The 288,358-nt window shown below is 42.9% G+C and overlaps 5 protein-coding genes, 2 long non-coding RNA genes and 1 pseudogene across 27 annotated transcripts; 5 read left to right on the top strand and 3 right to left on the bottom strand.

Annotated features, from left to right (window-relative positions):
* Positions 1-2,539: 2,539 nt before the first annotated feature.
* LOC102932786 lies at positions 2,540-10,907 on the top strand (annotated as a pseudogene).
* Positions 10,908-80,296: 69,389 nt separating this feature from the next.
* Positions 80,297-126,691, bottom strand: EFHB (EF-hand domain family member B). The gene is made up of 13 exons (XM_007053237.4): positions 126,533-126,691; positions 123,732-123,794; positions 122,644-122,787; positions 121,380-121,560; positions 119,978-120,088; positions 118,729-118,858; positions 118,047-118,130; positions 115,783-115,850; positions 106,371-106,525; positions 102,517-102,724; positions 99,449-99,667; positions 98,705-98,886; positions 80,297-80,900 (listed from the first exon to the last, which is right to left on the bottom strand). The coding sequence occupies exons 1-13, from the start codon at positions 126,596-126,598 to the stop codon at positions 80,739-80,741; spliced, it is 1,773 nt and encodes a 590-aa protein (XP_007053299.2). The 5' UTR covers positions 126,599-126,691; the 3' UTR covers positions 80,297-80,738.
* A 9,325-nt stretch (positions 126,692-136,016) lies between these two features.
* Positions 136,017-161,248, top strand: RAB5A (RAB5A, member RAS oncogene family). 3 transcript variants are annotated; one of them, XM_043540945.1, is made up of 7 exons: positions 136,221-136,531; positions 144,564-144,673; positions 145,870-146,122; positions 150,674-150,825; positions 152,499-152,621; positions 154,956-155,049; positions 159,780-161,248. In XM_043540945.1, the coding sequence occupies exons 3-7, from the start codon at positions 145,960-145,962 to the stop codon at positions 159,893-159,895; spliced, it is 648 nt and encodes a 215-aa protein (XP_043396880.1). In that variant the 5' UTR covers positions 136,221-136,531; positions 144,564-144,673; positions 145,870-145,959; the 3' UTR covers positions 159,896-161,248. The 3 variants fall into 3 exon arrangements, with proteins under 3 accessions (XP_037746368.1, XP_043396881.1, XP_043396880.1); XM_037890440.2 differs by lacking the exon at positions 144,564-144,673 and having other exon boundaries at positions 136,017-136,531; XM_043540946.1 differs by lacking the exon at positions 144,564-144,673 and having other exon boundaries at positions 136,083-136,396.
* A 156-nt stretch (positions 161,249-161,404) lies between these two features.
* On the bottom strand, positions 161,405-168,439 carry PP2D1 (protein phosphatase 2C like domain containing 1). The gene is made up of 2 exons (XM_007053235.4): positions 167,200-168,439; positions 161,405-162,434 (listed from the first exon to the last, which is right to left on the bottom strand). The coding sequence occupies exons 1-2, from the start codon at positions 168,224-168,226 to the stop codon at positions 161,458-161,460; spliced, it is 2,004 nt and encodes a 667-aa protein (XP_007053297.2). The 5' UTR covers positions 168,227-168,439; the 3' UTR covers positions 161,405-161,457.
* Positions 168,440-184,664: 16,225 nt separating this feature from the next.
* On the top strand, positions 184,665-250,652 carry KAT2B (lysine acetyltransferase 2B). Of its 11 annotated transcripts, none has more exons than XM_037890425.2 (19): positions 185,970-186,132; positions 193,110-193,282; positions 196,489-196,615; positions 205,003-205,148; positions 205,743-205,832; positions 210,301-210,482; positions 211,912-212,103; positions 220,767-220,873; positions 222,518-222,643; positions 225,898-226,034; positions 228,350-228,558; positions 229,614-229,740; positions 233,697-233,807; positions 235,506-235,649; positions 239,551-239,665; positions 240,393-240,429; positions 240,700-240,763; positions 240,861-240,945; positions 248,266-250,652. In XM_037890425.2, the coding sequence occupies exons 1-19, from the start codon at positions 185,985-185,987 to the stop codon at positions 248,457-248,459; spliced, it is 2,514 nt and encodes an 837-aa protein (XP_037746353.1). In that variant the 5' UTR covers positions 185,970-185,984; the 3' UTR covers positions 248,460-250,652. The 11 variants fall into 11 exon arrangements, with proteins under 11 accessions (XP_043396875.1, XP_043396872.1, XP_043396873.1 ...); XM_037890429.2 differs by having other exon boundaries at positions 240,705-240,763; positions 248,266-248,404; XM_043540940.1 differs by lacking the exons at positions 185,970-186,132; positions 193,110-193,282 and adding an exon at positions 184,665-184,683.
* LOC122464690 lies at positions 196,627-199,765 on the top strand. Its single transcript, XR_006288964.1, has 2 exons — positions 196,627-197,643; positions 199,598-199,765. It is a non-coding gene; the product is annotated as an uncharacterized LOC122464690 (long non-coding RNA).
* LOC122464689 lies at positions 240,952-247,062 on the top strand. Its single transcript, XR_006288963.1, has 2 exons — positions 240,952-242,575; positions 242,924-247,062. It is a non-coding gene; the product is annotated as an uncharacterized LOC122464689 (long non-coding RNA).
* A 5,724-nt stretch (positions 250,653-256,376) lies between the features above and the next one.
* Positions 256,377-275,718, bottom strand: SGO1 (shugoshin 1). 9 transcript variants are annotated; one of them, XM_043540944.1, is made up of 10 exons: positions 275,192-275,718; positions 271,399-271,547; positions 271,119-271,315; positions 268,315-268,419; positions 266,577-266,644; positions 265,439-265,497; positions 261,789-262,637; positions 259,888-260,067; positions 257,347-257,533; positions 256,377-257,130 (listed from the first exon to the last, which is right to left on the bottom strand). In XM_043540944.1, exons 2-10 carry the CDS (start codon positions 271,538-271,540, stop codon positions 256,989-256,991), a joined length of 1,929 nt encoding a protein of 642 aa, XP_043396879.1. In that variant the 5' UTR covers positions 271,541-271,547; positions 275,192-275,718; the 3' UTR covers positions 256,377-256,988. The 9 variants fall into 9 exon arrangements, with proteins under 9 accessions (XP_043396879.1, XP_037746359.1, XP_037746364.1 ...); XM_037890431.2 differs by having other exon boundaries at positions 261,789-262,640; positions 265,331-265,497; positions 275,247-275,718; XM_037890436.2 differs by having other exon boundaries at positions 265,331-265,497; positions 275,247-275,718.
* Between the last annotated feature and the right edge of the window lie 12,640 nt (positions 275,719-288,358).

Here is a 288,358-nt window from a genome sequence, read left to right as displayed (position 1 = left end):
GGCAAATTTCGGCTGTGAAGTATTTAACTCATTACTAAAGTCAAATTATGTGCAGCCAAAAGATCATATACAGCAGCTACTTCCCTAGGCAATGAGATTTCAAAAAAGCAGCTAATTTTGCCTTTGCAATTGGAAGCGTTACACTGTGAAACGATCATCTGGTATCATTAGCTGTTACCTTGTGCTCCAATTGTTTTACCCTACCTGTTAAGTCATAAACCAAGACTGTAAATTCTTTGAGACAGGGACCATCTTATTACATGTGCTAGGCACTGCACATACCTATAGCTCTGATCCTTAATAGGGGCCGCTAGGCACTACCACAATACAAAAATCCAACAACTTCAGAATGAATGATTTTACATCCCAAGATAAACTGCACTTGATTCTACCAGAGTGTTTTATTTTTTGTCTCACTTTAGAGCTGGTTCTTTCACTTCAAATGATCACATGAAGTGCTAAGTCCAAACATCTGCAACACTTTCCTTTTAATTTTTGTTCCCTTTCTTATTCAAAGTAAATTGATAGAAAAATCTTCAACTTAAATCAAGCCAGATATGCTTCTTAATTTACTCCATTCAAATCTTCCATAATCTGCTCCCAAAACTGAGTTAGCTCTTTATGTTTTGCAAGCATAAATATTCTCCTACCTAATTATCCTTTAATGGTCTGAAAATGAGCGCTGTTTGCACATAATCATGAAATGGAATGGGCAGAGCAGACGCACAATTTTTTTTATCCAGTGCTTTTTTTCTGAGCAACTAGAAGTCTCAATGGAAACACATTCAAAAGGGGCATTTTGGTTGCTCCCAGCCAGGATGACACTTTATATCAAAACGTGTTTTTGAAAGCAGCTCATTATTGAATATACACAAGCCCAGAAATATGCAGTGACCACAATGGCTTTTATAAAAACGGGTTCTATTCCAATTTGGCCATAATATACAACAGTCAAGGCTTTCTGCCGAGTCAGATCCTAACATCCTTACTCCAATGAACTTCCAATGACTTTAGTGGGTGTTTGCATTATGAAAACTGAGAGCCCAATCCACCAGAAGTCCACTGGCATCAATGAACTCCTTACATACAAGTCAGTAGCATGTAAGGGTTTGTAGGATGGCCCTGAGTGAGGACTTCAGGACCGAGCCCATTCAGAGGGAAAGCAATATTGCCAAGCAATCTAGTTTCAAAGTTACAGTTGTGTAAGATGTACTCCTGTTATCAATAGTCACAGAACAGGTCACTCTTTATTAAATTATCAGCAAAGAATAACATTGAAAAAAAATAGCATTTCTAGTATAGCTTGTTATCTTGTGTGCTTCTAGTCCCCAGCACCCTCCCACAGCTGGTCCAACGGGGTGGTTTTGGTATCTTATGCAACTCATTAGATACATACATTGTCAAGTGATACAGAGCCACGGGAGAGTAATGTGGTCAAGGAGCTCTACTCACCACCAGCTTGACAACGGTGTTCAAGGCTGCGTCCTCCTTCTCCCCGGCATCTGATCCAGAATCTACAATCTGTAAGACACATGAAATATGGCAGGTTCATAAATTTTCCTGTCAGACATACAAAAAGCCTGTGGTAGGAGCTGTAAATATCAGATATCATTGCCTCCTTCCCGAGAAACTAAGAAGGTGCTAAGAATAATTAGTAGCACTGTGGTGTTGGCATTTTCTCATAAAGCACTCCCCACTTGTGTTTTCTCCAGAGGGTTCTGTACCAGAGTCATTAAGTACTCAGATAGCGCACCTCATTTTCTCCTTGCAGCCTCTCATTGGGGCTGGATATCTAGCATTATGACTGCATCCATAGTATGGCATGATTTAGGAGAGGAACTCACCATACTCAGTAATCAAAGTAGCAGCCGTGTTAGTCTGTATTCGCAAAAAGAAAAGGAGTACTTGTGGCACCTTAGAGACTAACCAATTTGCTTGAGCATAAGCTTTCGTGAGCTACAGCTCACTTTTATGCATCCGATCAAGTGAGCTGTAGCTCACGAAAGCTTATGCTCAAATAAATTGGTTAGTCTCTAAGGTGCCACAAGTACTCCTTTTCTTTATACTCAGTAATGACTGCTTTACCTACCCCAATCTGGCTCTTTAATGCACTGAGTAAATGTGGTTCTTACTGCTTCTCTTTCCTGCTCTCTTTTTTTGTTGTTGTTGTTGTTGTGTACAGTTTTGTATCTTCATTTGTCCTCTCCTCCCTCTTCCTATGTTGTTTTGTTTTTTGTTCTTTCAGTTAGTGTTTGCATCTCTTTTCCTGGCCAGGCTCCATTTAAAATCCCCCAACTTTACCAGCATTTTCATTGCCTACTATGTAAGGCTAGCTTGCCACGCCTTTGAACAGAGAGGTCCAGAGCTGCATGATTCCAGGGTAAACTCACACAATCCCACCTTCCGGCCTTCAGTACGCAGGAGGAATGCACGAGCTGCACCATCCTTTGGGTTTGCTCTCCCCAGCACTAGTAACTAGCAGAGCCCAGGGCCGGTTTAGGGCATAAACTGTACAAATACATACTGTTAGCTGCTCATAATGACTACATCAGAATTTCAGCCTGCCTTTTACAAAAGTATGTTTCTAGTCCTCCTGGTTGAAAAGACAAGCTTGAAAATGTGAACTGGTGCAGCAATATTTGCCTGAGTCTGCAGATAGCCTGAAACAATATCTCTGAGAATGGTAATGGCACCATTCATCTTACTGGAGTGTTAACTCAGACTCACTGCTCTAAGGGCTCTCACCAACACCATCTGAGTAGAGAACTCTGGGAAGAAAGGTCCTTGCTGCCACCATGGCTCCTGAGTCCTGTGCTTGGATGAATGAGGATGAGTCCTCTGGAAAGCACCCAACCCATCTAAAGATAATGAGTGGTGGACTGGTGAGGGGGGAAGCCCAGCATGCCCTTAGAGGAGACTCCTTTTGCCACCCCAAGGAAGTGTAAGGCCATAACATATGACCATGGTGTGATACAGGGCCAAAGGATGCCCTCTTGTGAGGATATGTCTATGGCCCCAGATTGCTTGAGTTCAGCTTCTCAGAGCCTGTAGGAAAGGAGTCGGTTGTCTCAGACCATTTCCTAGCAGACAGGTTTGTTTCAGAAAAAGCTATTACCACACTTCCACCCTCAGCGGAGAAGCCAAGGATGGAATGAGACCCTGCGGAATAAAACAGATCTAAGCCACATCCACACAGCAGAATGCAGGCCTTTCACACTTCTGCCCTTGCTGCAGATAAATAATTTCATTTTCTAGGCTGTCAGTCTAGCACTTTTCATCAGCACTAATGATTCATTATTTCATCACATCATCAATCACTTCCCCACCCACAGAGTCTGATTACTTACATGTGACAGGCTAGGCAATAGGTTCCATAACAACGTATTCATCATATTGTTTTAAAAACAAAACGTTATCCAGTAGCATGATAGAAAAAAATATATATTGCCCCATTTAATATGTGTATCTAGGGCTTACCTTGATACAGCAATGTACTACAGTGGGCAGTTACCCAGCTTCTTTCTGTGTTCATGCCCATGTAGGACACTGCTAAGTCTTCCCTCCCCGATATTACTTTCCCATCATGCATATAAAAATATTTCTGAAGAGCACTTCTCCCCATGCTTTGAAATGCACCAGAGTGCTCCAAATGGCAGGTATTTTTGAAAGATGTCCTAGAGCAGAGATCCCATTGGAGACCTTTGTCAAACAAGTTAGATACTGGGGGAAATTGTGAATATTATTCAGGAAGCAACATTCCCAGTGAAAGTGGTTGTCTCACTCCTTGATGTAGAATGTCTTAATGAAGTCATTCGAGAACCCCTCCCTCACTCTCCTGTATGCTAACAAATGAGAGATTTGAGGTTGAAAACACAGGCTTATGGGGACTTTGCATATCATCACTGACTTGAAGACAGGTGTTGGTGAGTAGACAGAGAATCACTGGGCACAGGAGTTTCCTTTCAGACATACATAGCCTAAACTCTAAAACAGAGGAGCCCAAACTGTAGCCTGTGGACCGCTGTTGGGGCCATGGAGAACTGGTGTAATTGACCCCTGCTTGGCCAAAAGCAGGGTTTGAAATGGGAACCCTCAGCACTAGAAGCAAGAGCCTCTACCACTTAATCTAAAGGATGATGAGTTTGAGCCCAAACTGATTGTAATCAAATAGACTACCATTGACTTTAATGGGCTTTAGATCAGCCTCGAGACCCTCCAGCTGGCAGCTGTAATAGACTTTGGGTATGTCTACATCGCAGCTCGGAGTGAGCCTCCCAGCTTGGGTACACAGACTGGCACTAGCAGTGTGCTAAAGCAGTTGTGTAGACACTGCAACTCAGGCACTCAAGTCTAGGGAGTTAGAAGGCCATACCCAGAGCAGGTCCATCCTGTGCACTGATGAGGCAGGAGTCCTGTGGTAAAATCAGTATGTGATCATGTAATTAAAGACTGTAGCATGATGCATACGCACAGGACGGCCAAATACAGGTTGCAAAGGCAGCCTTAAATCTGGCATTTCCTAACTTGAGTGTTTGACTTTGCAATTTTAATAATGTTCCATTAAGGTATTTTTTGTGGGTGTAATATTACACTGCTGCTTTTCTTAACTATGGACTTTGTGAATGCAATACAAAAATACTCACTATGCAAGTACTATGTAGTCAATCAATTTGTGAATCCAATGGTCTTTGAATTCATTGTAAATCTAGCTTTGCTTTAACAGGTATGGGGTCAGTCCGGTCATTTGCAATTTCAAACACCAGCCCATTAATCTCAATAAAATGTCTTGGCATAAGGGAGTAAGAATGCCTGAATAAAGCACAGCAGGCATTGCTGCTCTGTCTCTCACATTGAATCTCTCAAAGGAATCGTGAATGGATTCACTTGGAACCGTGCTTTGCTCAGCCACTTCTACCTTTGCCTCTGCCTTCACAGAGGCTGTGCTTTTCTCAGCTGCTTTTACAATTTTCTCCTTCCTGGGCAGGTTTAGAAGATGACAGAAAAAACAGACTGTATTGAATAATCAATTAAAAAAAATTTTAGCCGACAGTATTTTAGTTGAATGAAAATCTATCTTTGGTTTGTTTATCACTCTGCTAGAAGCCATAGTTACCCGATAGCTGTTCTCTTATGATCACAGACTTCCTCCACAAAATTATAGAAAGAGATGTAGACCTTCCACATGTACTGTAACCACCTTTAAGAAGCAAGCAACGGAGTCCCCTCCAAACACCACTTGAAACATATTGTAGATCATAGGATCAGCCCAATCTATATTAAAACATTAAACATGTGTTATTTATTATCAGTGTCTGAATCAGTTCTTGTGAAAGGAGCTGGACTGACAGCCTTTAAGAAATAGGTCCTCCACTCAGGTACAGAACACACACAACGGCAAAGATGTTGGATCATATTAAAGAAGTTCTATATTAAAATCACAGATGAGTTTGATTCCCCATAATTAGTAATACCCTAAAATTTAAACCCTTGATTTTTGGTCTCTTGTTTTTACTGTTTCTCTCCCTCTCTGTGTGAAACTTGCAAGCTGCTAATTGTGTTAGTAATCCTAAGACAGAGTCTGTTCTCAAAGCAATACTTTGTAACAACAACTACTCAAACAGAGACTCCCCGCCCTTTTGTTGTATTCATCTCGCTTTGTTAACAATTGTGATTAAAATAGAGATAGAGGATGTATGTGGATGGATGCTTGGTGTGGATAATAAATGAATGATCAGGGAGGTGCCAGCCTAAGAATCCAGTCTCCATCGGCCAAAGTAGGTGTCAAGTGGAAACAACCAGAGGACCCCCAGAGGGCAGACTGGAATCCACCCAACAGCCTCAATGATGGGATAACCAAAGAACAAGATAACATCTGGCAGCACGGAGCAGTCAGGAATGTGCCATCTGCTGTTTGATTAAGCAACAGCATGATGAAGCAATTCCCATAGACTGGCATAGGCATAAATTCCTATAAAAATGGACTCCAGAAACTGAGAACTTTGGGGTCTGATTCTGCAAACCAACTTCCAGGAGCGTCAGATGTGCATCTGACAAGGCCCTGCTCCCTCCTTGTGTCCAGGCCACCTGGCCAGTGGCTTGGCACGAGCAACTCTAAGGCTGGTAACTATGATAACAACCTTGCAGAACCTGTGTGTGTGTGTATATGAATGAATGTGTGAATAAATATGAAATTGAATGGAATGTTATAGCTGTAACTTACTTGATTCTTGCTTACTATGATTCCTTCTGTATTCACAATAAATGTGGCATTTTGCCTTATTCCCTTTAATAAGATCCTGCTGGTTTTTATTTTATTGGTATAACAAAGATAGCTAGCTTCACGCTACCCTGCCAAAGTGTCTCACCTGAAAGGATCACCTTTAAAGGTTGGAGCATAGTTCAATCTATTCAGCCCTTGGCCTCTCCTCAGAGTCTGTCAAATAATGCTAACCGTGCTTCTTTGTGGTGTAGACCGGTTGTCCATTGGGAACTGAACTGAAGCCATAACCTTCATTTCACAGGGGTTGTTGCACAGGTATCAGAGGTCTGTCAGATACAACACATCACTACCACTCCTCCCATGAGGGACCTGAAACAGCTGATACTGAAATAGAGATGTCACTTGTTGAACCAAAAAGCCATTTGTCCTTAATGGATATACCAGGAAGTTCTATTTGCCCATTAAGACTAAACCTTCCTCAGGAGACATAATTGCCTGATTTCCTATGATTGTTTCTACTACCTTTGGATTTGCCATCCATCAAATGCCCTAAATAGGTAGCCATCAGTGGCTAATTGAGATTAAGCCTGCTGTCTAACACTTCCAGTGAGTCTTACAGGAATTAATGTTGTATCCAGTTAGGTACAGACAGCTAGCCCAGTTAGCATTTGTAAGGTTTTGTCTACGCTTGAAATGCTGCATCTGTGCTGGTGTAGTGCATCCGTGTAGACACTACGTACACTGACAAAAGGGGTTCTCCCACTGTCATAGGTAATCCACCTCTACCAGAGGCAGTAGAAAGGTCGACCTAGTGCTGTCTACATGGGGACTTAGGTCATTTTAACTATGTCACTCAGTGGTGTGGATTTTTCACACCTCTGAGCGACATCGCTGGGTCAACCTAACTTTTTAGTGTAGATCAAGCCTAAGTTTGTTCCTAGGTAGTTTCTGGACTCAAGGCCATCTAGGAACAAACTTACAAACGCAAACTGGGGTAGTTATCTGTACCTAGCTAGATAAAACAACTAAGTAATCTCGACATGTGAAAAAAACACTGATTCAGAACAACTTGCTCTTGTTCCAATAGAAAAGATTCCTGGCTGGTCAGAGGGAGGAGTGGGGTATGGGCTAAAGCTACTGAATCTGAATTCAGAGCCAGATTCCAAATACCCAAAATTTGGGGCTCGTTAAGCATCAAAATTCTGCATCTAGTGTGCTGAAACATTTGCAATAAATGGTTCCAGTTGCTGAAACCTCCTCCCTCTCTCTGAAATTAGCTGCTGTTTGCATCTGAGGTTTTGGCTCAGAAAAGAGGGAGACCCACCCATCACCTATGGCTTAAAGGGGTTGTTAATCTACAGTGTCCTGTTCATACTTTATTGACAATTGCCGTTGGAAAATAGCTCCTGTGGAGCTGAATTGGGGCTTTTCTCCTTTTCACCATCCCTGTTGTATTGCAGCAACGGCAACCCTGATCACCGCTGAATTCCATGTAATTTGACACACTGACCTGTTGTTACATGTCCTGTTTTCTCAGAGTATACATAATAAAAGGTCTGACATTGTAAAAATAATTCACACCACCATAGTAATAAAAGAAAATGTTACAAGCATTAACTCTGCCGAGTAGAAACAGAAAACAGGTTATGTCTGTCTCCTAATCTAAAGAACATCTATAAAGATGCAAGTGGTCTGGAAACAATAGAGGGTAAATCATAGAAAGAGAAATGGAGCTATGGCAATTTAGACCAACTGGGCATCTGCCTCCAAGAGTCCCCGACTGGACTAACTCTAGTTCTTGCCACTGAAGAAAGTTAAACTGAATCAGCTTCTCCTCCCAAAAAGAAAAGGAGGACTTGTGGCACCTTAGAGACTAACAAATTTATTTGAGCATAAGCTTCCGTAAGCTACAGCTCACTAGAAAGAGTCCAGTTACTAGTGAATGTGTCCACACCACATACCCAACAAAAATTGAGATAAATTGGCACCTGTGACCCAAGAACCCCTGTCATAAGGGTACAGGGATCCCCTGGGTTCACTAAAAGAATATTGTGTGAGGTCTCTAATGAAAGTCTGTGTCACACTAGCCATCGTAACTATTGTGAGATGTATGTACAGAAAATCTGTGAGGAGTTATCTATAGATACAACAAATTATGTTCTCTAGGGTTGTAGATAAAAGAAGTCACTCAAAGGAACCGTGTCTTGAGACCAACTTCTCAAAGCTCTGTAATCCGCTTTGGATTCAGATTACAGAGCAGGGAGGTGGGAGACACTTAGCTCCATGGTGGACCATTGTGTATTGTATGTCATACAATAGAAGTCTATTAGGATTCTAAGTCAAATGTTAATGAACAGCTGGCAGAGACTTGAGAAGGAAGCTAACAAAACAAGGTAAACGGTGGGGGAGGGGAAGAGAGAGAGGGAGAAGGGACTCTATCTTGAGGTGAACATCAAAGGTGTGCTCTGGTATATTTGGGTATACAGAAAGATAGCCTGGCATTCTTTCAATCTCCAAGGACAAGCGGGCAGTAGACATGATCTTATGAGAAGGGGTCTCTGCCAAATTGCTTGAAAATGATGGGGAAAGAAGTTGGGATAAGTTATCTTGTAGGACAGTGGTTCTCAGTCAGGAGCCTGAGGCCCCATGTGGGGCAGCCAAGCAGGTTTCAGGGTGGCCGCCAAGCAGGGCCAGCATTAGATTTGCTGGGGACCAGGGCAGAAAGCTGAAGCCCAACTGCAGGGGGCTGAAGCTCAGGGACCTAAACCCCATCACCCGGGGCTGAAACCAAAGCCTGAGCAATGTAGCTTCGTGGAAGCCCTGTGGCCTGGGGCCCCAGGAAATTGCCCTGCTCGCTACCCCCTAACGCCGGCCCTGGTTTTTATATGCAGAAAACCAGTTGTTGTGGCACAAGTGGGCCGTGGAGTTTTTAATAGCATGTTGGGGGGGCCTCAGAAAGAAAAAGGTTGAAAACTCCAGTTGTAGGAGAAGGGGAATGCCTTGTTAGTTAAATTTAGTCTCTAGAAAGAGTTTTATGGTGTTTTAAATGTAACCATTTGTTCCTATTTCTCATACTGGCTTTTATTTGAATCTTTATTCTTTCTTTAAAATTTTCCTTTTTGTTTTACAATTGACTCAAGTGCTGTACATAATACAGGAGTCGTGGTCTAAGATAAAACTAGTATCCTGCTGTTAATTTATTTATCTTGTTAGACTGACCTAACACTTGGTAAAGCAACCCACATCCTTTCTTGTATTTATACCTGCTCCTGTGTCTTTTACTTCATACATCTGATGAAGTGGGTTCTAGCCCACCAAAGGTTATGCCCAAATAAATTTGTTAGTCTCCAAGGTGCCACAAGGACTCCTCGTTGGTTTTGCTGATACAGACTAACACGGCTACCACTAAAATCTCAAACCTCCTAGAAATCTCCCATAGATCATATAGACCTTAAGATTTTTGGGTGAGCTCTGGAGATCTTCCCCCCTCTCGAGCAGCATTTCTGCAGGTAGCAAATCCCCTCTGAACCTGCTAATATCTTTAAGGGACATAGGATGTTGGCTTGCCCCTCAGAAGAGTCTTTGAGGAAAGAGAAGCAATGCCTAGTATTGGCTCCTGCTTCCCCAAGTCCCCAAACGGTCTTCTGGAGCAGAAAGGCAGCATAAGGAGGGAACAATTCTAATCCCACACTGGTCACTGTCTTCCATGTGTCAGTGGCACACATACCCCATAATCCACAGCTGTTTAGCTAGGAAATGCCTACTGCTCCAGTGAAGAAATGAAAGGAAAGAAGCAGCCCCATAATCCCACCCTTGTGTGACTTGGGGGGTGTTTCACAGTTTACACTACAGGGAATATGGGACATCTGAATTAATTGCTCATTAGAGCTTGCGGCTGGCACAGTTAACAAGTATTTTTTCATGCTTTGACTGCCTATTAGACTCAATTAACTCGTTAGCATGCAGGAAGCGGGGTGGAAAAAGAACATAATCAGTGGCCCCAGGGAAGCAAGAGGGAGGGAACCGGTTACCACATGAAAACATGGGAGGCATCTGGACTCAGAAAAACTTCTGGGGACAGGTATCTCTAGGGACATCTGGCCCAACCATCCCAATGCTGGGGGCAAAAGAAAGCCCTGCCTCAAGAAGAGGAAGTATGAGATAAGGCAACCTCCTGCCAACACCAAGATTGGCCCGCACCCAATTCACACAAGGAGGGTTCATGGTGGTAACAAGAAATATCATGCTTTGCAGTTGGACTTTGGCAACTTCTCTTGGGGATGTAAGTGCTGCATCTGCAAGACCTAGATTCACTGAGGTGGTCTACAATGCTTGCAACAATGAGCTGGTGTAGACTGCATCATTCTCACTGAGAGCACCCCATACCGACAGTGGCTTGAAACCCACTACACACGCCTTACTCCTCGGATGCAAGAAAGGCACTACACTGACTCCTGAAGAGGAGGAAATCTTAAACAAGAAGCATTCAAAGAAGATCCAGAAGAAATATGATCAGTGGAAGAATGCCAAGATCAGCAGCATCCTGGAGGAGCAATTCCAGCAGGGAAAGCTGATTGCTTGCGTCACCTTCAGACCTGCACAGTGTGGCTAAGCAGACAGCTCTATTCCAGAAGGCAAGTAACTGGAATTCTACCTGAGGAAGATCAAGGTCAGGAAAGGCAAATAAATGTACTATACACAACTGAAAGAATGAATACAAAACCTAGGGTCTTGTTAAAAACAGAACAAGGATTGGGGATATCTGAAGAAATTTAAGTTACACTGAGGGTCACTGGGCTTTAGAAAAAAGGAGACAGCAGAGGTACTGGAAAGGGCCATCTGACAGAGCCACCTATTTGGGGGCTCTTTCCTGCACTGAGTTTAGAGTAAGGAATAGAACCCAAATCTATCCAAATTTTAGGTGGGCTCTAGATTCTGGGATTTTCAGAGAGCTCCACCAAGCGGGTAGTCCCCTCCAGGCTGGGACTGACATACACAGACAAAGGAGCAGAGGGATGCTTGCACTGCCATTATATGCTTTCCCCTATTCAGTGGATAACTACAGGATGCCTGCCTCCAGAGCTGTCATTCTACCATCTTTCACAACCACTAGAGTCACTAAAAAATTTAAAAAGCAAAGAAAAAACTACCTAGTGGAGTGGCTAAGCTATATAGAGCTGTCACTGTGTGCATGGTAACAGTGCAAGGATTTCGTCTACTATTCAATGCATTATGCCCCTGACATACAATGTCTATAAATAGACTCTGCTCTAACATTCATTACCGTTATCTTATCAGTATTGAACTGAATTTTCAAGTCGTGACTTCATTTTTTTTTATTGCTTTTACAAAGTCAGTTGGGCAATAATGGCTTTTTTGTAGTACTACGTGCCAGGTAGCTCTGTCTCAAAAGAATCCATCGTGCACAATGAGAAGCAGGAGTGGTGCAGTTTTCACTCATGATTAAGCCAAGAGACACGACAGAACACTTAAGCAGTAGGTAACAACAAACTTTCCTTCAAGTGCATTGAAAAGTGAAAGCTTCCCACCACTTAAGATGTTAGCTTATGCTCGAAAAGCCTTCAGTGGCTATATAATTCTGAAACCGTATTATAGCTACTGCTCATTTTTGCAGGTATAGCATTTTCCCTTCCTCCACATTGCATATTTTGGAAAATAATATGGAATAAGCCAGTGTTAATAATTGTATTAGTGTAGTATAATTATACAGTAAGATTATGCTTTCGGGGAGGGTAACCTAAAACTTATAAATGTTCATAAATATCTGCAATATGAGGTGAACCCCAGAAAAATAGGACAGTCCTGATCTTACAGTGCTTTTACACTAAAGTCAATGGAGTTGTTTCAGATTTAAAATAAATGTCAGTGAGTTCAGAGTCAGGTACGTAGGACGCAACATTCAAAACCATGTAAAGCATTAATATCAGCATGTCTTCCCTTCACCCTTGAGAGCCCTACACTAATCACTTTCCATTATTTATTGGAATTACAAAGACATGATTGTTTTACTGATAATATAGAACAACAATACACATTAAAATTCAAGAAAAAAAAAAAAGGACCTCATTCAATTTGAGAATGAATCCTTACTCCATTGTCTGCCAGTCTAGCCAACTATCCAGCTCATCTCAATGCAATAGCAATTCTGTCTTACAAGCAAATAAGTGTGGTCTCTCACCTGCTACTCCAGAGACAGATTCTGATCCCACAGACTGATTTTACACCAGTAGAATGCCATGGATTTCAATGGACTTAAGCCTGATATATATCAGTGCAAGATCAGAATCAGGTTCTCTCTGCCACCATTGAGATCCTTAACCAAGAGCTATGAAGTCTTACTTTGTAATTCCAAGTGTGATTTTTATATATTGGCCAACAATCTCTTGAACAGAAAAAGTTAGTTTATATGTACAATAGTTGAACATGGTACAACTTCAAAGGCATCCATGACCAAAAGTCCTTATCTCACTGTAAATGGTTGAACAACTCAGCAAAGTTGTAATCAGCAAGGTCTTTTCCTCCACAATTACTGATTACAAGTAAATTAAAAGTCTGGGGAACTCTAAGCCTAGCCCCATAATGCCCTATTTCCCTCCCAAACACATTCTCCTCCTCCGTGACCCATGCACGGGATCTCCACCAGGGATGGGAGAGTGTGTTGTAAGATTGCTCATCCTGGGCTCAGTTCCAACTGTTACAGAACTGCAGGAGCAGGTCCCTCCCCCTTACCCCCCTCAACTCCAAAGGTGCAGTTTTCAGTTCAGCACAAGCAGCTGCCACGGGTACTATGAATAGCTATACTGGTGCTCTAAAATAAGACATTCGACAAATGGTGCCAGCAAATAGTCCTACCTTATTCTGACAACCGCTAGCTTGTGAAAGCTATTTAATGAGAGGAAAACTGTCAAGAGTGTGGCCACTTACATAAAGATCAGCGGTGAACTTGTAAATACTCTGCCTTGTCATTAGAGAAAGATGATGATGGCTTTGATCATTTCTGATATGGACACTGGATGTGTGTCAAGTTTACTGCTGTAGGTGTACTGTCAGACTAGAAAAGGCAGAGGGGTAGGGGAATTATTCCTCATTAGATAGCGTCCGTCCTACAGTTCAAATGCAATAATATATCCTGCTGAAAAGCTCCCAATAAAGCAAATTGCTGCAGAGATATTGACAGACTGGAGAAGTGAGAGAATGGCCAGGTGTAAGGGAGAGAATGAGCAATATTGAAAGAAATAAGGTGTTGATAGGAAAGAGAGAACTCTGTGAATGAGAAACCAGAGAGACCAGTGCTTAGCAAAGACAAGGGCCAGAGAATGAATGTGACCACAAGTGGAAGCTAAGGGTGAAAAAGCACACTAAGGGCATGACTACACTTGCAGATGTAGAGCGCTTTGAGTTAAACGAGCCTTCAGAGAGCACAGTAGGGAAAGCGCTGCAATCTGTCCACACTGACAGCTGCAAGCGCACTGGCATGGCCACATTAGCAGCTCTTGCAACGGCCACAGAGAGCAGTTCATTGTGGTAGCTATCCCAGCATGCAAGTGGCTGCAACATGCTTTTCAAATGGGGGTGGGGGTGGAGTGTGTTGTGTGTATGTGGGGGGAGAGAGAGTGGGTTTGTGGGGGCTGAGAGCATGTCAGCATGCTGTCTTGTAAGTTCAGACAGCAGCAGACTCCCCGCCCCCCTCCCGCCTCTCTCTCTCTCTCTCTCTCACACAGCATTCCACAGTAATGGTTGCTTTGTCTTGGAGCATATACGCAGCCGGCTGCCAGAAACGAAGCTTTCAAACGGCATATCCGCATTCCTACAGCGAGTTAAAAACAATAAGAAGAGTGGCCACTTGACTTAAGGGGATTATGGGACATTTCTGGAGGCTGATCAGAGCGCAGTAAAGCAACACCTTGTTCACACTGGCGCCGCGGCGCTCCACCGAGAGCGCAGCAAACGGTATTCCACTCGCTGAGGTGGAGTACCAGCAGCGCAGTAGCCGCGGAGTCAGAGCGCTCTATGAGCCTTGCCAGTGTGGACAGGGCTCCTTTATTGCGCTGTAACTCGCAAGTGTAGCCAAGCCCTAAGGAACTGTCAATGTCAAGGCCAGTGTAATTATTGGTGCTACTTGGTACCCCAAATCCATAGGGTGCCAGGTGCATGGCCAGTGTACTGCATCATGGCAGCTAGCCTTATAAGCACTGGCCCTGGTGTGTCAAATAACCACTCAGAGTATGTCCAAACAGCCAGTGAAAGCGAGCCTCCAAGCCCAGGTTGACCAACTTGGGCTTCAACTATGGCACTACAAATAGTTGAAGCTTAGGAAGGGGGATGCAGTTCAGAGCCTGAGCTCCAGCCCAAGCTGCAGTGTCTACATGGTTATATTTAAAACTGTAGCATGAGCCCTGCAAGCCTGAGTCTCTTGATCCGGGCTCAAGGCTCACTGCTGCGGGCTGGGTAAACATACCTCAGACAAATGGCTAAGGGAAAGGTTTTTACTAGGGCTGAGGGGAAGGTTGCAAATACCCTAGGGCAGAGGTTTGAACAGTTACAGTTTAAAGTGAGTAACAACAGCTCTTGTTTGGGTCCTGGGGAAGTCCAACCGAGAGCCAGTGCACTTCAGGCCTAGTGCCTGGGGTGCTCTCGCCAGCCCAGTCTCTAATCCCAGCAAATAAGCATTTCCAAGCCAGGCTCAGTGAGTGTATCTCACTGGGGCCTCTTTGCACTGGCTTCTTGTCCAGCCGCTGCTGCTCCCTCTTAAACTCACACACATCTGCACCCAGCTGTGATGTCCAGTAGTCACAGTCTGTTGCACATGCAGCAGTAGCCACAGTTCTTGGAGCTTCTCTTCAGCTCCCTGCTGCCATGTGGCTCCACGCCCCAAACAGAGCCCAGCCGCTTCCTGGCTCAGGACCTTTCTTCTCACCTGACCAGGGGACAGGGAAGTGCAAAGGGGAGGGGGCTGATGGGAAACGTAGTCCTTGCTCAGCCAGGAGGAAGGGGATGTGGCTGATGGGGAGTTGTAGTCTGGGAATTGGGAGTTGTAGTCTGCTGTTTTGCTTCTCCATCACACCAGATTTGCCAAAGAATAGGGTGCAGGACTGGGAGCAGAAAAGTGAATGGGGTCATCCAGGGCACAGCAAATAACAGCTTCATGGAGAGAAAGGGGAGTCGAAAGCCTGACAGAGAATACTTGGGGTGGGGGGGGGGGGGGGGCGGCAGGGTAGGATGGGAGAGTGACTTCAGTCAGTGCAAAGAGCTGAAGGGAGATGAGAGATAAAGACACCGTGACTAGTGGTGATTTTAAGTGGAGCAGATATTCCAGAGACAGCAGAAGAGGGGATGAGAGAATGAAAGTGGTCGGGACAAGGTATTTATGAGTCTGATATATGCTACAATATAAGATAAACACACTTCCAAGACTTACAGCGAGAAAGGTTTCTTTTAAGGAGTTCTAAAAAGGGAGTTTCTCTCTGGTGTTTTTGGGGCACATGACAGACTGTTGAGAGTAGCATAGGAGCATCTCTTTCTGCAGGCTCCACTTTGCCAGCTGCCTGGCGCATGCTGTTGGGAAGGGAAGAGAATTATTTTCCTTAGGTGTAGTCTACACTACAGGATTAGGTCAATGTAAGGCAGTTTATGTGGACATAGCAGTGGATGTGTCTACACTTAAATTTTGCTCTCACCAACCTAACTGCCCCGCTATGCTGACTTAATAACACCACCTCCCTGAGTGGCATAGAGTCATGGTCAATGAAGTCAGGTCGACACAGTGACAGCATAGATACTGTGTTACTTACATTGATGGTTACTGGCCTCCAGGAGCTGTCCCACAATGCCCCAGCCTGACCACTCTGGTCACCATTGTGAACTTCACTACCCAGGAGACAGGAAGCTGCCCCTGCCCTTTAAAGCTCTGAGAAGTTTTGAAATTCCTTTTGCTGTTTGCCTGGCTTGGCGAGTACACCTAGCAGCTCTCCATTGTTGAATGCAATAGCCCAGCTGAGCATGCCAGATACACACTGCAGATGTGCTCCTTCCTGGACTACACAGGAGGTGCTGGATTACCTGGGTCGGTGGGAAGAGGGGGATGTACAGGCACAGCTCCGCTCCAGTTGTAGAAACATCGACATCTACAAGAAGCTTGCTTGGGGCATGGAGGAGAAAGGCTACAAGAGGGACCAGCGGCAGTGCCACGTGAAAGCCAAGGAGCTAGAGATCTGGTGTTGAGCCGCAGACCTGCTGCTTTTGCAAAGTGCTGCATGCCATCCTTGGCAAAGCCCTCACCACTACCCCCAAGAGCCCTGTGGATACTTCAGAGAAACCAGAGTCACAGGCCCCCCACCATGAACAGCGAGGAGGAGGAGTCTGGGGGACATAGTGGGCCATGCAGAGCACTTTGTTTATGTGCACCATGATGTCCCTTAAATCCTCCACAGAGATCTTTATGTAACTTTCCTGACAAAACCTCTGCCAAAGATTTCTGGAGAAGGCGACCTTATTTCTTCTGGTTCAGTAGGACACTTTCCCATGCCACTCAGCGATTACTTCAGCAGGCACCATTGCAGAACACAGGCTAGCTGTCGGGCTGGGGTGGCATTGGGACACCAGCAGCAGCTGTTACTCTCGGGGTGAGGTACCAGCTAAAATCACCACCACCTATGGAAAATGGTGCCCATTTTCACTTCCATTGCCCTACACACATATACTCATGCCTGTGATCCTACCCACCAGGCCATACATACCGTGGCTGGTGCTGTGACTGGCTCCTTGCTGTATCAGTCCCAAGGAGATGTGAGAATGTAGTGCTTACAACTTGTAGGGATTGAGGGGAATGAGTTTAAGTTTTTATTTCTGTTGTGAATACACTGACAACACACAGTGATACCACTGTATCTTCAGCTGCTAGTATTGTGGCCATGAGGGTCTCCCCCTCCACACCCATGGAACACTTGAGCCAAATAGGGAGGAGAATGAAGAGGACTTGGGATGACATGTTCCAGGAGATCCTGCAAATCCATGCTGCATCAGAGAAAGATCACAGGGCGTAGATGATCACCCTTGCAGACAGCATGGACAAGGATAAAATGGAGAGGAGAAAGGCACAGAAAAGGAAGACAGATGAGAAGCGCAGACATCTCCTGCTGCACACACAGCAAACAGAGATTCTGCAGACTATGATGGACTTGCACATTCAACCATCCTGTGCTGGCCTCTCTCTTCAGCCCATACAGAACTCTATATCGGGACCTCCCTACGCCTCCCCTCAACATTCCACTTGGCATCAGAGTTGTCCACTACCCTTGCCACTCCACCTGGGGGTACATTAAAGAAAATAACAGCTTCACATATACTGACCTGTGAAAGATACCATTGGCGTATATATACCTGAAATAGAAATGACTGCTCTTTCCCCTTCGTAAGTTCTTTTTCCTTAATTTATTTGCCTTGCTACAGAATAAAATTATATTTCTGGAACATACTTCATATTTATTAGGTCACTCATATACTGGTCAGTGCTGAGCATGTCCTGTTACTTCAGTTTGTCACAGAACCCATAACATCATTCACTGTCACTATTAATAGGTGCACTGGCCGTGTTATATTCCCATACACACGGCACTCACTACAAGGTTCATACCAGGCTGCAAAAGAGCAAGGCCAGGTAGAGTGCCCTACTCTGGCTCACTATTAAAATAGTCTTTCAAAGCCTCCCTGAGTCGTAGAGCTGCATCCTGAGCTCTTCTTATATCCCTGGTATCTGGCTGGTCAAATTCAGCAGACAGCCACTCTACCTCCGCCCTCCACAAAGGCGGAAACTTTTTCTTCTTTGCTTCACAGATATTATGCAGGACACAGCAAACATCTATTAACTATTGGGATTTTTTTTTCCCCACTGAGATGCAATCTCATAAGCAAATAATGCCACCAACCCCTCAAAACAAAGGCACATTCAACTGTCATTCTGCACCTGGTGAAGCTGTAGTCGAAGTGCTCCTTGGTGCTGTTGAGTAGCCAGCGTATGGCTTCATGTGCCATGGGAGCAAGGGGATAGGCTGGGTCTCCCAGGATCACTATTGGCATTTTAACATTCCCAATGGTAATCTGCCGGTTGGGAAAGAATGTCCCTGCTTGCAGATTTCTAAACAGTCCTGTGTTCTTAAAGGCATGCATCATGTACCTTCCCTGACCAGCCCACACTGATGTCAGTAAAGCTTCCCAGTGATCCACCAATTCTTGTAATACCATAGAAAAACAACCCTTTCTGTTGACGTACTCTGTGGCCAAGTGGTCTGGCACTAAAATATGCATATGCGTGCCATCTATCAACCCATTTCAGTTCAGGAAACCAACTGCTGAAAAAACTGTCCACTATGTTCTTCACATTGCCCAGTCCCGTGTAGCAGGAAATTAATGGCCCTGCACATCTGCATCACAACAACACCTGCAGTGGATTTCCCAACTCCAAATTGATTCCTGATTGACCAGTAGCAATCTGGCACTGGAAGTTTCCATAGTACAATCACCACTTGCTTCTCAGTGTGAGACTTATTTTGGTGTCCCTGTGCTGGCGGGCTGGGCTGAGTTCGGCACACAGATCGAGGAATGTGACCTTGTGCATTCAAAAATTCTGCTGCAGCCACTGCTCATCATCCCAAACCTGCATGGCAATGCGATCCCACCAGTCGGTGCTTGTTTCTCAGGCCCAGAACTGGCACTCTACCATCTCCAGCTGCTCCGTGAAAGCTGTCAACAATTTTGAATTGGTTCTGTCTATCTCCCACAGCAACCTAGCCAAGGAATCGTTCTGTTCCCTGTGGCTCTGCAAATATTTCAGGATCAGGCGCCCATCCTCGCCACACTCATGGCAATAGTGCAGAGCTGTGTAGGCTCCATGCTTCTGTCATGGATGGCGAACAGCAAGGAAGATTTGTGGGGATTTTGAAAAGAGGCTCAAAATATGGCATGAAGATGAAATTATGGGATGGAGAACACTGCATTATGGGAAGTTGAACCCATCTCCCAGTCACGCCTGCACAACTCGTTTTAGCCCCAAGGTATTGGAAAAACTTCCCAAAACACCCTGCGCTAGCTAGTGGTCAGTTGCACAGTGGAATAGATATACACGGTGCACTGCAATCTCTCGCTCTCATTTAAACTAATGCCCTTTGGCATTTACACACTTAGAGTAAATGAGAATCAGGCCCACAATGTTTTGCATGTAATTGTAATTACTCCTTCAAAGGTTATGCATAGCAGGCCTCACTATTTTTAAAAATAAAATAGTTTCTTTGCCTTTAAAATATCACTTTCTCTACAGTGCCCTTCTTAGTATAAAAAGAATAAGCCTTCTAAAACCAGTACCAAAAGTATGTGCAGCCTCTAAACAACCGCATCACCATTCATGTTTATTCCATTGCTCTGCAGAACCTTTGTTCCATGCAAGCACACATTTAGGAAACCAACCCAACAGGGTGCATACACTGATTCTTTAAATTGCTATGAATTCTGTAAATCCACTCCTTGCCCTCCAATCTGTATTATTTAAAATCATATCGGCTCTAACCCCACGTATGCCCCAGAACAGCCCCAAGAATGTATACAGAAAACATGCCAAGTCCATCTTCACCATCAGTCCACTGAGTTCAATGGAATTACATCAGGAATGAATCTGAATCACTGTCTTTAACTGCGTTCATTTTGTAGAGCTTTCTATTAAGTTATAATGAATGTTATTGTATGTGATTTAAAAAGTCATTTGAACATTCATTAGCAGCACGCTGATGCTCTTTTCTCATGGAGTGAAATAAACTGGTTGGATTTTATCCTTATGGAACGTCGTCGGTGTTTAATTGCCATTTAACCCAAACAATGTTAATAATTTAACCAACAAAATGATGGTTTTTCAACCAGGAAATGCTATACAAAAGTAATGAGGATGCAGTTGTGCACCTGAGAAGCTGTTAAATCCAAATAAGTTATTGATGCCTAGCAGGTATGACAAAACAAATGCTTATTCGGAGAGTTACAGGAATCTGGTTTTGGAAAGCAGTGTCCTGTTGCTGTATTAGATGTGTCAACAAATCCTTACAACATATTAGGAGTTGTAAAGAGAATGGGTAAAAGAGGGACTGGAGAGCTGAACAAATGAGTCATCAACCTTTTCTCTCTCCAGTCTGAACTATGAGTTAGGAGAATGAACAGAAATCAACAAATCAACATTGATTGGCCTTGTGTGAACCACACAGGCGTATCACCCTCTAATGCTAGGAACTTGCCATCCACACAGCAAAAAAAGGCATAGCGCACATTTAGCAAACTCAGCAGCCTTTGTTGCAGAGAAACCTTTGAATGGAAAGAGATTGTGGAAACACACTGTTCCCTGGAGGATCCTGGTCGTCAGTCAGGATGCAGTCTTTTCACAGCTTGACACCTTACTGAGCCAGCTGAGGCTTAAATTGTAATGATAGGAGAGATTAAATTTACACGCATACTGAGATTTACAGCATAATAACCTCAGCTACTGAACTAACCAAGAAAGAGGGAATGGTGGGGCACTATGAGACAGATTCTGGCTCCCATCACACTTGCTTTGCATTGCTGTGGCAACCCAAAGCAACCAATTTAGCTGCTTACCTTTGGATTCTCCCTATGTCGGAGAATCCCCACAGTGACTCCTATGTCACCCTTCTCATTACCCTCAGCACAAGCAAGAGTCATCATGATCAGAGTGTCCCTATGCCCCAGTATACCCCAGTTACTCGATTGGCCCATAAAAGGCCGCGGTCCACTGCATGTAATTTAAGGCAGCCCTCAGCCTGCACTGGAGGAGTATAAAGGTGCTGGTCAGACACTTGGCCTTCACCCTTCCCAGTCCTGGGCAGGTCAACTGCATCAGGGAACCTGGCCCTGTAACGCTTTATGGTGCGCAATTCCAAATTTAACTCATCATACAGTACAACCATCTTTTGCTTTTCCTTCTACAACCCACTCTTCTGTCCCCCGCAGGAGTAACGTCACCCTACTTTACACTCAAACCCACTCTCACTGAGGGGTAGCCACCACCATCATTTATTTCACCTCTAAATTTGACCATATGCCCCCTCTGAGTTTTGTCAGGTAGGTTTAAAAGCGGCTTGCTAAGACTGTGTAAGATTTAGGAGCTAAATCCTTAATTTTTTACTCAGGCAAATTCTGATATTTTTCAGTGGATGTTTGGCAAAGTAAGGACTGCATAAAAATACAGGCTTTAGAGTTTATTAATAGTGGTGTGATTATATAAACCAACTTTTCGACAAAAGGACATTAAAACTGCTACATTATAAGATTTTGAAAATATTTACTAAGGAAATGCTGAGAGAACTAACTTCTTATGGAATCATAAATATTTTTATAGAATATAGCATGTTGCAAACTTCTCCACCCCCATGTTGGTTTTCACCCACCAGGAGGAAACAGAGACTAGAGTCTTTAGCTATAATCAGAGAAAAAAATGCTTAGAGAGACAAGGTGGGTGAGATAATATCTTTTATTGGACTGACTTCTGTTGATGAGAGAGATGCTTTCAGACTCAAAGAAGGGCTCTGTGTAGCTTGAAAGTTTGTCTCTCTCACCAACAGAAGTTGGTCCAATAAAAAATATTATCTCACCCATCTTGTCTCTGTAATATCCTGGCACTGACATGGCTACATAGAAAAAATGCTTGTTATTTTCAGTATTCAATCTTTCCTTAGATAATATTCATAATCTCAAAATGCAGTGGCTGGCAAATTCAGTGCATGACAAACTCTTGTGAAACCTAAACCATCACTGCTGCCTTGCTCTTCTGTGGTCATTTACACATGTGCAGAGGGATTTTCAAACAGTATCAGATCAGAATGATAGCATTTCATCTCCACTACGCACAGCTAAATAACTACATAAGGTGCAAGACCTTGGGGAAATATCCAGGCGTCTTGCCTCCATTTGTCCCAGGAAGAGGAACTCGTTGAGTTCCCCTTACAGAAACTCAGGCCCCCAGGGGGCCTGCATTCACCTGTTCAGAGGACTCCCAGCCCCAGACTCTACACATTTTAAAACAGTGAGATATCTCTTACCTTTCTCTGCCCAAGTCACTTTGCAGTTCAAAAGCTTACAGAGAGTAAATAAGCTCATAGCCTACATCTCTGAAGTTCAAAGCCATCATACCTCAGTTTCATTCTTGCTGGATGGAGTGTCTCCTTGGTGTATAGAGTGAATTGGAAATTGTGGGTCTCTGACCAAAGCAAAGAGTCCTTCCCTTCCTGGACAAAACAGAAGTCCAACTACACAAAACAATCTTCCAGCATCAGTCATCTCTGCACAACACTCTCTCCAGGCTCTCTGGCTCAGAAGGAGCAAGGGGCAATGAATTAGTTTCCTCCAGGTGGTGCAGCTGAGGCATGGAGGAGCCTGGTGATCACCCTCTACTCCAGGTTCCTGGAGACCATGAATTTTTTTTTTTTTGAAGCAGAAAAGAATTTTATTTGTGTATGTGACAGGTGTCGGTCGGTCCTCCGAGCCCCGAGGGGTGATGGAGAGCTATGGTCTCCGTGGCAGGCCTCAGCCACACCTTCCGGGCGTTGGGGAATTAGTGGGGAAGGTGTGCCGGCAAGAGTCAGTAGCGCGCCCCTCGGGCAGGGGCGCGCCGGGGTAGGGGAACACAGGCCCACCCAACTCCACTGCGTTCCAGCCCAGGGCCCTGGCAGTGGCGGGAGGCGAAAGTCCCGCTGCTGGGTCAGCGGGGCCGTCTGCGCCCGCTGACCAAACACACCCACCCCACGGTGTAGTTCGGCCCCTGGGCTACTTCCTACCCGGTCTCTCAGGCGGGTCGCTCCGGTCCCTCCATCTCCTCCGGGTATTCCGCTGCGGGCAGCTCTGGTCCCTCCATCTCGTCCGGGTATTCTGCTGCGGACCACTCCCGCTCTCCCTCGGTACCGGGCTCACGCTGGCCCGGGCTGCCGTCAGGCCCCTCCAGGTCCTCTGGGTATTCAGCGGCTGGCAGCCCTGGTTGCCACAGGCCTTCCTCCCGGTCAGGCTCCTCCTTGCCCAGGGCTTTGCCTGGGTCAGCAGCAGGATCACGAGGGAGCAGCCTGTGTCTGTCTCCCTCCCTGGTGCTCTCCTCACTGGAGAGAGGGCCCCGCCCTTTGTACTTCCTGTCCCACCCTTCCCCTTCCGGGGATTGGCGGAAGCTTGGCCTGGCCCCGCCCACTCAGGCTGAAAGGGTGGCTCTTTACCCTCTGGTTCGGAGGGGAGCCACCCTGGCTCCCTACAGTGTAACATTTACAAAGAATCACCAAAGAGGATAAAGCAAAACTATGCAACAAAACAAAAGCAAACAGAAGGTATGACACAGCAGCCTTCAGGAGGGAGAAGTGTTCAGGCTAGCCTGGGCCCAGAGCGGGGGGGCTTCCTCGACGCTTGTGGTCTTCCACCCCCCTGAGTTACCTGGTGGCCTAGAGCGGGGGGGCTTCCTCGACACTCGTGGTCTTCCACCCCCTCGAGTTACCTAGTGCCACGCCCAGTGTCACCGATTATTCCTCTCCTGAGAGGGCCCGACAAGATGGGCATGGCTGCGGGGTGGGTGGTTTGGGGGTGGGGGGGGTGTACACCCACGTGTTATAGGACCTCTCCTAGGTGACAGTAATGATGGTATCCACAGCGTCAACAGCTGGGGCTGGGGTCTCTCGCTCTTCCCCTCAATCAAAGGATCAGACGGAGGGAACCGGTCGGGGTCACCAAGCAGAGAACCTCGGACAGCGCCCACCGCTCCTTGAAGGCGTCAAGGGAGTCGGTGGACGCCGCCCAGAGGAACTCCGCCTGGATACGGGAATGTACTGAGGATTGGAAAACGGCCCTACAATCGCAGGACGCTTCATTAGCCAACCTCCCCTCTCTGGTTTTATAAATGGCTGTTTTAGCTAGGGCTAGGAGGAGGTTAACCAGGAGATCTCACGATTTTGTGGGGCCACGGATGGGGAGTGTGTAGATAAAAAGGTGAGGGGAAAAATGGAGCCAAAAGCGTAATAAAATATTTGTGAGGAGCCGGAAAAGGGGCTGCAGCCTGGCACACTCTTGGAGACCATGAATTATGAAGCAGTTGGATCCCTCACTCAAAACAACACATACCTTTCTTTTCTGCAGGCCACTCCCTAACAGCTTGTCTCTAGTTAGCAGTGTTGCAGACCCACATGATGTTATCACGACTCTTACAACCTGGGGGCAAGGGGAAAGGATTTACCCATCTCATGAAAATGTGAAGAAAGGCAGCCAACTTACTAATTTTCTCTTATTCAAAATGGCCACTCTGTCCCCTTACCATCAATAGGGGTGAAGAAAGCAAGATGGCTACCACTTCCCTGTAACCTATCTGCATTTGGAAGTGAAGTTGCCCCTGTGAAAGACAGCTTCCACCTCCCACTGTTTTCAGTGAGACTAAAGCCATGCCCACCAGCAAAATGGCTGCTAGTCTGGTTCAGGGGGCTAGACAGGATGCTGTTAGGGCATAGGGTCAGTAAGGAGCAACAGAAACCCTGTAAAAGGAGCATGGTAGGAGCAGGTGACAGAAAGAGGAGGCTGGGAGGGAGAATGAAGTGGTATAGGAGGGGAACAAAGGCATTGGAGATGGAAGTGTGTGGCAGGGTGCTGCTACAGAGGCCTTAATCAGCTCCTTCCAGTCCAGCCCCACCCCAATCCAATCCCCGATTGGGGCTGGGTAGATAGCCTGATGCTTGCCTAGTAACTGACCACACCTGCCAGCCTCCTTAGCAGGAGCTATAAGAGTGGGAGGAAGTAGAAAAGACCAGGAGGGGAAGGTTAGATTCAGATAGAGGTGGGCATCTCCTAGTCTGTTGCTGGCCAGGCCCGTGGAAGGCTAAGCTGTTGTAAAAAAGCCCGTATATCGTTGGAAACTGGTGGTGGGGATTTGATCACAAATAAAGAGCATGGGTGTTGCACCAGCCTGAAGTGTTCCTGAGTCTCTGAGAAGAGGGGGAGAAGGGCCAAACCAGAGGGGCATGGCGTGCACCACGTTACAAAGTGATAGAACCTTTACTCCCTATTACTTGCTGATGAGGGAGTTGCCGGAGTCCCCTCTGAGCAGTCAGTGAGAAGGACATACTTTTGCATGTGTATTTAAGGCTGGATTTTGAGCCTTGAAAACTCAAGCAGGTAGCTTCCCCATAAAGCTTCAAAATCCAGAAGGCAGATAAAAAAAATTTAAAAAAAAAACCCACACATTTATTTTAGAAAAATCTCATGATTTTTAAGCCACCCACGACTTCTGGGGATCTGACTCATGATTTTTGAATGCAAAGGGTTGGCAATAATGAAATAGGTCTTCCTCAGACCTTTCTGGCAGAGCCCCTCACAGGCTCCTTTCCTATATCGCCCCCTGGTGAGCTTCCCCCAGGCCCTATTGCCCTAGCCCTGGATTCTGCAGCTAGGCCTCCCAGATCATTCAGTTCTCTCTGAGTAAGGAATTCTTGTCATTTCTCTATAAGGAGGCAGTTTGTGCTCTGATATTTTCCAGCAGGTTTGGCTCTAAGTCACAGGATCCAAATAACATGGCCTTCATGGTAGCAAGACACAAGAGGAACTGAACTCCCCTTATAAGTATAAATAACCATGTGTCAGACTGCTTTTTAAATAAAACAAACTTCAGTGGTCATAATTTCATGTTTTATTATTAAGAAAAAAAAACCACCATGATTTTTAAGCCAATCTCATGATTATTTGAGGCGCAACTTGTGTTTTTGAATGTGTGGCTTGGACAGCATTGTGTTTTGCAAACGTTAATTAATTAAAGACAGAAAAGAGTGCATCTTGAAAAGTCATTTGGAACTTATCTAGAAGGATAGGGAATAGCCAGATTCATTCAATCAAACTTAAGAAAACATTTGGAGCATGTATCTTATTTTTTAAAACTTTGACCTCTATTTTTTGTTGTTGTTGGGTCATGTGCAACTTCAGGAAATTCCTCATATTGGGCCAGAGACATTTGGATAACTAAGTCATGGGCTTGATCTAATCAAGCAATGATTAACTAGGATAGCTCCAAAAACGTTACATAGTCATTAAAAGGAAAAAGCAACTTAAAAATCCCAGTGCATTACTTTGTGGGATGATACTGAACATGCTGAGTACCCTAGTGTCAGGGAGAAGCAGGAAAGTTCTGGAAGAGGTTCTTCAAAGCTTATGTATAATTGCAATGGGAGGATAATTAGTACTTATAAATTCCTATATTTTATTTGAATAAATAGCTTTCAAGAGTCCTTTCCTTTACAGGTCCCAGAAGCTTCACCCCTCACAATCAGATTGCTGAGTAAATCCTGAACATGGATGACAGATTTAAAGGTTACCTGTCTCAGAAAATGGCAAATTTCATAGCTTTTCGTGACTTAATTTTAAAAAAAAAATGTCATTTGAAATCATGGGAAAAACTGATGTTTTAAGTCATCCTAATAAAAATAAATGTCAGCACACAGAAAATATCATGCGGTCTATTAGGTAACAAAGAAGATTAAATGAAACTACTGTCATAGAAGTTCTGAATAGCATACTTAAAGGCAAAGTTTTTTTCCTGAGTCCAGAATCTACAGGCTGTTCAAACATGCACACCACAAATTCATCCGCTGCAATCCTAGAATGATCCATATATTTCATATTAGGGTGGTGGGATGGGGAGTCAGCAAACTCCAAACTCTTGTGGATAAATTCACTCCTGGTGTAAGAGGGAATAGCTTCACTGATTCCAATGGAGCTGTCTTCTCTACTCCTGTGGTGAGTATGGCATCTGGTGTTAATTTAGTCCTTTTCTTGCTGGAGTCCTTGCATTTTTAGAAATGGTATCTATTTTAGTAATTTTATAGGATTCTATGTCATTTAGGTATGGGCTGACTGGTTTTTATTTTTATTATTTAGTTTTTATTTAAGAAGCATGATGCAAACCTATGAGGCTTTTGGGGGGCAGTAAAATGTTGTTTATATTTTACAGGTGACTTGGTGTTGTATATGTTTAGATCTGTTTCAAAACCAGTTAGCCTTGCAAGGTAAGCCCTGTTAATAGAGAGGGAAGGAAAAGTTATTGAGCTTAAGGGACTCAGAGTCTTTTTTAGTAAAGAACAGAGGTAAGAAAAATCTTGTACTGCCCTGCCACTCTCAGTACTGCTGTGTTGTGAGCAGTTATACATTGGCCTGTGACTCTGGAAGTTTTTGGAAAGGGTGACAGACTCAGCTTGCAGGAAGACATGTGCTATGGTAACTGTACAGTCTGTTGTATGTTGCCTGCCAGTTGCCTCTCTGCTGTGTTACACAGCAGCTGCTAGCAAATTATATTTGCTTGGTTAATATGAGCTTCCATTTGGGGCGCTACTGCTTGTGACCATCGCCCTTTATCTCCCTCTATGACAAATCTCATACATACTGTGTCAAGACTTAAAGGAGGGTAATATAACTAAAGTACAATAATATAATTAATGCCAATCAACATGGGTTTATAGAAAATAGATCACATCAAATTAATTTGAGATCTTTTTCAATAAGATTATAAATTTGGTTAATAAAGGTAATAGTATTGATGTTAAATACTTAGACTTCTGTAAGGTGTTTGATACCACATGACATTTTGATTAAAAACTAGAATATAAAATTAACAAGACACATATTAAATGGATTAAAAGCCAGTGAGAGAGAGATCTCAAAATGTAATTGTAAACAGGGAATATCATCAAGGTGATGTGTTTCTAGGCGTCCCTCGAGGATCGGTTGTTGGGCCTATGCTCTGCAATATTTTTATTCATGACCTGAAAGAAAACACAAAATTATCACTAGTAAGGTTTACAGATGACACAAAAATTGGGGGAGTGGTAAATAATGAAGAAGACAGGTCACTGATATAGAGCGATCTGCATCTCTTGGTAAGCTGGGCACAAGCAATATGCATTCTAATATGGCTAAATGTATACATCTAGGAACAAAGAATGTAGGCTACACTTACAGGATGGGGGACTTTATCCTGGGAAGCAGTGACTCTGAAAAAGATTTGGGAGTTGTGGTGCATAATCAGCAAACATGAGCTCCCAGTGTGACTCTGTGACCAAAAGGGCTAATGCTATCCATGGATGCATAAACAGAGGAATCTTGAGGAGGACTAGAGAGGTTATTTGACCTCTGTATTAGGCCCTGGTGAGCTCGCTGCTGGAACACTGTGTCCAGTTTTGGTGTTCACAACTCAAGAAGGATGTTGATATATTGGAGAGGGTTCAGAGAAGAGCCAGGAGAATGATTAAAAGATTAGAAAACATGCCTTATAGTGATGGACTCAAGGCGCTCAATCTATTTAGTTTAACAAAGAGAAGATTAAGGGTTGACTTGCTAGCAGTCTATAAGTACCTACGGGAGGAACAAATAATTGATAATGGGCTCTTTAATCTAGCAGAGAAAGGTATATCCAATGACTGGAAGGTGAAGCTAGACAAATTCAGACTGAAAATAAGGCAAACATTTTTAACAGTGATAGTTAACCATTGGAACAATTTACCAAGGCTCATGGTGGATTCTCCAGTACTGACACTTTTTAAATCAAGACTGGATGTTGTTCTGAAAGATCTGCTCTGGAAATTATTTTGGGACGTTTCTGTGGCCTGTGTTATACAGGAGGTCAGCCTAGATGACCACAATGATTCCTTCTGGCTTTGGAATCGATGAATCTATTCTTCACACTCCCCTGCACAGGAAGTGTAGGTCAGCAGGGAACAAGGAGGAGGAAGCAGAGACAGCTGCTGCTATTGCTACCACCAGTGATGAACTGCCAGAAGCTGAAGAACCAGTTCCTTCAGTTACTCAGGGTCTTCAGCGGCACTGAAGGACCCGCCGCCGAAGTGGCGCCGAAGGCCCGGAGCGAGTGAAAGACCTGCCACCGAAGTGCCACTGAGTGAGTAAAAATTCTCAGGGGAGCTTCCCCAGCCGAGAACTCAGGCGGGATGGAAAGGAGGGTCCTGCGGGCTGCATGTGGCCCATGGGCCACAGTTTTCCCACCCCTTTAACAACCGGTTCTAAACTGGCTTCAAAATGTAACAACCGGTTCGCGAGAACCGGCTCCAGCTCACCACTGGCTACCACCTGACAGCTACAGAAAGCACTGCAGGAGACAGTCTCAGCTGAAAGAGGCATGGTTCTCATAGACTGGCTTGGCCTCTTCCCAGTGGTGGGGAGAGACCTCAGAGCTTCCTAGTCCCAAGAAATTCCCTGATGGTGCAGGATATGACATCTAGAGCAGTTCTACACAGATAACTTTGGCGCAGGGAGGGGGGGTAACTGGGATGTATGGCCACTTGGTCTGACCAGTCAAATCTGGCACAGTAGATAAACTTCTGTCTGTGTCTGCTACATCTGCAAGCTGGCTATGTAGGTGTTCTGATCTAGAACATGTTGTATCCAATGACACCATCCCACAGAGATACTGTGTTTTATTGCAATCTGATGAGTCCAAAGTCCTTCTAGCTTTGCTCCTTTTCTCAGGATGTGATCTTACAGGAAAAATAATTTACCCAGCAGAGTTCTTCTGAGCTATGTTTTCTTCCAGCATCAGAAAGTCAAAGCCCAGTGATCGTGTTTTGCAGATGTCATATGATATAAGGTATTGAGGTACTGATAATTAGGATGATGACAAATCCTGCTGCCCTTGGTCAGTTCTTACTTGCTCCTTACCCAGGGAAACTCTCAGTGTTTTAATTAGGAGTTTGCCCCTGTTAAAAATTAGGTAACTCAGGCTCAGACCAATTATTATAGACCTCACACTTGCTATAGCAGTCTTTATCATCAAAGTACTTCTGTAAGGATGATGCAGCCTAATGCACCAGCTACAAAAGCCCAACATGGTTGGTCTCAGGAAGGAGAAAGGATAGACAGGGATGAGCCCATCTCTTGTTTGCTGTTGCTTGATTTAGAAACACCCAGAGGACTGGATTTTTTTGTTTTGTTTTGTTACTGGATTTTGTATGTGAAATATGCCAGCTCTTGTTGTGGTTTTTGTTTTGTTTTTGGCTGTTGTGACTGATGGGTTTATTCTAATGAGATCTGCTGGCAAAGACTTTGTTGCCAACAGTTCCTGCCTAGTCAGGGAAAATTAGAGAGTTTAGTTCCTGTTGACACCATAGCGTTTAAGGATTGCTGTGGTTAAGACCCTTGTTGCTGTATGAAACCACTATCTTTGCTGAGCCCAGGAGGTATCTAGTAGAATTACGAATTTAAGTTCCCAGGCTCATCTTTTCATCGAATCATAGAAATGTGGGACCAGAAGGGACCTTGACACGCTGGCTTATTGGGGAGCCAAAAATCATGGGCTCAGCAGAGACACTGGTTTTATGGCTCATTATAACAATTTGTAACCTAATAACTCTCCTTCCTCCTATAACTGCAGAAGTGTTAAATTGCCCACTTCACTTTAACTGGTCTCCTGCAACGTGTTTTCATATGCTAAATTATGGTTAGCAATCTGTCCCGCCTTGTGGTTAGCTGTGACACTTGAATTATTTTGTCAGCTCTGGAAAAAGAGCTCTGTGCAGCTTGAAAGCTTGTCTCTTCCACCAACAGAGGTTCGTCCAATAAGAGATATCACCTAATTCACCTTCTCTCTCTCTCTCCCCTATTCTGAGACCAGCATGGCTACAATAATACCTCCAACAATCTTTCAGGGGTCAGCTATTTTCCCCACACATCAGCTTCTTAAAGGGACATAATCGATATGTGGCAGGAGCCACCCTCACTATATTACTCTGCTTTGAAGGAGTTTTCTCAGGATTTTCCACAAAGACCCTCTAGATATTCTATACAGCCAGCTAAAGAGAATTCTAGCTCTTCTTCAGACTTTACAGTAAAAGTGTTGTTCTGGAAGTAGTGTTCAATTATTGTCCATGAACTTATGAGAGACATATGTAGCCCTAAATGCCCTTTACATTTATTTTATTGTAGGTTTACACATTTGGTACTTTTACAAATGCACACACTTTTTGCCAGATGATCTTTTTGGTGGGTGAACTTGGGTTTTTTCCTCTATACTTCTGTGGAATAGTTTTGATTCTACATTATTTGTGAAATGAGATTTTTCAGACACTACTTCTGCTGCCTTCAGAAAGGTTAAATAATAAACCTCCTATATATCACTGGGAACATTTTTATTAGTTGGTTTGTACAAATAAATAAATAGATATGAATGCCACTATGATTTCCACCAGTTTATGTTGACCTTAGGTTGAAGAGGTTTATTACAAAATTGCATTTTGTTTACATTCAGGTCAGAGTTGTGTGATCACATGATCAAATGCCCCCAAAACCCCTTAAGATGTACAAGGAATGCTTTCAGAAATCAATGTATAATTGGCCTAAAGTTGCTCTAAGGGAACACTCAGTTCAGGAGATTTTTTTAATACATTCTGCCCCAGGTCATAAAATCCCTCCAATATAGGGAGGTACAAGTTACCTCAATGGGGGAAAAGTTGAAATAGGAAATTCCTTGTAAAAGAATAATTTAATCTACTGCTGCTGACAAAACTTCAAGGGCATTTTTTGAAGAAAGAAGAGAGCTGGAGAAAGAGCACAGGGAAAGGAGAGAGAAGGCCTAATTCTTCTCTCGCTGCCGCTGCTTTTAGAATCATAGAATATAAGGGTTGGAAGGGACCTCAGGAGGTCATCTAGTCCAACCCCCTGCTCAGAGCAGGGCCAATCCCCAACTAAATCACACCAGCCACGGCTTTGTCAAGCCTTACCTTAAAAACTTCTAAGGAAGGAGATTCCACCACCTCCCTAAGTAACGCATTCCAGTGCTTCACCACCCTCCTAGTGAAAAAGTTTTTCCTAATATCCAACCTAAACCTCCCCCACTGCAACTTGAGACCATTACTCCTTGTTCTGTCATCAGCTACCACTGAGAACAGTCTAGATCCATCCTCTTTGGAACCCCCTTTCAGGTAGTTGAAAGCAGCTATCAAATCCCCCCTCATTCTTCTCTTCCGCAGACTAAACAATCCCAGTTCCCTCAGCCTCTCCTTGTAAGTCATGTGTTCCAGTCCCCTAATCATTTTTGTTGCCCTCCACTGGATGTTTTCCAATTTTTCCACATCCTTCTTGTAGTGTGGGGCCCAAAACTGGACACAGTACTCCAGATGAGGCCTCACCAGTGTCGAATAGAGGAGAACGATCACGTCCCTCGATCTGCTGGCAATGCCCCTACTTATACACCCCAAAATGCCATTGGCCTTCTTGGCAACAAGGGCAAACTGTTGACTCATATCCAGCTTCTCGTCCACTGTAACCCTTAGGTCCTTTTCTGCAGAACTGCTGCCTAGCCATTCGGTCCCTAGTCTGTAGCGGTGCATGGGATTCTTCCATCCTAAGTGCAGGACTCTGCACTTGTCCTTGTTGAACCTCATCAGATTTCTTTTGGCCCAATCCTCCAATTTGTCTAGGGCCCTCTGTATCCTATCCCTACCCTCCAGCGTATCTAACTCTCCTCCCAGTTTAGTGTCATCTGCAAACTTGCTGAGGGTGCAATCCACACCATCCTCCAGATCGTTTATGAAGATATTGAACAAAACCAGCCCCAGGACCGACCCTTGGGGCACTCCACTTGATACCGGCTGCCAACTACACATGTATCACTACCCGTTGAGACCGACAATCTAGCCAACTTTCTATCCACCTTATGGTCCATTCATCCAGCCCATACTTCTTTAACTTGCTGGCAAGAATACTGTGGGAGACCGTGTCAAAAGCTTTGCTAAAGTCACGGAACAACACATCCACTGCTTTCCCCTCATCCACAGAGCCAGTTATCTCATCATAGAAGGCAATTAGATTAGTCAAGCATGACTTGCCCTTGGTGAATCCGTGCTGACTGTTCCTGATCACTTTCCTCTCCTCTAACTGCTTCAGAATTGATTCCCTGAGGACCTGCTCTATGATTTTTCCAGGGACTGAGGTGAGGCTGACTGGCGTGTAGTTCCCAGGATCCTCCTTCTTCACTTTTTTAAAGATGGGCACTACATTAGCCTTTTTCCAGTTGTCCGGGACTTCCCCCAATCGCCATGAGTTTTCAAAGATAGTGGCCAATGGCTCTCCAATCACATCCGCCAACTCCTTTAGCACTCTTGGATGCAGCGCATCCGGCCTCATGGACTTGTGCTCGTCCAGCTTTTCTAAATAGTCCTGAACCACTTCTTTCTCCATAGAGGGTTGGTCACCTCCTCCCCATGCTGTGCTGCCCAGTGCAGTAGTCTGGGAGCTGACCTTGTTCGTGAAGACAGAGGCAAAAAAAGCATTGAGCACATTAGCTTTTTACTAGTATAACTCCACTCACTGCAGTTACTCCTATATGGACTACGAGAAGAGAACGACAGCGTTTGCAAGTGACTTTTTTCATGCACAAGTTAGAAATAACCTTTAAATATGTAATTTTGTTAAATAATCTCCAGCAATGTCATGGCAGCACATTTCACATTGATTAACGTGTGCTTGATTAACTAAAGTGTTATTGTTTGATTTAAAGTAAGGATTAGAGCAGCAGTTTTCAAACTGTGGGTCGGGACCCCAAAGTGGGTTGCGACCCCCTTTGAATGGCATCACCAGGGCTGGCTTAGACTTTCCTGGGGCCCAGGGCCAAAGTCCGAGCCCCACGGCCCAGGGCCGAAGCCAAAGCCCGAGGGCTTCAGCCCTTGGCAACGGGGCTCAGGTTGCAGGCCCCCCGCCTAGGGCTGAAGCCCTTGAGCTTCAGCTTTGGCCCCCCTGCCCAGAGCAGTGAGGCTCAGACTTTGGCCCCCTCACCCAAGTCAGTGGGGCTCAGGCTTCAGTCCCCCTCTTCTGGGATTGTGAAGTAATTTTTGTTGTCAGAAGGGGGTTGCAGTGCAATGAAGTTTGAGAATCCCTGGGTTAGAGTAATTGCTGTTAACTTTCTGTAATGCAGTGTGCCTATTGAAAAGTGCAAGTTTACCCCTGTAAGATCTCACCAGTGCTCTCTGAGGGCTTGATTCTCACCTGTTGAACTCTATGGGAGTTTTGCTAAATTACTATTTATATTATTGTGGTGTCTAGAGGCCACCAGCAAAATCAGGGACCCATTGGGCTAGGCACTATTCAAACATAGCAAGAGACAGAGCCTGACCCAAAAAGCTTTTAGTCTAAAGTGACACAAACAGATAAAGATTGGGAGGATAAGCAGAGGCCTAGAGGGGTGTAATGGTTTAGCCAAAATCAGACAGCAAGTCTGCAGCAGATCTGCATTTCAGCTACAGCAGAGTTAGGCTCAGAATTATTAAATTGAGCACTTAATGGAAAGCACCTTATGGACACAGAATACAATGTTCATAAAATGCTGAAACCCAACTCTGTGTGTTTTTTTTGTCTGGATTAAGATACTTTGACCAAATAAAAAATAAAAACCTTCACAACTACTTGGTATAGCAGGAGTGTAAAGAGATGCATCCAAAATGAACTGATGAGAGCGTACTAAAAAAGTGTTAGCATGGCACTTGAATAGCACTGAAATCAGCTCAGAGGACGTGTTAGTAGCCCTTCATAATGGCAGTGACAAAGTGATATGTCACTATCAGCTCCTTCTGCACACAATCCTGAAGTAGCATTAGAACCTGGAATAATGGAATTTTCCTCATGATGGCCTGTTAGAGGGTCGTCCATCTGTCCATTTTTAATTAAACCCTGTCTATGCTGGTATCACTATAAGGCTCTCTAAGGCTGATCGACTACTAGCACATAGTCAGTCATTAGGAGGATAGTTCTAGGTTCTAATACCATCCTGTGGATTTTCTCCCATGAGGCTATCATCCTTGTAAACCTACAGGTTATTGCAGACCTGTGTTGTGTAGCGGGGTGGTTACCCACTCCTGCCTGGAGGGGTTAAAAGCAGCCCTGGGGGGAGGGCTGTGGCTGGGGAAGGCTGAATGGAGAAGCAGCCTCAGCTGTGGCCATGCCCCAATCAGGGCCCAGCTGGCCCTTATAAGAGGACAGTGGGCCAGGAGCAGACACTCTGTCTCTGCCTTTAGAGGGAGAAGGGCCTGGCTGCTGGGGAGCGTACCTGGGTACCTAAGGTGGAGCAGGGCTGGGGGAAGGCCTGAAGAGCTCTGGCTTGGAAACCTCCCAAGCTGCAGGCCTAGTATAAGGCCGAAAAGGGTACTGAGGTTGCAGGGGGCAGCCAACGGGTATGAAGAGGCAACAAGTCCAAACCCCCCTTGCCTGTGATGATTGGCTTATATACTGCAGTCTGCCCCAGTGAATGGGGGTTAGATGGTGATAGCCAGTAGCCATATAGTGAGGTGGAGATAGGGGGTTCCCCTGGGAGGGGGAGACCCAGATTTGTGGGGGTACTGCCACTGGGCAGCACCCCAGGGAAAGGGGCACCAGGGTCTGGGAGGGACACGGGGACCAGTGGCAGTGAGACACTGGCCTGCAGAGAGTGCTCTGGAGGCTGGAAGAGCTAATTCCCTGAGAGACCAGCAGGAGGCACTGCAAGGATGAGTCCCGCACTGTGACAGATTAACACCACCGATGGTGATGAAAGACAGCATCTGGCTTCTGAAACAGGAGCAGCCATTCCAAAAGCTCAATTAGTAGCTAGAAGTCTCCACAGGGCTAAACAGTGGTTCGTATATTTTAAGGTCAAAAGGTACCCTTATGATCATGTAGTCTGTGCTCCTGCAAAATACAGGCCAAAAAAGCTATCCCCATAGACCCTGCAACAAGCCCATAGTTTCTGTATAGTATTTTTTAGAAAGATATCCAGTCTTGATTTTAAAAGACTTCAACTGAGTTACCTCACCAGGTGATCCAGGTTGCCCTGTAGGATTCCTTTCCCTATCATCATTTACCACAATTTGTAATATAAGCAGGTTTTACTAAAAGTGATTTTGTATTTTCTTCAGGACCATGGATGAAGATATTAAATAGCATTGGGCCAACAGGTTACTACTGCTCCCCACTACAAACTCCCCCATAGGGGGATGATTTATGAATACTTTTAAAAAAAGTGTTAATCAGTTTTTATTCTTTTTAAAAAGTACTAATTAAAAAAATCATCATGGGGGACTAAAACAAATTATGTACAGAAGTATATGTCAGTTTATCAGCTAAATTTGCTATCTCAACAAAAAATAAGTTTGCTTGACAAGACTTATTTTCCATAGAACTGTCTTTTAATTCTTTACAAATTGCATCCCATATCAGCTTTTCAATGGTTTTACCAGAAAGCTATGTCAGGCTAATTTGCCTTTAGTTTACCAGGTCATCCCATTCAGCCTTTTTAGCTATTTATACAACATTAGCTTTTTTCCAGTCCTCTGGAACTTCCTCAGTGTTTCAAGATTTGTTTAAAAGAAAAAATAAATTATTCAGATTGCTCCTCAGCCAATTTATATACTGTTGGGTGCTCTTTAACTTCTTCCCTAGTTACTCGTATAATAGAAAGATATGAATCCATTATCTTGCTTCCTTCTAAATAAGGAACATAAATATTTGACTATACCTACCTTTTCTAGTGATTAGTGTGAATACCAGAAATTTCAGTTAAGCAATACTTTTGAAGTTATTTGTCTATAGAGGGCAATTCAGAGCTCCATCAGGTCAGTTTCTCTATCTCAATTTAGAGAGATTTTACACACAGGTGGTAGAGGTGTAAATGAACACAAAATATGCAAAACAAAGAGCTTGTCTACACAGCCCCACAGTGTGGACTTCAAAATGTGTGCTGCAACTCACATCACTGAAATGTTGTGCTGTAACTCCCCCATGCAGACTCAGTCAGCATGTGTCAAGGCTGATTCCTCACTGTGGTACTTCGAGTGCAGAAGGTGGGGGCTCGCAAGGATTTAAAAAAGTAAATACTGGCCACTCCATGCTTGTATTAAACCCCCAAGGTTACAGCTTTTTTCAGACCTTGGCTTGGGAAACGCTGCCACCACCCAAGTGAAAAACTGCCTCTTGGAAACTCACTTGCGAAGTTTTCCCGGAGGCCCCTCGGCTTTTCCACCCCTCCCTTGCGGAAGCTGAGAAAGAACAAAAACAAAAAGGGAAACCCAGCTGTTGCCACCAGCTAATTGAAAAGCCATATGGACAGACCTTTTAAGACACAAAACTTAAAGGTAAATTTTATTAAACCAAAAAAGAAAGAAAATACATCTGGAACCTAGGCTTTTGCTAGATTTTAAAAGAGCAATTCCAAAAATTAAGCACCCCAAATAGCTTTCTTGGGGGTTCAGCTTAAAGATTACAAGCTGACAAAAGCATCTGGCATTAGCACAGAGGAGTCCACAAGCCTTACAGAAAATAAACGAAATAAACCTAATTGCGTCTAACATTCCCTGTCCCAATGAATCCTTCTAGGTATGATGAATTTTCATACCTGCTCCAAACTTTACACAGCACTCCAGCTGCTCCCGTTTCTTCAGCCCAGAGAGACAAAGGGAAAGCTTTTTTCCCCTATTTTAAAAAGTTCTAGCCTTCCCATTGGCTCTTTTGACCAGGTGCCCACTCCCTTTTCTTTACCTGGGGGATTTTTTAACCCTTCACAGGTAAAGCAAGCAGCCACGAAGAGGGACTTTATAGCTAACTGGCTGGCTGGGTGTCCATAAAAGGGGGCTCCCCCACCCTTCATTTATCACAGCACGAAGCAACATTTACTCACCTTGTGGTAACTTTTGTTCTTCTAGATTGTACTGCAGAACTGCTCTTCCAAATTGAGCATCTGCTCTTGATGCTGATACTACAGAGTAATGGTTGGTAAATGAGCGTACTGAGACCATGTCACTGCTCTACTAATTTCAATGACTGGAACTCTGCTGAAACATACTGCTGGGATAGCTTGAGTCCTAATAGGATGAGCAGTCACTCAACGGAGTAGCTGTTACTTATTCATGATGTAAGAAATCTTGATACAGTCCACAATCCATTTGGATAATCTGAGAGGAGACTGATACACCAATGAACTACCATCTACTATGAAAAGTCTAGAAGATTTTCTGAATTATCTTGTCCTACTGTGTCAATGTATATCTAGCCAACATAGTTTAGTAGTTCACTATACTGCTCTGAACAGACAAAGAATAAACCTGACCAAAAAGGTTTTTTTAAAAAACCACACACAAACAACTTGGCAGATTTGTTGACTTGTTTGGCTCTTTCATTTATTGCTGTGACTATAAATGATGACAATGGTGGGTGTGAATAAAAAAAAATATTCAAATCCTTGAGGAGGGACTTGATCTTTTTATTCAGCCCTTTTCAAAGTTTGTGTGATAGGGTAGCCCATAATTCCTCAGCAGGATCAAGAATTCCTTTATTAATTGGAAGGGCTATTTTGTTCTGAGCAACATGGAAGTAAGATAACAAATAACTTTGTCTTCTCCTGAATCAGTGCCAAAGGAAGCTCTAGGACATCTGCCATTCTTTAAGAGTTCTTATAAGTCTTAAAATCATCCCCCAAGTCGTCATGAAGTTTTATCCTGAGTAGGAATAGAGAGGTCTAGGTGAAGGGGTATCCTGAACATCTCCATCCTCTTCCTCAAAGAGTGTTGCAATTCTGTAGTTCGTTGAGGTACTGGTAGAGAAATAGGGTTTTGATGGATTACTCAAGGAGGTTCCTGGGTGGCTGAATAATGATGTAGTGGCCAATAAGTGATAACACCAATAAAGCCATGATTGCAATCTATACACATGGGGCATATGGGCCCAAGGAGGTTGTCGACTGGGAATGAAAGTGGATTAATGTGATGGGGGTCTAAAGGTAGAGTCCTCAAGATAAATTCTCATCATAACCCTTATCTTGAGCGGATGAGGTGAGCAAAGCTCTGGTGAATGGTCTCTGCTAGGTGCTTGGAAAGATATTGCCGATGATGATGAGTCCTCAGAGTGGGGAGCTGCATTTGCAGGCACTGCTAGATTTTGAGGAGTAAACAATTAAGCATGACTGACTCCCAGAATGCAGCGATATCTTCATGACAGGTATCCTGGACTGTCCCAGTGGAGTCTTTATTCCAGCTGAAAAAGGGGAATGTTTCAACAAAGGGGAGCCTAACGCAGGAGTTATTCTGAGGTCATCAGTGTCTCTGAAAGCGACAGTTGAAGGGATCTCTGGTACCGCCATGAAAAGGAGGAAGAGCCTGGTACCACCACAGACAGGTACTTCTTGCTTGCAGAAGATAGCCTCAGTACCACAGGGGGCTGACACTATTGTAGGCATTCCCAGAGCCAGTACTGAGGAGTTAGCATGTGAGCACCCTGATCCTGTAGCTTCTGCTCTTGCCAGGGTGGGCTGTGAGTGCTGCTGCTGCAGCACCAAGGAAACCCATGAAGAATCTCTTCGGGGCTGTTGAGGCAAGTGGATCCTCCTGTGGTGCCTTCTTCCTTGATAAGGCCTTGCGTGGCTCCCTGGGTACCTGTCACTCTGCCTCTCTCTCTTGGTACTAGGGAAAGGAACTGCAGCCTGATTGCAGGTTTGGCTGAATGATCCGTAAGCCATATCTGACTGCTCCAGCAGACCATCTTTAAAGCTCCTGAGGGAGGGGAGGTGCCTTCCAGGAGATGCAGAGGTCGGCATTACCTCCCTAGTCTAATAACTACGTTAAAGGCTGATAAGGTGTAACGGTAACAAACTATACTAACTAAAGTAGCACACGTGGGCAAGAAGGGAGCATGTGCCACCTGTAGTGGACACGGCTATTTGCATTTCCAAACTCCTGCACTGGGGCCGCTGCTGCACATCTTAAGTGGGAGCCACATGTACAGAAACTCAAGGAAGAATTAAAAAGTACGTAGTTCACCTTATTTTGCTGCTTCCCCCTCCCCCTCTCAATTTGAAAGAGGTACCTTTTAGTTCACGCTAGCAGGGACTACACAGGGTAGTTTCAGCCCAGCACTTCAATCCGCACTGCAACTCACGCCCCATACTCCACCCTCTGGGGCCATATTTGTCTGATTCCCCCCAGTCTCAGATAGATACTTTTTCTTTTTTTAAATCTCTCAAAGCCTCTTAATCCTGACCCACCCAAACGGAGCCAGTCAATGAAAAGAACAATGAAAAAAAATGGAACTAACAGGACATCTGCTAACAATCAGAGCTCCTCAATCAATTACCTTTGTGGTTTCCCCATGTCTTGTCTGTTTCTTGCGGTCACGGGATCCCACTCATAGCTGGTGGCGCCTCTTCCTGGCCATCCTGGGGATTAGGTCTAGCTCGGTGTTGCACCCTCCTCCAGCAGTCTCTCTCCCATCATCCTCTCACTCTGCAGACCCCTCTCACTCCAAGAGCCACAGCCTCTTCTTCATGACTCAGCCCTCCAGACAGGTCACCACACAGGTCCCCCACTTCTGGGGTATCAAAGTGCCTCTTGACAATGGGCTCAGGCAGTCTTCCTGCTCACTGCCATGCCAATGTCACTTTGTCAGCAGCTGGTAAGGAGACCCAAGCTGACCCTCTATTCTGGGTCCCAGCTCAGGGGCCTCCTCATCAGCTGTCAAGGTTTGACCTACCCCATGCCTTGCTGCTTTTCCCCGAGCCTTGCTGACCTCTCTGGCTCTCTCCTCTCTGGAATTGCCAAGCCACACACCCCCCTCCCAGGGAGTGACTATGGGCTTCTTATCTCTAGTAGCCCAGATACACCTCTTCTCCCAGGGAGTGACTACAGACTACCTCCCTACAGCCCCCTTCTGCTCTAAGGGCCTGCAGGCCTCCCCCCTCCCGGTTCCTGCCTGGTTGAGCCTGTTCTACTTAAATCGCTGCTCCCTATCTCCTTCTCCAGGTGCAGCCTGGGCAGTTAATTGGCCAATTTAGTCATCTTAATCCCTCCAGGCCTTGTGTAGGGTGGAAAACTCCCATCACACTAGCCTATTTAGAGTGTAAGCTCCTTAGGGCAATGACCTTGTCATTTTAGTTGTCTTTAATGTTCCTAACTCACTTTGGGTGCTATATAAACAACATCCAAACAGCAGCCATTCAGATTGTAATTGTACTTACTGCACATACAGAGCATTTTTTAAGTAATATATTGGGAAAAGATATAGACCCAACATTTAATACAATATCTAGAGTAGAAACAAAATTGAGACATTCAAGATCTGACCATTCAATTTCAAATACTTCTAGTTCTGATGTATAGTACATGTATTTACAATGGGTACAGTTTTCTTTAAAGAAATGCCTAAATAGGCTGTCCAAATCCAATATTTTAGACTTTAAATCAATATCTAGGCACACTAATGACTAAACTAAGCTGATCTGATGCCTAGTGCTGATCTGAGTGTACATATGAGATTTTGATGTCTTTTGTAGGCAATTTGAAAATTGGGCTCCCTGACTGCACTGATTTGCAAAGTTGTAAACTATAATTACCTAATCTGTAGTTTTCTTTCCATACTCCAGGGCAACAATAGTCTATGTGGGATTGATTATAGGATTGTGGGTTTTTTCTTTGCTGGGTTCTTGGCAACTGCAATATACAAAAACAATCATTTGTATCAGACTCATACTATTCATTTGTCTACTTTTCTGTTGCTGCATTATGAATGCAGAGATCTTCAGAATGAAGAGAGTGAAAAGGGAGAGAGATCTGTGCCTCGAGTGTACTTGATTAATTACCTGAATCATTATTTTGAAAACTCCACATAGTAGTTAAAAGTCTCCATAGGGTATATCATCATCAGATAAGGAAAGTAACGCAACGCAATGCAGTGTAGAAGATCTGCTCAGTATGCTTTTTTAGCAGCATTTTAATTTGGGCTGTAACCGTTGTGTTGCAAATCCCAAGACTCCTTTGTATCTACAACCATTTCCACCATAGAACTTTTATACACCTTTTACAATCTCTTCCAAGAAAGCAAACAATGACATTCCCTTTTTGGGTAATCTCAGTTCTGCAATCATTCCTCTTATCAGTGTCTAACAATATGTGGTCTTTTTCTTTGGTGACTATTATCACATTATATTCCACTGCAGTAAGGGTTGGACTGGGTCATATAGCTATAGCTGAGAGGTACAGGAGGTAAACCCAGGAGGATTTACAGGAGGCGTTGGGCCTGGCTCATGTATAGTGCCTTCTGGAGCTCCAAGGACGGTAGCCCCTTCCAACAGAATAGAGTATCTGCTCCCCTTTGTGCCCAGACAACTGGGGAGGCAGGCCCCACTCTACCACCCACTTTGGAAAAGCTCATGCTAACAGTAGCTCTAATGCATCAGCACAAAGATTGCCTTGGTTCTCATCTTTGCACATATGGGACAGGCCATAATCTTATCATAATCCTGTGAAACTGAAGAACATGCAGTTGCCAAGTCAAAGTAGATCATTGGTCCATCTACACCTGTAACATGCCTCTGAGTATGGTTTCTACTTGATGCTTCAGACAAAAAGCAACAAACAGAATCTCACTGAAGCTAGATAACGAGGAAAGGGAATTCTTTCTAACCCCCCACATTACTTATGCTCTGAAACATGAGGATTAGTATCCTGTGAAGTCCTTTATAAAACCCATAACATGTTTGTTAGAGATTGGCACAAAAAAAAAAACTACTTTGAGCAAAAGTAGTGCTTAACCAGTGAGAGACCTGTTTAGTTAGTTTTCTGGTTTAAAGTCAATAGTAATAAAACTGTTTCTTCCACATAATTTTCCCCATCTAAGTAGGTGTGGATTTCACTCTTTAGATGGTTTGCAGCATTAGCTACAACATCTCTCCTTGGTGACAAGAAGGTGCTACTGTCAGTATAAGGAGACCAAGCAATTAGACAACATGCCAGCCGAGGTTTTGCAACCAGCCTCAACATGTCAGATAGTTTAAAAAGAAAGTGCTTGCAGAACAGTTTTCTTGTCGTTACTTATCAGCTGTAACAGTCTTTGACCATCTTGTGATCCACATCCATTTATCCATGATAGCTTTTCTGCCTCACAGATTGTCAGTTTCCTAAAAAGCCACTTTGATTATTCTGCTCCTATTTTTGCAAGGATTACAGCTGGGTTTGTTTTGTTTTTAATTAAACTGAGTGTGAAGACCTGGCCTCAAATCCTCCTACACAGGAGGGTCTAGATTCTGATCTCGGGTGCACTTGGCAGGTGTTGCTAGTTGCTGTGCACCTTCAACTTCAATGCACATCACTGGTAGACGAAGGTGCCCAGCCCCTTGCAGCACTGGGCATTATAGCTAGGGTAATTCCACTGAAGACAGAGTTGCTATGGATCAAACCTGTTCCACCTCATCCTTTTTATACTTTTGTATTATAGATGAATCCAGTTCAGAACTCCAGAAGCCTGATTCTAATCTCATTTATACCATTTTCAACTCATTTGACAAAAGCTTGTTTATGCGTATTTTAAAACTTGGTCAGTGTTAACAGAATCATGCTCCAGATTTGCATACTACCAGACTGTGGAGTGTTTGAAAGGCTGCATCTCAGGCTCATCTCTAGCAAGAGATCATTGTCAGTATTACTTGTTAACTGGAAACAGTTATCGTAAGTTTTTTTTCTATTGGCTGTTGCAGCTTGGGGCTCAACTGACATTTTAGGCATAAAGGGCCCAGTTTTTACACTGCCCTGAACATAGTAGAATTTTTCACACTGGTGGTGAGAGCTATACACAATGGGAAGGAAATGCTACCAAGCCTGAATGGTAACGTTTCAGATCCATTTTGCACAGGCATAAATAACTACCTAAGCGATAAGGCAGTGGAATATCAGTCTTGACCCACTGACTGCATACATGCTTTTTCTTCTGTCATTTCCCCCTTTATTTTACAAAATGTGTTAGAATGATAAATATTTAAAAAGAGAATTTGACTTAGTGTACCATCCCCAATTCCCTCCTATGGTTTGTTATATTCACTTGTTGCATCTTGACTAAGAGTAGATTGCAAGCTCTTCAGGCCAGAGACAATGTAATTTCATAGGCTTGTACACTACCTAGCAAAGTCCAGTGCTCTGATCCCTATAGGTGCCTTTGGTTGCTATCACAACACCAGAGAGAAATGCCATAATAATGCCAGAATTATTTCTGTGCCCTTTAATATTTCTCCCTGGTAAGTTGGAAGCAATAGTATATAACCTGCATTCCACTGAGGATAACTCAATACATGCACGTGATGTAATTAACTCCCACCAGAGGATGTCCTCAGAAAGACTTAGGACCAGATTTTGATCTCACTTACATGCTTCAGTGTAGGTACCTCAGATTTACTAATGCTGTTACATCAGAAAGAATTCAGCCCATGAAGGCGAACATCTGCAGAAAAGGAATTCACAAGAAAGGGAACATAGTAATAGTGACAGGCCTTTATTTTCAAGGTCACTGTGGAAAGGTAATCTCATCAGGCCTGTACCTCATTTTCTCTGCAAGAGGTGATTCCCCACAGACTGGCTGGAGATTTGAAAAGGTTTAGCGCTCCAGCTAAACCACAGAAAGTTCCTCCTTTCAGGGCAAGCAAAGGTTGAAACAACACTGTTCGTTGTTCTCCTAAGGCCAACCCCCAAACAAAGACACCACCTCAGTTCTTACCTTAGCCAATGTCAAAGAGAAGGGCCTAGTCCTTCTGGTTACTTTCCAGTCTCCAGCTGTTGTAACTGTGTAGGGAACTCTCAAGGAAAAATAGAAAGGAATATAATCCTCAAGGTGTTTCTTTCTTACAGGACTCCACAGGGTTGAAAAGATCCTGAAGCAAGAGAGATCAGGAGGGTCAGCCCCCAGGAGAGACCTAGAGGACTCTTCCCAATGTACTACCAACTCCAAACTTTCAAAAGTCAGGAAAGTTTTTTACCATAATAGACAGGAGGCTGGGTAGAGTATTTACCTGCTGATTTCTGAGCCCGTATGTCATGATGCACTCGAGTCACATTTTCAAGCTTTTCTCTGAAACCACAAAATTAGAAACCTACTTTTTCTTTTCTTAAGCGAAAGCTGAAATTCTCACCTAATCACTTAACTCCAGGAGCTGGGGTTTTAAGGAAAACACCACATAACACAATAGTTACTGTAAATCCAATTACATACCTTCTTTCCCCCTGTGACTGAACTCTTTTTATATAGTGTGAGTGAAGAGGCACTGGCCTCTCTTCTCCAGCTGTTTCTACCATCTTCTGAGTACTTTTTTTGCAAACTTGTGCAAGCAGCTGTAGCCCTTCCAGGTGAAGGATGTTAACTCTTAAACTGCCAACCCAGGGACAGGGGCTCCACCACAGCAACACAGTGGATTTTAAGTGTACGCATTAAGCTTGCAAGGTGAAAAGAGATTGGCAGGGAATAGGGTAAAAGAAATTCAGCAAGATATGGTTCAAGAAGATATCAGCAAATGATAATTGTTAAAGAACAATTACTGGGCCAGATCCTGGCCTTCAATAACGCTGGGAGGCACTGCTGGCGTGACACAAACCAACCTCCAAGCTGCTCTACTTGGTCAGTGGGGAATTCCATGGGCAAGGCAAAGAGAAATAAATCCCCAGCTGATAGAGCTGGCTGTACATCATTCCTGCAAACAGGAGGGGCACAGCCACTACATGCTGCATTCCCCTGGTACGTGGCTGGCATAATAGGCAGCCCTGTTATCCGCTGAGACTGTTACAATTTATGCTGGCAGCTGAACCAGTCCCAATAATCCCAGGGACAGAGGGGACAGTGTAAAGGTAATTTAAAGCCACTTTTGTCCCTCCCTCCCGTCCCAGCTATACTGAATAGAGACGTCTGGTAAAGCTGAGGATTTGGCTATTATTTCTTTCAGTCCCAGCTTTACTAGTTAATACTAATCTATTATAGCTTCAATTCTAGGCTAAAAGTCATGTAATAATATTCCATACCACCATCATAGATATATGTATGGATATATAATTAATGTGTCTATTTGTATATTAAGTCATGATCATGTATTCTACTACTTTTGAAAGAATGTTTTAGAATATTATGGAGGCAGCTGATCACAACTCCGTCAATAAGATTGTTTGATTTTGCACCTAAAGCAGGGATTCAGTCTCTTTGTTTTATATGAAAAATGCATAGTATCCTCCCAAAACTTACAGCTGAGCACAGAACGATTCTGGGAGAATTTACATGGCCTATAGTGACACCAAGAAGGGAAAAAATATGGGGGAAAAGCTTTGTCTTTAAAAATCAATATAATCAAAGCAGGGACCACAAAACCTAAAAATCTTTGTCAAAATCATATTTTGATTACATGGTAGAATTAAGGTTTTCTGGGTGCCTTAACCATGTATTTCCATGCCTTAGCAAAGTGGGATGTCTTTTAAATTTAACCTTTACTCTGAATTTCCTGGGTTCATAATATTTGGGTTTCAGATAATGACATCATTCTTCAAAAAGAAAAGGAGGACTTGTGGCACCTTAGAGACTAAGTTAGTTAGTCTCTAAGGTGCCACATGTACTCCTGTTCTTTTTGCGGATACAGACTAACCCGGCTGCCACTCTGAAAGCTGACATCATTCTTGTAACTGACACTTTAATTACTGATCTACAGTATCAGACTTAACTGTGATTTAACGAGTTTTTTTGTCTTGGAACATACGGCGAGAGAGAGAGACTGACTGACTAGTACTTGCTGCCTCGGCTTAAAATCCACAGCAAGCCATGGGGCTTTATTTTTAGCCAAACCAGCATTTTTTTTTAATCAATGGCTGTTTTTTAAAGAATTCCCCTCGCCGTGCACACTCATTCCCAGCCTTTTCGCCTCGGCCGTCAATTTAGTGTATCGGGAGTTTCAAAACCATGTTGTACCTGAGTTAAAATATGTACCTATGCAAAAGTGAGGCAGTAAGAAATATTGTGCAGTAACAATTCAGCCTGCAAGGCAGAGTGAACACTGAGCATCACGCCCTGCAGAAGAGCTCTGTCAATAGCCATGATGACTCTGAACACATTTTCTTTAATGATGAATTTCCAATGGAAAATAGGGAAAAGAAAAGTTGATCAGAGAGAAGGAGTACGGAGAAAAATCTGTGCAATTACCCATGAAATGGGATGGCCACTAAAGAGACTGCATTAAAAATAGTCTCCAGGAGTTGTCTGAGGAACGGTATTTGCCCTTGTGGATTAATACTAATCTTAGTGCACAACAGCTCTCCTCACTAATATCCGCTGCCTCTGTTGATGCTGCTTTGCTGTATTTATGTGGTTAAAGCCTAAAGGAAATGCCACGCAGGAACCCCAACAGCAGATGTTGCTTAAAAGCATTTTAATGGGGATGAAGCTGAAAAAAATGTTAGCTTTTGTTTTTTTTCTTTGGGGAAATTAGCAACAAATCACTTTGAAAAATAATCATTTATTCCCTCCATGACTTGTGCACAGATGGCTGATTTTTCAGTATTCATCACCTGCTAAAAAGTATGCAAAATACACATTAATGTGTCAATCAGAAAAAGCAAACTACATTCTTCATGAGGACGGGTCAAAAGAGGCATCTTCTGCTCCATTAGCTTCCTTGAGAAGTTGGAGGCCTGTAGCAGGGTAGTTTCATAATACACGCGACTTCAGTGGGAGTTGTGTGGGTGCTCAGCACTTCTGAAAATCAGCTCAGTTATTTAGATATCTTGATATGGAATTAGATGCCTAATTTTAGGCACCCAACTTGAAGGATTTGGCCCAGTGACATAACTGCACCCAGCCCCCCAAAAAACTGCCAAGTTTTAAGGACAAATGTCTAAACACAAGAGGTAAAATCCTGACCCCATTGACATCAGTAGCAAAGACTTCAATGGATTTTCCTCAAAGTGTGCTTACATACTGTACTGCCTACTTAGCACTATATTAGTTACCCAGGGAGACAGTTATTTAGCAATTCATTAAACACATACATTTTGTAACCAAACTATGTTTAATCTAACCCAAATCCTTCAAAGCTTTTTGCCTCACTGAAGTCCTGTTAGCTTTATCTGTAGCTAGACTTGGTATTCATTCTTACATTGCATGGATACCATCAATTTATTTCTGGGGTCATATGACCACCTGTATACACTTAGACTACTACATTGTTTTTTAGACTGTGTCACTCTGTCCCAAAGAGTATATGATATATTCTTATAGCACCATGGGACCTGACCTGGTTGCTCTGTAGGCACCATTACAATCTAAATCATAGAAATGTAAAACTAGAAAGGACCCCAAGAGATCTGTCAAGCTGTCTGGAGTGGCTCATGACCGTGAGTGCCTACCTGAGGGCAGACTGTCAAAAACAGGGCAGACACCCCAAACTGGTGGTGTGTTCTATAATTAGATTTCACCAAGCCAGTAACAAACATGAACTCCTGAATCTCTATACCTGTCTTACAGTGAAGTCACAAACAGTCCCCTTAGACTCTCCAGTCTATCTTGCCACCCAGACAAACTGGACTTAATGATAAATGGTCACTGACACCAAAAAAATCACACCATGTTCAGGTTGCTTCCACTCCCAAGAGACCAGTCACTTACCCCAGATCTAATGGAACCCTAGATCTTACACCAAAGATAACACCCTTAGCCAATCCTGTAATAAACTGTCTAAAGGTTTATTAACTAGGAAAAAAGAAATGCGAGTTATTTATAGGTTAACACTAACTAATATATGCACACAAATGAGTTATCTAAATCCTAGGAATGACCGAGTTGAAGTGATCTGTCAATTCAAAGTGTCTTTCAGGGTGGACCCAGGGGTAACTTCTGGGGATTTCTGCCTCAGTTTAGAGTCTCGGGGCCTGTCAGAGTTCAAAAAGCAAAGAAAGAGAGATGGAAAATTTTCCTGTGACTGTTTTATTTCCATCATTCAGCTTCCAAGTAAACAGGAGGAATTTCTTTGCATGTAGCTTTTCCAACGTGTAACAGGGCCATTAACCAATCCTTTGTATTGCAATATTCCTTGATGGCCCATCTGATTTCGATAGTCCTTCTGGATGTGTGGGGGAGAGGGGACAATTTCCATGCCTGGGTTCACAAGTTCAGAGCAAACATTTTCCAAGTTATAAAGCAAAACTTACATATTTTCTTTTGTTTTAGCATGGAACACAGACATGACAAGTGAGATTGCATGAAGCAATTTATATGCGTTTCATAGAGTCTAAACACTAAATACTCTTATAAGACTAATAACTACTTTGGGTAAAACTAACCAGGTGAACTGGTCTGGTCTCCAGTTATGAGGTTGTCAGTTCTTAGCTAATGCTTGCAGCCTTGGCAAGAACTGGCACCTGGTTTGCCTGAGTCGCAAGGTTATCTCATCTATTTCCCCTGTGTTCATAAAGGATTAAGTAAACCTGGACAAGTGGCTCTCATACTTTTTTACTGGTGACTCCTTTCACATAGCAAGTCTCTGAGTGCAACCCTCCTAAAAATTAAAAACACTTTTAAATATATTTAACACCATTATAAATGCTGGAAGCAAAGCGGGGTTTGGGGTGGAGCTTGACAGCTTGCGATCCCCCATGTAATAACCTTGCGACCCCCTGAAGGGTCCCGATCCCCAGTTTGAGACCTAGACCATCCCTGACAGGTGTTTGTCTAACCTGTTCTTCAAAATCTCCAACAGGCACTTAACCTCCCAAGTACTTAACTATCCTTATAGTTTGAAAGATTTTCCTAGTATCTAATTTAAATCTTCCTTGCTGCAGATTAAGCTGACTACTGTTTGTTCTGTCATCAGTGAACATGGAGAACAACTGATCATTGTCCTCGTAATAACAGCCTTTAGAAAATTTGAAGACTGTTATCAGGTCCCCTTATTCTCAAGACTAAACATGCCCAGTTTTTTTAACCTTTCTTCATAGGTCAGGTTTTCTAGAACTGTCATCGTTTTGGTTGCTCTCCTTTGAACTCTCTAATTTGGTGACATCTTTCTTAAAGTGGAGTACCCAATACTATGCACAATACTCCATCTGAGGCCTCACCAGTGCCACGTAGAGCAGGACAATTACCTTTTGTGTTTTACATACTCCTGTTAATATCCCTCATAATGATATTAGTCCTTTTTACAGCTAAATTACTTGGTTGGCTCATAGTCAAACAACTCCCAGATCCTTTTCTGCAATATTACTGCCTAGCCAGTCAGTCTCCATTTTGTAGTTGGGCATTTGATTTTTCCTTCCTAAGTGTAGTACTTGTCTTTATTGAATTTCTTCTTGACTTCAGACCAATTCTCCAATTTGTCAAGGTCATTTTGAATTCTAATCCTGTCCTCCAAAGTCCTTGCAACTTGGTACCATCTCAATTTGGTGTAATCAACAAATTTCATAAGCATACTCTCTACTCCATTATTCAGCTCATTAATGAAAATGTTGAATAGTACCGGAGCCAGGACAGACCTCTTCAGGACTCCACTAAATCTCCCCACCACCACCAGTTTGACAGCAAAACATTATAGTAGTTTAAGCGAGACCATCATTTCCCTATTTGATTGTGAGAATGCTATGTGGAACTGTGTCAATAGCCTTACTAAAAAGTCAAGATATATCATATCTACTGCTTCATCCCTGTCCACTAGGTCAGTAACCCTGTCAAAGAAGAAAACGAGATTGATTTGGCATAATTAGTTCTTGATAAATCCATGTTGGCTATTACTTATAATCCTATTATCCTCCAGGTTTGAACAAATTGATTAATAGTTTGATCCAGTATCTTTCCAGCTATTGAAGTTAGGCTGACGGGTCTATAATTCCACAGGTCCTCCTTTCCTCCTTTTTTAAAATACAGGTACTATGTTTGCCCTTCTCCAGTCCTCACCAGTCCTCCTGGGGTTCTCAAAGATAATTGCGAATGGTTCTAAGCACTAATTGATTCCCACACTTACACTCACCTTAGTCAATGAATTGGCCCCAAGCCTAACACAAGGCCAGGGCCCTAAGCTAACCCTAGACTGGGCCCTAAACCAACTGCGACTGTAAACTAACCTAGACCTGAATAGCTAAAGTGTTTCCTGCTTTTCCCACATGCTTGATTGCCTCTCTCTGGTTAAACTTACTATATGGGAGCAGATTAATATTTTAAGCACTTTCTTCTAAAGCAGGGGTGGGCAAACTTTTTGGCCCGAGGGCCACATTGGGGTTGCAAAACTGTACGGAGGGCTGGGTAGGGAAGGCTGTGCCTCCTCAAACAGCCTGGCCCCGCCCCCTATCTGACCCCTCCCACTTCCCACCCCCTGACTGCCCCCCTCAGAACCCCCAACCCATCCAACTCCCCCTACTCCTTGTCCCCTGACTGCCTCGTCCCCTGTCCACACCCCCGCCCTCTAACAGGTCCCCCGGAACTCCCATGCCTATCCAAACCACCCCCATTCCTCATCCCCTGAGAGCCCCCCCAACCTCCACCCCATCGAACTGCCCCCTGACAGGTCCCCTGGGATCCCACGCCTATCCAACCCCCCCGTTCCCAGTCCCCTGACCACCACCCTCACCTCCACCCCATCCAACTGCCCCCTGACAGGTCCCCTGGGATCCCACGCCTATCCAACCCCCCCGTTCCCAGTCCCCTGACCACCACCCTCACCTCCACCCCATCCAACTGCCCCCTGACAGGTCCCCCAGAAGTCCCACACCTATCCATCCGTCCCCTGGCCCCTGACTGCCCCCTGGCCCCGGCCCCCTTACCATGCTGCTCAGAGCAGCATGTCTGGCAGCCACGTCGCCCGGCCAGAGCCAGACACGCTGCTCCTCTGCCCTGCAGGAGTACACAGCCCTGCTGCCCAGAGCGCTGCCCACGCAGTGGCATGGCTGCGGAGGAGGGCAGACAGCAGGGAAAGGGCTGCGGGCTAGCCTCCCTGGCGGGGAGCTCAAGGGCCGGGCAGGACGGTCCCGTGGGCCATAGTTTGCCCACCTCTGTTCTAAAGGTAACACAAAACTCTCCTGAGCCTAGGAACTATTAAAAAGTAATGTTGATGTTTAATAAACAAGAACCTTTTAAGATGGTTAAGTGAAAGACTTCCCAGGAGTGATTTCCTTTTTCAGAGCTGCTCATCATGTTGAGCCACACAACAATTTCCAGCAGCACCACGCTCAGTGTCACGTCGTTATTAAAATGATCCGCACTATAGTTTATGAAAAAGGAGCTGAACATATCGCATTTATGGCCAGACAGTTTAGTGCAAGATGGAAAGTTGGGGTTGCTTATCTTGGTTTGAACACATCAGAAGAAGGCCAGTGATCTGATAGTTTTCCCTTGTCCTTGATGAAGCTTTGTATAGAGGGCCTGGTTCTCCTCTCATTTATGCCACTGTGCCTCCATTGCCTCCTGATTTACATGAATGTGACAGGTCTCACTTCTCAGCGGGGCAGTGCCCCAGTGCCAAAACTGCCACTGCCCATAGGATCAGTTTCTGCAGGTTTTCATATCAAATGTCCTTAGCAAGCTAGCATAGATGCCTCAGCAGTTAGATGCGAGAGGACCTGAGAGTTTGTAAGACAGTTTGCTGCTGTCTCTGAACTATTCCATTAAGGCTGAAAAGTGGGTGGTGGGGGGAAAGGGGACTTGTGCTTTACAAAAACTTTTTCAGATGATCACTGCAAAATACTGGTTAAGTAGCCCAGGAAGAGAGGCCCCTGCACTACATAAAACAAACCATCTTTGCTCTCCTTCTGACAGGAAGGCTTTGGTTCTGAATTACCCCAATGAGGGCGTTTGTGGGCAATGAAAGTATCTTTTCTGGATCAGCTCTGCTTTGAATTCAAAGGCTGAAGTTGCTGGAAGCAGCAGGTAACAGAAATAATGATTACACAGGGCCAGAGAGTGTAAAAAGAAAAGTTTAAAAAGTCTGTCCCTAAGGATAGGCATATACTGCAGCTGGGAATGAGCTGCCCAGCCTGCTAGCCTCACGCTAGCAGGGCTCAAGCTAGCATGCGAGAGATAGCAGTGGGGATGTTGCAGCTCAGGTGGTAGCTCAGGCTCTCACATCAACCTGACCCCACTGGGTCTGAGCTCAGGTGGCTAACCTGAGCCTCCCCGGGAGTCACAATGCCCACACGGCTATTTTCGAGCCCTGCGAGCATGAATCTGTCTACCCAGGCTAGGAGACTCTCCCAGCTGTAGTGCAGCCATACCCTGAGAGCTCACTGTCCTGGGCCGTCAGGAGGAAATGGTGTTGAATTCAGAAGAATTTCCAGATAAATACGCAATGATCCCTGTAGCTTTTAACACAGGGTTCTGCTCTTTATCGTTACCTGAGCATGTCCGATGTAGCCTTATTTTTAACATTTCTGTTCTATATCCATTCTTATACTATGCCCCTCACAGTAGTAATGTGAACACTGGCAACAAGCTGAGCATTATGAAGCATTATTCCTACTTTTTCAGATGGAGGTAGTGGGCTAAAAATAGCCGCAGCAGTGTGAGGGGTTAGCTGCCCTGAGTATGTGCCTATGGTCTCAGATGGAGACTTACTTGGGGAGGCTAGACCCTCACATTATTCACACCAGCATGGCTGTGCTCTATTTTCAGTGCACTAACTGGATGAGAGCTAGAGCAGGAACCTCTCCTCGAGCTGGAAATTACATCCCCCAGCTTGAAGTGTAGGGATGCCCTTCATCAGACACAAACAATCCAGTTCAGACACGATCCATGGAATGACAGGCCAATCTTGAAGCAATGCCAATATTTTCTGGAGGCCACCCTATGGCAGATTCCCTGGGTTCGCCCCTGTTGCTCCTTCTGTCTCTTCTTTGTTCTCAGTCAGTTCTCACTTCCTGGCCTTCCTGATTCCATCAGTCTGGTTTTAGGCAGCAGCCACCTCCCCATACATTCTCTCCTTTATAGGGCTCCAGTGCCTTCTTGGGAACCAGCTGATGAGTCACAGGTGCACTGGACCCTCCTCCCTTTTAAAAGGCCAGTCAGTCTGTGCCAGGACTGATGGAAGAAGTGTGTTTTAAGAGGAGATTTGAATGCAGAGCGGGAAATCATTTGATGCATGGAGAGAGAGTTGCAAACTTAGGGGCATTGTGGGAAGAGGCATAAAGATGAGAATGGGAGCAAAATACAACAGGGACAGTTGGGAGGAGGCTTAGAGGGAGCATAGGAGAGACTGGAATGGTGGGAAATGAGAGAAAAGATAAACTCGGGCTGGAGTTGTGCATAGCCTTGAAGGATGAAAAATGTGAACTTCATGGAGAAAGTAAGATGAAACCACTGAAAGGATTCAAAGATAGGAGTGATATAGAACAATGGGATGGGAAGATGATTTTATCAGCAGCAGGTTAAATAGTGGGGGTTGGGGGTAAGTTGGGATGTGGAGAGAACAAAGATGAGAAGTTTAAATAGGGTGACCAGATGTCCCGATTTTATAGGGACAGTCCCAATATTTGGGGCTTCATCTTATATAGGCGTCTATTAACCCCCACACTCTGTTCCAATTTTTCACACTTGCTGTCTGGTCAACCTATGTTTAAAGTAGTTGACTCACTTGATGACAAGGAATGGAGACAAGAGTTTATTAAGAGGAAGAGGAAAGGTTTTAGAATATTTTCAGATGAAGATTTTTCACCAAATCTTGTCAGTCAGGTTTATGGGGAGGACTGAGTTCAATAGGACACCCAGGTTGTGAGCACAGGGGAGAAAGGAAAGTGGAGCTGTCTAAGAAGGAAAAGGAAGAGGGAAGGTTGGGAAGGAAGATTTAATCCACCCCATTTTCACCATGAGATGGCAGCAGGACAGATGTCAGAGATGAGAGTCTGCAGGGAAGGGAAGAAACAGAGAAGTTCAGATGAAAAGGCAAAATTGCGCATTATCATCCTTCAGATGGATTGTGAAACCCCTCGGAATGGATGAGTTCACCAGGAGAGACTGTGAATGGACAAAGAGAAGAATATATGCTGGTGCCAGTAAAGTAACTGTCACTTAAGTTACTAATTAATAACCCTTGGATGGGCTGAAACATTTTTAATCAAACTAACATAACAAAAACAGAAAAGTGAGCAAGCACTGACAGTGGGTAATTCCATGTATACACTTGCCCACCCATTGCAGAGAAGTAGGGAACGTACTTGGGTCACTTTGCACAATAGTATGGCTGCATGAGCCAGTTTCTCACAGACGAATGTGCAGTGTCACTCTGTCAGCATCATCTCTGTCACTACCATTACTTTCTGCAGCAGTGCAGATTCCTTTCAAAGGTTGCAATGCTTTGCTGTTGGAGAGGAGAGGATACACTGTTTGAAGTAGTCTGACTCCTGCTCAAGCCCCAAGAGTAGACACAGACTATACCAAGACACCCCGGTGGTGGTTGTTGCTCTTTAATGGGAAATTTTAGAATTTGCACAGACCTTTTAGAAAACTGCATACTGAGTCCCAAACAAACCAGAACAGTCCTGGTACCAATGCTTAGAACCAAAACTTCGCTATTATATTCATTGACACGTTTTTAAGTGGCGCTTTCATAGTGACGAGAACGGGGATGATGGACCTACTATTTCTTTGCTATTAAAACTAACTTTAGACTAACTTCCTCCTCACTTCCTACAAACACAAGCAACTACTTTGAGGCCTCCGCACCAAGGCCAGAGCATGCACCCCTGGTTCTCTCTCATGCCGTGGACATACAACTGCTGCAGACTCTAGAAAACTCACATGATGGCCTCACATTTTCATAGATGACTAGTGATTTAGTGTGCCTCCATTTTTGGTTACCCACTGTGATAACATAAAGGGCTTGATTATCGGGAAGCGTTGATTGCCCATCCCCTGAAAATTAGGCCCTTTTATGGAGTCTCAAGTTGGCCACACAAAAATGGAGGCATGTGCTTACCTTTATACACAAGTAAAGGTAGTACACACTGTGTCACCTGCATAAAATTGAGCATGTGTATAAGCATTTGCAGGAACAGGGCCAAATGTTTGTTTAATTTGACCAGAAAATAATGACCTCCTTAAACAGTTAAGGGATCAGCATTTTTCTGCATGAAACAAATCCAAAAATATTGTAAAAACAATAATATTGTATGGTTCCTTTCCCTTTGAACTATGACTCCCCTTCAGAATTTTTTCCACTCTGTATTATGACTTAAATATGCATATATAACCTGATGCTCTTCATTTTGGAAAGTGCAGTGTTAAGCAAACTCCCTCCTTCAGTTAACAGCTACTATTTCTGTTTTGATATCTTGCTGTGCTGGATGTTACTGCTGTGCAGACTGTCATATATGGTTTTACTGTTAGAGTTTTATATTTCTCTCCTAGTGTGGAAATGCTAGGATGCCCCCTATTGTTGAAATAAAAATAAAACTTTTAGTAGCTGCTATCAGTAGTGCTAAATTCAGAAAGCAAAATACAAAGGGACAATGCTGCTGAAAAATAACAGTATTTTAACTAAAGCTATGGGTCACTCCAAAAAGCCACACAGATGGAATATTAAGGCTGAAATTGAAATCTGTAGTCAGTGAATTACTCACGCTCTTCCCCTTCCTTCTAATGCCAGCCCTTATCTCTATGCAATAGAATACAGACATTGTAAGTAGTGTCTTTCATTATTTACCATAACACAGAGCACTGAGACATAATATTACACAAACATTTATTTGTATAAATGCTTTCACTAGGGCCAAGGTACAAATATCCCATCACTGGTGGCAGTAAAATATCAGATTCTGCAAGTATATGGACACTGGAGCAATTCCATGTCAAACTGTCCTAATACATGTAATGAATATGCACAAGGGAGCTAAAGATGAGGGTAGATTGGGATGGGAATAGGAAGAGTCAAATTAAGCACAATATTCCTTGGCTTTTGTGAGTTTAAATCTCTATCCTAACATTCCAGCAACATAATTTTTGTGATTTTCTCATTCTTTTTATAAAGAAAAGAAACCAGAAAGAGGCAGAAATGAGAGGGCTGAGATCTTAGGAATCTGCTAATTGCAGAACTTCATGACATAGATACATAATGCCATTTACAAAGCTTGCAAATATTCCATATAGCGAGCACTGCTGCTTATCAGCTCTGGGCAGTCACACCAGCTATCCTCAACTGTTCATCATTTCACCTGCAAAACTTTGTTCTGAAAAGCTAATTATAGGACAGGCAGGTAGCACCACCTATTAGGAAGGTGCTTAATGCTTCCCAATACAAGACACTGTTTTCAGGTGCTTAAAACTTTGCCAAACACTAACCATTTGGGCTGTAATTTTCCATGCCAGTGGTCTGACCCAGGCTGTTTCTTCCCCTTCCCCCCACTTCCTCCCCAGCCAAAATGATTAAACTGTTTCTGAAAACAAAGCTAGGAAAAATATGTTTTGCCCATAGTAAAACATTCTAATACCCTTTCCCCCTCTCTTTTGAACAGCTCTAGAGCTCGTGCTTTGGTGCAGGGACTTGAAATTTGGCAGGAGGTGGCCTTTGCATCAGAGATGTGCCTTTTGCCACCTCCATGAAAATCAGCCCAAATTTGGCTGAGTAATAAGCCTCTGAAAAGAAGAAGTTACTCACCTTGTGCAGTAACGATGGTTCTTTGAGATGTGTGTCCCTGTGAGTGCTCTACTCGAGGTGTCGGTGCGTCCCTGCACCAGAGATCAGAGATTTCTCGCAGCAGTACTCAGTCGGGGGAAGGGTGTGCACAGGAGTTGTCTCATGCAGCCGTTGGCATCTCCTGTAGCGTGCGCACCACCGACTGTCCCCTCCGTTCCTTCTCTACCACAGAACTCAGCTGTGTGAACTCCGAAGTAGAGGGGAGGAGGAGGGTGGGTAGTGCAGCACCCACAGGAACACACATCTCGAAGAACCATCATTACTGCACAAGGTGAGTAACTTCTTCTTCTTCGAGTGGTGTCCCTGTGGGTGCTCCACTCTAGGTGCTTGTAGAGCAGCACCCCACCAGGGGTAGTAGGGGTTCGGAGTTATGTATAAGTGTGTAATGAGAGCACTGTGAGGCTAACGATAGAGTCTGAGACAAGGCCTTGGGTGATAGCGTAATGCTTTGCAAAAGTGTGCTCTGATGTCCAGGTTGCAGCTCTACAAATATCTATGAAGGGGACATTGTTCAAGAATGCAATCAATGTTGCCATGGCTTGCATTGAGTGGGATCTGATGTCCACGGGGGTTCTTTGTGATGCAGGTGGTAGCAAGTTTGAATACAGGTAGAGACCCATTTGGAGAGTCTCTGGGTCAATATTGTAGAGCCCTTAGAGCTCTCTGCTGTGGAGATGAATAGTCTCCGTGATTTGCGAAATGGTTTAGTTCTGTCCAAGTAGAAGGCTACAGACCATCTGACATCTAGCATGTGCAACGTTGCTTCTCGAGAGTCCTTATATGGCTTGGGATAGAAGGCAGGTAAGTGTATGGTTTGGTTAATATGAAAATTTGTAGCTACTTTGGGCAAGAATTTTGGGTGAGGATGTAACATGATTTTGTCTTTGGTAAATATAGTGTTCAGCCATCAATGCTCCTATTTCACTGACACATCTTGCAGACATGATTGCCGCTAGGAATGCAACCTTCATTGACATATGTAGGAGCGATCAGGTTGCTAGAGGTTCAAAGGGTGGTTTTGGGAGACATTTGAGCACAAGATTGAGATCCCATAGTGGTGCAGGTTGGCATACTTCTGGGTACATGTTCTGTATACCTGCTAGAAAACGTTGTGTAATCGGGTGAGTGAATTTTGAAGCCCCTTCTATCTGTTTGTGGAGGGCCGTGATGGCAGCCAGGTGTACTTTAATAGAACTTATGGCTAACCCCATTTCCTTCGGTTCTAGCAGGTAGTCCAGGATCATAGATAGAGGTGCCTTGCTCGTGTCCAGCTGTTTTTGCTGACACCAAAGGGAGAATCTTCTCCACTTCTGGCGGTAAGTATTTCTAGTGGTGAGGTGACAGCTATTTAATAATACCTGTTTTACTTTCTCCAAACAGTTCAATTCCCCATATTGGAACCAGAGAGGAGTAATGCTTTGAGATCGAGTTTCGCTGGGTCTGAATGGAGCATCAGGCCCTTGTTCTGGGACAGGAGATCCGTCCGGAAAGGCAGCAGTTGTGGGGCACAGACTGCTAGACGTGAGAGTTATGGAAACCAAGTCTGTCTGGGCCCTGTGGGGACAATGAGAATGTATGTTCTGTCAAGTCGTATCTTGTGAATGACCCGTGGGATCAGTGGTATTGGCGGGAAGGTGTATATGGGTGATGCGTTCCATGGGGTTAGGATAACGATCCCAGTGCCAGGCCTGCCCTGCAGCGAAAGAGTGGACATTTGTGATTTGTCGCTTAGGCGAAAAGGTTGATTACTGGGTAACCCCATTTTTGGAATATCATGCTGAGAACGCTGTCGTGGATTTCCCACTCGTGTTTTTGTGAGAAGTGCCTGCTGAGGTTGTCGGCTGTAGTGTTTTGGCAACCTGGCAGGTATGATGCTGTGATGTTTATATTGTTGCAGATGCAGAAGTTCCATAAATTCATGGCTTCTATGCATAGCAAGTGAGACCTGTCTCCTCCTTGGCGATTGATGTAAAACATGCACGCCACATTGTCGGTGAGAACTGAGATTGAGGTTCACGTATGAGTGGGAGGAAGTGTCGGCATGCATTGTGTACTTTGTGGAGCTCCAGGAGATTGATATGTAGTCGGGTTTCCGTCGTGGACCACTTGCCTTGTACATTGTGATGACTCAAGTGGGTGCCCCAACCTATCAGGGAGGCATCTGTTGTAATAGTCACTGACGGGGGGTCTTGTTGAAAGGGAATTCTGGAGCATACTTTCCCTGGCTGCGTCCACCATGGTAGGGAGAGGATGACCCTTGGTGGTAGTGTCACACGTCTGTTGAGAGAGTGTTTGCTGGGTGCATAGACCATGCTCAACCAGTGCTGCAGACAGTGCATATGGAGTCTGGCATACTTTACTATGAAAGTCGTAGCTGCCATATGTCCCAGAATCTGAAGGCATGTCCTCACTGAAGTTTGTGGGCTGATGGTCACCATGGAAATAAAATTGGTCAATGTAGTGAATCTGTGGTTTGGCAATATTGCCTTGGCTTGTATGGAATCGAGGTCGGCTCCGATAAACTCCAATCACTGGGTTGGTTCCACGATGGATTTCTTTTTATTTATCTGTAGACATAGCTGGTGAAACAGGTCTATTGTGGTCTTCAGCATGCCTGCCGTTTCTTGTCGGTTGGTACCCTTAAGAAGGTGATCGTCCAAATAGGGGAAGATTATGATTCCTTTGCTTTGTAAATGTGCTGCCGCGAGCATTTTTGAGAATACGCGGGGAGCAGTGGGCAGTCCAAAGGGAAACACCCTGTATTGGTAGTGGTTGGGTCCTATTGTGAACCGCAGGAACCATCGGTGGGCAGGATGTATTGTAATATAGAAGTATGCATCTTGGAGGTCGAGGGCTAGTCCCCCCGTCTAGCGCTGGGATTACTGTGGCCAGAGTGACCATTTTGAACCTGTGGTTGCGTACGAACCTGTTGAGTTTTCGAAGATCTAAGATTGGTCTCCATCCCCCTCCTTTCTTCTCTGTCAGGAAATATTTGGAATAAAAACCCCTCCCTCGGTATTGATGTGGTACTGGCTCTATAGCACCTAGCAGCAGGAGGTGGTCTACTTCCTGTTGCAGAAGGTGCTCGTGAGAGGGGTCCCTGAAAAGGGACAGGGAAGGGGGGATGATAGGAGGGATGGCAGTGAAAGGAATGGTGTAGCCAGATTGTATGAGCTCCAAAACCCATTGATCTGTGGTTATCGTAGCCCAAGCATGGTAAAATGGGTGTAGGCAGTGACCAAAATTGTGGGATGGGGTATCTGTTGGCACTAGAGGTGTGGGGAGGTTGTGCGTACCCTCCACCAAGACTTCAAAATTGTAGCTTAGATGTAGATGGATGGGTGGATGAGGCCTGGTTCTGTGGAGCTCGTCGTCTCTGAGCCTGTTGTTTGGGTGTGTTCTGAGTGAAGTACCATGGTTGTTGATGATTAAACAAGATATCTTGTGACCTCTGGTATGGTATAAAGTGAGGGCTTTTGTCAGGCGGTGGGTGCTTGCCTAGTGTACGCAGCGTTGCTCAGGAGTCCTTCATGGTATGGAGGATGTCGTCTGTTTGAGACGAGAATAGTTTATCCCTAAGGAAGGGGAGGTCCTCCACTTTTAGCTGTAGTTCTTTTGGAATTCCCAAAGCCTGCAACCATGATGTTCTTCTCATAACCACAGCTGTTGCGGTTGTTCAGGCAGCTGTGTCCTCTACATCCATTGAGGCTTGCAGCGCTGTGTGGGCTATTAACTGACCCTCATTGATAATGGCATTGAGTTGAGGACATTTATGCTCGGGGAGGTCCTCCACATGCTCTTGTATTTTACTATAGAGTACGGTAACTCCTCACTTAAAGTCGTCCCAGTTAACGTTGTTTCATTGTTACGTTGCTGATCAATTAGGGAACATCCTCATTTAAAGTTGTGCAATGCTCCCTTATAATGTAGTTTGGCAGCCACCTGCTTTGTCCACTGCTTGCAGGAAGAGCAGCCCGTTGCAGCTAGCTGGTGGGGGCTTGGAACCAGGGTGGACCGGCAGCCCCCCCGACCCCCCATCAGCTCCCCGTTCCCCTAAGTTCCCTGGGTGGCAGCTGCCCAGCAGGCTATCAATTGCCTGCAGTTCAGCTGTCCCTCCCACCACTGCCATGTGCTGCTCCTGTCCTCTCCCTTGAAGCTGCTCCTGGGAGCCTCCTGCTTGCTGTGCGGGGAGGGGGGAAGTGGAGGGCTAATGTCAGGGGGCACACTCACTGAAGTCAATGGGAGCTGTGGTTTGCACATCTGGCCCTAGGTATTTCAAATTGAGCATGCAAAATTAGTGGCTATTTTGACCACTCTGTGTGCCTCCGTTCCCCATTTTTAAAATGGAGATAATCCCACCGCCGTCACCTCACAAGGGTGTTGTGAAAATAAATTCATATTTGTGAAGTGCTCAGGTACTATTGTTATGAGTGCCATAGAAAAGCCCATAAGGAAATTAATAACTCTCTCTTCAGAGCAGGGTTTGAATGGTGTGCAGTAAATATAGCACAAGCCACACATATCTCCTCAATATTCAAACAAAATGTTGAACAGCTGCACATAAACAGCATCATCCATTCTATGCACTGAATGCGACAAGTGTCCTGTGTTAAAAATAGTATGTCATCATGTAATTAAAGATGGTAATACATACGCATAAGGAGGTTGAATTAAGATAGAACAGACAACCTTAAGTCTTGATGTTCCTAAATTTTGCATGCTTGAGTTTGCAACCTTAATCATGTTAAATTTTTGTGTGTGTAATAGTATATAGATAATTGTAATGTGCATATACCAAATTGCATCATAGAAAAAATTGGTTATGTGACTTAAAACAGCAAGGGCTGCTGTATATCAGGATTTCTGTCACAAAACTTGTGACATATTTTATATACGCTAAGGACTGAAAACAATCAGAGCAGTTAGAATTTTAGACCAAAATTTTCAAATTTAGGGGCCTGAAATTAGGCGTCTAACACCATATCTAGGCATCTAAATAAATAGTCTGATTTTCAAAGGTGCCGAGAGCAGCTCCAACTCCCAGCGACAGCAGGAAAATGAAGCTGAAACAATACAATATATTCTCCCACCTGCATATATCACTATAGAACATTTAAAGAATTATATTTTATATATAACCCTACCATCAGTCACCAAACAAAGTGAAAATTATGCATAAACCTACAATTGCCTGTGGAACTAAAGAGATTAATTTAATACCGTATTTCTACTTTCTGTCTAGCAGTGGAAGGCAGAACAGTGATTTATATGCATATTTCCGTAGCTGGTCTATTCAGCTAATTCTTTATTTTGATCTTTTTAGCTCATAATGAGAGTGATATGTCAGAAGGCCTGTGGGTCCTGAGACAGTGTGCCATCAGCCTATCAGAAAAATATATGAGACACATGGGGGCAGAGAAACATAGTTACTGCCTCACTTGCCCACAAGGGAAAAGGCTCCCTTAGATACTTTTTTAACAAATAACCACTTTGGTGAATAATAGAGATCATCCCTTATGGAAAAGTCTTGCGGAATTTAATAGTGGAAAATGATTAATGTCATCAATAGAAATTGAATAGAATTCTATAGAAAGTACCTCTTTCCCCTTTCTCCCTCTCCCCCTCACATGGTTCTCTGTGTCAAAGAACAGGACAGACAATATCCATTGTTGCTCCAGTGATAAATTGAAGGTCTAGATATTTCTGAACCTTCTGGGCTAGGAGAAGAGTCCCAGCTGTGACAATGGGATTCAACTCTTGCTTTTAGGCCTAGAAGCCACAAGACAACAGAACTTAAAATCATCACATTATTACATATAGGCAACTTATCCATAACTCTTAGAGGTTTCTGAGATCTGCTACTTATTTAAAGTGAAACAAAAACATATATAGTTGGACTTATGGTTCTATGCATTACTTAAGCCCCACTTAAGGCCTGTTTTGAGGACTGATGCGGAACATAGGCCTTGTGCTAGCTCTTTGCCCATGGGTCCTCCAATAAAACAAAGGTCCCTTCTTAGTAGAAGTTTAACTGCTAGTCATATATGTGCAACACAGCTGAGATAAAATTGTGGGAGTAAAACAATCTGTAGATGCAGCAGTAACCTGAATATATATTAAAATAATAATATTTTGTACTTATTTTGTCCCTTCCATCCAACAAAAATCAAAGTACTTTACAAAATAAAACAGATTATGCAGCTGTATACATTAAGGTAGATTCTGACCTCATACAAATGTAAATCTGGAGTAGCTTCATTTGATTCAATGGTCCTACTCCAGATTTACACTAGTATAACAGATCAGAATCTGAGGCTTTGTCCACATCAGAGCACTCAGCTGATCATTCTTCTATAGGTTGCTTTGGGCTAATTGAAACACCATTAATTGTGTCTCTACTACCCACCCTGAATTGATGCAATATTTGCCCTCGAGTCCACATTAAAATGTAAAATATTAATACTATCATGCTTTACGCTAGTGCTTATTAGCAGAATTTAGTCCTCAATTTTGTTATATTTTCAATCTCATCATTTTTTGCAGGAATACTTTTGTTGTTGTTGCATATATTTATTGTGAGATTTAATTAATGTTTTGTCTCCACTCCTGCAAACTCTTTTATAACTGCAAAACAAAGTCACCCAAGGACTAATCCATGTCATTTAAAAGCCTTTGCACTCTGATTTCCACTCTTTCTTCTACCTCAAATCCAATCAGAAGCGGGATCTTTCACAAAACCTAGACTCTGGAGAAGATTTCAAGGCTTAAAGAAAATGTATTTTTAGAAATAAGTATACTTTAGCTATTTAGGCTGACCTGACTTTGACTCTAAATTGTGTGATAAAATCTGATCTAATAAGTGCATAGCACAAGGAAGATTATTCTTTCTAAAATGAAGAAAAGGCAACCCCCTGTTGCTAAAAAACAACAGAAGAGACATCTACTTTGTGAATACAGCATGAAAAAAAATCTCACATTGATATTCATTTCAGACAACATTTTCAGAATTTAGGTCCCTCTTTTTTTTTTTGCCACCTAACTATATGTTTAGGCACTGAAAGTTTTAAGACATACTGAGCACCTAGGAGCAACCAAAGAGAGCTAATATTTAATTATTAGCAGAATTTACCACCAATAACCCTTCATGTATTTTCAATACCAAAAACATAGATACTTTTGAACTACATAAAGTGCATTTTTTAGTGGAAATGATACAGAGCTATGTGAAATCTAGCAAAGGCTGCAGACCTGATGTGTACCTCCAACTGAGCTATGCACCAGGCTGCTCAAATGGGCCACGCATATTACTTCAGCAAAGATCAACAAATGTTTCCCCCAGCAAATCAAAAAAGTGTGGAGACTTTATTGTAATAGTCTCCCATGAACATTAATCCTGACTCACAACAGCCAAAATCTTTCCATTCATAGCTTTGTAATCTATTATGGCATTTTCAAAATATAAGGAGAAATAATGAAATATGAGCTTAAAGTTAAGCACAGAAGTTATACGCCAACTGTGGTTTCAACCCTGTGGACTGGAACCCTACCCTAATAATGACACATACTGGACATAGTGGTTCTCTGGCATGCCCATCTGGTAGAAAAGCATTGTGCCCACTCGATAAGGTGATATGCCATTTGAGCAGATGGCGACAACCATCAATAAAAATATAGTCTGTTTAATGCAAGTGGAAACTTCCTGAACAGATTCCTCCTAGTGCAAACACCACTAAATTAGGGCCACACGATTAATCACAAAAGCGTCTTGCCTATTCATGTCTGTGGTCAAAACAAACAGATTAAATCCTATTTCTTGTGCACTGTACCCAGACATGCATCCATTTCATGTATTTCATCTCTCATAAAGGGGCTACTAGCATTCTGAGAATTGCACCCAAATAATTATACACAGCGGCTGACAAATGAACTTGACTCTTCACAAGTGGTGAATGGATGAGTACTAACCTTTGTGAAATGTACCTGACTTCAGTCAGTGTCATAGCTGATGCATGTAGTTTGTTAAACAGCAATGAAACAGACCAATCTTATGTATTTCCCTGAAAAGCTGGGGAACAAGAGACTCAGAAGCTCTCTCTTCCCCCCAGTATTTTCATCAAGCAACTGTGGGTTGAATCCATACCCTTGTAAAAATGCAGCGAAACGTATTAGAAGCTTCTTTTTTTCTGTTGTTCTTGCTCTCTCATCTCTTTTTCCTTCATATTCATTGTATGGTTTTTCTGACATCTTCACTGAGCAGTTTACCTTGTTTGTGTTTTGGTGAGAGTGCAACAGCTGGTCAGGAATCAGAACAGGAAAACTAGGGGATAATATGACAGGAGTTACCAGCTACAAAATTTAGGAGAAGCTTGTTGTTAAATGGCAAGTTTAGGGCTTGTCTCTGCAAAATGTTAAGGGTCAACCTCTGAAAGGCGGGTTGGGAAATAATTCTCTTAAGAGGGCAGGCCTGGAGAATCACAATGGTATATGCATGTGTGCACCCTGTCTTGTCTTGTACACTTCTGTTGAAAAAGCTCTAAGTAAAAGTTTTTAGAAAAATAAAAGACACTGATGGCATTATAGACTGACACAATGCAATAGTAATACAGGGCCAAATTTTACACCGAATTATAATACATACATTCCTGTTAAACAAAGGATGGAATGAGGAGAGTCAATGGGACACAGTAATACCAGGATATAAAATATATTGCAAGGACAGAACAGGTCGTGCGGTGGGGAGGGGGGAAGAGGGAGTGGCACTATATGTGAAAGAAAGTGTAGAATCAAATGAAGGACAAATCTTAAATGAGCCAAACTGTACCATAGAATCTCTATGGATAGTAATTCCATGCTTCAATAATGAGAATACAGCAGTAGGGCTATATTATTGACCACCTGACCAGGATGGTGACTCTGAAATGCTCAGGGAGATTAGAGAGGCTATAAAAATAAAAAACTCAATAATAATGGGGGATTTCAACTATCCCCTTATTGACTGGGTACATGTCACCTCAGGATGGGATGCAGAGATAAAGTTTCTTGACACCTTAAATGACTGCTTCTTGGAGCAGCTAGTTCTGGAACCCACAAGAGGAGAGGCAATTCTTGATTTAGTCCTAAGTGGAACACAGGATCTGGTCCAAGAAGTGATTATAGCTGGACAGCTTGGTAATAGTGACCATAATATAATTAAATTTAACATCCCTGTGCCAGGAAAAATACCACAGCAGCCCAACATGTTAGCATTTAATTTCAGAAAGAGGGACTAGAACAAAAATGAGGAAGTTAGTTAAACAGAAATTAAAGGTACAGTGCCAAATGTGAAATCCCTGCAAGCTGCACAGAAACTTTTTAAAGACACCATAATAGAGGCTCAACTTAAATATATATCTCAAATAAAAAAACATAGTAAGAAAATCAAAAAAGTGGCACCATGGCTAAACAACAAAGGAAAAGAAGCAGTTAGAGGCAAAAAGGCATCCTTTAAAAAGTGGAACTTAAACAGAAAGACTCACAAACTCTGGCAAATGAATATAATTAGAAAGGCCAAAAGATAATTTGAAGAACAACTAGCCAAAGGCTCAAAAAGTAATAGCAAATTTTTTTTTAAGTACATCAGAAGCAGGAAGCCTGCTAAACAACCAGTGGGGCCACTGGACGATCAAGATGCTAAAGGAGCACTCAAGGACAATAATGCCATTGCAGTGAAACTAAATGAATTCTTTGCATCGGTCTTCACGGTTGAGGATGTGAGGGAGATTTCCAAACCTGAGCCATTCTTTCTAGGTGACAAATCTGAGGAACTGTCCCAGATTGAGGTGTCATTAGAGGAGGTTTTGGAACAAATTGATAAACTAAACAGTAATAAGTCACCATGACCAGATGGTATTCACCCAAGAGTTCTGAAGGAACTCAAATGTGAAATTTCAGAACAACTAACTGTAGTCTGTAACCTATCATTTAAATCATCTTCTGTACCAAATGACTGGAGGATAGCTAACATGATACCAATTTTTAAAAAGGGCTCCAGAGGTTATCCCAGCAATTACAGGCTGGTAAGCCTGACTTCAGAAGAGAAGAGTGAGGGGGGATTTGATAGCAGCCTTCAACTACCTGAAGGGGAGGTTCCAAAGAGGATAGAGCTAGGCTGTTCTCAGTGGTGACAGATGACAGAACAAGAAGCAGTGGTCTCAAGTTGCAGTGGAGGAGGTCTAGGTTGGATAGTAGGAAAAACTATTTCACTAGGAGGATAGTGAAGCACTGGAATGGGTTATCTAGGGAGGTGGTGGAATCTCCAACCTTAGAGGTTTTTAAGGCCTGGCTTGACAAAGCCCTGGCTAGGATAATTTAGTTGGAGTTGGTCCTGCTTTGAGCAGGGGGGTGGACTATATGACCTCCTGAGGTCTCTTCCAACCCTAATCTTCTTCTATGACTTCAGTACCGGACAAACTTGTTGAAACTATAGTAAACAACAAAATGGTCAGACACATAGATGAACGTAATTTGTTGGGGAAGAGTCAACATGGTTTTTATAAAGGGAAATCATGCCTCACCAATCTAGAATTATTTGAGGGGGTCAACAAGCATGTGGATAAGGGGGATCCAGTGGATATACTGTATTTAGATATTCAGAAAGTCTTTGACAAGGTTCCTCACCAAAGGCTCTTAAGCAAAGTAAGCTGTCATGGGATAAGAGGGAAGGTCCTCTCATGGATTGGTAACTGGTTAAAACAGGGATTGGCAACCTTTGGCCCACGGCCTGCCAGAGTAAGCTCCCTGGCGGGCCAGGCTGGTTTGTTTACCTACCACGTCTGCAGGTTCGGCCCATCGCAGCTCCCACTGGCTGCGGTTTGCCGCTCCAGGCCAATGGGGGCTGCAGGAAGTGGGGGCCAGAACATCCCTCGGCCCGCGCTGCTTCCCCCATCCCCCATTTGCCTGGAGCAGCGAACTGTGGCCAGTGGGAGCTGCGATCAGCTGAACCTGTGGATGCAGCAGGTAAACAAACCGGCCCAGCTCCCTGGTGGGCCGCGGGCCAAAGGTTGCCAATCCCTGGGTTAAAAGATAGGAAACAAAGGGTAGGAATAAATGGTCAGTTTTCAGGATGGAGGGGGTAAATATTGGTGTCCCCCAGGGGTCTGTACTGGCACCAGTCCTATTCAACATATTCATAAATGATCTGGAAAAAGGGATAAACAGTGAGGTGGTAAAATTTGCAGATGATACAAAACTACTCAAGATAGTTAAGTCCCAAGCAGACTGTGAAGAGCTACTAAAGGATCTCACAAAACTGGGTGACTGGGCAACAAAATGGCATATGAAATTCAATGTTGATAAATGCAAATGCACTTTGGAAAACATAATCCCAACTATATATATAAAATTATGGGGTCTAAATTAGCTGTTACCACTCAAGAAGGAGATCTTGGAGTCATTGTGGATAGTTCTCTGAAAACATCCACTCAATGTGCAGCGGCAGTCAAGAAAGCGAACAGAATGTTGGGAATCATTAAGAAAGGGATAGGTAATAAAATAGACGAAAGCATATTGCCTCTATATAAATCAATGGTACGCCCACATCTTGAATACTGTATGCAGATCTGGTTGCCGCATCTCAAAAAATATATATTGGAATTGGAAAAGATTCACAAAAGGGCAACAAAAATGATTACGGGTATGGAACAGCTTCCATATGAGGAGAGATTAATAAGACTGGGACTTTTCATCTTGGAAAAGATTTGACTAAGGGGAGATATGATAGAGGTCTATAAAATCATGACTGGTGTGGAGAAATAAGGAAGTGTTATTGACTCCTTCTCTTAACACAAGAACTAGGGGTCACCAAATAAAATTAATAGGCAGCAGGTTTAAAACAAACAAAAGGAAGTATTTTTTCATACAACACACAGTCAACCTGCGGAACACCTTGCCAGAGGATGTGAAGGCCAAGTCTATAACAGGGTTAAAAAAGAACTAGATAAATTCATGGAGGATAGGTCCATCAATGACTGTTAGCCAGGATGGGCAGGAATGGGTCCCTAGAAGCTTTGTCAGAAGCTGGGAATGGGGATGGATCACTTGATGATTACCTGTTCTGTTCATTCCCTCTGGGGCACCTGGCATTGGCCACTGGTAGAAGACAGGATACCGGGCTAGATGGACCTTTGGTCTGTCCCAGTATGGCCGTTCTTAAAGGGGTCTGACTTTCCAGTCTTATTAGTGTTTAAATTCTCATATAGTGTTTCAACTGGCCCTAAACTCTATGAATCTCTGAAATCAGGAGTAACTGCTTTTATTCCAGTGGAATTTTACTACCATAAAACTGGTGTGAGAGGAGAATCATGTCCAATGGGTTTGCACAGGATGTAAATTACTGCCAAATTTGACCCACAATCTATAGGCCTACTACATATGTCCACAAGTTTGGGACACTGTGATATTAACTGAGCCAGAATAAGTATATAAAATACTTTTGTAACTAAGACACTTCACCTCACTATTTTTCGTTTTTCAAAATTCTCATCTTCAGCACCAATTTTTCACAGTTTAATATGCTGGAGAATAAGAGGCTAATACTCTTCGTATATCTTTTTTTCAACAGAAAGAGTACGGAAGTTGTTTTACCTCCCACACTATAAGTTCAGACCATTTAATCTGTCTTAAAATTTAAGAGGAGAGCAAGATACTTGACAGAGCCAATTAAAATAGATAAATTATTAAATAAACTATTCTTCAGAGTATTTTGTGGCAAGACATAAAAATGAGTGCAGGGAGAAAAAGAGACATTGCAGCTATATGTATGCTTTGTATTTCAGCTAATACCCCTTTCCAAGAAAACACTGTAAAGTAACAATAGACCAAATGATTCCCCATGGAGTTACACCAGGAATAATTTGGCTCAACAAGTTTTGAACCATTCAATTTTGACAAAATATTCACATTTCTAGGTATTTTGAATAGTATTCCAGGGATTCTCAAACTTCATTGTATCACGACCCCTTTCTGACAACAAAAATTGCTACATGACCCCAGGAGCAGGGACTGAAGCCTGAGCCCATCCAAGCCCTGCCACCCTGGTGAGGGGTGTCAAAGCCAAAGTCCCACTGTCCCAGGGGGCGGGGGGCAGCCAAAGCCCAAGGGCTTCAGCCCCAGGCAGGGACCTGTAATCTGAGCCCCACTGCCCAAGGCTGAAGCCCTCAGGCTTCAGCCCCAGACAGTGGGACTCGGGCTTTGCCTTCAGCCCCTGGCCCCAGCAAGTCAAATCAGCCCTGGCGACCCCATTAAAATGGAGTTGGAACCCACTTTGAGGTCCCAACCCACAGTTTGAGAACCGCTGCAATAGTCTGATCTATGAAGTCTGAGTATTGAATACTCTCTGTGATTGATACTTTGTAAGTACCTAGCATAGATTAAGAAAATTCATTCATTTTACCAGTTATTGTAACTATTAAATGTTATATGGAAAGGTACTTATATTTTTGTTATAGCCCACTCACTCACTGGATAAGTTTGATTGTTTACAGTACAAGCAGCATCTGAGTGCTGCTGAAAGTTTTTTAGTTGATCCCTTTTGACAATTTAGGTGTTGGATATATAACACATTTTACTTCAAAGCAGCCTCCTTTTCTGGTTGAACCAGTTCTGAAGACTGGACAAAGGCATTCATACTACAATAGAGAAAAGAGGGGGGAAAATGTCATTTCTATCAGCTGGGTATAAGTCAAGAGAACTTTAAAGTCATTGAATACAATTTACAGTTCTGAAGCCTAAAACTATATCACTGAATCCACAAATGTTGGGCTGACTACCAAATAAGAACAGAAAGATTTTTGCACAAGGATTTTATATGTATTCTATAAACCTTTTCACAAAAAGAGAAGAATGAAAGGATTGTGAAACTCTCCAAAATTCATTGGCTGCTATGTGACTAGTGATTACATTTTTTAAAAGTCTCTGTGTATATTCTGATGCAAAGCAAGTAAATGCAAGTGGAATTTACAGGTCTGTTCAGTGACTAATCCTTTAAAGCTTTGGAAGCATGAATAGGTTAGGTGAACATTGCTTCAAGTTCATTGCAAATCCCACCTCAGAAGGAAACCTTTAGTTTGTGGTTAAGATGATATTGGCAAAAGATTAAAACAGGATTTATAAGACTTTTTTATTTTGTGCTTATTTAGCAGACAGTCCAAGAGTAATGTTTCACTCCATTCCACTGGCAGGGGGAAAAATGAAGATTATGTTTTTGAAAGAAAAAATATGAAAGTGTCTGTGCTATTTCAGGTTTCTGAATATCTTCTATGAATATATGCATCCTGTAACTTGGTCCTATAGGGAAAAAAGTCGCTAAATCTTTCTTTCATCTCGAAATTTCCATTGGAAACAAAACAAACAACCACCACCAAAACCACCCCCCAAAAAACAAAAAAAAAGAACAATCTTTTTATGACCAGATCCTGGTTGGCATTTGTGGAGCCATAGAGAGGACACAAGGACTCTTTCCCACCCCCATCCCCACTCGTGTCAACAGCATAAGGATCAGGCATACGTTCACTCAGGTGGTGTAATCCTGGCCCCACTGAAGTCAATGGCAAAACTGCCATTGACTTCAATAAGGTCAGGATTTCACCAGGATGTTCAGGGATTGCTCCCTCCCTGTTTCCCCGAGGATATCCCAAAGTGGATGGGGAGAGCAGGGCCATGACACTGCCACCCACTCCCCGCTAACCCGCAGAATGGGACTAGTTCACACAGAGGAGCAAACTGCCCCCCATAAAAGGAGGTAGCAGTGTTATGGTGGATCATATTAAAGAAGTTCTGTATTAAAATCACAAATGAGTTTGATTCCCCATAGGTTAAATTCCAGGGTATAATGAAAAGGTCTCTTGGTTTTTGGTCTCTTGTTTTTACTGTTTTTCTCCCTTTCTGCGTGAAACTTGCAAGCTGCTAATTGTGTTAGTACATCCTAAGACAGAGTCTGTTCTCAGAGTAATACTTTGTAACAACAACTACTCACACAGAGAGAGACTCAAAGCAATACTTTGTAACAACAGAAACAGCACACAGAGATTCCCCGCCCTTTTGTTGTATTTATCTCGCTTTCAGAGTAGCAGCCGTGTTAGTCTGTATCCGCAAAAAGAAAAGGAGGACTTGTGACACCTTAGAGACTAACAAATTTATTTGAGCATAAGCTTTCGTGGACTACAGCTCACTTCATCAGATGCATTCAGTGGAAAATACAGTGGGGAGATTTTATATACACAGAGAACATGAAACAATGGGTGTTACCATACAGACTGTAACAAGAGTAATCAGGTAAGGTAAGCTATTACCAGCAGGAGAGCGGGGGGGACGGGGGACCTTTTGTTCCTCACATGTTCTTGTCAACTGCTGGAAATGGCCACCTTGATTATCACTACAAAAGGTCCCACCACCCCCCGCTCTCCTGCTGGTAATAACTCACCTTACCTGATCACTCTTGTTACGGTGTGTATGGTAACACCCATTGTTTCATGTTCTCTGTGTATATAAAATCTCCCCACTATATTTTCCACTACATGCATCTGATGAAGTGAGCTGTAGCTCACAAAAGCTTATGGTCAAATAAATTTGTTAGTCTCTAAGATGCCACAAGTCCTCCTTTTTTTATCTCGCTTTGTTAACAATTGTGATTAAAATAGAGATAGAGGATGTATGTGGATGGTTGCTTAGGGTGGATAATAAATGAATGATCAGGGAGGTGCCAGCCTAAGAATCCAGTCTCCATCGGCCAAAGAAGGCGTCAAGTGGAAACAACGAGAGGACCCCCGGAGGGCAGACTGGAATCCACCCAACAGCCTCAAGGATGGGAGAACCGAAGAACAAGATAACATCTGGCAGCATGGAGCCGTCAGGAATGTGCCATCTGCTGATTGATTCAGCAACAGCATGATGAAGCAATTCCCATACACTGGCATAGGAATAAATTCCTATAAAAATGGACTCCAGAAACTGAGAACTTTGGGGTCTGATTCTGCAAACCAACTTCCAGGAGCGTCAGATGTGCATCTGACAAGGCCCTGCTCCATCCTCATGTCCAGGCCACCTGTCCAGTGGCTTGGCACAAGCAACTCTAAGGCTGGTAACTATGACAACAACCTTGCAGAATCTGTGTGTGTGTGTGTATGAATGAATGTGTGAATAAATTTGAAATTGAATGGAATGTTACAGCTATAACTAACTGCTTACTATGATTCTTTCTGTATTCACAATAAATGTGGCATTTTGCCTTATTCCCTTTAATAAGATCCTGCTGGTTTTTATTTTATAGGTATAGCAGCAGCAAACGTGCACTTCCTGCTTGCTGGGGATCTCCAGGAGGCATCCACATGACAGAATTCTTCCTGATGATCTCCCTGGAATGAAGTGGTTCCACACCACCTCCAATGCATAATTTTTCCTAACAGGCACGATTTAGCCTTCAAAATACTACTACTACACCTCCCAGCTGCAGTGTAGACACAGTCACTAAGAACAATGGGGGATGGCAGCCATTTAGAAAGAGAGCAATTCTGTGAATGTCTCTCTGAAGAAGGAAATTTTATGTGCCAGCCTCTGCTAACAAACTTTCAGTTATGAAAAAATAACCACAAAAGAAGCCAATACCCTATTTCTTTTCAAAAACTACCCATTACACCAGGTCTGCTCCCCAGAGAGGCAGGAGGGAGGGGAAACTAGGGGACGTGAGCACACACGCATATATATGCACATGCGTGCAGTGAAATCTGGGGGTTGCAGGAGGTGGGAGGAAACTAGAGGCTCTGTCTGTGCACGCAAGGGAATGAAGGGTGGTTCAAAAGGCAAGGGGAATGGAAGACAAGAGACTGAGAGAAATGGATGTGTACACTTTGGCTGCATTGCACTGTTCTGGTAAAAAAACAATACAAAACAAAACCACGTCTGTAATCCCAGTTTAACTAGCCTGTATGCTCTGGGTGCTTTGTGTTGCTTCAGAATGGCACAAAGCAGCCAGAGTGTGCCAGTTAATCTCACCATACAAGATAATTTTTAAAAAGATATAAGACTTCATAGGATATTTCTAATGATTTGAAGATATCACTTGGTAACATTTTTGGTGAGTCTCTTGTTTAAAAATTTCATTCATAAACACTAGATAAAAAACAAACAAACAAAACAACAAGGATGTTCCCAAACAAAACTGTATTAAAATGGAGTTCAGGCTGAGAGTACATGTCAATAATTTAGGATCACATACATCACAGAGATGTTGTAAGGATCCTAAAACCAACAACCTAAAGAGAGGGCAAGAAATACCTAATGTGTCATTTTAAAAAAAATCATGTATTTTAATCTATTTAATTATTTTTTTAATTTAATCTGGGAATACAAACATTAAAATGCCTTTTTCATAAAATGTATGATTATGGCATATTTTCACTAAAAGGAAGAGTGAGAGCACCTCTAACACCCTGGACTGTGTACTTCCATACCTTAACTCTGAAATCCTTGGGTTAATGGCACTTTGTTTTGGAATAATTAATATAATTCAGGGTAAGAGACATTACAGAGATTATTGATATGTCTCTCAATTCTATATCTTAATTCCATCTAAGGGTATGTCTACAGTACGAAATTAGGTCAAATTTATAGAAGTCAGTAGGACTGCTAACCATCATCGTCATCCACCGCTTCTTCTGCAGCTCTGCTCTCCTGGTGCCAAGAATCCACCTTGCAGGTCCTCTCGTCGTTCTGTATAAATATCTATTCTCATGACATCCGTCATCATCCACCGCTTCCACTGCAACTCTGCTCTGCTCTCCTGCAGACGACATACCATGGCCAACATGGAGCCCGCTCAGCTTACCGTTGCTGTTGTGAGCATTGTAAACACTTCGCGCATTATCCTGCAGTATGTGCAGAACTTGCAAAAGCAGGCAAGGAGGCGACGACAGCGCGATCACAATAGTGATGAGGACATGGACACAGACTTCTCTCAAAGCATGGGCCTGGCAATTTGGACATCATGGTGGTAATGGGGCAGGTTCTTGCCGTGGAAACTGATTCTGGGCCCGGGAAACAAGCGCAGACTGGTGGGACCACATAGTGTTGCAGGTCTGGGATGATTCACAGTGGCTGCGAAACTTTCGCATGCGTAAGGGCACTTTCATGGAACTTTGTGACTTGCTTTCCCCTGCCCTGAAGCACAGGAATACCAAGATGAGAGCAGCCATCACAGGTGAGAAGCGAGTGGCGATAGCCCTCTAGAAGCTTGCAACACCAGACAGCTACCGGTCAGTAGGGAATCAATTTGGAGTGGGTAAATCTACTGTGGGGGCTGCTGTGATCCAAGTAGCCAACGCAATCACTGAGCTGCTGCTATCAAGGGTAGTGACTCTGGGAAATGTGCAGGTCATAGTGGATGGCTTTGCTGCAATGGGGTTCCCTAACTGTGGTGGGGCCATAGACGGAACGCATATCCCTTTCTTGGGACCGGACCACTTTGGCAGCCAGTACGTAAACCGCAAGGGGTACTTTTCAATGGTGCTGCACTGGTGGATCACAAGGGACGTTTCGCCGACATCAACATGGGATGGCCGGGAAAGGTGCATGACGCTCGCATCTTCAGGAACTCTGGTCTGTTTGAACAGTTGCAGGGAGGAACTTACTTCCCAGACCAGAAAATTACTGTTGGGGATGTTGAAATGCCTATAGTTATCCTTGGGGACCCCGCCTACCCCTTAATGCCATGGCTCATGAAGCCATACACAGGCACCCTGGACAGTAATAAGGAGCAGTTCAACTATAGGCTGAGCAAGTGCAGAATGGTGGCAGAATGTGCATTTGGACATTTAAAAGCTCGCTGGCACAGCTTACTGACTAGGTTAGACCTCAGCGAAACCAATATTCCCATTGTTATTGCTGCTTGCTGTGTGCTCCACAATATCTGTGAAAGTAAGGGAGAGACGTTTATGGCAGGGTGGGAGGTTGAGGCAAATCGCCTGGAGGCTGATTACGCACCGCCAGATACCAGGGTGATTAGAAGAGCACAGCTAGGTGCCCTGCGTATCAGAGAAGCTTTGAAAACCAGTTTCATGACTGGCCAGGCTATGGTGTGACAGTTCTGATTGTTTCTCCTTGATGAAAATCCGCCCCCTTGGTTGACTCTACTTCCCTGTAAGCCAACTGACCTCCCCCCTTCAATCACCACTTTCAGAGGCAATAAAGTCATTATTGTTTCAAAATCATGCATTCTTTATTAATTCATCACACAAATAGGGGGAAAACTCACAAGGTAGCCTGGGAGGGGTGGGTGAGGAGGGAAGCACCGGGTGGGGTGGTGGATGAGGGGAGGAGGGAAGGACAAGGCCACACTACAGTTCAAAACTTATTGAATGCCAGCCTACTGTTGCTTGGGCAATCCTCTGGGGTGGAGTGGCTGGGTACCCGTAGCCTCCCCCTGCCGCCGCGTTCTTGGGCATCTGGGTGAGGAGGATATGGAACTTGGGGAGGAGGACAGGCGGTTATACAGGGGCTGCAGCAGCGGTCTGTGCTCCTGCTGCCTTTTCTGCAGCTCCACCAGATGCCTGAGCATCTCAGTTTGCTCCCCCATTAGCCTCAGCATTGCATCCTGCCTCCTCTCAGCATGCTCCTCCCTCCTCTCATCACATTCCTGGTCTCTGCCATTGTTTGCCTCCATGCATTCTGCTGAGCTCTTTCAGTGCGGGAGGACTGCATGAGCTCTGAGAACATGTCATCACGAGTGCATTTTTTTCGCCTTCTAATCTGCGCTAACCTCTGGGACGGAGATGATAGGGGGAGCGTAGAGACATTTGCAGCTGCGGGAGGAAAAAAAAGGGAGAGTAGTATTTAAAAAGATACATTTTAGAGAACAAAGAAAAGACTATTTCACACTGAATCAAGTGATTCACATTACATGGCACATGTGCTTCACTCCTGCCCCCTCGCCACCATGTGGCTAGTATCAGGGAAGATCCCTCTCAGCTAAACGTGAACAGCTCAGCATGAACGGGCCTCCCCCCACCATGTGGCAAAGGCTTAGAGTACCTCCAGGAGAGCTGCATGGAGATGTCCCTGGAGGATTTCTGCTCCATCTCCAGACACGTTAACAGACTTTTCCAGTAGCTATACTGGCTGCGAATGCATCCCAAGTCTTCAGGGCAAATTAATCATTAAACACGCTTGCTTTTAAACCCTGTATTATATTTACAAAGGTACACTCACTAGAGGTGCCTCCTCCGGCTTCATGGTCTGGGAGCCCGCCTTGGGAGGGTATTGGCTCCAGGGTGATGAACAGTTCCTGGCTGCCGGGGAGAAGGGATTCTCCATTTGCCTGCTGTGCGCTATCCTCAATCTCCTTCTCCTCCTCATCTTCCTCCTCCACAAAATCCTCTTCCCTGTTGTGTGAGACTCCCCCCTTGCAGGTGTCCACAGACAGCGGTAGTGGTAGGGCCCCCCCCTAGAATTGCAGGCAGCTCATCATAGAAGCGGCATGTATGGGGCTCTGACCCAGAGTGACTGTTTACATCCTTTGTTTTTTGGTAGGCTAGCTTCAGTTCCTTAACTTTCACGCGGCACTGCTGTGTGTCCCTGTTGTAGCCTCTGTCCATCATGCCCTTGGAGATTTTGGCAAATATATTGGCATTTCGTCTTTTGGAACGGAGTTCTGCCTGCACGGATTCTTCTCCCCATACAGCAATCAGATCCAGTACCTCCCATTCAGTCCACGCTAGAGCTCTTTTGTGATTCTGGGACTCCATGGTCACCTGTGCTGATGAGCTCTGCATGGTCACCTGTGCTGATCAGCTCGTCACACTGGCCAAACAGGAAATGAAATTCAAAAGTTCCCAGGGCTTTTCCTGTCTACCTGGCCAGTGCATCTGAGTTGAGAGTGCTGTCCAGAGCGGTCACAATGGAGCACTTTGGGATAGCTCCCGGAGGCCAATACTGTCGAATTGCATCCACACTACCCCAAATTTGACCCAGCGAGGTCGATTTTAGCGCTAAACCCCTTGCCGGAGAGCAGTACAGAAATTGATTTTAAGAGCCCTTTAAGTCGACAAAACAGGCGTGGTCATGTGGATGGGTGCAGGGTTAAATCAACCTAACGCTGCTAAATTCGACCTAACCTCGTAGTGTAGACCAGGGCTTTAAGTGACATTTTTGTCTGGGTCTATATGTCTATTATGTTAACCTTAGTAAGATCTTGGACTCAATATCTATAGCAGTGAGTTCTACAAGCTACTCTTTCATTGCATAAGAAAGTATTTCATTTACTCAATTATAAATTTGTTGTTGAATAGCTTTGTGTATGTATTCTGAGAAAAGGGAAACAGGAGTGCCTGATTTTCCCTGACTAGATTATTATTTGGTATACCTCTATAAAGTCCCTTCCTATTCTTCCTGTCTCTCAACTAAATAATCCCAATCTCTTTGTCTTTAGTTTTTAAGTTGAAGTTTTTTTCATAGCTGTAGTCATTTTGAATGCCTATCTCTGTTGTTTCTATATCCTTTTTGAAATAAAGTGAACAGAACTGAACATAATATTCTAGGACAAGGGCATAATACTGATTCAGAAAAGAACATTATTATTTTCAGTCCCCTTTTTTATTCATCCTAACATTTTATTTGCACACTGAGCAGAGATTTTCATGAAAATGTTGTCACAGGGCACCTTCATCGTTACCCAGTGAACCTTGCTGCCTGGCCAGTTAATATGGTTTTGCAGTCACAAACGCACATGAGGCTATTTATTACATAACAATACCATGCAACACAGGCTTATAGCAAGGACTGGCTTCCCTGCAGCCCTGCCTGGCCTGGCCCACACTCTGAGCTTCCTCCTGAGCAATTTTGAGATGCCCCTTGATCCCTGTTTCCTCCCCTTATATTCTCCCCAGTTACCTTGTTATCCCAGTGATTGTAATCCATGTGCTCATAATCCCCCACCAGAAAGTGTGTTATTGCCCTCAACTGGGCCTGTCAGTGATCAGGGTGCCGCTGATAGTTCCCTGTCACAGATGTCCACACTCAGATCTTTTTCTTGTGTGGTTACAATTAGATTTAGAATCCAGGGGAGCATCTCCATAGTTCAGAACATTCTTTCCAATGTGTATTAAAATTAATTGTTGACAAATGAAAGGTATTTGCTATTGATGAACTGAGGGTTAGGCCCCTCTGAAATTCCTCATGGTCTTCTCTAGCCTTTTCTAACCTCTATAATTTTGTGTGATCTATACATTTTGCAGCTGAATGTTCATCCATTTTTCCAGATCACATATATTAAATACTGGTTTCTAGTATCATAACCTTGGGTGTATCAGGCTGTTCACCTTTTGCCATGTTGAAAATTGGCTATTTTTTCCCCGCTTTGTTTGCTGTCTTAGTCAATACTTTACATCTCAATCCATTATTATTTTATTTCCTTAGTATCCTCCTGTGAGGGGCCTCAAAGAGTTTTTGAAACTCCAAATAAATTATGGCAACTAGCTCATCTTTAGCCACCGTTTTGTTGACACCAACAAGGAATTCTAGAAGAGCAGAGGAACGATTTTCCTTTACACAGAAATACTGGCTTTAAAAAAAAAAAAAAAGATTTTTAAAATCAGACAAGTTCATGTTATTTAATTATTCTCAGTATGTAAAAACATTTCAAATATTTATTCAATGGCTTCTGTTTTTGTAAACAAAGACAAGATGGAAAAGTGTTCAGGCTCAAAAATGTAAATTTTAACACTTAGACACATTAAGTCATGTAATAATATACAGAGAAACAACTGAATTCAATTTATAAGCAAACAACATACCTAGTCCTGTTCCCACTGAAATCAGTGGCCCAATTCCCAGGCTTTAATGGGGGATAAGAACAGATTCATATATATGCTGTCTCCCACAGTCCTTACAGAAGGACTATAGATTGGATTCTAATTCCGTAAACACAATACATTTAAACATTTGTTCTAGTCAATACCAAAATTATGGCAGATTTTATTTTAAATAAAATACCACAAAGAATAGAAAACCTCAACTGCATTTTGTGTGTGATGCTTGTATCTCATCCAGTATATTTCTGATGGATTCTACACAGACCTCTTCTCTGTGATGTTTCATGCAGGCCTGCTTCCATACTTCTTCAAAGTTTTGATCTGAAATGCTGACTCCAATGTTACGGAGAATTCGTGCAATCTGTAAAGTAATATGTGATGGAATTAATTTTGGTCAGCGTTTGCTTTAATTAATATAGGGGCTGATCTTGCATCCATTATTCACATGAGGAATTTTAATTTGTCTAGGAGTGAATTTTGCCATTAATGAAGACTACAGGCCAAATCCTGGAGTGCTTAACCAAGCCAACTCCCATTAAAATTAATGTGAGTTTTATCTAAGGAAGGACTAAGGACTGCAAGATTTGGCCCTAAATGTATAAATTAGGTTAATGCAGTTTAAAGGTTCAGAAAGCAAGCACACAGAGTTCAGGAAATATATACATTAAGGTTTCCAAGAATCCTAATAAAACCATGCTACTAATCCATTATCTTTTATTCTTTACATTTATCAACATAAATATTATATTAAAGTCTACATTTAACAAGGAAAACATGTCTTGAAAATGCTATGGGCCAGATCCTCAGGTGGTGTACATCAGCACAGCAAGGCTGATTTCAATGAAGCTACCCCAATTTACACCAGCTTTGAATCTAGCCCTACTTATATACAACAAGATTATTCCATTACACTGGTGTAAAACCAGAGGATCAAGCCCCTTAGTTTTTTTTGTTCTTTGTGAGTTTCTCACATACATATTTACTCTGTGTAACAGATTACATCAAGCTGCGGCGTTGTAGTACTTGCCTAACAGGTAGAGCAGAGCGTCGGTGGAATATTGCCATTCCATATACATTTGTTATTTTTCACTGCTTGTCTTTATTTTAGTATATTTTATTTTGTGCATGTTTCTTTCTTTCACATGATTTTTTTCTGATCTTTACTATTAATTCTGGGATTTCTCCCCTAACCTTTGTTCAGCCAAGAACTGGCTGCAAGGCAGCTGCACCAGACAGAGTTACTCCTTTATGGATATTGTTTTTCATTCCAGTGGCTTTTTGGTATACCCTCCACCACTTAGTGAGTGGTGGAGTTTCCAGTTTAGTTGCCAAACACCGAGCCTTTGTACTAGCTTGTGATGAGTTTGGACTAACAAAGACAATGATTTATGGCATAAGGTTTGTTGACTGCACCTCAAGTTTCAATAGCTAACACTGTGCTAGAAGCTGTGCACAAGCTCAACTTATCTGATAGAGTTGATCCTAGATAGCAATCTCTAGATAAGAAGCTTAATTCTGCATAAAAAATGCAGCCACCACATTAGGTCAACTAACCAAACGTATGTGGGACAATAGGAAACTAACACTGAATGCCATGATACAGGTCCACCAGACATGCATTCTGAGCATGCTGCTGTATGGTGGTGAGACTTGGACACCACCTCGAGCAGGCATAAAATAAGGCTAAATACCTTTGATACCTGCTGTCTTTGCCATTTTCTAAATATCAAGTGGGAAATCAAGTTTCTGACACCAACCTCCTTGAGAAAGCAAAATTCCCGAGTCTAATGATGACTCTCAAACATAGATGTCTACATCGGTTCGGTCATCTGCACTGGATGAATGATAGATGCATTCCAAATGATCTCCTGTATGGAGAACTTGTGGATCCTCCAAGGCCATTGGGCCAACCTTGGCTCCGTTTCAAGGACATTTACAAGAGGGACTTAAATTCTCAACATGGATGCTGCAAGCTAAGAAGATGCAGTTAGCAACAGGCCACACTGGAGGGCTGCGCTGCACCAGGCAGTCAAAGTGGCTGCAGAGAGGTGACTGAGACACAGGAAAGTGAAGAGGAAAGCACAACAGACCTCAAATGCTAGTCATTTGCTGGATTGATCCTCTGGCCCTGCGCCTTATGCCAGCACTATTTGTGGCAAGGACTGTCACTCAAGAATTGGACTTTTTAGCCAGTCATGATGCTGCAGCATGGCACATAGTAACTCAACTACTTCGGTGCTTATTACCATTGTCTCTCTCAATAGACAGATGCCATATTATTAATTCACATTAATCTGCCAAGTTAACCTCTAAAACACAACTGGATCAGCATTGCCACCTCCTCCAATCCACTGGGTCACTTACAAATGAAGGGGTTTTATAAATACATAGCACCAGACACTGAGCAAAGTAAACCTTTGTAGCTCCATCAACACTAATGATGCAATTCCGATTTACACTAGCTAAAAATCCAGCTCAGAGTTTGTACATAATCCTAAATGAATATTAAATCATTCATTAATTGTATGTCCACAACATTTATACTTTTAATTGCACCCCTTATTGATAAAAACGGACTAAATCTTATTTTTCTTAGAATCTCATTGAAGTCAATGGGATGACTCATGGGCTAAAGATGAACAAGATAAATCTTTAACCTTTAACAGTCATAGCTTCCTATACTAAAAAAATATGACAATGCCATTTAAGTATACTGTTCTAGGACACCTTTATCAACACCCCCATAGTGATTATAAAACATTATGAGCCCCATTAACCCAGTTTAAAACTATCACATGTACCCAGTGGTGAGCTGGAGCAGGTTCGCACCAGTTTACTGAAACCTATTGTTAAATTTAGAAGCCCTTTTAGAACCGGTTGTCCCTCGCAAGACAACCGGTTCTAAAAGTGCCTCTAAATTTAACAACTGGCCAAAAGTGGCGCCTTAGGCGTCGACTCCGTGGGTGCTTCGGGGCTGGAGCACCCACGGGGAAAATTTGGTAGGTGCTCTGCTCCCCGCCAGGCCCCAGCTCACCTCACCTCTGCTCTGCCTCCTCCCCTGAACGCACTGCCCTGCTCCTCAGCCCCCCCCCCCCGCCCACCGGTTTCCCGTGAATCAGCTGTTCGCGCAGGAAGCCGGGGACGGGGGGGGGGGGGTGCTGAGAAGCAAGTGGCGGCTTCGTGGAGGCGAGCTGGGGCGGGGAGCAGTTCCCCTGTGCACCCACCGGGTTACCTGCTGCGGCGCGGGCAGTCCTCCTCGCGCCCCCCCGCCTCAGCTCACCTCTGCTCTGCCTCCCTGGGCCTGACTGCGAAGCACTGCTTGCTTCTCAGCACCCCCCTCCCCAGCTTCCCGCGTGAACAGCTGATTCGCGGGAAACCGGGGGGGCGGAGAAGCAGAGCGGGGCGGCGCGTTCAGGGGAGGAGGCGGAGCGGAGGTGAGCTGGGGCCGGGCACAGAGCTGCCGGTGGGGGCTCTGCACCCACCAAATTCTCCCCGTGGGTGCTCCAGCCCCAGAGCACCCATGGAGTCGGCACCTAAGGCGCCACTTTGATGTGATCAGTGGGGGGAAGCGGCCACTCCCCCTGCTCCCCCCCTAGCTACACTACCCCGCCCCTAGGAGCCAGAGGGACCTGCTGGATGCTTCCCGGGAGCCACCCCAGGTAAGCACCGCTGGGACTCCCCACCTCGCCCCCCGGCAGGTCCCTCTGGCTCTTAGGGGCGGGGTGGGCTGGACACCAATTACGGTGGCCCACGAGACCCTCCTGCCCAGTTCCTGGGGCAGTCAGGGGACAAGGGTGGATGGGGGAGGGGTCCCAGGGGGGGCATCAAGGAATGCGGGGGGTTGGATGGGGCAGGAGTCCCAGGGGCAGGCCACGACCCCCTCGTGGGGTGAGGAGGGAACCGGTTGCTAAGATTTTGGCCGCTCATCACTGCATGTACCTCTATAATGGGTCATTATGTAGCCTGAGAGTTTCATTTTCAAAAGTCATAGTATAAAAATTTATAAAAATTAAATGTGAAAAAGTATACCAACAGATATAAAATACTCACTTGACAAATTCACAGATCATCAAGGATCAGTTTATCTGACTCAGCTGTCACATTCACTGTCTCTTTTATGCATGTTTATTGTCCAAACTTAGGTCAAATCAACAAAAACACAGTTCCTCATCTCACCCTGGGATATAGCTCACAAGAGCTTTTCCTTCTTTACTTCTCAGGGACTTCTGCCTCCTGTCCCTGGGACTCTGGTAGTCCTAGTTCTCCCAGGCAGGCTCTCTGTTCCCAAGGAGCAGGCAGAGAGAGCCCTCTCTGCCTCTTTTCTGACTAGCTCTCATCAAGGCTCCCCCTCACCAAGTCTCACTCTCTCTTTAAGATCAGGTACCCCCTTTTAAAGCTCAAAGTATCACCCTATGACACTCCACGCCCCCCACACCCCCGTTACGGCCTTGCCCACTCCTAAGGAAAACCTTAAAAACCCAACCTTCCTCCAGGGCCCCCACCCCAAAGTGGACCCCAAACACCACCATACCAAAACAAAACCTATTTTACATACAACACTCCAGATAAAGTCATACAAATCCCTTCCCCGCTCCCCACAAGTCCTTAAAACAGTCCCTGCAGGAACACGTCTCTAACTCCAGGCCACTCGGGGTCCTCTGTAGTGTGGCCAGCCTTACAGTCCATACCCTCCTCCTTTATCCAAAATTCCACCTTACTTCAAGCTGCTTTTATGTTTCCCTCCAAAATTATTCCACTGCTCCTCGGGCAACCCTTACATCCTAGTAGCCTTCCTCCCAGAGGCCCACCAGAGTTCCTCCATGTCATCCTCAATCACTGCCCTCTTCTTTCTCCTAGCTGCCAGGGTCATAGAGGGTTTTTTGCCTGGTGTCTTGCCTGAACCTCTATAAGCTGAAGGGGGTTGACAGCTATCCTCCCATCCCACATTATCACTGGAGGCAAAGTCTGCATCCCCCCTCAGGAGATCATTTAACCTCCATATTCATCTCAATCTTGCCCCAGCTTGTTTCTGTGATCATACTCTGCTCCTCCAGTTTTCTCACACCCCCTACTGCCTGGGTCAGATGAGTAACTAACTATAGGCCCCCCCTCCCTACCATTATTGCCACATCCACTTTCCCAACAGCCTCTGTATTGGTGCTGTGGGACACCCACTCCCTTTTTAGCTTCTTGCACATTTTACTACCACATCGGACTATTCTGGGTTTATCCAATTTTGGGGTCCCCTTCTTTTCTCTTGCTGCAACTTTTCCCCTATGAGGGCAGTGCCTTTTAAATGTCCTGCTGTCCCATAGGCACAACCTACCAGCCCTGTCCTTGCTTTAGCATGAGGCAGAGTATCAGCCAGAGTCCCTACAGTATCTTTTGCATCTGCTGCGCAGAGTCACCCTTGCCATCATTGTTCCGGTAGGGGCAGGTCCTCTCAATGTGGCCTTCCCACCCACACGCATAGCTTGCTCTCAACTGGGACTCAAGCCTCCTGGGCCATAAACATCTTTTCCTTGCCTGGTACCTGCCACTACTAAGAGTTTCCCTTTGCAGAATCTCCCATCATGTACTGCTGCTGCTTCTCTACTGTCTCCGCCCATCTCTGCATGTCCAGCGACATCTCCTGATGTCTCTTTTGATTCACCAGAATCTGCAGGAGGACTAGTTAGGTTTGCTGCTGTTGATTGGCCACTTCCCAGAACTGAAGCAGGAAGCCTGGAAGTTCCTGCTATTCCTCCATACACCAGTTAAAGAGGGTAAACATTCCCAGGGCTGAAGAGGACCTCATGGCCTTTTGGCTCCCTCTTTTCCCTCTTCCTTTAAAAAAAAAAAGCACTCAGGACTGGCCTTACTCTCCCCTTGTATCAGGGTCCATTCAAATTGCCCGCATTCTCCACCATGTGTAACAAGGCAGGGCTTTTCCACAGCATGTGAAGGAGTCACTGCTATGCCCATAGTCTATCTTATGCAGTTCTATTGACCACTTAAGTCAAATCAACAAAAAAACAATTCCTCAACTCACCTGGGCTACAGCTCCCAGTCACTGCCCCCCCTTTAGTTCTCAGGTTCCTTCTGCCTCCCCTCTCAGGCGACTCTGGCAGTCTTCCTGCTCCTGTTTCCCTGCCTCCCCACCCAGGAGATTGGCAGCTCTAACTCTCCAGGGATTCATATTCGCAGGGAACAGGCAGTGATAGCCCCATACTACTCTCTCTGCCCCTTTCCTGATTGGCAGTCAGCCTGACTCACTCAACTACTCCCTCACCAGGTCTCTCTAAGCCCAGGTGCCCTCTTTTGAAGCTCAACAGGGGTCAGCTGAACCAATGGTCACAGGTGCATTGGCCCTGCTCACTCTTAAAGAGCCAGTGTCACCCTGTGACATCTTCCCATCTTGAAAACCATCCCAGGCACAAAATCTGCTCACCTACCCTTTACTGTAATGGTCATATTGAATAAGTGAATGACATCTTATTTGCCAGTCAAAATAAACTCATTCACTCTAAGGGCCTGATTTGTAGTCCAATGAAAAGACTCTCATTGACTCCAAAGGGCACTGGAACAGGCTCTGATCCAGGACAGCACTAAGCACGTGCTTAAGTCCCAATGTGTTCAATAAAGTTAAACACATGCTTACGAGCTTTCCTGAACAGGAATCCTTTCATGAATTGGGGTGTAGTGAGAACAATTTTTCAGTATGATCTTAATCTATACTGTTTTATTGGTTAGTAATCCTGTGTCCGATTTGATTTCTTGTAATGAAGGCTAGAATTGTGGGTCATATTGTGTAACTGACTATTAAGCAAACTCCTCATTGATTTCAATATGGCTTTTTGCTCAAAAATAGATGACATGATACAGTCCCAGGTGTTTAAATTATAATTTCATTAGCCATTGCATGTTTGAGAAAAAATAAATTTCAATATCAAAATAAATTAAAAATTAAACAGAATTACTGAAATATGCACTGCACTGCACGAGTTCAGGATGATTTAATGCTCTATTGCTGTCTACTATGTTCTGCATAAACTGGATAGTCTATACTGGAGATTGACATTTCAGACTACATTATAACTTCAGAGAACAGTTTTGTCTAATGCATGATAAGTATAATGGGCTTATCAATGAAGCATAAATTCTATTTGCTGTTAGCTATATTCTGTGTACATGGATTTCCTGCTTCAGACAGATTATAAAATGTTAATATGCTCATGTGCATGTAATTCTGACAAGTCATCTTTTATATCTGAGGCCTCTGATTAGCAGTATACCTTACTGTAAAATACCTAACCACGCTCCAAGTACACTTTCAAGCATGACTGAATACTTTACATAACCAGGGTCGGGTTAACCTTTTGTGGGCCCTAGCACCAAACATATTTGTGGGCTCCCATGTAGACGTTGTGGGCTCCAAGTGTGGGCCTGGTGTGGCAGTGCCACTAGTGCCACAGTATACCTGGTACTGAATCTCAGAGACATTTTTCATTTTGATCACACACCTCTGCATGACTATATTCATTGCCATACACAGATCCCTCAGCCCCCAGTTTTTATCATTAAGCTGTATATCCATGTGGGTTTATCAGTGTCCACAGTGAGCAGTAATTTCACAGTGATCAGGGGAAACTCCCCACAGATTTATCTCCTTCCTCATTCAGACCTTCTATAGCCATGAATCATAGAATATCAGGGTTAGAAGGGACCTCAGGAGGTCATCTAGTCCAACACCCTGCTCAAAGCAGGGCCAATTCCCAACTAAATCATCCCAGCTAGGGCTTTGTCAAGCCTGACCTTAAAAACTTTGAAGGAAGGAGATTCCACCATCTCCCTAGGTAATGCATTCCAGTGCTTCACCACCCTCCTAGTGAAAAAGTTTTTCCCAACATCCAACCTAAACCTCCCTCACTGCAACTTGAGACCATTACTCCTTGTTCTGTCTTCTGCTACCACTGAGAACAGCCTAGCTCTATCCTCTTTGGAACCCCCTTTCAGGTAGTTGAAAGCAGCTATCAAATCCCCCCTCATTCTTTTCTTCTGTAGACTAACATTCCCAGTTCCCTCAGCCTCTCCTCATAACTCATGTGTTCCAGTCCCCTAATCATTTTTGTTGCCCTCTGCTGGATGTTTTCCAATTTTTCCACATCCTTCTTGTAATGTGGGGCCCAAAACTGGACACAGTACTCCAGATGAGGCCTCACCAATGTCAAATAGAGGGGAACGATCACGTCCCTCAATCTGCTGGCAATGCCCCTACTTATACATCCCAAAATTCCATTGGCCTTCTTGGCAACAAGGGCACACTGTTGACTCATATCCAGCTTCTCATCCACTGTAACCCCCAGGTCCTTTTCTGCAGAACTGCTGCCTAGCCATTCGGTCGCTAGTCTGTAGCGGTGCATGGGAGTCTTCCGTCCTAAGTGCAGGACTCTGCACTTGTCCTTGTTGAACCTCATCAGATTTCTTTTGACCCAATCCTCTAATTTGTCTAGGGCCCTCTGTATCCTATCCCTACCCTCCAGCATATCTACCTCTCCTCCCAGTTTAGTGTCATCTGCAAACTTGCTGAGGGTGCAATCCATGCCATCCTTCAGATCATTGATGAAGATATTGAACAAAACCAGCCCGAGGACCGACCCTTGGGGCACTCCACTTTATACCGGCTGCCATCTAGACATGGAGCCATTGATCACTACCCGTTGAGCCTGACAATCTAGCCAGCTTTCTATCCACCTTATAGTCCATACTTCTTTAACTTGCTGGCAAGAATACTGTAGGAGACCGTGTCAAAAGCTTTGCTAAAGTCACGGAACAACATGTCCACTGCTTTCCCCTCATCCACAGAGCGAGTTATCTCATCATAGAAGGCAATTAGATTAGTCAGGCATGACTTGCCCTTGGTGAATCCATGCTGACTGTTCCTAATCACTTTCCTCTCCTCTAAGTGCTTCATGTCTCCAGTACTACCCTATGTCACCAGTCACTGTATGTGGTTCTGGTCTCAGCTCAATAAAGTTTCACAGCCAACAGATACATGATCAATTCTGACAAATCCCTCCCTCAGCGCCCATCCTGCCATTTGAGCAAGCCACTTGCAAACACCATTTCCCCAAAGTGAGGACTTAGCCCCTGGGAACTGGAAGTCATCAGCCTTTCTCCGTTTGCTTCCTTCTACATGCTAGTCTACTACCTGGTCACCACCATCTCTCCCCATGCTTGTTTCCCTTCTACTTTAGGCATGCTCTCTAGCCAGCTGGGGCTATTCTCCCCCTACAAGCCTCATCTGCTTCCTCTTTCCCTGCTCCCCTTGATATTTCTTTCTTACAGGTGACCTCTGTTCCTTGAGGTTAACTCCAATTTCTTTATCCGCTCCTAGCTTAATGGCCCCCAGTAGTCACAGAGCCACCTGCAGCTTCTCTGGCTACAGCCCTGGGGCCAATTGCCAGAGATCAGCCTTAGATAGCTGCAGCTGCTAGCAAGGGAGGGGTGGCAATTCCAAGGCTGAGCATGCTTGAACCTTGCAATGGCGAACTAGAGGTTCTAAATCCTCAGCGCTGGCCCTGCAGATTCTGGAGTTTGGTGCTTCCCTCCTCTAGTCTAGGCCATGGCTTTAAGTACCTGAGATGCCCATCACCTGCAGCAGAGACCATCAATTCCCATGCACCCCTCAGCTTGCACATAATCATGCAGAAAGTACAGCCTGAATGATTTTGGAGGCTGGGGTGCCAGGAGGTTCCCATCCCTGAGCAGCAGCTCTGCAACAAACTCAGATGGCCCCCCTCCGCTGTGGGACCAGGACCCTATGAAGACAGTGGAGTTACCCTGTGTATAACCAGTTCTATCCAAAGCCTGTTGAAGTAAGTGGGAGTCTTTTCATTGTCTTTAATGGGCTGTGTATAGAAGCAAAGGACCCCCATTCTATACTGCACTGGTTTACTAGTATAACAGGAAGGACTCACATTACCTAGTGAATAAGCAACACCTCCTACAGCACCTAACTTTTTCTGAGAGGCCTCCTGTCCAATTACTAAATGTAAACCTGAAAATATCAGGTCATATGGTTACAAAAACCAGACACTTCTGAATTCAGCAGGAATTTTGGATGTACACAGAACACAGACAGGACTGGTTCCCACGTGGTTACAGAACTGCAGTCAAGTGGAACAATTTTCAGCTTGTGTGATTGGAGGATCTCTGATCCATATTGTAAGACTGTCCTACATAAATAAGGATAAATTGAGGTGCCCTTGTTATTCTTTTTTTCCACTCTTCATTTCTGTGAGGAATTTGCCAATGCAATATCACTGTCTTCTTTTTAAACAAACAAAACTAAAAAAAAATGGCAATGGCTGTTGAAAATAGAAATTCCAGTCCTAGTTAGCACTGGGAAGACCCCAGCATTTGTTGCTCAATTTTATCCTACTTTTTCTACAGCAAATTACAGTGGATCGGTATATTTGATTTGGGAGAAATGAAGTAACAGCTGCCCAAATTGAGCTTGAGCACTCCTGAATTTTGAGGGAGTTTAAATCTGGAAGGCATGTGCAAGATTCCCTTTCTGAATATTGGATAAATCTGCAAAGGAAAAGTCAATTTCTGCTTCCGTGGCTCAGAAGTGGAAATCTTCCTGAGTGCCTGGTACTGTACCTAAAGCTGCCCAGGTCCTCTAGTAGAGCCTCCCCTCACTTACTTTTCATTTTAACTTCTCCTGGTGGGGTCCACATACCTCCCGTGCTAGGCTTCAGATAGAGAGGTGCACTGTCCATTCATTCCACCCAGTTCCTTCTCTGGGGGCTGCCAGGCAAGATCACACCATACACCCCTAATACCATACACTCCTAATTCCCTAATAGCTCCTTGGGTTCTCAGCTCCCACGCTGGATCCCTGCTGCTCTGAGGCTCCGCTTCTGCAGCGCTGCGAGAGGAGAGGAAGCGAGTGTTATGAGGCCCCTTCTGAGCTTGGGCCCAGTGCTATGGAGCCATTGATGCCATGGTAAATCCAGTTCAGTTATAATAAAATGACCAAGGGAGGGAAGGAGGTTGTCAAGTCCACTTTTTTAATTTTAGATTTGAATTTTATGTTTTGAGTTAGTATTATCTTAGAACTTTAATAGGCATCTGTTTAAAGTAATAAGATCAGCTCTTAATTTTTAACATTGCTGGCATTATAAAATACAAGAAAAGAAGTATTCAGTAATAAAACAGCACCAGATATTATAGAAGGAATAATAGAAGATACATAAGTCATTGATAAATTAGATATACACACTGAGATGTTTAAGTGTGGGTGAGAGAAGGATAGGAGTCCTACCAGAATTAATGATTTTCTCTCATTTCTCATTGCCAGGACAAAAATGTAAATAAAAAAATGTCTGAGTTTCTTCATACCCTTTGCATTAAATGTGAGGAATTCATTAAAAATGCTGAAACATGTTAATATATTTTCAAAAATAACTAGCCTATTCCAATCATTTGGTTTTATAAAACACATACAACATATCCTATCACAACAAGTTCCTGCCCCATTCCTCTGCAGGTGCAAGAGATCCAAAACACAGCTGAACTTACTTACTTATTCAGTGGAACCCAACTGAATCTGCCACCTCTGTTTTCTCTTTTCCCTTTTCCCCCTATTACCCTCTTTCACCTAGATTTTTTATTCTGACAGCTGCAGATAGAAGCACCATGTTTGGTAGCAGAAGAGTTTACGCCTTTATCCAGCTGCAGGGTGAATCTGAAGTGTTGACTGGACAATCTGAGTCCATTTCCCTCCATGGCCAGTGTGACGTTGGCAGACCAGGTACCAGCTCATGCCAAGCCCCCTCGGCCTCAACAGAACATTGGCCAATACATAGCTAGAAACATGTCTGGCTCACCTATGTGTTAATATTGTTAAAATAGAAGTTAAGTTTACAAGAATGTGTTTAGTGTTTAGACTTTGTGAAATGCTTGTAGGATGCTGCATATAGTAATCTCACTTATAACATCTGTACCCCATGTTATAAGGTTATACTGAGTGTTTGCATTGTAAACCTCTGTAACTGTGTAACTCACCAAACATGAAATGTAAAATGCTGGCTTCCTTTAAAAGGGCTTAGGTTCTGCCCACCAAGAAGGCCCATTGAAGCCAAATGAGCTATTATGAAGCAACAAGGAACAAAGACTCTGTTAATTGAATTTCTCCTCCCCGCCCTACCACGAAGAACTCATCCATCAGCTTGAACTCCTGGAGGAAGGGAATAAAAATCCCCAACAAAAAGAAACTGGATCTTTATGCTGCTGCTGAGGGGCAAATATTTTTAAGCATAAGCAAGGGATCCCCAATTGCTTAGCTGAGTTAGCCGTAGAGGGCATACAGAGCTTGCATATTACAGCAGCTTCTATTACCTTTTGGAACCGAAGACTGTAATTCGTGTGTGTACGTTTACCTGTTTTAACCTTGTAAATAATTCTCATTTCTTTTTCTTAGTTAATAAATCTTTAGTTAATTTATTATAGGATACAAGCATTGTCTTTGTTGTAAGATCTAAATGCAATTGACTTGGGGTAAGTGACTGGTCCTTTTGGTCTGGGAGTAACCTGAGTATTGTGATTTTTGGTGTAAGGGACCATCTGTCACAAAGGCAAGCTTATATTGGTAGCAGGATAGATTGGGGTACCCAAGGGGACTGTCTGTAACTCCATGTTAAGGCTGTTACAGTGCTTCTGGAATTCACACGTGATAAATGGTTGGTGAAATCTAAGCATAGAACTCACAACCAATTTGGACTATGTGCTCTGCTTCTTAACAGTCTGCCCTGAGGTTGGTGCGCACACTCTTGAGCTACTCCAGACGGCTTGACAGCCAGCTCCTTGTGCAAAGTGCCTCTATATCTGTTGCTGATGCCAATGTTCCTGTCAGTAAGTCTGCCACTGAGAGGTGTATTACCAAGTAGCAAGTGAGAACACAGCTTATTAATGGTAGAAGGCCAAGAATTGCTCTTATTTATTCTTATTACTATTTACAGTGCAGTGCCTGTCCCCATGGCAGAATGCACAGGTAAAGGCAGACCCACCAAGCCCAAGCACCTTCAGGGAAACACTGCAAAAGGGCATTGCACTTCTCAGGAAGGCCTCCCGGAGATGGGTGTCATGCTCGGAGCTGCTCTTTTATTTCAATAGGTATGAGGCAACTAGGTGCTTTTGAAAATTTCGCTAGGTGCCTGAATACCTTAAAAATTCTAGCCCTAAGCCTCTTTTCAAGCCTTCTCTTCCTTATCTGGCAATCACAAGACTAGATTGTTTTGGATACACAGGCTGTTCAGCTTTAGCCTGATTAAATCAGTTTTCGCCATATTTTGGCTTATTGTAGATCTGATCATTCCAAACACCGATTGTTCAATCTTCAGTCAGAGTCAGACAAGTATCATTTATTCTACTTATTGATTACTGTAATTATCTTTTTCCCCATCTGTCTTGGGTGCCCTTACTCTAATACTTAGGGCTTGTCTACACTGGCACTTTACAGTGCTACAACTTTTTCACTCAGGGGTGTGAAACAATACCCCCCTGAGCACTGCAAGTTTCAGCGCTGTAAAGTGCCAGTGTAGACGGTGCACCAGCGCTGGGAGCTGTGCTCCCAGCACTGGTCGCTATTCTCCTTGTGGAGGGTTTTTTTTGATAGCGCTGGGAGAGCTCTCTATGCTGCGACTAAACAGACATGTTAAAACACTGCTGTGGCCAGCGCTTTAAAGTTGCTAGTGAAGACATGCCTTTAGAGTGAAACCTGTAGCAAGGTTGTGCTGTTTGAATGTTAAGATAAATTTTTAAAAAAAAATTATGAAGAGCCCAATCTTATCACTGGCAGTCAATGAGAATTTTTCTAGAATGCAACTATAAAGACTTTATAATTACAGTTTCAAATTTCTTTTAGTATTCCATGTAGACTCATATTAAAAAGTCAACAGCTGTTTTTAGACAAGATGCCCTATCGTTTAAAGAACAATGCAGAAAGTGCTATTTTTGCTTATCTAAAAAGTCCAACAGCCAAGTGAAAAGTGCATATATATCTCAAATGCTTCTTCAGAATTTCAGAATTGCAGTCAAGATTATTAACAAACAATTAAGAGAAACTAAAAATAAAGGTGAGAGTACACGAACCAGATCTTCAGCTGGTATAAAAGTGTAGCTCCATTGTGTTCTACCCCAGAAGTGACTTCATTGGTGCTATGATGATTTACACAAGCTGAGGATCTGGCCCAGTATCTGTAATTTAAGGGCAAAAAAACCTTTTTTTTTTCCTTGGGTAAAATAAGCATTACAAACCTAGGGAATTCAGAGTTAAGGTTAAACTTAAAGGTAAACAACGGACATGTACAGTTAAAGCACCCACAGCTTTAATTCTTCTCTGTACCACCAGTCTCTACTTTTCCTTTCTTTCCTTTTTTTTTTTTTTTTTTTTTAACTTTAAATCTTACACAAATGCTGGCTCATGTGACGGATGCTTTGCCTTCTTCAGTGTGATATGGGTTATTTAGGATCAAGGACTTTCTTAAGAAGTTCTCAACTACATCTTTGTCTGTATGAAATTCTCTCCTCTCGTCCTCTCTTTGTAATCTTTTTATTAATCTTTTTTCAAAATGTTTTTTTAGAAGTCTGCATTGCAAGACTGAAGAAATCAGAAATTTTTTGAAGACACGATGGCCCTGATTCAGCAAAGCACTTAAGTATTTAAGTGGTTTGCTGAATTGTGACCTATACAGTACTTAATTTGTAATGAAAGAGGTGTTGGGGCTCCAGAAATTAGGTGCCAGGGCATAACCAATTTTTTTTACATTCATAACTGATGCAGCAAGCCCAGAGGTGCCGAGACTATGAATTGCCAAGCCTAGAGTTGCGGGGTCTCAGCCCTGGCGAGCCCTAGCATAAATTAAGCAATGGACTTATATTTGTACATCTTATACAGCAGGGGTCGGCAACCTATGGCACGCGTGCCAAAGATGGCACACGAGCCAATTTTTAATGGCACACTGCTGTCTGCCGGGGACCCCGGCAGACAGCAGCGTGCCTTTAAAAATCCTGCCCGGCCCGGCCCGCTCTTCTCCACCCCCCACCCACCACTTTCTCCTTGCAGGGCAGGCAAGCTTCCCCCGGCCTCTTCCCCCAGTGTGCTGGGTTCCTGCCCCTCCTTCTCTCTCTCCCTGCAGCCGATCAGCTGACTGCCCTTGCTACGGATCGGGAGAGGGAAAAGTGGAGCCGCAGTGTGCTCTCTGCTCCGGGGACCTTAGGGAAGGGGGTGGAATCGGCATAACCCCTCCAGCCCCCTGTAGTGAGCCGCTCAGGGCAGAGGGCTGGGAGGATCCCCACGACCCCAGCCCGGACCCCCAGCCCTCTGCCCTGACCCCTGCACCTCCCCACAACCCCAGCCTCTTGCCCTGACCCCTGCACCCCCCTCACACACACTCAGCCCTCTGCCCTGACCCCTGCACCCCCCTCACACACCTCCAGCCCTCTGCCCTGACCCCTGCACCTCCCCACAACCCCAGCCTCTTGCCCTGACCCCTGCACCCCCCTCACACACACTCAGCCCTCTGCCCTGACCCCTGAACCCTCCACATACCCCAGCCCTCTGCCCTCACCCTTGCACCCCCCAGCCCCGTGCCGTGACCCCTGCCATAACCCCAGCCTCCTACCCTGACCCCTGCACCCCCCCACCACCCCAGCCCTGACTCTGGCACCCCCGCATACCCAGCCCCCCCACACCCCATGCCCTGACTCTTGCACCCCCCCCATCCTCACCCCCACCCTGAGCACCAAACGGGAGCTCCTGCACACACACACCCCACATTCCCACCTGCACCCCTTGCACCAAATGGGAGCTGCCCAGGTAAGCGCTCCACACCCAAACCTCCTGCCCCAACCCTGAGCCCCCTCCCTCATTCTAGCTCCTGGCCAGACCCTGCACCCCAACCCCCAGCCTGCCCCTTCACCCCCAGCCCTGTTCTCAGCACACTCCCCCCTCATCTCAGTGCAGAGAGAGGAAGAGAATGGCTAGAACCAGGGAGAAGGTAAGTACCTAGTCTATGTGGACAGGGCCGAGACCCCAGACTGGCAGCAGGCTGAGTGGGGCCGGCAGCCGGGACCCTGGCTGGCAGGAGCCGGCGGACGGAACCCCAGACCGGCAGCGGGCTGAGCTGCTCAGCCCGCTGCTGGTCTGGGGTTCTGGCTGCTGACCCCTTGCCAGCTGCGGTCCCGGCTGCAGGCCCCACTCAGCCCGCTGCTGGCCTAGGTGAACGGAAGCCCAGGCCATCAGCGGGCTAGCAGTGTAAGATCAGCATCTTAATTTAATTGTAAATGACGCTTCTTAAACATTTTGAAAACCTTGTTTACATACGACAATAGTTTAGTTATATAATATAGAGAGACCTAAAAAATGTTAAAATGTATTATTGGCATGCAAAACCTTAAATTTAAGTGAATAAATGAAGATTCGGCACACTACTTCTAAAAGGTTGCTGACCCCTGTTGCACAGTATATCTGACATCATTTATTTCATGTAAGTGCTATATTGTCATTATCTGAGCCTAGAAGGTTTCGTATATGTAAAGACACGCTGGTTAAAATTTTCAAAATCACTTACGTGACTTAGGACACTATATCACGTAGGAGGCTAAGTCACATGACTTTAGGTGGCTCTTAGGAGCTTAAATCACTTAAGCACTTTTGAAAATTTTGCCATATATTTGTATTAACTAATACTTGAAAAATTAGTGGATCATAGAAACTTAAGCTCCAGATCAACAAACCATCTCTGTTCAACAAAGCACTTAAGCACATTTTAAGTGCTTTGATGACTAGCAACAGATTTATATACCTGCTTATGTGCTTTGTTGAACTGGAGCCTTAATGAAGAATGTTGAATAATTACCTTCTTTATGCTACTGGTCTAATAAGAAATGTGAAAAGTACATATTTTTCATTGGACAGTGTATGGCTGTAAAGGAAGTTGGCACTTCTTCAAGAACCATATGATTAAGATTAAGGGATTTTAGTATATGTGGTCCCAGATTAGTTTAAACTGATATGAAAAGATAAATTACGTCATTCATATTTTTTTCTGGATGGATCGTCAAGGCACAGAGTTAAGGTTATTTTATCTCTATATTTGGCACTGGTATGACCACTGCTGGAATACTGTGTCCAATTCTGGTGCCCACAATCCAAGGATGTTGATAAATTGGAAAGGGTTCAGAAAAAAGCCATGGGAATGATTAAAGGATTAAAAAGCCTGGGTTACAATGATAGACTCAAGGAGTTCCATCTATTTAGCTTAACAAAGAGAAGGTTAAGGGGTGACTTGATTGTAATCTACAAATACCTACATGGGGAACAAATATTTAATAATGGGCTCTTCAGTCTAGCAGAGAAAGGCATAACACGATCCAATGGCTGGAAGTTGAAGTTAAACAAATTCAGACCGGAAGTAAGGTGTAAATTTTTAACAGTGAGAGTAATTAATCCTTGGAACGCTTTCCCAAGGATCATGGTGGATTCTCCATCACAGAAATTCTTAAAATCAAGACTGGATGCTTTTCTAAAAGACATGCTCTAGGAATAATTTTCAGGAAGTTCTGTGGCCTGTGTTACACATGGCATCCGACTAGATGATCAAAATTGACCCTTCTGGCCTTGGAATCTATGAAAGGCTGTATGAGTGCCTTAGAGGTGCATTTCTTTGCCTTCACATGTTTAGATCTCTTAAGATTAACTTTAACTTCTGAATTTCCTGGGTTCATAATGCTTGTTTCCATGATAATTAAAACATTCTTATAATTTTTTCATCCTTAAATTATTGGTATGTACTGTTAAAAACCATATCAATTTAACCTAATATTCTGTCTGCGAATATTAATATTGGGCACTTGTAAAATGCCAAATATTTCATCCACAGATCTCAGTGCTTTACAAATCATTATTAACACCATTTTACAGATAGGGAAACTGAGGTACAGAAAGGTTACGTGACTCGCAAAATTACGCAAGTCAATCATAAATCTGGGAATTTAACCCAGGTCTTTTGACTTTCAGTGTGGTGCCCTATCTGCTTGATCACACAACCTCCCAGACCCATTCTACAGGTGTACCAGAGGTATCTAGAGAGAATCTTCAGAAGCAATGTACAGTACCTCTGCCTTTGATCTTGCCTTAAAAAAATCTCTTTCATATACTCCTTTCTCGCTGAAGACAGATGGACATAATAATGCATAAGCATTGGCTTCATCACCATAATTAGTTCTGTCACTGATGCGGCGAATACGAGGGGCAGGAATGTCTGAACGAATGGTTGGAACGCCGTATAATGGGTAACCTGTGGGGAAAAAAATCAATACATAACATAAAGAAATGAAAGAACTATGTTTGCAGCAGTAGCTCACACAGAAATAGCAGCTGTGTCATATAGTATTCCCCCAAACTAGGGAAGGGTGAACTACTTTGGATAAAATAAGAACTCACCTGAAATTCTGCCTGAAACTCAAGTCAAATCTTTTTTTATGGGGTTTTAAAAAAGATTTAATTTTCCTCCAACCCAGTTTTTACATGCTTCTACACTTCATAGTTTCAGCTATAACCAGAAGCATAAGTATTTAAATACTGTAAGGAAGGTTATTGTTGCTTTATTTCCAACCAAGCAGATTTTATTAGAAATATCATAAAAAAATTGTTTCTCCTGGGACTTCCAGTATAATTTCTAGACCAAAGAGTTTTGATTAACATCCAAACCTTAATCTTAAGCATATGAATCAAATTTGATTTGATACTGTTGGATAAATTAGATTTAGGTAGTGGACTATTCTATGTAATTAGCACATTTGCCAATACTTTCTAAAATTGCTTCTGATTTTGTCTTCACTAGCATTGACTGTACTTACAAGTTGCAGGGAGACCTCCTACAGTTGCATTGTACTGAGAAGAAGTTGTGCGATAATCAGCAAATACACGATCTGTTGGTCTTGTAAGAGTTTTTGGTGTCTTTTCTGAAGTTCCAGGTTCCTTTGGTACAAGATCTTCATCTTTCAACAGTGATCCATCATTTGTTTTTATTTCTGCATCTTCAGGTAGGAAAGGCTCAGAACCATCTGGCTTTTTCCCTATAAAATGTGAAGGTTATAAAATAGACAATTATTAGATGCACACAACATAGTAAATATTTTAAGTAGTAAAAACAGTGACTTAAATCTACATTATTATTGAGTAGAAAATATTTAATATATAGATTACACATTTTCAAATGGTTCTGAGAGATTTTTAATCTCTCCTGCTTTACGGGATACATTTGCATAGCAAAATAAACTCTTCAAAAAATAAAAAGCCCTACTGTTCTGACTGAGATTTGCACCTGATAGGCTCTAATATTAACCCAGCTTTAAAAAGTGCTTATGATAAAATCAGAATCCCTGGACTTTTACAATCTCCAGTGTATCACTTCAAGGAAAAATAAAAACAAAACTTTCTCCAAGGATTTCTCCAGGTTGGAGGGAGGAGGGGAAGGGGAGAGAGAGAGAGAGAGAGAAAAATATAATCTTTGGTGCAACCCGCTTAAATAATAAAGTGCACATATATGAAAAAGGAAAAAACAACAACCGTTACTTCTCATGTCTGACAGATTAAAATTAAGTTATTGTAATTTACCTTGATATAGCACAATGAGGCAGTGGCGGTCATGGAACTATTCTCTTCTATAGAGGTTCTTATACTGTGTTCATCATCATAGTTTCTGAGCACCATCCAATAGAGCATAAAGCAACATGACTACACATTTCTCACATATTATTTGTTCTCTCATGCTGCATATGGCTCCCTGATTCTTTGCTCCAGCACAGCTTAGAACAGTGGTTCTCAACCAGGGGTATGTGTACATATGGGGGTACACAGAGGTTTTTGGGGAGTACATCAACTCATCTAGATATTTGTTTTACAACAGGCTACATAAAAAGCACTAGCAAAGTCAGTACAAACTAAAATGTCATACAATGACTTGTTTATACTGCTCTATATACTATACACTGAAATGTAAGTACAATATTTATATTCCCATTAATTTATTTTATAACTATATGGTGAAAATGAGCAATTTTTCAGTAATAGTGTGGCTGTGACACTGTTGTATTTTTATGTCTGATTTTGTAAACAAGTAGTTTTTAAGTGAGGTGAAACTTGCGGGTACACAAGACAAATCAGACTCCTGAAAAGGGTACAGTAGTCTGGAAAGGCTGAGAGCCACAGGCTTAGAGCAATCTGAGGGCTGTCCAGAACACATACCATATGAGGGCAGCTGAAGTGCATTGTATAGGACACTCTGACTGCTTCCACACCACCACTCTCTTTCTGTCCCTGTGTTGACCAGAGACATCAAAGTGGAAGATGATGAGCCATCTACACTGTACTATGCCAACTGGGGAACTCCCAAGTAGGCGCTTGTGGGAAGTCCCAGGTTTAAAATGGAGCCAGTGGCGCCATGGAGCCAGGCCCATGCTCAGAAGGGGCCCTGTTCTGCTCTGCTTGCACTGTGTCCTGAGACCCCACCAGCCTGCTGGCTCCCCCCCCACCCTGCCCACCACTTGTTCCTCTTGGCCTGCCGGCCGGCCGAGAACTCCTCTCCACCCCCTGGCCGGACCCCAGTGCATCTCTGGCTCTGGGCAGTCTCTGCTTCCCACCCCCTGTGGAGCCCCATCTGTCTCCCCAGAGCTGAGCCGCCTGGGGCTGGTATAGAAGCCTGGCCAGTCTTTGTCGGTTTGGGGTGAGGGGGAACAGTGGTGGGGTGGGCTTGGCTGGGCCCCTCCAGGCAAGCGGGTCCTGAGGGAGCCCGGCCAGGGCAGGCCCTGGCCTGGCTGATCGTGCCACTCCTGAGGGGCTGGAGCGATTTCCCCACCCTGGGACCAGCCCTGGCTGCACCGCCGGCTCAGCCCGACAGATGCAGTCACCTCCCAGTAGGGCCGGTGAGTGTGGCCAGGAGGCAGAGCGTGGGGGAGTGGGTCTCTGGGGGAGCCTGGGCGGGGGGACGCTGGGCTGTGAGGGGGCAGGGAAGATGTGTGTGTTGGAGCACTAGGGAGTGGGGGGGGGTCTGTGTGGGGTGCTGGGCAGTTGTGGTGGGGTTGTGTGCAGGGGGGTGCTGTGCATTTGTGGAAGAGGTCTGGGGGGGGCGCTGGGCATAGCGGGTCTGTGGTGCTCTGGCCATAGGGAGTTGCGGGGGTGTTCGTGTTGAAGGGGGGCTGTCTAGCACGACATGGGCCTGCCCCCGAGGGGAAGGGGCACGCTAGCAGCACAGGGCAGGGTGGGCCACTGTGCGTCTGACAACTGCCGGTTTGTAAATAGTGCCCTTGCACTGGGCTGGGCGGAGCAGGGCCTCCCCTGTCATGCCATGTCCCTGGCTGGTCCCTCGCTCTGGGGACTGACCTCCCTGAGCCATGCTCCATTGCCTCCATAGGGGCACACAAATGGTTAATCTGGCCCTGCTTGTGGGTAGTTTGTGCTCTTTTTAGTCTGCTAGGGTAATATAAAGGGAGCTGAATGGACCAGAAAATCTAATATCTAAAGGACTCATTGCCAGCCATCATAATTTCAAAACATGAAATTGTAGCAAGAGCTCACTGTTCAAATGGAAACATTACAGATGAATCCAGGTTTTTGCTAGCAAATGTAAACTTTTAACATTTTTCTTTAGCCATTTCCTTTTTGTTTTCCAATTTAACCCCCTTCCAAACTCTAGCAAATGGGGTTGGTAATTCCCAGTGGGGAATCCATTCATCCAGAACACAGATCAGAGGAGCCTCTTTGTAGCCATGCTCCACAATGTACTGGGGGCCTGGAAGCACTGTGTGGGCTTCCATATTCTACTCTTCCTGTGCAGTATGTGTTCTGCTTCAGCCAGGGCCTTTTCCAGTGGCTGAGGAACAGACAGGATTATCCCCTAAGTGCTTTCTAGTACTAAATCACATACCTTTTGTAATTATGTTTTTTTCAAATTCTTCAACAGACATTTTGTCTTTCCAGTTAAGAAAGTTTACAAACTCCAGATAGTCAATCAGACCATCTTTATCCAAATCACAGTAATCAAATAAAGCATCCAGGAGTTCCTCATCTAGATCGATATTTAGCTGAAAACAAGACTTCCTCAGTTCTTCTTTGTCTATCCTCCCATCTCCGTTCTGTGACAAATAACACACAACAGTTATAATCACAAACACTGCATAAGGGATGTTCAAACTATGGCCCATGGTCCGGAAACAGACAATAGGTCATAAATATGTAGCCAATCATATAATTTAAGAATATTCAAATTGAATCTTGGAATCACAGACATGTATGATTGGGGAGGGACCACAAGAGGTGATCAAGTTGAACCCCATGTGCTGAGGTAGGACTGATAAAAACCTAGACCACCCAAGACAAGTGTTTGTCCAACCTGTTCTTATAAACCTCCAGTGATGGTGATTCCACAACCTCTCTTGGAAGCCTATACCAGAACTTAACTACCCTCAAAGTTAGTTTTTCCTAATATCTAACTTAAATCTACCTTGCTGCAGATTAAGCCCATTACTTCGTGTCCTACCTTCAGTGGACTTGGAAAACAATCAATCACCATCCTCTTTATAACAGCCCTTAACATATTTGAAGACTGTCATCAGGTCCCCTCTCAGTCTTCCCTTCCTCAGACTAAACATGCCAAGTTTTTTTAACCTGTCTTTACAGGTCAGGCTTCCTAAGCCTTTTATCATTTTTGCTCTTTTCCTCTCAACTCTCTCCAGTTTATCCACATCATTCCCAAAGACAGAATCCAAAAATCCAGAGCAGTTTGGTAATTCACAACCTGAATTCACATGCATCAATGAAATAACTTTTTACTTAGATAATAAGGTAACTTGAAATTAAGAGCTAATGTCAATGTAACAGTGTACTGTGACAAGATGACAGTCTAATAATAAATGCTAAGGCAAAGATAAGATTTGGCATGCACAAGTTTACACCGCAGCAGAGCCACCATAATATTTCCATTGCAGGGGAGCTAGCCCCTCCTGCCCCACCCTAGTTCTGCTGCCTGCACCACTCTACACATTTTGTTCAATTCTACAATATTATACAGCTCTCCTTCTGCACACACCCATTCACCAAACTACTCTGCCCCTCCCAACACTGTTAGTTGTGAATGGTTGTTGTAGCAGCTAGGTATGCTGGCAGATGGTAGTTTGGGAAAGTGGTTGCTGGAAGGCTGGTATCCTTAGCTGAGACAGAGTGCGACACATGGCTAGAAAGGGTTAAATATCCTGCAAAATAAATAACCTTCAAAATCAAAAGACTGGGGAGATAATGTTTGTGTTTTTGTGTATTTACATATATATGAGTAGGGTCAACAATGTAACCAATGGTCCCTGTCTATGCTATATTCTGATAGTTCAGAGATCAAAAGAACATCCTAGCATTTAAATGAATTTTAAACATGGGATATCTCTGTATTCATCTCTCTTTGAAATGTACTGTGAATGGTGAAGGAACAAGCAAATTGCCTTATGTTAATTCGTAAGCTAAGTACCGGTGATGGACCTCCTTCAAAGTCATCCTAATTACCTTTTGTTCCCTGAGGAACTCCAATTTGTCAAAGAGAACATAACATAGTATAAAAAGTTTTAGAGTAGCAGCCGTGTTAGTCCGTATCCGCAAAAAGAAAAGGAGGACTTGTGACACCTTAGAGACTAACAAATTCATTCATCGGAACAAAGTGAGCTGTAGCTCACGAAAGCTTATGCTCAAATAAATTTGTTAGTCTCTAAGGTGCCACAAGTCCTCCTTTTCTTTTTATTGTATAAAAGATCCCTTGGGTCCTGATTTTGTCATCTCAGATCTGCTTAAGCTTCATTGGGGGAAGTTTGAGTTGCAAGATTGAGGTCCCAGATATGCTGGTACTCCCTGAATATGATATTTGGACATTAGACTATAACCTATGAACTATTTCTGAAAGAACTCGTTGCAACTACAAAGGTCACCATCTCTGCTATGAATATGAATGTCAATGAATTGAACATGTCTGTATGTATAATGATCTTTTAACCATATTCTCTCTCTCTCTTTTGTTTTTTAATAAATATTAGTTTAGTTAATAAGAATTGGCCGTAGCGTGTATTTGGGTATGATCTGAAATATTCAATAACCTGGGAGGTAATGTCTGATCCTTTGGGATTGGTAGAACCTTTTCTTTTATATGATGAAATAAGATTTTCAGGAATCTTCATCTTATTTGATTTAGGTACCTGGACGGAGGCCTGAGGCTGGATCACTTTAAGGGAACTGTGTTGTTTGGACTTCTGAGTAACAAGTGAGGTAATAAAGAAGCTGTTTTATGCTGGCTTTGTAAATCTAAGTATTGAAATATCCACCAGCTTTTGGGGGATTGTCTGCCCCGTTCTTTGCAGTTCACCCTAATTGAGTGATCTTAGCTGGCCCCCCTGGGACCCCAGTCACACAGAGTTATGGTTTTGATGTGTGATTCATGGTGTATGGTAGTTTTATTAGTAGTAAGGTGTGGACCTGTGGGTGCAGGAGCAGAGAGTAGGTACTGTTAGGTGGCTTAACTTTTCGTTTCCTAACTCTTGTGGTTTTGTGTAAGGTATGTTATATGAGCAGCAACCTTAATTAATTAAGTTTGTGTGTATTCATTTTCTCTGGTTTTTTGGGGTTTTTTTTCAAATCGAAAGTAGGGGTAGGTTAGGTACTTTGCTTGGGAGTGCTTGGGTGTTGGTAGAAGCATAGCCGATGCTGGTGAAGTGGAGGCAATGTTTTCCAGTGAATACAGCACTGGACTGAGAAGTAGGAGACCTAGGTTTTATTCCTGGCGCTACCGCTGGCCTGCTGCAACACCTTGGCAAGTCACTTTGCTGCTCTGTGCCTCTGTTTCTCCAACTTTGAAATAGGAATAATGATCCTTTCCTCATTTGTAAAGTGCTTTGAAATCTACTGACAAAAAGTGATATAGGAATTATTATCATCCTTTTTAGATTTTCTGTATATAAAATCTTTATGTCCTCAGCTGCATGTGAAATATTATGTCAGCAGCTGCATATAAAACCTTCTCCATTGTAGAATAAAATCTACCAGAAAAGTGTAGCTGTTGCCAGCGATGTGTCCTATGTAGAAGATATTATGTTAAAAATAGAGACAATTTTGCCAATGCATAAGATTTTATGTTAGCTGCCTGAAGTTTTTCTTTATGATGAATAATGACAAAAATTGTTGATCCTCAAAAATTATTTTAACTATCCATTGTATAAGATTTACTGAAAATTCAGCTTTATATGTTTGTGTGTTATATAATATTATTTTAAAGATACATAACAACAAAAAAGTGAGATTTCCCCAGATAAATTACAGCCAGAGCCAATTTCAAACAGATTCTATTAAAAACGTCTGAAAAGAAACAAAAAAAATTACACAGAAAATTCAAAGGGAATAAAACTAATATGAAAGCTTCACACAGAAAGATCATCTACAAGTACAGAAAAACAGAAATGTATGCTCTATTTTAATCCCGTTTCAGAATGCAACCTCAACTTTAGAGTTGCAACCAACACTTCTGCAATAAAACCTACATACCATGCCACACCCTTGCGTATAGAGTACATAGTAGAAAGGTTTGTCTCTCATGTTGTCCTATCATATTTTCAACTTATATTTAATTTTCATTACTATTCTATATACACTCATGGACATATCCATAACCTTGGAAAGTTAATATGTATCACACACACATATTATGCACACAAATTATGTGTATGTAAATTTGTATTCTCTCAGAACACTGACCTTGTCGTAATGCCTGAATGCTTCTAGTAATGTGCCAAAATTGTGGTAGTTAGCTTTCTTCAAATTCTGTCGAATTGCAGTGAAGACAGCTCTCTCTCTGTCTTTACCACGGAGGAACTCACTCGGAACCTTATTGTGAAGAAGATCACCAACTCCTACAAAATAAATAAACTCCTGTTGAGTTACACATTTACAGTGAGCTAAATTTTTCAAAAATGGATTCTAATTTTGGGGGCCTCTTCTGATGTATGCTCAACTTGAGACTCCAAGGGCCTGATTTTCAGCGTTGCTGAGCACCCACAACTCTGTTTGACCCATCTAATTGCAAATGGGAAGACAGCTGGCCCTCAAGATGCTCTCCTTATTTACATGTGGCCCATGCCATGAAAAGGTTTGTATATTCCTGAGCTAGACGCTCACAACTCTATCTAGAACCTCCAAAAACTCCTAAAAAAGAGATGAGAGTTAATAGAAAGTTAAGTTAATAGATTCAGGAAAAGTTGCACAAATGGGGAACACAAATTGCCAGTGTCAAGGGACATGTACTATGGATGCCCTATCTCTAGCCCATTCTGTTCCAAAGGGGCAAAAATATTTTTAAGAACTAAGGAAAATTGAACACAGTATTCCAGATGAGGATGTACCATTAATTTTTATAATTGCATCATAATATTTTCTGTATTATTCTCCATCCCATTCCTTAGGCATCCTAGAATTTGTTTGCTTTCTTGACCACTGCTGAACATGGAGCACAGGTCTTCAATGAGCTGTCCACAGTGATACTCAAGTCATTTTCCTAAGTTGATAAAGAAATTTAGAATCCATTATAATGTATGAGTTGTTCAAATTATCCCTCCAAATATCCATTACTTTCCATTTGCCAAGACTGAATTTCATTGGCCATGGTATTGCCCTGTAATTTAGCTTGTTTAGGTCCCTCTGAAGTTCCTCACAATACAAACACACTACAAACACTTATGCACTTGACTTCAGTGGACTACTCAAGGTAGTAAAGTTAAGCTTGTGATTAAGTGTTTGCAAAACTGGGGCCAATATTCTCTGTCCTTGACTATTCTAAATAATTGTGTGTTGTTTGAAAATGTTGCCACCTCAATGCTCCCCCCCTTTTCCAGATCTTTAATAAATATATTAAAACAACACCAGTTTTAGTATGGAATTTTGAAGCACCTTGCTGTTAACTTTTTGCCATGACAAAAATTGTTTTCTCTCTCTGTCATAAATATAAAGGGAAGGGTAAACCCCTTTAAAATCCCTCCTGGCCAGAGGAAATCTCCTCTCACCTGTAAAGGGTTAAGAAGCTAAAGGTAACCTCGCTGGCACCTGACCAAAATGACCAATGGGGAGACAAGATACTTTCAAAAGCTGGGAGGAGGGAGAGAAACAAAGCGGGTATGTGTGTCTGTCTATATTCTGTCTTTGCCGGAGATAGACCAGGAATGAAGCCTTAGAACTTTTAGTAAGTAATCTAGCTAGGTACGTGTTAGATTATGATTTCTTTAAATGGCTGAGAAAAGAATTGTGCTGAATAGAATAACTATTTCTGTCTGTGTATCTTTTTGTAACTTAAGGTTTTGCCTAGAGGGGTTCTCTATGTTTTGAATCTAATTACCCTGTAAGGTATCTACCATCCTGATTTTACAGGGGGGATTTCTTATTTCTAATTACTTCTATTTCTATTAAAAGTCTTCTTGTAAGAAAACTGAATGCTTTTTCATTGTTCTCAGATCCAAGGGTTTGGGTCTGTGGTCACCTATGCAAATTGGTGAGGCTTTTTATCCATTTCCCTGGAAAGCGGGGGGTGCAAGTGTTGGGAGGATTGTTCATTGTTCTTAAGATCCAAGGGTCTGGGTCTGTAGACACCTAGGCAAATTGGTGAGGCTTTTTTACCAAACCTTGTCCAGGAAGTGGGGTGCAAGGTTTTGGGAAGTATTTTGGGGGGAAAGACGTGTCCAAACAGCTCTTCCCCAGTAACCAGTATTTGTTTGATGGTGGTAGCGGCCAATCCAAGGACAAAGGGTGGAATATTTTGTACCTTGGGGAAGTTTTGACCTAAGCTGGTAAAGATAAGCTTAGGAGGTTTTTCATGCAGGTCCCCACATCTGTACCCTAGAGTTCAGAGTGGGGGAGGAACCTTGACACTCTCTTAGCCATTTTCTGATCCATGACAATACCTTGCCCCTCACACCATGACAACTAATATACCCTTTTGAGGGACTTTACCAAAGGCCTTTTGAAAATCCAAATAAATTATGTTAATCAGTTCTCTTTTTTTCACTGTTTTATTAACATGTTCAAAGAATTCTAATACATTAGTGAGGCACAATTTTCCTTTGCAGAAGCTGCACAAAATTATCATTTCAACCAATTACCAGGTACAGAAGTAAAGCTTATAGGTCTGTAAGCTGTTGAATAATCTTTAGCACCCCTTTAAATTACAATATGACATTTGCTACCCTCCACTTCTCCAGCAGAATAGCTGCTTTTAATGAGAGTGCATATCTTTGCTAGCAGCTTAGAAACTCATTCTTTATTTTCTTCAGCATTCTTAAATGTATACCATCTGGGGCTTGTTGCTTTTCAATTTACCTGTCTCATCCAGCACCTCTTCCTTTGACCCCTCAAATACTAATAATACCTCATTTTTATTACCAGAAAAAAAGCAGGTCCAAGGTAGGAATCTTCCCTACATCTTCTGGGGTGGAGACTGATGAACAGAAATCCATTACTTTTTAGTAATGTCTTATTTTTCTTAATTGCTTCCTTAATTGCTCCATGGGTGATCCAAAGGATAAAACGGTTATTTACATTCTCATAACAGTTGTTCTTCAAGATGTGTTGTTCATGTCCATTCCACATTAGGTGTGTGTGCGCCGCGTGCACGAGTGCCGGAAACTTTTTCGCTTAGCGGCTCCCATCGGGCCGGCGGGGCACCCCGAATAGTGCCACTGCACCGTGCATATATACCCTCGCCAGCCCGACCCCCTCCAGTTCTTTCTTGCCTGCGACTCCGACAAAGGGGTAGGAGGGTGGATGGTGGAATGGATGTGAACAACACATCTCGAAGAACAACAGTTACGAGAAAGTAAGCAACCGTTTTTTCTTCTTCAAGTGCTTGTTCACATCCATTCCACATTAGGTGAATCACAAGCTTACCTCTGGAGGAGGGTAGAAGCCACGGAACAACTGCTCAGAGGACTGCTCTGCCAACCGCCACGTCCTCTCTGGCCTGCTGGCTGACCGCATAGTGGGTCGTGAAGATGTGCACTGAGGACCAGGTGGCTGCTCTGCAGATCTCCTGGATCAGGACCTGTGCCAGGAACGCCATGGAAGTCGCTTGCGCCCTGGTCGAGTGGGCCGTGACTGCCGGGGCTGGAACACCTGCGAGCTCATAGCACGCTCGGATGCAGCTTGTAATCCAAGACGAAATCCGCTGCGCCGACACTGGGAGGCCTTTCATCCTCTCGGCTACAGCCACAAACAGCTGCGCGGATTTGCAAAAGGGCTTGGTGCGCTCCAGATAGAATGCCAGGGCTCGATGCACATGCAGGGCGTGCAAGCTGCGGTGACTTGGGTCTGTATGGGGTTTCGGGAAGAACACTGGCAGACAAATGTCCTGGCCCAAATGGAATTGGGAGACCACCTGAGGGAGGAACTTGGGGTGCGGCCGGAGCTGCACCTTGTCCTTGTGAAATACTGTATACAGTGGGTCAGAGGTGAGGGCCCTCAGTTCGGACACCCTTCTGGCCGAGGTAATGGCAACCAGAAATGCCACCCTCCAGGAAAGAGAGAACAGGAAGCAAGGGGCTCAAAAGGGGGTCCCATGAGTTTAGAGAGGACCAGGTTAAGGTTCCATGGAGGGACTGGGGGGCGGGAGTACGGAAACACCCTCTCTAACCCTTTAAGGAATCATCCAACCATTGGGTGGGAAAACACTGGGCCCCCCAAGAACCCCGGATGGAAGGCGGAGATGGCCAACAGGTGTACTCTGAGTGAGGACGGGGCTAGCCTTTGCTGCTTGAGATGCAGGAGGTACTCCAGGATGGCCTGCACCAGGGCCTGGCACGGCTCCACCTGTTGGGGTTCACACCAACACGAGAACCTTTTCCACTTGGCCATATAAGTCGCCCTGGTAGAAGGCTTTTTACTGCCAAGCAGAATCTGCTTCACGGGAAGGGAGCACTGGCTTTCCAGGGCGTTTAGCTACAGAGCCTCCACGCCGTCAGGTGCAGTGACTGTAGGTCGGGGGGGAGAAGCCGCCCACTGTCCTGCGTAATGAGGTCCCGATGTAGGGGCAGGACTACTGGTGCCTCCACTGACAACTCTGGGAGCAATGTGTACCAGTGCTGGCGGGCCCAGGCTGGGGCGATGAGGATCACCGCTGCCCTGTCCCTGCGCACCTTGAGTAGGACCTTGTGCACGAAGGAGAGCGGGGGGAAGGCATACATCAAGCCCCCTCTCCACGGGATCGCAAACGCATCCGCAAGTGAGCCCGGGCTGCGGCCCTGGAACGAGCAGAACCGCGGGCACTGGGTGTTGGCCCTGGTGGCAAACAGGTCTACCCAGGGAAACCCCCACCTGTGGAAGAGCGAAAGCACAACGTCCGCCCTGAGCGTCCACTCGTGCATGCGGTACGACCTGCTGAGGGAGTCCATCAGCTCGTTTCGTATCCCCGGGAGATAGGACGCCTCAAGGTGAATTGCACGGGCTATGCAAAGTTCCCAGAGGAAGAGAGCCTCGCGACAGAGTGGCGAGGAATGAGCCCCACCCTGTTTGTTTATCTAAAACATGGCAGTAATGTTGTCTGTCAGAACTGTCATGCTGTGACCTCTCAGAGTGGCATGAAAGGTCTGGCAGGTGAGACAAACCGTCCTGAGCTCCTTCACATTGATATGGAGCGACCGCTCTACTCCGGACCACAACCCCTGCGTCATGAGGTCCCCCAGATGAGCCCGCCATCCGTGGTCTGACGCGTCCGTCACCAGTGTCAGGTCCGGTTGTGGGGTGGCAAAGGGGATGCCTTCGCAAACCACAGGCTGGGACTGCCACCACAGCAGGGAGTCCAGCACGTCCCTTGGGGCTGCCACGACCAAGTCCACGAGCGAGCCACACCTGCAGAGTCCTGAGTCTCAGTCTGGCATGCCTGACCACGTGCGTGCATGTTGTCATGTGGCCCAGCAGCCACAGGCAGCACCTGGCTGTTGTCGTTGGAAACTGGCACACGGAGGCCACCGCTTGCTGGATCACCCAGAATCGGGATACTGGAAGGTTTTCCCTGGCCTGTACCACGTCCAGGACCGCCCCTATGAATTCCACTTTCTGCATGGGCAAGAGAGAGGACTTGGGGACGTTGAGGAGTCCCAGCTTGCGGAACAATCTCAGGGCCACCTCCACATGGCCCCGCACTTCCGCCTCGGATCGGCCCACCAGGAGCCAGTCGTCGAGGTACGGGTACACCCGGATTCTCTGTCTCCGTAAGAAGGCCGCCACCACTGCCATGCACTTCGTGAACACCCATGGGGCTGCGGCTAGACTCAACGGGAGAACCGCAAACTGGTAGTGTTCTTGGCCCACGGTGAATCGTAAGAACCACCAATGGGCTGGGTGGATGGCGATATGAAAGTACACGTCCTTCATGTCGAGGGCAGCATACCAGTCCCACGGATCCAGGGAAGGGATGATGGTGCCCAGAGAGACCATGTGGAACTGAGTCTTGACCAGGAACTTGTTGAGCCCACGCAGGTCTAGGATGGGGCGAAGGCCCCCTTTGGCCTTGGGGATGAGGAATTACCGGGAGTAGAACCCCTTCCCCCTTAGGCTGTGCGGCACCGCCTCTACCGCCCCCGCCTCTAGCAGCGAGCAGACTTCCTTCTCTAGGAGATGCTCGTGAGAGGGGTCCCTGAAGAGGGACAGGGAATGGGAGTGGGGGGGGGGGGAACTGCAGCGAGTACCCGTTTCTCACCTTGCGTAGGTCTGACATAATGGTGGACCACACATGGGAGAAACGGGACAGGCAGTTCAGGAAACAAAGGGATGGATCCAATGACTGGTCTGGTACGCTGTCCTCGAGCATAAAAGCCTGGCTTAGTGCCTGGCTGGGGTTTGTGCTGGCCTTGGTTCTGGCCCGGCGCATTATTGTTACTATTGTTGTTACGCCGTCGCCTGTTATCCCTGCCTCGCCTACAATAAGGCTCATGCCTATGGCGAGGCTAGTACTGGTATTGAGGGGGAGGCTGGGGCTTAAAGGGCTTCCTCTGGGTCGCCAGGGTGTGCATACCCAGCAACTTAAGTGTAGCTCGTGAGTCCTTGAGGCTGTTCAGCCTCATGTCTGTCTGGTCCGAGAAGAGCCTGGATCCTTCGAAGGGGAGGTCCTGGAGTATATTCTGGACCTTGGGCGGCAGGCCTGACTCCTGGAGCAACGCCGAGCGCCTCATGACCACCCCTGACGCGATTGTTCTAGCCGCTGGGTCTGCCAAATCCAGGGAGGCTTGGAGAGAGGTCTTGGCTACTGCCTTGCCCTCGTCCACCAGGGCTGTGAACTCCTGTTGGGAACCTTGCGGGAGGTTGTCAAACTTCCCCACCGCCACCCAGGAGTTGAAATTGTGCCTGTTGAGGATGGCCTGCTGGTTCGCAATCCTCAACTGAAGGTCCCCAGATAAGTACACCTTTCTGCCAAAAAGGTCCAGGCGTTTCGCCTCCTTGGCCTTAGGGGCTGGGGCTTGCTGTCCATGGCGCTCCCTTTCGTTTACCACTGAGACCACTAGGGAGCAAGGACTCGGGTGGCAGAACAGGAGCTCATAGCCCTTAGATGGGGCAAAGTATTTATGCTCCACTCCTTTGGCCGTTTGAGTGCTGGAGGCCAGGGTCTGCCATATGGTCTTATAGTTGGACTGAATGGTCTTAATAAGTGGGAGCGCTATTCTGGATGGACCTTTGGGGCTCAAAATGTCCACCATGTGGTCCTCCTACTCAACCGTCTCCTCGGCCTGCAACCCCAAGTTCTGGGCTACCCTGTGCAGCAACTCTTGGTGGGCTCTATGGTCTATTGGTGGAGGGCCAGACACCTCTGTACCCGCCATCGTCTCATCCGGGGATGACGAGGAGGTTAGCTGCTGCTTGACCCCTCTGGCTGGTCCTCCTCGTCCCCTTCTCCTGTGGGAGGGGCCTCTGGCTCGGGCCAGGGTGGGAGTCCATGGGACGGCACCGGACCCAGTGCCGGTCTCTCCGGTTTATCCTGGGGGGATGCTGGAGGCCTGGATACTGCAGCCTCTGGCACTGTCTGGCATCTGTGCGGGGACCGGGACCGCTGCACCGAGTAACTTGCCCTGGATGGGGCCCTTTGGTGCTCCTGATAGTCCCAGGGGGTCCAGAAGGGCCAATGGCCTGGCGGCCACCACTGGGGTTGCCAGCCCACCTGAGGGTCCCTGTTGTCCGGGCCCCGGTGCGGGTAGCTATAGCGGCTGGAGTCCGTGCCGGACTGTGACGCTGATCGCGAAGGCCATGGCGGTCCCAACGATCTGCGCCAGCGGGAGGACGAGCGGCTCCTGGCTGAGCGGGAGTGGGAGCAGTACGGGTATCCCTGGGACCGGGATCTGGCCCAGGACTGGTGCCGGCGTTCCCTGGACCGGGACCATCTGTGGGAGGGCCGTCTCAACTCCTCCCGGTGCTGGTCTCTGGGTGGTGCCGGAGAACTGTGTGCCCTTTCCTGTGCTTCCTCGCGCCGACCCACTCCCGGTGCCACGATCTCCTTCTGGGCCGCTGGCAACTGTGAGTCTGCGGAGTCGGAGCTCGACCAGGACCAACTCCGGGAGCGGTGCCAGGACGGTGTCCTCGAGGGGCACACTATTGCCGGCTTCCCCTCGACGGCACCCGAGGCATGGGTGCCGGAGGGTTCTCCCCATACGGGAGGGGGCTCGCCGCCGACAGCTTGATGAGGTCCTTTGCAGCCTCAAAGGTGCCAGGCGTGGAGGGCTGATCTGTTATGCCCTTGAGCCCATCGTCCCCACTGAGCTCACTTAGGTCTGGGCTTGGTGGGGCTTGTGCTGCCGGGACCACTGGTGTCAGCGCTGGTACCATGGCCTTCCCGCTCTTATCGGCGCTCGGAGCCTTGGGAGGCGCCGGCCTCCTGTGCAGGGAATGACCGCGCCTTCCTTTCAGCTGTGCTGGGGGCCGCGCTGGGGCCTAATCTGGCGCTCTGGGGCCGACAGTTTACGGTGCTTAGCCGGTGTCAGGTCTCTCGATGGCTCCGGGGCACTATGCACCGAGGAAGCCGGAGCCGGCATCGGGCGCTCCGGGCCCAGTGGCTGCAATGCGGCCTCCATCAACAGCTGCTTTAAACGAAAGTCTCTCTCTTTCCTTGTTCTTGGCTTAAACACCTTGCAAATCTTACACCGTTCAGTTTGATGTCCGTCCCCCAGGCAACGTAGACACGAGTCGTGGGGGTCACTAACTGGCATATGTTTGCGGCACGTGGCGCAAGCCTTGAAGCCATGGGCCTGTGGCATGCCCCACAGCCCGGGGCGGGTGCTGGAAGCCTGCAAGCACCTAATCACTTTAGTGTCCACAATAAAGTTACGTTAACTAACTGATAACAGCTACTCTGAAGGCTAACGGACTGCTCTTCTATGAGAGAGAAAGAGAGTGAGAGAGGTTGTTCCAACGCTGCTACGGATGGTAAGAAGGAACTGGAGGGGGTCGGGCTGGAGGGGGTATATATGCACGGCGCAGTGGCTCCACTTGGGGGGCCCCGCTGGCCCGACGGGAGCCGCTAAGGGAAAAAGTTTCAAACGCTCGTGCACACAGCGCATGCACACCTAATGTGGAATGGACATGAACCCGCACTCGAAGAAGAACCATCAATTCTTTTGCTAGCTGCCTATTTCTGGAACATTTAAAGAATGTTTTGATGTTTGTTTTCACGCATTCAGCTATTTGCTTGTCAAATTCTCCTAATTTCCTTCTTACAGATAACTTGTAGCTCATGCTCCTTTTTGTTGGTTTCACTTGGGCTGGATTTCCATTTTCTGAAGGATGTCTATTTGTGTTGAGCAACCTTTTGAAGCTTGTCATTTAGCCATACCTTCTGTTTTACTGGTTTCCTTTCTCCTTCCCTTTTGTTTACAGTGAGGTATGCAAGCTTTCTGAGACTATTATTGTTTATTTAAGTAGCATCCACCTCAAATCTAAGGATTCACTTCTGACTCTAGGGCCTTTTTCATTAATACCTGAAATCCCTTTCTAAAATGTAGTGTCATTAAGCTAGGCCTTTCTCAAGGTAGTTTTTTAACTGTGTAAAAGCACTTAGAAAATCACTGCATTATAGAGCTTGTAGTCATCACTTCAAAATAATCCTACTAACTAAATAAGATTTTAAACAGGCCACTAGTATATTTACCAAACTCATCAGGACGAAGAAACATTCCAAATGTATGGTCTGGTGGAACGTTCATAGTTTCTGCTATGCTGTCAATGAGAAGAAGTGTGCTAGTTAAGTGTGTTATTACTGATCAAAATGCATGCTACATTCTAATTGTGAAAAATTAATCTATCATCTCTCTACCCATACTATAACCAAAGAATAAAGAAAGCTCCATTCAGCAGACTTCTCCTGAAACTTGTTCACTGGTACTTTTTTACATGAATCAAAGCTGCCACTACTGATGATTCCTTTCTTTTACAAACCCTGTTTTAGTGTAAAATACCAATTGTCAAAAATACTATATAGCAGACTTCTAATGTCTTTGAATTCGATGTTTATATTTTCTGAGGGAAAAAATCTTGTGACCCAAACAAATTATTTTTCTATTTATCGGACAAAAGAAATACAAGTGTAAAGTCTTTTTAGTGTATCTGTCAAATAACACTTTATATCTATGGTGAATCTGATCTCTAGTCAAAATAACACCTACAATTAAACAGTTATTAACTAGAGAAAGGATATTCATCACGTGACAGATAAGATTTTCAAAAGTTTTCTGATTTTTGCAGTTCTGTGCCTACAACAACAGAAGCCAAGGCAACATCCATCTGGAAAATTTGACCCTATTTTATTAACTAAAGCCAACATTTATTGATGATACTAAATATTTATTTGTTTAGGATTATTTAACATAAATAGCTGCTTCAACATATTCCTTCAAAATGTAAAAACAAATCAATATTCTTCTTTAACTCTTAGTTTAATAGCTATATATTTACTATATGAACCACAAATCTCCATCATAAACAAGAAAGGCACCTATGTTCCCCTTCCACACATAGGAGCACAATAATCAACAGCCCCAAGGTTTTTGATGTGTAGCTATTTGGCTGCATTCTCACCCTCTCACCTTTTCTGCATTACTGATGGGATGTGGATAGGATAAGAGGAGGGTCTACAAAAACAAGTGGAGACTGAGAATTCCTGGTGCCAACCCTGCAAAACCCCAGGCAGCTGCATGGAGAGTTTTTCAGGCTCCTCCAGAAATAACAACACAGCTGGCTCCGGCCATGCTGCCATTAGCTGAATGTTCAAGCGATCCATTCTGTAACCCCTACAATGGGGCTTGGAGAGTCTGAGGGTAGTTGGTGGTGCTTCAAGCAGCATCAACTCAGTGGATTTTAATTCCTGCTAGAGGAGAACATGCTGATAAACAATTTGCCCTCAACTCGTCCATTGCCTGGCCACACAACCTTTTCTCATGCAGACAATCAGCTGGGTTTTCTATGGAGGGAAAATGGGAATATTGGTGATGCAAACATATAATCAAAATTAGTGTCAGTGGAGGTACTAACAAACAGTTAACTCACCTTCCCATCCCTTTTTCTACAGACTAGGAATGCCAGTTCCCTCAAACTTTGGAAGCTCAGGCAAGGCTGCAGAAGCCAGACATGTCAGACACCACCACACATAGGAAGTGGCACACACTAATCTGCAATACATTTATTTTTAAGATACACATTTAGGCCCCAATTCAGTAAAACACGAAAGCCTATGTTTAAAGTTAAGTGCATGTTTTAGGGCCTTATTTTCTCAAATTAGGGCCTGAATCAGGGCCTAAATTTCTTAAAAGTCCCTTAAAAAGAGGGATGGTAAATTTCTGTACAGCACTGTTCAAATGTGCTCCAAATGAGTTGGATTTAGGCCTTCTTAGATTAATATTGTATATATTCTATACAGAAAAAAGAGGAAGTGCTTTTTGCAGTTACGGACACCTATTTACTTTTTCAATTCAGTGAAAAATCATTGATCATTTAAAGTGAAATTCACTCTTCTCTCCTCTTCCTCCCATGTTCAAATCCCAATTAACCTGGCTTTTTGTGGAGAATTTTGGGATTTGGGGAGGGATGGAATCCAGCTCCCAACCTATCAACAGACGGCAAGGCTGCAATGCAGCCCCACAGCGACCATTATTAAAGCCTAATAAAAGCTGCATTCCCATAAATGCAAATCTTTTAGCCCCATCCTAGGTCCTCCACCAATAACTCCTCTCCATACCGGTTTCTTTAGGGCTGGTGAAAAGCGCCCCTCTCCAGCATATGAGGGTCAGTGGCACCCATGCCCAGCCACACCACCAGTTTTCCCTAGCCCCATAATGGGACAATATAGGGCTTGAGAATGCTGAGGGCCTTGCACCGGGTCTGGATAATTACATCCTTGGAAAATATCTCTTCACTTACGGATCAAGGACTTTTCCAAGCTGAGGCTGAAATTTTTCCTTGAAATCATCACTTCTTTTGGACACTATTTTTGCTGCTTTCTTTCTACAAAATTGGAAAATAATTGTCAGATATGGTTGCTAAATGACGGCATTATAATTTGAAGGAAACAGAAATAAGAAATAAGAAAGCACTCCAACCTACAAGCTTCCTGTTTTGAAAACAAAGATTTATTTGGTTTGTATTTAGAAACCTAATTTTAATGTATATTTTCATAGTGCTTTTCCCCAACTTTTAAAATATATTAACATTTAGAATTAATTTGCAAATAGGAGAGCAGCAGGAGCATCCATAACATGTCTCATTTGCCCTTCCAAAATCTCACACTGGCATATATCAGTTATTTGTGCACCTAAGTGAAAATCTTTCTCCGCAGGCTACAAAACAAGAGCATAGCTGCTCAGCATCCTCTACTACTCATCATACTAGTTGGAGAAGACACTAGGGTCACAGAACCATCCCCTCCACAAAAGAGTAGAAGCCGATATACGGGTAGGCACAATTTCTTAGCTATAACGAATTTCCAGGAAAAAAATAAAGGAATTTTGGGTGTGATTCATTGCAGATGTAAAACTACATTCAATCATAAAGGCCTGGCTTGGCAAATCAGGCCCACAATCTATTACTATCCATTGTAACTTACAGTTGGAGATTGTAAAGCCAGCGTAAAGATTTGGATACATTTCGTCCATCATTAAAGTGAGGTGTTTCTTTTCCATAAACATGATATTTGTTGAACGTTGATGGCTCATATTTCCTGTTTATTGCTTCCCCTGTGGAAGCAAATGTTTTCCGTTACTCTGTGTGAAATACATTGACTGGGAAAATATACTGGAATAAATACTTTACCTCCTGCAATTCTATGAAGAAACAAAAACAAATCTTTGAAATTCTGATTTCATCTGGTTTATTGCACCTCTCTGCAATCTGCTTTTGAAAGAACCTCATTTGACACTTTCAGGAAAACATTTTCCACTGCTTCTTTTACATTAAAAGTTTCATCTGGCTGCATTACAGCATACAAGTTCTATATAATCCATCATCATTGATGGGGATAGTTGAAATTTATTGTTTTTAAAAGTGTATACGTTCCATCTGAATGGGACAGATTCTCTCTTGTGCTGTTGACTTTTTATGCTGCTCTGGTAGTGTAGAGAGGTTGTAAAGGGGATGGAAACAGATCTCAGTGAATACTTCCAGCAGCAAAGTGGTACTAGAATGGCTCTCTGCTATCCCCATCACAACCTCCAACATAGAGGTAAACGGAGTCCCATTACAAACTAGCACAATTTAAAGCTGGCCCCTGGCTGGAGCCAGAATATGAGAGGTGCATATGTGTCTTAAAGGAAATAGAGAATCTTGCTTTGCACTTTTATCTCACTCCACCTCCCTACATATGTCACTTATCTTCTTAGACAGCAAGCTCTTTGTGGCAGTGTTTGTGCCTTCTTATATGTTTGGCCAGCATATACGAAAATGTGGATGCCAGTGGAATACAAAACATTATTTATTCTACCTTCTTTATACACAGGTAAATTGAAGCTCAGAGCATAAATCACAGAATTGAGAAGAGAACCCAGGTGTCCTGACTCCTAATCTCCTTTTCTAAGCTCTAATACTTGCTCATTATCATCCAAAATTAAAGGAGCTACAGTTTTACAAATCTATTTTGTTGTCTTATTTGTACATATATATTAGTATTTCCATGATAGAATCCCCTTCCCAAAAAATGATTTTTTGAAAGTACTGTAACTTTTTTGCTTCATATTAATTTATATCTCAATGAATAAATACAGTATGTTATGTAGTGTAAAGCATCAAAAAGCTATAACTAGCTTTATACATATTTAGACTTTTTGTATTACTGATCACCAGCCCTTGATCTTACTCACCTACATTGTAATCATTGTGTGTCACAACATACAATTCATGTCCTTCTTTTGCTTCATTATCCACTTCCTCAAAGGTTTTTGGTGGATTTATAACCTCTCCACCAGGTGTATCTGCAAAGTGAACAAATACTAATCAATATGGTAATAAAATCTTTCTTAAAATAAGACTTTTCCTGCATATTGAATTTTTAACAGTATCTTACTGGAAGATACCACTTAATACTTTGGCAATATAATATTTACTATCTAAGTTTTAGTCAGGCAGCTTTCCACGAACACAGCCATGATGAAATGGGATAGGGGAGAGCTGCAGGGGGCTGAGATGGGACTTCAGGGTCCTAGGCCTCTATATCAGAGGTTCTCAAACTGTGGTCTGCGGATTACCAGTGGTCCGCGAGCTCCATTCAGATAATTCCCTCTATGGTGTGCGCCTGGGCAGTCGCACACGAGAGAATGAAGGGCCACGCCCCTAATTAGTGGAGCCTCGCAGGTGTGGCTCCACTAGTTAGGTGGCTGGACCCTGGCAAAGATGCACATGTAAGGTGACGTGGTGGCCTTGCAGGGAATAGGAGGAAGGGGGCAGTGGGGTGAGAAGAGCGGGTGGGGGGAATTTGGGACGTGCAGGACTGTGGCGGCCAGAGAAAGAGGTGACTTTCCTCAGCTCCAGGGCTGCGGCTGATGGAGAGAGACAGCCCTCCTTCCTAGCCTCAGCTCTGTGGCTGTTGTAGCGGGGGAGAGACCCCCCCCTCCTTCCTAGCCCCAGCTCAGGGGCTGGTGCGGTGGGGGAGAGAGACCCTCCCTCCTTACCAGCCCCAGCTTGGAGGCTGCTGCGGCGGTGGGAGAGAGGGCACATCCATCGCATTAGAAAGGTAAGACTCCTGATATTAAAATATGAGTTGTGTGATTTTATTTGTACAACAAAAAAAGTTTATTATTAAGTTTTTTTTATATAGTGCTTTTATCCACAGTGCTTTACAGTAGTTAGCTAACGGTACAAACAACATTTGGAAAGATCATTAAGTGGTCCACCGAGACCCTCAGCAATTTTCAAGTGGTTCACAAAAGAAAAGTTTAAGAACCACTCCTCTGTATGATCAACTCTGGCCTCTAGTGGATCCCCTGAAATCTGCACCAATCTCAGAAAATCAGCAAGTTTAGGGAGGGACAGAAATCCCTATCCTTCCTGTGTTTTCTTGATGTTTGAGTATTTTAGTTAATACATTTTTATTACTTATATGCTCTTTTTTGTAATTAGCAGTTGTGATTAGTATTTCTTTTCTATTCTAAACAAGAATTGTTTTAAAGAATAATGCTTATTATTTATGTAACTTCCTGAATCCCATGTTAAATGATAAATTACCATGTATTCAACAACAATACATTTTAACACTAAGTGTGTTACCTCTGATGATTGTTGTTCCAAAAGTGGTGGTAGTCACATCCATGCTGTTAGGTAACATTGAAGTTTGATCATGTGACCTCCCCAGGGGCGCTTGGCGATTTCTTAAATACAGAGCTTCTTTTCTTTCTTCAAATTTTTGTTGAAACCGAGTTTTTCGAGGTGGATTTGTCAAGAAGCCAGCCTGAAGGAATCACACATAGTATGAGTGGCAGAGACACAGCAAAATCTCTCTAATTCAGAATAAAAAAAATAGTTGTCTCTGCCCACTTCTCAACAAAGATTTAATAGTAGGAGTGCTTTAATGAGCATTACTTTCACCAAATATACTATAAAACACTAGTACACTGACTTACTTGTACACTTACTGACACTTAGCATCAGCAATTAATGCCAAGCTACAGGTTAGATAGATTTTTTTGATACAGAATTCTATTTTTACATGCGTGTTCTTCCACTTGTTCATTTGCAAAATTCACAGAATTTTGCCCTTAGTTTCTAAAATGTAATATCACAAATACTATTTCTGAAATTATGTGTACACCTTGAGTACAATAGGATATCAAAAGTATCACTTTTAGTTAACAAAGACCAAAAGCAAGAAAAGAAAATTAGCTAATTTGACAGTGCTCCTGAACAGCGAGTGCTGTTCTGAGGTATTAAGTCAGTTCATTAACATGATCAATATTTTATCTCTGAAACCAGTCAGGGAGAAAGTAGTGAAAATGTTGTGCGGGGGGAGGGTGTGTTAAAGAACTAGAAATTGGAATGAATAATGAAGCTTGCTACTGTAAAATGTAATTCAATAAAAATTTCTGGTTTTTAAATGTCTTTCTATTTATTTCACAATTAAAATTCCTTTGATTAACTTCAGAATTCAGACAACCCACTGTAATACTGAAAAGTCACAGCATAGCACACTTAGCATCCCCTTAAGGCTAAGCAAATAATAAATACATAGATAACAATAATATTAATTGTAGGGGGGTTTGGAGGGAGCAAGAGGGTTGAACAACTGAAAGGTATGGGTGGGTAGATTGTGCCGCTGAGTGAGAGATTTGTCTCTATTCTTTATATGGGGATTGAGGTGTTGGTCATAGATACATGTTAGCAGCTGAGAGGATGTTTAAAGCATTTGTCATTAGGAATGTGTACCCTCTCATACACCAGCTATATACACTCAGTTATGACTGGGCAGAACCAAGTTATAGATCAATACATACTATTTGGGACTATTTTTAAACACACAAAAAATTCAGATTCTTACACTCAGTGAAGACTGGGAGCTAATGCCATGTGTCAAATGAACTGCAATATCAGGATCGTTTGCTCTGCCATAGAATATTCTTTCAGCACCAGGAGCTGGACTTGTAGAATTGAGAAACTTTCTCACAACAGGTGGTGTAATAGGCTGTAAGACAACGGAAAAACAATTTTACAGGAAACAGTGACTTATTAGCTTTTTCCTTGTTCCTCCCATTAGAGACATGATTGTCATCAGAAGAGTATGTCAGCTAATATGTTCCATGGTATTTTCCTGTACATCCCACCACCATCCTCTTCACCTGCAGGATCATCAACCAAAAGCACAGTTTTTTCAAAGGGAAGAATGATCTCCATCAAGAGGAGTAATATTATCTCTGTAAGCAATAAAGCACAGTACCCTAACCTGTTTATAACACAGTTTGGTCCTAGTCCATACAGGCAAGACCAAATCACATTATACCATGGATGGAAAAGGTGTTTAAACATGGTGGATTTTATAGAGTAGAAATGTGCACAGTGTTTTGTGAGGGCATCAGCTGGTCTCGGGACACAGTTTATTGAACTACATGGAAAATCATTTAAGTTCTTGCATTTCAAGAAAAGAAGAGATGGACAAAAATCTCTTAGGCCTGATTCTCCTCTCGGTTACGCTGCTATATATCAGAAGTAACATCAGTTGATTTACACTGGTTTAAAACAGGTATAAGTGAGGCCTTATTCACACTTGAAATTATTTTCCCCTGTTGTTACTAGCAATTCAGTTCTACCAATGGTGGCAGCTACTATGGCTGTCACTATTCCTATCTTTTATTTGTAGCTCTGAGCTGGGCTACATGACACCCGTGTTAAAATTAACAGTGGTTGCAGAACCTTCTCTGTGCTAGGGCTGCCAATATTGCGAACGCCAGACCAGCTGAGCCAGTTTTAGCAAGAGTGGGAAATTGTTACATAAAACCCCTAGTGTAGACCGTCTGAGAGGAGAATCAGGCTAAACTGTGGGCAGAGACTTAATTTGTTTATTGTAGTTATGTCTCAATGTCTCTGCTAGGAGATGTGATGTACTGTCCCAACACACACTAGTACACTCACCCTCGGAAAAACTTCAGTCAGACAACTGGCAGCTGTATCTCCAATTGGGATCAGTTTTCCTGCCTAAATAATGAAAACAAAAAATAATGCAGAGACCACAGCACATATCAGCAGTAGGGGCTGGCCAGCAGAATCAGCATTTTAAACCTTGCAGGGAATTTTGCCTGGTCCTGCCTTAGCGACATTATGACAAAACCTTATTTTAATAAGGAGGGGGGGGACAGAAATAAAATGAACATACAAACCCAGCCTCTCTGCCCCAGGAACTATCACTCGCCAGGAGCCCCCCTCACAGACCCCAGAGTCCCCAAAATTTGAGCCGAGCTCTGGCTAAGGGACAGCAGTGAGCAGCACCTGCCGGGTCACCCTGAGAAATCCCGGGGTGCTGGAGAGTGGGGGGAGGGTTATAGATTAAGTACCGGGAGAAGGGGGTGGACAAGGAGACACAGAATAGGTTGGAATATGAACAAGAGGCTGCTAGGCAGCTCTCCAACACCACTTTCTACAAGCTATTACCTTGTGATCCCATTGAGGGTTACCAAAAGAAACTACACCATTTGCTCAAGAAACTCCCTGAAAAAGCACAAGAACAAATCCACACAGACACATCCCTGGAACCCCGACCAGAGGTATTCTATCTGCTACCCAAGATCCATAAACCTGGAAATCCTGGACGCCCCATCATCTCAGGCATTGGCACCCTGACAGCAGGATTGTCTGGCTATGTAGACTCCCTTCTCAGGCCCTACGCTACCAGCACTCCTAGCTGTCTTCGAGACACCACTGACTTCCTGAGGAAACTACAATCCATCGGTGATCTTCCTGAAAACGCCATCCTGGCCACTATGGATGTAGAAGCCCTCTACACCAACATTCCGCACAAAGATAGACTACAAGCCTTCAGGAACAGTATCCCCGACAATGTCACGGCAAAGCTAGTGGCTGAACTTTTTGACTTTGTCCTCACCCAAAACTATTTCACATTTGGGGACAACGTATACCTTCAAATCAGCGGCACTGCTATGGTACCCGCATGGCCCCACAGTATGCCAACATTTTTATGGCTGACTAAGAACAACGCTTCCTCAGCTCTCGTCCCCTAATGCACCTACTCTGCTTGCGCTATATTGATGACATCTTCATCATCTGGACCCATGGAAAAGAAGCACTTGAGGAATTCCACCATGATTTCAACAATTTCCATCCCACCATCAACCTCAGCCTGGACCAGTCCACACAAGAGATCCACTTCCTGGACTCTATGGTGCTAATAAGCGATGGTCACATAAACACCACCCTATACCGGAAACCTACTGACCGCTATTCCTACCTACATGCCTCCAGCTTTCATCCAGACCACACCACACGATCCACTGTCTACAGCAAAGCTCTATGATACAACCACATTTGCTCCAACCCCTCAGACAGAGACAAACACCTACAAGATCTCTATCAAGCGTTCTTACAGCTACAATACCCACCTGCTGAAGTGAAGAAACAGATTGACAGAGCCAGACGAGTACCCAGAAGTCACCTACTACAGGACAGGCCCAACAAAGAAAATAACAGAACACCACTAGCCATCACCTTCAGCCTCCAACTAAAACCTCTCCAACGCATCATCAATGATCTACAACTTATCCTGAAGGACGACCCATTACTCTCACAGATCTTGGGAGACAGGCCAGTCCTTGCTTACAGACAGCCCCCCAACCTGAAGCAAATACTCACCAGCAACCCCACACCACACAACAGAACCACTAACCCAGGAACCTATCCTTGCAACAAAACCCATTGCCAACTGTGCCCACATATCTATTCAGGGGACACCATCACAGGGCCTAATAACATCAGCCACACTATCAGAGGCTCGTTCACCTGCACATCTACCAATGTGATGTATGCCATCATGTGCCAGCAATGCCCCTCTGCCACGTACATTGGGCAAACCAGACAGTCTCTACGTAAAAGAATAAATGGACACAAATCAGATGTCAAGAATTATAACATTCAAAAACCAGTCGGAGAACACTTCAATCTCTTTGGTCACTTGATTACAGACCTAAAAGTGGCAATTCTTCAACAAAAAAACTTCAAAAACAGACTCCAGCGAGAGACTGCTGAATTGGAATTAATTTGCAAACTGGATACAATTAACTTAGGCTTGAATAAAGATTGGGAGTGGATGGGTCATTACACAAAGTAAAACTGTTTCCCCATGTTTATTTCTCCCCCCCTCCTCAGACGTTCTTGTCAACTGCTGGAAATGGCCCACCTTGATTATCACTACAAAATGCCCCCCCCCCGCCCCCCCCCCCGCTGGTAATAGCTCACCTTACCTGATCACTCTCCTTACAGTGTGTATGGTAACACCCATTGTGTCATGTTCTCTGTGTATATAAATCTCCCCACTGTATTTTCCACTGAATGCATCCGATGAAGTGAGCTGTAGCCCACGAAAGCTTATGCTCAAATAGATTGGTTAGTCTCTAAGGTGCCACTAGTCCTCCTTTTCTTTTTGCGGATACAGACTAACACGGCTGCTACTCTGATAGACAGGGACAGAAGGACGGACACACACAGAGCGCCCAGTGGCAGAGGGACACACGGACACAGACGGACACATGGAGAAAGGCAGAGAGACAGGAAGACACAGACAGACACAGGGACACACGGACTCGGGGGACACACACGGGCCGACACATGGGCGCAGACAGACGGACACAGAGGGACACACGGACAGAGAAAGCGGGACACGAAGACACAGACAGACACAGGGAGAGGGCCACAGAGGGACTCACTGTTGGCAGCTCGGGAAACCTGTCAAAGAACCGCCCCCGGTACACGGGCCGCAGCTCCCCGACCATGGCGGCGCCGGGCCGGGCAGGCTGAGCGGCGGCGGCGGCGGCGGCGGGATGTTTACTCCGGTTACCTGGTAACGCGCTCGGCCCAACACCGCCCCCTGCAGGCAGCGGGCGGCACCAGCCCCCTGTGAGCGCACTGGGGCCACCGCCCACTTCGGCACTGCCCCCTCCCCCCCCACGGACACCGCCCCCTGCGGCACCGCCCCCTTAGCACTTTCCCCGCCGCCCACGAGCACCGCCCCCTTCGGCACCGCCCCTATCCCCCGTCCCCCACCCCCCGCAGGCACTTCCCCATTCGGCACCGCCCCCGCCTTCGGCATCCGCCCAGCGTCCTGACCCCTCCTGCCCTCTACCCGCATCCCCCGCGGCGCCCAAACCCCTTCGCCCTCTGCCCCATCCCCCGCAGCGCCCGATCCCTCTGCCCCCATGTGCCGCAGCACCCCGATGCCTCCGCCCTCATCCCCCGCAGCTCCCTGACTCCATCTGCCCTCTGCCCACATCTCCTGCAGTGCCCCGACCTCTCGGCCCACATCCCCCACAGCATCCTGACCCCATCTACCCTCTGTCCCCATCGCCTGTGGCATCCTGACCCCATCCGCCCTCTGCCCACATCCCCCGCAGCACCCTGACCCCCATCTGTCCAATGCCCGCATCCCCCGCAGTGCCCTGACCACATTAACCGTCTGCCCACATCCCCTATAGCACCCTGAGCCCCATCAGCCCTCTCCCCGCATCCCCTATAGCACCCTGAGCCCCATCAACCCTCTCCCAGCATCTCCTATAGCACCCTGAGCCCCATCAACCCTCTCCTAGCATCCCCTATAGCACCCTGGCTGCTCTCCCCCCCTTCAACCTAGGGAAATGTAAGTTGATTGGGAAGATGGAGAGAGACTTTGGGTTTTGTGCTGGGTGGTGTTGGTGACTTGTGATATACAGGACGTTAGACTAAATGATCTGGTGCCTTAAACTCTGTGACATAAGTGAGGGAATAATTCCACAAAATGAAAACTCACATTATGTCCTTCATTTGGAGGATCAATGTTTTCTGTTTCTGTGTTAGGAGGCTGAGGGAGAGTGGAGTCCTGGAAAGACAGGCACAGGTTTGAAGGACTTGGACTGCCTTGGACTGGAGCTTTAGGTTGCCCCATTTCTCTCTGATACCACCCTGGAAAATAGGGGTGACTGATGGCATTTCCAAATCATCTGTGCAAACACATTAGAAGAGGAGGGCTCTAATGTGATCTGATAAACTATTAGTCTAATAACTTTTCTTGGTATAGAAAGGTTTCAATAAGGATGAAGAAGCATCTATTTACAGAAAAGATGTCATAATAGTTTTTCTGTTTAAGTGTATATATATCTTACTCTTCCTTTTTATTTTGCCCATGATGCTAGAAATATTCATAAACCTTTTTTTTTTAATTAGTCCCCCAAACCTTGTGACTTTTATTATAATTATAAGGCATAATAACTGTCAAGGGATCTAGTTTCTTTCTCTCCCTGATAACACTTCCGTTACATCTCATGTAAAGGGAACAGGGAAACAACCCAATGCCCTGAGTAACTTCAACAAACTATGGATTTGGTGGCAACATAAACAAAACTTAAAATGACATTCTAGAGTTAATGTCAAGTATTTGTTGAGTCAAATTAACTTCAGTGGGAGTTTGTCTCCTGCAGTAGAAAATTGGACCCTACATAGGGTGACCAGATAGCCAGTGTGAAAAATCAGGACAGGGAGTAGAGGATAATAGGAGACTATATAAGACAAAGCCCCGAATATTGGGACTGTTCCTATAAATCGGGACATCTGGTCACCCTGACCCTACATATTTCATTTCAGGAGGGAAATAGACGTTCTTTGTTACAGCGGGGTCTTTGTAGCTAAAACTGCCCTTAGCAAGTGTTTGGCATTTGATGTTACCACTACTCATTAAATCCCCAACCCCACAGTTTGACGCCTGTCTCTCTCTTACAAGGGCTAAAATCAAGGAAGTGAAACTACCTAAAATCCTGCCTTTCACTTCCCTGATCCAGCATGACTGCTGGGTTTTGCAGCTCAGTTCTCACTCTGACTGTGGTGCTGGGGTAGATGGGATTCAAGCACTTGCTGAGTAACCTTCAGGAAGCTTTAAAAATGTGCAGAGGGTTTTATTTTAAAATAGTAGCTGCTTGGGAGCTATAGTGGGTAAATCAGCAATTTGTGTAGAACGTGATACTCTTGGGGGACAATGTTGTGTTCTTACACAATGGCTTAGGGGTTTATTAATTATTATTATTATTTATTAAGTATCTTTATGAAAATATAGAAATGTTGCTTGCTAAGCAAAACAAAAACTATGCTAGGAAGTAGCTGAACTCATTGCCTTCAGCAAAGGGTTTACAGAGAAGAGAGAAAAAATGGAGAGAGGAAAGACAGAAAAGTGAAGAAAAAATGAAACAAATGAAAGAAATGGGAAAATGAAATAAAGACAGAAAAACTGTACAGGATAACGAAAACGGCAAAAGGCCCAATCCAACCTTCATGGAAGTCAATGAAAGTCTACGCATTAACTACAGTGGGGGGTTAGATCAGACCCTAAGGGAAAAAAATTGGCAAAGCAAACTTTAAACTCTTGGAGGAAATTTTTAAATAAAGAGAAACATGCACTGGGTGAAATCCTGACCACGCCGAAATCAATGGGAGTTTTGCACTAACTTGAATTAGGTCAGGATTTCACCCACTGAATTTAGTTATGGGATCTGGCCCAGGTTGGTGGTGTTCAGAAGTATTATCATCTGATAGCAGAGCATTGACCTATATGAAATAAACTGGTGATCTCAGACCACTTCATAGTGGATAAATGTTCAGACTACAACAAAAGAACCACCATCACAACTGGCATTCTTGCTAGCATGTTCAACAACAAGGCCACCTAATGGGGTTTGAACCTGAGCCTAATTGCACATAAAGCAGAACATGTTCCACTGCTCAAGAAACCACATAAAGAATTTTCATGGAGAATGAACTACTCCTTTCTCCATTGAGGTGATTCAAATAAATCCATATTGATTGGATAGTTTGAAGCTTGTGCTACCTCTGTCCATGTTGTACTTAGTTTCTGTGTTTATGCAAAAATATGTTTTCAGTCTGGTACCTTTTCTCAGTTCTAAGTCAACTAGTAAGGAAAGACATTGTGATATAAGTGATTAATTCTTATCTTTTTGAAATTGCAATCACTTTTGAGGAGCTTTCTGTTTTCATTGAGAAATGCTTTCACACCCCTAGTGGGGAGAAAACACTTTGGAGGGTCAAGTTCTCTAGTCTCATATTTTGGGAAATAGGTTCTTCACCCATTTCTTCACTTTTTATACCTCTTTTATTACGTTAGTATAATTATATTACATGAGCATAATTCCGTCACCTAAAAAAATCCTATTAAGCCTCTGATTTGAAATCTATTTGGTAATCTAAAAGACTTTTCTGAAGGAAGAGATCTCTTGAATGTATTTAAGCATTTATATGCATAGATTACTAGAGTAACTGAGCACCTACCAAAACTATAAAATACAAGTTATGATGACCAGCTCTGGGCTAGTTGTTCTTTCTCTGAAAACAGTTTTGTTTGTTTAACTATTTTCTTCTCTTTCCCCTCTCTTTCTTCTACCATCTCTTTCCTTGGCAGGTGTGAACCAAGAAAATTGGTTTAAATGAAATAGGAAAATGACCAGAACATTTCCCCTACAATTTGAACTGAACCCATAGTTATTTTTAAGGTGCAAAATGTAACGTTGACCTTTTTTTCTGTCCAAAATTATTTTTATATAGAGTGACTAGATGTCTTTGTTTACTGGAATGGCACTGGCTTGATGGGAAAGACCCACGGTTCCAGGAGGTTTTATTGAAAATAGGGCCATCCTGTTAGGAAGAAGGGTAGTTAGGGAGCGGAGGCAAAAATTGCCTGTTGAGGATGGCTTCTGCCTCAGCTGATCTGGAGGCCCCCTTCTGCAGACCAGTCAGAACTCCCACTACAGTGGGTGTGTACTGTCGTTCCTAACCCTTTGTCCATAGTGGGTTGTGGGAGCAGTTGTCTGCCTGTTCCATGGGAGTTGACCAGTAATGTTCTGTGTAGTTTTAAATCGGGAACACCTCCAGCAGAACCATTTTGTGTCTGCATACTCCCTGCAGCCAGAGCCAACATGGAGCCTGACCTGGTAGAATGTCTCTATCTCCTGCTCTCCGTTCTATTTTAGTACACAGACAGAGCATCTGCAAGATGCTGGTGAATGTTTCTGGTGGCAGTTTTTGAACTGCCAAAGGCACCTCTCTAAGGGGGATACTGACACACCAGCTCCAAATTAGTTGATGCGGCTCATGCCTATTTCTGCCTTAGCCACAGATTCCTCCTATGTAGACTGGTTCTTCTGGGGCAGGGCCACAGGAACAGACTGTTGGGATCACATCGTCATGCGGACTTGGGATGGCCAGCAGTGGATCCAGAACTTTAGCATGCAGAAGCAGATGTTCCTGGAGGTTTGTGATCAGTTTGCTCCAACCCTCCAGCAGAAAGGCTCATTAACAACAAAATCATAAATTAAATTAATAGATTTTAAGGGGAGAAGGGACTACTGTGATCGTTTGTAGTCTTACCTCCTGCATAACAAAGTCCATAGGCCTTTCCTGAATTAATTCCTGCTTCATGTCCAATAGCTATGGTTGAACTAAAACATATCTTCAAAAAAAATCCAATATTGATTTAAAAATTATCAATGATGGAGACCCTTGGTAAGTTGTTCCAATGGTATTTATCCTCACTGTTAAAAATTTACACTTTATTTCTAGTTCTGAATTTTTCTAGCTTCAGCCTTTAGCCATTGGACTTGTTAGACCTTTTGTCTATGAGATTAAAAAGCCCTCTATTCTGTTACCCCTGTAGGATTTACAGACTGATCAAGTCACCTCTTAACCTTCACATTAAGCTAAATAGATTGACCTCCTTGCGTCTTTTACTATAAAATATGTTTTTCAACCCTTTAGTCATTCTTATGGCTCTTCTCTGAACCCTCTCCAATTTTTCACCATCCTTCTTGAATTGTGGACACCAGAACTGGACACAGTATCCCAGTAGCAGTCGCACCAGTGCCCAGGGTGCTGGAAAAAATTTTATGGTGGGGGTGTAGAGATAAAATCATAAGGCCATCTTGAATTCCTCTAAAGGACAACTGAGCGTCCATCTTGTAAGCCCTTCTTGTCCCCTCCTAGCTCTAGTTTGGCGTTTTTTCTGTTTTGGCGGGAAATGACAGTAGCTGTCAATCACCTAATCTGCCTAGTGATCAAAAGTCTATATAAGGCAGTATTCAGATCAGATCGGGGCTGCCCATCTGAGTGGTAGTGTCTGGTTGAGACAAACTCGGTAATTGAGGGTAGGCCATTCACCCCACGAGGGTTACTTGTCATACTTACCTACACACACCTGATCCACCTGTATAGGATTCACTCACCACACGCATAACAACGCAGCATAGGGAGTGGGAGGGTTTTAGTAACTTATCTGAAGAAGCACTCGTCTGATCCTTTCCCTGGTTCCATCTGAGGGATCCAGCAATTCTGCTGTGCTGTGCTACCCTAAGGAGCAGACATCAGTGAATCAAGCTGCCAGAAATGGTACTGTAACCATCACTTGGTTGTATTCACAGTTCCCTTATTGGTACAGCCTGCCTTATTTTGTAATTTGCCTGATCATTATCTGTTTACCTTGTTTATCCTGGGAGTTCTTGCCACCCCCTCCCTCCGCCTTAATAAATTCTGTTGTACCTTTATTGGTTTGAGTTTTATGTAAAGATTACAAGCCCCCGGTGATAGATACGGGTAGGAGACGAACCTGAGACCGAAAGATCTGGGCCACTTTTAATTTCGGCTCCTATTTCAGTCAACAGGGATGCCGAAAACCATTGAACAAAACTGTAAACCCTGTATATAATGGAAACCACTTCAAGCCCGGGGGTGCTGCTGCCCTAGTTCCAGCACCTATGCAAGTGCCAAACACAGAGGTAATATAACATTTCTACTCCTACTCAATATTCCCCTGTTTATATATCCAAGGATCACTTAGCCCTTTTGGCCACAGTGTTGCAGTTGGAGCCTATGTCCACCTTGACTCCGAAGACTTCATTATTTACGACTCCCCCAATCTTTTACACCCTTTATCAGTCATGACTTTTATGTTTTCTTCTAGACCATTGATAAAAATATTAAATAGTATAGGACCAAGAACTGATCCCTGTGGGACTCCACTAGAAAAACACCCATTCTATTCTCTATTTATAGTTACATTTTGAGACCTATCAGGTTAGCCAGTTTTTAATCTATTTAATGTGCATCATGTTGATTTTGTATCCTTCTAGCTTCTCAATCAAAATTATATGGCTTACAGAAATCTAAGTATATTACATCAACTCTATAATTTTTATCAACCACACTTTGTAATTTAAAAATATCAAATTAGTTTGACAAGATCTAGTTCCATAATTGCAGGTTGATTAGCATTAATATTATTCTCCTTTAATTCTCTAATAATCAAGGCCAGTATCAGCTGTCCCATTATTTTGATGAGATCAGCATCAGGCTGACAGGCCCACAGTTGCCCATGTCTTTCTGTTTACCCTTGTGAAATATTAGCACAACATTAGCTGTCTTCCAGTCCCCTGGAACTTTCCCAGTGCTCTAATGCTTATTGAAAATCAACATTAATAGTCTAGAGAACTTCTAAGACAGCTCTTTTTTAGAACTCTTGGATGCAAGTTATCCAGACCTGGTGATTTAAAAAATGTGCAACTTTATTAGCTGCTGTTTAACATCCTCTTTAGTTGCTGTTGCAAGAGGAAGTATTTCATCATCATCATCATATGACATGAATACATCTTTTGGCTTTTTTCCAAATGCAGAACAGAAATATTTATTGAACCCCTTCGCATTGTCATTGATATTTTTACCATTTCCATTTAGAAAGGGACCAATACCATTATTACAATTCCTTTTGTTGTTAATATACTTTAAAAAAAAAACAAAAAACCCCCTCCTCCTTATTGTCCTTAACTCTCCTGGCCATAGATTCCTCCTTGTGTTCTTTTGCTTCCCTTATAAATGTTCTACAATTCCTAGCTTCCTTTTTCCCATTTGTGTGTGTATATTATGAAGTAGCTACTTTCACTATAGATAAAATAGCTATTTTCACTTCCCTTGTAAGACAGGCTGGTTTTTAACTAGCATAGAATTGTTTCTGGATTGTGGGTTTTTGGTCATGTAGTAAAATGTTCATAATCATTACACAATTACCATTCACATTTTTCTGTTTAAATTCTTTCTACCACCTGATTTGGCTCATAATTGTTTTCAGCTTTGTGAATTTTGTCTTTTAAAATGCCTAGTATATATGTTAATAGTTTGGACTTTATTTTGTTTGTACATAAATGTAATTGAGCCATGATCACTTTGAAATAAGCAGCCATATTATAAGGTGTTGTGCTTAACATGATTATTTCTTGGAAACATATTTTAATTGATGTTGTGACTCTTAGATAAAAACACCAAATAATGGATGCTTTTTAAAATAGAAAAATAACCTGATCCCTCTCTACAATACCTTCCAAAACTGGGAAATTGAAATGCCTGAGTTTCCTCACTGCTGATGGATTCACCCTCATTCCACACCAGAAATGTCCTGTTTTCAAAACAAACAAACAAACCATCAATCAACTACATTTATTTTATGAATTTATTTTTATTAATGATGAGCTCAATAACATACCTCCTACTTTATGTGAATATGGGCAGTTGTGGGTGTCATGACTTGAAAAATCATCTTCTCTGTGGGTTTCTTTGGATTTAATCCTCCGATGTTACTTTCCCTGTTGCAGTAGCTATGGCCTCCATGTCGCTGCAAGGATATGGCACCCACACCACATTACTGGAAGTCTGTGATGAGAAATTCCCCAAAGAGCCTCAGAGTAGGCAGACCAGAGCTGTGTCTAGGGTTGCCAAGTGTCCAGTTTTCGATTGGAACTCCCGGTCAAAAAGGGACCCTGGTGGCTCCGATCAGCACCGCCAACCAGGCCAGTCAGTGGTGCTACAGAGCTAAGGCAGGCTAGTCCCTACCTGTCCTGGCACCACGCTGCGCCCCGGAAGCAGCCAGCAGGTCCGGCTCTTATGCGGGGAGGGGGGCATGGGGCTCCATGCACTGCCCCCACCCTGAGCACCAGCTCTGCACTCGCATTGGCCAGGAACTGACCTGCGGGCGAGAGCAGCACGTGGAGCCTCCTGGCCCCCCCACCCAAGAGCCAGACCTGCTGGTCGCTTCCGGGGCGCAGCAGAGAGCCAGGACAGGCAGGGAGCCTGCCTTAGCCCTGCTGACTGGGAGGTGCCCGAGGTAAGCCCGCGTTCCAACCTCGAGCTCCAACCCCCTACCCCAGCCCTGAGCGCCCCCAAACCTGGAGCCCCCTCATGTACCCCAAACCCCCATCCCTGGCCCCAGCCCAGAGCCCGTACCCCCTCCCATACCCCAACCCCCTACCTCAACCTGCAGCCCCCTCCCACATTCCGAATCCCTTGGCCCCACCCCCCAGCCTGGAGCCACCTCTTGCACCCAAACCTCTCATCCCCAGCCCCACCCCAGAGTCTACACCCTCAGGTGGAGCCCTCACCCCCTCCTGCACCTCAACTCCCTGCCCCAGCCTGGAGTCCCCTCCCATACCCTGAATCCCTCATTTCTGGTCCCACCCCGGAGCCTGCACCCTCCAGCACCTCAATCCCTTGCCCCCTGAAAGTGAGTGAGGGTGGGGTAATGTAGTGAGCGGGGGGCGGGGACTCAGGGAAGGGGCAGGGCTAGGGTGTTCGTTTTGTGCATTAGAAAGTTAGCAATCCTAGCTGTGTCTGCAGTCAGCAGGTTTTTAATCAAAACTAGTGTTGCCAACTTTGGTGATTGGATCACAAGTCCTATGACATTTGAAGATTTCCATAAAGCTCCAGCTCGTGGAGTCAGGGGATTATATGAGAATGTCCACTGTTACATCACATTTTGTTTTGAAGGTCCATTTCTAGTCCTCATGGTTTTGGAGAAAAGCTTGAAAACATGACCCTCACAGGTACTAAAACCCGGGCGGTGAATGAAAGCAACCTAAAATGTATTGGTTCATTGGCTTAAATATTGTGATTTTTTTTTTAATCTCATGATTTTCGGGGATAAGGGGAGTGAGTATTCATTCATGATTTTTGAGTGCTTGAGGGTGGCAATACTGCCTCTCAGATGCTGCTCCCTAGAATGCAGATCACCAGCCGACAGCGGGTCAGGGTAATTTAAGCCCCTCAGCAAGCAGGAAAGCATCCCAGTCAAAATCACAGCGCTGGCCCTTTAAGAGGCCTTGGGCGTAGTCGGGGCGGTTCGCCCTCATGAGTCCAGAGTCTGAGGCTGCAGGTCATGTGACTGTTTAGCAGCGACCGCCATGCCAGTTACCGAGGCGGAAGCGCCCACCGCAGAGGGCCACTGGACAGAAAGCTCCTCGCGCCCCGCTATGTATCCCATCATCCTTTGAGCGTTGTGTTGTAAGTGGCTTCTTCCACAACTGGGGCTGCTCGGCTGTCCCTGGATTGCCTCGGTCACGGTCTCGGGAGGGCGAATCACGTGAGCTGCTACCACCAACACAGCTCCGGGCCGCTCCCGGAACTGAATGGAAGGTGGGGGCCGTGACGTGACGTGGCGGAGGCGGCGGAAGTGCGTGTGTGTGTTTTGGTCCGGCAGGAGGAGGCGGAAGTTGGCGGCGGCCCGGGTGAGATACGGCAGCGCCCCCGCCCCTCACCCCCTGCACCCCGCGGAGGAGCCGCCTCCCCTCACAGCCGCGGGAGCGAGAGAAGCCGCTGCGCCTCCCACACCGCCCGCGCGCACGGCTGCCCGGCACCGCCAGGTGAGGAGGCAGCGGCGGGCGGCAGTGGCCGGGCTCCGCCAGCGGGGGGAAGGGGGGTTATAGAGCCGCCCAGGGGAACCCTCACTTGAAGGCTTCTTCTCCTGGCGCCGCGCGGCCTGGGGGCTGAACCCCGGGGCGGGGGCCGGGGAGCGGCTGGTCTGTGTCTCCCCCGCCTCAAAATGGCGCCCCCGAGTCTCCCACTTCCCCATATTGTGGCTGTGGCTGAGGAGCAGCCGCGGGGGGATGGAAAGGGGCGGGCGCGTGTCCCCGCCGCCCCCTCGCTTTGCTTCCCCGGCGTGGGGAGCCGCTGCTCCCCAACCTGCTGTGTGACGCGGCCCGCGGGGGTGCTGCGTCCCCTTCCCCCACAGCTGCTGCTGGGACGGCGAGGGTGCCCTGGAGAGGCGTGGGAACTGGGAAGGGAAACCATCCGCGCGCACAGCCCCCCTCTTCCTGCAGGTGGTCCCCGATCTCGGTCGGGGGAAAAAGGGCGAAGAGGGGGTCGTTACACACTTAGCAGCGTGCACACAGCACCTTGGGTTGATGTTGTAAAATAGTCCGTCTTCAGGAGGGGAGGCAGACTGGTAAAAAGTTAACATGAAACTTCCGTACGAGACGACTAGGCCTAGGAGAGAGTGTTAAAACACATAGCCAGGTTCTGCCATGGTCATCTTGTGCTGTCTCTTCCCTCTAAAAATCTGGGTGGAGGAGAGACTGAACGATCACTCGATTAAAATTAACGATGACCTCCCGAGTGACATTTGAAGCAGCTCAGAAACATTTTATGACTGGGGGCCCGTTCAGATTTTATGGGTGGGGATATGTGAGACTTCGAGGAGATGAACAAATGTTTGAACTGCTTATGTTCTAAATCTCTTGAGTAACGAGTCCCCTTTCTGGATAACTCAAATTTGTTAATGTTAACTTGAATTAAGTGTTTTGAGATTTTGGTAATAGGTGACCCTTTACCGACATTGGTGCATCAGTCACACAGGAAATTGATATCAAAACAGTCAATAACTCACATACATCATACATATGTAGTCTCACCAGGCTTATTATCTTTAATTGGAAGGATGTAAATTTCATAGACTACCTGTGTGATTTACTTGTTTGGTATGTTCTCTCAATATGTTTCGGTATAAGTTAGTTGATGGTATTGGTTGATATATGATCTGGAAAACTAACACAAATACTGTGGTGAGGAAATTCTGTATTAAAGTATGCTAATTCTATTAAAGTTGCTAAGATTTTTATTTAGGGTGGGTAGGAACAACAAGAAAATAAAGCTGACGACAATACCTAGAATGGTGGGTTGTTAAAAATATTAACATAACCATGTATAATAGGTTTGTAAATGAGAATTAAAGCGGGTGATGGTCATTATCTCAAGGGGTCTATACTGGTTGTATTGTAAATAATGTTGTGTTAAGTTATGAGCACTCTGTGAGCGGTAGTTATTCACTCTTGAGCTCTAATTTGCTAATACAGATAATCTGAAATTTAGATGATCATGGTTTATCTGCGTTTTGTCCCCAAATCCAGAATTTGTCTAGAAGCATCTTTCTTTATCCAAAATGCTAATTAACCAAAAATGGGGTGGTCTTTGTGACATCTGGCTAATAAATATTAAACCATAACTAATTTGAAAGAACTGTATAACTTATGTAATTTAAAAATATGTGTAATATGAAATATCAGAATTATTGTGTATGTAAAATGAGAACTTTTTTTAATTTTACCAATCCATTCTACATCTATCCTAATTTACATGAATGTGTCCCACTAATATACTAGCGGTGGGAGTGTTAGTTTTCTTAATCTCCTTACTGTTTTGTGTGTGAGATTGTCAGTGTTACTCTGATACATGATCTTTTGTATTGGTGGTACTTTTTAGAATAGTAGGTCCAAATCTTGCCAACATTTCAGCTATGCTGGTGAGTAGTCCTGGAGAACTTAGACTACTGGCAAGCATGAAATTAAGGATAAATGTAAGTGTTGGCAAGACTGATTTAAACAGAATTATCTCTAATACAAGAGAGTGGCTGTAACATCCTTTTAAGACCTTTTAGAAAACTTTTTTAGTGTGAAATTGTTTTAGTTATTGGTGTCACGGCGCAGGTTATTTAAACAATTATGAAAAGCCTTATTCATGTGATGGACTAACTTGACTCAATATTTTATAATAGGAGATAAAGCAGCATGTGCGTTTATAGACTGTTTTGATATTTAAGGAGAATGAGAGGGCACACTAAAACCAGGAGTTGGCAAATTACCTGATGGGATTTACAGACGTACTTTCCTAATATATATCTGATCTTTGTTCCTCTGCTGACATACTGACCTGGAGCTGCTATGGCTTAGTGCAGGGGTACTCAAACTGGGGGTCAGGACCCCTCAGGGGGTCATGAGGTTATTCCATGGGGACGTTGCAAGCTATCAGCCTCCACCCCAAACCCCGTTTTGCCTCCAGCATTTATAATGGGGTTAAATATTATTAAAAAGTGTTTTTAATTTATAGGGGGGGTTGCACTCAGAGGCTTGCTATGTGAAAGGGGTCACCAATACAAAAGTTTGAGAACCACTGGCTTAGTGTGTCCTGAAAAAAAAATCAGACACTAGAGATGAAAAAGACCTATTAAAGCATCATGTGTGTCTACTATAATTCATGATGGCTCTTTCACTGTATTTTCCCACTGCCTTTTTCTTAAACTATTGGAGGAAGAAAATACAGCGTTCTTCATAACCTTTCCTAGGTGGATAACTGTATTGGGGGTGAAGTGGGGGATCTAAAGAAAATGTTTCGGAAATGTTTACTTTCATAAAGTAACTCATCCAGTTCTCATATAGCCCGTATATTTATTTAAAATGTCTATTTTTTTTTTTAATTTAAAAGCTTGGTTTCAGGTCAAAACATTATACTGAGTTTAAATGCAGACCAAAATTTACAGCTCATTTATGATCATCCTCAAAAATCAAGTCTCTAGTGGTAAAGTTGAAACAAAATTTGTGAATTTCCAATTCTCCAACTAGCTTTACTTCACCTATTTGCTATCCTACAATGCATCTGTGAAATTAAAAGCTTACTCAGAATACAAATAGCTGTTTGTTGTTGGGTTGGTTTTTTTTGTTTGTTTGTTTAAACTGTGTATTTATTTGTATTGCTGTAGTGCCTACGAGCTGTACATTATGTTAACCAACCTGGAGCATCATTACCAAGACTGCAGGATTAGGAATACCTACAGCTGCTAAAATGAGTGTTTGGAATTAATGGAAAATCATCCTGTACATATTTGAATTTATTCTTTGTGTGCTTAGTGTACATAAACAAGGATTATTGCCTCTTCCGGTTATCATCTTCTATCACACTTTCTCTGGTTCCCAAAACTAGTATTGTACATATGAATTAAGAAAGTGGTGTACAAATGTGGCCTGAATCTCAGGAGAGATCTTGGGGCCATTTTTTAAAATCCCTGGTAGCTGCTGATATGGAAAGACAGCTCTTTAAAGAGATTTGGTAATATTTTTCATTGAGCATATCAAGTAGTTTGATTTTTTTTTACCAATCTGAAAAATATTAATAATTCATAATTGAGTTTGAAAGCGGGTCTGTGAAAGGAATACTGAGTATTTGAACCACCTACTAGAAGAAATGAGGAAATACAAAAACTTAGGGCTTGACCCTTCTGCTTCAGAAAATATGAGGGTTTCTACCTATGCTTAGGGAGAGTGGTGATGCTCTGCAACCTGAAAAACACCCAGATATGATTAAAATGTCTGGCTTTTCAGGCTGAAAGAAGCCATACAGTCCCTATGGGCTGGTAATAAGAGGGTGGCATGGATGTAGTGAGTTTTCTTATATGGCATTGTTAAATGTGTTGGCATAAGCTGGCAGCTTGGGGAAGTTTTCTTTCTGTCTTCTGGAAAAGAATTACTAAATGCTAGAAACATGCCAGAGGTAACAGCTGAAACCCAATCTGCAATATTTAGAAAACATCTCTGTTACAGAGATAATTAGGACAAGCCTCCAAGACTACAGCAACACCTCAGGTTGCCAGATATTTTCTTTCATGCTCTCTGCAGACTTGTTTTGAAGTTGCAGGGGTTCCTCATGATTTGTAGTAGCATTTTGAGTTTCCTTTTAAGACATCTATTTGGTGATCCATCCAGCTGATAAAATATTTTGCTTTTATATAAGTGCCTTCCATAGTATCTGAGCACTTTGGGTAATCTGTCATGAATGAGGGCCATGGAAACCTATTGATATTAAAATACTTCCAACAGTTCCACATTTTTTTTTTTTTATAGAGTGGACATTCTTCACAACTCTGATCTGGGGTACTGTCTTCATAGCCTGTTTCAGCTAGTAGTGAAAAACTATTCGGAGTCTGACAGGAGCTCTGTAAAGAGCAATTATGCGTGTAAATGGCCAGTTTGAGTGAAGTAACTACATGTGGAATAACATCTGAAGCCTTGCCACACCTACAGTCGTGGATCATATCCTTTTCCTGCTACTGAGGTTGTAGCAGAGGGATAGTGAGCAAGTCCTGAGTGATGAAGTAAAGAATGTGGAATAGTTCCATTGAGTTGCGGACTTCCTTTCAGAGATTTTGAGCAAATGACTTGGTCATGGAGAGTAACCTCATGAATATGGTATAGGATTTGGCCTTTACTTGAGCCTAAAATAATGCTACAGAGTACAGAATAGCTAGCAGAATTGAGATGTACCACGTCTCTCAGATGTTTAAAAAAAAAAAAAAAAAAAGAAAATCGTACTCCATGACTAATTGCCTGACATGCTTACTGAACTGTACTACAATGTAAACTAGAGTAATATATTCAAAAGAAAGTTCTTAAAAACTTACTGTCTCAATTATTGAAACTTTTCTAAATCGGGAGTAAGAAGCCGATATCTGACATTTTTTAACTTAAGATCAGAACTAAAGATCATATGTATGCTGACCCCACCCTGTGATTTAACTTGTTTCATAGATAACTCGTGTGTCACTTTTTTGCAATATAACTAGGGAGTGATTAAATAAGTTAAGGTCATCCATTGTTATGAGTTGCTTTGCAGTCTGTCCAGATACATTACTTCATTCTGTTGAAACAAAGCAATAGCTATCTATAGCTGATACACAATTCATTTACCATTTTTTTTAAATTGACTTTAAGGAGAAGAAAAATCCTTAAATTGCTTTTAAATTACGAGATCCATTTCTATATCCTAAATAAGACCAAAAGTGCATTTTAGGCTAACAGAACAGTTCATTTTAAGGAGGATTCACTCAAATTAATAATGTGACGCAACATTCTCGATCTGAATGTGTGTTTAATTTTGGTATGTAGTTTATGTTGGTTCTGATATTACTGTGATAGCTTTTTTTTGTTTTTTGCCTAGTGGCAGAAATTGGGTTTCAGTGTAGGTAGGTTCTTTCCCTCTGGAGTTGTTTGTAAGTAGTATGTCTATACAGCCTGCTGGATTGAGCATCCCAGCCCGAATCAACGGACTTGGGCTTGTGAAGCTAATGCTCCAAAAATAGTTGTGTAGACAATGCCCTGAAGTTGTGGCTTGGGCTCTGAAGCTCACCCCACTTCCGTAGGCTTCAGAGCCTATGCTCCAGCCTGATCCACAACTTCAAAGTGCTGTCTACACAACTATTTTTTAGAGTGCTATCACAAACTCCACTAACAAGAGTCTATTGACCTGCAGTGGGAGGCTCGCTTCTGCTGGCTTTGTAGACATACCTCGTAAGAACACAAGAGACAATATATTTAATTCTCGGTGGGTTATGGTATCATAATTGAATCAAAAAGGGTTTCTATCATGAATGACTGTCAGTAAGGCTGCCTGTCCGTCACAGAAGCCCCTGGGCCTGTAGCAGCAGCTTGGGTATGTGGGAGGCGGCTGGGGGTTTAGGTGCGGGGCGATGTTTACCTGGGGGGGGGGGGCTCTCTGGCCTCCACCAGCATGTTCCTGCAGCTCCTAAGCAGAGGGGTCAGGGGGCTCCGTGCACTGCCCACAGGCGCTGCCCCTGATCATCCCATTGGCTGCGGTTCCCAGCCAATGGGAGCTGCAGCGCTGGCATTTGTGGTGGGAGCAGCATGCACAGCCCCCCTGGATGCCCCTCCTTCTAGGAGCTGCAGAGATGTGGTAGGGAGCATGCGAGCCATGCCAACCTCCCTTCCCCTCCCCCACAGTACCCGCAGCACCCCTGGACCATTCTCCCAGAGCACCCATGGCCCCCCACCCAAGTTTTAGTTAGGGGTATATGATAAAAGTCATGGACCGGTCACGGGCTATGAATTTTTGTTTACTGCCTATGACCTGTTCATGACTTTTTTTTTTTTTTTACACTAAAAATACCCATGTCTAAAATGCATCCTTAATTATGAGAATTGACAGAATGACACTTACTATGGGTGCAGGCCTGTTTACGAAGGATTGGGATGTTCTGCCAGCAGGACCTTTGGTGTGCTATGTTAGTTAGGTGCAGCCCTCTGGGAGGGGAGCAACATTATAGGAAGTGACAACTTCATTATAAAAGGATTCAGATATTGATTTGTACTACCATGTAAAGGACCAGAATTTACATTCTGCTCACAGGTTTCAGAGTAGCAGCTGTGTTAGGCTGTATTCACAAAAAGAAAAGGAGTGCTTGTGGCACCTTAGAGACTAACCAATTTATTTGAGCATAAGCTTTCGTGAGCTACAGCTCACTTCATTGGATGCATAAAGTGGAAAATGCAGTGAGGATTTTTTATGCACACAGACCATGAAAAAATGGGTGTTTATAACTTCAAAAGGTTTTCTCTCCTCCCACCCCACTCTCCTGCTGGTAACAGCTTATCTAAAGTGATCACTCTCCTTACAATGTGTATGATAATCAAGGTGGGCCATTTCCAGCACAAATCCAGGGTTTAACAAGAAAGTCTGAGGAACAGTGGGGGGGGGGAAACAAGGGGAAATAGGTCTGTAGCTCACGAAAGCTTATGCTCAAATAAATTGCTTAGTCTCTAAGGTGCCACAAGTACTCCTTTTTATTCTGCTCACAGTCTCCCTCCCTGGTCTGGAATCACTGGGGAAGGGATGCTAATGTTTATCAATTGGTGTGTTGGTCAAGGCGCATTGTTATGGAGTCCTGTGTGGTTTCATGAATGTAAGATAGGTAGGAGGGTAAAACTAGTGGTGTAGAATTCAGAAGGCATCTGCCAGCAGACTGGGGAAGGGAGATTATTGTTTTAGGTGCTTCTAGCTGCCGTGTGAATTTATATCCACAAAACAGAAGTTATAAAGCTAAGCAAAGGCTGAACATGTGTGGTGTTACGCATGCAGTGGATGGGTAGTGAACTGGAAGGCTCAGAAATGGTAATGAATGTAGAACTTGGTCATTGGTTTGAATCTGGACCAGGTTGGTAATGACTGAAAACGTTGTTGGATTCAAATGTACTTGCTTTACTTTAGACCAGGGATTCTCAAACTTCGTTGCATCGTGACTCCCTTTTGACGACAAAAATTACTACACGACCCTGGGCAGGGGGGCTGAAGCCTGAGGCCTACCACTCCGGGCTGAAGGGGTCGGGCATTGGCCTCAGCCCTGGGCCCCAGCAAGTCTAATGCCAGCCTTGGTGACACCATTAAAATGGGGTTGCGACCCACTTTGGGGTCCCAACCCACAGTTTGAGAACTGCTGCTTTAGATAAGCGCAGCCTTATTGTCAGACAGTTCAGTGCTCTTTCTTAATTTTGCCATGCATACACTAAGGTTATATCTACACTAAAAATAAATATAGTTTTAACAGGTTAACTAACAAGCCCGAGTCTGTTGATTTGGGCTGGGATGCTCGCTCTGCCAGACTGTATAGACATACCACTCACAAACAACTCAGGAGGGAAAGAACCTAGGTAGACATGGCAAGCTGTAATTTTGTGTATTAACAATAAACACAAGAGTAGTGTCCTTTACTCGATGAGAGAATCGAGTGGCCAGTGTAGACATCTCTCTCACCTGTGGTCTTCTGACATTCACTTTTAGAATGGAATTGGGAAGGGCAAGACTAAGTGTTGCACCACTCTTCTTGCGGGCACCATTTTCCTGGAAAAATGCTGCTTAATCTAAACTACTAAAGTAGTTAAGAAAAACAGGTTTGTTATCAAACTTCCCTTTGTTTTTTTGGTTTTTTTTTAAATAAAACCTTTGAAGTGAAACTAGTTATTAAAAAAATCTCTGGAGACTGAAGTGCTCCATCAGGAGACCAGATGAAGCACTGGCAGAGGCAGTGCAAGCTACCCCACGCTGCTGAACCAATGTGTTTTAATTTTTGTCTGAAAAGACAGCTTCCAAGTTGATTGCAGCTAGTCTAGTCTTTGATCTTTGACCTATCTGCAGATACTACTAACAAAGGGTTCCAGTTGTGGTTTGTGTTATGTGAACACCTGAATGCTACATCCTGGATTGAGACTAACAATTCATTTTACATAAGACACCAGACAGTCATCAAATGGTGGTGATTTGGGGTTCCTATTGACCTAAAGCTGAAAGGCTCCATATCAGATTCAGTTTCTCAGCTCCTCCAGGCATGTATGTTAAATCAGAGAAGCTGTTCAAATCAGGGGTCACATTCACTTTCAATGTATGCTTTTACTATTTGAAGAAATTGCAGTTCACATGCATTATAGGGATAAACTGTAGAAAACTACCGTAATTTGATTAAATTTGAAATGCTGGTGTAATTGAGTTTCCAGTAATTCTTCATTCTAATTAATCCCTTCCGTTTGTTTTTACTAATTCTGACTTGAGTAGCCAAGAATTGCTTGGCATCAGCAACATCATGAAAGAGGAACTTCTGATTATTAAGATGTTCTTAACATGACAAAAAATGGAATGGAAATATGCAGGTCTGGATCTGTTGCACTCTTAAATATTAGCCTGAGATACACAATATGAATTGAAGTCTCATAGGGAACACAGAAAATGCAGGGTAATAGGTCAAGTGACTAATATTTTTGGTATCCAGTTTGAGACTTTACAGGGGAAGGGGCCTGATTTCAGAAAACCCTGACTACCCCTTTGCTGAAAATTGGCCTTTTAAGGTTACTCAGGTTACATCCAAAATCTGTAGCCCCTTTTAATATCAATGGCAAAGACTTTCACAATAGTATATAATAATAATCTTAGAGCTGTGCTTGTAGAATTCACTGGCTTATTTCACCTAAAACAACAAAAATAACTGTTCTGAGAAAGTCCTGGACCCTTAACTTGGATGATTGTTACTAGAACTAGTTTCATCATAATATGTTACAGTTGTGACTCTAATAGCATATACTTTTTTGATAAACAGGTTGCTACAAGCAGTAAGAACATCTCGGTTCACATCCTGAATTCTTTCCTCTCAAGAATTTGAAACAAGGGACTTCTTTCTAAATTGGACATGGCTAATCGAGGAGCAACAAGACCCAATGGGCCAAATGCTGGGAATAAAATATGCCAGTTCAAACTAGTACTTCTGGGAGAGTCTGCAGTTGGCAAATCAAGTTTGGTGCTTCGTTTTGTAAAAGGCCAGTTTCATGAGTTTCAAGAGAGCACCATTGGAGGTGAGAAATAATGTTACATTTTCTCTTGCTTTGTATTGAGTATATATCCTCTTTGCCAATGACTGTCTTCATAAATTTAATATGATGCCCTGTGGTAGGCCATCTGCAGTAGTGATCAAATCCGGGACCTCTGGATCTTAAAGCATGAGCAGGGGTGGCCAACCTGAGCCTGAAAAGGAGCCATAATTTACCAATGTACATTTCCAAAGAGCCACATTATTACGTCTGCAGTCCCCCATCAGCTCCCCCACCCCACTCCCAGTGCCTCCCGCCCACCGGCTGCTGATCAGCGCCTCCCCATCCCTCCCCTCACCTCCAGATCAGCTGTTTCGTGGTGTGCAGGAGGCTCTGGGGGGAGGAGCGAGGGCACTCCAGGCTCAGGGGAGGGGGCAGGAAGTGTTAGAGTGGGGTCGGGACCTGTGGCAGAGCCAGGGGTTGAGCAGTGAGTACTCCCTGGCACATTGGAAAGTTGGCGCCTGTAGCTCCAGCCCCAGAGTCGATGCCTATACAAGGAGCCACATATTCTGAAGAGCCACGTGTGGCTCCAGAGCCACAGGTTGGCCACCCCTGCTCTACTGCCTGAGCTAAAAGATTAGTGCTGTTATTTCAAGGCTGTAGCAGACTTGTAAACCTATATGTGCTGCTTGATGGGGACAGAGTGGCACAATGTAAGTTTGGGTAGTCAGTTTTTAAAACTGGAGTTGTTGTCCGGTAATTCTAGAAGGCAATATATAGCTATTCTAACAATTCACATATTTAATGCATACAATTAAGCTGCTTAGCAAGATGAAGAACCTTGGTTGCTGTACAGCAAAACATACAACTTTTTGCAAACTTCTTATGATCACTCAAACAGCCTGGCTTTGATTATAAAGGAAGTCACTTGCTGTATTTGTATGTGCACTTTTCTTTAGGATTGTATGTGCTTTCTTTCCCACCCCCAGCTGACTGCAATCAAAGCTGACTCTTGATTACTAGGTGGGGAAACAAGGATTTTATAATAGTCTGAGTGGATTTTACTTTCCCCCATTAAACAGTTTTTTCTGCACCACCTACAATGAAGCGGCAGCTTATGCTCTCTGAACTGTACTCCTCCTTTGGCTAAATCTGAACAACTTCTTCCAAGACTGAAGTGATTCTCCACAATGACTGATTAGCGCACAAACTGATTTAAGCTGTGCCTTCACATCCATAACATCTCTGTAGTACACCCTGTCCCTGTTACTCCAGAGTGTGAATCTAATCTACATTTTGATGCTTCTGTAGATGAGTTGGGTTTCACACACACATTAAAGACTGATGGAGCTGACAAAAGTAAGAAAATTCCAAATTAAATCTTACTACATCAGTTTATTGCTCTGTATTTAGTTATTTTAGGCTCTGTGGGTCTGAGACTGCTTACTTCTGATCTCTAAGAGTCTGACTAAGTGGGTTTCTGGTTTTTGTTCCAGAAGTCTGGTATGTTTTTATTGACGTGTATGTCTGGCACTAGGTACATCTAGAATTGCTGATTTGAAAGACTTTGTATATTAAACAATTATCTTAGCTGTTTGCTTTTTGATAGTGTAACAAAGGTCCCAAGGACAGTTATACAGAAGCAAATTCCTAGTTCGTGTACACAAACACACACCACCTCCCTTCCCCCCCCACTCTGTTACACATGAAGAGTTCAGTGGTCTCTGAATCTTATAGTTGCACTCTTAAATTTATCCCGGTTGGTTTCAGGTTTACTCACCTAACAAGAGTGAAAGAACACTTGAAAACAGCATTGAAATTATGAACAAGAAGCTACAGAAGTGCAAACTGAGACATAAACTATACTTACCGTAAATATCCACTTATACTAAAGAGTGGATTTTAACATATGCCTCTTTATTGTATTAAGTAGAGAGAAAAAGGCATACTGTACATAGTCCAGCTGGGAATGTTACTGGGTGCAAGTTAGAGGATTCAAAAACGCATTTTTCTTTGGAGAAAATAGCCTCTTATTGTGTAGCCTTTATATGTTTAAATTATAGTTTTCTTGTTGTTTGTGTACAGAAAGGCCTTTAAACAAAGGGGAGCTTATGTGCACTGTGAAGCTGAATAATGGCACTCGTAAAAGAAAATGCAGTTAGATGGAGCAGGCACATTGACCATGTAGTGCTGTTGTGTAGAAGTCCTACGCAGTGATGAGCTGCCAAAATCTTAACCACCAGTTCCCTCCTCACCCTATGAGGGGGTTGTGGCCTGCCCCTGACCCCTGGGACTCCTGCCCCATCCAACCCACTGCGTTCCTTGACACCCCATCCCTCCAGGACCCCTGCCCCATCCATCCCCCTCCCCTTTCCCCTGACTACCCCCAAACCGGGCAGGAGGGTCTCGTGGGCCACTGTAGTGGGTGCCCGCCCCTCTCCTAAGAGCCAGAGGGACCCACCAGGTGGAGCTAGGTGGGGAGTCCCGGCAGTGCTTACCTGGGGCAGCTCCCAGGAAGCATCCTTCAGGTCCCTCTGGCTCCAAGGGACAGGGTAGCGTAGCAGCAGGGGGAGCAGCCACTCCCCCCACTGATCACATCAAAAGTGGTGCCTTAGGCACCAACTCCGTGGGTGCTCCAGGGTTGGAGTCCCCACGGGGAGAATTTGGTGGGTGCAGAGCCCACACCGGCAGCCTGGCCCCAGCTCCCCTCTGCTCCGCCTCCTCCCCTGAATGCGCCACCCCGCTCTGCTCCCCCCCTTCCCCCCCCCCCCCCGCGGCTTCCTGCAAATCAGCTGTTCGCATGGGAAGCGGCAGGGGGGAGGGGAGAGAAGCAAGTGGCAGCTTCGAGCTCAGGTCTAGGAAGGTGGAGCGGAGGTGAGCTGAGGAGGGCCGACTGCACTGCAGCAGGTAACCCGGAGGGACATGGGGTGCACAGGGGAACCGCTCCCTGCCCCAGCTTGCCTCCGCCTCCCTGGGCCTAAGCGTGAAGCCGCCCCCTGCTTCTCAGCCCTCCCAGGCTTCCCGCGTGAACAGCTGATTCGCGGGAAACCAGGGGGCCGGAGAAGCAGAGCGGGGCAGTGCGTTCAGGGGAGGAGGAGGCGGAGCAGAGATGAGCTGGGGCCGGGTGGGGAGCTGCCAAAATTTTCCCTGTGGGTGCTCCAGCCCCCACGGGGTCGGCGCCTAAGGCACCACTTTTGGCCGGTTGTTAAATTTAAAAGCCCTTTTAGAATCGGTTGTCCCTCATGGGACAACCGGTTCTAAAAGGGCTTCTAAATTTAACAACTGGTTCCAGCTCACCACTGGTCCTACGTTCAAAAATAACCGTAGAGCTTGCTTTCCACAGTCTACTAGAATAAGTCTGCTGTGAGTTAGGAGGAAGCATGACTTTTCAGAATGATTATCTTGAGATAATTAACTTAGTTGTATTAACATTGGCCTTATGAGGCAGCAAGTTTCATTCACGTGGCTATAGAAGATGCAAGAAGCTTGCATTTTCATAATGGCTTTAAGTACATCAGCGCCACAATAAAAGACCTGCAGCATGGCCGCTACTGGCCTGGATTAGCTGACTTGAGCTTGGGCTGCAGGGCTATAAAATTGCAGTGTATGTGTTTGGGCTCTGGCTAGCCTGAGCTCTGTGACCCTGCCACGGGGAGGGTCTTAGAGCCTGGGTTCTAGCCTGACTCCAAATGTCTATGCTGCAGTCTTACAGTTCCATGAGCCAGAGTCAGCTGACCTATGCTCTGAGACTCAGTGATGTGGGGTTTTTTTTTATAGTATTGTGGACAAACCCTGAGTAGGCTCTGCATCCATTCTGACCCCCGCAACAAGACTGCTAAATCAATTCAGTTCAGCTTTACAGCCTCTCATGATGGTGACAAACCTGCTTTTTGGTATACGAGTGTCTTCAATCGCAGTTGAAATTGATGCAGCTCCTCCTGAGAGTGGAAATGATGAAAAGTGATGCTATGGTGGTTCAGAGGTGTTCAGTCATTTACGAAGTGAAAAATGTATCTAATGCACTTCTTACAAGGGGCTGTTTATTTATGAACTGTTCTGTTTGTTTCTAGTTCCCAGGTGCCTAAGACTGAGCCAAGTTGTATCATACATTGTTTTCAGAATCAGAGCTACAGCAGTTTCCTGGAATGTAGAGAATAGTACAAAACTATATATAGGGATGAACTAATGATGTACAGTGTGATAGAATATATCATTAATGTTGGTCTGTCATGCCTTCTAGTGCATCAGAGTGAAACACTTTTGGAAGACTGAGTGCTGATTGTTTTGTGATAACTTCAGCTTTATAATACTGAAATGAAGTTAACTTGCTGGATTTTCTTCCCATACCAGTTGTCCTTTCATGCCTTAATTACTACAAGGGGAGGCAGGTTGTCTTAAGTAATTTCATTTTGTGCTGTTGAAGCAGTATAAGACTGCTCCTAATATCCTCTTCCAACCTATTGTATTTTACCAACTGATGAGGCACTCTGCGAAGGAAACTCAGATATGGGATAGCTGTGTGTACATAAATGCATATGAATGTGTAAAAACATAACTATAGACCTTTTGATTTCAGCTTCTTTATTTCTTTTGTAGCTGCTTTTCTAACCCAGACTGTGTGTCTTGATGACACAACAGTAAAATTTGAAATTTGGGATACAGCTGGTCAAGAACGATACCACAGTTTAGCACCAATGTACTACAGAGGAGCACAAGCAGCTATTGTTGTATACGACATTACAAATGAGGTAAGTACAATATAGAGAGAAGGGGGACAGCTGTGGGCTAATGGATTGAGATGGGAGTTGAGACCGGATTCCTTTTCCTGATTCTTCCACTAATTTATGTGAATTTGAGCAGGTAATTTAATGTTTTATTTACAATTATTACAAGTAACTGAAAACTTCTAACTGAAAAGTTAGCAAAAAACACTTTTTTGTTTTTCTCTTGTGCATTTGACAACACTTTATTTTATCATTTTCACTGTTCTGTAAATGGTAAGTCAGTTTGTCACTCTCATACCAATAGGAAAATGTCAATTTGGGGTTTTGTTTTTGTTTTTTAATCACAAGAGGACTTGGCAGGCCTAGCACTTAAAACTGCTTTTATCTTTTACTGAAGAAAAGTGAGGCTTTATAATACTCTCCAGACACCTTCTTTAGATTATACAGTGAGCTCATGTGATAATCTCTTTGCTGCTGTGTAACCATACCAATTATAGGATGCAAAATGTGTGTTGTGGCCACCCAGGAGCTAGACCAATCACAAACAGAGGAATTAAAGGAGAATATTTTTCTAATATTTTCCCTTCCACTGAATGTTTAAATAAAAATCATTCAGAATGCTATTACCTACAGCAAAAATTACTCTTCTGTATAGGTATGGAAGTATATCCCATCACAATAGGTTGGACTATATAATATGTATTAATATAACAAATCCACAGTACATTAGTAGACTATTGGTGCCTGTTTCTGCAGTGTGAGGCCAGAGGCAAAGTACTTCACATCACCAAAGTGAAATGTGTTGCCTGCTGCTTCATTTCTTGGATTTGGCTTTTACTATTGGAGTATGGCTCCTAATTTTTACATTTCATTAGCTTAAAAATTCTTTAAAAGAGGTTTTCAAGTTTTTATGCAATATATCCTTTCACTGTGAAAATCACTAGCTACTGAAAGGATATAAGAAGCTAATGTAGAAGAGTACTCTTTTGGAGATACTTAACTTAAACCCAAAGTTGATTTTTTTTTTTTTTTAACTTTTTTTATTCTTTCCCATTTCTATTTATTCAGAAGCTTTTGGCCTAATGGCCTTGGTTCACTTTCCAACAGAGAGAGCACATTGGAAAACATAAATGTAATGACTTTTATTTATAGCTGCAAGTGACATCTAAGTATATAACTGAAAAATTTGCAAAAAGAAATGTAAGGCCTAATCCTGAGGTTCTCACTCAGTTTTTATCCAGTCCTTAGGCAAACTACCCATTATCAGTGGGATTTTTCCTGACGGAGACTCGGAGAAAATGGGTAAGGACTTCAGGACTTGGCCCAGTGTTGTGGGTTGAGTGGCTTGAGACCCTTTCAGCACTTTCAGGGAAGACAATAGTTTAAAATTGTCACTCTTTCTCTTCCAGTGCTTGCTCTGTTCTCACTCTATCCAAGAGAGTCATTCTTATCACTTTTTCATCCATTTAACATAATTGACAAAGGGGCTCTTAATTTTTCAGTAATGTGGTCCCAACTATTCACCTTCGGGAATTAAAGAAGGGAGGTTTTATTAATAAGGCCCAGTCAGCCAGCTGGAATGTAGCTTTGGAGAATGAATACACTGATAGGTTTCTTGCTCACAGGGCAGATAAGATAAATTTGGGTAATAGGGATAAAAGGACACTAGAACTGAGTTTCTTTTAAATCATTAACAGGAGTCCTTTGCAAGAGCAAAAAATTGGGTCAAAGAACTTCAGCGGCAAGCAAGTCCTAATATTGTAATAGCTTTAGCAGGAAACAAAGCTGATCTAGCTAATAAAAGAGCTGTGGATTTCCAGGTATGTCATACATATTTTTTATTCATAAGAAACAGTGTGTTTTTGTTGGAATGTTAGTCTGTAATATAAATAGCCTTCTCAGAAGGGATCATACTATCCTCAGAAGGGATCATACTATTTTCTGATGATTAATCCTTCATTGTAGGATTGCACCTGTAATAGAATTCTGTTGATAATTGCGAACATGAATTTATAGTATATCTGAAAATATTATGATCTAGTGAGAATTTTTTGGGGGGGAGGGGTATAAATGTGTTACGAAGTGACAGCTGTCCAAAAAGAGCTTTTCTAATTAAATTTTACTTAGAGGTACAGTAACACCCCCCCAGATATGTCAGATCTATCAGTAAATTGAATTTCTGTATGCCTCCCTAACAGTTATTGGGGATGACTTCACTAACAATAGTTAGTTAATCGTAGGGGTAGGTGTGGTTCTGAACACAGGCTGTTCTCAGTGAGAGGCTTGGAATTCACTTGTTGATATTTAGGATATGATGCACAGCTGATCTGGCTACTTTATGGCCTGGTCAAAGCAATGTAAGTTGAGTGAGTTAAGTTTTAGCTGACTTTTTGACTCTCTTCTTGCAATTTTTTTTTTAAACTGATGTACCTATGCCCAGAGGCTTTTGGTGGCTCACTTAATAAAAAGTACCTTAATAAAACCAAACCAATCAGTGGCAAACTATGATTGTAGGGTTGCTTATGACCCAACAGAACTCAGACTTCCATGTTTGTTTGCATATTCTGTAATCTTAGGATCATCTTTGGTCATGTACTTTCCTTTTTCTCTAACATCATCTTTGCCTGCAGATATGTTTTGCCTTATCTAGAACATTGCTGTGTATGCCAGTACCTTAGTTCCATCTGAGTTCCTTTCCCATGTCTTAATCTCCATATGTTGACTATTTTGATTCCTTTCTCAGTGGCTTTTAAAGTATCTGCTGTCCAGAATTCAACAAATTCATTTTACCTTCCCTGATTTCTCACTCTGTTTGTTCTTGACATTTGTCAATTATTAACTGTTTAATTGTGTTAGAATAACTTCGTAAAGTATTTAGTAATACTTTTTGTACAATGGGAGCTTCGGGGGAGGTACCTGGAGGCGTGGCAGGGCAACATACAGACCCCTGTGTCTCCCTCCCCTTCCCCCGCCTGAGGTCCTGGTCGCTTCTCGGAGCGGCACGGCGGCAGGGCAGGCAAGCAGGGAGTCTGCCCTGACCCTGGTGTGCGCTGGGCCAGACCGGAGCCGCTCTAGGTAAAAGCTGGGGAGGCTGCAGGGAGCTGGTGGGCTGCAGAAAATAACCCTGCAGGCCGCGTGTTTGAGACCCCTGGGCTAAACCACTGGCTTAACTACTCCAGCCCCCACAAGAAGAAGGCCACCCGCTGACATAGCACTGTCCACACCGGTGCTTATGTCAGCGTAATTTATGTCGCTCGGGGGTGGTTTATTTACACCCTTGAGCTACGTAAATTATGTTGACATAAGCTGTAGTATAGACAACCTTAGAGTGATGTAGCTTGCTCTTCACAATTATATTCTCATCTGTCTTTGTGCAGAACTTCTGTTGAGTTAAAAGGGAGTTCCACATGTGGAATGAAGAAAATGTATGTGATTTAAAGGGAGATTTGAGTTCCCAATTAGAGGGTGGGGGCTCTAATACTGTGCTGTAGGTGGTGGCACTAAAGGAGAGACTTGTAGAATAAAGAAAAGGTAGAATTCACATTTGGAATTCAGGCTAACAAAAAAAATTAAAAAGTGGTATTGAACGCTATTGTCCTGTCATGTTTGTGTATAATAGTTAACTCTTTCTGAGTGATAAATTTTGTTTTGATGATCTGTCCTCAAAGGCAGATTCAGAGGAGCTCCAGAAATTGCCTCTTTCCCTGTGTACTGTTGAAACGTACGTGGGCTGCTAGGACAACTCAGCTTTCAGCTTAAATTTAGCTTTTGGAGGTCAATGTTAGTTGCAGGCCCCACCTTTTGGAACTTGTTCCTCCTTACTGTCAGAGCCAGAGTTTCAGTTCAAGGACTTTATTTTAATATTTTTTTATTTGTTTAGGCTTTTGTTCATGGATATTTTAGGCCAACCAAAAAGTGTTGGAATTTCCTAAGATTTGAATTCTGTATGTTTTTTAATAATTGTAGGAGACCTATGTTGACTTTTATTACAGATGCTATGTAACACCTAGAACATCAGGCTGATCAAGTTTCATTGAGCATTCTTTCATACAGATTACGTGCTATGTATTTTATCACTACTAACCAAGGGATTTAGTACTTAAGTTGCATAATTAAAAACAAACTAAAATCTGCTTATAATATGTAACTTATAGGAAGCGCAGTCTTATGCAGATGACAACAGTTTATTGTTTATGGAGACATCGGCTAAAACATCAATGAATGTAAATGAAATATTCATGGCTATTGGTAAGTATTTTTAAATAGAAGCTACGTTTTCAGGCAACTGGTTTGTATGTAGTCCTTCTCTGAAGTTCATTCTATCCTAGCCTCTGAGTGGAATATTACCCAACTTTTCCCTCCTTGTTAATTGGATTTCCCTTTCTGTGGCAGTCTGCTTCTCTAGCATCTTTTCTGAAGTCCTTTTTAATGTTCTAAACATCAATCACTTAAAGAACAGTCTGGCTCCAGCCTCATCGCATGCACCAAGCATATCCCCTAATACTGTCAGAGAACAAGAATCCTTGCATCACTTCTGAACCCAAGGCTTTTGTGTAGTAAACTGAACTTGCTATCACAATGTAGTTGTTCAGGGTCAATGGTCCATTTTGTCTGAGCTTCTAACAGAATGAGCAAAGACATGCACATTACTATATATCAAAATATATTTATCTTGTGATGCAGATAAGTAGGAAATGTTTGACTTGCAAAATTTTTGCTTTTAAGGAAAGGCTTGGAATTCTGCTTTTAAAACAATCTAAAGGTGTGCAAGTGAAAAAGATACACTCTATACAATTCTAAGCTCTTTGGGTCCAGAGTTGTGCTGTGTTCTGTGTTTATGTAGAGCCTAGAACTTTGTAGGCTTTACCAAAGAGAAATAATGATTAAAATTGAGATTGAAAAATTATTTTTTTTAAAGGCGCACGGGGAGCAATGTTTTTATAAATATTGAGTTGAAATGTGTAGAACGCTTAAATTTTGTGAACACTTTTTTCACGGAGACTCTAAATCAGAGGTTCTCTCCACAGATTTTTTGGTGGCCTCAGAGTGCAGCCACTAGCTCTGGCTGGTGGCTGCTCTGACAATTTTTCCTAAAATACTTAATTAACTTTAGGGAAACAAAAATAAATATGCAGATAGATTACAGTGATTTGGACGTGTATCTATGTAGGGTTTTTGGTTTTGCAGACTCAATAATAAAAACAGTGTGCAGTTGTCTCTATTCTTTATGGGACCTAAACAGAATAGTAACACGAATAAGGTGCTTTGAACGTTCTTGTCTTTTTTCTTATTGTTCCTTTTGCTTTTTTGGGGTGGTGTGTTTTTTTTTTTTATTTTATTTTTTTAAGACTTGCTAGCTACTAAGTGTGCTGTGAAAAGTGATATTAACAAACACACAAATATCACTTTTCACAGCAGACTTACTCAGCCCCAGCCAGCCCGGGGACAAACTAAGCCCTGAATGGGGAGGTGGGTACAGGGGTGATGGGGCACTGGGGGAGGTAGCAGAGGTAATGGGAGGGGTGAGCTTGGGGCCAGACCCCGTCACCATGCAGCCAGGGAATGGAGCCCAAAGCCCAACACCCTGAGGGACAGGGCCCAGGAGCAGAACCAAAGCCCCCTGGCTGGAGCCTGCCACCCGAAGGCCGATGCCCGACCCCACTGCTCCTGGGAAGGTAGGGAACTCACTGGCTGCCTGCTTCTCCAGCTTGTCTCTCTCCAGAGGGGGTCAGGGCCCAACCACTCATGGTGGCCCCTGGGGAAGGGCCACTGCTTTACGCGCCCCCCCCCGCCCCTCCTCCTCATCACCCAGGGCTGTGGCTGCAAGAAAAGCCCCTGGTGCATGTGGGAAACACTGCTCTAAATATGCCTGCATAGTGTTGGTACCCCAAGTATAGCAACCTGAAAGTGATGCTAAATATAAACAAATGCATGTCTAGTGTAGTTTCTCTGTCCATGTTGAACAAAATGCATTAAGAACATCTTTATTTGATTTTATTTTTAAAATCTATGGCATTAATAACCAAAGAACCTTTATAATTAAGTCCCTCCTTGAATCACGGGATGATCTTCAATTAATTGCACCTGAGTTATAGACAAGATATGGAAAATCACACAGAAGTAATAATGGACCTTTATTAAAAGATGTAATTTGGAAAAGCCAGAGTAGGCCTATTTGTTTAATAAAAATTTGTTGGAACAGTATAAACACTCAGGTATTCTGTTACGCTTGCTAAATTTTTTGATAACCAGACATTTTGCTGCAACTATATACATTCATTTTTTTTAAATGACTGGTACAATATAAAATTTAGAAGACTAAAAGTCTTAACACAACTGCTGTAGAAATAGTCCAGTCGCTTTTTAGCCTTTTACATTTTACAGGCATTGAATGTTAGTGCAGTACTAATTGCATACTCAAAATGTATGTAAAATTGTGGACGGTGAAAAGTAAGCTCATTAAAATCAGAATTGCAATGGAAGCCTTATATTGCAGAATCTGCAATTTTCACAGTAACACAAATGAAGTAGGGCCTTATTTATAATTTTTATCCCTTAAGTATGATTTTGACTGTAAGTCTACTTTGACCTTGTGGTCTCTTTAAAATGAAATAATTACAGATTATAAACAGAATACAGATTTATTAAAGGTCTTCTGGTAGTTGTTTAGCCCAAAAGTATACAGATCCCACGTCCTGTGGTCATACTTAAGTTTCATTTTGTGAAAAAAGGGAAAATGTCCAAGAGATAAGGGGACTTACCATATTTGGTTTATGAAACTCTTTCAAACTGCTGAAAACTCTAAAATGAAAATAGTGTTGTGAATTTCATCCAGGGAAATAAAACTATCATTATTCACGAGATCTTTGAAGTGGGAAGCAAAGCAAGCATGTCTTCAAGATGTGCAAAATGGCTCATTCAGCAATCTAGAGATAATCACAGCAATAGGTGTAAAACTCAAACAAAAAGTATCAAATGGCCACATAGATCGTAAGTGTTGCATTTTCACCATGATAGGTCCATATAGTCTATTTGGCTAAGCGGTATTACAATTCATCATTTAAAATAAATAGTAGCATTGTAATTTCTTAAAACCAAATGTTTCATATATTGTGCTACTATCTTTGTTGTATTAAACAAGGGTACATTTGTGATCTAATAAACACTTCTATCCAGGTGTAAAAATAAGTAAAACTTTTAGTAAATATGCTATAGTGATATTAAAAGATCACTTAATGTGCATCAGTTCAGAGTGTTTAAAGGTCAAACAGATATGTGGGGGGAGGAAAAAGTCTGTACCTTTATGATAAATATTTGAGGGAGTCCTGGATTTGGATTTGGATTTAAAAAAAAAAAAAAAAGCCAAGCTGTAGTTCTATGTCCCTGTTTAAATTTAAAACCAAATTAACGTTTAATGGGCCACCCTTGAATCCTCATACACTGCGTTTCTGCTGTTCCTTTTAATTAGGCCTAGAGATGTGATTTTTATTTATTTTTTGTTTATTTAAATGGTACATTAATCTTTATTGTACCCCCTGAGTATTTTAGTGAAGTACCTAAACTTTATTTGACACAATTTGTGTACAGTTTTCCATAGTACCTGGCACTGTAGGGTCTTTGAGCTTAATTCGTACACTTTCAAGAATGAGAAAATGGAAAAGCAAAATAACAGGAGTTAAGAATACTTGCCAGACAGAAGAGGGAGATGTGGCATGTAGCAGGCATTTGCAAAATGGCTTTTTTAGACCTGCTGCTACTTGACTGCTAAATTTAAATGGACGTTTCCAGAAATGCTGGGAAAAAATTCTCTAAAAGGGCAACCTAGAGAGCTTATATGGACCATGCTATCACAAATTAAGGTGCTGCGGAAGGAGCTGATTCTGTGTGGCCAATTTTTGTTTGTTTGTTTTTTGTTTTTCCATATTTCCCATTCATACTGCATGTTTGAATCCTTTAGGAGAAATTCAGTCTCTTGCTTTTCTGCTAACCAACTGTAGTACCCTTGCTTCACAGTCTGGACATGCAGAGAAAACTTAGTACTTTGGGCAGTATGGGTCAGGCAGGGGCTTCCCACAGCAAGGGCCAGGGTAGCCTTATGAATGTCCTTCCCATTCCACTCCTCCATAGCAACAACTGACTCCACTCTAGCAGAAAAGTGACAGGAGCTAATGCATAGCAGGATAAAGAAATGTCATCAAGTTCTGACTGGCTGCATTTTTCGCCTGCTTTAGTCTAGGGTTACAGAAGGGCAGGTGGGCTGCAGGAAGGCAAGGGAACAATCGGTTAATTAAATCAGAGCTATAGGGAGTGTGCAGCACAGCGACCGATGAATAACTAGGACAAGAGCTGATCATTTATATGTACAACACAAACACACATCCTAGCTAAATAGAGAAGCAATTAGGGAGTTTATGAAGGGGAGGGGGAGGAGAGGGACATGTGCTAGTTCTGTGACCACTTTCTGCATGCATGTAGTATTCCTTTCCACTTTCTCTATTGTTTTTTCCAACTGTTAGCTCTTCAGAGCAGTGTGTGTTTTAGAAACACCTAGCATGCTGAGTGCTGCTGTAACCTAAGGCCGTGATCTTAAACTTGTTCCTCATAGGTGGACCCATATTGAAGACATTCCTTGGGAGCCCACCTGCATGAACAAGTTGCAGGATTAGTGCCTAAATTGTTAACTTCCGTTGCTAGGCAATTCTGGCTATATTTTTCTCTCCTTCCAAGGGTGTGGGGGTTTTGTGTCAGCTATTCAGGAAGCTGTGGATTCTAAGATGGTAATAACAAATGGTCTTAATTGTACATTTTCTGAACGACATACTCTGAAAGCCTAAAGCAGACAGATTGTGGAGTTACTATTTTGTTGCTAAATATCTTAAAAGGAAATATTCAAATAGCTTTCTTGGACTCAATAGATATTTAAAACTTAGTACAATCTTGACGTTAATTTTTGCTTATTTTTCTTGTTACTCTTATAGCTAAAAAGTTGCCAAAGAGTGAACCACAGAATGCAGGAGCCAACTCTGCCAGAGGAAGAGGAGTAGACCTTACTGAACCCACACAACCACCCAAGGCTCAGTGTTGTAGTAACTAAACCTTCAGTTGCTTTAAACTGTCTTGAATATTCTTCTGCTTCCTAACTGTTAATAACAATGGAATTGGAGTGTTTAATCTGGTCCAATGCAGCTTCCAAAACAGAAGAGACTAATGACATAGTCGAGTTTCTAATACAGAATTATTTTGTTTTTAATCTTAATTTTTAACATGCATGTATCACTGGCTGTAATATTTCAGCAATAGAGGGGAAGTGGAAACTGAATAAACTTGCTTCAGTTGAAAGGTTTTAAAAATCACCTGCCATTAGGGATATAGAAGAATTACATTTATTGACCTAACCAGCTAGTCCTCTATATCCAGGTATTGGTTACTGTTGTAATTGATAGAATTGGGACTCTTCAAACATTTCAATTTGTGCTTTAAAAAATTTTTTTTTCTAGAAACAGGGTCTACCGATATTTTAAGCTTATTTGCAGTATTCATGCAACCAGTTGTTTCTGCAAGTATCTATCATTTAAATATGCATTCCACATTTTCATAATTTAACTGCAAACAATACTTGCAGCATTTTTAAGAATCCTATGCTTGCAGAAAAATGGATTTTAGTTGTTACACTGTATGTAAATTAGCCCAGTGGTTTAAAGAAAATAGTGATTAAAAATCAAGTTTAACTCCATATTTATCAGTTTATAAAGGCACAAACCAATGAATTCAACTTTACAGGATTTTTCTTCACAAACCATAAGAGCTCTCCAAGTAAAACAAAGACAAACTTGGTGTCTGTGATTTTTTGTTGTTTTTGATCATTGCTGGCCATTACACAGTTTCTTATGTTTTTCCCCAAAGGAAGAAAATAGTCAGTGCACTAATAATTATGTACATTCAACCTGATTTTAAATTTGGATATTAATGTACTGTAAATAGGGTACTGCATTGTAGTCTACATTTGTTTAATACTTTCTGTAATATTTAAGAGTTGCTTAAAGGTATACAAAATGTACAGTTACTTAAAGCTAACTTTTCTTTTCCCCTAATCTAACGGGGTTCTAAGTTCTTCCTTTATGGCTAGAACAGTAATAAATGATGCTCCTGTACCTGTAACATAAGTACTGCTGTCTGTCAGTAATGAACTCTGCAACCTTGTTTTCCAAAGTCCATTTTATTTTGATCTGTCCAGTCTATTGCACTAATTCTTTATTTTCATTATATGAAATTTACCAAGTGTGTCAGAAGACGATTTAATCTATTTAAATGTTGAACTGCTAGCAGAAACTTGTGCAGATTGTAAATTTGCAGTAATTTGGGCTTAGCAAGGAAAATGACAGTTCACCAGTGTTTAGTTTTATATTGAGGTGCTCAGGTTTGAATAAAGTGGTTATAAAACAGGAAAGCATTGTGATTAGTGTCTGTTCTTACCATGAATTCAACAAGAAACCTTTATTGCATTTTAGCAGTTAGTGCTTTCACACAGTTACAAAAACGTGTGACTTTTGCCCAAAAATGGGTTGACCAGGTGAGGATGACACTTTAAGACGCATGTAACTTGACTTGCCTCAATCTAGGTTATATTGTACACACTCTGGTACTCTAGTAAGCACATTACACATTTTGAATATAATTAGGTATCTTGTCACATCCATTTAGAAGTGCAACCAAAATAGTAATATTATCTCGAGAACCTGCTGCTAATGCAGTTTTTACCAGTTGTTTACTAATGTAATTTGCTGCACTGTCATAGAATGTTGCCAAATTTATTTCTCCTTTGCTGGCAATTTGTGAATGTGATCCACGATTATTAGATAGATATGCTTTTGTTTCATCGTCAAACTGTTTCAATTCTTTAGAACCTTCTTGACTGCCAGAGGCTGACTGAATTATCTCTGTGTGTTGTGAACGTGTTCCATGGTTATTAGACAGACATGCTTTGGTATCAGCTTGTTTTATGTGATTGTCTAACTGCTGCACTTCTTCAGAACTCTCTTTGTTAGAGCCTGGCTGCATCTTGTTTTCATTTTGAGAATCTCTTCTGCTACATGAGCATGATTTTTTATTATTTTCTTTCAGACTGCTTTCACATTGATTCTGAAGGAAAGCTTCTTTATTAAAATACCATAATTGGATTCTGTCTTCTAAGTCATTAATACCCATTGAACTACATAAATAGTCTTCATAGGGAACTATTGAATACTGATATTTGTGCATAGAAGTCTCTTCTCGCTGGGCATACATTTCCAAATAAGAGGTGAACATCCTTAGAGTTAATGTAACCACTTCATTTTTATCCAGAACTTCCCAAAGCCCATTAGAGGCTAAAATAAGGAATTGACATGAATCGTCTATAGGGACAGATATGGTATGTGGTACAGGAATAACATATTTTTTCAACTTTGGATCTCCATGATGTCCAAGGCCACGAGTAGCTCTGATGAGCCCTTCAACTAGTCCTTTTGGTTCATTCGTGCTGATGTTTCCACCATTCTGAAGTATACGGTCTCTTTCCTTTGAATTTGAAGTACTGTGTTCTTTGGTAAGGCAGTAGCTTTTTCCATTTTTGCATAAGACTGCATGTGTATTACCTAAAATAAAATAAGTACATTTTGCATTTCATAGTGCAACTGAATTTTTTTTACTAAACACTATTCACAGTAATGAGCCATTTTGACAGGTGAAATCTCGTATTGTCAAAAACTAAGTGAAAGGGACACATTTGCATGCTGACATCCATCCTTATGCTGTTCTGCTTGTCACTGGTCTCACAAATCTTTGCTGATTGAAGGAGTATTTGTACTTTCTAAAATGTCACTGTAGCATTGTATTTCTAAACTTTTGATGGGTTGTAATTGAAATTCAAAATATCAGGCTAAGAATGTAATTTTGTGTAAATTCCAGCAGCTGATAATGAATTTGAAACATAGGTCAGTGCTTGCAGACAGTGTTGGCCTAAAGGCTTAAATACCTTTCTTAAATAGCTATTTAAAATGTATACATTTTAAAAGTCTTGTATAGTTCCAGAAAGAAATTTTAAGGTACAGGAAAGAAAATAAACAGCTTAGCATTTCTCCTGGTTCCAGTCAGAATGTGCTTGTTAGTCTTTCACAGTGTAGTCTGTAGTTTTTTTTTAGTACTTATGTCTCTTGTAAAGAAGAGAAACTTAAATTAAATTTTTTGTGACTTGGTGTTCATTTGTAATTTATACCATGATCAAATACTGCAGTGATGGTTGTAATCTAATCAATGGGATAGCTATAACTGATTATGCATATTATGTATTGCCACTTACATTAAAATATTTTGCTTAATTTTCCTGTCACCATGCTGTACACAGAGTAGCTCCTCAATTACAGTTAATTGCTTATTTAAAAAGTACATGCTTTTGCAAGATCCAAAAGACTTGTGGTGGTATGATCTTTGAAATGGAAAATGCTTAAGTCTCAATACAAGATGCGCATGTTAAAGTGCAAATTAGGACATGCCAGCTTGTTGTTGTTGTTGTTGTTCTCAGGAATAAGGTATCTTAAATTTTCTCTGAAGTTGCATGATGAGCTGTTGTAACCTCATATGAAAGGCCATTAAATTGACTAATTCCACGCTATATCAACTAATTTGACAATAGCACTAATTTATTCTGAGGATTAAAAGTACTATGCCCCTCTGCAGCCTGAGGTGGAGAACCTTTGATCCAGCAGGGGAAAGAAAATGCTTGGGTCCTTCTAAGAATGGCATCTCACCTCTTAGTGGGTTTAAGGAAGAGGGACTCCATAGTGGATTTCCTGAATTGAAGAATGTAGTGGAAGATCACTGACTGTGTGGCACAGCCAGAGGGCAGTGGGTCTTCAGTTCTTTCCCCTGCCTGGAATGGCATACTGCATCTGGCAGCAATGGTTCCTTCCCTCTTATTTTGAGATAGAGTAAGATCAGGTTTCTGGGCCTCAGAAGGAATTTTTCCCCTGCTGCTAGATTGGCCCCGGCAGGCTAAGTTTTGTCACCTTTCCTGCTGCAGCCTAGGAAGACCCAGAAGTTAGGATAGGTGAGGCTGGGAGGTGTTTATCTAGTTACAACTTGTTGGGTATCTAGTGCAGGTATTTGGTCCTGCTTTCAATTATAGACCAGAATTGGAAGCAGGATTAGGGGAGCACATCCCCCTAAAGAAGGGAATGGATAAATTGTTTGGAGCTCCTAATGTCCTACGGTCATCCTCAACCCACCCGTAAGGGGAGAGAAGGGTTCCAGCAACAATGCTAGGATCAGGTTGAAGGTTTTGGAGTAGCTCTTTCCCAGATGGTACAAATTATGGAAAGAAGGTGAACTTGCATTGTCAGAGTTATTTCCGGATAGTTTTCCAGATGTATTAAATTTATAAAACTGCAGCCCAGTTAAACCATATTCTTGGTGTCTTGTGTGTTCTCTGGCAGTGTCTGAGACAATTCTACTCTGAAAAGTGTAAAAAGGCATCTTATACAGCAGTGGTCCGTTTTGTGGATTTGGAGACCTAACTTTTTTTCTTGTTAGCATTGTAGAGCCAGTAGTGAGCTGGATTCTGTTCTTTGTATCAACAAAATTGTTTGCTAAATTCAAATCAGTTACCCTTATGCAAGTCCAGTGAAGGCAGTTGAGTCCCACTCTGATGAACCAAAGGAAGTTTGCCAAACCAAGAATTAGGTCATGGAGTCTACAGATGTCCCCAAGAGCTGGGTGGGTGATTAATGTAGGGGAAATAGAAAAGGTTTAGATGGTACCCTGACATCTCCAATGTTCTCCCTCCCTACTCCACAAATCTGCAGGCATCCCATTTCAGTTGCTCACCATATGCTCCAGAAACTCCAGTTCCCCTTTCATATATCAAGAAACAGTGCATACACAATTTCTAAATAACTCCTATAAAGCCTTAGTGTGCTGACCTCAGCAATTACTGGGTGACTGCAAATGTATGCATGGACCAAATATATGTAAATGATGACAGTATGAGCTCGGTGTTCTGTTTGCCCAGGCACACTAGAAGCACATGATTTGTTAATTATGATTTCTAGGTGTGATATGTTACATGAGGTTCCCTTAATTGGATACTTCCTCCCTTATTCTCTACCCAGTGGTTTGCATGGGTAGGTTTTATGCTAATGGAACCTTTCCTGTAACCAGTGGAGTTCTTGCTGATTATATTAGACTGCCCCTTACTTTTGGGGACATGAGTATAATAAGCTTCTGGTGGCAGATCATTATATAATGCAGAGATGCTACATTATATTAAAATTTAGTGAGTTCTAGCGTGATTTTTGCTAATCTCACAGTCCAGACCCACAATATCTCTTTATTGCAGAAAAGGGTTGCTTCTGAGAATTATTACATGGTGGTTTTGTGACACAACTGTCTTGTCTCTTAAGGCTAAATTGAAAGTTACCAGATTTTCTTGTCTGCTACTCTAAAATTGAACCTAACACTCAACACTTGTAAGATGATGCACCAGCTCTCCCTTGGCATAGGGGAGAGGGGAATCAAGCTTCATTTTAATGGTGTATGAATCTAATGCATTTAAAACAAATGGCTCATTGGGTAGTTAGACTTCATTTTTATTCAATTTAATTGACTAAAATATCAAATGATGGATTGTGGTCTTTTTTTTTTAATTCTTTTGAAAGGATTGGGCCACAGTACCCCAAAATGAGTCCAAGCCCTGTTTCATTACCTATGTTTGACCTGGACCGTGTGGTTAATAGAGCCTAAGGTGAAGCTTGGGTTGGGAGTGGGACATAGGGCAGAGCATATTAGATATGAGGGGGCTGAGGAATCATCCCAAACTTGCTGCATTTGGACCATGTTACCATCCCATTGAACTATACATGTTTTCCCCTACTACATAAAGTGACAGATGGGTTCCAACATTTTCCTGGCTAACAGTAACCAATGACCCAAACAAATTGGGCTGAATGGAGTTCCCATTTCTCCCAGATTAAGTGCAATTCTTAATCTCATAGCTGGTTTCCAAGTACTAGTGGGATAGGAGCACATAAAATGCTCCTAGTAATTGTACAAGCTGGTCTAACCGGCCATTGTCAGATACTTGTTTGGTGCAATGGAGAGTGATGTCTTTAAATGTTCTTAATTTTAAAGCACTAGTGCTACAAAGTCTCAATTTAATGATCAGAGATGATTTCCATGCCAAAAGATACCCTTTTGTTTCTGTTTATCCTGAGTCTGTCTTCTCACTGTAGAATCTGGTTTAGACTGGGAATGATCCTGCTTTTGTTCTGTTTTGAGACCTGTGACACATCTGCAAAGCAGTTGAATACTTTGCTTCAAATCCCACAAGGACCTTGTATACACTAGTGAATTTGACCCCAAAAATTCCCCAGGGAGATTTAATGAACAGAGATATAACTAGTGAAAGCTAACAGCACCTTGTCTAGACTAAAGCTACCACTGTGCATCTGAACTGTGGATAGCAGTGGTGAGAATTTATTGGTAATATTCCCTATTGTAATTATCAGTTGATGTACTTGTGGCTATTGCAGCTCTAGTCAGGTAAAAGCAAGATTCTATTGAAAACAGAATCAGATCTGAGCAGAGCTTCCACCTAAAACACTCGCAAAGAGGAAAAGAATCTGCGTAAATTACCCCTGAACATTACATTTCAAGAGATTGGTAGCACTAGCTCTCCTCCCCATGTAACAACAGAATAAAAGAGGAGGCAATTACTCTTGGTTGGCTTCATTGACCCAGTACTATAAACAGCAGAAGCAGCCAGACCCTTGTCTAAACCCAAGCACCTGAGCTGCTACTAATGCCAGTGTTTTGTTGTGGTGGGAGTGGGGTAAAATTCCCTAGTGTAGACATTGCATATGTGTCTCTACTTAAGTTTGACCCACGTTTGGCTTAAGTTTTCACCAAAGTTAAAATGAATAAGGCCTGGGGAAAGGGAAGACTTCTGATTTTGTGCCTTAAAATGACAGCATGTCCCACACTAAACCTTCAGTTTTCCTCTCAACTGTTTGTTCCACTTTTTTATGCCGGTCATTTTTCCTGCATCCCTCAAAGTCTTGTAAATATACCAGTGACCCTAAATGTTCACTTAATTTACAGCTGTAAGCCAAACATACTATCAGATATATGGATGAACTCTTATAGAATAAGCTTGATACTTATTGTCTGACATTAGCATCCATTGCACAGGGTTTCGTCATGTACCCTCCAGAATGTCAAATAAAACCTCTTACCGCTAAACTTGCCTTAGATTTTTTTTTTCCCATTGTAATTGGGGATGGGAGGAAAGCACCCAAAAAAAAAAATGCCCAACCCCCAGCCCAAAAAACAACAAACAACAATTCCATAAGTCAATAACTTACATACCAATGTTAGCAATATGCAGTATCCCGGTACTGCTTTCAGATGGCTTTGCTGAATTATTGCTGTTGTTTTCAAGCAGCATTGTCGCCTCTTGTTCCTTGATGCTCTTTTCCTTTTCATTACTGATCCTTTCCACTAAACAGGTAACAGCTGTGCAGCTACTCCAGCGAACTTTTGAAACCTCATTCCTTCCAAGTCGTAAAAGTCTGTCCATTCTCCAAAAGGACTTAGCATATGCTTTGTGAATCCATTCATAAATGTTTGGCTTGGTTGTCTTATCACTATCTGTTTTACCAGAAAAAGCTTTTTCCTGATCCCTGTAATTTCCCTTGATTACTGTGACAAAAGAATCTAGGATCTGTTCCTCTTTTCCACTGACTTTGTAAGAAGAATCAGTCTGAGACAGCTGGTCAAGAAATAAAAGTGGAAACTCTGCTGAAACTGTCTCAGCAGCAAACACACCATGAGAGCCATCAAATAAGCCCAAAAAACATGTATCTGACCTATTTCCATAATTATCTAGCACAATGAATGTGTCTTCCATATCTGCTCGCCATGTTGAATTTTTGTCTTGGCAAATTGCTAATGCTTTTATTAGAGAATTGCTTACTTTCTTGAGGTATCCAGAACTGTCAAGAATATTATCAACATTAAAATATGGGGTGCCCTTTGATTTATTCTTAAGTAGCTCTAGTGAACAATCAATCTTCTGTTTGTCTCTTTCAGTGTATTTAGAAAACTTGATCAGTCTTGAAATTAATTGCTGTCTCTGAAGTAAAAGTTTGTTGGTGTCTGTTTCAAGCCATGGACGATGATAACCCAGTAGAGCTAGGGCTTTGTGCTCTTTTTTATGATAAAAAAGTTGATGTGGGTATATTGTTTGTTGACATATTGAACAAAGAACTGGAATATCCCCAGAATCTACTTTCCTGGGCACAAAACCGACCTTTTCAGCCTGATCTTCCTCATGTCTGTAGAGTTCAAAGTCAGCTGTTTTTAAGGTACTTTGTAAATTTGGTTCCCATGTCATTCTGCAAAAGGAGTTGAATATTGTTAAAATCCCCTTTTAATATCCAATACAATTACAATAATCTAGCCTTCATACATGCCCTCTTTTAATCTCAAAATTATTAGAATTACTTTATATTCATGTATATGTCCGAGGAGCTGGAAGATTTAAGATGAATGCACATGGTATATAAACTTACAAATTCGTGTTGCAAAGCCAAGCACTCAAAAGTTAGGAAATGCCAGAATTCGGGGCATAGACTGAATAGCGCTCACACTGCATAAGCAGCTTCTTTTTTTTGTTTTTATCCTTGTCCAATGTATATGGTCCCACTCCTTATTTACAGCACACTATTAAAACACTTCTTTGAATATAGAATTATTAATTTCTTCATGGGCTTTTGTGTGGGTCTCATTTTCACAACACCCTGGTAATAGGGCACTATCCCCATTTTATAGATGTGGAAGGGAAGTGCAGAGAAATTAAGATAATGTTGGATGCCCAATTTGAGACTCCTACCGTCAAAGAAACATATGTAAATAGCACTTTATATGTTCAAAGTGCAGCTCCCATTGACAATTTTAGCTGTAAAAACTCAGCCTTAAGGTCTCAAGTGGAAAAATAGTATGTATTTATGTAATTAAGACTCTCATCATGTATATGCACAAAGGGACTGAATTAACATTGCACAGGTGACCTTAATTCTGGCCTTTTCCTAACTTTTGAGTGTTTGACTTTGCAACCTTATATTCTTTAATGTCATTTTTTATGTGTAATTTCCTAGCTTTTTAAAAAAGCAAACAGAAAAAACCACATTGCCATGCTGTGGCTTCATACTGACCCCTTCATGGCTCATAAGCAGGGTTGTAACCTTTAGATCCACAGCACAGACTTCTGTCACTTGAGCTAAGGGAACAACTGATACTAATAGCAGGTTTTCTTGGCTTCCATTTCAGTTTCTTCAGGGGAGTATTCTCTAGTGGGCATTGACCCTTCCATCCCTGTGCCTTCCAAACCTAACCCCTTTTGCTGGTCCTTTCTCTCCCTGTCTCTCAATTCCTTATCAGAGTCTCTACTCCCTGTGCTCCTTGTCCCACTCTCCAATCCCCCAGACAGGACCAGCTCTAGGCACCAGCAAAGCAAGCACAATTCCAGGGGCAGCATTCCGGCCACCCTTTTTTTTTTTATTTTTGCTTGGGCAGTTGCGCTTTCGGAGTTTGGGGCGGGAAAAAAGCCGGCCCTACCCCCAGACCCCCCCATCCAAGTCCCAATCTTTCCCCAACTCTATCTCCCAGTTTCCCATCTAAGCAACTTGTTCTAATCCCCACCTGGCTTTTTGTGCAATCTCAGTCTTCCCCCACACTGGCTCTATGTCCCCTTGCCCAGCCAGTCCCAATTTCCCCCTACCCCTGGCTCTTCATATGATTTCAGTCTCCTCCCATTCCTAGCTCCCAGTCAGTCTCCTTGCCCAGCTGGTCCCAGTATCATCCCCACCACCACCAATTCCTTGTTTTAGTCTACCCTTTCCACCCCATCTCAGCCCCAGGTTCAGCTCTTGTCCCCTCTTCATTTCAGTCCTCATCCTCCACGCTGACTGAACCAGCAGGGGGAACATTGAAATCAGAGGAGAGAGAGTTTCCCTGTTCTCAGATCTTAGGCCTGACACTACTGGAGCAGCAAGTGCAGAGAAAGTCTTGTTCAACCACTGCAGCTCCTGCATGTAGCATGCTCAGTGCAGATGGAATTGTCAGGGAATTTAGCTATCAACCACTAATAAAGTCTCTATGGAGCATGCGTGAACTGAGATTTTCCAGGAGCTTATAACCTGACATACTTGGAAAGATTTGCCTAGGGATGGCATAAGGCACATATCTGACACCAGGATGAATCCCTCGCCAAATTCCTAATCCCTGCTCTCGAGCATGGGGGCACAGGAGTGTCTCAGTTATAAGAATGTGTTTTAACATGGGCAAAACAATGTGTTTTTCCTAGTCTTATTCTTGGAAACAAATTAAAAACAAATAAATAAAATTAAATTAAAATAAATCAGTCTGAAGTGTGGAAAAATCCACTCAAACCGCTAACGCTGTAAGTGGAAAAAGATGGTATTATAAGGGAAAGTGTCAGACAACTTTATCGATAGGTGGCACTACCAACTCTGCTTATAATATGTAATGGCTAAGAAATCATGCAGATGGTATTATGAAGCACTTAAACTCTCTCTCCTTTGCTTACATTACTGTAATGTGATATGATATGTATAAAAATCACAACTCCTTGTGTAGCATTACCTGGCTCTAGATAAATAGATTAACTAGTGTGTGTACATAGGTCCTCAGATACTACAATGATAGGTACAGTATAAGAACCTAGAAGTGTTTGTGTGTGGCACAGCTAACTACAGCATACGGCATTCTATCTAGCAAATACACATACATGCTGTGTTTATACATATGTACTCATACATACAAAGATGAGAGAAAATAGCATTTGTTATAGGTAAGACTGCAAAATAATTTTCACTGTAACTTTTAGTCACCAACGTAATTTTCCAATATACTCTTGTAATACAGTGGGGAGACATCCACCAGCAAGGCCATGTCTTTGTCAACCATTTCTTACTCCCAAATGCAGGGCTGCCCTACTGTAGGAACTCTTCCCTAAAGTGCCTTTCTGGGGGCTGGCCCTTTAAATGTGGTAGACCCAAGCGGCTGCAGGCCCAAGGTGTCTACCTGGCAATTAGCACTGTGGCCTGTAGTTCCCTATTGCCAAGCTGGTAATTATCCTACTTGGCGTCTGAAAGACGGGGATATTTTCTGATGGCAGGGGGTTGGTCAAACAAAATTCTTTCCATTGATTTTTGTTCTTAGTCACAGGAGAGTTAAAATATTTTTGCTATGGTAAAAAGCCTGCAATATATTTAAGATGCCTTATTGAACCTAATACCTCTGATTAGTTTGAGACAGGAAAAATCATTTAAAAAGTTATACATGGACTCCCCCCTTCTGTGGTCAGTAGCATCTGCTACAATATTAGCAAACCCTTATTAAAACCTTTGTAATATCATAGTGTGTGTTCTCCCTGCCCAGACAGGTAGCTATTGCTCTCAGGCTCCAGGAGCTATTTGTATGAGGGAGGTGGTGTCTTGCTGAAATATGTATAGCAAGATTCTCTTAAAATGCTGCACGGCCTTAACAATGCAGAGGAAATAATTGCACATGTAACCCCTGTTGCTGGAAGTGGTACGCTGTCCCCCTCTGGTGGTGGCTAGGCCCCTTAGAGATTCACGAGCCTGCTACAGGCTTGGCCAGTGGTTCTGCGCCCACAGCCCAATCAGCACACAGCTCGGTCCATGTGCCATCCTCAGGGCATACAGGTAGTGTGTATATATATATATATTGTGTGGATGCGGCGCACATAGCTGCATATGTGACTCACAATGGTTAATTGGTTGAGAATTACTAGCCTTGGCTAACAGAGAGGTGTCTTTTAGCTCATGCACTAGCAGCTCATGCATTTAGCTCCAGAGTTCCCAGGTTTGATCCCCACTGCCAACACCCATGTGAGGGTCAGCATTACACACACACATGAAAAAAGGTTGCAGCTTCTGTGATTATGGTGCTCTCTCCATGGTTTTGTTGCATTCTGCATATTTTAAATTTTGAACTGAAGGGTCAAAAAAGTGGTGGCATCAAAAAGGCCTGATGTAAGTGGGGGCATCTCCAGACTAAATAGGGGTAGAGTTTTTACAGTCTTGGTTCTGCACAAAAGTTGTCTGGTTTAACTAAAATCAGTTTTCAAATTAATTTACTTAAATCAGTGCTTTCCCACTGGTGGGCACTCTTAGGGTTTGTCTACACAGGAAAATTGTACTAGTTATACTGCTAGAATTAAACAAGGATAGTTACACTGGTATAAATCCTCGTGTGGACACTCTTATACCAGAATAAGAGTGTCCACATGGCACTGGTAGGTGTTATACTGTCTTTATGATTGATGTATAGAGATTGACTCATTTTCCCCCTGCTTGTTTTTTCCAGGAGAGCTATAAGGTCTTGACTTCCCTATTTCTGCTGGAGGGCGAAAGAACTGCAGGGAAATAGTGATATCACAATATACTGAAACTGAGTTACTGCTTTCTGAGCCCTACATTGAGTGGGAGAGGAATGAGAAGACTTAAGGTTCCAGACTATTGCGATATCCCTGTGCAACTCCAGTGCTCCAGCAAGAAAAGAGAAGCCAAGACAGGTACTGCTGATGTGTTTAAACATAAAAATAAAGCAGAGAAAAACCACACCTTAAAATGGTGAGGAAAAAATGTCAGGTCACCTTATTAAAGAGCAGTAAAAGGGCACCAACAATATAATATTTGCTAAGCTGTTTGCATCTGAGAGCCCATGCATTAAATCTTGGTTAAAATGTTACTACTATAAAATGTAGGCTACTTGGCTTCTGTAGCACTACTCATGTGAGCAAAGCTACTTACACATGTAAGTGTTGCAGGCTACCAGGCCATAGGATTGTGGGCCACAGGCTAATATTGCACAATGCACCACGATCTCAGGAACATTTTAGTTCTGGGCATTGGTTTACTGCTATACTGCTATTGCACTCTGAGCTGGTCAATGTGGGTATAGCATATAGTTAGTCTGTATCTGCTGCTGCTACAGTTTGGCTATAATGCAGTCTAGTGAGGTGACATTTCAATCACATGGTTTGTAATTTGTGAACCTGCCAGTAATTAAACTGAGCATCAAAAATCTGATGTGTAATGAAAAGTAAAATGTTCAGATGTTGTGTAGCCATTAAGAATGCAGTATCCAAATGAAAGAGCCCTGTAAACAGCTTTCCTTACCCACGTCATTCCTCTCCCTTCTCCAGGATGTGCTCCTTCCTCACTTACCTGCCATGGCCATCACCTCAACTGTAAACTCTTTGGGCCACAGGACCTTCTTCCTTGAGCTTTCTCTGAAACCCCTCCTATACTTGTGGGCACTACAAATAATAATAACATGGATGCAGGAAAGGTGGTTGGCTGACTTACCTTTGCAGTCTAGCACATATAGGAGGAGGAGGAGAAGGAAAAGATGATGTGTCTCTGAGGTCATAGTCTCCCTGAAAATGTCATCATAATATCACCCAACACCACATTTTTCATCCTCCAAAGGCCACAGTGTGGGAAATTCTCCCTGAACAAGGATCATTCATACCCCCTCCCCCCATTGTTTTTCATCTCCTTCCCTTCCCTCCTGTCTCCCTGTCTCCTCCCTTCTTTCTCAATCGTCCATTCCTTCTCTGTCCCACGTTTCTTCCCTGAGCTTGCTCGTCCCTATCAGTCCCTCCTTGCCAATGGTGTGGAAATGCTGCTCATACTATCTCTATGCTGTCAGGTCTTCTCCTCTCCTTCTGACTTGTGCTCTGTTCCCTTCGCATGTAATACATGGACAGGTTGGAGGTAGCTCAAAAGGGAATTGCTTGCACTCAAGACTGTTAATGTTCCCACTACCATTACAACCGTCTAGCAGGCATGTCACACACCTGGCAGCCACACAAATGCTTCCAATGGGAACTAGTATTCGCAGCATCACAGGTACAGCTCTTCCTCTGAGCATCGATAAGCTCTGTGTGTCCCTACTCCACTGTAGTGCCAGTGTAGACCGCAAGGGCTGGCATAGTGGCTGCAATGGTGCAATTGGTCCCTAAGTGCAATTCCACAATGCTCCGGCCCTACCCCTCAGTGACAGCTCTGACTGCCCAGAGCATGGCTCTGTCACTTGTCAAGATACCCCCTTACCAGCTGCATGCAGGCCCAAGAGCACTCAAGGCAATATTTATCTGGTCTCAGCGCTACCCAGCCCCTTACCCTAAAACTCCAACTACAAAAGCAGCATCAGAGGCCCACAAGTTTACTGTAAAATAAAATTTATATAAGCTGTATTGAATACTTCTAAAACCTATATAAAAACTCCACCCGAAAGACAAAACTCCCTTGTTAGCCAGAACAGCAATCACATCATAAACCTTCTACCAGGGCACTTATGTCATTATGGGGTGGACTCAGAGACCATGCACAGCCGCAGAGCATCTGAAAAAGGGACCATAGCAAAAGGGACATTAGTTAGGGGCTGGACAGGAACACTACACTGTGTCTTCCCCAAGTGAATCAATATATCTTACCATAATGCTCTAGCACCCTCTGGTCAGCACCCACCCATGGTATATCCCAGAGCAATGATACAGCCCCACTAGGCCCCCACTGCAGGACATATGGGCAGGGGAGAAGGGAAATTTGGCTGGCCACATGGACGGGGAGGGCCTAGAGAAACTTGGGCCCAGACCACTCCCGTTTCTGGATCCTAGAGAAAAACACAAGAGATGGAAGCTGTTAGTCTAGCTACAAAGCAAAAGAAGAAAATACAAACATAATTAGAATAATTATAGAAAAAGTGAATGAACATAATTAAGCTCCTTACTTCCCTCCTTGAGAACAGACACTCAATGCTGATGGTGCTCAGCATAATATTGCCTGATACTTCATGCCATTGTCTGTGTGGCAGCAAATTCAGAGGTTGCTACTAAGTTTCCACCATCGCATTTGCAAGTGTGAGGGTGTAAAAGGGTGTCATCTCAGTCCCTTAGGACAGACATGCAGTTCTTTGTGAAGAGCAGATCCATTCAAAGTGGGCAATGGAACCAACCAAAAGTGCTGCAAATGTACACTTACGTATTCTAGATATTATGCATCTGCTTCAGGGAGCTGTGCTGGCCATTGTAGGTCAGGTGCAACAACCTACAAACCTGTAATCCTTGCAGTAACAGCTATGCCATGGACATGGTGCACTCTTTGCACTCAAAACAGAATGCTTCGTAGGTACGCACTGCGCTGTTGCAGCTTGCACCCGTGCAGGTTGCAGTGGTGTTAATTTGACCCATAAATATTGAAGCAAATCAGAAGGGCGTTTACACCATTGGCATGAGGTGGCCACAACAGGAAAACCTCTAAGCCTTTTCTGGGACAGTTGCAGAGAAAGGCATACAAGTTTTCCTAATGTAGCTGCATGCACCTGACGGCAGTAAGTGGCTGTGTCTTCCTTAGCATTTTGCTTTCTCTCACAGCACGGTAATACCAACAGTGCAGCTCCAATGCTGGCAGCAATAGAAGCAGCATGGAATAGTCCAGCTACTGCATTTTTAACTCCCCGTTACCTGACCCTGGTAAAGGATATACTAACCCTCCCACCATCACTAGCCCCCATGGACCTGCCTTGGTGGTAGTATATGCTGGGCGATATTAAGAAAGAAAAACATCAGTGCCGACAAGTAGCCGGTTGAGATGGGGCCAGGAAAAGTGCTGAGAAGTGGGATGATGCAGGACACTGAAGAGGTCTAGCCAACCACGAGCTGTTCAGAGCAGCAGCAGGTGAAGAAGATGGGAACTCTGACAATGCTACCACCTAACAATGAGCTTTTCATAAAATAGTAGTGGCAGGAAGGGGAGAGACAAGGGTATTGGAAAGGGCAGTGGAGTGGGCAGGATACAATGGGAGGAGTAGTAGGGGGAGAAAGGGGAAGGGCAAAACAACGCATGGGGCAGCCTACCATCTTTGAATCCTGTAAAATAATACAATAGAGGCCTATACAATACATAGTAAGACATTGACCATGTCTTTAAATTCTCATTGTGGGTAGCTAAATAGCTCCTAAAATGAGCTTCTGAACTTAACACCGGTACACAGTCGCTGATTTTATAAGGCGCTCAGCAGTTTGTAGGTGCGAGTAGCATAGCATCCTGTGCTTCTATGGCCAACTGCTAAAGCACTTACTTCGTTTTTGCTAAGTCAAAACTCTTACTGAAGTCAATAAGGTAGTGTTCTGCGTAAGCATTGAATACAAACTACATCATTTCCCTGTAGTTTGTGTTACTAAAATAGCCCAGGAATATTGTAATGATCCTTTCTCTCGCTCTTCCATTTATCAGTTTTTACTTTAAAAATTTAGTATATTTGGGAAAAAGCAAATCTATCAGGAAGGTCAATAAATAAAAACATCTCCAGTTCTTATTATCAACTTGGGCTCCTAGGCAGGGAAAGCAGTTGAAAAATGGGGGTTCTCTTCTCACAAGTGACTATGTAACATAACATTCCTGCTCTTCAGATCTGATCCCTAAGTCTATTCAGAGTCTTATCTTCCTACATAAGTGACAAAAATAAGTGCTTTTTACTTCTGCTAGCTCTGCGGGACTAACATAAGCCCTGGTACTTCAAATGCTTGCAAACATGCTTAACTTAATGCATACATGTGGCCTCACGGGGGTCAATGGAGCTAGCCACATGAGTAAAGTTACACATATGCTTGTGTTTGTAGGATAAGAATTATAGCTAGAAGCGAATGAGGTGGATTTGACTCCTTTCTGCGTATCATCAATAGAATTGTTCACTAATTTCTGGTTAGTGCCAATTAGTCACACCTAGGTAAACCAAGTGAAGCGTCACTGAGGGCAGAATTTGAAGACGGTGGAGTTTCACAGAGGTTACTTGGGGTATAATTTACCTTGCAGCGTCTTTATTATTGATGATGAATAAGAAGGAAAGAAGCCTCTGTGGGGTTCCGCAGGGATTGGTTCTTGGCCCTATGCTATTGTTTTTGATTAATGGCCTGGAAGAAAACATACAATCTTCACTGATAAAAGTTTGCAGATGACATGCAATTTGGGAGAGTGGCATATAATAAGGTGGACAGGTCACTCAGACAGAGGGATCCAGATCTTTTGGTAAGCTGGGCACAAGCAAACAATGTGCCTTTTAAAAGGGCTAAATGTAAATGTATACATCTCGGAACAAAGAACTCAGGCCATATTTATATGATGGGGGCCTCTATCCTAGGAAATGGTGACTCTGAAAAAGATGTGGGTGCTGTAGTGGCTAATCAGCTGAACATGAGCTCCCAGTGTGGCATTGTGACCAAAAAGGTCTGATGCAATCCTTGGTTGCATGAACGGGGGAATCTCAAGTAGGGATAGAGATGTTATTTTACCTCTGTATTGGGCACTGGTGTGACCGCTGCTGGAATAGTGTGTCCACCTCTGCTGCCCATAGTTGAAGAAGGATGTTGGTAAAGAGGAAAGAGCCACAAGAATGATTACAGGATTAAAAAACATGCCTTATAGTGATAGACCCAGAAGCTCAATCTATTTAGAAAAGGTTAAGGGGTGACTAGATTACAGTCAATAAGTACCTACACAGGAAACAAATATTTAATAATGTGCTCTTCAATCTAGCAGAGAAAGGTGGAACGCGGTCCAGTGGCTGGGAGTTGAAGCTAGACAAATTCAGCCTGGAAATAAGGCATAAAATGTTAATGGTGAGAGTAATTAGTCATTGGAATTTACCAAGGGTCGTGGCAGATTCTCCATCACTGACAATTTTTAAATCAAGATTGGATGTGTTTCTAAAAGCTCTGCTCCACGAATTATTCTGGGGAAGTTCTATGGCCTGTGTTACACATGAGGTCAGACTAGATGATCACAATGGTCCCTTCTTAGTCCTGCCTCAGTGCAAGGGACTGGACTAGGTGACCTATTGAGGTCCCTTCCGGTTCTACATTTCTAGGATTCTAGGCTTGGAAAGTATGACTCAATTAACTAGTTTGATTTACAATCCCCTAACTGAGTTTATGAAGTTCAATTAGAACAGCTATTTTTGTACTTATAAATTAAGCACACTTGATACCAGAGTATCAGTGAGACACACTAAACAGGGAACTTCATAATATCATAGCAATACTGACTTCATTGGAGTTATGACAAGTAACACCAGCTGAAGATCTAGCCCAATGTTTCCAAGAAGTGAATCACCCTTATATTTTACAAGTGCCAATGTAGTGGATGGAGACAGGTGGGCATATTTTGACTGTCACCAATGCAGTTTAATACAAATTTGTGTCAGGCTTTGATTTATTTACTGAATATTTTAGCAGAGGATTTGAATGAGGATAAGGAATGTAATACAACATTTCCTGTTTTTGTTATTGAATGAAAAATTATAAAGCTTACCTATTACCGCTAAAAAGTGTTTTCTTTTGCAGCCATTCCTCTCTGTAACACTAAAGTAGTACTTCTGCATTTGTAGTGACAGGGGTGTTTGCAGCTGTTACTATAGCAACTGTCTCCTTAACCACAGGCTGCTAAATTTATTGTTTGCATTGTCTATTAAGCAATAAAGTTAAAAGATATGGGTGCTGTAAGATAACCACACTCTTGGGGATAGAAGAAGGAAGAACTATAAAAGTGTTATTTCAAACCATAATACCCAATATCCTATCCTATTTTATTTACTTATGACATTGAAACATAACTCATTTTCCCTTCACAAAACTTACATGAATGTCATATACAGAATATAAACCATGCTAGACAAAGTAACAACTGCTTCATAAAAAGCAGTATCTCATAACATTTTTCATCTTTGCTTTTATTTTAAATGGAAATAGAATCACTTAAGGCTTTTTAAGACCTTGGAGGATAGACTGAAGCAGTTATTCACATAGGCCGTGAGCCTGCAAGTGCTTCAACATGTGTTTAACTTTACACGCATGAGTAGTCCTGTTGAAGTCAGTGAGACTACTCACGTGTGTAAAGTTAAGTGCATATATGTTTGCAGGATCGGGCCAGACAATGCACTTTTCAACCTCAATTTGCAGACTGAGCGTAAACTAAAGATGACTGATCTTGAAGAGAAGCTCGTATTTGAGGGGAAAAAAGGCACTTCAACAAAGCCTAAGAGAAATGTGCTCAGGAATGTTAAGAGTCCAATGGAAAAAGATTAATTTTTAAGAAATAAACATTTCACTATAGTGTTTGCAACCTAAACCATGCAGTAGAGAACCTTAAAGTGAAATTGACAAATGTAGTTGAGAGGAAAACAAAAAATAGACAAAAGTAAATGTGCTTAAAAATGATCTTTGAATGATCTAATGTGGTGTTTATAACATACGGTAGATAAGAATTATTATTATATTTAATCCATCAAAGAAATAAAACACTAAAATTATAACAATTGTATTTTTAAAAGGACTAACTTTGTAAGCTAATATGAGGTTCAGTTTCCACAAACAACTTTAACTGATGTCCACATTATCTATTGGTATTCTGTATTACGTGGTACTGAATGACTAGGCCACCGGGACAGTCTGTCTTTAAAAAAAAAAAAAAAAAAAAAAAAAAGATGTCAGCCATTTTAATAGAACACTGTTAACTTGAATATCACATATTTGTCAGAAAATGTTGTACCACTTATAGTTACAAGCATCATTTACATTTACTAGAATTGAAAGAAGTTGGAATTTTCCCCTTTGTTTATTTCGTACATTTTGTGCATAGTCAGTTATACTTTACCCTGTGTAATAACCAGTTAGGCCCTGAACCAACAAGTGCCGAGTCCGAACAAGTAGACTCATACACTATAGCAGCTGTACATCACCCTGGAATTCACCTGTGCACCAGTGCTATTGCCTTCAGTGCACACACTGAGGAATTGAAAAAAACCAAAACACTTAAATGCCCACAACCTTAACTCCAACCTTTTACATTGTGATTTTGTTATTATGGAACTGCCGTTTGTGGTTCCTCATAGCTGAGTTGAGTTTTGCAATTGAAGCTGGGTTTCAACCACTTTGCTTTGTATTAAGAGTACAGCATATCCTGCCCAAAATCACTATTTGGACACAGAATGAATATTCTGAGAATTCACAAGTAAATCATTTAATTAGTTTTGAGTTAAAATGTAATTAAAAATAGGTCCATTACGAAATTTAGCACCTAGTGTCAAGCTGCTTGTTTTTTTGTTGTTGTTGTTTTTGTGTTTGCTTTTTTTGGTTGGTTGGTTGGTTGGTTTGGGATCTGGAATGATCTTAATAAACAGACTCTTCAAACTTCCCATATAGTTAAAACTGATTGATATTTCATGCATTGGCTACTTTTGACATTTTATTTTTCAAACAAGTCATAAAAGAAATCCAGACATGTTAAGGTCTGAAAATACACAGTTAAGGCAGCCACACAACCTTAACTCTGCCCTGTAGTGACACCCTGAGGGAGGAAAAAAAACAACCTAATATGCCTTTAACTAGAAGTCCCCTAGAAGTTGTTTTTTGGAATTACACTTAGGCTTTGTCTACACTAGCACTTTTTGTAGGGAAACAGCACAGAAACCCCTGACTGACATAAATTTCATGAACAAAAGAGCTGGTGTGGACAGTGCTATGTCTGGGGGAGACGCTCTCCTGCTCACATTGCTACCACCACTTGTTGGGGGGCGGTTTAGTTATGCCAGCGGGAGAGCTCTCTCCCGCTGGCATAGAGCAGCTACATGGGAGACCTTACAGCAGCACAGCTGCAGCGGTACAGCTGTGCCTCTGTAAGGTTCGTAGTGTAGATGTAACCGTAGTAGATTGTGTAGGCTGACTTCATTGCACACTTTATCCCTCCGTTCCTCCTACAAGCTCCCTGTATATCACCCTTCCATCCCACTCTACTGTAGGGACTCCTTGCAACCCTGCTGCCACCATCCCGTCCCTCATGCCTTGGGCTTTGTGTCCCCACCGCTTCCCTCATACCAGGGTCCTGGATTCTCTACCTCAACCCCAGGGACTCACCCCCATTCCCTCTTCTACCCATATTCCACTTTTCCCCTTCTCCCATATGCTAGAGTTCCCCAATCTCCCTCTGCTAGGGATTCTGTGTACCCCCATTCCCAGTCCTCCTGTAACAGGGTCACCCATTCTTTCCCCATGCCAGCAATTATGTGTGCATCCCCATTGCCTCTCCTCACCATTCCAGTGGCTCTGTGTGGCCCCCTCCCCCATGCCAAGGTCTCTCTGCCCTCCATTTGCCCCTCCCCCATACCAGGATCCCCCATTTACCCCAATGCCAGGGGCTTTGTGCATGCCCCCATCACCTTATTATATGTCTTCTTCTTGTCTGAAAGATAAGTCATCCATGGGGCCAACATGTTAGTGTTACATCTTTTTGACATGAGCAGCTAGTCAAAGTTTGAGGTTCTGCGGATGTTCCAATTGGGAGTAGAAATCAAGGATGGAATCTGGTATTTTCTTTGATGCAATCTTGTTTCTTTACAAGGAATGTACAAAGTCCTGCTTCTTTGAATGTAGGAGGAACCAAAAACAGGAGATAGCTTCTTTGATTACAGCACCAAGCCTCTCTAGACTGCACCAGACCCAAAAGCTCTCTGATCTTGGCTTATGCCAGTGTCAAGCCCTGTTTATGGGATCCTGCTTGGCTTGCTCTGCTTCAGTCTCTCCCTGTTTCTTGTTTGTATCCCAGATTGTGTTTTTACACACACTCGGCTGGTTAGAACAATATCCAATGGACCATTCCACGCACACGGTGCTAGCTTCTGGACACACTAACTCTAGTAGGCCTTGCTTTAGGTGTGGTCCCTTAACACTATCTATTTTAAGAGACGAGCACATTCACAGCAAGCCAGCACTAGGCATAATCAGACTAAGCAATTGCTTAGGGCCCAGAGCAGCTCAAGGAGGCCCCCCCATTAGCTTTTTTAGTACAGTAGAACCTCAAAGATACAAACACCAGACTGACTGGTTAACCAGACACCATGTGAAACCGGAAATAACCAATCAGATAGCAATGGAGACACCCTCCCCCCCCGGCCAAAAAAAAAAAAAAAAAGAAAAAAGCAAATACTACTGTACTGTGCCTGTATTGCATCTTAAAGGTAGGCACATCTGGGCTGCCTGTCCCCACCTCGCTCCCACCCCCACGTGCAGGGCAGCCACTTACAGCTAGGTGGTAAAGATGCTGGGGCTGCCAGCCCAAGGCAGCTGGAGCCGGCAGAGCAGGAGCAGCGCTGGGGTCTGCTCCACTTTAACCCCCCCCCCTCCCGAGGGGGATGCGCTGTTTCCCCCCAGGATCCAGCGGAGAAGGGGTCTTGCTGTTTTCTCTCTCTCACACACACACATGCACGCACAGGATGGGACGGGGACAAGTTTGCAAACTCAGTCCAATCCAGAGAAAGAAGCTGCCAGCGCTGAGGTGGGAGCTCAGCTGCTGTTGAAGCCTGGCCTGGAGTGTCAGCTGCTGGAGTTGCAGCCCGAACTGTGCTTTATGCAGAGTTACCGACAACCTCCATTTCCCAGGTGTCGTAACTCTGAGGTTCAGATGTATGTGTTTTGTGTGGGGGAAGGGGGAAATATGGGCTAGCGCTGCCTCTGCATTTACACATTAGTTTCAACCCCCTAACTCAACACATAAGATTTAACCTTAGCTCATAAATAAGGCTGATTTTGTCATGGATATTTTTAGTAAAAGTCATGGACAGGTCACACGCAATGAATAAAAATTCATGGAAGCTTGTCCCTGACTTTTACTAATAATAGCCCTGACAAAATGGGGGCGAGGGGAGAGGAGAGTCAAGCACCCTGCACCACTGCACTGGCTGGGAGCTTGGAGGGACTCTTGACTGCTGGGCTGGGATCTGCAGGGTCCACTGGCGGAGGCTTGGGCCCTCCAGGGCATCCCTCACCACCCATGGAGGCTGTGGCATTCAGGGGATACCTTGCTGGTGGCTGGGGCACTCCGGGGAATTCCCCTGCTGCCCAAGGGGCCTGAAGAATCACAGAATCATAGAATATCAGGGTTGGAAGGGACCTCAGGAGGTCATCTAGTCCAACCCCTGCTCAAAGCAGGACTAATCCCCCATAGTTGCCCCAGATCCCTAAATGGCCCCCTCAAGGATTGAACTCACAATCCTGGGTTTAGCAGGCCAATGCCCAAACCACTAAGCAGGATTCCCTCAGTGCTGACGGGAGCTGGGGGGCCGCTGCCTATGGGGGCTGGGAAGTTGCCGGGGATTCCCCAATGCTGGGAGCTAGGGGGTGCCCTGCTGCCGGTGGCGGCTGGGCTGCTATGGGGCCCCTATGTCAGGGAGGTCTCTGAAAGTCAGGGATTCCATGACTTCAACCTTTGTGACATATTCATAGCCTTACTCATAACATTAGATTCTATTGAGAATGGGCAGGGATGAGTTAGGGGTATGGTTATGCTGGAAGATATTAATGGCTGTTGTTAACCAGCTCTTTGATCTACAGACACTTGCAGAGGTGCCTGAGGCTGTGACTGCTATACAGATGACAGAATGTCCATGTGTCCCCCATGTTTCACCTTTCTTGTTTTCCCCCAGATCAGTAAGGTAGTACCTACTCATGCCTAGAACATTCCCTGAAATCTTGGAATTGGTCCATGTGGTGTTCAAAAGGTATCATGTTATAGACAGAAATGCTACTCAGTTAAGCACAAGGCCTTGCAAGCCTGACTAAATATTAGTTTAATTTAGCCTAGGAGTACAAACACTTACGTACCAGTCACAATTATGTGGCTATTGCATGGTGTCATTAGCTAGAGTTAAGCTAATAGAGTTAAGGTCATGGGGTGCTTAGGTAGTTCCAACCCTTAAAATATTTGCATTTCTTTTAAATTTAACCTTAACCCTCCATTTCCTGGGTTTGTGATGCTTGTTGTGGGGATAATCACAATATTATGCTTCTGATGTTGTTTACTGTTATTTTACAGATATACACTCAATCTTAACTTTATTTTAATATAGGTTTTGTCTGGTTTTGGAATAGCATATATACATGTATTGATTAAGTCTATTTGTGTGGGAGGTTTAGTAGTATGTATTGACTATAGCTGATCTTGTTATTGGAAAGCCACAAAGTAGACATATAGTAGAACTTAGTGTTTTTGGTAGGGTAGTGGTTTTCAACCTTTTTGCTTTTGCAGACCCCTAAAACATTTCAGATGGAGGTGCAAACCCCTTTGGAAATCTTAGACGTCGTGTGCAGATGCCGATGGTCTGCGGACCACAGGTTGAAAAACACTGTTCTATGGTAAGGACGACTTTTCAGGGTCCCCTGAGACATAGTCTGCGGATCCCAGGTTGAAAACCACTCTGGCAGGGTAAGAAACGTTGACTCTAATAAATATTGCCTTCTTTCTCTGGAGGGTGTAAGTTTCAGTTTACATGCTAACTGTGTAAATTAAGTGTCGCTTTGGGAGTTGGGGTGAGAGTGGAGTTTGAGGCAGCGCACTGCCCCGTTAGGGTAGGGTGTTGGTGAACTGAAAGGGTGCGTGTGAGACCAGGAAGGTGGCCGCTAGCAGGTCATGGCGGGGGGACGACGACGACGACACGGACGCTACCCTTCCTTTATACTTTTTTGCGATGCAAGAAATACACTGCAGCAGCAATCTTAAGTCTCCGCTCAGCCCAGGTTTGGGCTGTATTCTTTTTTCTGGGGGGAGGGAACACAACAAAGCCGATATTGCACGCACCCTGCTTGTGCCCGGAGGACGGAGGCTGGGAGCGCTGGGCTGCCGCAGACAGCTGGACTGAGCGGCTGGCGATGCTCCCGGCGGGCTGGGCAAGGTCCCTCCCCGCTAACAGGTCGGTGCCTCCCTCCTTGAGCTGGGGGAGCCCCGTGGGCTGGGAGGTCCGGAGCCGGGAGCACAAGGGGCGGCCCTCCCGGCAATACCGGGCTGCCGCTGCTCCCCGCCTCCCGGCTCCAGAGGGGCCGCCCGCGGCGCGGCCAGTCCCTCCCCCCGGGGAGCAGCCGGCGGCGGAGCGGGGAAGGGGAGGGTCTAGCGCTCGGCGCACCGAGCCGGGCACGGAGGGAGCTGCCGGACGGGCGGCTCCTGCCGGGTTCCGGGCCGGAGACGGCGGCGGCATGGCCGAGGCTGGCGGGGCCGGGGCGGGAGCGGCAGGAGGCGGCGGGGCCGGGGGGCTGCAGCAGGGCTCCCCGGCCGCGGGGGGGCTGGCTGCCGGCGGGCCGGCCCGTGCCGCTGCAGCCGCCGCCGCCGCTGAGAGCCCCGGGGGCGGCGGGGAGCCCGGCTCGGCCCGCAGCGCGGGGAAGAAGGCGCAGCTGCGCTCCGCTCCGCGGGCCAAAAAGCTGGAGAAGCTGGGCGTCTACTCCGCCTGCAAGGTACCGAGCCGAGCGGCGGGGGGCTGGGCAGGTCCAGTCCCTGGCCTGGGGGCGGGGCCGGGCTCCGGCCCCTGCCGCCTGGGGAGCGCGGAAGCGGCTGCGCCCTGGTTGTTTGTCTTTGGTTTGAAACCAGGCGCAAAAAGGGAGGCCCCTAAAATGGAGCTGGGGAATGGTGTATGTGGGAGCAACCCGCGGCCCCCCCCCCCCCCCCGCAGTGCTCCCGGGCCCCCATCCCCCAGCTTGCCACCTCCTCCAGCACGCACCGGCCAGCTACCTTCTCTCCTGTGCACCCCCCGCAGTAACCAACCCGTCCTGTCACCTTTTGCCTCTGGGCAGCCTCCGCCCTGCAAACCCCCCCCCCCCAAGCCACGGTCACCTTCACCCCCTGCATCAACCTCGGACCAACCCGCCCTCTTCTCCCTTTTGCAAACCCCTCCCTGCCACCTTCACCCCCCTGCAACAACCCCGGGCACAAATACACCCCCGCCTGCCACTCCCCGGCAGCAACCCCCTCCTGTCCACTCCCCCCCGCAAACCCCTCCGTGCCACTGCACCCCTTTTGCAACGAGCCCCTTTTGCCTCTGTGCAATCTCTTTCCTGCCACCACACCCCCCCCCTCCACCTCTTGGCCACCTTCATCCCCTGCAACAATCCCGTGCACCCCCCTCTCTGCCACCTTCGCCCCCTGGAAGAGCCCCCATGCGACCCCCCCCTTTGCAGACCCCTGTGCCCCCTGCACTTTGTGGGTGGTTGTTGTGACATCTGCATGGAAGATCAGACCGAGGGGAGAGCCCCTCCCTTTCTCCTGAACAGCAGGAAGAGGGAACTTGGCCGTAGGAAGGTGGGGGCGGGACATCGGAGAATATTGCCTGTTTCTGCAGAAATAGTGGCTGATGGGGCAGGGGTGTCTAAAGGTATGTGTGCGGAAGACGGTGCACATGTCTGTCGGGAAGGCGATTTAGGCCAGCAGCACACACCAGCCCCTGTCATTACTGTATTATTTGTTTGGTGAAATCCTGCTGCAGCTGCTTGCCTTGTAAACACAGGATTTGGCAGCGGGACAAGCCCCAGCTTTGAACGCTGTTGCCTTGTTATTTTAACCCCCCCGCCCCCGTTGTCCTCCCCCCATGTTTGCAAGACGCTGCCTGGCAGATCCCGGTGCCTGCAGTGGCCCCTGCACGGGGGAGACGGGTGCAGGGCCAGGGTGGGAGTTGGGATCTGCAGCTGCACTCCTGGCCGCCGGGGCCCAGAGGCTTGGCAGCAGCGCCTTTGTTTTGACAGGATGACAGCTGAAGGAGGCGGGGACTTCGCCTTGTTGCTTCTGCGGCCTCTGGCTGACAAAAACATTGTATTACTGGATTATCAGTAATGTGACGAGGTCAGAGCCCAGCAGCCAGTGGTGGAGGAGCTTTCCCAGGGCTCATCCTAAAGTTCCTTTCCTTTCTTCTCCTCCTTTTCTAGAGAAAAGAGTCCAGGCTATGCACATTCATTCAAACACTATTAGAGACTGGGTCTTGAAGCTCTCGATTTTATTAATCTTTAAAAACACTTTAAAATTTTTTTTAAAACACCAGGGAGCAATGATGGCTGTTTGATGGTTTTAGCTTGGTTCCCAGTGGGGGGCTGTTGGCATCACAAAAGCCACTGCTAGAATTGGCACTCTCCTCTGCAGTCTTGGCAGAGAAGCAAAGGAGTGAGTACAGCCTCTTAACTCCCACAAACTTATCCCTACTGGTCATGATTTAGGCAAATTGGGGAAATTGATGTTGCCATTGCCTTTGCTTCTATGGCGAAATAGGCTATGTTAGTCTCTGGGGTCATTAATCCAGCACCTTTGATGAGCAGTTAGCTCATGTAAATTATTTTCAGTACTGAAAAGCATTACTAGAAGTGTTGAGGTGAAAAAGAAAACTGAGAAACTGTAGAGCAGTTATAAAGCAGACAGCCTTATTGCAAGGGTCAAGTAGAATTTAAAAGAGCAGCATGTCTAGTTAAAGCCTCAGTGAGATTGGCTCTAGTTACCTGAGAGATTGATTCTTCTATAGCCGTGGCCGTTCAGAACACCTACGTTTCACCAGAACAGTGAAAGTGTTGACTGGCAGTAGGAGCGAGAGGCTTGTGAATGTAAGAGACGGAACCTTCATGGGAGCTGAAATTGATGGAACTCAATCCCATAAGAATGAACACTTTCAGAATTAAATGTGAAATGAATTTCTTTGATTTAGCTCTCCCTGAATAATTTGTTGATGCAACACTCCTCCTACCCACAAACATAAGCAAGCAAGCAAACAAATACCTTTCCTATGAAGGAATCATACTTTTTCTCCTTTAGGCTGGGAGGGAGGGAAGAAAGGGGAGAGGTGCTATTTCTAAATATTTGGCAGGTGTTCAGGTACCATAGTGATGGGGCTCTAAAAGAAATAGTATTTGCAGGAGGTTGCAACAGTGAAGAGGTTAACTTTGAATTTTCATGCTTTATGTCTCAACCTTTGATTCATTTTTGTGTTTGATTTCACAAGCTCTTAGATCACTGAAGTATGTAATTAGTGTTCCCATTCATGCAGTAAGCATATGTGAATAATGTAACAAAAGAGTAAATCTATGTATAGTTGTTCACCTTAGAGAGCGCAGGGAATGTGCTTGTCACTCAGCATGTTTGGCATTCTCTAGTCCTTGTATTTTTCTCCTCTCCCACTCCAGTGTGCATCACAGCAGTCAGCAAGATGGAATTTATTAGAATCTTAACCTTTGAGGGGCTGTAAGTAGCAAAGGAAGAGAGAACATTGATTAGGTCTGAAGAGACATGACAACACAGGAAGGATCAGAGAAAGTGAGAACACTGAATGGAGGAAGACTAGAGTGTGGGCCTATCTGGTAGCAAATGTTGCTATGCCAGAGATAAGACTTCCACAATGCTCTACTTCCACCCTTTGCTCCTCTGGAAGTAGGTTGTTCATACCTTACAGCTATTGCTCTCTAATTATTCCCTCTGGCTCATCTTTGAGAGGCACTGGCAAACTCTGCAGGGAGCGTGTCTGTGATGCTGTGCACAGAGCCTTTGGTGGAGAGAAAAAAGGAAAGATCTTATAGGACTATCCCTTAAGGAGGATACAAAGGAGAGGCAGGGCATAGGAAAGACAAAGCACTTTTACTAGAAAACAAGATGATAAAAATAACCATATATTCAGCACTACAAGTGTTTTTACAAAAACTGTCTTCATTAATTTTAATATACTTTTCTATGTGACATACTTTTTAAAAAAGCTCTCTAAAACCTCAAGTTAAAGTGCACAATTTACTTTAGATAGGCAAAATAGTATACAATTAAAATGAATTAAAACTCCCCTTTTTATTGGTATGCTTTGTAGTGCATTGAAATGGACACTATTATAAATATGAATGAATTCATAAATATTTATTTTGCCCAGCATGCGATTTGAGCATTTGAATGCAAGCTTGGCAATCATTGGTATGAAAATAGCACTGTGTGACTTACACTCATAAATGCATTTAGTGAAGATTGGAGGAGAAAAAATCATTGGCTTTTTATACATGTTCTTTCATGTGATGTAAACCAAGTCTCATTGGGAGCTATATAAATGTCTTTAAGTATGTACTGTTTTTGTACTCTTACATTTTCTATATATTAAAACAGGATTATTTTTTATTCTTAGTTATATGTAGTACAGTAATTCTTAGAGGTTATAACTGCGACTGGAACCCCATGGAGTTTGGCATTGTACAAACACTTAGACCATGTATGCACTGTGGGTATTAAAGCAGCACGTTAGTGTAAATGCAGCCGATAGTGACGGAAGGGGTTTTTCCATTGCTGTAAGAACACCACCTTCTAAAGTGACAATAGCTGGGTCGACAAAAACATTTTTCCTGGCTGTGTCTACACTGGGGATTGGATTGGCTCAGCTGTGAGGCTCAGGTGTGTGATTTTTCACATCCCTGAGTGTCTTAGATATGTTATCCTAAATTTTAAGCTCAGACCAGGCCATAGTAGGAAACAGTCCCTGCCCTGAAGAGCTTAGTCTAAATAAATGAGACAGACAAAATGTTGGAGGGGAAATGAAGAGGTGAAAGCGTGTCACAAGAAAATTAGAGCCAGAGTAAAACCCAGCTCCCCTGAGCCCCAGCTCAGTGATCTATCCGCTGGACCACATTACTTCTCATCAGGTTCTAGTTGTGCACTACTTCTGTAATGTTCAGATCCTGCGGTGAGCTCGGTGAGAGTGGACCTGTGTGCTCAGGTGGAGTCCCATTTCATGTGAAAGTAGGAGCTAACGAACATATCTATTTAGTGTAATATTTCAGTTTTAGTTAATGTTACCTGCTTTATAGGACTGACTGAGATGACCCTTGACTGTCCTACCTTTTGCTTAGCTTTGTACTCTGGAAGTATAACTTTTGGAAGCTTGTCTGAATGATAAATTAGTGTGTGAAAAAGAGTTGTTAGAGTTGTTCTCTGGACTATGTATAGTTCCATAGACTCAGATGTTTACTGCTTTCTCAATATCAGTTTAAAAGCTGGGGCAAACCTGTCTAACGAGGGTTTTGGGCCCAATCCAACTTCCATTAAAGTAAATAAAGAATCAGCCACTGACTTACATGTGCATTGGGGAATGGGGGAACAGGTCCATATTAGCCTACAGCTACTATAAAAGTAACAGCAAAATAGGAATAAATCAGATTCTAAAATTTGTCCTCAGAAATCTAAGGGCTCTACAGAATGCTTTAGTCAAATGGATCTGTTCCCCTCTTAATATCTCTGTGATTCTTCTCAGTGTGATATATTTTCATGGAGGATACTCGAAATTTGAGTAGGAACAATTAGGAATAACTTTTGCAAACGTTTTGAAAACGTTTTTGTTTTCGTCCGCATGAAGCTTCTTGTGTAAGAGTTTATCATTGTTTTGAGGTTACTGCTTGCTGGGGAGAGATGACTTTGCTAAATTTAGACACCCTAAACAGACTTGTATAACTTTTCTTTCTAAATCTGAAGGAAAGATAATCTTGTGTAAGGTTTTTGTTCCACTCCCTGGAATTTAGCAATTAACCTATTACATCCTGCTCCCCCTTTAATTACTAAATAGGTCAGTCCTTCAAAGAGCCAAGTACAATGCCTAGCTCAAAGAGCTAATTCTCAGAGTCATAGGGTCCTTTAATTTACAGCTAATCTAGCTCAGAATTTGTACCTTTCTGTGTTCATTTCCCCATCTTTAAAATGGGGATACTATTTCTTAGCATGTGAGGTATTGTGAAACATCACTCTTTAATCTTCTTTAAGCATTTTTAGAACCTTAGATGAGAGGTTGCATGTGCAACCTTAAGTTTGTCATTTCCTGACTTTTGAATGCTTCATTTTATAATCTTAACATTGTAATTCAACAATTAAAACAAACAACCATGGAGCTATAAATATAGAGTATCTGAAGCATGCTATTTTCAGACTCATTTTGGACATAGTGTCAGTGTACAAGGTTCTAAAGTGCAGGTCAGCCGTTTGTCTGTTGGACAGCAAATAATATTAAATGTAAAAGTTGTTTTTGGTTATTCTTGGTTCCTGGACAACATACTTTCCTAGTCTTAATACTCTAATTACACATAATATAGAGAAGGAGTACTTGTGGCACCTTAGAGACTAACCAATTTATTTGAGCATAAGCTTTCATGAGCTACAGCTCACTTCTTTGAGCATAAGCTTTTGTGAGCTACAGCTCACTTCATCGGAGTGAGCTGTAGCTCACGAAAGCTTATGCTCAAATAAATGTGTTAGTCTCTAAGGTACCACAAGTACACCTTTTCTTTTTGCGAATACGGATTAACACAGCTGCTACTCTGAAACCTGACATAATATAGAGGTATCATGAGGATTCAGATGTTCATATTTTTTACATTGCTTTTATCAAGTAAAGCCCATTGTAATTGCTAAGTTTTGTACTAATCCAAATCTTTCCAGCATGGGTTGAGGATGCTTCTGAGACAGCATACAAAATTACCTATTGTGGACATTTAAGGAACAGTGTTAATGGCCCCGGGGTTGGAAGGATGAGGCTCAAAACCAAAGTTCTCGAAGGCTGTGGTAAGGCAGGGGAAAATGAAAGTATCTTAAGTGCCCTTTATTAAAGCCCTGTAGTTGGCCTAGAAAATCAATACAAGAACTGGATGTACTAGGTCAGATACTCCTCCCAGACACCTCCACCCAAGACTGCTTTTGAAGCTAAATTAAGTATTTGAGGAGGTAATTTCATACTTTCCTTTCTAACAAAAAGCAGATGAGTGACATGTGAAAAGAAAAACCATCATGAGAGGGTCAGAGAAAGAAATGAGTGAAGAAAACACGGCAGAAGACTCAAAACAACTCAACGGGATGTAATTTAAGCCACTAAGGAATGCACACTGAGTATTCAATGTATTTGCACTGTCAGGGTCCATAATGAAGGCTTAGTTATCAAGAGGACCTTGTTCAGGTTGTGCTGCTGTGTTGCTGACCAAGCTTTTATGCTGTATCTGGTGCTTTATGCTGAGTTTTTAAATGTTAATGTTTGTTTGAGGCAGAGATCTCTGGAATATTGGAACAAAAGAATTGAACATCTGTTTCAAAAGATCTGGCTAGGTTAGGAAGTACAATTGAGGGCAGAAAAAATCTGCCACTGAACATATTTTATGTTCTGTGGGAGGGTTGATATTTAAATCTGGCAGTTTAACTGAGCTGTTATCACTATTCATACATCTGTTTGTTTGCATCTTTGGTGTTAATTATCGTGTGATGCTAAAGTTTGTGTAGTTACTTGCTGTTTATGGATTTAAGGATTTGGAGTAAACATTGTGTTGTGTGCTTATGTGAAATGTTGACTGATGCTCATAAGAAATTGTCTTAGAATTCTTTAGCCCAGCTTTTCTTACTATTTTTATTAGCTATGATTGACGCAGCTACAAGCTTAATATTTGAGTGGCTTTTTTATAGCATTAAACATTGCCTTTTGTTAGAGACATACTTGGGTCTGAGTGGAAAAAAACCCCAGTTCTGACAGACACATAGGGAGAAAATGGATGGATCAAATCCAAGTCCCTTTTAAAAAATATTCTGGTTTCTGTTTTTCAGAGCTTCTTTATTATTATCTTTTGAATTTTCCTTAATGATACTTTGTTATAGTCCAGGCTGCTCTTTCTTTCTCTGACAGATAACTTGCATTAGTGCAATGCTAAGGTTCTACATTTACAGTTATAATTTAGAAATTGCAAAAATTAGCAGTTTCATGGTAACACTGACTTTCCCACAGAGCATGTATGGGAAATTTGGGCGGCATCAGGTTTTGTCTTGCTCTGCAACCTAAGAAAAAATATGGTATCAAACAATCTCAAAGGGTATGTCTACACTGCAATAAAAGACTCGTGGCCCAGACGTGGCTGGCCCAAGTCAGCTGAGTTGGACTGCAGGGCTGTCCAGTTGCAGTGTAGGCGTTTGGGCTCAGGCTGTGGCCCAGCCTCTGAGACCCTGCAAGGGGGGAGGATCTCAGAGCCCGAGGCCCAGCCTGAGCCCAGATGTCTGCACTGCAATTTTATAACCCCATAGCCCAGGCTCTGAGACTTGATGTTGTAGTGTAAACATATTCAAAAAGACACTCTGTTGTAAACCCTGGAAAGGTTTACAACAGAGAGTATCCTTGGCTCACCGGCATCACTCAAACCTTTGCCTTTTCTTCCTAGTAACTAAAAACAAACAGGTTTCACAGCCATTGGGTGACTAAAACAAAAGTAGGACCCATGCTTGTCAGTGTGAAAAATAAGAGTGCTTCTCCAGATAAGCTGGATATCTGTGGTCTTCCAGATACTGGTGTATATTCAGGTATTTTTCTTATGCCTCGTCTACACTTACCAGGGGTTCAATGTGCGGCGATCGATGTGTCAGTGGTTGATTTAGCGGGTCTAGTGAAGACCCCACTAAATCTACCACAGATCACTCTCCTGTTGACTCCTGTACTCCACCTGAACGAGAAGAAGTCAAGGGAATTTGATGGTCTCCAGTTGACATCACATAGTGTGGACCCCGCGGTAAGTAGATCTAAGTACGTCTACTTCAGCTACGTTATTCATGTAGCTGTGTAATTTAGACCGGTCGCCGCCGCGTAGTGTAGATAAGGCCTTGGAATGCTAGAGAAAACTGCACAGAAGTATAGCCTAAAATTCACTAGAATTAACATAAAGCCTCCAGACCTCAGCTTATTGGAAAAAAAAATTATTGGAAAAAATTGTTCCTATAAGTCCCGCCCCTAGCTCCTCCAGAACTGACCCTCCCTTTTGCCACATACAGACTTATCTCCTGGGAGTAGGGTTGCCAACTTTCCAATAGCTGAAAACCGGATGCCCCTGCCCCCATCCCCTGCCCTGCCTCTTCTCCTAAGGCCCTGTCCTTCCTCTTCCCCAAGACCACGCTCCCGCTCACTCCTCTCCCACTCTCCCTCAGTTGCTTGCTTCTCCCTCCCCCGGGACTCACCTGCCACCTACAGAGCCAGGCTGGGAGAAGCTGACGCGGAGCCTGCCTGCCTGCCCGCCCAACTGGGGCACAGCAGTCAGGCTTTGGCTTAGAAAAGGAGCGAGGGGCTAGGGTGGGGCAGAAGGGGGGGGGGGGGGTTGGTCCCCAGAGCAAGGGGATGAGGAAGGGGCAATCAGGGCACAGGCTAGGGGGGTGAATAGGATCCCCCCTGCGGCGGTGCCAGTATCTACCTCTCCACTGAAGGCTTGAGCTGTGGGTCCGAGAGCCAGTTCTCTCTATCAGCATCTGGGAAGCTCCTCCAGGGAGCAGCTGCTGCTCTTCCTGCCCTCTCAGCAGGGAGATTGATTGCGGTTACTCCCAATAACCAGACTTTTAGTGTCTGGTTAGCAGTACTGACTGGACACTGCCAGGTCCAGGAGTGGTGGAAGTTCCCTAAAATTGAAAGGGCCACTGGTGCCCAAACTGTGGCCTGGCCCCCGTGCTGCCTCTTCCTGCGAGGATGCACCCCGGTGCCACCCCTTCCCCCAAGGCTGCATCCCCCACTTGCTCCTCTCCACCCCTTCCCCCCTGTCGCTCGCCCTTATGGCTGGTAAAAAGTGAGAGGGCTATGCTTTTAAGTGATGGGGCCATGGCCCGTTGGCCCCCCCGTTCCGGCACCCCTGCCAGATCCCCTTTTTGACTGGACTCCTGACAACCCTACCTGGGACTTTAGTGGCTCCCTCCCCTACCTGGATACACCTCTCAGCTGCAGATAGCTGCTCACGTTTCTGCCAACCATTTCATGCCCAGACAGTAGCATGTACGTGTGGAAGGGGAGGGAGAAGCACACTTCCTCTTTCCAAGGGTGGTGTGCTGTTATGTGCTTCCTGGGAACCTCTAGGGGTAATTCTAAGTCAGCCTGTTGACTTCAGCTGCTGCATGGACCTTCTGCATCCCTTCTAATGTGCCTGACTACATTGGGTGCAGTCAAACTATCATTTGGCGTGGATATGGTATCACAGGGATAGACTGGTGGTGCCACGAGCCCTTCCAAATATATCCAGTGAATGGTGATTGTTCAAACGTTGTGGAGAGAAAACATGGTATGTGTTGTCCAGCAAAGAGGCAGCATCTGGCATTGCAATGTTTAGTGCACAGGTTGCATGATTTGAAATGGTGGAGTTGAAGAACTACTTCAACACAGTTGACTAATATTTTCAGTTCTGGTACTTGAAAAGCTGCAGCCTCTGTTGGGCACTGGTACCTTAGGTATAAGGCAATTCAAAACAAAAGACAATGAAGTTTTTGTGGAATAAGCTACATTAAATATTTATTTTTCATACCTTTTCTGAACATAATGAAACACACAAGATAGACATTAACACCACAAATTGAAGTACTACACTTATTTTTAAGTTACTGTTAAGTATTATGCAGTAATTTCATTACTAAGAACCTGCAACAGCAAATGATTGTGTATCTTGTTACAGTGCAGTACACAAATATTTCTAAATATAGAGCAGAGAGGAGATGCTTTTCTTGGAGGTGGGTCTTCAGATTGGAATATGAGTTCAGTTAGGAAAATCCAGAAAGGCTTTAATTGCTTTGATGCTGGTACTCAGAAAAAAAATTACCTTCAGTGCTGCTCTTGTACCAAGTACTTTGCTTCTCAAGTGCTAGCATTCCAGTGGAACATTGCCACTTCACCCCTGAATGTCTGGAATTTGGCTACCGAGGCCCCACTGCCTACCTTATCATGTTATCAGTCCTGTTAGTTAAGATTTGCTGAGCATCTTTTAGAGTGGTAGCTGTGTTAGTCTGTATCAGCAAAAAGAACGAGGAGTACTTGTGGCACCTTAGAGACTAACACATTTATTTGAGCATAAGCTTTTGTGGGCTAAAGCCCACTTTATCAGATGCATGCAGTAGAAAATACAGTAGGAAGAGATATATATACAGAGAACATGAACAATGTTCAATGGCAACCTCCATTTTTTCATGTTCTCTGTGTGTGTGTGTGTGTGTGTGTGTGTGTGTGTGTGTGTGTGTGTATATATATATATATATATATATGAATATAATCTTTCTACTGTATTTTTTCCACTGCATGCATCTGATGAAGTGGGCCTTATCCCACGAAAGCTTATGCTCAAATAAATATATTAGTCTCTAAGGTACCACAAGTACTTCTCGTTCTTTTTGGGCATCTTTTGCCGTCAATATTTGGATCTAAATCTTCCAGGATAAGCAGCAGCATTTCCTTAGTAGAGACCAGTGCCTCTGGAATTCCCTCGTTTTGGTGGTTTGCTCAGACCTGTGGTTTTGACGCCTCTATTGCGTGACGTATTGTTTATTTTGTTTTGCTTTGTTTTGCTTATGTCTGTTGTATGGTGGTGTGTTGTATGGTTCCTAGTCGGCAGGATAGAAGACAGGGCAGTGATGCGGATGCTACCGGATGGGTGACCTATTTATTTTATTGTTTTAATTGTAAAAGGGTCTAGATGATATAGCAATAGGAGCCAGCACATCAAATAGGTGGATGCTGCTTTTACACAAAAGTTGGAGTGAGGACCTGCTGTAGAGGAGTTAGCCTGTGGTTTGGAGTGCTTGTCTGTTTTCTCAGCTGGTATCTTCTGACCAGCTGGAAGCAGTTATGGGCCGCCACAGATCATTGTGAATTCTCTGCTTTTAAGTAACAAGTTCTACTTTATTCCTGTGCATTTCTAGAAAACATGAAATACATTAGTTGTGTGGTAGATATATTAACTGTCTATTTTTATTTCAGGCTGAGGAATCTTGCAAATGTAATGGCTGGAAAAACCCTAACCCACCTCCTACTCCTCCCAGGGCAGATTTGCAGCAGACAATTGTCAGTCTTACTGAACCATGTCGCAGCTGTAGTCATGCACTAGGTAAGTATTTAGCTTCTCCTGGATTTGCAATCCATGTTCTTAGACCCTAGGTCATAATATGACATGTTCTGTTATTCCCAGACAAAAACTGTATTAAGATGGAGTTATGGTTGGGTGTATGCATCAGGAATTTAGAGTAAAATATGGTAGAGATGTGGAAATAATCTTAAAAACAAGTGCTACAAACCAGGAAATCCAGAATTAAGGTTAAACTTAAAAGAAATCCAGATATTTTTATGGTATGAAAACGCACAATTAGTTCACCAAACAACTTTAACTCTGCCCTATAGTTATTTATTTAGCGTGTGCATAGTCGTCTAGCCAAGCATTGGCATCTTCAGTGGTGTGATGCAGTTCTTCTGGGCCACTGCTGAACCTAGTCAGCAGGCATTCATCGACAATGTGCGTCATCGTCTGTCTTGCGCTGCAGCTGCACAAAGGGCTGTCACGAAAACCCCAGCGATATTGGTTGGCGGCACAGAGACCTTGTTCAACAGGGACCATTGGGGATGGGGCAGGTCAAAACCAGGCGGGCAGATTGTGGAGTCGGCGACGAGGGACTGGTTGGGGAGTATAACAGATATCCATTCCTCTCGGGAGAGCGTTTCCACCCTAACATCCTGGTGTGGCGGATGAGACCATAATGGGCAATGTGACGGCAAACGTGCAGCTGGTGGTTTAAAAAGATCATTGTGCAGTGGCAGGCTTGAGTTGGCGTGTACTTTCTCTAGTAACCTGCCAGTGGCAACCTCTTGTCTGATATGAGGAGGAGCAATATTGCTCAGAACTGGAAGCCATGGAGTCGGACACAGGATGCCAGAGATGATACACATGGCGGCATGTAACTGCGTATCTACCAGTTTGGTGTGTGATGATTGACACCAAACTGGTGCACGGGACTGTGCCACTGAATATGAGGTAGCAAGAGCTGACGTCCGCAAAGTTGGAGCTTGAGCACCCCATGACGAACATGCCAGTTTGCTAAGAAGATTGTTGTGCATCTTAACTTTAGCTGCTGTCTTCTTCAGGTGGGCATGGTAACTCAGTGTGCGGTCTAAGGTTACACCTCGATAGATCGGTTCTACTTCATGCTTCACCTTCTGACCATTGAGATAAACTTTCAGTTCTCAGGTTGCACTGGCGTGATGAAGATGGAACAAACTGGAGGCTGTTTTTATGATGCTTGACTGGAGGCACCAAGCCTTACAGTAGTCAGCTAACTGTATAATGTCCCAGTTCAAGGTGGCATCAAGCTCATGAAACGTCCAGGGCTGGGTACCACAACAAATGTCATCTGCGTAAATGAACTTTTGTGACTCCATTGTTGGCAGGTCACTGGTGTAAAGGTTGAACAGGGTTGGAGAAAGCACAGAGCCTGGGGTAACCCATTGCTCTGTCATCTCCAAGCACTCATCTTCTCTCCCATGTGGACTCTGAACTGCCTATCGTGGAGGAACAGTTCAATGATGCCTATGAGCCAAGGTAGCAGGACCTGTGATACCTTCATGAGCAGACCAGTGTGCCATGCCGTATCACACATCGCTGTTAGATCAATGAAAACAGTGCCTGTTTTCAAGTTTCTCTGGAAGCCATTTTCAACAGATGTGGTCAGCGCAAGTACTTGGTCGCATGTGCTATGGCCTCAGCGAAAGCTGGCTTGGTCAGGGCTCAAAATTCTCTCCACGTCAGGTAATATGTGCTGTAGGACCAAGCGCTCCAGTGCCTTGAAGCACACCAACAACAATGATATGGGACGATAGCTTGATGCTTGATTTGGGTCCTTTCTAGGCTTTAGGAGGCCAATGACTTTTGTGGTGCGCCATATCTTCGGTAGTCTACCTTCACTGATGACCTATAGTGAGACTATGCAATAATCATATGACTAAGATTAAGGCATTTTAGTGTTTGTAGTCCTAGATTAGATTAAACTGATTTTTAAAGACAGATTTAGCCCCTGCCACCTCCATCCCCTGTTGTCAATATTGTGGCTGATATCTGTGTTGTGATTCTTCTGAAACTACAGCCTCATTTGGGGTCTGTCTATGCTACGATTTCACCTCTGTCAGGTGACCTAGTTACAGCATGGTTGTCTCACAACATGGTTATTTTTGTAGTATAGATGAGACAGTGACTGTCTCTGGACAGTGCTAACGGTAAAAGTCCATGTACACTACCAAATGGAACTATGCTTGTACCATATGGTGTGAAACTGTGTTGGAACCAGTCTCCCTGTATGGTTAAAGCTGTGTTGTAAACAACCTCTGTGCTACAGAAACGACTGTTTAAGTCCATTGTGAAACATGGTTGTATCCCAACCAGGTTACAACATAATGATTCCTTACCAGTGTGGCCAGAAAAAAACCACCATGTATCAGGGACAGTTTGAAACTTTGTGGCTACTTAAGCTAAAACATGATTACTTAACATGGTTGTAGCATAGTTTTTCTGACCGTGAAGTCAAGAAGAAACACTGCTAATAACAGTTGGGACACAACAAATTTCAGAACTGTTTAAAATGAAACTTGTTTTGGTTGTGTAGATATGGCCTGAAATTACAAATCAGTAAAATCAGCAATTTTGTTAAATTATGTAAAATCATCACAATAGGTGATTTTTAAAAAAAGTAAACCAGTATACCTTTTGAGGGGTTATTCGCTGCAGAATTTCTGTAGAGGATTTATTTACCTCTCTGCTCTCCTTTTTGTGTGTTCTTTTGTTGTTTAACCTATTCCTGGGCTTTTCTTTATTCATTGTTTTCATTTATGTTCAAAATCTCTTCTTTCATGCAAGAGAGGAATAACAAATGTATAGCAGCACATGAGTTCAGCATGTTTAGCGAGGCAGTTCATTTAACTTCTCAACGTGTAGCATACTTTTGCTTCCTCTGGGATATGCAGTTAGATTCATTTATGTTATGAAACTCTTTCACACTGTGCCCTGGGATACTGAAGGCATTTCTTCACTGCTGCCTAATCCTGTTAGGTGCTGAGCCATTAAGCCACATCTTCTGTAGGATTTGAAGATGCTCACCTCCTTTCAGAAGAGCTCAGCGCTTCTGAGGATCTGACTTCTTCGATGAAAATCTTCGGTCACTCATTGAGAATCAGGAAAAGCAGTACGTTGTTACTTTTGAATAAACACTACAGACCATATCTGGTGCGGTGTTTCTTTTTCATTACTGCCACAGTGAAGAAAGATGAAGTCCTGTCCCTAACGAGGATGATGCCTTGTTCGGAATAACTGAAATAAATAACAAGTGCCACCTACCACTCAGTTGTACCGAACATGGAAAAGTGAACATTGTTCAGAAATACTTCTCAAGACATTTTTCCTATTTCTCTCATCCTGATCAGCATGTTTCCCTCTTGAATTCTTTTAAAACCTGAAAGGTCATGAGATATCTCTATTTCAAGTGCTTCACCTGCACTATCGTCTCTCTTTCTAAGTGAGTTCTGAAAAATAACTATGCAGAAACTTCTCTACTATTCTAGGAAATGTGGTGTTGGCTTTTTGTGCTTATATTTTTTTCAGCACTGGAGCCCAGGCATCAATGCACAGTAGGCTCTTCCCCACTCAGGACTTGTCTATATTCAGTTTCACTGGCTTAATTAAAGGTTTAGTTAATCAGATGCAAAAGACTGTGGATGCTTATATCTGCTTAAATTAGACTTATTTCTGGTTATTTTATGGGCAGGAAGGAGGTGGGGCTGGGGTGGAAAAAGTCAGGGTGGGGTGAGGGCGGTGCAGGGGCGAGAAGAGGTGGTGCAGGGGTGGGGGCGGGGTGTCGAGCACCCACGAGGCAGAGGAGAAGTCTTTGCCTATGACAGTGAATGTTTTATAAACAGGTGCAATAGAACCAAACAGACTAAATTAGGCTAAATAAAAGGGCCTACTGATATGGTTCAAGGACTGTATTAAAATCATGCTTGGTAAAAACAGAAGATGTAGAACTGGAGAGGATTGGTGTGCCGGATATTAGGCCTAATTGGTGGATAAAATAAAGAGGGGATGGGTTATTTCACCCATCTCTCTCTTTGTGGATCCTTAAAGAAAGAGACTTTTGGGGGAAAATGAGAAGAACAGATATTGACTACAGGAGTGAGCTTCACTATCATGACTGCCACGCCCCGCCATCTCCTGGATCTTCTTTGTCCTAATCCTAAGCAATGACCTGGCCAGATCAGGCCAGAGAGAAGGATCCAGATGACATCATTACCCCTATCAGCTCCAGCTGAATCCCAAACGCCACCTGAGATAACATGGGATTGGACTTTAACAGCAGCAGCAACGACTCCAACTCATCTGAATTAACTACTTCTTTTTCCGCCAAAGGACAGTTACCACCATCTTTAAATCATCTAACAGAGAGTGTCAAATATGGTTTTTTTTCCTTTTAAGACTCTTTCCAGCTAAAGGGAACAAGGGATGTTGTGAAGTATTAAATATGGCTTTAATTTTAACATTCTAAATGCTTTAACTGTTTTTCTTCTTTCTTTATCTGTAATAAAAGATTAAAATAATCCTTAATGATGTGTTTGCCATGATACTAAGCAGGCAGAGGTCTCAATAGACCAAACTCTGAACCTTGTTTAGTGCTGTTTAATGTTGGACAGTGAGTAGGTTGTGTTAACACCTTTAGCCCATTTATTCCATGTAAATTGATACAACAATCCACATACAGATTTACACTGGAATAACAAGGCCTGACTTTAAACCGATTTAGTTAAATCGGTGCAAACACCTGTGTGGACATTCTGAAACAGAAATAACAGTTCTGCTCATCTACCAAAGGAAAGTCTGAGTAGCTTTCATCACCACGGCTGGTTTTACTGCTAGGCATTCTTATGATATTGGTGCATATTTCTTTTCTGTTAGATTGCTGAAGAAAGCATTTGCAGCTTCTGTGAAGCTACTGTAGACGTGTTTGTATGCATGCTTCGGACCTTGAGTTTATTGCTCTTTTTAGGGTGATAGATCCAGAAATAATGGCTAAAGCTTTTCTTCATTTAAAAGACGCTTCTCACTTGTACCAGTGTAAATCAGGTGTAATTCAATTGAAATCAAGTGAAACCAATTGTAAGTGAGAGGAGAATGAGATTCTTAGATTTCAAGTTGTCAAGTACACACAGGGTTAAAGTGGGAAACTTCATGGAAGAATCTGCAATGTCTTAAACCCTGCTGTGTATATTGTGTGGTAGTGCCTGTGATTTATTCTTGGGTATATTAAAAGGGTAGAGAGTAACAAATTGGGATCCTAGTTAGACAATTTGTTCTGTTTTCTCAGTAATACTAATAATTAATGAATTAATAACACTGAATCCTTTATTAAATACAACATTTAGAACTTCTCTGAGGCCGCAGATAAAAAGTGCTTATGTTATGCACTTAGGCACTTCTAAATTCTACTATGGTGTATTCCGTACAAAACAGACTCTCTGCAGCATCAGAACAGCTGCAGTTCTTTTTAATTAAGAACACACTGAATCTGCAATAATCTGGATTTCTCCATTGGGGTCCTCAACTCAGTCTTTTGATCTATCTACTTCTGAACCAAGTTACTGTATTGTGCATGAGTGTTATATTTTTACTATGTGGGGATAACCACATTTCCCTGATGCACCTTGATTGGCTGGTAGACTCTCTCCTTTATGGCAACTGATGTTTGTGGGTTAGTCACCACTGGCTGCTGCAGAAGGATGTAAGCAGTGACACTCTTGTGGAGAATTGCCTTCTTGCTGGTACTGATTGGATAGTGCAGCTGATGGGGATTACACAGCTCTGGGTCAGTTACTCCGTATTTGGTACCAGTGGAGGGAAGGAAGCATTTCTTTATAGATGGGCTTTAGTATTTGCCCTTTAGAGGTGGGTGGCCAAAACATAATTTTAAACAGTCCACTAGACTGATATGATGATTTAAAAAAGTATTCACACCAATAATACAGAAATGGCAATCTGTGGTAAACACAAACTGTTAATATGTTTGAAGCAATTTACTGTTGGGTTCATCACATGGCGATTAGTTTGACTTTATGTGTTGACATATGACCACACACAAGTCAAGATAATATATTTGATAGCAGTTGTACAGGAAGTGGATGTAGCTGGCTTGTAATGCTGATACGCTCTAGTTGTTGGTCAATTCCAAGGTGCGCGTGTGTGTGTATGTGTTTTTTACAATGCTATCAATTTTTAATGTGCTGCTGATCTAGAAGTGAAAATTCATTACTTTAGCAAAATCAAAACTGACAGCTGGAAGTATTAAACTTTCATATCTTGTTGGAGGACAAAATTGGAAGCATTTTACTCTGCCTGGAACTCAAAATATTTTTAAATTAAAGAAGATAACTTCTGATGACTATCTCACTTTCAGCTGGAGAATGTTAGGGACATAAGAGATCATATTGCAAACACTGCTTTTGCACCAATATCTTGCACCAAAGTCTGCTTTCAGTTGCATCTGTACAAATCCACTGAAGTCAGTGGATTTCCAAGAACTGATTAAACTTTCCAAAACAAAACATCACCTCTGAGCTGACAAAAAATAAGGAATTTCAACTCAAAGGGCATTTCCTTCTTTGAAGTCATAAGTGCTTGAGAACAGGAGCATATGATGGAAATACCTTCTCAGTCCTAACCATATTTCACTCTTAGGATAACATGAATAATTTTACAGCAAGTGGGTTATGCCATAGAGTTCAGTGGGACTACTTCAGTGAGTAGAATTACTGAGGTGCTTAAGTTTTGCAGTATTGGGCTCTTAAGTTGTGAGCTCCTCAGAGCAGCGACTGTAATTTCCTTTGACTAGTATAATGCCAGTCACATTGTCCTGCCTTAACAAATAGTAAATTTCCTTTTTTCACAAAAATAAAAGTCCAGAATTAACATTACAGATGAAGGGCAGACTGAATATTTAGAAGTATATAATATGTGAACAGTCTCCTTTGACCAGATGACTACAAAGGCAGTAGTAGTCATGGAGACAGTTTGGCATGCTTCAGGAGTCTTCACTTCATGTTTCGTCAAAAGACATCATCCTTGATAAAAGGGGAAGGGGAATCCTTAAACACTGGGGGACCAGGCCAGACCAGAAGTCACTGAGCTGTTTTTGAGCTTTTATTCATCATGTGTCTAGAAATAGGTGAGAAGATTTGAGGTACAGGCCACTTAAAACTTTAGTAATTTAAAGTAATTTAATTTCTTCAGTCTTTATGGATTAATTTTACTAATCTAATGGAATGGAAGCTGCTGGCTTTTATCATGCTTATCATTGTTCTGTCTTTGTTAATTGAAAATGCATCTTTCAAATCCTTATCATGGATATAACCCTGAAAACCCTAGCCAGTTTCTAGGAGCGACCTGTAGAAGACACTGTGCTAGTTGTAGGGAGGAATGAGGAGGGACTCTTGGCTTAGAGCCAGTTAAGACCACTTACCATTTTTGGTGAACCAAAAATATTTTTTTTTCAGGTTTAACTTCTCTGTCTTCCTGCAGGTACTTTTGAGGCCAAGTTTTGAGACCACCTGTCAGTGGATTTCCCTCTTTGCACTTACAAAACTGCAGCCTCAAAGAAATTGCAAGTGCAAAATTATGCTTGCGTTTTGCAGGTGCTAAAAGGAAAGACTGGCTTTTGTAAATATGGCCCTGTATTTGAAAAACACTTCCCTAAAGCTTCTGCTTGGAAGGGCATGTAGAACATGCAGCAGGAGGAGCATTGTAAATATGACCCACACTGTGAATCCTTGGAACTTGATACTATATAAGTAGTAGAAGTAGAAACATATATAAGTAGAAACATACTTACTGGTGCCTAGTTTAAAGCAAGAAATTTTCATTTGTGAGCAGGAATTTTTCTCTCATTGCTGGTTAAATTGCTACTTGTAAATTGCCACTGTGGGGATTGAACTTGGGATCCCTGAGTTAAAAATCATGAGCCACTACTACATAGCTTTAGGACCAGATCCATTAGGTTGGAGGCAGTAGCATACTCATAATCTCTGTACATAACCTAGACACTAAAGAGAGAAAGAGAACTAACCTGCGTTAGTGTGAGTTACATAAATAGTGGAAGCCACAATCTGCTGGTAGAGTAAGGCAGTAGCAGACAGGATTTGTGGGTTCTGTTCTCAGCATGGCCACGGACTTGCGTGAGTTTGTACAAGTCACTTATCTCTGTGCTGTAGTGTCTCAGCTGTAAACTGTTATAAAAATTGTCCATATGGAGCCTGTGCCTTCAGGTTCTTCTGATGAAAGGTGCTGTTTAAGTGGTAATGGTGGTCGTGGTTGCAAGAGTCGTCCTTTGTGTTGTCTTTGAAATTATGTCTTATTGACCATAGAATGCCATCCTACTAGCTATTTTTTTTTCACGTTTGGATTTTTATTTTGTTTAGCTGCTCATGTTTCTCACCTGGAGAATGTGTCTGAAGAAGAAATGAATAGGCTGTTAGGGATCGTGTTGGATGTGGAATATCTCTTCACCTGTGTCCACAAAGAAGAAGATGCAGATACAAAACAAGTTTACTTCTCCCTGTTCAAGGTAAGATGAAGATTTTTCTCAAAATGCAACATCATACAATTGTATTTCTGCAACCTTAGATACACATGTAGCATCTTGTCATATTTTTCATTCATTTGTACTTACATTAATTTTATTGTCCTAATGGACCATTATATTTGTATTGACTTAGACAATTTGTAGGGAGGCTCTCCTTTTTCAAAGGTAGTAATAAGGTTTTTAATTTTGGACTAGATTCTACTACCCTTATGTTGTATAGTACCTGACTTCTGAAGTCTTCCTAATGATTTCAGAGTCTGGGCCAAAGTCAGCACCCGTTTGGTATTTGTTTTCTTTCCAACCATCAGCAGCATCTTCCTTAATTACAAGTCAGAAGAAGAGCCAGTTGACAATGAAGCTACTTTAGCTATATACACAGGCTCAGAACAGCCTTTCTTGGTGCATTTCAGAGGGCGAAGCAATTAACTCTGAAGTTAATTTAGCTGCAAACTTAGTTTATTACATGTACTAGCAAATATTTCAATAATAATATGTTGTACCAGTACAAATTTCACTGACTGTCAAGTGTTTATATAAAGATGTTAACCATTTAAAAATAAAATTGTTTTTTGATAGCTTTTGAGGAAGTGCATCTTACAGATGGGGAAACCTGTGGTAGAAGGGTCTTTGGAAAGCCCCCCCTTTGAGAAGCCCAGTATTGAACAGGTAAAACAGAATATGATAATTTCTGTGAACAATGACCCTGCTGCAGTCCACATGAGTGGATTTGGGCAATGTGTGAATATTAGTTCCCTGCATCATTTGGAACAAAGGTGAATCTGAGGTTTGCATGAGGATGATTTCCCCTCCAGCCCCTGGGAAGGGCATTTTGGTTCAGTTATTGAATTATTTTTCAGAGTGGTAGCCATGTTAATCTGCATCAGCAGAAACAAAGAGGAGTCCGTGTGCCACCTTAGAGACTAACAAATTTATTTGGGCATATGCTCTCGTGGGCTAAAACCCACTTCATCAGATGCATGGAGTGAAACACACAGTAAACAGTGTGTGTGTGTGTATATATATATAATACAGCAAATGAAAAGATGAGAGTTGCCTTACCAAGTGGGGGATCAGTGCTAATGAGGCCAATTCAATTAAGGTGGAAGTGGCCTATTCTCAACAGTTGACAAGAAGGGGTGACTATCAAGAGAGGGAAAATTACTTTTGTAGTGCTAACGAGGCCAATGCAATCAAGGTGGACGTCGGTCATTTCCAACAGTTGACAAGAAAGTGTGAGAATCAGCAAAGGGAAAATTACTTTTTGTGGTGACCCATCCACTCTCAGTCTTTATTAATTTGCAAACTGGACACCATCAAATTAGGCCTGAATAAAGACTGGGAGTGGCTGGGTCACTACAAAAAGTAAATTTCCCTCTGTTGATACTCACACCTTCTTGTCAACGGGCCACATCCACCCTGATTGAATTGGCCTCATTAGCACTGACCCACCCCGCACTTGGTAAGGCAACTCCCATCTTTTCATATGCTGTATGTATACACTGCTTACTGTATTTTTCACTCCATGCATCCAATGAAGTGGGTTTTAGCCCATGAAAGCTTATGCCCAAATAAATTGTTTAGTCTCTAAGGTGGCACACGGACTCCTCTTTGTTTTTGCAGAATTATTTTTACAATTCAACTTACATTTTAATGTAATCTAGAATGTTTTTTCTCAGTTTGAATCACAGGCACCGACTCTTCGGGTACTCTAGGGCTGGAGAACCCATGGAAAAAATATAGTGGGTGCTTAGAACCCACCGATCAGCTGTTCAACCACCCTTCACCATCTGCTATTCAGCCAGTCCTGCTGATCAGCTGTTCGGTGGTGGGAGGGAGGCACTTGGGGGAGGCGGCGGAGCAGGGGCAAAAGAGGAGGAGTGAGGGCATGGCCTCAGGGAAGGGGTGGAGCGGGAGTGGCAAGAGGTGGAGTGAGGGTGAGGCCTTAGGGGAGGGGGCATGAGATCTGGTGCTATTGAGATCAGTGGGAGTTTTGCCATTGAATTCAGTGGGGCCTGGATTTCACCCCAGGATTACAAAGCAGAAACAACTGAAAGAAAACCAACATTAGTTGGTGCCTTTATGAATACATGGATAGATAGATAACATACACAGAAACTGAGATTTTGATTCAGCAAGATACATAAGCATGTGCTTATCTTCAACCACACGAGCAGTTCTGTTAACTTCAATGAGACTGCTCACATGCTTGAATACTATGCTGAATCAGGGCCTGAATATCTTTCAAGCAATCTGTGGCTTAATGGGAAGTATACTCTTTTCTTACGTAGCCTATTTTAAACTGGCACACTGTGTAAATGTTTCTTTGAGTTTAGCTTATCATAACTCAGTAAAATAACACTCTTCATAGCAGCATTCCTTGTTTTTTAGGACTAATTAGAGTGTACATAATGTTATGTACTAAATTTCTTTTTTCAAAAAAGAATTAGTGTACGTAATATTGTATACTCCTACTCCCTAAAATATACATTTTGTACAGAACTTCTTTTTTAGCAGTAAAGCACTTTAAGTTTTCCTTTTGGTTAATTGGGTTAAGAAATCTCTGTGGGTTGTTACGAGGGGGTAATTCTCTTTACAGTTTATTCTGAAAGGATTTCATGTCAAATGAACAATATTTTCTGCTAAATTCTGGATTGTTATAAAATAAAAGAATCTAAGTCACACATTAAACATTTGCTAAGGCAGCAATGCTATTTTTTTGTTTGTAAGAGTATGAATTGTGGCAGTTTATTTTAATGACACATTTTAATTCTCTTTGAGTGTTTATTAAAGGGGTTGTCAAGGTTCCTTCCCCACTCTGAACTCTAGGGTACAGATGTGGGGACCTGCATGAAAGATCCCCTAAGCTTATTCTTACCAGCTTAGGTTAAAAACTTCCCCAAGGTACAAACTTTGTCTTGTCCTTGAACAGTATGCTGCCAACAGTATGCTGCCAATGTTTAAGCGATTTAAACAAAGAACAGGGAAAGAGACCACTTGGAGAAGTCTTTCCCCCAAATATCCCCCCAAGCTCTACACCCCCTTTCCCGGGGAAGGCTTGATAATAATCCTCACCAATTGGTACAGGTGAACACAGACCCAAACCCTTGGATCTTAAGAACAATGAAAAATCAATCAGGTTCTTAAAAGAAGAATTTTAATTAAAGAAAAGGTAAAAGAATCACCTCTGTAAAATCAGGATGGTAAATACCTTACAGGGTAATCAGATTCAAAACATAGAGAATCCCTCTAGGCAAAACCTTAAGTTACAAAAAGACACAAAAACAGGAATATATATTCCCTCTAGCACAGCTTATTTTACAAGCCATTAAACAAAAGAAAATCTAACGCATTTTCTAGCTCGATTACTTACTAACTTTACAGGAGTTGTAAGGCTTACGTTCCTGATCTGTTCCCGGCAAAAGCATCACACAGACAGCCCAAACCCTTTGTTCCCCTGCCCCCTCCAGATTTGAAAGAATCTTGTCCATTTTGGGTCAGGTGCCAGCGGGGTTACCTTAGCTTCTTAACCCTTTACAGGTGAAAGGATTTTGCCTCTGGCCAGGAGGGATTTTATAGCACTGTATACAGAAAGGTGGTTACCCTTCCCTTTATATTTATGACAGGGGTAATATAAAGAGTGAAGTGATGTGTATACGCAGTACAGGCAATTCATGAAGAAATAACACACTGTATAAACAGGAGTAAGATAGAAGTACTCCAAGCTCCACCCACACTTCAAAAGTAGCTGGAAGTTTTTGCTTGCATGATCCAGAATTAAATATTGTTAACAATATCTCTCCTTAAATCTTCATCTGTAGTCTTCAGCGCTAATGCTCATCTGCACTGCTAGTGTCATTGGTGGGTCTCGGAGTGATGGGGACATGCATGCCACCCTTTCCCCCTCCGTGTGGGTGAGGAGGAGGGAAAGGGGGGAACTTAGGCTCCCACTGGTGCCTCTCTTCCCTCTTGGGGGCAAAGGGCATGGCTTGGATCTAACAGAGTGTGAATTCTGAGCCTGTCCCACCCTTCCCTGCTGCCATTGGATGACTGGGATGAGGGCAGACCCCTTGTTTGGCTCCCTCCTGCAGAGATGGGGAGGAGGAAGAAAGGGTTGTTTCTGCCCTCTGCTGACCTCCTGAAACCATTTTGGCATTGTTCTGTCATGGGGATGATTGCAGGAAGCATACGCCTCTCCTAGAGCTATTGCTTTAGTCTGTCTGCTGACACCAGAATGCAGAATTGGAATGGATTTCCGTGAAAGGGTGCCTTTTCAATCATAAGGAATAGAAACTCTTTTTCTTAAGTGAAAACTTATATTTTGCAGAAACAGGAAAGTGTTGGTATGACTCACCAATGATTCGGTTGGTCTGACCCTGTGAGTTTAATGAATCCACGACTACATGGTACACATACAGTATTGGGGGATACAACCCAGAGACTTTGTTTCTGAAATGCAGACTTCCACCACATCCGCTAACATGTTGATGTATATACTCTTTGCAGGCTAATGCCACAAATATTTAATCAGATCTGAATTCCTTCCAGCAGAAAACTGTGTTACACATACACACTACTGTTGATAGACATTTCTATTGTGATAACACCTGGAGGTGATAACGCCAGGGCAAGGTTCCATTGTGCTAGGTGCTGTACAAACATATAGTTAATGACAGCCCTTGCCTCAAAAAATGTACAATCTAAAGGACAAGACATAACAGGTCGGTGAAGCAAACAGTAAGTGGGCTGAGTGTGGACAATTCAGTGGCAGACAGATTGTGCCAAAACATTCTGCTAAGTTTGCATGCAGTTCTGGCCAGTCAGTAACAGTAATCACAGTTGGTCATCTGCCTAGTCTTTCTCAGATGGCAACACCTTAGCTAGCATGTTACATGCTTTGCTCAGTCCCAGAGGGAAATGGAATCAAACACACTTGAGCAGGCATAACTTTCCATTTAGCAGAACCAATACTTTGGTTACTCCTCTGACAGGAGCAAATATTTCAAACGACCCAATATGTGTTTTTTCTGTTTTGTAATATAAGTTCCATTATAAGAAAAAAAGCTAATAGTGCTCACAGGGAAAAAGGTTATGCCTGAATTGTTAAATAATCATCACTTTCACCGTCTGTTTTAAGGGAGTGAATAATTTTGTACAGTACAAATTTAGCCACCTACCATCAAAGGAAAGGCAAACGATAGTTGAACTGGCTAAAATGTTTCTAAACCGCATCAACTACTGGCATCTGGAGACACCTTTGCAGCGAAAATTGAGATCACCTAATGATGACATTGCTGGCTATAAAGTGAACTATACAAGGTAACTATGCTTCGCTTCAGTTTTCCCTTTCAGAATATAGGCGCTGATTCTGTAGCTAGATGCGCCAACCCAGATTTCTTACAACCACTGTCTTTACCTGTAGACCTACTGGCATCAATGAAGTTCCATGCTATCATAAGAGGCCCATGCTGTCACTTCTATTTACAGAAATGGGGCTGTATTTAATAATTACTCTTAATCTGATTGGATGCTTAGTGGAATGTCAGGCTTCATTTCATGCACTATACGTTCATGAAGCTTGTTGTTTAAAAACCTTTAAAAAAATTTAGACATTTCAAAGCCTCTGTTTCAAACTGAAGTATGAGAAATGTGCAAATTAACACCATCTTTAAATATCTGAGAGCCAACTGGTTACCTGACATTATTAGATTCCTTAAAATGAAAATTCATGTGTGTATTTTCACCACTTCCATCAGAATTCTAAGGAATGACTTATTAATTGGAAAAAACTAATATATTTTAATTTCTGTAAACTTATTTTTCTTAAAAGGTAGTATAGTTTCTTTTTGGATTAGCAGCGGAGATGCTACTTAGTCTTCTGTAATAACAAATGCTCCAAGGAGGGGGTTAGAAAGGACTGCAGTTCAAGATCAACAGAGCTCTCTGTCTTTACACTGATCATCTTAATTTTATCACTTTTACAAAACTTCAATTCCATCAGCTGTATTAAAGAGGAAAGGCAAAAGTTTTCAGATAAAAAATTAATATTCCTAAGTTAATAAGAATAATTTATAATGTAATAGACTTCCCTAATAGACCACCGTATTGGTAGTCTTTATTCCCCCATCTGTTTGTGACAGTGATGACACATATTATTAGTGTGCGTAAATGAGGGGATATGATATCACTTCAGACTTAAATCTTGGTTATAAAATTGACTCTACATAGTCAACTGTACTGCTGCTTACCCCCTTCAGTGCCACAATCCATCCCCTGGAGAGATGTAACACAAAATGCTGTATTTTTATATTGGTCTGCTAATAGACTATACAGAACCCTTTATGGAATGAGTCACTTGTAAGTTAAGGAGAGTATTGGGATTAGATTTAGTGAGAGAAAGTGACTTGGAGAAAGGGAGGGATGGAAAGTTTAGATAAATTTGGTCAGTCCTAATAAAAAAGTGAAATTCCCCCTGCACATATGCTGTGATAAGGTATGTCTGATATGCTCCCTCATTCAGTAGCAAGAGTGTTTTACAGGGTCTGAAGTTTAGAGAGAGTTTGGGAAGATCATGAAAGGAGTTACCCAATTTTCAGAGAAATGGCAGACCATGCAAGTGCTACTTCGCTGTATGTGCAGGGGACCTAAAATGGATTTGTATAGTCATTTTGTCTTCTTTTGTTGCTAGTAGTTTTGACACATCAGGTTATTCACAGGTTGAGGTAATTATCTGGCTTTTTTGCTGTAGGTGGCTGTGTTATTGCAATGTTCCCCAGTTCTGTGACAGTCTACCTCGATATGAAACCACACAGGTTTTTGGGAGAACTCTGCTACGCTCTGTCTTTACTGTTATGAGACGGCAACTCTTGGAGCAGGCTAGACAGGAAAAAGACAAGCTTCCTCAAGAGAAACGAACACTAATCCTCACCCATTTTCCAAAGTAAGGAGTAACTGCTCATCTTCCTTTAAGATGGTTAACTAGCAATATGCAATTTTGTCTTGAGATGCAAAAATGCTTGTTAGAACAACTAACTGGTTACATCTGCAACAGAAAGACTATTTACTCCGATGTTCAGTGACAAATAGATGTTACACCAGCCCTCTGCTGTCACCTGCACTACACATAGTCATTTGGTACATTCATACCTTCTACTTATATTTAATACAGGGGCTGTATCTCTTCGAGATGGAGTTTTGTTTTGTAAGTAGGGCTGTTTTTGTTGCCAGAGGGGTTGTTCTCACTTTATACTGGAATTTATGATAGGATACTGTTTCTGTTTCTTTTTCCTTTTCTTTAGACCACATAAATACCTAAGGGCAGATCTACACTACCGCGCTACGCTGGAGCAGCTGCATCGTGTCTGGTGAAGATGTGCTATGACGACGGGAGAGTGCTCCCTCGCTGGCATAATTACTCCGCTGGAAGCGGAAGCTATGTTGGCGGGAGATCATCTCCCACTGACATAGCACGGTGTGGATAGCGCTTTAAGTGGCTGTAACTTGCGTTTCTCAGGGGGTGTCGTTTTCATACCCCTGAGCGATGTAAGTTACATTGACTTAAGTGGTAGTGTAGACCAGCCCTAAGTAGTACCATACATTTGTTCTCTATCAGTTTGTTTAGCTCTGCATCTTTCTATGCTCCTTTGCTGTAGCAAAGAAAAAATTAGTGTATTGTACTACTGTCATTGGAGTAATATTCACAGATCCTACTTTGCTTTCCATTAATGTATTTGAAATATAGTAACAGGACACAAAGTTGATTGTTTGGAATAGACCTAGATGGAATCATTTATTAAAAGAGATAAGGTAGGTGAGGCAAAATCTTTTATTGGACCAACTTCTGTTGGTGCAAGGTACAAGCTTTTAAACGCAGAGTTTGGGTCTGATCTGAAGAAGGGCTCTGTGTAGCTTGGAAGCTTGTACCTTGCACGAACAGAAGTTGGTCCAGTAAAAGATACTGCCTCACCTACCTTATCGCTCTCATATCCTGGGAGTAACACAAGTACAACAACACTGCAATCATTTATTTAAAGACAGACTGATCGAGGTGAAGATGCTGCTACCAGCCCCATAGTCTCCATATTAATGACAACCAATTCAACATATCTATATAATAAAATTCCAGGATTGTCATTCTGTCTGTGTGTCACTCTGAAGGCTAGAATGTCTGTTGAGTCAGTGTGAAACAATGGAAACAGCTACAAAAGAGCTCTTTTTGTTCAGAATTCCACCAAGTTCAATCATCACTGGGATTCGTGATCTGTTACTATCCAATTTTTAAATTCTTAGGCCTTTTGGCTTTATGAATTTCACCTGTGTGACAGCATAGGCTTTTGGCTATAGTAAGGCATTTATTTATGCTATGCCAAGAATCCTAGACCATTGTGATATCAGAGGTAACTCAGCCTATCACTACCCTAATTCTACAGCTAATTTGCATATAACAATTTCATTTGCTGTGTGAGGGAGTCTGCACAGATAGTGGATTACTTAGTAGTGGATAGTGGCTCAACTGGCACACCCATGTGACAGCACAAGTAGGGTGACCAGATGTCCCAAGATTCTCAGGACAGTCCCGATATTCAAGGCTTTGTCTAATATTGGCACCTATATACCCCCGTAGCCCCGTCCTGATTTTTCACACTTGCTATCTGGTCACCCTGTGCATGGGCTTTCAGCTACTAGTATTCCAGTATTCAGTACTAGTTGCAGCTTCTATCAGAACTGACAAAACAATAATATGCCGACTTTGAAGTGGGTGGGAGATATGTCTAGTCTCAGAACTTTGTTGAGGTAATTGGTCCTTAATTTCAAATGAACTTTATTTTTTAAAAATGGACTTGTTTGCACAAAATAGCACAGACATTTAAAAAAATAATTTTTTTTTATTTTATTTTTTGCAAAAGTGGCTCTGTTCTCCTATTGATATTTATAAAGGTTCCTTCTCCATGGAAAGAACGGGCTATACAAGGAAAGTAGTGAAACTGACCAAGCAAAGTGCTATGCAGCCATGTTGGTGCTAGGATATTAGAAAGACAAGGCAGGTGAGGTAATAGCTTTTACTGGACCAACTTCTGCTTATGAGAGAGACAAGCTTTCGAGCCAAACAGAGCTCTTCTTCAGGTGTGGGAAAGATATTCCCAGAATGACAGCAAAATGAAAGGTGGAACAGATTGTTTAGCACAGGGGTTCTCAAACTTCATTGCACTGTGATTCCCTTCTGACAACAAAAATTACTACACAACCCCAGGAGTGGGGACCAAAGCCTGAGCCCACCCACGCCCCACCACACTGGGCCGGGGAGCCCCCACTTCTGGCCTTCAAGCAACTCCACCCTCCCCTGAATCTCTTCAAGCTCATCATCTGGAGCAAACTCCCCACAGACAAGGACAGAGCAATTTGGAGTGGCACCAGACCCTGCCAGAACAACAGATGCAAAACCTGCAGACATATCTCCACTGGTACAATGATCAACACCCCCCACAACATACCTTTCAAGATCCATGGATCCTATATGTGCTTATCACAACATGTGGTGTACCTCATACAGTGCACTAAATGCCCCAATAGGAACCATGTGGGTGAAATCAGATAATCATTGAACTCACACAGGAAAATGATAAAAGACAAAAACACCTTCTCAGCTGTGGGTGAACGCTTTTCACAAAGCAGTCACTCAATATCTGACCTATCAGTCCCCAACCTCAAAGGAAACCTGCAGAACGCTTTCAAAAGATGAGCCTGGGAGCTTAAATTCATAACTCTGCTAGACACTAAAAATCATGGATTGAACAGAGACACTGGATCTGTGGTTTATTACAACAATCTGTAACCTACTAACCCCTTTTTGTCCTATGGCTGCAGAGATGTTAATGGGCCACTCCACCTTGAATGGTCCCTTACAATATGTGCTACCTACTTATTCTGAACAATCTGTTCCACCTTGCATTTAGCTGCGACCCTGGGAGTACCTTACCCACAGAGCTCTTCTTCAGGCGTGGGAATGTCTGCACTGCAATTAGACACCTCTGGCTGACTCAGGCTCCTGGGGCTCAGGCTGCGGGGCTGCTGAGCTCTAGGACCCTGTGAGGGGGAGGGTCCCAGAGCTCAGGCTGTAGCCCTACCCCAGAAGTCTACATTGCAGTTAAACAGCCCTGCAGCCCCGGAATCAGCTGCCATGGGCCAGCCATAGGTATCTAATTGCAGTGTAGAAATAACCAGTGTGGCTTGAAAGCTTCTCTCTCTCTCTCTCTCTCTCAGACAGATGTTGGTCCAATAAAAGATATTAGCTCATCAACCTTGTGTCTCTCAGCAAAGAGCTGTCAAATGCTAGCATGGATTAACACCAACAGGAGTAAAGAGCAATATAAACTTACCTTGGATAGTAAGGGCCAGATTGTGATACCCCTTACTCATATTACCTTTCATTACATTGAAGTCAGTGGAACTGCTTGTGGAGTTAAGGTATTTCTCAGGAAGGGAAAGGGGATCACAGTCTGGCCCCTAAAGTAAAATGGTAGTATATTAAATAGGGAGCAGATCTCTGGATCAAGAAGGTGCCATGTTTACATAGTTGTGGTTCTAACCCAAACTGTACTAGGCTTGGTGGAAATTTAATTTGAAAAGCACTTTTATCCCTGCAATTTCTTGATTTTTCTATTTAAAAGACGTGTGAGAAGTATGAGTGGAATAGTAAACCTTTTATACACTATACTCCTGCTCTGAATTATTTTTCCACTCTATCTCCCTCTGCTACCTAGACTTAGTTCATTCTGCAAGCTACAGTTTAGAATACTGAGCTAATTCTTATTTTCAAAGCGAAGTTTTCAGCAGTCAGACCCTGTATGGTCACTTGTACTTTGTTCAGTAATGTCTCCACATGGGTGGGTAAGCATGTGTGCCTTAAAAGCGATCTTTGAGGGATTTGTAATGTTATTTAGTTATAATTTATAACATCAGTGTTCTAGGGTAGTGTTTCTCAAATGCTGCCACCATGGCCTCATGCGGCCACCAGGGGCTTTTCGTGTGGCTGCAGCCTCCAGGGTGGTGATGGGTTGGGGGGGCAGCCCCTCCCATGGCAGCCGGTAGGGATTGGGCCCTGCCCCCTCTGGAGCCACAAATGCTGGAGGAGCAGGCAGGCAGCAGGGCTTGGGCTTCAGATCTGGGGTGGCAGGCGGCAGGCTCCAGCCGTGTGGTGGCAGGCTCCATACCCTGGCCACGGGCTTTGAGCCCTGACCCCAGCCCTGGCGCCATGCTCACCCCGCCCCCCCACCTGCTGCCTCCTCTGGCCCCGAGCTCTGGCCATGTGCTCTGACCCCCAGCCGCAGGGTTTTGGACCGCAGGGTTTTGGACTTTGACCCATGGGGCCACACGATCCAGCCATGTGGCAGTGACTGCCGGCCCCAAGCTCAACACCCCTGCACATCGCTCAAGGCCCCCACCGCGTCCTCCGGCCCCAGACTCATCGGGCTGTGCAGCTGCAGGCCTCCGGTCCCTGGACTCATTCCCCCTTCATCACCCCTGGCCCTAAGCTGCCTCCCTACCCACCTCCCCATCCAGGGCTTAATTTATCCCCCAGCTTGCCAGGGCTGAGTAAGTCCGTTGTGAAAAATGATATTTGTATGTTTGTTAATATCACTTTTCACTGCCTCCCTGCTAGCTAGCACATCTGCTGCTGTGAAAAGTGATATTAACAAAATACAAATACCACTTTTCACACAAACAGACTTACTAGCTAGCAAGGCTTAAAAAACACAGTATTTGTTTCTATTCTGTTTAGGTCCAGTAAAGAACAGAGAAAACTGTACATTATTTTTATTATTGAGTCTGCCAAAAAACCCTGCATAAATAAATTATAATGATTTGGACATGTATATGGGCATATTTATTTGTTAATTAAGTATTTTAGGACAAATTGTCAGAGCGGCCACCAGCAATAGTTGGTGGCCGCACTCTGAGGCCACCAAAAAATTTCTTGTGAGAACCCCGGGCTACGTCTAGACTGCAGTAAAAGACCTGTCGCACAGCTGCTGCTGCTGACCCAGATCAGCTGACGTGGGCTTGCAGGGCTTGGGGTGTGGGCTATAAAATGGCAGTGTGGACATTCAGGCGTGGGTGAAATCCAGGCTCTGAGACCACGTGAGGGTCTATGCTGTAAAGTGATTTAGTTATAATTATAACACCAGTGTTCTAGGGCAGTGTTTCTCAAATGCTGCCACCATGGCCACAGGCGGCCCAAACGTCCATACTGCTATTTTTAGCTCTGCAGCCTGAGCCCCACAAGCAAGAGTCTGCTGACTTAGGCTCTGAGACGCAGCGCCGTGGGTTTCTTGTTGCAGTGTAGATGTACCCAGAGGTTGTTGTTTTCTTAACCAAGATAATGTAGTATTTTAAAAAGAAAATAAGGAGGGTTAATTCAGAAGTATTTTCTGAGGTACAAGTTTATGGTGACACAATGACACAATGTAAGTATACACGTGTTATATCTGTGGGCGTCTAGGCAATGAGGGGAGTACAAGGACCACTGTGTCTTGGGCATGTACATTCAATATTTCTGACACCTGTAAACAGCCTGGACTAGACTTTAACCTCTTGTGATGCTCACGGTCAGTATGACTGAAAAATGGTTAGGGGGTGCGTTTCAACCGCTTAAAACGTTATATAGCCATTTTCAATTATAGTGGATATCAGTTGAGTCCCCAGGTGTCATATGTGTGTATAAATGTACTATGTCTAAAATACAATCCTGGGACTCAGTCCTGCAACCCCTTACTGCAGGGGTGGGCAAACTACGGCTTGCGGGCTGGATCCAGCCCCCGGGATTTCTACCCCCATGGTGCTGCGGGCCCCACTCCGGGAAGCAGCGGGCACCATGTACCTGCTGCCCCTGAGGGAGAGGGGGCAGACAGTGGGTACCTCCCCCAAAGCTCCCATTGGCTGGGAACGGGGAACCACATCCCTGCCTTACTGAGTAGTCCTTACTCATAGATTCATAGCTTTGTTTTTTTTGTTTGTTTTTTTAAGCCAGAAGCACTCATTAGATCATCTACCCTGCCCTCCTGTATAATACAGGCCATTACATTTCTTCCAGTTATCCTTAGATTGAGCCCCATAATTTGTGTTTGACCAAAGCACATTGTCCGGAAAGGCATCCAGTCTGGATTCGAAGGCATCAAGAGATGGCGAATCCATCACAGCTCTTGGGACTTTGTTCCAATGGCTATTCACCCACATTCTTAAAAATGTGGACCTTATTTCTAATGGGAATTTGTCTGGCTTCAGCATCCAGCCATTGGTTCTTGTTGTGCTAAAGAGCCCTATGTACCTGATATTTAAACCCAATCCAGGCATTAAAACACCATGATCAAGTCACTTCTCAGTCTTCTTTCCAGAAGTCCTGGGTTCTGTTTCTGGCTCTGCCCCTGACTTGCTGTGTGATCTTAGGCCTGTCACCTTCCCACTCTGGGCCTCTGTTCCCTCCCACCCTCCTTCTCTCTCTTGTCTATTTAGCTTATAAACTCTTGGGAGCATGGACTGTCTCTTATTGTGTGATATTGCAGCACCTAGCGCAGTGGATCCTGATATCACTTGGGGCCTCTAGATGCTAATGTAATACAAATAATTATAAATTATAATTATTAATAATGTTTGTTATTAATACTGAAAAAAGGAAGGAACAGAATAAGGGTTAAAACTGGACTGAGCTCTTGGGAGGTATGGGTAGCCTTTAGTACTCAGTGCTTCTATAGCAGCTATTGATCTGGAACTTGCAAAGCACTGTACAAAGGTAGTTAGTCTCATTACCCGCCTGTTTTACAGTGGGGAAACTGAGCCACAGATATGGGAAAGCAGAGCTGGGAACTGATCCCAGGTCATATGATCCAACAAAGAATTGGCCGTGATGATCTAGGTTCTTATTTCAGTGAGATATCACTTGGGAACTGAGTGGTGTCTGTGTCCACTGCCTGGTGTCTGGGACTGTGTACATGTGCATATCTACACGTGTGTGTGTGTATGTGTGGATGGAGAAGGTGGTTTGGGTTTTAAACTAATACAATCAGATGGTCTTCCAGCATTAAAAACCTATTAACAGTCCAGCTGCATTTACTCCCAAAGTCCTTCTGAAATCTGGTACTTGCTGTGGTTACAGGGGACTCTGGAGATGAGAGTAGTTGAGGTCGAAGAAGGAAAGACATGGAGTAACAATTGCATCTTCAGCCTTTTTTCTTAGTGCCCTTGGCAGCACTTTACATAGTGTCACTGAATCTCCTACAAAGTCAGTTTCCCAGTTGTTTTGTGAGGTCTCTCACATGGGGATATGGCAGAGAAAAACATTTACAAACAAAAAATGAGGTGGTAAAACCACAAAATGTGGCAGGGGGACCTTGGGGCAGCACCTGCAACGACTTTAAATCTTCTTTTGAAACTGCCTAGGTTACTGGTTTGACCTTTAAAGCCTCAGGAAAATTCACCCCTGGATCCTGAGTCAGTTTAACTGATTTCTCACTCAAATGATCACATTTGATTTCAGTTGGACAATTCACATAAATAAGGACTCCTCTAGAGAGTAAAATTGTGTGCTGTGAAGCTTCTGGCCTCTAAAAACCCTTCTGGGTACCACAGGGTACGACTGCACTGCAGGGGGAGTTGTTGTTCCCAGCTCGGACAGACACACACACCAAGTTAGCACACTAAAAGACACAATGTGGCCATGGAGGCATGGGTGGCAGCTCAAGCCAGCCGCCTGAGAACAGTGCTGTTTGAGATCCTTGCTGCATAACCAGGTGTCTAGCCTGTGCCATTGTGGTCTCACTGCCATTTTTAGCACGCTAGTGCAGTCAAAACTTGTGCGTGTATGTGTAACAGAGCTAGGAATTACATGGCCCAGCTTCAGTGTAGACCTATCCAGAGGATGTGCCGCTGTCTGAGCTATGAAAGGGAATTGCTGTCGTGGTCCTATGAAGGCATGCTGGGTGTTCTGATGTGTAACACTTGAGTGTTATGCTTGTGAGACATTCCATAAAAGAGTGTAAAGTACGTTCATTTTTTCTAAACGTACAGACTAATTTTTAAAATGTCATATAAGCACTAGGTGTAATTACGCACTTACATGTAAGTGTTTTCATAAGGCCAATGTAAATGGCTAATGCTACTGGGATTTTTGTACATCAACATGAAAGTAAGAATGCAAACTTGTGCTAAATCCTAGATTTTTCAGAATGAATCGGAAAAGCATGTATTGCAGTTGCATAAGACCAACACACTCTTGCTTGTCAACACACAGCTCTCCTATTGCTGCCCTCACTTGTGCTATGTAAATGCAGTATGCCGTCTGTGATCGAAAAATGTTTTAGTAGAGGAAACATTTACTTCTAGTTAAGGTGTATAACCTCAGGTTTTACACGTTCATCATGGGTATTTAATTAAAAAATAATTTAAAAAACTGTCCAGCAATGTTCAGTTGTAGAATCACCAGTTTCTTCATTCTGTATTCAAAAGATTTTAATGAAAGTTTTAAATGATTATTCTGAAGGAAGGCCTATCTTCCTTTGGGTAGTAGTAATTCTGTGGTGTTTAACATTGCCTCTATATTTCTGCATCTAGGTTTCTATCCATGCTAGAGGAAGAGGTGTATAGTCAGAATTCTCCTATTTGGGATCAGGATTTCATGGTGTCCTCTTCTCGAACTGGCCAGCTAGGAATCCAAACAGGTAATCTGCATTTAGGACAGGGTCAGGGAGAGACTATATAAAGAATATGCTACATCTGCAAAATCTTCCACTGAGAGAAAATGGTGTAATTGTACGAGGCAGTACTGGAAATGCAGATTTATATGGAAGCTTCTGTTAAAACTGGTAGCTTGAATATCAGTCCATGGCCAGATGTACACAGGAAGCAGTCTCTCTGGTTCCTCATGGAATGATGAAATACTCTCCTGATGAAATACTCCGCAAAAGCATACAACTGGTGTCTTACCTCAGAACATTTTATATCTTGTTGCTGTCATATGTACTTTAGCTGTCTTGTTTTTTTAGAGCTCCCTCAAGCGTTGCCTGGTGTCCATTGACACATCCTGCCCCATACCATGCCTGGTGTCTCTGATAATGGGGCTCTTACCGCATATTAGGGACCCTTCTATTGGGACAGGCATGTAACTTTGAGTAATTCCTAACTAGTATCTGATCATATATGGGCATTGCGAGGTTGGGGTGGAGGACACCTGTTGAAAAATATATCTATAAAAATTGCTAAATTGTTAAAGGGCCAAGTGAAATTATACTAAGATGCTTCCCCCACCCCCACCTAATCCATCCTGTTTATGAATGGTTTAAGAGAGAGGCCCAATATAGTGCTAAATGTATCTTGGTCATAAAGGCCATTTCACCAGCTAATCTTCAGTACACTTCAAATTTTGACGTGTACTCCTTCAGTGTCAAAGTAGCCAGGTTCTTCCCTCATGAATGTTTCAGAAAACAATTGAAAGGGGGCCTGCTGCTTTTGAGGCCATAACAGTAAGGGTTTACAAAGAGAGAGACTGCATGTGTCCAGTTTCCAAGGAACCACCTTGTCAGAAAATGATTAATGGCACTAAACAAATCTGAGCCTGTGGAATTAAATCTATTTGAGAAGGGGTGGAGAAGTGTGGGGTTTTTATTTTGAAAAATAATTGTATAGCTTTAAGTGGTGCCACAAGAGTCATTTTCATTGGATTCGGTTTGGATTGCACGTTCATAGAATCATAGCAATGTAGGAGTGGAAGGGACGTCAAACAGTCATCAAGTCCAGCCCCGTGTGCTGAGGCAAGACCAGGTAGTATAAGTGGAGTGCACTTGAGTGAAATCTTACATCTTTTCCTAGAAGACCCTTGAGAACTGGCTGCAAATCGTTTCTTGACGTGGCAGAATGCCAACTAGCTAGGTAGGTATGTTGAGGAAGCCCATTTTTACTAGCATTTGCACAACACTGCAGAGGAATAAAGCCTGACATTGGCAGTTGAGTAAAATTAGCTCTGTAAGACAATGGAAAGTGTTAGAGCTGTATTTGTTACCTGGAAGCTTTTAGAAGATACAGTTCGTAAATCCCCATCTGCACATCAAGGAACGTGGCTTGCTGTGCAGTATCAAATTTTAAAATACAATAAAAGAAATCAGAATAAAAAACCCCTTCTAAAAGTAGACACAAATAGCATTCTGTACCCTGGTTTTTGATTGCACTACATAGCATGGAGTGCTGTTGAAAACCCATTGGATACTTGCTACCAGTGTAACTCTTTGAAGTTGTTTGTTTGTTCTTCCAGTCAACGTTGTGGTGAATTCTAATGTCTTGAACATTCTTTCTCTTTTATATTGTTGCAGTTATCAGTCCTCCCCCTGTGGCAAGGTCTGTTTCGTATAATGCAAGTCCTTCATCTCTAGAACAACCCAACAGTGGAAGTATGAGTCCTGCTTGCAAAGTTTCTTCTTGCCATGACCCAGCTCTAGGTAACTTGAAAGGAAGTTGATCTTGTCTTCTGTTCAGCCTAATTATCACAACATGGCTTTATGTTGTGTCCAACCTATAGTTTTCTTTACTTTTAATAGCTGTGGCATAGCTGAAATCCAGACTTTGTTCCTTGATGGACCAGAGAAAACAAGTCACCTTTAAAGAATTGGTGTCCTTTCTAATGTAGACAAATTACAGCATAGCATTCACCACATGTCGAACTCTGGTGAACATATCCACTGTCACGGAAAGCAAAATGATGCCCAGTTTAGTTCAAACTCTCAGTTATTTACTGGACTATTGTTTTGTTTACAGATATGATTTAAAACTCCCATGTTAATCCAGAAGAAAAAAATCAAAGGTGACCCAAAAATCTTTTTTGAAAAATGAGGCAATTTTAGCGTCACATGCGTAATGTTCCAAGTAGTAGGAAGCAGAGGGATATCAGCAGATAACTGTTTATGAACTTGCTTTTTTCTTGGAGTTTAAAGTCCTTTGAAGTCATGTTACCGGCTTCCATTCCACTGCTGTGCTCCAGCATGTATCAGCATATGCTATTTGGATTACAAAATGAGACAGTTAAAAAAACAACAACCAAAAATGTTTGCAACACAATAAAAAAAAATCTTAACCCAGACCCCTTCCCTTCATATGTTGTCTCTGTGCACCAGTGTGTTTACTTGAAAGCTGTAACATCTCAGTATGATGCTTATTGGGACATCATAGCAGAGTGGAAGCCAGAGAACTGTGACCTAATACAAATAAAAGATAAATTTACAATTAGCCATATAGTGGATAATCTCTGCCCCTTGCTATTTGGGAGATTCAGCATTTAACTCATTTTTAAAAACAGTCTTCAGTCTGCCTTTACTACATTACATCTCAGTCTATAATTAACACCAGTGTTGTTTCTATTGTATTTTGATTGGGGGTTTTAATATCTTGGTTTCTTAAAGTTACATATGGTTGAAATATGATATATATACTGTCAGACCAGCTGCACTTTTGTTTCCACAATGAGTTAAAAAACATCAGTTGTGGATATTTAGTTCTAAGATATCACAACATGTAAGACATAACTAGCTTCACCGTTATATCAAGTTTTGGGTAAAATTACTTGAGTTAATTTTTTAAAGGGAAGTGGATTTAGTAAACTTCTGATGTTTTGAAGAAAATGGCAAAAATATGTACTATTGGTAGGGCCCTACCAAAGTCACGATCCATTTTGGTCAATTTCACGGTCATAGGATTTTAAAAATCATGAATTTCATGATTTCAGCTATTTAAATCTGAAATTTCGTGATGCTGTAATTGCAGGGGTCCTGACCCGAAAAGGAGTTGTGGGGTGGGGGGGTCGCAAGGTTACTGTAGGGAGGGTTATGTTGCCGCTACCCTTACTTCTGCACTGCTGCTGGCGGCAGCCCTGCCTTCAGAGCTGGGCAGCTGGCGAGCGGCGGCTGCTGGCCGGGAGCCCAGCTGTGAAGACAGAGCCGCCGCCAGCAGCAGCGCAGAATTAAGGACGGCATGTTGTGTTGCTACCCTTCTGCGCAGCTGCCTGCAGAGCTGGGCCCTCAGTCAGCAGCTGCTGCTCTCTGGCCGCTCAGCTCTGAAGGCAGCACAGAAGTAAGGGTGGCAATACTATGACCCCCCCTAAAATAACCTTCTGACCCCCTGCAACCACCTGTTGGGTCAGGACCCCCAATTTGAGAAATGCTGTATAGTATAGGGTAAAAGTACACAAAACACCAGATTTCATGGGGGGAGACCTGATTTCACGGCCCATGACGCATTTTTCGTGGCCAAGAATTTGGTAGGGCCCTAACTATTGGCTCCGAAGTGTGGGAAGCTTTTCAGAACTTTTCTGTGATTGTGCTAATTCACTATTCACTTTATTGGGGTTTCTTGTCATCCCCAAATGCTTGTAACAGTGCTAGTGCAAGTCTGTGAGGTTGATGTGATTTCCAGATGGTGGCAATACAAATCTCGGAAGAGGACATTGTGATGATGAGAAGCCAAATGGCTTTAATGTGAATTTATGGAAATAAAAGTGGTGCAAGCGAACGTATGTATGTCCTCAAGTCAGTGCTGACATTCCAGCATAAAGGCAATGTTGCTCTGGTGATGTTTACATATGATAATTTGATATAAACAAACATACCAGTGACCTTTCCTTCTATTTCCAGGTTTTTAAAAGAAATGAAATTATATACACGCACCAAAATCTAGTACTAATGTTAGAATGCAAACCAACTAAAGCAAGAACATGGTCTAAATTGATGATTCATAACCTAGTCCCATAGTGCTTAGACACACAACATGCTGCCAACAACAATAGGAGAAGATTAAAGTGCAGCTAAAGGCAAACAGGCAATTATTAAACTGACATCATTGGGTATCCTCTCAAGGACTTTCATATTTAAGCAGTTAATACTGCAAATCAAAATATGTTTATTTTTTAAATGCCAGCCTAGCATATACAGCAGGGGATCTGAAAGCTAAGCTCTTTTCTTCCTGTCTGTTACACAACAAGTAATAGATTATGCAGCTGGAATTCAGCTGCCAGATTTGTGGATGGTACATGAGTGAGAACAGAATCCAGCTCTGTCTTAAATAGCTATATTGTCTCTTTAGTGCAGACTGGAGTGAAAATTTGTTTTGGTCAGTAAAGCCATGCAGTGAGCAGATATGTTGAGTCAGAGAAGGTGCCATTTTTAGTCACTACTCATACCATAACTACACGTTAAATAGCAGTGGGAAGATATTTAATCATTATGGGACAGGTTTGTGGAGAGCTATTTAAGACAGAGCTGAATTCTGTTCTCACTCATGTACCATCCACAAATCTGGCAGCTAAATTCCAGCTGCCTGCATTAGTTCAGTGGTAGCTCAGTTGCAACTTAAGCATATAGTGTGGTTTCTTAGCAAGACTTGTAGTGATTTCCTAGGGCTCTGAGTAATGGATTCATGCCTAGTACAGACTTATTAATATAAAGATTGATCACGTCAGTACCGTGAATTGTAAAATTGACTTCTGGCATTGCTGAAAAAGCACGTCAAATCTAGTTCATTTACAGAAATCAGTTACATTAGGAAAGTGATTGACTGCCTGCTTGTGCTTGCTCAGATCCACTGCAGGATTCACTAGGCTAATTTCTTGCTGCTTTTGTCTTATAAATGGAATATGTTCTGTGTCTGTGGCAACCTGTTTGGCCTTTAAATTATCCTTTCTTTTTGTTCTGATTTGGCTGTGTAGGAGAGAAGAGAAAGAACACTGAACCTTATTCTCAGGAAGATTCAAAAAGGCCCAGAGTTGTAGGAGATATTCCTATTGAATTGATCAATGAAGTGATGTCAACAATTACAGATCCAGCTGCGATGCTGGGGCCAGAGGTGAGAAATATAGACCTGGCAATATTGACGGTTCACTTTTGTAACCATTACAACACAAATGGGATAATATAAACTACTAGAATTTAAGGATCCATTATAATTATCATGCCTTGTTTCTCTTTACTTAAAATGAAGGAAAATATTTGGTCTGTTTCTCAAATGAAATGCACTGTTTGACAGAACAATAAATAGAGAGTAAAAAAAAATCTTTTGTTATATAATACGTACCATTTACAAAGACACTTTGATACCAGGGGTAGCAAAGAAATGCTTCAGCAACTCAGATTGCTCACAGCTTGTTTTACGAGGTACTTTTACTACAGAGCAGTTCTATAATACTTCATTGTTAATTGCAGATGTTTCATATTTTCTCTTGTTACTTTAAAACATGGGTGAAGTTGGTACAAATCTTGTAGCAGAATATTAGATTCAGATTTGAAACTTCTCCCAATCACAGCAGGGTCGATTTTTCTTTAGTGAATATGTAGATGTGCTGAGGCTCAAAAATGAAACAACTTCTTTGCTTTTTCTCGTATAGCTTTTTCCTTAACGGGAGGGGGCGGGGAACGGGACATGGGCGACTGAATTGCATTCTACCCATTTTCTACATTAGCATACACACCACAACATTGCACACATTTTTTGGTTTGCATTGCCAGCTCTTCCTTCTCCTCACTCTCCTCTTGATTATGTTTTGCCGGTCTTTCATATTTGCCAAGTTTCAGCCAGAGACTGCAGAAGATTTGGAGCTTTTACAAAGTTCTTTCCCAAATTTTGTAATCTGACTGATGGGTATGTTCATTGTGAATGTTGGGACAATCAGGATGCAGGGCCTGGCAGTGACTGGATGCTCAGCAGCTAAACTTTGCCCTGGAAAGCAAACAATGCATGGAAGTCTGGTCGAGTGCAAAATAAACGTTACTGTGGGCACCACTGTAATTGGTGACAGTCCTATGTCTGTAGTGTGTTAGTTCCAAGGAGCACTGACTATGCAAATAAGTATGTGGTTTTCTCAGACAGCATTAGAAATATTTTAGTATCCAACAACTATCTTTAACCTTTTTAATCACATTTTAAAGGATAGGTGGTTAGGAGTACCTCAGGCTTGTTCACTATGAGTAACTGTGATGAGCTTTCATGACCTGTTCATTTAATTCACTATGATAAAGCTAAAAATTTAAAAACAAAATATAGCCACAATTTTAATAGGGCCCACAAAAAGTATTTTTTCCAGTATTGCTAGCGTAGCAATTAACAAATACTATTTTCAGACTTCCGCAGTAGATGCTGATTGCAGTTGATGCTGAGGTTGAAGACTCACCAGCGTGGCGCCTCCTGCTGGTCGTCTTGGGAATTAGCTCAACTCCAGCTTTGGAGCGCTCTTTGCTGGCTGGTGTCTCACCTGCCTCAGGCCCCCGTGTCCGTCCCGGACCTTGGTGCCCCTTACCCTGGGGTTCTGCCTACTGCAGTACCCCCTTCCCTGGGTCTTCCCTCCCAGGGGAACCTCCAACCCTCTACACCCGCCTTGCCTCAGGGGCTACTGGCTGTTGTCAGTTAGCCCCCGCTCGCTGGGGCAAACTGCAGTCTGTAAAGGCCACTCATCATCGGCAAAGGGGTTGGGCCAGCTGCCTCTGCCTAACCCCAGGCTGCACCTCTGCAACCCCAGTACCTGCTTTGGCCTTTAGTAAGGCCTGCAACTGGGAGATTTGCCAGGTTGGAGCTCCCCAGCATTCCTCTACTCCTGGTACCCTGAGCTCCCAGGCAGTCAGGTCCTTCTCTCTCCACAGCTAGAGGAGACTCTGACCCATTTCCTCCCTGAGCCCTTATAACAGGGCCAGGTGTGGCCTGATTGGGGTGTGGCCTGAGCTGTGGCTGCTTCCTGAATCAGCCTAGCTTTTTTCCACCAGAGTGGGGTAACTGTCCCGCTACACCCATGTAAAAGCAAAAATGTTTTGGCATGGTAAGGTGTTATACAAGTAGAAGTTGCTAAACAAATTGGCTGTATTAGTTTCCACTCCATTCGGATATAGACACACAATTGTCAGATTTTAGAAGCAAAATTAGAAGAAAATGAAATGTTGTTTTCAAATTCTTAAAGTAATTGTGTAATTATGGAAAGTAATAAAATCAAAACTCTGTCAGGCTTATTTGGCAGAATCACTTTTTATTTAACACCCAGAGGCAGCTCTGTTTGTAAAAGGATGAATGGGAGACTTAGAACATTTCTTGATTGTCCTATTGATAGATGTGAAATTAAGACCGTATCTCCTCAAACTCTCTCAAATGTATTTTTGTTCCCCTCTTGCACAACACAGACTAACTTTCTGTCAGCACATTCAGCCCGGGATGAAGCAGCAAGACTAGAGGAGCGGCGGGGAGTGATTGAATTTCACGTAGTTGGAAATTCCCTGAACCAGAAGCCAAACAAAAAGATTATGATGTGGCTAGTTGGCTTACAGAATGTATTCTCCCATCAGCTTCCCAGAATGCCAAAGGAGTACATTACACGCCTGGTCTTTGATCCGTTAGTATCTTCTTTCTGATGTATGAGAGTCTGTAATGTGCGGTAGATAGACAGGAAAGGATCAATTTACAGGACAAAAAGGACAGAAAGCATGTCTGTTCTATGCTTGCTTTATTATTTCAAACAGAGATTGAGCCTAGCAAATATATCAGGTTGCTACTTTCCGAATTTACTGAATGTAGATATCAGAAGGTGTGAGAAATCTGGAAATAATCTTCATTGTTGCTGTCATAAAAGTTAAAGATTAATAGCACTGGTTATTGGCTAGTGCAGAGAATGGATGCAGTGTAAATTTTCCCAGACCTTGAAGTTTGCAATAAAATTCTTGAACCTTGCCATAAACAGTTATGAAGCGTTTACCGATGGCAGTCTTGTTCTTTTAATGGTTAGCACATGGTGTAAGTGCTGCTGAAATGGATATTTCTTCTGATTTTTGCGTGCTTTTGAGAATAGGTGCTTAGAAATACCGATAATAATTGACTGCCTGGTCACCTATGCTGGAAATTGATCACTTAAGCTATGTAGAATGCACACAGGGAATCAGGCATCTGGTAGTAAAGGCTGAATGTTCTGAAGCTCTGTTAATCTCTTATTTAGCCAGGGTAAAGTCGTGATAAGAAATGCAACATAACTGTATAACTTATAGTGACAAAGGCAAGAAAACTCTTTATAAGGCATTTTACAGTAGATGAGGAATATGATGTTAGTTAAATCAGCAACTGTTCTATAGATACAAGCAATTGATTTAATTTCAGAGTAGCAGCCATGTTAGTCTGTATTCGCAAAAAGAAAAGGAGTACTTGTGGCACCTTAGAGACTAACCAATTTATTTGAGCATAAGCTTTCGTGAGCTACAGCTCACTTCATTGGATGCTGTAGCTCACGAAAGCTTATGCTCAAATAAATTGGTTAGTCTCTAAGGTGCCACATGTACTCCTTTGGTTTAACAAAGACATTTATAATTGCTTTTGGAAAGCAAAGAATAAATTTCTGAGGGAAAGATGGCACGTGTGCTATGGCCATGAACTAAGGCTGTCATTATTTTATGCATTCAGAAAACACAATACCCTTGCATTAATAAAAGATGGTCGTGTGATTGGTGGTATCTGTTTCCGGATGTTCCCATCTCAAGGATTTACGGAGATTGTTTTCTGTGCTGTGACTTCTAATGAACAAGTCAAGGTAAAGACAATGTTAGAAGTGGTTGATTAAGTCTTTTTGGGTTCTGCAGGGCCTGAACTCACTAATGGATCATAGTCATAATTTTGGAATCACCGTCTTCTCGCTTCCCTTTCCTGTTCAAGAATACTTGGCAATATATTTAACACACAAAGCAATTCAACTGCCTAAAAATGTTATAGGTCTGAGGACCACCCCCTTCAGAATAATTAAAAACATCTTCCATCAACATACTAATCTGTTGGCTCCCATTATTGGGCTCTTTACTCTTCAGTCTTCACTGACTGGCCTTATATCAGCTTATTGTAACATTCGTAGTTGAACGAAAATGGGCATTCTGCTTGTGAGACAGTAATGCTACGACCACAACCTTAAATCACTTCAATTAACAATACAGTTTTAAAAAAGTGGGCATATTCTTGCATCTAGCATGCTGTATAACTCTACTAGTGTGTACTTGAAGGGTATTTAAATGTTAGGCCATGTCTACACTATGGGCACTATAGTGGCACAGCTAGGATGCCATAGCTATGCTGCTGTGTCACCCATAGTGTAGATGCTCCCTAGAGCGACAGAAGGGGAGTTTCCATTGCCATAGAAACTCCACCTCCCCAGGCAACGGTAGCTAGATTGATGGAAGCATTCTTCTGTCGACCTAGCTATGTCTGTACTGGGGGTTAGGTCAGCACAGCTATGGAGCTCAGGAGTGTGGATTTTTGACGCCCCCCGAGCGCCAAAGCTATATTGACCTAAATTGCCTGAAGAATGAACCTCTCTGCTTAAAGAATGAAGAGTGTAAAAGTACAGTACCAGATTTCCTTTTAACAGAGGATTTCAGGTGAATCAAAATTATTGCTGTTTGATTTCAACCTCTTGCCTTTAGATGGTGCTGTAGCTGTATATTCAGTCAACTGTGTTTATAGATGAGAATGAAACTAATTTGGAGTTCACATCACAGAGTTGGCAGAAGTTATGTGCTACATTCAGGCTCTTGGAAACAAAGAGCCAGGGTGGAGGAATTGAATGCTTTTACAGCCTTAAATATGTTCCCTCAGTCTTGGATTCACTAAACTCCAGTTTTAGAGAGAGAGATTCACTCACTCTCTTAGCTGGCGGTCTGTCACAAGGGGATTCACCCAGCATTTCAGCAGATCTGAACAATAAAATATAACAGTCCAGATATGTATATTTCTAAGACTAAATAATTAGAAAAATGTGTGTTCACTGTGTAATGGCTTTTGCTGATTTAGTACAAAGTTGTGCTGACACACTTTGTGTAACAGTTCTGCTGGGGTAGCATTTTAAAAAACAAACAACCAAATAAAACTAACAAAGGCCAACTGTCAAAAGTAGCTGCTTAAACAATATATGCATGAGCACTTTGGTGCACAATTATCAATTTTACACTCCTGGGTGCCTGTTAACATACATATCTATTTGAGATAACTACATCTGAAAACTGGGCTTCCTGTGTTCCTTTCTGTGGAAGGTGGCCACAGTAGCTAATAAGAAAATCTTTACAAATGGATCTTGGCCTCTTCCTGCTGAAAAGTACTTCCTATCTTTATGAACTTTCAGATAGCTGGACTAAGTAAGATGGAGGACTATTTTTTTTAAATTTGGCTTTTGAAAGTTGAAACAGTTTTGAAGTAGCTGCATGAGACTTCTATGTACAATGTGCATTGTAGCTTGTATGTCTTAATTTCTCTGTATGAATATTCAGCTGCAGAAGTTTTTGTGAGAATGAATAAAATTTGAAGAAATAAATTTACATAAAATAAGATGGCTAAATTAAAAATCATCTCTAGGACAAAATGTTCCAGGTATATGTAATTGCCAGCGTCATTCTCAGAATTACTTTAAAAAAATTCCGTAAAGCCTCAGATGTGACACTCAGGGTTGGCAGTCAGACAAAATAATTTAGAACTCTTGAAATGGGTCACTAAATTGTGACCAGAGAATGATGGGCACTGAAAATGTCATAGTGTATGTCTACGCTGCATTTAAAAACGCATGGCTGGCCCATGCCAGCTGGCTTGGGTGAAGGGGCTGTTTAATTGTGGTGTAGATGTTTGGGCTCAGGCTTCAGCCTGGGCTCCAGGATCCAGCAAGGTGGGAGGGTCCCAGAGCTCAGGCTGCACACAGAGCCTGAATGTCTACACTGGTTAAACAGCCCCTTAGCCTGAGCCTTACAAGCTGGAGTCAACTGGCATGGGCCAGCTACGAGTGTCTAATTTCAGTGTAGACATACCCATAGTCTCTAACTTACTGTTTGGATTGTTCTGCTACAGAGAAATAAACTTGACTAGCACATCTCTAGTTTTTAGGTAAAAAATGATTTTTCATTACATTTTGATCATGGTTTCGTCTATTTAAATTAAACCCTTGTGAATTTAGAATTTGAACACTGAAAATCCCTTTATATCGTGTGCACTTCTGAGAATTTCTAAAGAACTTTTGGGACCCCTCAACGGTCCATGAGTTGTCAAATCACTTATTTGATACCAGTTGTACTCTTGGAAGGGCGAAACAAGTATCTTAGTAGTTTACTTAAATTTCAGAAATATGCAATTTAGTACGTAATCTGGGGTTGTAATTTTAAATGTGAAGTCTGTAAAAGGGCCCCAAACTTTTAAAGGGTAGTCACTGGAAATAAGTTGGTGCAAAGGTATTATACCCCACAGTGACAGGCTTTTCCAAGCATGTGTCATTATTAAGTATTCTGTATTAAATTTCCAATATTTATTTATTTATGATATAATTTTGTTGCCATGTTCCAGAGGCCATTAAAGATAGTGAATCATGAGTAATGTTGTACTTTCCATTTTGTAATTTATTGCTCTATTTCATGTCAAAGCATAAGAAGTCTCCCAATCTTCCAATGAAATAAGGAGACCCCAGATATGTTTCCCAGACATTTTTAAAAGACTCCAGTTTTTTATCCATTGCCTCAATAATTGCAGCATAAGCAGGAATGATTAATTCAGTTACATTGTGTGCAGTTAGCATAAAATACTCTGTCTCATTAGTGAAGGATTACTGGGTTTAGTCTGTATCAGTTCTTTTTCATCGCAAGAGAAAAAGAATAGGACAGTTTGGAAATATAAATAGCATGTTTATTTTCTGTAGGATTATTCACTTTTAGCTACATTATTGCATAATTCTCTTCTGTTTCTGAATGAGACTGGGAATTGTTTTATTTGGCATCAGAGGACATCTTTATTCATTATTTATTCATTTATATTGTGGTAGTGCCTAGAGACCCCAATCAGAGATCAGGTCTCCACTGGGCTAGGTGCTTTGCACATATAATAAAAAGATGGCACCCGAATAAAAAAAAGCCTAAAATCTTAGCATGTGATGAAAAACAACAGGTGGGTAAAATGAACAAGCAGAGGGGTAAGAGGACAAGGTAACAATGAAACAGTCATGATTACCATAATAAACAGCATTCTTAGCACATCAGCTGCCTAGCCATTACAAAGTGTTTTGTAAGTGACATGACCAAAGTAAGTCTTAAGGAAGAATCTGTTTCTCAGATATATCATTGTAGCATCCGAACACCTTTAGCTTTGTTAGTCCCCAAGGTTGTGAATCTATATACTTGATATTTAACTTAAATACAATATATAGAGATATATTCACCTTAAATTACAGCTATCTGAAAAAATAACCTCTAGATCAACACACTACTCCCCAAGAGAGTTGAGGTTGTTTCTTTTAGATCAAAAGTGAATCAATAATTAGAAGCTATGACATTCTGTGTCCTCCATTGGGTCACATATGTGACCTTCCAAGTATTGTAAATAGTTCAGTCTTTGCTAATAACTGAGGTCCTTGAGTTCAGCTCTGGAGAAATACTCCCTTCAAAGAACAGCCCTCGCTCCATAGCTTCTAATACATGTAACACCAAAAAGGTTTTTCTCATGAGATGAATTTCCTTAACTATTTCCACATAGGGTTATGGAACTCACCTAATGAATCATCTGAAAGAGTATCACATCAAGCATAACATTCTCAACTTTCTCACGTATGCAGACGAATATGCAATTGGCTACTTCAAGAAACAAGTAAGTCAGCCTAAGAAAAGTCTTCAGCCAATGTAAGACATGGAAATGTAGAAACCCTATGGCCAGGCCAGGTCTACAGTTACAAGCTTACAGCGGCACAGCTGTAACTGGATTTGTGTAGCTGCGTTATGCTGATGGCAGAGAGCTACCCTATCGACATAATAAAACCAGCTCAGCAAGTGGTGGTAGCTGTGTTGGCGGGAGGGCGTCTCCCCCCGACGTAACGCTGTGCACATGAGCACTTACGCCAGCAAAACTTGTGGCACTCAGGGGGGTGGTTTTTTTGCACCCCCGAGTGACGCAAAATTTGCCACCATAAGTGCTAGCATAGGCATTGCTTACGTAAAATGTATTAGCAGCTTGTGGTATCTAAGCGGCTGTGTAAAATGTGTAGTGTCTTTTTATTTTAATGTACAAAATATCTTCTGTGTTAGCCAAAGTTAAGGTACTATCTTTATAGAACAGTGTATTTTGAAGGAAAAATTTGATTGTATTTGCAGATTACATAATACTCTCAATTAAATGTTTTTTTAAAAAAAAAGTCACAGCTGAACTTCGTTAAGATAAATTCAGACTTTCTGATTTCCTAATTGTATGTTAAAAAGCTGTTACCAGCTCTATGCACTTAATAAATCACTGTTTTTGGAAGGAGTTTGAGGTAGCACAGATGTATGTGGGAATACAGTATTCTTACCACACTGAACAGAAATAGATTTACAGCTTTATCTTGTATCTCTCTTGTGCTCACAAATCATACTGAAACCAGTGAGTTATGCCAGCAGAAAATTTTAGTCTAGTGTATGGTGACTGAGACTGTTTTAATCTTACTTTGATCCTTCTTTAAAATAGATACTAACTAAAAAGTCAGTTCAGCACTGAAGCACCAGTCCTGTTTTGGGTCCACTACTATGGACCCATACACAGTGCTGTTAACTTCAGTGTGAATCCATGTGAGTGTAGGGGTCTGTGATGACAGACCCAAATGCAGAATTGGGGACCTATATTGGCAAATTTTAACAAAAACAAAACCAAGTCAGATTCCGCTAGTCTAAGAAAATCCATAAGGAAGTGGCCAAAGGGGAGGAAAACTTCCCCCTCCTTGTTTTGTCAGGGAATTATTGGGGCGGGGTAGCGTGTTCTGTCCCCAGTACCTGCAGATTTTATGAGATCTGTATGCTGTAATCTTTGGAACTTTCTTTGGTTTTATATTTTGTTTTTTATTTTTTGCACTTGATTTTTATGGGGCGGGGGGTGGGTTCGTTCTTTTGGGGCACAATGCAGCAGCCTTACTTAGGCAAAACTTTCATTGACTTCAGCAGAAGCCTTGCCTGACTAGTGACTGCAGGATTGAGACCCTTTAATGTAATGTTGAAATAGAGCTGAAAGTTGCCTTCATACTCATCTATAAACATCTTACTTTGAATAAAAAACTGTGTGTCTCCCTGCTTCCATCCCCCCACCCCCCCGAACATAACTGGTTACACTTTGGAGTTTAGTTTCTACTCTTGATATGGGCCATGAACCTGCACATGAGTAACTGACTACTTGTGTGTAAAGCTACTTATGCTTTAACTGGGGCCATGGTCTGTAGCTCTCTCTTTATATTTTTGGCATTTTGACAGTGTAATGAATCTGATTGTAATTCATAAATGTAAACAGAAAATTGTATTGTATCAATTTGAGTTTATCATTTCTTAGGGTTTCTCCAAAGATATTAAAGTACCAAAAGCAAAATATGTTGGCTATATCAAGGATTATGAAGGAGCCACTCTAATGGGATGTGAATTAAATCCAAGGATTCCCTATACTGAATTTTCTGTCATCATTAAAAAGCAAAAAGAGGTAAATAACGAAATAAGATATTGCTTAATATTAACACTGTTTTAAAAAAAGACACATTTAAAATGGTTTATATAAATATTTCTAGATGGCTTATATTTCTAGATGGCTTATATAAACATTTCTTTAGTCAGCACTCAGATGTCTACCTCCTTTCATGCCCATGTCTGATATTCAAAATATCACAGAAGCATTTGTTTAATTAATTAAAACCTATATTTTATTCTGGCCTTAAAATTATCATAAATTTACCATCTCTCAAGCATAAATTCTCCTTTCCTACAGTTAACATAATGATAACATTGAAAAAAGTATTGATATATTACTGATGTCACAAAATAAAATTACTCGTTCTGGGTGAGCAGATGTGTGAAATTTTGTGAGGTTGCTTTAATCTATTTTTCAAATGTGTTTTTTTTTTTTTAAGTAATTGAGTTACATAATCGTTATTGCAGCATTCATTAATGGTAATTTTGAGTGGAAAGTTCTTATTTATATCCTTTAACTAGTTCACCATTTTTTCACACAAAGATCCTGGTCCAGCAAAACATTTTGGCATTAAAGTGACCGTTAAGCACATGCTTAAGTGCTTTTCTGAAATGTGGTTCAGCTGGGTAGCCGATGAAACAGAAAATGTTCACAAAAATGTTTCTTTAAAAAGCACAAGGCTACTGGGTCCTTCTGTGACAGGGTCAGATCTTGTGATTTCAGTTTTATTTTGTAAAATGGTGTCTGTGTCAAGCAGCTGTTTCTTTTTAACAGGAGAACATCCTGACTGAAAAACAGCCTGCTCTGTTTGACAGAAGCTGTTTCCCATATTAGCCTTCCAAGTTCCAGTTGCTATTAATTGCATTACCTCAAAGGCAGAATTATTTTAAAAGATGAATGGAAGATGCAGTCTGTTCTTAGACAACAGACAGTCAAAACAACTGATTCTGGCCTTAATTTTTAAAAAAATCTCTCCTGATGCCCCTGTGTGTAAATCTCACACACATTCTCTCTCACCCCTTTATTTTCTACAGTTGATGCCAAGTAAAACAACTTTTTGTAAAAAATTCAGTCTTTCTGAACACATTGGTTTCTAAATGATGTCCAGGAACCTAAAGTTGACTAAAGTTGCATGTATACTTAATAGCTAATTTGCAGATCCTTCAAATACTAAAGCTTGTAATAGATCTATAATGTATCTATAATAGATCAAAATGAATGGAAATTTAAGATCTAAATCATGAAAACTTCATAGTTTTTTCCTTACTATTGTTTCTTCCTTTATGTGTATATTTAAGGAAAGAGAATGTAGATCAGGGTGGATAAAAATCAATGATTGTTAAAAAAAAAAAAAAAATCAAAACAATCAGATTTTTTTAATTTAAATCGGATTTTTTTGATAAAATGCTTTTTGAGGAAAAAACCTATCTAAAGATAGTTTTAATTAAGATACATTATAGCTCAAGGATATCTCATCACGGAATAGGGATTATAAATTCTAATTCTATAGTATGAGACAATATATTCATGTAATGTTTAAGAAAAGTTTTATAAATGTGTTCTAATAGTTAATGGACTAGGGGCCCAATCTTATGGGGTTCCAGGGGCTTCTGTATAGATTATTTAGGTTAATCTTTCTATCTACCCAGTGGGACTCCGTGCTCAGTCTAGAAGATACCATCAGAGATGCTTAGTTTTGCAGTTCTCAGACTGTGGATTTGTGTCTCCAGAGATAACATGCTTGTTCACAGCAAAAATGTTTTAAAATAAATAAATTAATTAATATATAGTGGTGAGAAATAAGACCTCAACCACTGAGTCAATCCCTTACCTCTCTCTAAAAGTGCAAAGTTTCAAAAAGTTCAATGAATAGAAGATTGTTGGAGGCGGAATAGATCTGGACAAGGAGAAGAAGTCTGGAGATAAATGTGGGAAGGGAGGGACTGGAAGTAGAAACAAAAGTGAAACTGTTTGAGCAGCATATTCTAGAAGTCTTGAGGTCTTTCTGAGTGTAGCCTTCACTGATTTGAGGTCTACCATACCATTCTCTCACCAGAGGGGAAAACCTATAATGGCCGCAGGCCATAAAAGAGACCCAGTTTGGGAATATTTTAATGAAGTTCCTCTACCTGTGAAGAATATGTATTGAGGCTATAACAGTCAACAAGAATGCACTTTTATGTAGAAATCCATGATTAAATCAAGTCTTCCTGACTAGTGATTTAAATCAAATCCACCCTGATGTAGATAACTATAGTCATCCCATCTGATTGTGGTAGTATATTTCGTGACATTGAACTACCTGTATCTATTTAGATTTTTCTCACATTTTGCCCTTTTGAGCAAAAAGTTTTTCTGCACAGTAGCTAACTTTCAGAACCTCAGGGCAGCTTGAATTTGACATATATGCTGTGTATTACAAAACATATTTTTGAGCTAATCAGGCAGCCAGATGAAATTTCAGATTTCTTCTCAATTTAGGTATCTGTAGGCTATATCCTTTTTTCCCCCCTCAAAAAATTCAGCCCAAGGATAACATTTTCAAAAGCGACCTGATCTGCACACAGATTTTGTACCGATTTCTGTTAGAGATGTGATCTTTTTTTCCCCCAGAGTAGCTATGCTTGAACACCTCTGGTGTGGGTACAGTTATAATGGTATAAAGATGCCTTATGCCAGTATAGCTTATTCCCCTTCCTACACGGGAATAAACTGTTTCGGTATAAGCACCTTCATACCGAGATAATTGCAGCCATACTACAGGAATTGTACTACTTTATCTATACCAGGATTGTTAAAGTATACAACTTTTGTATGTACACAAGCCCTTAATCACCCTTAAGCCTATTTTCAAAGGTGACTTAGACACTTAAGTCATTTAGGTGCTTTTTCAAATTTTACAACAGGTCTGGGTGCTTAGTTATTTTATGCAGTTTTCACTACTCAGCTTTGTTTAAAATGTTTCAAAGGAAGTTGAAGTGTCTCAGTTTGAAATAGATTGAAATGCTCCATATCCAGATTTTTCTAGTTCTATCAGCTTGTACAGGATTTGAGCTTCCATTTAAAGAATTGGGTTGTCTCCTGTGGTTGCAAAGAAGAAGGTTCTGAATGTGAACCAACACACTGCTGTCTGGCATAGTCTGTAAATAAACAGAAAACAATAGTTCTGGGAGGAATGAAAAATCCCAAATCACCTTGATGACCTGTTGTCTTTGAAGTCTAATTAACGTGACTTAAATGTCAAGATTAACTATTTAAGAAAACTATTGTAATTTAAAAGATATTGTGATCACTAACTAATTAAAAAGGTAAGTAAATAACCAATATTAAGTGTCTTAAATGTATAAAAGAACAATTAAACAGGAAGCAGTCATCTTGACCATGACATGTTTGAGAGAGAAAGTGTAGTTAAGCATTTTAATGTACATCAAGAGCAGAAAACCAAATTACTTAGAACTGAGATAACCAAAGGGAAAAATATAGAATAGAATTTATCTTCCGATTGGGGCAGTCTCTTGACCTTTTTATGCATCAGATTTTGAACTGAATTTGTGTCTAGACACAATCTAGACTTCCTTGGGGGGAAACATGAGTAAAATGGCAGCTCATTAACGTAGAAGCACCTTCCACAGTTTAAGATTTTGAAATGGAACAGGTTTTTCTAAAATCGGGAGTATAAACAGTGTTCTCATTTAGTAAAACATTTGTTGACGGGGTCAATCCTGCATTCTTTGTGCACCCAAAATGCTCACTGATTTCAGTGGGACTCTGTGAGATCAGGGGCCTGTTATGTTTCTCACTGCCATGGTTTTCTTTAATGTTCTACTACTTTGCCTTTGAGCCAGTCAACTACTTTCCTTGACTTTCAAAACTAAAATTGTGTCGTCCCCCCCTTTTCTCTGCAATATTATTACAGATCATTAAAAAGCTGATTGAAAGGAAACAAGCGCAGATTCGAAAAGTCTATCCTGGCCTTTCCTGCTTCAAAGATGGAGTACGACAGATTCCTATAGAAAGCATTCCTGGAATTAGTATGTACCAACCTCCCTTTGTTAATGTGGAGCTACATCAAAACAGACAAGGCCCAAGATTAGAGAAATTTGAATTTGCCAAGTATTGTCTTTTTAACAGGATTCAATTATCCTATTAATCTGATATAAGACAGGTTGGATCTGTTTCTAGTACAATTGTTCACTTCTAAGTCTCTGGCTTAGAGACTTCCCTAAGGTATTCTAGTGTAGTGCTTCTTTACATACATTTATTTAATTCTGCCCCCTTTGTTTTGCTTCACAGTGCAATCGGCATTTTCCCTCTGAGTCCATCTTACGTCTACAATTCTAGACCACAATACAGTCCTGTGCTAAATAGATACTGATTTGAATCAGGGCACAACAAAGCTACAACCAGTTATTTTTTCAGTTGTCTGTGTAATATATTTTATGTCCATAGGAAATTATTGTGTTGAATCATTTTTACTTCTATTTTCTTTACATAGAAGAGGCTAGATGCAATGATAAAAGATGGTAAAGAATTTTTAAAAACCAGTGCATTCCTTGTAGAGCATGTTACAGTATACTTGAATGTGTGGTATGTAGGAAATTAAATGGGGTGGGAGCTAGAGTGCTGTAGTTTTATTAGGATTAGTCTTTAGAAAGTGTTTTATTGAGGGAGTACTGTAATTTTATTAACTTTTTAGATTCATATTAACTTTCAACCTGAAGTAGTTCTCATGTAATGTTTAATTTTGTTGGTGTGCAGGAGAGACTGGCTGGAAACCAAGTGGAAAAGACAGAGGGTAAGTACTGCTTGGACAAAGGATAATGATGACGCAGTTTGGGAATCCTTTGAGAACAAACGTCTCTAAACTGAGTAACTTTGAAATATTTCTTTCCATCTATCACAAAACGGAGATAAGGAAGCTGCTGTAGAATAGCTCTTGGGTATTATTTTTCCATTAGTGATAAAATGTTGTAAATTTGTGAGTTGCTCTTATGAAATGTATAGCATTGTAGAAAATGAACATAAGAGATAAAGCTTATCTTCTTTGTTAATATTTTCTTTCAAGTAAAGAACCCAAAGATCCAGATCAGCTTTACAGCACATTAAAAACCATCCTGCAGCAGGTGAAGGTGGGTATTAGTTTTAGTTTACCTACTTTAAAGATTTTGAAATGATTTCCAATATGGAGTTTCCATATTAGATACCTTACTTTTTTCTTTACCAAAGAGCCATCAAAGCGCTTGGCCCTTCATGGAACCTGTGAAGAGAACAGAAGCTCCTGGATATTATGAAGTTATAAGGTTTCCCATGGGTAATGCCATTAACATTTTTAAAGTATAAACTTACAGATCTCTCTAGCTGGAGACATGTGAGACAAGTATAGTCATCAAGATTTATTACAAACGTTTTCTAATGTATTGCTTGCAGTGCGATAGTTTGCAACTCAGCAGTTGCAAAAATATATTGCTATCAGTTGAAATGTATGAATAGTTCGTAACCTCAGTGAAGCATCTATATTATGTACTCCTGTAAGAAAGCACAAAATATTACAGTACCTGAGAGGCTCCCAGCAACCTCTTAAGCTGGATCTGTTCCAGCACCTTTTAGCTGACTGCATGGGTTAAGAAACCTTTGGAGGTATGATCTTACACGAAGGATAATTTGTCATTGCATATTTTGTTGTGTATTTTTATCTAACTTGTTAAAAAACCCAGAGACAACATTTCCAGACTCACCTAAGTGACTTAGAAGCCTAGGTCCTGTTGTCCAGTTGTGCTGGAAAAAAGACAGGAGGCAATGGGTGTGGTTCCATTAGGCCAAAACTTTGTTCATTTGAAATATCTGGGAGTAGCTGGCAGTAAATTGTACAGCGCAAGTCCTCATTCTTTCCTTAATCATTTCTACATAATACCCAATTTGGTCCCAGCCATCATGCTGCTGGGACCTCTTCCCTTGCCTGAGGTGAAAGGGAGTTATGAAAGGAAGGAGGTCAACTCCCTACTATGCAAGACGAAGGAGCCTCAAACCCCCTTCCTCAGCTCCTTTAAGGGATGCTTTCCTTCAAATCCTTTTCCAGTCCATTTTATCCAGTAACCATGTCCCTTCCATACTGATTACCTGCACTGGACATCTGCTGCAAGTTTTGTGTACCAAATTGCAACATTATAACCTACCCCCTCTGCCCCACTGTGTCCCAGACCTGCTGTGCGGAAGGCAAAAAACCGCAAACAGCATAAAAAAGGGCCTCTCTGTGACTGGCTGGGTATAAATATCCCCCCCCCCCCCACACACACCTCCTCCCCGACTCTGGTCAGCAGGAAGGGCAACAGAGTGATGGTCTCTTGACTTGGCCCCAGTTATGTCCTGCCCTCCTGTCCATCCCTCCTCCTCACTCATTTAACTTGTAATTTAAATTTAAATCAAGTGCTTGTTTCAGTTTAAGCTCAGCACACGTGCTAATTATCATAACCAGTCTTACAACATTTTTATTTTGAGAACTTGAAAATCAGGGTGTGTGTTTTTTATGGCCCTTCTATTGCAACACAAGTGCTAATGAGAAAAAAATTGAATGTTTACATTGCCTTTGGCTGCTATGCTTTACAATCCTAGATAGTGATTCCATCCTGTTCTAAACTAATGCTTATTTGCTTTGTGGCACTACAGAACTAAAACTGAATCAAACTATGCATTCATTGCCTTACAATATCATTCCTCCCTCTCTTACTGCTTCAAGTCACGGCATTTTCTCTTGTGATCGGAGAACAGAACACAACTTCATTGAGACCACTGTTGGTATCTCTGTGAATCAGTCTGTAGGGCAAAGAAAGCCCTCTGTTTGGCTATACCGAAAGGACAGGAGACACTGGATGTGGTTTCATTTAGGCCGCAACTTTATTAACAACTGGCTGGGTGCACCCGGCAGATAAAAGTGTACAGTGCAGGTAACTCTATGACCATTTCAATGTCTGCATAGGGTGGGGGGAGGGCTTCCATCAGCCCCGCCACTTTTCATCCTGGTCCCCAGCCAATTGGCTGCTGGGTCCTTAAGATCCTCCCACCTCGAATGAGGGTTAAAGTGGGCTATATAAGGGGTGGGAGTGTTCGCTCCCTGCTGGGCCAGACAGAGGGTAAAAGTGGGCTATCAAGGGGGGGGGAGTGGTTGGCTCCCTGTCGTGCCAATCATAGGCGCCTCCCCTTCTGCCCCACCCCTGTTTCCGCTCCTTTAACAAACACCTGCTTCAAATCCTTTACCAAACCATTTATCTGATTACTGTGTTCTCTCTCTGCAGAGTACATGCACTGGGCATTCGTCCCAGGCTTACAGAATGATTTGCGACATCACAACCAAACTCCTGTTCTATGCTCACTTCAACTAAGCACCCACCCCCACCCCCCAAATGTGCGGTGGGGAAGGTGACCCCCCCCCCCACACATACTCTGTCTTGGCCAATCTGGTGGTGAGGAAAAATTGCTTTTCCAATATCCCCCACCCACACCGCCACCCCAAGAAAGGAGCCTTTAGTGCAGTGCCCACAATAGATCCTGACCAAACTTGGTCTTTCACCACTTTTATGGCTGGGAGGGTGGGTGCTGCTCTGCCTGGTCCAGATAAAAGAGAGCTTTTCCTGCTTGTCTTGCATCTGTGTACGCCCCACTCTTCTGGTCACCTGCGGGGGATGAGTCCGCGTGCCCAGGCTAACTTGCTCTGAATCTGCAGCGACGTCCATGCCTCTGCCCTTAAAGAGGTGTAGTGCTTCCCCCAGCAAGCCAGACAACGCCCCTGCCACCACAGGCTTAAGGTGTGGTGTGGTCATTCTAAAGAGTAGAGATGGCAATACCTAGCTTTTCTGTGGAGTCCTCGATTAGTTACTAGGAACATACCCACCAATCTGGCTTAATGATTATTGTACTGAACTAATCCTTTCCATATAGGAAATATATGTGTTTGTATAAAATAATAATCACCTTCCAGTATTCTCTTAAAGTAAAGGTATTTCATTTTCTCTTCTTTACCAGTGACGAAAATGAATGCCATATTGCTAAATATTATGAACCTGCTTTGTGCACAGAGGTTAGGCCACCATTTACTCGGAACAGTTTTATGATGATAAAGCACGCTTACTGCCTGGATTGGCAAGCCCAAAATCTAAATATTAGCCTTCATTTTTTAAAATGTCCCGTGCTGTGGATAAAATAAGCAAACTCTGTCAGCCTTCATTTTAAGGCGAAGATAAGTTTAGCTTCCCAACACCAGACAACTGAAAGCTCAGAGTTTTTGATTTGTGAGCCTGCACATTGTACTGTCCTCCTTCTGACTGCCAATATACTGACACTTTAAAAAAATCATCATGTGATTGAACATATCAACAATGAGAAAAGATAAACAGCCCTCAGCTTTGTGTTTTTCTTGTGTGGGATGAATGTGTTTTGCCAGATTTCTACATCCTTGCATTATCAAACGTAAAACACTCACAATAATGTTCTCTTTTTTAAAAGTTCCTGTGACGCCTAATTGCAACACATTCTATGGGTTGGTTTTCTGGTTTGGACGTAGGTTTTCTGACTACGTCCAAAGGCAGATCTTTCTCCGAAGGTAGTCCCAAAGATAGATAGCTAGCCTGGGTTTATCTGGTTTCCACTGTTATTCCGAGTGCTTTTGCAGATAGTTATTTTTCTAAACTTCATCATTTCTAAATGGTGCTGCCTTATTTCATGTGATCTTTCCTGTTCACCTGTGGTAGTTCAGGGTGCATGACTAAATGGAAAACACTTCTAGTTTTGCTGGTCATAGCTAAGTTTGATGATAACGTCCCTGTCAGATGAATGGGAAGACTCTGCACCACTGTTGGAGCTAGATTATACTGTTTGATTTCATGACAAAAGAGTGTTATGGTTAAACTAGTACAACCTGTTAATCTTTTTCTATGTGCATCCTTTGTAGAATTAATACCATTTATGTTTTTCCCCAAATCAGTCTGAATCCTAAAGGTACCAATCATCCCCACGTGAGCTGAATATGATATTAGCCTGAGGACTACGTTTCACAGTGCTGTGGCCAGGCCTGCCACACAAGTTGTGCTGATTTAGCGAAATAAGTTTAGGCAGATTTAGCTACATCAGTGCAAGGCCGTGTGTTAGACCCTCTTAAATTGGCTTAAGTGGGTCAGATGTTGTCGTAGGCCAGGTCCACACTAAAAAGTTAAGTCGACCCAACTACTTCACTCAGGTGTGAAAAACCCACACCCCTGAGCAATGTAGTTAAGCCTACCTAACTCCCAATGTAGACAGCGCTAAGTCAACTGAAGAATTCTTTCCTTCACCCAGCTGCCACCTCTTGGGGAAGTGGATTAACAAGAGTGATAGGAGAACCCCACCGTTTGCTGTAGTGAGTGGATACACAGCAGTGCTGCAGCTGATCCTGTAATGGTTTAAGCGTAGACATAACCTAAGCTAATGTCAGCAAGCAATCAACTTTAGCTAAATCGATACAAGGTACTCTTAATCTGATTTAAGAATGCCCTCAGAAGGTGGATTGCACTAATCTGACTAAATCTGTTTCTAAACACATTTACTGATAAATCAGTTCAACTTTTGTCTGACAAGGTCTGAGTGTCCAGGATGGGAAGGGCTTGACTTGTATACAGCTGGCATATACTACACAATTCCTAGTTTTTGTGAACTCAAGGTTCAGTGCTGCCAATATTCCATGTAAGAAGCATGGTGTTCCCTTCATTTCTCCAAAGATGTGTACCTCATTCAAGGCCCAGAAAGGAGCCCTAACACTGCTCCAAACCTTTGTAGTGGTAACACATTGCCTTCATGCTTCAGTTCTCTTCCCACCGTCACTTACCCGTTTACATGCTGAAATGTCCTCAATTTGGTGTAATGAACATATTGGCATACTTTTGTGTTACATTTTTGCATATTCCTACTTATTGTGCGCTGTATCTGCTTGTAAATTTGGGGTCACTGGTAGAATTGATTTACATAAAATGTTTTATTACTTTTGGCAGTGGCTTTGGCTTGTAGAATCAGTGACTTACACATTCTAGTGGCTGTTTTTCTCTTTTTCCCTACATTACATTTGCCACTAAGAAAGTGGTTTTTCCTTATGTGAATTTCTTTCCAGTAGCAGAAAGCTGAGGTCTGACATCATCCTACTGGTATTTTCCCCACTGCCAATAACATTCATAGTCTTCCTTCACAAACTAGATTTAAGGGCCTTTGGGGATCTAGCTGGCACTTAAAAATGCTATGTAGCTCTGTTTTGACATAGGCAGAACTGTGGCCCAAATAGCAATTTGACCGAAATCTGAAAGATACACTTAATTTGTGTAGGGGTGTGTGTATTGTTCACACATGTCTGCATTAATTTTTTCTACAATCTAAAGACGTTTATGCCATTGATTTAATAATGCGTTTCATAAAAATTAAAACAGAGATTCAGCGGAGATTCTTTCACAGCCAGGCAGTCTGTGTCAGCAATTTTTATTCCTCTCTTTCTCTCATTGATTTGTGTGTTTTATTTGGGTGGATATTTCATTATGTTCAACTAAATAAAACACACAAATCAAGGAGTTTACAAATCAAGTTTAGCAACATTTGAAACGTCTCCCTAAACTGATGTGTGCTTTAGTTATTTGTGGATTGCTCCAGAAAGAGAGACACGAAATCATAGCTCAGTGGTTGCTTTGTGCGTGTTATATGCAGACTGTACAAATATTGTTATATCTAATTGGGAGGAAAAAAACCTCTGAGGAATTGGGATGAAAATGTTGACTGTATACTCAGATAAAGAACCAGTAGTTTAATGACTTTACCCATTTTTAATATATGGAAGATGTCCATTAATTAATTATTTTTGATCACATTTACTCATTTAATGAAAAAAACTGGTAAAAATGGAGACGAAAGTGTCGCTGGATTACTGTCAGAGAGACAATAAAATAGTTTACTTACATGTATGGTTGAGTTACATTCTGCTAAAGACAGTAGGAGCTTGCCTTTGTGAAAACTTTGTCGGGATCTCAAGCCCTGGCCCCAAAAAAGAGCACAGGTGTAAGTAGGACAGAAAGCTCACAGTTGTTAGGTGTTAGATAAATGCAGTGTTCCAGGTTGTTGGAGGTACAAAATGACAGGAAGTGGATAAGACTTTGTCTTTATAGTAGTTGTTACTGAGGTTTTTTTGCTTCATTGCTATTCATAGGTGGAAGCATGAGTGTCTGTTAGCTGTTGCTTTTGTAGAATGCTGTGCAACAAGACTAGCAAATGGCAGAATTATGCAGCTAAGATTTCCAGGCTATTTGTGGGTACTCAGCATACCCATTCTTCTTTTCTGAAAGAATTTCACATTAGTCATAATTCACGTAGGGCGTGTCTCTTGATTGGAGTGTCCTCTTTTTTGCAGATCAAAGGCAGAAGGACGGGTGAAAAAAGCTCATAGTATCTTTATTTCTGCAGGGTCTGATACTATCACTCCACTGTAACTGAGACATGAATGTCATTTTTGCAGCTGTGCATTCTTCTTTAGGGATCTCATGGCTTTACAGGGAATGTGCCAGCATCTCCACTGCGAGCAGTGGATTATGCATGGTCCTTGGCAATGAGTAAGATTTTTCTGGTGCACTGATTAGATATTTTATTAAAATATTAATTTTTTTTCTTTCGTGTTTCTAGAGCCTGCACTCCAGCACTGCTATGATATAGCTGTGAACTGGAAAAGCATTCTGGCTATATGGTTATACCAATGCACACAGCAAGCATGTCACTACCTCTGAATTTTTATATCCAGTACTAGCACCTCCAAAATAGAAACAAGGTTTTAACAAGACCTAGTGTTGAACTATGGATTGTAAGGTCTAGATGTGTGTTGAGTTCATTGACGTTTTGTGAGCAAAAATAGTGGAGGACTTTCGTCACTTTGTTTCAAAGCTGCTGAGCAGTAGACAGTAAAATGCACTTGCTTAGATTGCTGAAAAACAGAAATCTTGTTTGATAAAAACGCTGTATATTTTACTTGATTTTCCTCTTCACTAAAATATAAAATAGCATTAGTGATTAGCTCTGGGCACAGTATATTACTTCTATGCACTTTTACTTACCATATGTAATAGAGAGAGGTGCATTCTTTGCTGTATTCAAACTGAATGGCTTATGTTGATTAACCTGATGCTGGTTTTGTTAATGCAGATACCTAGAAATTACATGACAGTTTGAACTTTTTATTCACATACTGTAGGGCCTCATCCTTCAAGGTGGTGAGCTCAACTTCTGAGGTTGAGGAGACTCAACGCCTTATAGGATCAGGGCCTTACAGAGACAAAGAAGAGTATCAGGAGAACAGCAAGTATGCCTTAACCTATACATTGAGACATTTTAGGCGCTGCAGAATTGCATTCATTGTTAGTGGAAAACATGCTTATGTGACGCAGGGCTTGATCCTGCACTCCTGTTCAGTTTTGCTGTTGACTTCAATGAGAGCAGGATCAGGCCCTAAGGGAATAAAAGTAATTAAGAATTAGTAATTTTCCACTGAAGAAATGAGCTGATGGCAAAGATTGCGTATCCCAAGCACTGCATGTGTCTTTAGTATTATAGGAATCAGATTGCTAATATTTTTTTTCCTGTACAGATCTGAAAACCATGAGTGAACGACTCAAGAATAGGTACTACGTGTCTAAGAAATTATTCATGGCAGACTTGCAACGGGTCTTTACAAATTGCAGAGAGTACAACCCCCCTGAGAGTGAATACTACAAATGTGCCAATATATTGGAGAAATTCTTCTACACGAAAATTAAAGAAGCTGGATTAATTGACAAGTGACAGTTGTTTCTTTCAGCCAATCCGTGTGCCTAACTTATAGGCACAGTATGCTATTCACCTTCATGTAGATTTGGGACTTAACACATGTATGTTCAAAAAACCTCTGTGTATTTTAACTAGCACTTTTAAAAGCCCTTTTAGTTTTGCAAACATGTATTATACTGAAGTTACAGAAAATGTTTATTTTATTAAAATGAAGCTTTATAATGTATTTAACATTACTTTAAAATTTCTTTTGCATACATATTTGCAGTATGGTCAAGAATAGGCTTTTTATTGGATATCCCCAAAACTTTCATATGGGAATTTGCACATGTTTGGGGATTTGGAATCAGAAATTCCCATGCAATGAATGTTTTAGCTTATCTAATGCAGTATATATTTGAAGAAGTTTTATTTTTTTCCAGTAAAAACAAAACATTAAGGGAAAATTACAATTTAAGAGGCACTGAAATATGTTTTGTCTCTACGTTTCATTGTAGAGTCCTTTATATTATTTTTTAAAAGAAGCAGTCAGCTAGTTGAGACGCTATGAGAGAGAAAAGCAACTTATTCTGGAAAGGAATTGCTTTGAATCTTTAGGAAAAAATCCTATATAGATGCAAACTTTTCTATGGATTTTGTTTTTGATAAATATCTACCTGCAAATAACTTGTGATTTCATAACCACTATTTAAACAAAAAAATCATATTGACTTTGCTTATGCAGGACATAAGTTCCCCAAATAACTCAAAAACTGTGGTAGGCATATACTATAGTCACATACTTTACTTTAGTAGGGATATGTTTTTGATGTACTTCAGTGAACTATCCCATTTCCTGGTCTTTTAATTGATACATTCTTTAGAGTTCCCAACACAGATCATGAAGACTGTTGCTTAAGTACATACCAAAATGTTACCATATCACAGCCTCTAGTTTATGTATTTGCCTAAACTGGATTTTCTACTAAGTTCCGCTGTAAACATTTTATTAATTAAAATGATATTTAGAATATTTAGACCCAGGAGTATATTTAAAAAGTTACACAGCTCATGTTAATACATCATAAGTATCAAATCAAGCACTTCTGTGTACTACTGCTTACACTACATATAGGAGGTACTCTTACCTTTCTAATAGAGAGAGAAATTAATACAGTCCAAAAAAGAAATTGTCACTTGACATTAATTTTATAATTGAAATTTATAAACTGGTTTTATGAAGGCTCAACTTTAACTTGGTGTTTTTATATGTACAGATGTTACATGGCAAAGTGCAGTAGTTATCAAGTTGAAAATAACTGAGTTGTGACGGAACATATTCTTGCAAAATACCTGTGCAGTGTTAAATCACAATTCTATTCAACAAGTAGATGCCAGAAATTAGCTGGAAGTAGTTATTGTGGTACTAAAGGTATTCAAAATGTTAACATTAGAATTGCCTCAATACTTAATATCTGAAACCAGTCTGAATTACATTTAGATTTATAACTATAAAGGTACAATACAAGAATTGTATTAAAGCATCCAGTACTATAAACTGTATTGTAAACTGGGCCTACAGATGTACCTGTTGAGCTTGGTATCCTGTGAAAGTTTGTTATTTTCTTAGTAGATTTTCTTACTGTCTTTAAATCAGATTGTCTCTTCTATATTGAAAGCATTTGTTTTCTAATTTAAAAATTAATATTTTCATAGATATTGTGCAATAAAGCTACAGTAGGATGTGTGGTTTTGCAAATGCTTTAACAGCTGATAAATTTTACATTTGTAAAATTAATATATTGTACTGGTACAGAATAGTTTTAAATTATATATATATATACACATATATATATAAAAACTAATTATTTTGGTCTCTTATTTCAATAGATGACTGCTCTGAAGACATTTTATTAGTTCTCACATTTAAAAAAACACACTGAAGCAATTTATATTTTCTTGTATTGAACAGAGATTTGCAAGGCCCAGCTATGCAATTCATTTATCTGCCAGTTGCACTGTGGGTAGCTGCTCTAAAGTTAACACTGCAGGCCAATGAATTCATTTGAAGTGTAAAGTCTGCAGAATTGGGCCCTTCTTCACGAAGAGCAATGAAAATTCCAATAAGTCTGCAAATACAGTATATGCACTATTCGAGCTGAAACATTCATGTTACAAGTGCCTGTAATGGTTTGAATAAATCTTTATTGGCTTTAGCTGTTTAGTAAAGTTGACAGTCTATATTATTTTTATTTGGGTATCTGCTCTTGTGTGGTTCATGATAGTTTTTGCCCTCACAAGAGCCATTTGCTGTCTTCATTAGCTCCTGGCTTTTGATGTGTGTGCCATGAATTCCCTTGTCTAGATACTAGAGTACCTAATATTTGGATTTTAATTCTCTTCCACTTGGACACCACCTGTGAAGAAGCAGATGGTGGTAGGTACAATCCTTCTGCTGGGCTCTGTGCAAGCTGCAGATTATGGCTAACTTTCTTAGGCAGTCCTAGATAAAGTGCAGCACTGCCCTAGTCCAAGCTCAAACACAGGCGTAACTTCCAAAAGAGTGTAAAAGCGAAACTTTCACATTGTTGAGAGTTGGAACTAATTAGCCTTGTCCCTATGTGACACTTGGTCTGCCACTGTGTGTAAGTTGTAGCTCTGTCAGCACTTTGGGTTATGTCTATACTGCTATTAAAAACCCACAGTTGGCCCATGCCAGCTGACTCAGGCTCATGGAGCTCGGGTTAAGGGGCTGTTTAATGGTGGTGTAGGCATTCAGGCTCCAGCCCAAACCCAAATATCTACACTGCACTTAATTTAGTAGATAAGCCAGTGAGCAAGCAGGTGCCTTTCAGGACCAGCCTAGCGAATCATCTGGGTAATTTTGGAAATGATGCAACAGAGCAGAGGGTAGGGCCAGGTTCAGACTCTTGCCTGCAGTGAATCCTACCTGCTTCATGCATAGGAATGGAAAACGTATACATAATTTCCTTTCTGCTAGCAGCATAGCCCTCAATTCTGGACATCTGGGTTGCTTTCCCCTCTCTGCAGCTCACAGAGACAGATCCAGTGTTTTGGCATGACATGGTCTAGTCACACCCCCACTCCCGCTTTTAGCCAGATGAGTTATTACCAAGCTGTAAAATTTGCATAACATCATGAACAAATATTCCAGAGATAAGATGACTATACCCATTAGACCAAGGAAGACAGTCACATGATAATGATTCCACTTAATACCTGACGCCTGACTCATGAGCCATCCAAGGAGGATAGAATTGTGGGAGAGACTGCTAGCAGGAAAAAAATAAAAAAGGAAATTTCCTATTCTGCAGCCCAGCATCTCCCCCAATTCTGGGTATCTAGTACAAGTGAGCGAACAGATATAGGGAGGGTTATGAAGGAAAAGTTTGTCAGAAAAGAAACACTCCCCTTTTTCTGTGAGCTCACTTATCTCTGGGCCAGCAACTGTAGCACCTTCCTGCAGGTCCTCTGCAGAAGATCAATCTTGTGCTTAAAGAAAGTGTTACCTGTAGACCAAGTGGCCACTTTGCAAATTTCCAATGGCGACACACTTGCTTGTTCCATTTATGAGGTTGCTCAGGATCTCCTGGAGCATGCCTTGACCCTTCTGGGACAGGAGCCTCTAATGATCTGTAGGCTTCCACAATATATAGTCCACCTAGCAACAGAGAACTTGGAAGTTCTGATTCCCTGGCATTTCAGGCAAAAGGATATGACCAGGGAGCCTGATCTTCTGGATTCTGTACACCTTAGAGTTTCAACACTCTTCTGACTTCTAAGGTGTGCCACTCCTTTTCAGTTGGATGTTATGGTTTTGGACAAAACAAAGGAAATATATCCTCTTCAGAAGTGTGGAGGGAGGAATTTACCTTAGGAAGAAAGGATTCTGGTGTCCTGAGCACTGCCTTGTCCTCATGGATCTTGCAGTAAGGCTCCTTCCTAGATAAGGCTGCCAGCTCAGACGCTTGGTGGACATGACAGCTACTAAGAAACAAATCTTAATGGATAAATAGGCCAACACTGAAGTCAGAGGCTCAAAGAGATGACTTGTCAGAACCTTCAAAACTAGCGGAGGGTCCCATTTTGGGAAGAGTGGTTTGATTTGATGATCTAGCTTTGGACTGCTTGAAGGAATCTGGCTAGATCTGGATTGTTTGCCAGGGAGCCAGAGGATCCTGCAATTGCATGCTACTAATAGACACCTGACAAATAACTGGGCTGAAGGTATTTGTCTATGCCTTCTTGGAGAAAGCCAGAATGGTTGGAATTACAGATTTTTGGGGTTTGCACCGTGCTCCTGGCACCAGTTGTTGAATCTGGACCAGACAGAGGAATACACTTTTAGTATATATATTCTCCTAGATGAAAGCAATGTCTTAATGACTATGAAGGACAGACTAAGACCTTCTAGTCACTAGTGGTTCCCTCTCAATATTCAGGCTTAGCTGAAGCTGCTTTGTGTCCAGATGAAAAGGACCTTCAAAGAGGATGTCCTGTTTCCAGTGGGGCTCCAATATCAGCTCTATCTGTTCTGTGAGCCAGTCTCCTCGACCAATGGGGAGCTATCAGTATAACTATCTCCCATCCTCATTTTGTTTTCTGAATCGCCTTCGCCAGTACGGGAAAGGGTGGAAACTTGTAAAGGAGGCTCTGCAGCCAACTGTGCAATACGGCATCTGTCTCCATGCAGCTGGAGTCTGCTGCCCTTGTGAAGTATTTTGGCCTCTTAGTGTTCATACGATTCGCAAATAGGTCGGTTGAAGGGAGACCGAATGTCTGAACAATGAGATTGAAAACCTCCTCCTTCAGGCACCACTCTGAGTTGTTGACCCTGTGTCTGCTAAGCCAGTCTGCTTTTGGTTCAGTTCTGCTCTAATATGGATTGCGCAGGGGGAAAGGTGGAACTGTTCTACCCACCTCATTATCGCCGTTGCTTCTGCGTGTGATGTTGGACTTCTTGTTCCCTTTGGCTGTGTAAATGTGATTGCAGTCATCTTGTTTACTTGAACCAGCATGTGGTTTCCCCCTTAAGGTGGGCTGGAACCTTTGCATGCTTAGTTTGAACTCTCTGAGCTCTGGGAGGTTTATGCTGTGAACCCTTTCTTCCTTGTTCTTGAGCCCTGGGCTGTTTGGGTCTCTGCTTCCCTCCAGGCTGATGTTTGTTGTGAGGAATTGGACTATAGAATCTTGACGGCAGATGGACATGTCTTTGTGACGTTGTCATAGACTTACAGCCATTGTAAGGAGTTGAACATCTGTGTTGGAACTTGTACTTGATCTTTCATGTGTTCTAGAGAGTGGTCTCACACCTTTGGTATGAAGCCTTGAAGACTTTTGATGCGTGATTATTCTCATGAATGATCCCAGTGCATGACACCAGGAGTCCTAGCAGTTGTAGACATAGGACTATGGTATGGTTCCTACAGTTCTGGAGCAAGAAAATACATTACCGGATGGAACCAGAGAACTTTTCTTGGTTCTCATGATGAAGCTGAGCCTGGAGGAGATTCAACATCTGATATGTGGCCCTGTGCGCCGTTGACTGTGATTGAGTTCTGATTAGGATGTCATCCAGGAAGGGCTTCAAGTTAGTTCACTGCAACCTAAGTCTTGCTATTACCACCACCATCATCTCTGTAAAAATCCTGGGGGCCAAGGACAGGCTAAATGGGAGCGTTCAGTAGTGATAAAGTTTTCTGCTGAAGGTGATTCTCATAAGTCTAAGGTGGTACGGTTGGCTGAGGATATGCATCCGCTGAAGTCAAAGTCCTAGTGCAGGGGATGGCATGGTAGAGGTCAGGGCTCCAGCTATGCTTCATATTCTTCATCCACTTATTGAGACTTTTGGGGTTGAAAAGGGCTCTGATACCCCCAACCCCCATGCACTTCTGTACAAAGATGATGGAGGAGAGCCCTGAAAACCTTTCTTCTGATAATGTTATCACTCTCCTATCCAAAAGATGAGAGATTTGTTTGTATCAAATTGTTTTATGGTGTTATTGGAACTGGATGACTTGATGAAAAAGATGAGGTGGAGATGGCAGATTGAGGGAGTATCCCTGGCTCACTATTTCCCTGACTGACTTGTCCGTGGACAATGAGAACTATTCCTCTAAGAAATGGGAAATCTTATGGCTATGTCAAGAATTGTGAGAGATGCTGGGTGACAGTTCTTAATTATTTGGGCAACTTCTCACTAAGATGCTAGATTATAAATTGTAATGTCCATTGAACCCAGAATCCTCTCCAAAAGCTGGCTGTTTAGTTACTAAGTCTACATTTACTGTATCTTCTCCAAGTAAAGGTATCCCTTTTACAAATAAAAAATCCATCTGTAGGGGCTAAGAGCATATTCTGTTTAATTCCCTACAATCCTATAGAGAAACAGTGGCAATCCTAGGTGTGGGCAGAAGTGGGCTTCTTACTCCAGTAATGGAAATTTACAAGAGCTGGTCCTATATTAAAAAAGATACCTTAGGATAGATGTTTTAATTCAGTAGCTATTGCTTTCACATAGTTCTGCATTAAAAAATTAATACTTGGTGTAATTTTTTTTTATTACATGCTCTACTTTGACCACTTAAGGTGACACTCCTCAAGTTCTGCTAGCCCCATCCTTGATGGATTTGGCAGACAAACTTTTAAAAAGTGAATACCCCACCCCTATGGTATCAGAATTCCACGATGAGGAGGACCATCCTCTGCCTGGCTAGTGGCAGCTTTGCAACTACAGCTGTAGTGGGAGAAAGAGGCAGCTGCAAATTTTTAGTATAGTGAAATGAGCAGGTAGGAAAGTAAGTTTCTGTTTGACTAGATTTCTGTAAAACCCCGTTAAAAGGAAAACAACTTTTGCAGGAAAAAAAATAGGTAACCCAGGAGTTGTATAGTGAGAAAAGCTTTGCACATTCTACATCTTCATTTAAGGGAAAAAAAAGTGTTTCTCCTACACAAGGAACCTTCTTTTAGCTCCCACCAATAGACTCAAGTCAGAATTAACCAATGGCAGCTGTCAAAGCAGACTACCACAATTTACTCCCATCTGTGTAAGTTGTGCTGAACTGTGTTAGTCTGGTTAAAAACCATGTTACCAATCAACTTTCAAATCCATTGCCTTACTGTTGTTTTGACTATGTAGATGGAGCTTAATATTGGGAAACAATTGCATCTGAAGACTGCTTCATGATACATTGTTACTCATATACCTTATCCGATATTTTTGGTTTGACTTGTACAGTTTAGCTACATGCTAACTCTGCTTCTTTCACATGGAACTTAAAATGCCAACAGCTGGAGTCAGGGCAAGAAGCTTTTAACATTTTCTTTACCACCTCTGAGCCTGGGCACAGTAGAGAGTTTACAGCAGGGTAGCTGTGCCTCTGTAAGCTCTCTAATGTAGCTGCTCTAAGCCAATGGGAGAAAGCTTTCCTGTCAGCTTAACTTCTCCAGCCCCCACGAGCAGCAGAAGCTGTCGGTGGGAAAAGCTCTCCCACTAACATGTGCCGATGTGGACAGCACTATGTCAGTGTAAGTTATGTCATTCTGGGAGGTATTTATTCACCCCCCTGAGCAATGTAAATTATGCTGACATAAGCTGTAGTGGAGACATAGCTTGTCTCCGCTACCGGTGGGATCAATGCTGTGGCGATTGATCCACCAGGGGTCGATTTAGCGGGTCTAGTGAAGACCCGCTAAATCGACCATTGATCACTCTCCCATTGACTCTGGTTCTCCAGCGGAACGAGAAGAGTAACGGGAGCTGACAGGAGACTTTCTCTCGTCAAACCCACGGTAAGTAAATCTAAGCTACGTTGACCTGAGTTATGCTACTAATGTAACTCAAATTGCGTAGATTGACTTTTCCCCGTAGTGTAGACCTGCCCTTAGACGGAAACCATTGCAGTTAGAATGTAACTTCTCTACAAGACTTTATAAAATCTAAAAGTTTTATTATACATTTCATATTAGTAGACTACAGCTTTGTATAAGTAACAAGACATCTGTATAAACTTGCTCACTTAAAATTGAGATCTAATCCCAAGATTTACTATAATTCATCTATATCAACTGAGGGGTTACAATAAGCAGGGGCTGACAAATCTAGTAATCAGTCAAATAATTCACATATTGCTTATCTTTTTACACCAGAGATTCTCAACATGCCTTCAGATAATGGACTTCACAGTGGAGTTCAGGAATCAAAGAGTTTAAATAGAAACTACTGCTGGGTAGCAAGACTGCTTTTATAACGAACAAGCACAACAACAGTTACTCCTTATTCTGTTACCTTAAAGTGATTTAGATGTATTTATCTGAGCCCTACTGAAATTCCCATGAAATCTGAATTCAGAATAGTCTATAGTATCACTACCTACACAAATATACAGTTAAATTTCCTTGGTACACAGGACAGAGGCTGAGCAAGACATTATTCTAATGGCATAACAGTAATGTGAAATTTTGACAAGCATACAATTACATAGCAAATTTGTTAGCCAAATGTTCTTTGCCTCAGAACTCCACAAGGGGGTGCAAAAGGGCTTCTCAACGACATCCAACAAATGCCTCATTGTATTTGGACAGAGATTCCTTTTTAACAGAACTGTGTTTGGGATCTTTTTTCTGCTTGAAAATTGGAGAATTCAGAAAACACATATCTGTAAACGGATCTCCTCTTCTGAGCTTCCTGTCAAAATAATTTAGAAAAGAGTTATTCTTGCACAGCTTTAGATGTAACAAAATGTAGTTTTCAACTAGAAAGTTACATTTAACAATTTTACTTGAGCAATTCAAATTATTAAATTTCTCACCAAAGCCTTTATTTCCAATCAAATAAAATTCTAAATTCTAAATGTAAGAAAATTTTAGTACATTAACCTGGACAATAAAATAAGATACTAACCCGCTGATACTTGGTTCCTTGTAATTCACATTAATAGTACACCTGCGTTTGTGGCTGGGAATTCCTGGTTTTTCATCAATACTTAAAAATGGATGAGAGATTCTACTTTTTGTATCAGAAGATGAAGATATGTTGGTGACATCACAGAGATGAAGACGAGAAGTCTGAGAAGCCTCAGGTTTCCCTGCTGAAAAAATTGAATGGATACTTTTTTGCATTGCTATGCTACCCGTTATTTGTTTAAAACTAATTTACACAGTACTTATTGAGACAAGGATCAAAAGTTTTCCCTGGGGGAAACAAAGCTTAATGTAGTTTTGTCTAATAAAGGAATTTATTCCCTAAATCAGATTGAGCGTGGGGCAGACCAAATTACTCTGTTCTCAAGCAAAACTACTGTGTTGAGAGAAGCAAAGCAAACTTCCAACTCGCCAACTTCACGAAGTGCTTCAAACCTTGTCCAGGCTGAACTACCTCTAAAGAAGAAGAGAGGGCAATTTCATTTCCATACCCGTTCGAATTTTAGCCTTAACTGCTAGTAAACCATGCTAGTTCTGGGGACATCTATCCATTAAACCAGCGGTTCTCAAAACTTTAGCAACCCCAGGACCCCCATTTGGGTACCTCCCCTGGCTGCACAATTCCAGGGCTGTGCTGCTTTCAGAGTCCAGCTCTGAAGGCAGCAGCCATGGAGCTTCCTGCAGCCATGGGAGATTTCTGGAGATGTAGGTGAGTCTGATCTCTCCTGTGCTGCTGGGAACCTTCATAGCTGGCAGCAGCCACAGAGCTTCTTGCAGCTGGAGGAGGTACCTGGAGGTGGATCTGATCTCCCCACAGAGAGTGGCTGTGCAGGGGAAGAAGTCATCCTGTCCCTCCCCAGCCCGGCGGACTAGCAGCTGAAGCCCAGTGACCGGTAGGTGCTCCCGGCTGACTCCCCTCTAATAGCTAGATTTCATGGGGGAGGTCTGATTTCATGGTCTGTGATGTGTTTTTCATGGCCATTAATTTGGTAGGGCCTTAATTATCACCATGCCCCTTGTCAAACTGTTCCAATTCAGTTATCCTATTAAAACGTCACCCCTTATTTCTAGTTTGAATTTGTCTAGCTGCAGCTTCCAACCATAGGCTCTTGTTATACCTTCTGCTAGATTAAAGAACCACCTATCTGAAACTTCTTCCCCCAAGTCAGTACTTGTAGACAGTGAACAAGTCACTTCAACCTTCTGTTGGATATATTAAATAGATTAAGCTTAAAACCTTTCAGGGTAAGTCATGTTTTCCAGACCGCTAATAATTTTTAGCTCTTTTTTCAATACTTTCCAGTTTTTAAACATTTTGGAGGTCTGGACACCAAAACAGAACCCACCCCATTCCAATGCTGGTCTCATTAATTTCATATTCAGAAATAATACTACCTTTCTCTAAGTCTACTTGATATGTCCCTGCTTGAACATCGAAAGATCACAGCATTGCACTGGAAGCACATGTTCTTCTGGCTATCACATGACCCCTAAATGCTTATCAGGGTCACTGCATTCTAGGATATAGTTTCCCATCATAAGTGTGACCTAGTCTTTTTTCCTAGATGGATAACTTTGCATTTGGTGGTATTAACACATGTTCAAATGAGCCCACTTTACCAAGCAATCCAGATCACTCTGCATAATTGACCCCTCCCCATCGTTATTTACCACTCCACCAACTTCTGTGTCATCTGCAAATTTTACCACCAATTATCTTCTTCTTTCAGATCATCCACACAGACATTGAACAACAGTGGACCAATAACTGATTGCTGTGGAAAACTATTAGCAATGCTCCCTTTGGATGATGATTCGCCAGTTACAATTACATTTTGAGATCTACCAGTTAACCAGTTTTTAATTCATTCAATATAGACTACCTGATTTTGTATATAGTACTAATTTTTAATCAGAATGTCACACAGGACTACATCAAATGGCTTAAAGAAGTCTTAAGTATATTATGTCAAAGATAATCTAAATACATAAAAAATTGTACTCTAATTTATCAACAAGTTTGTAAACTCATTGAAAATATCAAGTTTGTTTTAAGGAAAACAGGTCCTGTCACACAATGTTGCTTGGCATTATTTGTTACCATTCTTTACTGATTGCATTCCATATTAGCCTTTCCATGACTTTGCCCAGGATCAATGTCAGGTTAACCTACTCAGGTCATCCTATTAATTCTTTTGGAATATTGACACATTTGCTTGTTTCTAGTCTTCTGAAACTTCCACGGTAAGCAACCATTTTTTAAAATTCAACATCAGGGGTTTTAGAACTTCAGTTTGATCTCAAGTATCCTGTTGAAGTTGATCATACCACGCCAACTACTAACTGATGTGGGGGTGTTCAAGAGCATTACCTTTAAAAAAGAATAATGGAACTTCAGGGATTTTTATTTTGTGGTTGTACAGCACCTAACACAATGGAGTCAGTGACCAGAGCTCATAGGTGCTACAGTGACAAACTAGTCAGAGATGGCAAGCAGCAAGCAACAAACAAACAAAAGTACCTTTAACAAAATTGCAATATGTATTTCCAGAGGAAGAATTCTCATCTACTTTTGGTACTGTATCCATAGCACATAGAAGAGAATGTGATTTTACTTCATCTACTTTCATCACAGTGCTTGCCTGAATGTTGATTTTCCTGATCAAGGAGGTACTATCCACTGGAGTATTTTCAACAGTGCCTGCAATTTTAAATAGATTTTTAGAACCACCACTGGTTTGTGCACTTTATTAGTGCCCCAAAATTTCCGTAATGCAGAGTCAAGATAGCTTAGTAGCGCCTTGTGCCTTTCCCGAACCTCAAGTTATCTACACTCAAACCTCTGAAAGCAAGGAAATACAAAGTTAAGGTAAATGCCACCCCTGAAACAACCCTAACTCTGCTGTCCCTGAGAGATGCCCCAACATGCCAACAACATAATCCTTTGTATCCCCTTGTTCCCACTCCATCCCAAGACCAACCTCTTAATCCCCTTCCCTACCATCCATCCCCATTTATCCCATCTTCCCTTAATGCCACAGCCCCCCTCCTCCTGATACATCTTCCTCCCTACACTGCTTCACTTCCCCTTCAATGTGTTCTTCCTTACTCCAGCAACCCCCCCATAGTCCCTAGATCTGCTCCAAAAAAGTTATGAGAATCTGGAAATGTTATGAGCTGTTCTTATTAGAGGAGCTGTGTATCATGAACCTCTTTACCAAGCAACCCTGCAGCTGCTTTCCTTTGATCACACTCAGTTCCACTGGCTAGGATAATTACATTACTCTAACTGCTTATTGTAATTTTTCATATTACCTCAATTTAATTAATGTTAATTTCCTTGACAATACTTCTAAAGTAAAATCACAGTCCACATGTAGCTTTTAGAGCACTTTAAAATGTCACTCAAACCAGAAATTTTGGTCTCATGGCAAAATTTCCAAAAGGCGCCCCTGCAGAAAGAGGCAGTGAGCAAGGAACATACACAACCCATATTCTCTAAAGGCTGCCAAGGGTAGGGCTCTCAGTGCTTGGGTATAGCTGAGGTTCAATGATCACAGCGTGTCTCCTTGAGCCACCCAATTACTGTGACAATCATCTGCCTGGAAGTTTTTTGATTGGTGGTAAAGGTTTAGTCTTCCTGCACATGCATGTTTCATTCTCTTTGTTTTGAGGTAATCACACTCCAACTCAGAATTCCTAGCTTAACTTTGAATAAATTCAGTATAACCCACCCAAAGGACAGTGCGTGCCATGCATTAACTGAGATAAATCCTGAGTGGCTAAACTTAGTTTGGGGAGGATTAGAGCCATAGTTTGAGGAGCAAACTATATTAGAACCAGGGTGATTTTAAAAAGGGGAGGGGCGGGTCCTGTATCTCAGGAACCCCTTGCTCAAATGACTTCAAATTTGGACCACTAACCCTACCCTGTACCCACATGAGGCAGGGTAAATTTCAAGAGAATCCAAGTAAGCAAGTGGATTTTAGTATTTAGTAGAGTTTTCTTTTAAACAGAAAACATGCACATTTAAGTGAAACCAGAGCTACTGCTGTCCTGTAATTACTCAATTATAGTAACAATAGTAGGTAAAGAAAGTAGTGTGATTATTTTTTTAAGCCGATGGCATCCTGTTAAGGTCTTAATTTTCTATAAAAACAAATTATTGCCTAGTACATCATAGCACAATTTATGCTACTTGTACTTTTGGATTTATCTTTTTGGTCTCCTGATTTCCCTCATCCCCAAAACACCTTCAAATACATCTGATTTGGGGAAAATTTACAAAAATGTATCATAGGAAATTTATTCCAATAACTTAATAGTTTTAAAAATTTAGCTTGTTTAATTGACTAAAACAACGACAAACCACTACTAAATAGGAAAAAAAAATGCAAAATGCTTTCCAAAAAGGTCACTTACTGATCAATTTTTCATTTGATGTAGTATTCTTAGTCTCTCTTTCATTACTGGTTTTCTGTTGCTGGTACACCACAGATCTTTTAGATCGTGGTCTTATATGGACTGGACTTCCATCATTTTTGCACTGTGAACTCTTCCTGTATTTTGATTTACTCCTGTAAGGCACATAGAGGCTGTCATCAGAATTCTCTTCTGAATCACTTGCTTCACTGCTCTGTGTTTTCAGTTCAGATGTATCCTCTCTTTCATCCATGTCATGATCACAAACATTCATCTTGTTTTGTCGGAAAGGTGTGATATGGACATTCTCCTCAAACTGAAAATCGTAAGCTTTATTGGAGCCAACTGATAAATCCAGTTTCGCTTCGGAAGTTTGTTCTGCCTGACTTCTCTCTCTTTTTGATCTTGTTCTGGAAGTCTTTTTACTTCCTTCCAATTGTCCTTTCTGTACTTTCTCTCTTCTTGTTTGAGAGTCTTCTCTGCTTTTAAGCTGAATTTGTTTAAGTTTATGTTCTGCAACTGAGCAGTTCAATTCAGTCAATGTATCTGCGTGATCCAACATTGGCTTCTTCTTTTCATTCAGTTGAGAAAGATTTGGCTCTATATTTTCTATATTACCTTTCTCTAGACTTCCCTCAAGTCTAGTTTCATCCTGTTTATGAAATTCTTTGGTCAAATAAGCCCTTTCTGAATTGTCTAGATTATGCACATGAATTTTCCTGTTTGAACAGTGACGCCTGGTAGATACAGTTTTTGGTAAGATATTACCAACTTGCCTATCCTCTTCATCTAAAGGAATATTTTCCAGGTTGACCTCTAGGTTGTCCAGATGAAAATCAGATCTTTGTCCTTCTGAAGAAGATGATGATAATACATGTCAAATTAATTGTTGTTGGAGGTGTTTAATTTGTTGGCAATTTTAGGCTTTTAACAAAGATGAACAATCTTAGAATTTTCTACAGGCAAGTATGAACCATGACACAAGGACAACCACAGTAATCCCTTGAACGCAGCCTCAAAAAAGTAATTCATAGCTGGACTTGGACTTACTGAGGTTTTTTCCAAGCACATGGGGAAAGATTAGTTTTGTCTTGGAAGATACTAATAGCTTACGCTCAATACTTTGCCTCCTGAGGGCTTTTGCAGCAGCTCATGCCTGTTTGTCAGATCAGGTTTTTTTTTTAAATGTTTGCATTTTAACAGTTATGTTTATATGCTAACAAAAAAAAAAACCCTTAGCCTGTACGCCAAGTTAGTTTAGTCTTTCAAATCATTCAGTAGGTAGTGAGAGTTAGTGTCTCAGAACAGGCCAGTTGTTTAAGAGATGCTGCCTTCTGATCCCTCCCCCTTTGTTTAAAAGAATTGTCCTTTCCTGGCCTTTACCTTCATTTTGAGGCCCTTTTCACTAGTTATCACTAGGTTTTTACATCAGGACATCCTTCATACTACACACTCTCCAAGAATGAGAATATATATGGACTCTTGAAAGAAGGAAAAATACTTAACCTGCTATTCTGCTTCTCTCAGAACATCTTGTAAAATTATCACAGAACCTCGGAATTTGGTGGCCTTTCATTTTTTTCCCTGTGGTACTATATCTGCATGTTAAGTTCCTTGGTGCTCCCTTTGAGTATAATATTTTTCAATCAAATGTTTGATGATTGGGCAGGGTTAATTAAGCCAACCACGAACTGACTGGAATGTTCAATGCTTCGTAGTTAGAGGTCAAAGGACACATAACCACTACTGCTGGGGTAGGTTGTTTCATATTCGAAAACACTATCACTGCTCGTACAAACAGAAAAAAACCTTTAGGGTTGGGGAGTTCTGCATATCTTTTAGAAGTCAGAATTCTACATTGAAGATATTTAAATAAGTAGTTGCTTCCCTTCTTACCCTCAGAAAGTATGCTGCATTTGTGTAGATCTAACATATGCTTTTATGATGGAGGAAGAGAGGAAGCTCTACTTTGGAGTACATACAGAAGAGTTATAACCCTTACTTCAACATGTATGGCGAGACCCTCCCATGGAGGCATACGCTGTAAATTGGGATGGTCACCACCTCAAAGAATTTTTTAAAAGGTAATTTGAAAAATCCTTTGGTGATTTGCTGCTTTTTACTGTCTAGTTGCAGGAATTTTAAAATGTTTATCAGACAACTGAAAACTAATGATCTTACTTTATTTAAAATTGCCAACCTGCCACATAAAGTAACTCCTCACTTAACGTCATCCTGGTTAACGTTGTTTCGTTGCTGATCTATTAGAGAACAGGCTCGTTTAAAGTTGCGCAATGCTCCCTTATAAGTCATTCGGCTGCTTGCTTTGTCCATGGCTTGCAGGATTCTCTGGAAGAGCAGCCCGTCCTCATGGGGGCTTGGAACCAGGGTGGGCTGCCAGCCCCCCCATCAGCCCCCCTAAGTTCCCTGTAAGCAGGTGTGTGGCTGTGCTCCCGCCCAGCAGGCTATCAATTGCCACAGTTCAGGTGTCCCTCCCCCACTATGTGCTGCTCCTGCCCTCTCCCTTGGACCTGGCTCCCAGGAGCCTCCTGCTTGCTGTGCAGAGGGGGGGGGAGAGGGGTGCTGATGTCAGGGTGTCCTCCTCCCCTTGCTCTCGTACCCCATCTCCACAGGGGGCAGGGGTTAGGGAGAAACACACGACAGGGCTCAAGATGGAGGGAGCTTGCTGGAAGTTGCTGCTGTGTCTGAACTTGCTGATCTACTTAAAAGGGCAGCGTACTTAAAGGGGCAACACACGTCTCTGACACACACACACACACAGCACTTTGGAAAGTCAGCTCCTGTGGAGCTGTGCATGCGCCGTCTGGAAGAGGGAGTGGTGCGCTCCAGCGGGATAGAGTGGGTTCGTCACCACGTTCAGTTTCTGCAGGGAAGTGTTCGCAGCCACTGCCGGGCGTCTATTATGTTTCCTCCCTCCTGCCTCAGTCCATGCTGCCTTGTAGAGTGTGAGGCTACATTAACAACAACGTGTTAACTCTTGAGGGCTCAGCCGAGTGCTAGTTCATCATTTAGCAGTGAGCATTCCCTGGGAAATATCCCACCCTCTTACTCTACCACCTCAAACAAGCTTCACAATCATCATTGCTGTGTACAGAATTAAATTGTTTATTTAAAATTGTTTAAAATCTATACTGTATATGTATATAATGTCTTTTGTCTGGTGAAAAAAGTTTCCCTGGAACTTAACCCCCCTATTTACATTAATTCTTATGGGGAAATTGGATTCACTTAACATCGTTTCGCTTAAAGTAGCATTTTTAGGAACATAACTACAATGCTAAGTGAGGAGTTACTGTATATGACCTGAGCAGCATACTAGTTTAACTGTACCCATCAGCTGTATGATCTGACTCGTTTCAAGGGTCAGAATTTTGCAAGAGAAAATCAGAAGCAGGAAAAGAAAGATGATGGTTTAACGAATCACTTTCAAAATCCTTAATTATGTTTTGAAAGTTACTTTCATCTGCTACTTCAATATTAGGAGGAAGAACCATCGCTAGTTTAAACCTAGGTTTAGTTACCTGTGTTTGTTGCCATTTTTTTAACTGAAGTGGCATTTTTAAAGGTCTGCCAGCATTCTGACATAGAATAAGATGCATTGTTTGTATCAGTATTATTCTCTACTTCACCTCCAAGCATTTCGCCTTCTATGCTAGCATCTGCAACAAGAACATGTGTAGGAAGTCCCCTAGGAACAAGAGTTAGAGTTTATGTATCAGTCATACATTTTAAGATAATTCATTTTATTTGATTATTATAGCAGCTTCCTCCCCTTAATTCCTACTATAAAGACATTTTGTAATAATCTGAAAAAGTATTTCCCACAGAAATTCTGTATAAAACACCAACCCTCTCATTTGAGATCATCATCAAGGAGGTATGTCTTTGAATGTAAAATTAAACTCTTTAACATTCTTTAACTTGAAAGTTTTAAGTCCATTTCTACCATCGTATTCTACCACCAATATGAAAATTTATCTACTTATAAAAGTGATGAGTTTCTTACAATGACTAACACTGGCAAAATTTATCTTTATCTCTAGAAAATGCTTCTGGAAGAGTGGTGACTGGAGTTGGAGTGCTAACTTGGTGATATGTACAGGATTGTGGTAACTTCATTCTAATGTCTATTTGTAAACATTTCAGCTTGCTCTTGAAAATGTGACTGCTGCATCTTTGCACACTACTGTGTCTACTGAACAATTTCTTAAATTGAAACTTTTTGTGGATGAAGGAGAAAGGAGATGTGTTGAAATATAATAAAGATGTAATTATGAACTGGTCTAGCAGTAGTACGCTATGTAGGAATTCAGGTAGGGTTTCTGAGCTCATGTCATGCCCTGGGACAACAAATATATTGAGTACATTTAGAAGCAGTAGTCCTTCTCCCAAGAGCTAAGTGTTGAGCAGAGCAAACACTTCTAGATGTTCCAGGAGTAGTGTTCCTCAGATCTGGATTTTTGGGGGTGGGAATGGGAAAATTTGGGGCAGATAGTTTTAGGAGAGAAAAACCACTAAGCATCCTCGAAAGACTCCCCACCACCACAAAAAAGTGACATTTTCATTGGCTAAACATATAAACAGGACTCCCAAAACCAAGATTTTGCTTCAAAACAGACATTAATGGCAATGTATAGATACATTTTGTCAAACATCACTGCTTATCCCTCATCATTATTTCATGAGCAAACAGAAGGATGCTGATTATGTTACTATAGTAGGCTTTATAAAGACAAAAATTAATGAATAAAAAAAAGCAGCACTTACAGAGAACCAGCTTGCCTTAAAATACTGGAGTCATCATCTTCAAGAACTGAGGGACACATCCTCTTGTTCTGTAAATGGAACAAATTGTACTGTGATGAAGTGGTAATATATAGATTGTTACAAAACTCTAGCAGAGCTAGGAGTTAAAGGGACACCATGACCTTGAAAAATCACATTTCTGCCTGAAAATTTTGTACATATATTACATGTAACACACATTACTATAATTGATAAAAATGAGCATAGAATTTTCAGTTTGTTTGCTTTCACATTTGACAGCTTCTTGTGGATGGTTAGTTTCACTGTTTCTCTCTTATTGAAAAAAAACCTCAGACTTCAAACAGAGAAGCCTTTAATTTTTTTTTATAATAACTTAAAAAAATAGGATACACGATTTAAAGATACTAGAATATCAAAATTAATTCTGAAAAAATTGTGTGTGTTCTTTTAAGACAGAATTTTCTTCTTGGTTATAAATTCAGTTTAATACTGTGCCATCTTTTACAAACCCCTTTTGTTAAAGCTCGTTATACAAGTTGTCAGCCTAGAAATGTATATTTTTAAACAACAAATAGTTTAATATTAAATGGTATTTTAGTAATCAAGTAATTAGAATAAATGATGACTGATTTCAATGCTTTTCCTTCCAGCTTTTGGACAACTGGAAAGCTACAAACATGATAGGCCAAATGTGGCACTAGATTTTTTTAAACAGATCATGCCTTTTAGGATGATTGTGGAGGGAAAGTGATGAAGAATTTGTCACAAAAAATAAAGCAAACTGTCAAAAAATGTGAATTCAGGTGGGCAAGTTTTCAAAGTTGGAGACAGGCACCCGGGAGGGGGAAAAAAAATAGCGTGCGTATAGTCTGTGCCTACATACCTTTTCCTGAAACTGGAAATCTGATAAATAACTGTGCGTACACGTATAAAACCAAGGTTTTATAGCATACATGCTGTATCTTACTTGGAAAATTTAGCTGAAAGTTTAAAATTTACCTAATAAGTATCAATTTTCTGAGAATGAAGATTTAGAAAAACCTAGAATCCAAAGGGATATGTAGTATCCCTCCAGATACCAATTTTAGAAAAGTCAAACTGAAAATGTGGGAATAAGATCTTGACTGCTATGTTATTGTAATAGTTTGTAGTTCTATAAACTTGTAAAAAATAGTCATAACAGATTGCCATCCATTTTTAATAGCTGTTCATATCCTCTTGGATAATAGGATTTAAGTATTTGGCAAAAATATCTCTTAAAATGGGCTAAAGGGAGAAAAACATACACTGAATATGTATTAAATATGCAAGTAACAGTCTTAAGTAATTGCATATCTTTATTTACTGTACTTCCTTATCCTCTGCACTGTTTCTTTTTGCAAAGGATTTTGAGATCTACAGGTGAAAAGTGCTGATAAAGAGTTAAGAATTATTATTTTGTTTGTAGATGATAAGTTCTGCCTCATATCTACAATTACACTGTAAGCGCCGCAGGGCAATGACTGTCTAGCTTATCTGTCTAAAAAACATCTAACATCCTGTAGGTGCTGAATTAATAATGGGGGGTGGGCAGGGGTGGGGGGTTTGTAAACACCAAAAGTGACTTAGGAACACAGGTCCCACTGAAAGCTAATGGGACTTATGCTAAGTCACTTTTGAAAAACCTATCCAAGAACGAAAAAAACCCACAATGCACAAAAATACATGCAAATCTAAGAAAAATACAGGCTGGACTTACAAGATCAGTGGAACACAAATCCTGAGCTGGACCAAGAAGATCAGCTGTATCGAGTAGGTTTTGAACAACTTTAGAAATAATCTTGCTCAAGATCAACGATCTGGTCTAATGGAAGGAGAAGAGCAAACAATTTTACTCTAATTCTATTCGAAATAAGCAATGTAAAACACTCTCTCGTACTATTAGGTAACTTCTCTCTTTAAGTGCACCATGTGTACTATGCTATACAAAGAAAAGAGACAATAACCAAACAGAAAAGAATCAGTTACAACTTGCAGAAGAAAAGTACATTTTTTTCATTCAAAAAAAATTAGTTTCACAATATTTGGGGTTTTCATATTTTCACTGAAAACCCAAACTCAAAATTTTTTTAACAGGAGGAAAAAAATATCCTGACTTGCTCTATTAATGCTGGTACTTAGGTAAGTACCTTTATAAATATGTATGAAGTTGAATAGTATTAAAAGGGGAGGGGAAAAACAGAAAAGTAAAAGATATTTAGACAGCTAGGAAATACCTGAAACCATTATAACAATTAGAGCTGGCTGAAAGTGAATTTCTGGTTTGGGAGAAATGTAGACATTTTTAATTGTTTTTTTCTGGTTTTCTTTGGAATAAAATTTTCTTTTTGAAATTTCCACAAACTAGAAATTTAAAAAAATAAATAATTTTAGAAACACCAGTACATATGGTGGTTCTAAAACAGAGTATGTTCCTGGAACTCAGGGCCTGCTGCCTTAAATTGACATGATTCTTCTCATTTTCACCTTGCTGGTAAAACTAACAAGAACAGTTTCAGTCAACATCTCCCAGAGTCTGCTGCTCTGGGGCAGCCCTACCATGAAGTCCAGCGTTTTCAGATTCCTGGGCGAGCTAGAGAATTTGGAAGTGGTGAGGTTGCCTGGTCAGAGCAGTCCACATGCCACAGCAGTCCCAGAGCTGTGGACCCTGGAAGCTATTCCCAGGACTTCAAGGCTCCGTCACAGGTAGCATTGAAATACTGACATGGCACGCTGCGCTGAAGCTTTGGACCCTAGAAACTTGAGGTTCCCGTCCATGGGGCAGCCCACTCTGGTGGGGCTCCCTTGGAGCCATGGATCCTGGAAGCCGTTAGGTCCATGACTCTTGGACAGTCTGCATGGCAAGGCTGACCTGGAGCTGTGGATCCTTTAGAAACCCAGGGGCAGTCCACATGACAGGACTGCCACAGACCCTAGAAGCTAGGGCTACCAGCATCCCGATAAGCTGGGTTTCATTGGAACTCTGCCTGTGATTTGATGAAAGTTCACTGAAATTGTACCATCTGCAAACCTTTTGTGTTCAAGGAATCAGTGTTTTCCAATTGAACTGTTTTGTCAGAAGTTTTCTAACAATGGCTAAGGAGACAATTTAGTCACGGAGGTCACAGATTCACCTCCGTGACTTCTTCGATTTCAGCCCCTGCTATGGCCGCCAGCTGCTGTGGTTGGAGCTATCAGCCCCCAGAGGTTATTTTTATAAAAGTCATGGACAGGTCATGGGCTTCCATGAATTTTTGTTTATTGCCCGCAACCGGTTCATGACTTTTACTAATAATAACTGAGACAAAATCTTAATCTTAACAATAGTTTTTGATAACTCATTCAAATTGAGTTAGATGTGTAAAACAAGCTCATGGATTGAAAGGTAGCCAAGTAACCATAAATGGGTGGTGATAAACAAAATATCAAAGTGTGGAAAGAGATGAGAGAGATATATCACAAGGACGGGTTACCTTTAACTGGAGTTGCAAGGTGCTAAGCACTTCTGAAAAGTCAGACCATTTATATAGGTGCCTAAATAAGGATTTAGGAGCCTAATTTCAGACACCTATTTTTGAAAATCCTGACCTTAGATTTTGAAATCCTTTCACAGATGTATACACTTTGGAGCCAGATTCCATCTAATAAATAAATGTGGTTCCAACTGATTTTAACAGGAGCCCTTCAGTGGGCACAATTCAGCTCTTGGTGTTGCATTTGATTTCTATGCATAGATTTATTTTCAACATTTCTAATTAAAACTGAAGTACTGATTGTTGTTTAAGTTTGACTGAAACTGAAGTACATTGATCACGCAAGTATATCTTCCAAAGAAAGTGTTTAAGTTAATCACTGATTCAGCTCATGATGTTGGAAAGCACTGTTTCTGGTTCCAGCAACAAAAAGGTTTTGTGAAACAGATATGTACAAGAAATTTTCGCCATGCAGAACTTCAGCAAATTCTAAATGAAGTTTTAACCCAGGTAGGACTTTCAGGCTGGGAAGAATGGTGAAAAAAAGGAAGGGAAAGGTTCAGTTTAAACATTTACTAGTAAATCTTTCCCTACTGAAAATCCCCCCAGTAAGAGTTGGATTAAACAGTTGATTTTGAGAGTTGCTGAGCACCCCTCATCTCGGATGGATTTCTACTAAAATTGTGGCTGCTGCACACCTTTCAGAATCAGGCCCTAAAACTGGTATTGTCTATTACAGTGTTTCCCAACAAACCGCGGCCAGTGGGAGCCGATCAGCCTAACCTGCGGATGCGGCAGGTAAACCGGCCCGGCCCGCCACAGGCTTTCCCTGAACAAGCAGCGTCCCAAGTTTGGGAAACACTGGTCTATTATCAGGGATTTTGACACCGATCTTGCAAAGATTCAGGCATATGCTTGCCTCTATCCATTTTAAGTAGGCCTATTGCCTTGAATGGGGCTATTCAGTATGTAAAACTTTGCAGTATTAAAGCCTTTCAGAATTCAACCTATTTCTTACTAGAATAGAAAGATGTAATTGCAATGAAAATACCTCAACAGGTTCTTTCGCTTGCTGTGAGTTAAGATTTCTTTGTAAAACAAATATCTGAAGCTTCAGAGACTGATACTCTTTCTTTAAATGCAAAATGATATCTTGGGCTTCTTTTGTTTTGGCTTTTTCCTCTTGCAAAGCTAGAGCTAGTGCTCGATTGTTTGCTTGCAAGCTTTTCAGTTGCACAGAACTGTTGGCTGTAAGAAAATAAACAATACTTAGAAATGATAAAAACCGAGCTTATGGAAAAATTGTGAAACAAAATAGTAAAGCATCTTACTTGCTATTTTGCATTTTATAGGCAAGACCTGGTTTGTTTTACCCAACTTTGCCCATTTTTGATTTCTTTTCTCTTTCATTCGTTCTTTTATGTCGTCCAGACTGTCCTTAAAGGGCCTTTTCAAGCACTTTTCTCCACCCATCTTCTACCTAAGGAAATGTAAGTGCAAAGAACTGATTAAAATATTTCAGAATATGTACTTGCAAGCAGCAGTTTACATGACTGCACTATGAAAAAATCCATTCTAGCTGAATTAGTTTTACAGATGAGTTCAGATAATAGATTCCTCACCACAGACACAGCTATATTTATAAGATATGAGATTTAGCACTGTTATTAAGAGCTAAATATAGTTAATACACTTTAGGAGATACTTGAAAAACAGTGACTTATAGCTTCACTATGTTGCTTGATTGAACTGGAACTTTCCACCTGAAAATGTTGTGCCTACTATTGTTACAAATAATGCCTGAGAGTAATAGAGAGAGGTTTTTTTTGTTTTTGTTTGTGTTTGTTTGTTTGCATTTGACAGCAATAAGAACAGCCATACTGGGTCAGACCCAAGATCCATCTAGCCCAGTATCCATCCTGTCTTCCAACAAGAAAAGGAGTACTTGTGGCACCTTAGAGACTAACCAATTTATTTGAGCATGAGCTTTCGTGAGCTACAGCTCACTTCATCGGATGCATCCGATGAAGTGAGCTGTAGCTCACGAAAGCTCATGCTCAAATAAATTGGTTAGTCTCTAAGGTGCCACAAGTACTCCTTTTCTTTTTGCGAATACAGACTAACACTGCTGTTACTCTGAAACCTGTCTTCCAACAGTGGCCAATGCCAGTGCCCCAGAGGGAATGAACAGAACAGGTAATCATCAAGCGATCCATCCCCTGTCGGCCATTCCCAGCTTCTGGCAAACAGAGGCTAGGGACACTATCCCTGCCCATCCTGGCTAATAGCCATTGATCGTCCTATCCTCCATGAATTTATCTAGCTCTTTTTTTTGGAACCCTGTTATAGTCCTGGCTTTCACAACATCCTCTGGCAAGGATTTCCACGGCTTGACAGTGTGTTGTGTGAAAAAAATACTTCCTTTTGTTTGTTTTAAACCTGCTGCCTATTAATTTCATTTGGTGACCCCTAGTTCTTGTCTTATGGGAAGTAGTAAATAACACTTCCTTTTTTATTTTCTCAATTGTGTAAAGTCAACTTTACTGTTTTGTTGATGGTTAATTACATTATTCATGAACTGCTCTGGGGGAGCTCAAGAGTACAGCTTTTCCAATAACTGATTATTCAACTAACTGACAGGACAGGTCAGAAAAGTTGAAAAAAAATCAGACTGGGTTGAACCAAAACTGAAGAATTCCAATTTTTTTGGTAAAATGACAAAGTCACTTCCTGATTGAACTAAACATTTTGTTTCTGGACATTTTTAAAAGGCTAGATTCACAATGGAGGAGGAGAGGAGGCAGCAGTGATGACTTGAATAACCATTGAGTTAGAGTATGATGACAGCCTGGTGGTTAGAACACTCACCTGAAAGTTGTGAGACCCATTTTCATGTTCCTGCTTCACATCAGGCAGAGGGGGGAACAAAACATGGTCTCCCACATACTGGATAAGTTTTCCTAACCACAGGGCTAAAAGTGATAGGAGACAGCATTTCCTCCTCTGGCTGTTTTGTGAATGGTACCAGACTCCTCTTGTGAGTCTAACCCTGCCCCCCCACCAATAAAAAAATTGAGGGGTCCAAATTATTAGTATCAAAGTCATGGATAGTATTGGGGCAACTGAAACAGCATATTTAACCAAATAAATTATTTGTCCAAAAAGCTTTGCCCAGCTCTACTCATGAGTGCTCTTTCCTGGGCTCTAAAGGTATGTCTACGCTGCAGTTAAACATCTGCAGCTGGTCCAGATCAGCTAAATTCAGGTTCATGGGGCTCAGGTTAAGGCAGTGGTCTCCAAACTATGGGGGCACAGAGGAACATTTGGGGGGAGGGAGGTGGCCTGGGGGGCTCAGGCCAGCCCTCACAGGGGGTGGGGAGGAGGTACCACCCAGCTCCGCTCTGCCCCCAGCTCCTGGCCATGGTTCCGCTCCCAGCCTCGCCCCCAGCCTCTGGCTCCGGGCTTAGGCCCTGCTCCCAGCCACAGCCGCAACCTCAGCCTCCAGCCCCGAGTGCAGCTTCACTCCCGGCCCCAGCCTCAGGATGCAGCCCTGCTGTCAGCCCTGGCTCCTGACTGCAGCTCCTGGGGGTGGGGGATACAGACAGATCACATTACAGGTAAGGGGAGAATGCAATGTAAAAAGTTTGGAGACCATTGGGCTAAGGGGTTGTTTAATTGCAGTGTAACGTTCAGGCTCAGGCTGGAGCCTAAGCTCTGGGACCCTCACGGGTACCCCAGGGGTACATCTATATTGAAAAAAAACCACTGGCTGTCAGCTTCAGAGCCTGGGTCTACAGTCTTTGGCTCAGGCTATGGCACTAAAAATAGCAGTGTAGACATTCCTGCTTGGCCTCCGAAACCCAGCAAAGTGAATGGGTCTGAGGCCAGAGCTGGAACAACAACATTGCTATTTTTAGCACCAGAGTACAAACCCAAGCCTCTAGACCTGGGCTCTAGGCTCAATGCTGTGGCAGGAGGGATTTTTTTTATTTTTTTGTTGTGATGGCGGTGGTTTTTTTTTCTCTTGTAGATGTATCCTAAAAGAGAGTGGTAGAGTAAAACTGAAAAAGCAGCATATGGCTCTTATGTGTGCTTATGATCAGTGAAGCTGAGTATATTTGGTGGTGGTCTTGGGAGACAGGAGGAAAACCTTTACTCTCATATTTAAAAAATGAGGGCATACTAGTTAAAGTGCATGATCAGAAAATTGATTTTTTTTTCAAAAATTAGTCAATTAAAAAGCATTGACAGTGCCTCTTTATGCATGAGAGAGAAACCTGCAGTGGGGCAGGAGGCCAGAGGAGCTGCCAGCTTTGGTTAATTTTCTCCAAAGGGTATAGCTACAATGCATGGTAAACCCCATCTGTGGGACACAGGCTTTCAGAGTTTGTGTTTCCAAACCCACACTTGAGTGTCCACATTGCTGTGTACACCCGGCTTCACAATTTCTGGACCTGGGTCTCACAACCATGCTAATGCATCCATCCTGCATTACACAGACCTTTTGACTCCGGTCTGCAGCTTGACCTGCAACCACACACTTCAAAACGGCAGGGCTTGGATCGGAGTCACACAGGGGCACTCGGGCTCTGCCCCAGTAGAGCGCTCAGACCTCAGGCCAGCTTGATTTGTGTGGACGGAGGGGACTTGGGCTAGTCAGAGCCGGGTTCAGTGCGCGGCGCCGGGTACCCACCCCCAAAGCTAGAGGGGAGCCTGGAGTCCCCAGGAAGCAGCCCCCGGGTATCTAAGAGGGGCTCGGCGCGCATGACCCCTCCCTTCTCAGGGCACAGAGGCAGCTGTGGAAGAGACCAAAGGCCCTGGGCAGCGGCGCACGCCGCAAGCGCCCATCACAGCCTGTCCCCGCTGCGCCGGGACTCCCCACGCGCTCCCGGGGCCAGGCGTGAGGGCGGGCCACGAGCCGGGGCGGGACGCGCTACAACGACCAGGCTACGTCTCCGCGCCGGGCCGAGTTTTACACGCCCCGCCAACTCGCTTCCCCCACGGGCCCTACGCGGCCCGGGCAGAGCTAGAGCTACGGCCTAACAGTGGGGATACAGGAAGCGAAACCCCGGGCCGCCGCCCCTCCCGCATCGGGCCCCATCCACCTGCCATTGCCCCGCATACCGGGCACCCCCGCCCGCTCGGCCCGCGCAGCAGCGCCATTGACCCCGGCCCGCACCCGTGTGGTAGCGGCCGCTGCTTCTTGCTCACTCGCGCGCTCTCGTTTATCTCCGAAACAGACCTCAACGGACTCCGGCGCTTAGACCGTTAGTCTCCTTCCTCGCTTCCGGAATCTTCCAAGTTCGAAATTCTCCGCTTCCTCCGCCCATTGGCTGGACGTCCCGCGACAAGCTATGCGTGACGTCACCGCGCAAACGGGTGCGGCGAACGTGCCAATGTTGCTGTTATCATCCGGGTTCTTCTGCTCCGCCGCTGTCGCCTGTTGCTGCCCCACCCCTTGGTTAAGCACGACCTCCTCGGCGCTCCTAAGAGCCTCGCGGCCACAGCTACGTACGTTATACGGTGGAGTCCCACGCGTGGGCGGCAGGCGCTTCAAGGTGGCTGCCCCTGCGCCACAGGCCTGGCACCAACAGCTACTGACAGAGCCTAGCCCGCACATGGCTCACTGTAGCTCCTGCCCCCTCAGTACCCAGCCCTGCACCCCTCTAGACCCTCCCGGTGCTGCCCCGCCCCCTCAGTACCCAGCCCTGCACCCCTCCAGACCCTCCCGGTGCTGCCCCGCCCCCTCAGTACCCAGCCCTGCATCCCTCCAGACCCTCCCGGTGCTGCCCCGCCCCCTCAGTACCCAGCCCTGCACCCCTCCCGACCCTCCCGGTGCTGCCCCGCCCCCTCAGTACCCAGCCCTGCACCCCTCTAGACCCTCCCGGTGCTGCCCCGCCCCCTCAGTACCCAGCCCTGCACCCCTCCAGACCCTCCCGGTGCTGCCCCGCCCCCTCAGTACCCAGCCCTGCATCCCTCCAGACCCTCCCGGTGCTGCCCCGCCCCCTCAGTACCCAGCCCTGCACCCCTCCCGACCCTCCCGGTGCTGCCCCGCCCCCTCAGTACCCAGCCCTGCACCCCTCCAGACCCTCCCGGTGCTGCCCCGCCCCCTCAGTACCCAGCCCTGCACCCCTCCAGACCCTCCCGGTGCTGCCCCGCCCCCTCAGTACCCAGCCCTGCACCCCTCCCGACCCTCCCGGTGCTGCCCCGCCCCCTCAGTACCCAGCCCTGCACCCCGCCAGACCCTCCTGGTCCTGTCCTACGCTCTCCAAATCCTCCCTGCCCTTCCCCCCCTCCCCAGTACCCAACCCTGCACCCCGCCAGACCCTCCTGGTCCTGCCCTGCGCTCTCTCCAAATCCTCCCTGCCCTGCCCCCCCTCCCCAGTACCCAACCCTGCACCCCGCCAGACCCTCCTGGTCCTGCCCTGCGCTCTCTCCAAATCCTCCCTGTCCTGCCCCCCCCTCCAGTACCCTACCCTGCACCTCACCAGACCCTCCCGGTCTTGCCCTGCCCCCGCAGTAACCAACCCTGCACCCCACCAGACCCTCCCTGTCCTCCCTACCCCCTCTCCAAATCCACCCTGCCCTGCTCCCTCAGCTCTGCCCCATTCCAGACCCTCCCTGCCCTGCCCTGTATCCCTCCGGACCCTCTCTGCCCTGCCCCCAGTCCTGCCCTGCCCCCAGTCCTGCACCCTTCCAGATCCTCTACGCCCTGCCTGTATCTCTCCCTGCCCTGCACTTCTCTAGATCCTTTCTGCCGTACCCTGCACCCCTCTAGACCTTCCCTGCCCAGCCTTCAGCCCTCCCCCACACCCCTCCAGGTCCTCCCTGCACTGTACCTGCACTCCCACCCACCAACACCAGTAGCCAACCATGCCCTGCACACCCCCAGCAGATCCGCCCTGCCCTGTGTATTCAGACACTCTCCTGATCCTATCTTCCCTGAAAGCTCACACACACCAGTATCCTGTATTACACACACACCCCAGCTCCAGATCTCCCTGCCCTACTCTAAACAGAGGTGCCCTCCAGATCCTTCCTGCCCCGTCTGCACATTCACACATCCGCTCCAATTCAGCCTTGCCCTGCACACACACCAGTATGCATCTGTGTCCTGCCCACTCAGATCCCCTCCAGTTCCCTTCTGCCCTGCACACATACTCTTGCCTTTTACCTTTTAAACCACACTGCTATCTTTCCCCTCTGACTTGCACCCGTCCCCCCTTCCATATTCCCCATCCTGTGGCTGTACACACACACACCAACAACCTCCAGCTTCCCTTTGGCCCTGTGCAGGAATCATCTACCACCCCCCTATATATATTTATACAAATATACTGCTTGTCACGGTAACCCTCTGCTCCTTGCCTCATAGGAGACCACCTAGTTCTCTGAGGGCAGCCTACTGGGAACAGTGGGAGGAAGTGGCTATATTTTCTAAGGATAGCCTATAACAGTAGTGCCTTTGAGAAAAAGTGGGAGCTAGTACCCATTTTGAAAGAGGGCAGTTCTCGGTGAATATCTCTGAAGAATAAACATTTTGTGGGTCAGCCCCTGCTGAAGGGTAGATTTTCAGTTATGAAGACTAATGGAAAAAATAATCATTGTTATTTAACTTTCATCACACTCCACAGTCCATTCCTGCAAAATGAGATAATGTCTTTGATTACATCCTTTTGTGAGATCTGGGCTTGCTGACCTGTTTAGCTTTAAGCTGTTTCTTGAGCTGTAGAGGACTGGTAACTTCTGATCTATTAAATGCAAAATGGAATACAAATGAATGATAACACATCAGTAATGGAGCAGGTAATTCCCATCCTGGTAATAAGTATATTGTTGCACACAACCAAAGAGAAGTCTGAGTCTGTTCCACTTGATTTTTTTCTATAAGGTATTTTACAATGACTGTGTCTTTCTGTTTGCCCATTTGATTGTAGATACAGGGACTATAAATTGTGTGACAGAAAATCACCACTGTATTCAAACTGTTGGAATTTTTGTGAATTGTGTATTGTTGGATATCAGCTTCTCATATATTCAGGTTGAATTACCCATTATTGCTTACCTATTACATGGAAGTTTTTGTGTTTCTTCGTCTCTCCATTTCAAAATAGTGGGCCTGATTCTCCTATTGTTTACACAAGTTGTTGCTATGGTAACACCACTGATTTCAGTAAAAAATTGACTAGCTCACTTTGTGCATATAGTTTTTACGATCTAGTATGAAAATGACCTCAGATGTGAGATGGCATATTATGAAGGATCATGAGCTTTTTAGAGTTTGACATGCAATACTGTAAGCCAATTGGACATGCTAATTAGTGCTTCTTTTTCAATTTGTGAATTCACACAAGGCCAAAACAGCAGAACTCTGGCCCTTTACTTACAATTTTCTACTCTCAGTGTCCCAAATGCATGTATTTTGTCTTTTCTAATGGCACCACACAAGTTCTGCCTGTAAAGCTTAGAATCTCTAGAACTCTGCCACTTAGGGCTGACGCAAATATTTTGCTTTTGGTCAATCAGCAGTTCATGGTTTCCAGCAATGAAGGTAATGGGGGTGTGAGCCACTGGCACCCCTATATTCACCACTGTCATATAATTATAATATGTTTTGTACAAAGTATGCCTTGTGAGGTATCATTCTAAAATTCTTGATCTGCTAGACTTTAATATCTCATTGAACTGTATGTGCTGTTGTTGTATGTGAAGTTATAGAGTTTGGCTATGTACGTGCTACTGAAACATGTTTGAGGTTGAGAACACCCACAAGCAGCCTTTCAGGTACAACAATAAAAAGGTCAAACAATGTTAATGGCTTATTGAGGGAATTCACACAAGCACAAGGATTAGCCCAGGAACTGTGTACAATAGAAACCTCTTAGACACAGCACCACACAATGCTGTTTGACCCAGATCACAGCAAAAGAGCTTTCCAGCAAGTTGGAAGAAGATATAAAAGGGAGAAATGACATCATGAGTACATCTCACTCTCTCTACAACAACACATCTGAAAGTACTGGAGGAAAAAGACTGAACTGGATGGGCGGGGTGGGGGTGCTGGTCCCACACCAAACTGATTTCTAGAATATTCATTCTAGAAATCAGTTTGGTGTGGGACCAGCACTTGGTGGACTGCTTGTATCATCAGCCAGGGTGAGAAATTACTAATTCATAGCTAATCTTCCTAGTATTTTAGGCTTAGTTTGCAGTTTTGTTTATTTACTAGGTAATCTACTTTGATAAGTTTGCCACCACTTATAATCACTTAAAAGCTACCTTTCTGTAGTTAATAAGTCTATTTTACATTTTACCTAAAACACTCTGTGTTGTTGGAAGATAGGAGATAAATCTCAGCTCATGAACAAGAGTTGGTACACATTCACTTTCCTTAGTAGAAGTGGCAGACTGGGTAATAAATTCATACTGGTAGGGGTTTTGACTAGGACAGGACGGAAAAGCTTTGGGTGTTAGGCTGGGGAGCTGGGAGTATTTTGGCTGTAGCTTCTCTATTGTGGGTTCATGAGTGGCTGGCCAGAGCATTCATGAACACAGCTGGGTGTGGTTCCTGCCTAGGGATGTTGGTGTGGTGGGTGCTTGCTTGGAGAGATTTGCAGCTTGTCACAATGTCACAGTGCAAGAGGGAACCCAGATTGGTGAGACAGAGGGCTCAGTTCCAGGCGGCACCCTGGGAGGGACTCATCACAGGGGGTTCTTCCTGAATTCTGTCTATTACTAGTCTGTCATAGAAAAACATAAGTCTGGCATTGAAGTTGTGCTTCAATTGAAAAGGAAATCTTTTCTCATTCCTAACCAACCGCTTCACTACCAGTGACTTACTGTTTTTTCAGAGAATACTGCAAAGGCATAATAATTTCTTGTCTCTTTCTACTTGCTCTGCTTTTGATGGTATCCACCAAATCATTTCTGACATAACTGTAAAGAGTATGAGGAGTTATTCTAGATCTCACTTTGTTTTTAAACATCTAAATTTTATGTTCTGATAATCTTTTATTCCTTTTAACGATGACTAAGTTGTGCACATTTCTTCATCACTCATCATCTTGAGACATTTATATCTTTTTGTTACTACATATTTAGATTGTTATAGGCTACATCTGCTATATTATTTTGTGCTATTTATAACATTTGATCCTTAAGCAGTGAATCTTTCTAGCTCAAATAACTCTTTGCTGTCAGCAATTTTATATTTTTCTCTATGGTGACTGATGCTATCTTATGTGTCTGGAGTGACCTGGATTAGTTTTTTGCTACTACATGCACTAACATGAAAAAACAGTTGTTGAAATCATCAGAGTTGGTAGGACACTAATAGATATACACCCTCACCTGAGCTTGAGCCCACTTCTGTTAAAAACCATAGAAAGACTACTTTAATGAGAGTTGGATTAGGCCTAAATGATTTGTAAAATAATAGCCTTTTTAAAAAATTAATGAGGTTTACCTTGGAGTTTAAAAAGTGATACCTTTATGACCAGTTAGATATTCTCTTCTAATAGGTTTTTGGAAAGTAATGAGGAGAGTTTTTGCAGTATCAAGCCTTTCTCAGAGCACATTTTCTGGTTGTTTGCATTTTTTAAAGTCTTTTTATTAGATTTTAAAGAGGCATGATAGCTCACAGTGTATCATACAGCACAATTATATTAATAGTTTCATTTCTCACTAACTTAAACTCAATACTAGAGGCAACCAAAACCATTACATAAATGAAAAGAAAAAAAAGATGAGAAAAGATAATGCCAGTAACCGTAACCATGAGCCTGTAAACGTTCTAAATACTTTTCAGCGGAATTCCAATTTAAGCTTAGTATAGTGCTATTGCCAAAGAAATTCTAAGCCCAGTCCAAGTAAAGTACTTATTCGTCAACACATTTATTATTTTTCCTTTCTAAAGAAGTGATTAAATTTGAGAAGTCAGATGGAATTTTAAAATTTTCCTTCTGATCTCGTAAGTGTTGCTTTTGAGTAGGCATGATAGGGTATACAAACTCCACACTGGACAACAAGGAGTTAAGGGGCTGCTCTTGGCTCAGGCAGCTCTTCTCCGCCACAACTACAAGGCATGCACAGGCTGGAGGAGGAGCTTAAAAGGGGAGAGAGCTACTGTGTGATGCCCAGCCACAAGGAGGCGCCAGCTGTGAGTCAACCCCTTCACAATTAGTGGAGAATGCAGGCATCCTTCACACCCCTCGAGAAGGCAGGGGAAGGTAGAACAGTCAAGAGTGTCTTCTTAAGTAGATTACTAAGGACCACCAGCAGCAATAGGCAGCCCAGCAGCAGCAACTGATGGGGAAAATAACTGTCCAGCAGCAACTACTAGTCTGGGATTTTGGGCACAACAACAGGAACACCAGTAAAGGCTCTGATGAAGGCTCAGGGTTTCTCTTCCAGGGACTGTAGACCTGGCCTGGTGACCCAGCCTGTGCCAGGAAACTCAAAAGATGAGCCCAGAGGCTTTCCTGGTAACGTTTAACTGAGTGGCGATGGAACCTGACCACTGGGCCATCCTGTTGACTTCTTACCTGATGGGGCCAACACAGGCTGTATACTGAGGGCTGGATGCAGAGTCTGCTCAAGACTATGTCCAAGTGAAAGCTGCTATGCTTAACTACTTTGACATCACAAAGGAGGCCTTCCAATAAATTCTCCGTTGGGAGAAATATCCCTGGGGAACCCAGCACCACCTGGTCACCCAGAAATTAAGCGACCTCTGCCGGAGTTGGTTAAAGTTGGAGATTTGGACTTGAGTCAAGATGGCTTAGCTCATCATGGTGGAGCAGTTTGCCCACATACTTCTGCTGGGTATATGGATTGGGTGCTTAAACACCGGCCAGAATCCCTAGCTGATGCTGTCTGGCTGATGGAAAATTAGTTGCTGAAATGACAGCGGCAGCATCACATGAGCAACTGCCTGAGGCCAAGGAGGCTCCTAGACACACTCCTAAAGTGTGTTTAAACCAGTGCCAGACGGAGTAACTGAGGGGACCCTGGAAGATGGGATCTTGAAACCTGTCATGTTAGCAGGAGTAGGTGAGGAGCTAGACCCTGGAGAGGGAGGAATTTGGCCAAGGGGCAGCTCCCCCAGAACAGCCATGCAATGGTGGTCCGCTGCAGGAGGGGGACATTCTAACTAGAGGGACTGACTTCATCAAGGATCAGAGAGAAGACAAACTTTGAGCTGAGTTTATGACCAACTGCCGGTGGTTAATGGGGAGGTGATAGACCTCCAACAAGCAGAGTAGTACCCCATTTTGAGCTTCAGGTAGAGTGACTGTAGCAGCTGGAGAGAGATTGACTGGTGGGTGAAGTTCGGTCAGAACTCCTTGTTCCCCAGCCTCACAGGTGCGAGGTTATGTGACTGGCTCATGCTATCCAATGCACCGCTACAGACTAGGGACCGAATGGCTAGGCAGCAGTTCTGCGGAAAAGGACCTAGGGGTGACAGTGGACGAGAAGCTGGATATGAGTCAGCAGTGTGCCCTTGTTGCCAAGAAGGCCAATGGCATTTTGGGATGTATAAGTAGGGGCATAGCGAGCAGATCGAGGGACGTGATCGCTCCCCTCTATTCGACACTGGTGAGGCCTCATCTGGAGTACTGTGTCCAGTTTTGGGCCCCACACTACAAGAAGGATGTGGATAAATTGGAGAGAGTCCAGCGAAGGGCAACAAAAATGATTAGGGGTCTAGAGCACATGACTTATGAGGAGAGGCTGAGGGAGCTGGGATTGTTTAGTCTGCAGAAGAGAAGAATGAGGGGGGATTTGATAGCTGCTTTCAACTACCTGAAAGGGGGTTCCAAAGAGGATGGCTCTAGACTGTTCTCAATGGTAGCAGATGACAGAACGAGGAGTAATGGTCTCAAGTTGCAATGGGGGAGGTTTAGATTGGATATTAGGAAAAACTTTTTCACTAAGAGGGTGGTGAAACACTGGAATGCATTACCTAGGGAGGTGGTAGAATCTCCTTCCTTAGAGGTTTTTAAGGTCAGGCTTGACAAAGCCCTGGCTGGGATGATTTAACTGGGACTTGGTCCTGCTTCGAGCAGGGGGTTGGACTAGATGACCTTCTGGGGTCCCTTCCAACCCTGATATTCTATGATTCTATGATTCTATCCCATCTGCAGCTCACTTCAGTCACCAGAAGAGGTTGGCCAGGAATCTGGATTGCTTTTTATGGCCTGGGTTTCACCAAGAAGTTAAAGACTTCATCAGCTCCTGCCCCGAATGCCAACTTGTAGTGTTAGGGAGATTTTTATTTTACCATGTTATCTCCTCTTTGGCCATTTTGTTTTCACTAGGTTGTTGTTGGCCTCCATATTGAGTACCCTCCTTCATGGAGCATTTGGCACCTTTTCCCCAAAAAAGAGCAGGAAAGGAGAGGGTCCGGTGACCAGTAATCTGCCTGGAAACAGAAGATTACTTAAGGGGCGTTTACCCATCCCTCAGTGCCGTCTGTCAGAGTGACAGTCAGTTTTCCACATGCACAGCTGCTAGCCCCAGAGCAGACCCAGACTCGTGGTATTCCATCTTATTCCATCTGGTTCCCTACTTGTGCCTACTTGCACACATGGATAATTCCATCAATCCATATACTACACTCAGGACAGCATGTCAAGTATCGAAGAAAGAAGATACAAAGACCGGTCACTTACCTGTGTAACATCCTCACATGTTCCAGTGTCCTGTGTTCCTGATACCGTGTCCTGTGGTTCTGCTCCTCCTTCCCTTTGGCGTCTGTGAGTCTTCTAGTTCTACGTGATATGGTATTGTAATAATCCTTTATTGTTCTGGTCATTTTCCCTAGTGTATGTATGTGGTGAGGCGGTGCCCCACCCCTGGGCAAGATTGGGCTACAACAGGCCAGGGTGGCTGTGCAGAACAGCAGCCAATCAGAGAGGGCCTGTGAGGGAGCCAGTCAGTGCCGAGCTGAGGGCAGCTAAACAGAGCCAGGCTAGGCCCTATAAAAGGCTGCCCAGGAGAGAAGCAGTGAGTCGCTCCAAGACCTTCAGAGGGAAAGGTCTGTCTCCTGAGCTAAGGAGACCAGCACCTCGGACAGCGCAGCGCAGTGCAGTGCTGGGCAGGCTTGGGGGAGCAGAGGAGAGCTCCAGCCTGATACCTGTCAGACTGCAGGCCCTGACTAGAAGGACCTAGAGGGTGCAAGGGGTCAGAGGGGAAGTGACCCAGGGAGGACAGATAGACGAGGAGATAGAAGGAGGGCGGAGAAGCTGCCACTAGAGGGTCCCTGGGTCGGGACCCAGAGTAGTGGGTGGGCCTGGGTCTCCTCCTTCCCCCTTGTACGGCACCTGGCCGTGGAAGAGTGGCCATGATAGACTGCAACTGGCCCTTGAGCAGAGGGGCTAGACCTTTTGGGGGTTATGGTTGGCCACTTCAGCAGGAGCAAACTGGAAAGACTGCTGTTAACCCCCACACCCTGGAAGGGGGTGAGGACGGACTAAGGGGCACTGTCGAGGGCAGTGACCAGAAGCGGACATCGCCGAGCAGGGAGCAACGTGGGTCCGGATACCAACCGGGGAGCAGACGACGAACAGGACATCACTGGCAGAGGGCGCCCCACAGAGGACAGAGCTAATTCCCAGATGTGCCAGCGGGAGGTGCTGCGGTGGTGAGTCCCAACCTCGTCACAATGTAAAAGGGTTTTTGGGCTCTGGGCTTTATGCCCACATTATATATGTTAACAACTGAGCTGTTTTGGTTTCATTGTTGTTCACATTTTGGTTGGGGTCCTTGCTTAGTATATTATCTGCTTACCTGTCTGTACAGTAAATCCTATTTGTTTTCACCCTATCCATTTAAGTTTTATATCACTAATTTAAACACCGTTGAACAGATGCAGATGGGGGCGGGGGACTTGTGATTAGCCCATTCTCAGGCTAACAGTAGGACCTAAAGGAGTGACAAAAAGCCCCTCTGGTCCCATTCCCTGTAGTAGGCATCTCATTTGAAAGAATCAGGACGGACCTCATTGGGCCCTTAGAAAAATGTGTAGCTGTATATAAAAACATATTAGTGATAGTTGATTATGCCATCTATTATCCTGAGGCAATCCCACGGCACACCACCAATACAAAGATGTTGCAGCGGTACTTCTAAAAGTCTTTGCTGGATTAAGGGTAACTAAGGAGATCCTCACTGATCAAGGCACCAACTTTATGTCAGTTAGTGAAGGAGGTGTGTGATTTTATAAAAATAAAAACTCTGTGTATGTCTGTCATCTGCAAATGGATGGTCTGTTGAATGATTCAACCCGACCCTGAAAAGGATGTTAAAAACTGTTATTGCTGAGGATGCCCATCATTGGGATGAAATGATCGCTCTCCTGTTATTTACTGTTCGAGAAGTTCTCTAGTCAACAACTGGATTCTCCCCATTTGAACTCTTTTATATGAGAGACAACCCCAGGGAATTCTTGACCTCATCCATGAGATGTGGGAATAGCAAGCTTCTAAGATGAAGACTGTTAGGGTGTACGCACTGAAGCTCCAGGAGAGGCTCGAAACCCTGAGTCCTTTGCCAAAGAGAACCTCCTCAGTGCTCAACAGACCCAGGAGTGAGCCTATAACAAAGGGGCACATATGGGCATATTCAAATCAGGCAGTCAGGTACTTCTAAGTGACTCACTAAATGGCAAGGACTGTACAAAGTAGTCCGCCAAGTTAGGCCAGAAAAGTATTAAATCAGGCAGCCCAACAAGAGGAAGCTAACACAGGTCTATCATAACATTCTGAAGCTATGGAAGGAGTGGGAGAGCTTATGTATTGCTCCTTCTCCCCCTGAGCCACAGCTGGGACCCCAAGTGCCCATCTCACCAGACCCAAACTCTACACAGATGAGAGAACATCTTTGCCTGGAACAGAGGGACCAGGTGAGAAGCTAATAAAAGCCTTCTTGATGGTGTTTGTGTCTCACCTGAGGTGGACTCACTTCATGCAACACCATGTCCAAACAGAACCTGGTCAACTTGTCCAGGAGAACTCACAGCTATGCTCCAAAATCATGCGGGAGCCCCTTAAGCATGAAGCCCATGTAACGTTGGAACTAGGGGTCATTGAAGAGTCCCGCAGAGCTGTCAAAGTCTGGTTGTACTGGTCTCAAAGCCAGATGGCACCATCCGGTTTTGTATAGTCTTTAGAAAGGTATCTATCCCTCCAGCTATATGCCTTCCAAATTCAGCATACAGTGGGAAAAACTCACCAAAATGTTGATTTTTTTTTAAGTGAGTACGTGGCTATTTTGAATAGTAGAAAATATAATTTATGTAGCAAAGCATTCTTTAACTCTTATTCCAGTCTATAACCAAGAAAGGCTCCTGTGTAAAATCCAAACTTCCTTTGGGTGCAGAGAGAGACTGGGCCAAAGCTGGCATATCTTATTCATTTATGTCGTAACTTCCCCTCTTTGAGATGATGAGCCATGGAGTTCTGAAATGTCAGATGGCTCATGGATTCAGAGGACAAGGCTTCTTGGCCTTACTCTTGATTCTTATGATTTGCAAACTTCATTTACTCCATCTTGCAAGGCCTTCAGACAACTTGTGTGTGAGGCCTGCTGTGGAGCCATGCAGGTCCAATTCAGTTTAAATCAGAACATCCTTAGCTAGTGTCAACTTGGAGGGTCTCGCTTAAGCCAGCAATTAAAAACATATTTGGTGTTTGCACACCACAGAGACTGTAAATTTGTGATTCTCAAAATATAAAAAGCACATGATACTTTTTTGAGGAAGCTGGCACAGCCTTATCTGGGTGAAAAGGTCTTGTGATGACGTTATATCACCATTATGGAAAGTTTAACAAAAATCCTATAAAAAATAACTAACTGTTTGAAAAGACCTAGAGGCAACCAGCCACTCATCCATTAACAAGATGAAAGATAAATTTGAACATTTTATGACCAGATGTCATCATTTTTTGCACAAGCAAGACAATTTAGTAATCTTTATATTTAGGAATTAGGCCTAAATCAAGCAGTTTATCTTTGAAAGTTCAGCTTGATAGAGAAAAGTTACTTTAAACTCTCTCAAACTAGAGCCAATTTAAGAAATAATTGAGGTTGTATATATAAGATTGGTATTCCCATATATACTATTTTTCTCATATAGTGTGGGGCTCTGCCAGACTGGACCCTTAAATTGCAATAATAACTCAAACAACCTGTGAATTGGAATAAGTTGTTGGTAGTGCATTTTTTCTGGTTTTCCAAGGATTTTGTAGCTGCCTTCCAGTGGGCTTTTTGATATTTATTTACTTAAAAAAAACCAAACAACTTTGTTATATTTACAACTAAAACAACAAATATACAGTAAGATTAAAACAGACATGAGTTAAGTGACACATAAGACGACATATGTCTCATTCAAATGTAATTAATATTAGGGCTGTTGATTAATCGCAGTTAACTCATGAGATTAACTAAAAAAAATTAACCGCGATTAAAAAAATAATCACGATTAATCATAGTTTTAATCACCCTGTTAAATAATAGACTACCAATTGAAATTTATAAAATATTTTTGGATGGTTTTTCTACATTTTCAAATATATTAGCGTGTGTGTGTGTGTGTATAAAGTGCACTACAGTACTTGTATTAGGTGAATTGAACAATACTATACCTTTTGTTTTTTTACAGTGCAAGTATTTGTAATCAATAAAGTGAGCACTGTACTGTTTTATTCTGTGTTGTAATTGAAATCAATATTTTTGAAAATGTAGAAAACATCCAAAAATATTTAAATAAATGGTATTCTGTTATTGTTTAATAGCACGATTAATTATTTTAATAGCTTGATAGCCCTAATTAGTATGCAATAAATCATCAGAGCTACAGTATTTGTGTCAGTATTTTTTTGTATGTGTATATATAATCTCTGATATATTTTCAATTATTTGTTAATTTATTATGAATAAGTAGACAAAGGATTAATAAATATCCAGATATATAAGGAGAAATTCCAGATAAGAAAACATGCAATGATCATATGGGTCAAATACTGCTATCCCTTTTACCACAGGTACAATTTGTTATTAACACTTTAACATATATTGGACTAATCTACTACAAAAATCATTTAGTTTAATCACACACAAGATTTAGAATCCCAGAAGACTATCTTAATCTCATGGCACTAAAATAATACAACTCTTACTCTGTAATCTTGATATTGTACAGATAAAATGAGTGAAGGGGGAACCATAAATCAATAAAATGTATATCAGCGCTTCACCTTAATCTTGTTAATTTTTCCATTGAGTATG

Source organism: Chelonia mydas, chromosome 2 (assembly GCF_015237465.2).
Source record: "Chelonia mydas isolate rCheMyd1 chromosome 2, rCheMyd1.pri.v2, whole genome shotgun sequence".
Classification (NCBI taxonomy): Eukaryota; Metazoa; Chordata; order Testudines; family Cheloniidae; genus Chelonia; species Chelonia mydas.
This window is presented reverse-complemented; position numbering and strand designations above follow the sequence as displayed.

Bases quoted from the DNA above. Each gene is read 5' to 3' on its own strand.
- EFHB (XM_007053237.4), bottom strand. From the start codon at position 126,598: ATGGTCGGGGAGCTGCGGCCCGTGTACCGGGGGCGGTTCTTTGACAGG. The intron at 122,788-123,731 runs GTGAGTGTACTA...GTTGTCTTACAG, and splicing joins TGACTGAAGTTTTTCCGAGG to CCTATTACACCACCTGTTGT. The intron at 106,526-115,782 runs GTAAATATACTA...TTTATTTTGTAG, and splicing joins TCTTCGTCCTGATGAGTTTG to GAGTTGGTGATCTTCTTCAC.
- KAT2B (XM_037890425.2), top strand. From the start codon at position 185,985: ATGGAAGATCAGACCGAGGGGAGAGCCCCTCCCTTTCTCCTGAACAGC. The intron at 226,035-228,349 runs GTGAGAAATATA...TGCACAACACAG, and splicing joins CTGCGATGCTGGGGCCAGAG to ACTAACTTTCTGTCAGCACA. The intron at 233,808-235,505 runs GTAAGTCAGCCT...ATCATTTCTTAG, and splicing joins TTGGCTACTTCAAGAAACAA to GGTTTCTCCAAAGATATTAA.
- SGO1 (XM_037890431.2), bottom strand. From the start codon at position 271,540: ATGGGTGGAGAAAAGTGCTTGAAAAGGCCCTTTAAGGACAGTCTGGAC. The intron at 265,498-266,576 runs GTAAGTGCTGCT...TCTTGTTCCTAG, and splicing joins TTAAGGCAAGCTGGTTCTCT to GGGACTTCCTACACATGTTC. The intron at 257,131-257,346 runs GTTAGTATCTTA...TTATTTTGACAG, and splicing joins AAGGAACCAAGTATCAGCGG to GAAGCTCAGAAGAGGAGATC.
- PP2D1 (XM_007053235.4), bottom strand. From the start codon at position 168,226: ATGACATGGGAACCAAATTTACAAAGTACCTTAAAAACAGCTGACTTT. The intron at 162,435-167,199 runs GTATGTAAGTTA...ATTTTATTTTAG, and splicing joins ACTGCATATTGCTAACATTG to GTAATACACATGCAGTCTTA.
- RAB5A (XM_037890440.2), top strand. From the start codon at position 145,960: ATGGCTAATCGAGGAGCAACAAGACCCAATGGGCCAAATGCTGGGAAT. The intron at 152,622-154,955 runs GTATGTCATACA...TGTAACTTATAG, and splicing joins AAAGAGCTGTGGATTTCCAG to GAAGCGCAGTCTTATGCAGA. The intron at 155,050-159,779 runs GTAAGTATTTTT...TTACTCTTATAG, and splicing joins TGAAATATTCATGGCTATTG to CTAAAAAGTTGCCAAAGAGT.